The 215462-nt window shown below is 56.7% G+C and overlaps 4 protein-coding genes across 14 annotated transcripts; 3 read left to right on the forward strand and 1 right to left on the reverse strand.

Annotated features, from left to right (window-relative positions):
- Positions 1 to 7579: 7579 nt before the first annotated feature.
- Positions 7580 to 103120, forward strand: CHD6 (chromodomain helicase DNA binding protein 6). 6 transcript variants are annotated; one of them, XM_075438910.1, is made up of 37 exons: positions 7580 to 7668; positions 49324 to 49823; positions 56310 to 56448; positions 57039 to 57188; positions 60224 to 60289; positions 60772 to 60830; positions 61184 to 61301; positions 62745 to 62831; positions 63083 to 63232; positions 63537 to 63658; positions 64274 to 64517; positions 64966 to 65142; positions 66747 to 66890; positions 67647 to 67902; positions 68405 to 68615; positions 69117 to 69312; positions 69837 to 70001; positions 70386 to 70565; positions 71764 to 71874; positions 76021 to 76223; positions 76644 to 76843; positions 80030 to 80189; positions 80606 to 80695; positions 82334 to 82437; positions 83066 to 83195; positions 83474 to 83534; positions 84236 to 84293; positions 84976 to 85195; positions 88428 to 88636; positions 89806 to 91371; positions 91914 to 92062; positions 92349 to 92555; positions 93220 to 93666; positions 94341 to 94532; positions 96688 to 96807; positions 97848 to 97952; positions 99663 to 103120. In XM_075438910.1, the coding sequence occupies exons 2-37, from the start codon at positions 49357 to 49359 to the stop codon at positions 100551 to 100553; spliced, it is 8154 nt and encodes a 2717-aa protein (XP_075295025.1). In that variant the 5' UTR covers positions 7580 to 7668; positions 49324 to 49356; the 3' UTR covers positions 100554 to 103120. The 6 variants fall into 6 exon arrangements, with proteins under 6 accessions (XP_075295025.1, XP_075295028.1, XP_075295026.1 ...); XM_075438913.1 differs by having other exon boundaries at positions 92349 to 92546; XM_075438911.1 differs by having other exon boundaries at positions 83480 to 83534.
- A 3756-nt stretch (positions 103121 to 106876) lies between these two features.
- RBL1 (RB transcriptional corepressor like 1) lies at positions 106877 to 133577 on the forward strand. 6 transcript variants are annotated; one of them, XM_075439034.1, is made up of 22 exons: positions 106877 to 107028; positions 107175 to 107308; positions 108166 to 108366; positions 110264 to 110328; positions 110422 to 110550; positions 110663 to 110823; positions 111563 to 111612; positions 113355 to 113541; positions 115025 to 115191; positions 117441 to 117553; positions 118115 to 118218; positions 118774 to 118911; positions 121215 to 121379; positions 121550 to 121685; positions 123351 to 123617; positions 124563 to 124741; positions 126389 to 126565; positions 128105 to 128176; positions 128351 to 128435; positions 130139 to 130305; positions 130756 to 130920; positions 131180 to 133577. In XM_075439034.1, exons 1-22 carry the CDS (start codon positions 106894 to 106896, stop codon positions 131348 to 131350), a joined length of 3168 nt encoding a protein of 1055 aa, XP_075295149.1. In that variant the 5' UTR covers positions 106877 to 106893; the 3' UTR covers positions 131351 to 133577. The 6 variants fall into 6 exon arrangements, with proteins under 6 accessions (XP_075295149.1, XP_075295150.1, XP_075295151.1 ...); XM_075439035.1 differs by having other exon boundaries at positions 124617 to 124741; XM_075439036.1 differs by lacking the exon at positions 110422 to 110550.
- A 4453-nt stretch (positions 133578 to 138030) lies between these two features.
- Positions 138031 to 166160, forward strand: SAMHD1 (SAM and HD domain containing deoxynucleoside triphosphate triphosphohydrolase 1). The gene is made up of 16 exons (XM_075438469.1): positions 138031 to 138217; positions 138306 to 138372; positions 144434 to 144506; positions 145663 to 145823; positions 147629 to 147744; positions 148369 to 148439; positions 149484 to 149639; positions 151955 to 152055; positions 152158 to 152266; positions 152839 to 152930; positions 154306 to 154421; positions 157300 to 157439; positions 160187 to 160276; positions 161417 to 161521; positions 161879 to 162016; positions 164098 to 166160. Exons 1-16 carry the CDS (start codon positions 138031 to 138033, stop codon positions 164218 to 164220), a joined length of 1845 nt encoding a protein of 614 aa, XP_075294584.1. The 3' UTR covers positions 164221 to 166160.
- A 9778-nt stretch (positions 166161 to 175938) lies between these two features.
- PIGU (phosphatidylinositol glycan anchor biosynthesis class U) lies at positions 175939 to 197486 on the reverse strand. The gene is made up of 12 exons (XM_075438833.1): positions 197314 to 197486; positions 195044 to 195108; positions 193690 to 193749; positions 192677 to 192739; positions 191014 to 191123; positions 189219 to 189319; positions 187189 to 187286; positions 184029 to 184183; positions 183385 to 183528; positions 182451 to 182575; positions 180441 to 180583; positions 175939 to 177428 (listed from the first exon to the last, which is right to left on the reverse strand). The coding sequence occupies exons 1-12, from the start codon at positions 197441 to 197443 to the stop codon at positions 177315 to 177317; spliced, it is 1308 nt and encodes a 435-aa protein (XP_075294948.1). The 5' UTR covers positions 197444 to 197486; the 3' UTR covers positions 175939 to 177314.
- Between the last annotated feature and the right edge of the window lie 17976 nt (positions 197487 to 215462).

A 215462-nucleotide genomic window follows, 5' to 3' on the forward strand; every position in this document is an offset into this window, starting at 1 on the left:
GCGGCAGCCCCATGCACAGCAGCCCAGCGCCAGGGAACGGCGATGGCGCGGGGGAAATTCCCCATTCCTGGGAGCACCCCAGCTCCTCTGCCATCAATCACCTGCGGCAGCAAAGCCCAGGAAACCGCTTAATAATCCCACAGGAAAATTTACAACAGCAATCATGTTCTTTATCTGACAGAAGCTCCTGAGGGCAGGGGAATTTCCTCAAATAACCACATCCAAGGAAACCTCCATCCTCGAACGGGGAGTTTCCAGCTGAAGCCTGCCTTACAGCCTCCCCAGACCAAGGCTGAGGAAACACCGGTCCGTGGGATGCCCGGGGTCCCCTGTGTAGGCTGGAGGCCGACGGCTCCTGCCGCAGCCCGGCAGTGGGGAGCACAGGCAGGGTAACCCCGCAGGCGACAAGCAAAGCCATCTGGGCTGGGTGTCCCCAGTCCCACATGCGGCTCAGCCACCGCTTCAGCTGCCCACGGAGGAGCCCACCACCTCCTTGCTGTTGGCTCCGGCGAAGGGTGCCTTCTCTGGAGATATTCAAGACCCGCCTGGATGCGGTCCTGTGCAGCCTGCAGCCCTGCTTCAACAGGGGGTTGGACTGGGTGACCCCCAGAGGTCCCTGCCAACCCCGAACATTCTGGGATTCATTCTGTCATTCTATGTACGGGAGTTTCAGCAAGGGTCAGCCCGGGGTGACGCCGGGAGTCGGGGGGCCCTGCAGTGCCCCGGCCCTGAGCAGAGGCGTCCAGGCATCTCACCGGGGTTCAGAGCCGCGCTTCCGACCTTGCACTGGGAAGTCCGCCTGCTTTAACCCGGCCTGCCACACCGCTGCGGAATTCTGCCCAGATGCTGACAGGGGTTAATTACTCCTGGATGCGCAGGGTCTGTGAAGCTCTGCTGCTTCCCCCTCCAGCTGCCTGCGGGCTCTGCGTTTCCACAGCCCGGATGGGAGGGACGCGTGCTGCTGCGTCGGAGCAACTCCCTCTCCCTCTCCCTGCTGCGACCCGGCCACGGCTGCAGACAGCGAAACGCGGGCTCCCTGCACGCAGCCCGGCTTGCCAGGGCAGCTCCAGCCCCTTGCTGCTCTGCTGCCTCGGCAGGGGCACTCGGCCGTCGTGCTCTGCTTCTCGCCCGCCCTCAGCACGGCAGGGGCTGGGCTGACACCCCTGGCCCCAGCGGGACCTGACGGCTGGACCAGCACATCCCCCTCGCCCAGGCTGCTTGGGTGTCGCTGCCCACCGCCGAGTGCTCCCAAGAAACACCCTCCCAGAACAGAACCGAAGCGACTCCACTGCCTCCATCTCCGCTTCCCGGCTCCTGTCTCTGACACAGCCTCCGCTCCTCGGCTGCTGAAGAGGACCCACGGCTGCAGCCGATGGACCTGGGCATGGGGTGGGCCACCAGCACAACCAGCAAGTACGCAGCTGCTCCGAGGATAACAGCGCCGGCAACGAAGGCTGGTAAACCTTCCTGCGGCCTGGCTGTCAGGTCAAGCCTCGCCGAGTGGTGGGTCCCAGGCAGTCCTCCCTGCGCCTTGCACTGGGCCGTGGTCCCGTGGATGTCACCCCCACCTCTGGTGCCACAGCACAGCTTTGGAGCACCCTTCCCACAGCTCCAGCCTTCGGATGCTCAGCGTGGGAGAGTGTCCCCTTCTAGGGCGCGAGATGGTTGATGCAGGCAGAGACAGGTTTAGCCAAAGCGTTTCCCAAAGCAATTGATCTTTGCTTCAGGCGGCACAAATCTTCGCAAAATCAGAATCACTTTTGTGACACTCCTGAATCAGGTTAAGGGTGTTTGTTCTCGGCGAGAGACAGACACAGTAAGTTTTGCTCTAAAAGATGTGATTTTATATGATCTCTGGCAATTGCTCCTGAAACACCCCTCTGAACCCCAGGCCAGAGACCAAGGGGGTCTCCAGTCCCCCGAGACGGTTCTTCACAGTTCACAGACACAGGGCTCACGTACTGGAGTACACATACGAACCCCATGGCTCGCATTCAGCCTGCTGGCACCGTCTGAGCCATTGGAGGAAGCAGCAGCCCAGCAGCTTTGTCACACTCCAGCTCCGGTCTGAAGTGACAGATTGGCACTCGCCGGTTGTGCTTGGGGTGTGCCTGGGGAGAGGATGCTCAGGGGTGCTCAAGCTGTCCTGGCTGTCAGGTGCAGCACGCCTGGGCTGGCCGCGACCCCTCGCTATGGCCGCAACGTGGTCCGTTCACGCTGATGACTCCAGTGCAATAACCCCAGTGGTTTTGCCCAGCTTGGTATCAGCGTGAGCAATCTGTCTTGAAATTTGCTTCTAGAGATATAGGATACAGTAAAACCAGAACTGTCTGCTGATGTGCATCTGACAGGGGTTAACGTTTCTCAGAGTCTAAGGTCCGGATGTGGGAACAATCTCGTGTGTCCACTATAAAATCTGCAGGACAGCTTCTGGACAGCTTCTGGACAAATGCACCCCTCTGCCTTGCTTTACAACTCGATTGTCAAAGAGGGATGGGAGAATGGAGGCTCCTGGTCCTCAGTTCCTGCCAACCTCCACCTGGAGAGCCTGGATGGAGGTCAGACAGAACCTGGTGGTGATGAGAGCTGAGCTTTCCCTCCAGCCTGGACCCGGCGCTGTGTGCCCAAGCCCTTGGCATTGGAGGATGCACAGTAGAAAGGAGCTGAGGGCTTCTTCACCCACCTTGTCGTGGGACAAATGTCTATGACAGCCCAGGAAGACTATTCCGTGTGTAAAAGCTCCAGAGCCCCAGCAAAGCCACCAGCTTCTAAGCAGGTCACAGATAACCGTCGGAGCCACACCAGCCTCCCCAGAACCAGGCAAGTGAAGGACCCCTCTGAGATGTGCAAATGTACAGATGGCCACAACACGCACAGGGCTGCTGCATCAGCAGTCGAGACTAATTTACTGAGGTGGACGAAGCCCTGCGTCCCTGTGCGCCAAAAAAGCCCCCATGGCTAACAGCAGTTAATTGCTCCTTTAATGACCTCTTCAGACTGCTTCCAAAATTGTGGAGCCGCTGCCCTGTTGCTGGGTGAGGGCTGAAAAGTTTTCATCTCCCTGGGCTTGTGTCGCGAGGTGGCACATCAGCTGGAGGGGAACCACGCTCACGCTGCCTGCCCCTGCCCGCGAGATGGGCAGAAACCCCAGCACCCCGGGCTCAGCAGCGCCCACGCAGCCACAGTTCTTGAAGGCAGCACCGGAGCATCCCTCTCCGCAAGAGGACAAGTTTACAGAATCACAGAATCACAGAGTGTTCGGGGTTGGCAGGGCCCTCTGTGGGTCACCCAGCCCAACCCCCTGCCCAAGCACGGTCACCCAGAGCAGGCTGCACAGCACCGCGGCCAGGCGGGGCTGGAATATCTCCAGAGAAGGAGACTCCACAGCCTCCCTGGGCAGCCTGGGCCAGGGCTCCGTCACCCTCAGAGGGAAGAAGTTCTTCCTCGGGTTCAGCTGGAGCTTCCTCTGCTTCAGTTTGTGCCCGTTGCCCCTTGTCCTGTCGCTGGGCACCACTGGAAAGAGTCTGGCCCCGTCCTCCTGACACTCACCCTTGAGGTATTTATAGGCATTGATAAGGTCTCCTCTCCTCAGCCTTCTCTTCTCCAGGCTGAACAAGCCCAGCTCCCTCAGCCTCTCCTCGTAGCAGAGATGCTCCAGTCCCCTCATCATCCTTGCAGCCCTCCGCTGGACTCTCTCCAGTAGCTCCTCATCTTTCTTGAACTGGGGAGCCCAGAACTGTACACAGTGCTCCAGTTTAGCCTGGAAACACTTGCCATTTCTTCAGCCTCAAGGGACTACTTCCTTCCCGCTGCCGAAGCTGTCCCCGCAGCAGCCGGTGTGGGTCCCCACGGCAGCAGCACGCCCCAGCCCAGGGTGCACAGACCTGCGGTGTGCCGGCCCGGGCACACTCAGCCGCCCAGCCGAACACGCTGCGGCACTGGGGTGTGCCTGGGCAATCTGTACTGCCACGGAATGTTAAGCAGGTCTTGGAGATCTCCGAGGCTCCCGCTCAGGAGAAGCAGCGTGGTCGGTGCTAGCCTGCAGGCACGGCACTGCGCTACCGCTCCTGGGTGGGCAGGCTGCACCTTCTGCTGCAAAATCTGCGCCTCGGATAAATCGGCGACATTCGCCGGAGTGGCATGCGACGTCAGAGGTCTCCGTCCCTGGTGGGAAGCTCAGACCTCGCTGCTCCTCACATGCGCAGGCGCAGAGCTGCACGCAGTGGCCTGCGGCGGTGGGTGCCGGTGTGCAGTCGCTGCTGGGCAAAGTCACCGCTCCAGCGCACAGGGGACGTGATCTGGGTCACAGCCACTAACCCTGGGACACAGCCCAGGAGCCTGTGCCCAAGCCCCTGCAGATCTCGGGAGTCCTCAGGAACCTCTTTGTGAGCAGGAGCACGTCCTTGGTACCACTGGGCCCCAAGCGATGATGCTTCTCCCGCTTCAGGGACACTGGCCGGGAGAAAAGCACAGGCACCCAAAGAGCTGACGTCCTGGCAGGAGAGTCGGCTGCAGATCAGCCTCTGCCTTTCCCACTGATGTTCTGTGAAAGCCAACAAAGTGTATTATTTCTTTAATTTTCTCATCGTTTTCTTCTGCATTTTTCGCTGTTGCCTAGCTGAGATGCAGCGAGTCACCGCCTTCATTTGCATTTTGCTTTTCCTGATCCCCGTTAACGTTGGTTTCAAGGCAAGTATGTAACAGTAACATGTTTCTCCTTCACGGTGGGGCACATCTGTAAACCAGGGCCACCGTGGATGTTCATGCATGTGGTAGACAGCACAGTAGCCTCCACCGGGCACGCTGCAGGTAACGATGGCCCCTCCATGCATCCCGGTGCAGAGCTGGCCATGCTCCCTGGGAGGAGGCAGGTTCCCCGTGGGCAGCGAGGTACGGAGGTGTCCTGAGCCTAGAGGAGTTTGCCCAGGGAAACTGTCACAATCCCTCTTTACAGAGGCCAAAATGTCATTTTAATTTTTATTATTATTGTTGTTGTTATTGTTATCATCGTTATTTCAAATCGGATCAGCAGGCGGTGATCCCAAAGACTGTGCACAACGATGGCTGCTGGCAGCGAGGTTGTGCTCTGGGTGATGCTTGCCCCTGGCTCTGTTCAGCTGCGCACCACTGCACTCACGGGCTCACATCCTGCGCCCAGGAGGATCTGGGAACAGCCGAGCTCAGGACTTCATCCTGCTTTCCAGAGAGGCTGAGGAGGGTTTCAGTACTGGCATCAAAGGGTGTTGGGGCCACCCAACAACAGGGCTCATGCTGGTCTTGTGAGGGGACCGGGTGGGAATGGTCCCAGCTTGGGTGCATCACTCGGTCCTGTTTGGGTGTCGTTAGCACAGTGAAATACTGACACTGGGCCAGTTCTCTAAATCACCTTGCCCAAAACACAGCAATCCCGCTCCGTAAACGACAAAACAGACATGGCCTGGACCAAGACTGGATTGGTAGATGAGCTTCCGTTACAAAATCATATGTTCTGTCTTTACTGTGTCCAATTTTGGGGCCCACAAAATGAGATAAGCCAGAGAGGCATCGGTGGTGGATGACCAAGGTGGGCACAGGGCCCTTGAATACAGGTGGAGGAGCTGGGCCAGTTTCTTCTGGGGAAGAGGTACCTGGAGCAGACCTAACAGCAGTCTGCCAGTACGGGAAGGGCGGGTACGAGGACAACGGAGTCAAATCCTTCTGGGCAGGGCCTGGTGATACATTATGGAGCAATAACCACAAAGTGAGTCCTGAACGGTTCAGGTGGGATGTTCAGAAAACCCTGTCCTTGGGAGGATGGTGCAGCCGTGGCACAGGTCACCAGAAAGGCGGGGGAATCGCTGGGCGCGGAGGGTGTTCAGGCTCGGGCAGGCAGAGCCACGGTTCATCTCTTGTGTCGGTCACCGATGTGGTGCTGGGAAGGGACCACAGAAGGTTGTGTTAGAGATTTCCAGAGGTCCCTTCCCACCAACACTTCTTCTGTAACGAAGGTGTTCAAATGTCTACCCAAACAATATTTGCCAGATGAATTCTCTTCCAGGAGGGCACTTGTTTGTGTCTTGCTTTACCCTTTCCTAACAACTGGCCTGCCTATTTTGCATGTACAGCAACGAGTCCCTTAGGCATTCTTTTGAGACCAGCTGACCAAGAAGTGGTTAATCTGAAAATACGCTGCTTTGGTTTTCTGGTCATAGAGTACCAATTAATTCCACCTTTACAGGCATTCTTCACACAGAGGCCAAGGTGCTGCTCTGGAGACACGGGGAGGATATCACAAAGGATGGTGCTGGCTGGCCAAAGGTTGACCAGCGCAGGATGAAAACAAAAAGCTCAGGTACCAGCATGCCTGGCAGCTAGACAAGGAGTAGGCAGCGCTAGGGAAAGGGGAAGGCACTGGAGAGGAATGCTTGACACGCATTGACCGTCTGTAAGCAGTAACGGAATTGGAACCTGGGGGGCAGGGGAGACAAAACATCTCAGCAGTGTCCCCCAGTGCCATCCACGGGCAAGGAGCCAGGCTGAGGGAGGAAGCAGGGCGGAGGGTGAAGATGTGTGCTGCAGCGAGTGAGAAAGGACGAAGGGGAATGCCGCAGAGAAGGAAGTCCTGCCTTGCTGGGAAGAGCGCGTGGTCCGTGCAGGGGACCCGGAGGAGGTGCGGGATGGGGTGGGCGCAGCTCCGCGGCAGATCTCCGTCCCTTGGCCGTGTCCTCCGTGTTTGACCGACGTGTCCGCGGTGACAGGTACCTCCGGAGCCCACCAGCAGTGCCCAACGGTGCTGCCTGCTCCCCGCCCAGCAGCCAAGAGCACAGCGGCTGCGAGGCGCAGAGGGAAGGTGCCAGCCGGACACCACCACCAGCCAGGGCCTCCGCGGGTGCCGTGTGGGGCTGTGGCAGCATCCCCCCGGGCGCGGCAAGCGGGATGGCTGCGCTCGGTTAATCACCTTCGGCAGAGCTAATTCGTTTCCTTTCGGTGCCGGAGCTGACTTGCTCAGAGCATCCCTGCACCAGCCCCGCTCCCCCTCCCGGGCTGAGCTGCGGCCACCGAGGCGGGGTGCTGCTGGGCCCGAGGAGGGGCCGCGGCCCGGCTGCCCGGGCCCCAGCAGGCCGCCCGCCTCGGCAGGCTCCCCCGCCGTGACCTGGGCCCGGGCCTCGCGGCCTGCTCCCAGCCCAGGGCCTCCCCGTCCCCGGGCACCTTCGCACCTCGTGAGGCCTCGGGCCTGAGGGGAGCGCGGCGGGGCGGGGCGGGGCGGGGCGGGGCGGGGGGTGCCCGCGGGGGCCGGGGCCGGGGGTCGGGGCGGGGGCGCGGGCCCCGGGGGCCGGTTCACATCCGGGGAACGAGCGGCGGGCGCAGACGTGGAGGGCGCGGGCGGGGCGGCGGCGCGCGGGGGGCGGCGCGCGGGGGCGGCGGCGCGGCCAATCGGCGCCGCGCTCTCATCGGTGCAAACAGGAGCACAATGGAGCGAGCGGCGGGTGCGCTGCAGCCAAGCTTGGCGCGGGCGCCGCGCGGCTGACGGCCCGGCCCGCCAATGGGCGCCGGCGCGCGGCGGCGGGCGGCCAATGGGCGCGGGGCGGGGGCGTGCCCGGGCGAGGTTAGGGTGTCCTTGCAGGGTGCTGGGCTAAACTTCACCAAATAATAGCTGTTTGTATTTGGGCGGCCGAGGAGCCATTTTAGGTAAGTTCTGCCCCGAAGTTTTGGGTTCGGCCGCCCGGCGGGGCCGGGGGGGGGGGCGGCGGCGGGGCGGGGGCCGGCGGCGGGGCGGCGCTATGAATGGACTCGGCGGCGGCGCGGGCCGCGGGGCGGGCGGCGGGGCCGGGGCGGCCGCCGGCCCTGTCATGGCTCCGGCGGGCGGCGGGGCCGGGCCGGCGCCGCGGGTTCCTGCTCGCCGCTCTCCCCTGCCCCGGGGCGGGCGGCAGCGCGGGGGCCGCGGCGGGTCTGGCCGGCCCGGCGGGCGCGGGGGAGGCCGGGCCTAGGCGGCCCCGGGCCGGCAGCCGGGGCGTGCGGGGGGCCGGGGGCGGGCTGGGCTCCCCCCGCGCGGCGCGGAGGCTCCTCCCGGCCGGGGAGGGGAGGAGGGGGGGGGGGAAGCTGCGGGGCGCAGCGCTCCAGAGAATCCATCATTGGAGTCTTTAAACCGGGCGGGCGGGGAGCGGCGGGTCCCCGGGGCGCGGGGCTCCCGGCAAGGGCGGCGGGGGGGTGCGAGGGAAGGGCCGGTCCCTCGGCTCCCGGCCCGCCGGGCAGACGGGGATGTGTCGTGACATTGCGGCCATGTCGCAACGGAGAGGCGTCGCGGTCACGTCTGGCCCGCGCCGCAGGCCCCGCCGCATCTGGGGGCTGCGTGCTGCGGTTCCCACCGGTGGCGGGGGCTGGCGATGGCGGCGGGTCCCAGCCCCGGCCCGCCGGCTTCGCGGGCGCCCGCCGTGCGAGGAGGCTATGCCAAGACGAAGGGCGATGGCGTGCCAGGGTCGCTGCCCGCTGCGCGCCCGCCTCGCCGCAGCCAGCGCTTTCTCTCCGTAGCGATTTGCCCTCCCGACAACTGCGCGGAGCTCGCGGCGGAGCCGGGGACGGCGGAGGCCAGGCCGGCTGCCTCGACGCCCGGAGAGCTTGGGTCGGCTCGGCCGCCTGCCGCGCCGCCGGCGTGGCAGAGCCGCTCCGTCGTGTCGCTGCTTGGTTTATGTGCAGTGGTCTGGGGTGCTTTCACCCAACAGCTCAGGCTTTCCCGTTGTTTACCTTGGAAAACGCGGCAAACGGGCTCGGGGGACGAGGGGAGAGCGGCGGCGGCAGCGGTTCGCTGCGGCTGTGCGGAGTGTGCGGGAGGTCTGGGCAGGGGTCTCCAGCCCCCCTCCGCAGCCCCTGGCCCAGGGCTCCTCGGCGGCAGGCTGATGTGTTCGTGGGCGCTGGGTGGTTATCCCCGACCCCCTCGCTTGCCGGGCTGCGCGTGTTTGGCAGCTAGCGCCGCCCGCGTCTTTTTAACTGGTGTGGGGCCAGCTGGGTCCGCGTGTTGCCAGGGGAGGGGGAACGCTGAGCTTTCTGAGGGTTTTCCCCGCCGTGAAGTGTTGGTGTTGCTTTTGGGCCCTGGTCGGGTGACGGCGCAGGGATGGGTGCCCGCCTTGCCTCTCCTCGCCCTCTGTTTACCTCGTTCACGTGGGAGCTCTGCTGTGCTGCCTTGCAGAGAAACTCTTGCTTTGGTCCAGCTGTTGAAGTGTGAAGCTGTAACGGCGTATTTTTGCTCTGCGAGTGAGTTCTTCCTGGGGCAAATAGCTTATTTCTCTCGAGGCTTCTGGCCTCCAACTCGGTTGGTGGTTGTTTGGGGCTGCCACTGGGTTTCTTTCCCACTTGTTCAGCGGAAATTTGATTCCTCGTCCACTACAAAGCTGAATGTTGTTGTCTGCTTGCTGTTGGAAAGGTAGTTCTGCCCATCGTCTCCGAACTGGTACGGCTGCCTGAATGTGCGTGTCCTTCAGGAGCTCTGGGCATGCTGCTGAGTCCCTTCGCTGTGGAGCTGGGATGCGTGCAGCAGCGGTGGGCTGAGGTGGGTTGAATGTTGCCCCTTGAGTGCTGCAAGCTGTAAAGCGTGATAACTAGCAGGGTTGCAGCCTGTCAAAACGTCAAAAATTGTGTAGCAGAACCGAAAGCGTGTATTTATAAATATCTGCAGGGTGGGTGTCAGGAGGACGGGGCCAGACTCTTTCCAGTGGTGCCCAGCGACAGGACAAGGGGCAACGGGCACAAACTGAAGCCGAGGAAGCTCCAGCTGAACCCGAGGAAGGACTTCTTCCCTCTGAGGGTGCCGGAGCCCTGGCCCAGGCTGCCCAGGGAGGCTGTGGAGTCTCCTTCTCTGGAGATATTCCAGCCCCGCCTGGCCGCGGTGCTGTGCAGCCTGCTCTGGGTGACCCTGCTTGGGCAGGGGGTTGGGCTGGGGGACCCACAGAGGGCCCTGCCAGCCCCTGCCATGCTGGGATTCTGTGATTATTATTCTTCAAATAAAAGCCAAAGAGAGGGCTTGGAGAAAGACTGATCTCGGTTCGGTTTCACTCGTGAGCAGTTTGAAGCCCGTCCCGTAGTCGTGGCTGTTGTCTCGCTCCTCTGAGCAGAAGTGCTGGTTGCCCTGTTGCTGAGAAGGGGGTTGCAGCCCCTTTTGCGGGCTCCTACGGGTGTGTCAGACACTACCTGGGCGAATGCAGGGAACGAAGGCAGCTCTAGTGCTGTTCTGCAGTGCTTGCGGCGTGTGAATAATGCGTGTCTCTTGCGGAAGGTGCTGCCGGGGCCCCTCAGTGCCTTGCTCCGAGCGCTGCTGCCTGGGCTGGTAGCATGTGCCCTTCTAATGGCTTAAGGTTCCCTGTCCCTCCGCTGGCCTGCCTGGTGGCCTTCGGGAGAGCGGCTGCTGGTCTTTGGGCAGCTGCCCTGGGCGTGCCAGCGTTAGCCCGATGGTCAGTGCGGTGTTTTGGGGGTCTGTTGGTTCCTAGTGGCTTCGTTGAGGAGGCTCTCGCAGGAATGTCTTCTTTTCCTGACTGCTTTTTACCGTATTTCTTTAACGGGAAGCAGATCTCTGCCTTTTTCTCCCCGCCTAGAAGTGTAATCTCTGTAATTTTCATGATTTAGTCTTGCTTGAGCGAGCTTTAATATTTTCTCAAGAGCTTCTCCAAAGACATGGACTTTTACAGGTGGATAATACAAAGTGTTTCACTTTAAAGGTCTGTGTTATTTCAAGAGGGGTTTGCACAAGCAAGTGAACTGTTTTCTGCGAGAAGGCAAGGCTGAGCGCTTGGCTGCCGGAGCAGGCCTTTGTTTTTGGTCTGAAGCTGCGGTGTCCTGGCCTGTCTTGGGTTTGCAGAGATAAGAGCTGGTATCGTGCACATCAGCGCGCAGCAGCGTGCCCTTGCAAAGGAGGAGAGCGGGTTGGTCAGCCCGGTGCTGCCAGCGAGCCCTTGGTGCGGGCGTGTGGAGTTGGTGTGTTGGGTCTGGAAAGCAGGCACGTGCCTGGAGAACTTCTCTGAAATTGGCTTAGAGACACGAGCGTGGCGGTGGGATGTCTGACTGCGCTTCGGGGCGGCTGAGGGGGCTGGTTTGCATTGCTCCCGTGAGGAGCGGTGAAAGCGTTTCTCCTGGCTCGTCCTCAGTTTGCTGCCTGGGACAGTGGGGTTGGTCCAGCTCTGGCGTTGGTGACTTCACCCTGGTCGGAGAAAGCAGGGGCAGAGCTGCTGCTGGGGGCCCTGCTTTGGCAGGGGGGTTGGACTAGGTGACCCACAGAGGTCCCTGCCGACCCCGACCATGCTGTGATTCTGTGAGAGACGGTGGTCAGGGTGAGCGGTCTGTGCGTAGCTGAGTAGCAGTGTTTGCTGCGGGCAGAGCGCTGGGGACAGCGCGCAGGGTTTGTGTGGTGGGTTCTTGCACCCTAAAATAAATGAAAGCAGAGGTATGCTTCACGCTGGGAGCGAGGGCACCGTGGCACCAGAATCCCCTGGGGAAGCGCAGGGCCCCTGCGCAGCAGCTCTGTCCCAGCCAGCCTCCGGGAGCCGTGGGAAGGAGCGGGGCTGGGGGAAGCCGACCAAACTGCCTGCAAAAGGGGAAAACGTGGTGCGGGGGGTGTCAGCCACCGACCCGAGGAGGCTCTGATTTTGCTTTCTGATATCTCAGGCTGGTGCAGCATGTTTTCCGTGTGATAGGACAATGCCTTCAACTTTCCCTTATATGGGAAAATCTGGTATGCAGCCTAGCAATCTGCCAATACGTGGCTATTAATTTTTAGCATTGTTATGTTGGATGTGTCCAGTCGGCCTAAGAAATAGGAAATACCTGGGACGCTGTGGCAGGGCTTTAATGTTCGAGGCAGGTCCCTGCGAGGTGAAAGGTGGTGGCTGTGCTCCGAGGAGCGCTGAGCACGCTTGGCTCCACGGGAAGTCGGCTGAAAGCTGCGAGAGTTTGGTGCCTGGGTGTAGGGCTCCTGCCCTACGCCGCCCCAGGCCCAGTGCTCGGAGTGGAGCTGGGGGCCTTGGTGGCGGTGGCACCGAGGGGCTCAGTGGAGCGCTTGGCCCATCCTATGTGTGAGGACTTTGCCCCTGCGGAGGAAACGCTGCCGTGGGGTTAAGGGGTGCACGCTGTTCGCTGCTGCAGCCTGGTGCCTCTGGGGGATTCCCAGCCTGTGAGCAGCCACTACAAATCCGGCTCTAACAGGAGCGAAACAGTCTTTTCAGTCCAGAAAAGAAAGTGAGAAGTGTGGGAGCCGAGTCCCGGTCCGCAGTCGGTGGGCGCTGGCAGTGTGCTTGCCGAGGTGCGCCGGCTCTGGATGGAGGGGTGTGGGTGCTGGCCTGACGAGGAGATGTTGGCTTGGCCGTGGCGTGCACGTCGCATTCTCCAGCCCCAGTTTCCGTGTCAGGGATGCTGCTCCGGGGCAGTCGATGGCGATGCTGTTAACGTCGGTCCTAGGAGGCAGAGCCTGTCGTCTGCAGTGCTGCCGGTGCCCTGGCTTTGTGCAGCCCCAGTGTCGCACTGGTATCGGCAGTATTATCTGGTTTGTTGTTTTGGGGAGGGGTAGGGGGGGTGCGGGGTGTTTTGTTGTTGTTTTGTTTTTGTTTTTTTTAAATTTCTGTTTTAACTGGTGAGGTGAAGTTTAGATCTCTTCTGGTGAAGCTTTCGGATGCTTTGGCTCAGTTGTTACGGGAAGTCTGGGTTGAAATGCAGGTACCTCGTTGCTTCCTTTTGGAGTGACTGCCAAAAGCAGCGTAAAGCTACGCTTGTCAGCGTCAATTTGCAGAGTATTTGTGTTTCCTAAATGTGGGATCTACGGAGCCCTGCTTTGCTTTAGAGCAAAAGGAGGCAGTACCTGGGGTCAGGCTGGTGCTGAGCCGGCCCCGTGACCTGGCTGCATGTCCCTACTAACGTGCACGTTACTGCAAGGGAGGGAGAGGTGGGGAGTGGAGGGACGAGGTTGTTCCGTCCTGAAAAACATGTTTGGGTTGCAGCCTGGGAGCCCTTGCGCGGGAGCGTAGGTGGGAAGGGCAGGAGCGTGCTGCGAGGGACCCCAGGCCAAAAGCCTGGGTGAGCGCCTGGTGGGGAAGCGCAGCCGTGCCTGGGGGCATAGGAACCGCAGCACTTACTGCTCGGAGGGTTGCTAAAACTCCCTGGGCTGTAAGGCCCCCAGGCCTTCCCCAGGAGGTGTCTCATTTGCATTTCTTTGAAGGCAGAAGCAGGACTTTAGCTGATTGAAGGACTTCAGCTACCAGGCCCTCCAGGTCAGCAGCCGCTGCTGAGAATTTTGGTCCCACTGTATTGCGTTAGAAACAGACATTTGTTACGTGGACATAGTTGAGTTTCCTTCAAAAAAATTCCCGTTGTTAGACCTCTCTTCAGAAGTCTTGAGGGTAATTAGATAACTAAGTCTGGTTTTCATTGTGCACTTGAATTTATGCTCCCTGGCTACCTTTGAAGGTGAATTCCAGTGTTAGCAATGTGCTGGGGAGCTACGCGCAGGAAGGAGGGTGGTGCAGAGCTGTGGGGGGCTTTCACTTCGACGTAGAGGCAGGTGAAGTACTGGTTCTTTAAGAAGCATTAATGCCTTGTTATATATGTGCATCGAGGCAGAATTAAAGTTGGTCCTAGAAACAAGAATAAACGTTAGTGCTTTGCTACAGACGTGCTGTGAAAGCCACTAGTTCTGTGTGAGCTCACTGCCTTGAGTTCTCTAGGTCCTGTGCACGGGGCGCCTTGAACCCCGGACTCCTCATCCGCTGTGGTTGAACGCAAAACGTACTTCAGATAAAAGGAAGCTTCATGTTAGGTGTCTGTTAATTGAGGAGCAGAGCGGAGCGCGCCGTTTGCTGTTGATGGCTTCTCGGTACGTGCGTGGTGTGTCCTTGCTGTAGCCTGGGCTCGCTGAGCCTGGCAAGGAGAGCAGTGGGCTGTGGGGACGCATGGCGTACTGCTCCTCTTTGTATGCTTCTCTGCTTGTTGCTTTAGGGCAAGCAGAGCCCTGTTTCTCAGTGATCTTTCTCAGTCCCCGTAGGGTGCCCCTCACCAGGGTATCTGAGCTTTTCCCGGCATGCACTTTTGTGCATACATAAAGGCAGGTTTCTCTCCTCCACCGCAGACAGCAGACTGTGCTCTGTTTGTTCGCTGCGCGGTGGTGGTGTGGGGAGGCTGCCTGAAGCAGGGCTTGCGCTTACTGTGGAGGTGCAGAGGTTTGTGGTTACCCTGATTTGTGCAGAGAAGTGGTTACAGATTTGTGGGCCAGCCACGGTGACTGCTCCACCTCCTTGCTCCCGAGGGTGAGAATTTCTGACTGAGAAGAACATCACTGTTTTGGAGTCAGGCCAGTCCCGTATTGTGCTTTGAGAGCGAGGACCAGGGTCCTGAAGCTGGAAGGGAAAGGCAGGAGTGGGTCACTATGGGCACAGGCTCTCAGAAGCTTTAGCAGCTGCAGTTTCAACACGAGTGGCCTCTCCTGGAGCCCTGTAGCGAGATGTGGCTCTGCAGGCTTGCAGGCCGTGTGGGTTTGAATAGGTACAGCTGTGCCCACATCTGGCAGGGCAGAATGCACTGTGTGTGGAGATGTGGCTGTCTGCAGGTGCTGTGTTCTGGTTTCTACACTGGCTCTCCACTGGCTGCTCTGCTGAGCGGAGCGTGACATCAGGGCTGAGGAGTTCTGGACAGTGCTCCTAAACCCTTTTGTGGATCCAGCTCCACCTCTTGCTCCTTCTGCCACCCCAAGCTGGGAGAGGGAGATGTCTGACACAGAGCAGAAGTGGATTTCTGGACCTGGTTGCATGCTAATTCCTCCAGAGACATCTGCTGTAGGAAGGACAAGGGGTCAGAAAATGAGTGGCTCGCCCAAGTACTGAGGGAGAGGAGATGTGGTAACCAGGGTGGCGTGGACTTCTGACAGGTACGTGCAGTATGAGTCAGGTCAGGACGTGGGTCTGAGGGCCCCGTGCTTTGCTGTTGTGTCCAGAGTTTGCTTGCCTGGCCTTCATGTTGCTGCAGGTCAATGGAGGCTGATGTCTGTAGGCCTGCCAGGCAAGCAGGGACGGGAGTCTCTTGGTAGTTTGGTGCGGCTGATGCCACGAGCTTGCCCGCTGGCTAGCTGGCCCCGTGAAGACAGTGCTTTTTGGCCAGGAGGGTCCTGGACGTGGTGAGTGTCTGCTGTGCCTGTGCCCTCAATGAGCACAGCCTGGCTCCAGGAGACACCCGTAGCAGCTCTGCCTGAGCGTTGGTTGAAGGGCTTGGTGTGCGCTGAGGTCCCAGCTCCGCTCAGCAAGCGGGACGCTGCAGAGCCGGTGCTCTGCGGCCAGCCTTGGGGACGGAGCTCGGGCGTGCTCTGGCGGGAGTGGGCTGCTCCCTGCTTGTGCAGGTGCGGACCCCCGGCCCGGCGAGGCTGCTGCTCTCCCCACTGCTCTCCGCGCTGGCCTCTGGCTGACGGGCGGTATGGGCTGGGACAAGAAGGGGCTACCTCTCCATATCTGCTTTTGGAAGCGTTTTACTTGCAGCGTGTCTGGGCAGGACTTTGGGCGCTCGCTGTTCGAAAAGGCTACCCAAGGGTGTTGAAGAATCGCCTGTAGCTGAGGAGGGAACCAAACCTGGCATTGCTGAACTCCGAGCACCTGCATGTGAGGCATCGACGAATTTCTTTCTGGCACTTCTCTCCCCCTCCCATGCTGGAGTGTTTCTTGGAGAGGTGTAAAAGACACAAATGCAGGGAAGCATTGAGGTGACTGAGAAGAATGTCTCCGTACAGATGCTGGTTGAACTCTGGCGGTTGTTCTTCAAAGCAGCTTCAGCTGACAGTGCGGACAACTTGTATCTGGGAAAGTTACATTCAGGATAAACTGGAAGCCCTTGGAGGTGAAGGTCAGGGAGTTACAGTCCTTGCAGGGCAGAGCAGCTGGGGTGGAGGTGTCTGTAGGGGTGGGGACCCGAGGACTGTGGGGTGGCAGCACTGCTTGTCGAGGATGCTCTGCTCTGTGTTGCATCAGGAGAGTTGGCTACGTTTTGCTTTCTCTCCCTGTTCTTTAGATGCTTGGGAAGCAGGTCTGATGCTTCAGCATGCAAGTTCTCAGGCCTGGAGAGCAGCAGATTCCCGTCTGTTGCTATTTTGGGCCGAGGTTTGCTGGTCTCTGGTAGGATGCACAGGCAGAACAGATGCCGTGAGCTGTGGGACCTCACCACAGCTTTCGGAAAACTCTGGGGCTGTGGCTGTTTGGGGTGTTGCCTTGCTGGGTGCTGAGGAACAGCGTGGCTCCCCCAGTGCCTGGCGCTGCCGCAGGTCGGGGTCTTGCCGGCCAGCCTTTCTGCCTTCTCCTGGGTGGGGTGGCCGGGGTGCAGCCTGTGTGGGTGCAGGCCCTCCTCGCCAACAGGGCAGCGCCGAGCGGGTGACCTCAGTAAGCTGCTGGTGGAGAAGTCCTGTACTTGGGGAGCGAGGAGTGTAGCAACATGTCCTTTTGCTCCTGGAGGTCCCTTCTGCTCCCCCTCCAACCTTTACTGTGTGTGAGAGATCACAGACTGAGCTGAGCTTCCTTTGTCACCAGGGTTTTGAGACCCCTGGGACGGGGATGGCAGTGCTGCCTGGCCCGGGGAGAGTTGCTCCCTTGGCACACGCCAGGATGGAGCTTGGGCTCAGCCGGCAGTGCCTGCGCTCAAGAACTGCGGCATGAGGTGTGGCCGTGGTGGGCAAAGCAAGGCTGGCCTTGCCCAGCGACAGGACAAGGGGCAGCGGGCACAAACTGAAGCAGAGGAAGCTCCAGCTGAACCCGAGGAAGAACTTCTTCCCTCTGAGGGTGCTGGAGCCCTGGCCCAGGCTGCCCAGGGAGGCTGTGGAGTCTCCTTCTCTGGAGATATTCCAGCCCCGCCTGGCCACGGTGCTGTGCAGCCTGCTCTGGGTGACCCTGCTTGGGCAGGGGGTGGGGCTGGGTGACCCACAGAGGTCACCCCTGCCAACCCCGATCATTCTGTGATTCTGTGGCTGTGTGCTCGCTTCGTGCGCCGTACGCCCTCCCCGCTCCGCCGCCGGTACGCAGACGAGGCATTTGGCAGAGCAGCGGTGTCCATCCTGCTTGCGAGGCCCTGGAAATGCTGAGGACGCTGACTGTGCTCTTGTGGCCGAGCTGCTGGTGGCTTGGCCACGTCGCATTCGGCTCCTGGCTGGAGTGTGTTTCTGAGGCATGTTCCCATGGGCTGGTCACTGGATGAACGCGGGGCCGGCTGGCAGGAGGGCACAAAGCTTGTTCGCCCTTTACTTCACTGTGGTTATTGAAGAGGGCAACAGGAATAACTGAAAGCCGGCAGGTAAGGGCGGCGAACGGGGGCGTGGGGACGCCAGCTGGGTGGCTGGCGGGGGCGAAGGCGCTCCGCCATGGAGCTCTGCGGCGGAGCTGCAGCTGGAGAACGCTGACGGAAACGCCCGAAGGAATGAATTTCAGCAGGAGCGGGCTCTGCAGGGGGGTCTCCGGCCCCATTTGGAGCGGTGGCTGGTGTTGCCGTGCCGTCCCAGCAGGAAATCTGCTCTCAGTGTCAGATGTGCTCCTCGTATGTGTCTATGACCAAGTCTTGAGGTGCATTGCAAGTGCTCGTTCATCCTCTCAGTAGCCTTGCTGTGAAGGCTGATTTTTATCCCCATTCTGCAGTTGGAAAATAGAGGCACAAAGGGCTCTGATTGCATTTGAGGAGCGGTCTGCAGTGTGGCAAAGCTGTTTTCTGACAGCTTGAGTTCGCTGTACAGGGTATTAACAGCAGCAAGAGGGGAAGATCTGTGCTTTCAGGAATGCCATCTCGTTTTTTGGCCGTCTGCCTTGGGGCAGCTGGAGTTCGGGGCTCTTTGGAGCATAGCTCTCAAGCAGTAACCCTATAAAAGGTTCTTTGGATTGACTGGCTGTCAAGGTCTACCAGTTGAGCTGGCTTTTGTACACCTTTTGTACTAATAAAGATGCTCTGGGCTAAATTATGTGCCTGGTGGCATCTTTACAGGGCTGGTGACCTTGAGGATGGACTTGGGCGGCTGTGTGAAGTTCCGAGTGCTTGTGTGTGAGAAATAAAAGGCAGCAGGAAAGCGTGCAGGGTGCTGGTTTCTGCTGAAGCGTCTGTATCCCTCCTGACAGCTGGAGAGCAGCTGGATGGTCTGCCCTGTCACAAGAGGCCTCTGAAGCGGCTGGCAGTAACCCCTGTGCTCCCACAGGCCCAGTAATTCGGAAGAGGCTTTTCTTATGCTACTGGGAAGCCTGGCTCCTCATGACCACTGGTCCAGGAAGCCAGCAGGAGCTGAGCCCGTGATCCCATCTTTGCCCAGAGGTAACAGCCAGGCACTTCGGAGAGGAGAGCCTGCTGCTAGCACCAAGAGTGTGTCCTCGGAGCTACTTTGCCCGTTTCCATCTAAAATGTCACTGGGGTTGTGCTGTCACTCCTTCGCGAGGCTTTGGGCTGTCTCCGTGGCAGCCTCAGCAGGTTCTCCCCTGCCTTGAGGAGCAGCAGGTCGGGTGCACAGTCCCGGGCTGAGGAAGAGGAGTTGCCCACCAGGCCTCTCTTCGGCTGCTGGCAAGCTGGTCGTGCGGCTGTGCTGAGCTGCCCCGATGAGGAGCGTGCTGCTGGCTGCCGGCGGGCGAGCAGGGCGGCTGCGAGCTGCCTGCGTCCTCCTGCAGCGGGGAGGCTGTGGGAGCGGCAGTCTGCCGTCGGCTTTATTGGCCTGAGCAACTCACAGAACCACAGCATGGCAGGGGTTGGCAGGGCCCTCTGTGGGTCACCCAGCCCAACCCCCGGCCCAAGCAGGGTCACCCAGAGCAGGCTGCACAGCACCGCGGCCAGGCGGGGCTGGAATATCTCCAGAGAAGGAGACTCCACAGCCCCTCTGGGCAGCCTGGGCCAGGGCTCCGGCACCCTCAGAGGGAAGAAGTTCTTCCTCGGGTTCAGCTGGAGCTTCCTCTGCTCCAGTTTGTGCCCGCTGCCCCTTGAACTCGGGACTCTCCTGCAGCACGTGGGTGCAGATACTGCGTTTTCCCCTATTTTAAAGTAGGAAATTAAGTGCTGGGAGTGTGATGGGAGGGGCGGGAAGGCTTTGTGGCCACTGGGATGGCCTCTTCCCTGCGCACACCATTCACATCCTGCCTTGTTGGCTTACTGGTCAACATGCCGGGGCTGGTGGGCAAGCAGAGGGGTAACTTGGCACTGGTGATGGAGAGATGCCTTGTTAAGATGTGGCAGACAGGGCAGTTAATTTGGCCTGGGTCAGATGCCACACCGGAGCGTATCTGTGTTTATGGGGAGGAGAGGTCTGGCAAACGCCGCATCAGTGCGATGGGCTTTGCTGACGTGGAGCTTGAGCTGGCGATGCCCTGGCCAGGGCACGCGGCTCGTGCTGGTGGGGGCTGCCCTGCAGGGAGCTGCTGCAGGCCCCTGCGTGCCCAGGAGTGCTGCCCATCTCCACGCACGCACCAGCACACCCTCGCCCATGAAACCCTGGCCTTCGGGACCGCCGAGGGTGGCCAGGGGCCTGCTGCCGCGGGAGCCCAGCCTGCTGGGTGCCAGCTGCGAGGCCGGGCAGGCTTGGCCGACCTCCTGTCTTTCTGCCTTGTCTGCATAGGTACTGAGCCGCCACAGAGATTTGTTTTATTTTTCCTCTGGTTTTTTGCCTTGCTGATGTTGAGGATTAAAATCCACGACCTGGGGCTTGTGAGCAACTCTTTGGAGTGAGACTTTTGGCCTGCTGATCAGCAGACAACAGGCGCAGGCTTGAGAAACCTGTCTCGCTCCTGGCAGCTCATACACACCAGGGCAGCGTCGTGTGGGATGGGCGTACGGCTGGCGCTGGGTGCATCGCTGCGGGCGTACGGCTGGCGCTGGGTGCATCTCTGCGATGGGGACGGGCGTACGGCTGGCGCTGGGTGCATCGCTGCGGGCGTACGGCTGGCGCTGGGTGCATCCCCGCGTGGGGACGGGCGTACAGCTGGCGCTGGGTGCATCTCTGCGATGGGGACGGGCGTACGGCTGGCGCTGGGTGCATCTCTGCGATGGGGACAGGCGTACAGCTGGCGCTGGGTGCATCGCTGCGGGCGTACAGCTGGCACTGGGTGCATCCCTGTGGCGGGGACGGGCGTACAGCTGGCGCTGGGTGCATCCCCGCGATGGGGACGGGCATACAGCTGGTGCTGGGTGCATGTCCGCGTGGGGACGGCCACCTCTCAACCCCCAGTGCCGCTCGGGAGCGGTGTGTCCGCTTATTTTGAGCTGTCTATGAAGGCGATGAGAGAAGCGCGTTTTAGGGTGAGCTCAGAGCTGGTTTCCCTCTCTGTAGCACCAAGCTGGAGTGCCACGTCCCCGTGTGTGCTGGCTGGCCAGGCACGGCTTTGCATTTCGCGATGGGCCTTCGCTGAACAAAACCGAAGGCGTTTCCAGCCCTTCTGCAGCTTTCTCTCCTTGTGCTGTTGGTCCCTGCTTGCTGCTGTGCTCGCTGGAGTCAAAGCGAGCCCTCGGTTCTCAGCGCCGTGGCACTGTGCAGCTCTGAATGTCACTGTGGTTGTGGTCTTGGGTTAGGAGCTGCGTTTGAAAACTCTCCAAAAAGGAGCTATTGCTGGTTTTGCCACGTGAGCTTGTCATGAGAGTCACGAAGCCCAGCTGACTGGCGCTGCGTTACCGGAGGCTGCGTGCAGGCTGCGTGTGCTCCCTTGCTTGCTGGGTGCCAACAGAGCATCCTCTGTGCGCAGGCAGCGGCACAGTCCCGAGGGGCTCCCCGGGGTCCCCGACGTGGCTGTCGCTTCAGGGCCGAGGGTGTGCTGAGAGGGCTTGGGCGCAGCAGCGTTGGTGCTGAGCTGAGCAGGCTTTTTGGAGGGGGAACGCTGTGCAGCATCGCCGTATTCCTTGTCCCATGGAGCAAGTGGCAAGGAGACCGTGGCTGCTTCTTGCTGGCCCTTCGGAGCCTTGTTGCCTGTCCCGCTGAGGGTGGTGGAGCTGGGCGTCCCGGGGGGCTCGGTGGAGGGGATTGCCACGCGCACTGGGTGTCCTTACCAGCACAGCTCTCGGCTCCCCTGGCCCCACAGAAAACACAGTTAATTCCCCCCTCTTCTTTTCTTAAAGATCTTTTCAGAACAGGAGGTTGCTTGGCGCGCGGCAGTGTCTCCCGGAGGCTGGCCGTCGGCGCGGTGCTCTGCCCGCATGCCCTGGACGCGTGCATCGCCCGAGGGCTGTTCACTCCCTGACTCCGGACCGTTCGGACCCTTCGTGCGCTGCTCTCTCCCCTCGCCGTGCCGTGCGTGCCGACGCTCGGGGGAGCGGGGCCTGTGCCCCCATCCCGGCGGGGCCAGGGAGCGCGAGGGCGGCTCCGAGACGGCGAGCGTTCGGCCGCTCAGCGCAGCCGCCACGGGGGGGATGCTGGAGGGGTCTCGCCGTGCGTACCTGTGTGCGCGGAGCCGGGAGGCTGCCTCTCCACGGCCTCTGCTTGCGCAGGAGAAATGCGTGCCGCAGCTGCCTCGCAGCGAGCCCGCAGGCTCCCCAGCCCCTCGCCCCGCCGCTCCGGCTTCTCTCCGGAGCTATTTTTAACTTGGAAGGCTCCCAGCATGGGTGTGCGTTCATTCCCTGCCCGTGGTGGGGGGCTGGCGGTGGGCGAGGGGCCCGGGGCAGCCCCACTCGCCGCGGCGGGGGTCCGGCCTGGCTCCCCGCAGCGAGCGCATGGAGCAGCGGCAGACGCGCGCGCCAGCCCTGCGGGAGAGTGGCCGGCTGCGTGGGGCTGCGGGCTGCTGGCGTGCCCGCCGCGGGCGGGGGGCTGCTGAGGGGGCTGGCTGCCTCCCCCGCCGAGCATCCCACGGCCGAGCGGGCTGGGGAGCAGTAGCTGGCTTCGGGAGGAGGCTTTGTGGGATCCCGCAGCCCCCCCAACCCGACCTGGGGGAGCTGGCTGGGAGGAGGCAGGGAGCGAGGCATTGCGCCGCTGCCATGTTTCCCTTTCCCCCTCCCCTAGCTCTGCCCGCTCAGCGTGTGGCAGGGAGTTGTCGTGTCAGCGCTGCTCTCCCCTGCCCAGATCTCTGGGAGCAAGCAGGAGCAGCTCTCCGGATGCGGCGGCGGGGCCATGTCTCTGCAGAGCCCCCGCTCCGCGCAGCCCGCAGGAGCGTGGCTGCCGGAGTCCCTCTGGATTGCACCACGGATGCTCGGGCTTCGAGCTCCCGTAGCTCTGCCGGCTGAGACGCGGCTGTGCAGCCCTGCCTGGAACCGGGAACCGAGAGGCAGCGAGATCCAAACAGCACCAGGGGGCTGCAGATCACAGAATCACAGAATCCCAGAATGGTGGGGTTGGCAGGGCCCTCTGTGGGTCACCCAGCCCAACCCCCTGCCCAAGCAGGGTCACCCAGAGCAGGCTGCACAGGATCTTGTCCAGGCGGGGCTGGAATATCTCCAGAGAAGGAGACTCCACAGCCTCCCCGGGCAGCCTGGGCCAGGGCTCCGTCACCCTCAGAGGGAAGAAGTTCTTCCTCGGGTTCAGCTGGAGCTTCCTCTGCTCCAGTTTGTGCCCGTTGCCCCTTGTCCTGTCGCTGGGCACCACTGGAAAGAGTCTGGCCGTGTCCTCCTGACACCCACCCTGCAGATATTTTATAAATTATATAAATTAGGTCCCCAATATCCCCAGATGTGTCTCTTTCTGCTGTCCGACACCTTGGAGAGCGTGCTGGTTGAGCCAAGCGGATGGAGGCTGGTGCAGGCTCCGAGTTCCGCTCTCGGGCTGTCCCAGCCGGACCCGTGGGTCCTCTCCTGCTGCTGGCCCGCGGTGTGGATGTGTCGGGTAGGGAGGGTGGCTGATGCCTGGGCCGTGCTTGGTTGTCCTCGGGCTTGCTGTCTGCCCTGCCAACAGCAAAGCTGCTGAGGGTGGAGAACGCTCCGGAGCCCCTCTGACGGGCTGGTGCTGCTGGCCCTGGGCACCTCTGCTCCACCCTGCCTGGGAGAGCCTGCCAGCGCCCATCCGTCCTGGCCTGTCACCTGCTGCTCCGTGGTGCTCCCAGTGACGAGGGCAGGAGCAGCAGGGCGATGCAGCAGAGCTCTTGGCAAGCAATGGCTGGTACTTATTTCCCCCAGCTGTCTTCGGGCAGACGCAGGCACCCCTGCTCCTTGGGGAATGGTTTGTGTTCGCTTGCCAAGGCTGGTCTCTCAGCCCCCAGCCCCACACCACAGTGTGCAGGTGGAGGAGGCTCTCCAGGCTATGGGACGCGGCGTGCCATGGGGTGCTGGCGCTGTTCCTGTGCCTCTGACCAGCGCCAGGCACCGGCATTCTGCGAGTTCCTGCTGGAGCAGCAGTATCAATGCATCAGCTCTGCAAAGGCCTGAAAGGTTCCATGTGACGCCTGACCCTGATACAGAGATGACATGGCTGGGTGTCATCCCTGCGTGGCAGGGACTGGCTGTGGGCTGCTCTCCCCTTTCCTCAAGGCTGTAAGGTTGGTTGTCAGGCAGGAGAGACTGCTCCTCCACGTTTGAGCCAAGGGCTGCTGCCCCGATGACAGCAGGCGGCGGGGAGCAGAGCCGCTCTCGGGCTGCCAGGGCCGGAGCAGCGCGGCCTCCCCTTGCGTGAGGCGGTGGGGATGTCCCTGCCGCCCCAGAGTGCGGGGTGTGCACAAGGACAACGCTGACACTGGCGTAGGGGTTGGTGGCGTGGGGGAAAAGAAAGACCAAGACCCTTTGATTCTGAGACAGTCTTCTGAAAGCTCGTGGTTGCCCCGTTGCTGATGCCCTTTGTTGCTGCCCTGTGTTCGGAAGGGCCGAGCAGGGCCCTTGTGCTGTGGCTGCGGGAGCTGCCTGTAGCTCTGCGCCCCTGGGAGCGGTGGCTCGCTCTCTGGAGACCCGAGTCTTCCCAGCAGTCTGTACTTCAACCTCTGCCAGCCGTGCTCGGGGCAGCTGAGGACATGTTGGGGCAGCAGAGCGGCAAGCGTGCGCTGAGCCTCCCCGGCTGCCCCTGGGCTAGCTGCCGCCCGCGAGCCTGGCGTGCTGCTGGCTGCAGGCCTGGGCCGCCGGTCGGGACCTGGCACCCCGGACTAACCTGGCTTCCTGCAAGCTGTGCCCGAACGCTGGGGAGACGCAGCACTTTGGCAGAGCGGACCTGCTTGTCTGGAAAGCGGTGATTTTGTGGCATGGCTGTTCAGGTCTCCTGTTGTCTTCGTCTCCTGCCTTCCTCCTTGTCCTGTGGGGCTGCGTGCAGAGCGCTGGGCCCGTTTGGGCTCTGTGTCTTCAAGGGATCCTTTCTGTAATCAGAACTACGGGAGCGAGGAGAGAGGAAGGCCACACGGTGTGAGGAGGTGAGCGAGGCTTTGCACCCCTCGTCTGGAAGGGAGCGTCACAGAAGCCTGCTGGCAGATGGAGGTCAGGCGCTTCTTGGTGCCTGTCTCAGGTCCTTCGTGCAGTGAGACCTTGTCCTTGGCACCGCCCTGGAGCCTGAACCCGCTGTGCTGCGCCTGGGAAGGGGACCTGGGGCTGCGGGGGCCGCGGCTGGCAGACGGGGTCAGGCCGGAGAGGGTGGCTCTCCAGTGGGGCCAGTCCCCCCCCCCCAGTCTGGGGGACGAGCGAGGGTGTGCGGAGCTGGGTGCACTGTTCTGGAGCACTGCTCTGGTTTGTAACGAGCAGAGAGATCTCCTGCCTGAAGCGTGGGGCTCCTGTTCCTCGAGAAGGTCTTTGATGAGTGTGGGCAGCAGGTCGAGGGAGGTTCTCCTCCCCCTCTGCTCTGCCCTGGTGAGGCCTCATCTAGAGTCCTGTGTCCAGTGCTGGGCTCCCCAGTTCAAGAAAGATGAGGAGCTACCGGAGAGAGTCCAGCAGAGGGCTGCGAGGATGAGGAGGGGACGGGAGCATCTCTCCTACGAGGAGAGGCTGAGGGAGCTGGGCTTGTTCAGGCTGGAGAAGAGAAGGCTGAGAGGGGACCTTAGAAATGCCTCTAAATGTCTGCAGGGTGGGGGTCAGGAGGACGGGGCCAGGCTCTTTCCAGTGGTGCCCAGTGACAGGACAAGGGGCAACGGGCACAAACTGAAGCAGAGGAAGCTCCAGCTGAACCCGAGGAAGAACTTCTTCCCTCTGAGGGTGCCGGAGCCCTGGCCCAGGCTGCCCAGGGAGGCTGTGGAGTCTCCTTCTCTGGAGATATTCCAGCCCCGCCTGGCCGCGGTGCTGTGCAGCCTGCTCTGGGTGACCCTGCTTGGGCAGGGGGCTGGGCTGGGTGACCCACAGAGGGCCCTGCCAACCCCAAACATTCTGGGATTCTGTGAACCTGAACTGAACGAGTTTGTCTGCCATGCAGGAGAAGCAGCTGGGAGAGCTGCTAATCTCGAAATGCTGGCTTTTGGCTCCTGGGGAGGCTGGGCTGCCAAGGCGAAGTGATGTGAGATGGTGTTGTGAGCCTGCCGCGTCACCGAGCGCTCCCGGTGGGCAGTGTGCCGTTACCTCGGACCGAAAGTGGGTGCTGGAGGGGCTCCTCGCCTCGGCCGTGGTGCAAGGCGGACTGCGACCGCTGTACCTGGCGTGCTGTGCCTGCAGAGCAGGGCTGAGGGACTCTCACTTCTGGCCTGGGACACAAGTGTCCCAGAGACCTGCCGAGAAGCGCATGCGGTCTCTTCGCTGGGTTTCTGTCCCTTCACGGAGATGTGGTGTGCGTGCTCAGCGTGGTGAGTGGCTTGGTTTTGCCACCGCTGCGGTCTGAAAGTCGGGATGGAAACGTGCGGTGTGGTGGCACCCAGCGACTCACAAGGGACTGTTCACTGTGGCTGCCGCCCAGGCTGCTGCCTGCTTCTGCTCTCTGCCGCCGCAGCTTTGGAGGGGCTTCGCTGCGGGGTTCCGACTTAGAAAGTGAGAAGAAAGAGTGCGGGTTTTCTGAGTGTGCTGTCCCCAGTGTTTCTGGCACGTCGGTGGACGTGCCCACATGTACCTGTGGCTGCCCGCTGTCCTTCAAGAGGTGGCTTGCGAGCACTGCTTGCTCTGGGAGTCCCAGCTCCTGCTGGGCTCCCTTCTTCCCTTGGAGAAAGCCACGTGCCCCTCTTGTTCATCCTTCCGACGAGGATCAGCAGCCTCCGAGGACCTGATGGGCGGGTGTGGATTTTTGTTTTAACGGCACGCGTTGTTTCCTTCCTGCAGCTTATTTCTGCAGATAAATCAGTTTTTCTGCCCCTTTGAAGAAGGAAGCCAGCTGCCTCTCGCAGGCAGCTGAACATGGCACTGTACTGCAGGGATGTGCTCTAATAAAGTGAAAAAATTCTCGTCCATGCTGGATAAGGAGCTTTCCTGGGCAGCTGCCATCAGTTTCTGCAGATGCTGAGGCCTCTGCTTTGTCTGAGGCTGTGGCCCTGGTGACTGTTGGTGACCAGCCTGGGGACATGACCCGGGTGGGGGAGCCTGCCTGGGGCAGTGCCAGGGCTGAGCTGGCTGCGGGAGCTGCGGCGGCCGACGGGGCAGGGCCTGGGCGCGCCGAGCGATGGAGGGGAGAGCGGAGCCGGGAAGCGAAGGCGAAGCGAACGCGGGACTGCGTTCAGAGCGGCTGCCTCCCGCGTCCCGCGCTGCAGGAGGTGGAAGCTGCGCTTCGGATAAAGGCTGTGAATAAAACTGTGTTTCTGAAGAGCCTCGGTGTGTCTGTGCCGGGGGGCCGCTGGAGCATCTGTTCCCAGTGGGACGGGGAACGCGTGGAGGGGTGTCGGTGAAAGGCTGCGGGGGGGATGCCAGCCTGGGCTTTGTATGTCTGATGCCATCTGTGGGGCCTGTCCGTGCTGGTGGTCCTGTGGGTGTCTTGGAAGCACGTGCAGGAGCTGGGGAGAAGGAAGGGCTGAGGCAAGGCTGCGTGTGTCACCAAGGGAAGGGCAGGGGCAGCCCCAGACGATGCCATGTGCCTTACTGGTTTTGGGGACTGTTTCCAGCTCACATTAGGTTGGAAGAGACCCTAAAGATCACTGAGTCTGACCATAAACCTAATACTACCCCATCCCTAAGCACCATGTCTACGCATCTTTTAAACACTTCATAGAATCACAGAATGCTTTGGGGTGGAAGGGACCTTCAGAGGCCATCCAGCCCAACCCCCCCGCAGCAAGCAGGGACATCAACTGGATCAGGGTGCTCAGAGCCCCATCCAACCTGGCCTGGAACGTTTCCAGGGATGGGGCCTCCACTACCTCTCTGGGCAACCTGTGCCAGGGTCTCACCACCCTTATGGTAAAAAATTTCTTCCTTATATCTACTCTAAATCTGCCCTCCCTTAGTTTAAAACCATTACCCCTTTTCCTAATGCAACAGGCCCTACTAAAAAGTTTGTCCACATCTTTCTTGTAACCCCCCTCCAGGCACTGGCAGCTGCTCTGAGGTCTCCCTGCAGCCTTCTCCTCCCCAGGCTGCCCAGCCCCAGCTCTCCCAGCCTCTCCTCCCAGCAGAGGGGTTCCAGCCCTCGGGTCATTGCTGGGGCCTCCTCTGGCCCCGCTCCCCCAGCTCCAGCTCTGTCCTGGGCTGAGGGCTCCAGAGCTGGACGCAGGGCTCCCGGGGGGTCTCAGCAGAGCGGGGCAGAGGGGCAGAACCCCCTCCCTCACCCTGTGCCCACGCTGCTGGGGATGCAGCCCAGGGCACGGTTGGCCTGCTGGGCTGCCAGCGCACACTGCTGGGTCGTGTCCATCCCTTCATCCCCCAGCCTGTGTTGATAGTGGGGGTTGCCCCAAACCAGATGCAGGACCTTCCACTTGCCCTTGTTGAACCTCATGAGGTTTGTGCAGGCCCACTTCTCGAGCTTGTCCAGGTCCCTCTGGATGGCATCCCGTCCTTCTGGTGTGTCAGCTGCACCACTCAGCTTGGTGTCACCTGCAAACTTGCTGAGGGTGCACTCGGTCTCACTAAATCATTGACGAAAATGTTAAACAGCACTGGTCCCAGTACGGACCCTGAGAGACACCACCTGTCACCGGCGTCCATTTGGACATCGAGCCACTGACCACTACCCTCTGGTTGCGACCATCCAACCAATTTCTTATCCACCGAGCAGTCCACCCAACAAATCCGTATTTTTCCATTTCAGAGAGAAGGATGTTGTGAGGGAGTTTGTCGAAGGCTTTACAGAAGTCCAGACATCACATCCATAGCTCTTCCCTTGTCCACTGATCTAGTCATGCCATCATGGACAGCCCCTAGGCTGGTCATGCAGGACTTGCCCTTGGTGAAGCCATGCTGGCTGTCTCCAATCACCTCCCTGGCCTCCATGTGCCTTAGCATAGCTTCGAGGAGGATCTGTTCCATGATCTTCCCAGGCGCAGAGGTGAGGCTGACAGGTCGGTAGTTCCCAGGGTCCTCCTTCCCACCCTTTTTAAAAATGGGCGCAGTGTTTCCCTGCTTCCAGTCACCAGGGTCTTCGCCTGACTGCCATCACCTTTCAGATATCATGGGGAGTGGCTTGGCAGTGACATAAACACATTCCCTCAGGACTCTGGGATGCATCCCATCGGCTCCCACTTCCTGGGCTGGTGACTTGACCACTTCCCTGTTCCAATGTTTGACAACCTTTTCCATGAAGAATTCTTTCTTAATATCCAATCTGAATCTCCCCTGGTACAACTTGAGGCGGTTTCCTCTCATCCTATCATCGTTACTTGGGAAAAGAGACCACCAGCCACCTTCCTACAACCTCCTTTCACGTAGTTGTAGAGAGCGATAGGGTCTCCCCTCAGCCTCCTCCTCTCCAGACTGAACACCCGCAGTTCCCTCAGTCACTCCTTGCAGGACTTGTTCTCCAGACCCCTCCCCAGCCACGTTGCTCTGCTTTGGATGCGCTCTGGCACCTCAATATCTGTCTTGTAGCAAGGGGCCCAAAACCGAACCAAAGTTTCATCCTCCTGAGGAGTTCCCCCAAAGTGCTTGTGCTGTTGGGACCCTGAGAACTGGCCCTGCGTGGCTCATCCTCACCCGTGTATGTGTTACGTCACATGGAGCACGCCTTTTTGCCAGGTGTCTTGGTGATCAATGAACTTCTGTTAGCCCAGCCTTTTTGGGGGGATGTGCTGCAAAATCAGCTGGAGTTTCAGATGTGAGAGCCCACCAGCAGTCTCCTGAAAGGCAAGTAGGACATCAGCTGAGAGGTGCAGACCCATCCCGTTGCCTGCTCTTGGAATACGTAACCTGCAGGCACAGTCCTCCGCTGCTTGTTGACGCATGCTACACTTTCAGCTCGTTGGCTGTGGAGACCGTCAGGCTTGTGGGCCGGTCTGACTACAGCTCGTTCCTGCAAGACACGTTTTAATGTAATTCAGTCTCAGGCAGGGTTGGTGCTCTCTGTGAGGAAGCTCCTCTGTGCCGTCAGAATAATCCTGGTCTAGCTCTCACTGTTTTGCAGTGCAAATCTTTGCACTGCCTTAGGCTGGCTTTCTTCTAAGGTTTCAACAAGAACGGATGTTGTGTTTGAGGAAGAGGTTCCAGAAAAAGGCAAAATTTGATCTTCTACCTGTCCTTGTAAAAATTCAGCCAACCTCAGCAAAGCACCAGCCCCTGAAAACAAACATTTGATTTTAAAAAATGCTGTTTGTCACTGTGCTCTATTCCCTTTGCACCTGAGTGAAGGAGGGCAGAAGCCTGTTACCGCAACCGTCTTTGTGTTCCCTTCAATGGAAAAGTCGCTGTCTCTCAAACCCCGTCCGCGTTCTCCTGCTGGGCCTGTGACAAGGACCCCCAGGCACTGCACGGGTCAGAATTGCCCCCATCCCGAGTGTCCTGGCAGCCGCCTTCCAGCCCTACCCCAGTGGCAGCTCCCATCCTTCAGTCCTTCCCCAGCCCGCGTTCTCCTGGGAATGGGTGGATGAGGCCCTGAAGCCGTGTCGCAGACCGGAGACTTCTCCTGGCGCAGCTCTCCTGGCCGCGTCCTTTTGGCAGCCCCTTTCCAGCCCCGCTCTGTCTGCAGCTCCAGGCTTTCCCTGGACCCTGACTCCCTGTCCGAGCGAAGCTGCAGAGAAGGCTGCCGAGCCGTTCTCCGGACCAAAGGTTTCTCTAAGCCCCGGTGTCTTCGCAGGCCCTCGCTTTGCTTCCCACTTCCATCCCTGCTCCGCTTGCATCTGTAGGCGTTCTCCTTCCAGCAGTGTTACCCTGACCCTAGTTTTGTTTCTGAACCTTTTGACAAGATCTGCTGTACAAAAGATGATTCCCAGCCAGGGTCTCTTGGCAACCTAAAATAATCTTTGGCAGCCCATTTCTAACTCTCTTCCAACGGAAACCCCAGGCTTCTGCTTCTTGTCAGCCTTAACCCTAGTTCTCGCTTTCCAGCTGAGCCTCAGGTGTGGAAACCCAGATGAAAGAGTTCTCCCAGCCCGGGTCTCCGGGCAGCCCCCCCTCGGCAGCCCCTTTCCAGCCACAGTCCAGCTGCAGCTCTGGGCTTTCTCCCTCAGCCCTAACCCTAGCCCTTGCTCTAGCTCTCATTCTCCTGCAGAACAACAGAGAAGGCCCCAGAGCCATTGCCCAGATGAAAGCTTGGACCCAGCCCAGCTCGCTTGGTAGCCCCTGCATGGCTGCTGAAGCCCCAGCCCAGGCTCGGCTGTAAGCTCTCTCTTTCACTCAACCCTGACTCTTATTTTTTGTGAAGGACTGTGGGGAAGACCCCTAACCCATTGCTCACACCCGAGCGTTCTCTCAGCCCAGAGCTCCTGACAGCCCTTGCTCACCTGCGACAGCCCCTTCTCCAGCTTCGCTCCAGCAGTAGCACCAGGCTTTCTGCTGCTCATCCCGAGCCCTCGTTTGCCTGCTGGGCCGGGAGGAAGGGCCCCGCAGCCGTCTCCTGGCAAAAGGTGTCTCCCAGCCCAGGTCTCTTGGCTGCCCGTTGCCAGCCGCACCCCAGCTGCGTGCGTAGCCTTTCCTTTCAGTCCAGACCCCGACCCTCGGAGCCGTTTTCCAGCTGAGCTGTAGGGAAGCCCTCTGAGACGTTCATTTCCCAGCCCAGCGCTCTTGGCAGCCCCTCTTCCTTTTGGCAATCCCCTTCCAGCCCCACGTGAGCTCTAGACTTTCTCTTGCTGTGGACCCTGACCCAGCTGAGCCTTAGCCAAGCCCCCCAGCCGTTTCCCTGATGAAGGCTTTCTCCCGGGGGAGGCCCCTTGCGGCCCCCGCTTTGCCCTCCCTCGTCCCGCTGCTGCTGCCCCTGGGGGCTTGCTTTTCCTTAGCCATAACCTTGATTTTCCTGGGAAGCCATAGAGAAGTCTCCTACTGATTACCTGGAGCAGTGATTTCTCCCAGCCTGGGTCTCTTGGCAGCTGCCAGGGACTTTTGCAGCCCCTTTCCAGCCCCACTCCAGCTGCAGCTCTGGACTTTGTTTTTCTCAGCATTACCCCAGCTCTAATCGTGTGGCTGAACGTTGGACGAGGTCATCCCTGTGGAAGGTTTCTGCAAGCCCAGGTCTTTTAGCAGCTCCAGCTTTCTTCTAGTGAGCCTTTTCCAGCCCCTCTTGAACTGCAGCTTTTGGCTTTCTCTCAACCTTAACCTCAGTCTCACATCTGAACCCCAGAGGAGGGCTGCCGGGGGAGTCTGCTCCCAGGCCAGGGGCTTTGGCAGCTCCCACCACTTTGGCAGTGCTTTCGCAGCCCCCCTGCCCCTGGCTGGCTGTGCACCCAGAGGCCCCTCTCCCCGGGCTTGCCAGTGCTGCGGAGCCCAGCTGAGGTGAGCCGGGGTTCCTTTCCTGGTACCTTCACATTTTATGTGCAAATTTCTGGAATATTTTTTTTTTCAAGTCAGAGAACTGCGATTTCAAAGTCGAGCAGCCAGAGGGGATGGTGCAGTATGAACTCGCTTCCCTTTTTCCCTTCCCTTCCCGTTCCCCCTCGAGGGACGGCACAGCAGCCGTGCCGTCTCCCGTCTGCAGGGCTGAAGGCTGCGGGTGCCAGCCCAGACAGGCTGCTCCTTCCCAGTTTTTTGGATCCAAGCTTTGGATATGGATTCTGGCGTTGGTGCTAGCACGCAGCACTGGTGGGCAAGGGTTTTCCCATATAACGGCCGCCTACAGAAGTTCATTAATAGTGCTGGTGCAGCCTTCACTGGCATTTTCAGGCTTTTTACTGCTTCCATCAATGTCCTTTGAACATTGTCATGAGATGTGAGGTGATGTGGTTGAAATGCAACCAAGGCCATTGGCACCCCAGACCCGGGGCTCCCGGAGAGGGGCAGAGGTGCTGGTCTGTGGGGTGGGGAGCAGAGGCTCCGGCCGCTGCCCAGGCGTGCGAGCAGCAGTGCCCGGAGCTGGCATCACACGCTGTCAGGGGCGTCTTTATGGGCACAGCTGATTTTGCAGCCTATAAAGTAGTTTTAGGGCTCTCGGGTGGCTTTTAAAGGTGGCCTGCAAAGATTTCACAGAAAAGAAGCCGACAGCAGGTTGCTGGGTTCCCATGGCGGGGGGTGCGAGCAGCGAGGCCGGCGCTCGCCCGGGCTGTCCCCTGGAGCGTGGCCAGCCGTGCCGCGTCCCCTCGCCCGGGGCTGGGCTGCAGCGGCCCAAGAGGAGCCGTGCTCTCTGCCAGGCGCCAGCATTGTGCTGCTGGTGGAAAATCTGCATGTTTGATATTTTCCTGGTGTGAAACTGCGGCCTCTGAGCCTGGAAAATTGTTTCAAAAGAGCAAGCCTGAGGTTTAAAGCCGCTTGGAAACCCTTTCCTTTTCTTGGGAAAAACAAGACCTGGAGCGCTGTGTCCAGTTCTGGGCTCCCCAGTTCAAGAAAGATGAGGAGCTACTGGAGAGAGTCCAGCGGAGGGCTACGAGGATGAGGAGGGGACTGGAGCATCTCTCCTACGAGGAGAGGCTGAGGGAGCTGGGCTTGTTCAGCCTGGAGAAGAGAAGGCTGAGAGGGGACCTTAGAAATGCCTCTAAATATCTGCAGGGTCGGGGTCAGGAGGACGGGGCCAGACTCTTTCCAGTGGTGCCCAGCGACAGGACAAGGGGCAACGGGCACAACCTGAAGCAGAGGAAGCTCCAGCTGAACCCAAGGAAGAACTTCTTCCCTCTGAGGGGGACGGAGCCCTGGCCCAGGCTGCCCAGGGAGGCTGTGGAGTCTCCTTCTCTGGAGATATTCCAGCCCCGCCTGGCCGCGGTGCTGTGCCCCCTGCTCTGGGTGACCCTGCTTGGGCAGGGGTTGGGCTGGGGGACCCACAGAGGGCCCTGCCAACCCCTGCCATGCTGTGATTCTGTGACAGAGCGTACCAAGCTGCAAGCCCTCCCTCCGGCCCGGCTGGGTGGCTAGTGCCCAGCTTGCCCTGCCGCTGCTCTCCCCAGACCAGCCATGCTCCCACAAAGCTGGAAGTAGTTGGTGCTTCCCATCCCTGGGGCGATTATTTGATCCTCCGCAGCTGAGCTGAGCTATTCTCGGCGCTAACAGCTGGCCTGGGCAGGGTCCCGGCCTGGGGGCTGAGCGCCCCGGAACCCGGGCTGGGTTTCGGATGGAGCCCGGACCATGAGCTGTCTGTTGCCCGGCGAGTGGCCGGCTCCAGCAGTGCCCGGTTCGCAGCCCTCGGCGCAGGGCAGCCCGTGGCGGGGCCCGCTCCTGCGGCACACTCGTCTGTGCTGCCTGGAGACCTGTGGTTCCCAGCGTGAGCTGGGTGTTTGAGTGGACTTCGTGCAGAGCTCGCTGTCGCCGTCGTACAAGGTGAGGAGACGAGTCTTAGAAACCGTGTGTTCTTCTGCGGTGACATTAGACACCGTCGCTGCCGGAGGCGAGGTTATGGGGGCTGACACGTGGCTGGTGTCTCTGTGGCAGGTCCGTGCGCCCCGGCTGCGGCTCCGGCGTTTCCCTCCGCGTTGCTCCTAGCCGGGAGGCTGGGAGGTGTGCGTTTCGGCAGGCGTCTTCCCAGGCAGGCTGAAGCAGCAGAACAATGCTGCTGCGGTGGTTACAGACCGCTAGTTATGCAGTATGTAAATCAAATTAATATTAGAGAACATTGTTTGAGGCTTTGTCGCCTTTAGAGTTTCATAACCTGGCCAAAAATACGCTTATCCCGTTAAACTGGGGGGCTCCTTTGGGTTGTGACTTTGAGAGTGCTGTGGGACACGTGTGAGGTTATCTGAGACCTGTTGGGGGGGTGAAGGGGGACCCTGAAGAGCTGCGTGTTTGAGCGCTGTTCACCGGTTGCAGGCACGCTAGCATTGCAGCTCTTGTTGCAAACCACATACTGGGAATTCTTTGGTGTCCCGTGGCGGTTTGTCTTCGAGACTTCCTGCTCCCAGCACTGTGACTCGCAGCATTTCTCGGAGCGCTGCGGTCACAGCGGTGTTGCAGGGTTTCTCCGCGTGCCATCGCGGTGGCCGTGCGGGAGATGCTGTGAGCGGGTGCCCGTGGGGACGCTGGGGCACCCTCGGAGGGTTCTGCCACAGGCGCCTGTCGCCCTGCTGTTGGCCCCACCGCTTCTCAGGCTGGGTGGCAACAGTGATACTTAGGACACGGTCAGGGCTTTGGGTGGCTGTGGGCCCGTGAGCTAAGTCTGCCAGGTCAGTCTGACCTTGCAGTAACTCCTCCGGCTGGGTCAGACTCGCAGAGGGGCTGTGAAGCGTTCTGCTGGCTTGGACCTGCTCTGGGCAGGCAGCGAGGCTGGGGACGTGCTTCTTGGGGCTTGGTAAAAAAAAGAGCCAGGGGTGCTTTCTGGCTGGGGTGTGGCTTGGAGGAAAAAGGCTGGAATCTCTGCTTGGTGGGGCTGGCCGCAGGGAGCTGGCTGGGCACCTCCTCTGGGCAGTGCGGCGAGGTGAGAGGCGGTGGCAGGCTGTCCCCGCGTCCCCGGTGCTGGACAGATGGAGCGGAGAGGAGCTCTTCCTTGCCCGAGCCGTCCCCAGCCGCCTGGGTTGGCCCCGGTTGCTCTCAGTCACGCCAGCGCTTGCAGGCGTCAGACGTGCCGTGAAATCGCTGGTCACCCCGAGCGCAGTTTTGCCTTGGATTTTCCTGGAGGAGGAGGGCAGAAAGGGCGAGTGCCGCATGATTTTCAGCTTCAGCCCTCTCTGGCTTCAGGGGGGCCTCCCTCAAAGCACAGCCCCAGGCGTGCGGAGCAGCGGCAGGGAGCCGGGGTCCAGCTGCGTGCGGCAGCCCTCCTGGCGTGTGCAGTCTGGGGCTGCCTGCCTGCTCTTTGTAACCCCCTATACAGGACATAAATATAATATAAAATAATAGGAAGAGAGAAGCAAGATAGGTGCAGAAAGCCAAGCTTCCCGTCCCAGCGCTGGCCTCACGGGAGCTCGGGGGAGAGCTGCGAGCGGAGGCTCTCCGGAGCGCAGAGGAACAGGGACGTGCTGTGTGCGACATACGGACGGCCCCGACAGCAGCTTTGGCGGCTGGAAGATGTCTGGGGAGAGGGAGCGCGCACCCAGGCTCGAACATCAGCTGGGCAGTGGGTTTCAAGGGAACGTGGTGGTTTAAAACAACGCAGGACGGTGGGGGGTAACTGCAGCCCGTGTGGACTTGCCTTCCCGAAGCGGTTTGATCCTGTCGAGGTACTGTGTGAGCACCTACCGCTTCGTTTCCACGCTGCAGAGCTGTTCCCGAGCCGGGAAGGATGTGTTGCCTGTGTAGCTGTAAAATCCTTGCCTGGCGTGTGGGAGACTGTGCAGAGGGTGCCCTGAGCACCCTCAGCTCGCCAGTGTGTTTGCAGGAGTGCGCTCTGCCGTGGGGTGCTGGGAGGGACCCGTGGGGTGCCCAGAACAGCGGTGGGAAGGGACTGCAGGAGCTGGGCAGAGTGGGACCCCGAGGAGCTGGGGTGGCCGGCTCTCGTGAGCAAGCTGGTCCTGCCGGCTGTGCGTCCTGCGTGCCAGGACCCCGTGCTTGGGGTCTGCGGAAGTACCTTTGCTGCTGTGCTCAGGGATGAATCCAGCTGCTGCTTGGGTTCTGTGCGCTTGGTGCCTGCTCCCACCACGTGCAGAAGTCCTTGGTGTTCTGCATGCGTTGCCCGGCTCGGGCATCAGTCGTGGATTGCACTGGAGGGCGGGCGCACAAGTCTGCCTAGTGTTTGCTTGGAGCTGGATCTTCAGCAGGTGGTGCTGAGCAAGCAAGAAACTGGATGTGGAGACGTGCTGCGTGGCAGAAGGTTTGGAAAGGCACTTTGGCTTTTGCGCCAGGACCCTTCTCTCCTTCTGAGATGCAACAGGACGTCGGCAGCGGCAGTCTGCCTTTCCACCAGGTACAACCCTGAGAGCATCGCCAGCAGCGGCCCGTCTGCGACGGGCTTGTCCTCGGCAGTGCCCGGGGCTGCGCGTGGTGGTGCTGAGAGGCAGTCCTGGCACGCAGCCTCCCCGGGCTGCTGTGGTCTCCAAACGGCGTCCACCTTTGTCTCTGCTAACCGGAGGAGCTAACGTGCTGCGTGAGTACCGGGCAGCACGCTGCGGCTCTTCGCAGGCTCCAGCTCGGGTGCCGCGCCAGCGCTGTGGCTAACCCGGGCCAAGCGGACTAGCTCACGCGTGCCTTGGGCGTATCCCTGTTGCCGCTGTGGAGCTTTATTCCTCTTCCTTCGGACGTTGACCTCTTCCCCCAAACTTGGCTGGTGTGTTTCTGGGATCTAGCCCAGGAGAAGATCTGTCTCTTCACAGGTCGACTAGTCTGGGCCACTGTGGCTTCTCCTTGCCTTTGCTCTCAGCTCCTTTTCAATGCCCCGTTTTCTCCTCTGCCTGAAGACCATCCCGAGAAGATCTCCCATTTCTGAGGGAAAACAGAGGGGAACCACTCCACAGGGACGTGCGCTGATGGAGCTGTGTGTACACATGAGGTAGATGACGGCTCCCTGCAGCGAGCTGTGGTTGCTTTCACGGAGCGCTGGTGTGGAGTTGTGTTGGGGGCTGCGTGGTGGGACCGGAACCGGGAATCGGCCCGACTGTGGGAGCACGAGCTGTGTGTTAGCGGGCTTTGGCCTCTGGACTGGGAAAATCAGTCCTCCAGCTGTGGGAAGGCTGGTTGAAGGGGAAGAGCACACGGTCACTGCGTCGTCTTGGGTTGGTGTTGGCTCAGATGTGGAACTTCTGATGGTGCTTTTGGCTTGCTGCAGCTCCTGGAGGAGCCCAGGCAGGAGCCAGAGGAAACACTGGCACGGTGTAAACTCGGTCTGGTGCAGGGATGTCCTGTGCTTTCAGAACAATCAAAGAAATCCAAAGGAGGAGGATAATAACCTGATGTGCCCCAAATTGTGTAACTGGAAACGTCATTGCTAGCAGCAGATGCTTTGTAGAGGCCGTGCCACAGCGAGCTGGTCTGCTCGGGGAGAGGGACAAACCCCAGCCTTCAGCACTGCTTTGCTTGTCTCTCGAAACGCGACAAGACAGCTCCCAAGGGCACGGTCAGCCTGCCAGCGCCGTGTGCCGGGCTGGCCTGCAGGGCCTGGCGCTGGGGGTTTCAGTGGGGACGGTACCGCGACCTCGTGAAGGAGGACAAGGGGCAACGGGCACAAACTGAAGCAGAGGAAGTTCCAGCTGAACCCGAGGAAGAACTTCTTCCCTCTGAGGGTGCCGGAGCCCTGGCCCAGGCTGCCCAGGGAGGCTGTGGAGTCTCCTTCTCTGGAGATATTCCAGCCCCGCCTGGCCGCGGTGCTGTGCAGCCTGCTGTGGGTGACCCTGCTTGGGCAGGGGGTTGGGCTGGGTGACCCACAGAGGGCCCTGCCAACCCCTGCCCTGCTGGGACTCTGTGATCCCCTCTGCCTGCAGCCCGGCGAGGGGTGGGCGGCCAGACAGCTGAGCGGGCAGCCGGCCCTTCGCCTGCCCCAGCGCTGCTCCAGCGCCTGCCAGCGTGGCTCTCCCCGCTTGCCCCGTCCTCATCCCCCTGGCAGCTCCTCCTCGGAGCAGCACTCGCAGTCCGGCTCAAGCTCCTGCACCCTCTCCTTGTCCCTTGCTGCTGCCATCGCCGCTCGGCAGAGGCTGGTTGGTCTTCTGCTTCGCTCTGCTGCCGCAGGGCTGGCAGCACCCGCCGCGTCTCGGGGTGCCCGGGGTGGGCTGGGGCTTGGGGGGTGCAGAGCGTCTCCGCTAGCTCCGGGCACGCTGCTGCGTGCTGGGCCTGCGGCTGCAAGGCTGCTCTGGCTCGGCGGGGTGCGTGTGGTCGGGCTCCTTGCCGTGGCTCGGCGGAGCAGATGGCCCCGAGCTCGTCCCTGAGAGCTTTTCACTCCGGCGGCTTCGTTGCTCTGAGCGGTACTGGAGTCGGCTGAGCCTCTCGGAGGGGCCATGTGGAAGGGTGGAGTAGCTCTGGTTCGCCAGTCTCTTTATTGTGAATTTGTTTTGTGTTGTGTCTTGCAGAAATAACACTCATCCCAGATTTCATGATAATGAAAATACAGAAAAAAGACAAGCAGGTTTGTGACCCTCTCTCCTTCTCCCAACTCAGCTGGCAAGTGCTGGGGACCATGTCCTGTCTGTGAACCGTTGGAGCTGATGTGTGGTGGGAGGGGGACCGGGGGGGCCCTGCGTTTCTAGACAGGGCTGCAGCTCCGCACGTCAGAATTTGAGCGGAGCTGCAGCCGAGAGCCGGTGAGTCTGAGGCAGGCAGTTGAGCAAGGTGGGGTTTGTCGTCAGTAGCGGAAATGCTCTCGATTTGGTTCTGTCCCCGTGGAGCAGCAGCCCTTCTTTTCCCTCCGAGTCGCGAGTGTTGGTGCTTGTCTGAATCTCATCACGTTTACATTGCGGAATCGCGTGTCTGCTGCGATTACTGCTAACGCCACGCTGCTCCAGGGCCAACGCAGCGTCTGCGGGGCGGTGAGACCTGGGCCCGGGAGCCTTCCCTTGCTCGGAGCAAATCCCACCAAGCTGCCATTTCTGGATCGCCGCGTCGGATCGTAACTGCCTGCTGCTCGCGGAGGAGAGCGAGGAGCCAGCCTGCGTTAACCGCGTGCGGAGCAAGACCCTGGGGCTCTGATCGGGGGAGAGGCCCCGTTACACGCGGGGAGGCTCGCTCCGCCTGCCGGGGTGAGATACGGCCGGAGGCGTGAAACCAGCCGGTCCGTCCTGAGCTCATTGGTGTCTGTGCTGCGTTCAATGGGAACCCACGGAACTGAACACGGAGCTGAGGGACGAATCTGTTGGAGGGCGCGAGCTGGTGCCGTTTCTAGCCAGCTCTGAGACAGCGTCCTCGTGCTGCTCCGCGCAGCTGCAGATCGCAGCGTCGTGGCGGGCTGATGGGGAGGAGGAAGGGAGGGAAGGGTTGGGAAAGGCAACGGTACTGTTAGGAGCTGGCAGCAAGCCGAAGGCCGCGGCCGTAGGAAGGTGTGCGGACAGAGCACCGCTGCTGTGGGTTTGTCGGGGTGTCCTGAAGGCGCTGTGGAGCAGCAGAGCCGGCCTCAAGGGGAGGAGGAGGAGGGAGCGCGGCGGGTCTTGCGTACCAGCACTGCTGGATCGCTCCTGCCAGGGCAGGGAGAGGGCCTGGAGGAGAGCAGGGTGCTTTGAGCGTGGGTGGGTGATCCCTCTGCTCTGGTAGCAAAGCCAGGGTAAGAAATTCCCACCACTCTGTTGGAGCAATACGGCAGGTTTGGCTGGTCTGGAAAGGGGGTTGCTGAAACGGCGTGGGTTTCAAGCACAGTGAAACCATCCTCCCCCAGCGTCTGGAGGGTTCAGAGGACTCGGCTGCCCGGGTGTCTTGTGTAACTGCCCCTGCAGATAGAGGCTGGGGTGCCAGTGTGAGCAAGGAGGGGTAGGGGTCGAGCTGCTCGTCCCCTGAGCTCTCTGAACCGGCAGCCGTATAGGACAATCCCTGCAGTGCCATGGCTGCAGCGTTCCTGGGGTCAGCAGCCCTGCAGGGGCTGTGCCGGGGTGTCCCCGGAGGAGCCCGGGCAGCAGTCAGACGTGCTGCTGGGAGCTCAGTGTTGGGAGGAAAGCCTGGCCAGGCAGGGCTGCTGGGGGGCTCTGCGTTCCCAGGCGATGTGGTGAAGGGGGTGGCTGCTCCCCGAGGGGGGGGGCTCTCAGCCGTACTCTGCAAAGCCGGCTGAGCAGCGTTGGAGGCAAAACCCGTGAGAGGTGCCGTTCCGCGTCCCCCTGCACACCTGAGCCCACGAGCCCCCACACCTGGTGAACAGACCCCGTACGGCACCAAGGAGGGCTGCTGCCTTCAGAAGCCCATTGAGCGGTCTCTCTGGAGAAGATGAGGTGCCTGTGTGGTCCCCAGGGCTCGCAAGGGCCACGCGTCGCTCACCTGCAGAAGCTCCCTCTTGGTCATCGTGTAGGTTCAGGCCCATGGGTACGAAGGCTGGCAAAACGCTGGCACCCTTCGCGTGGGTGAGGGGTGGCAGGAGAGCTGTCAGCTTCCTCTGGGAATGGGTTGTGGATGTGCTGTCCCCCAAGTCCCTGGCTGCCCTGAGCAAGTGCCTTGTCCTGCCCACGTCCACCGCCAGTGGATCACGAAGCCTGGGCCGGGGGTCTCGCAGCAGGCTGGCCTGGGAGCCGCTCCGCTCCGTGCCCCCGTGGGGCCCCGCAGCGGCACTGGCGTGGCTTGGCGTGCGGGGCACTGCCAGCTGGTGCACCAGATGAGGGGCTGTGGTTTGCGCAGGCAGGGTCTGTGTCTGCACGACTCTTCGTCCTTAGTAATGCATGAAAATCTGGTGGGTTTGTCACCAAGCTGTGACTAACTCGTGAAACCTGTCTCTTCCCTCGTGACTTACAAGGCTTCATGCCAGGGCGCCTTGTCTGCTGGTGGAGGTGGGACAGGGGTGCCGAGCTGCCCCAGGGAGCAGTGACAAGCCGTGCGTTTTCTTTGAGGGCTTCAGCAACGCCATCGTTCCCTGGGCTGCTGCTCCCATCTGTGTCCTGCTCCTCCCAGGGCACTGAATGGTCTTCTGCTCCTGCCTATTTCTGCCGAGCTCTGGCTTGTTCAATAACCTGAGAAGAACTGAACTACAATAAATGCAGTTATCCTGCAGCGCCTGTAAATCTCCGTATTCTACAGCCGTGGAAACGCTCCCATCCTGCACAGGCTGTCAGAGCCGGGCGGCGTTGCTCGCGGCTTGGAGAGCGAGGGCGTGGGAAGCCCTGTGACCCCGTAGCTCCCCCTGCTCCTGGAGGGCTCTGCTGACTTTTCAGCCTGGGCTTGGAGGCGGTGGGAATGGCCGCGTCCCCGGCGGTGGGTGGCCAGCGGCGTGGGGAGCAGGCGCGCAGGCCCCGGGAGTGTCTGTGGGAGCTCTGCTTGCCTTCGCTCCAAGCAGTTGCTTAAAATGAAGGGTTTTTCCTGAATTTTATGGGTCTGTTGAAGTGAAGCGTGAGCTTTGATGTCTCGCCTGCTGCGGAGTCCTGACAGCAGTGGGAGCCGGTGCGGGGGAGCGGGGTTCCCAGCCAGAGGGCACTGGTGGCTCTGTCCCAGGCTGTGGCCGTGGGCTCCTGGCCCAGCTTGGGCTTTTTTTGTCCTGATGAGGCTGTCGGGTGTGAGGACCCTTGGTGCTGGGTGCGCGGAGGAGTTGTGCCCTGCCGGGCAGCGTGTGGGCACCGGCTTCGGTAAGGATGGGGGGCAGGGGGGCAGTGAGCTCCGGGGTGCTCTGCTCCTCCGCCCGCAGCCAGCAGCGCTGCTCCTGGTCCTTGCGGACCGCGGTCCCCAGGGCTCCTTGCCCTGCTCCCGCTCGTGGCAGCACGCTGCTGCGCCGGCCATCCTCTTCCCGTGCTCTTTCCCTGCCTTCCCTCCCGCGCTGCCGGAGAGGACGAAGTGGGGAGGACAGCCTGGCCGGCCCGCCGTGCCCTGTGCCGGGGCGATGGAGACGCGCGTGCCCGCTGCCGGGGCGGGCTCGGTCGCAGGACGGAGCTGCCCGGCCGTCGTTGTTGAGGACTGCATCTTGGTGGAGCATCTCGGGAACGGAGCCAGGCCCCACCTCCGTCACGCACGTCCCGTGGCGACTGCAGAGCCTGCTCGGAGACATGACGGAGGGTGGCACTTGTGTATTTTTAGCTTCTGCTGCATTGCATTAGGAGCTGGAAACGAGGGGTGTGGACACGCAGCGACGGGAGCACAACAGCCCATGCTGTGCGCGGCACCGGCGGGGACTGCAGCTGCCGGAGAGGGCGGCTCAGCCGCCCGCTGAAGCGCCGTGTGCGGGAGAAGCTGCCTTTTCCACGCCCGTCACGGGGCTCTGCAGCCGGCGGCGCAGACAGACGGGGCCGGTGGCTGCCGGCGTGACCGTCTCGGAGGCAGAGCTGTGTGATGGTGCCCGTCTCAGGGTGCTGGCGTGGCCGCAGCCTGGCTGGTGGCTTCGGTCAGGGCCGCGGGGGAAGCCGAGCTGTGGGCGGGCAGCCCCTGGACGTCAGCCTCTGCCCAAGGAGCGTGGACAGCTTTGATGACCGCTGCAGTCAGTCCCTGTGGACGCTCCATGTGCAGGACAGGTCTCTGCGGGGTTGGAGCCGTGCCCCAGGCCCAACGGCAGGGCTGCTGCAGGGGCTGCGGGAGGGCCCAGCATGGCGTGGGGCTGGCACTTCCATGGCAGACGGCGTGCGGTCGCGCTGCCTGGTGCGAGCATGCTGTGTGGCTGTCACCTCAGCCTGGTGGCCAGGGGAGCTGGCTCTGCTCTTGGCAGTGACCATGAGAAGGGCGCAGCCGTGGCCTCCGCGCAGGACGGAGCTGCCATGCGGACCCTGAGGCGGTGGCAGAGCTTTGCCCTGCTGGGAACACCATGCTCTTGGTGGAGGGGGGGAAAGCCTGCAGGGCTCAGAGCAGGACCCTGAGACGTGGGGTGGGTGTCAGGCTGTTGCTTCTTTCTTCGTGTGGAACTGCAGGGTTTGGGTGTGGATCCGGAGCGATGCTGCCTGGCGAGGAGGCTCCAGCAGTGCCGACGCAGCATCCACGTCATCCCTGTCAGGTCAGACCTCCCAGCAGTGCTGGGCTGAGGCTTCGGCCACTCGGGCCCAGGGGAGCCTTGCTCCACTCCCGCCTCGCCGGGTATCGCGTGGGAAGGGCGTACGCTGTGGTGGTTTTGCCCCAGCCAGCAACTGAGCGCCATGCGGCCACTCGCTCGCTGCTCGCCGCGTGGTGGGATGGGGAGGAGAATCGGAAGGAAAAGGTCGAACTGCCCGGCTGGGATAAAGCCCCCGGCTGTGCCCCCTCCCAGCCTCTTGTGAAAATTAGCTCTGCCCAGCCAAAACTAGGACAGCTGCGTAGTTGGTGCCACCTTCATGGGGCAGAAGGTGACACTGGGCTGCCCAGCCGTGGGGTGGGAGCCCGGCAGCGCTGGAGGCAGGGAGGGTGCGGTGGCCTCGCGGGCCGTGGAGGGAGTGGGGCTCTGGGTGTGCGATGGTTCCCTCCTGGCTGGGCACGAGGTGCGGGGTCTCCCCGTACAGCCAACCCGTCCCCTTCTGCTGTGCCTCTCCCAGGTGCTTGGGCTCTCTGTTCTCGTGCCTTCACCCAAAGGTGCCTCTGTTCTCCATTCTCACTGTCTCCTTAGGACTCTCATCCCATAACGTCCTAGCGTCACCGTGGCCGCCTGTCCCAGCGTCACCGTGGCCGCCTGTCCCAGCGTCACCGTGGCCGCCTGTCCCAGCGTCACCATGGCCACCTGTCCCAGCCGCCCTGTCCCCAGTTCCCTCGCTCCTCCCCTCTCGCCTTCTCTCTGCAGTTTCTGTCCCCCTCGTGCCCCCTCTCCGCGGTTCCCGTTGCAGGTACCTGGTGCCGGCCGGGCGAGGGCTCGGGCTCGGACCCGGCTCGGGCTGGCGCGTGCTCTGGGCGGCTGTGGGGGGAATGCTCCAAAGCTCCCTGTGCACGCGCCGAGCGGGGTTTATCCTGCTCCTGCGGGTCCCTGCGAGCCCGGCTCCGTGCGTGCTGGGGGGCTCGCGGAGGGGCAGGGGCAGCAGCCGGGGCGTCCGGCAGGCTCTGCGCGCCGGGAGAGCCGAGGGAGCCCCGCAGGGCCCGCGCCCGCAGCCGCTCTGCCTCCGGCTCCTGGTGACGCTTTCCCCTGCGTCCTGAATGGGAGCCGGGAGGGCGAGTCGGGCTGGGACTGTAAATGAAGCGAAACAATCTGGAGCTCAGGAAACACCCCATTACGGCCCACCCTAACCTTGACTTTGCCCTCTGAGGGGGTCGTGCTCTCTGTTAGCCTTCACGGCTCTCTGGGGAGGCTTCAAACGTTTTTTTTTTCCCCTGACCTTCTCTTTGACAGTAGTTGGATGCATGGAACGTGCTTCAGCTGCTGCCGAGGGGCTTGCTTTCCTGTATAAAATGTAATTTATAGAAGGTTCCTCTGGGAACAAAAAAAATGTACAAACGTTACATAAAAGTGTGTTCTGAAAATGTAAAATTGTTACAGTCATCACCAGGAGAATGCTGGTTGAGAGGCAGTGCAGGGGCACAGCTGGAAGGAGAAGCAGCGTCCTGGGCGTGTGGAGGCCCCAGCGGTGCAGAGCTGGGCATCGCCACCGCTGCCTGGCACCTAGCGTTTACACCCCCCCAGTTACCCCACAAACAGCAGACCTGCGTGGCTGCATGGGCAGGTGAGAAGATGTGTAGAAGAGGCTGTTCAATCGCAAATGATGTTTTTCTTTAGTTAAAAAAAACAGCAGTAAGAAAAAGGATGCATATTCTGGGGATTTAGAAGTAAACCTGTAACAAGGCAGGACTAAACAGATTTTTAGGAACCACTTGCTAAAGACATGGTGTCTAATAGTATCTTTTTTCCCAAGTATCTCAGGGCTAAAAAGCCTTTGAGAGGAGTCACAGGTAGAGAAGCGATTGAGGTGTCCGGTGAGTGCTGGTGGAAACGGGGCGGTGGCAGCAGAGCTCGGCCGGGAAGGCTCCCAGCCCTGAGCCGTCCCGGCGCCAGACGCCTCGCAGAGCTGCCCGTAAACTGAAGGGTTTGATGAAGAGATTTTTGAGCAAAGTAGCACCAGCCGCTGGGCTTTGATGGCATCTGCTCCAGAACTGTAAAGGAGCCTGATGAGGCGTTGGGAATCGCTAATAAATAGCGTAAGGCCCGTCGTTTATCAGGGCCACATCCATGGAAAGGGAGGTGAAGCAAATGTAGGATTGAAGGCCAGTAGGTTTACTTGGGTGTTGGGTAAATCATTAGGAACTTTAATAAACACTTTGTCTGTGAAAATACTGCCCTGGTGAATAGTCAGCATGGCTTTTGTGATGTGCTGGGGATTTTAAAGATGGTCAGATCGCAGGAGTGAGCTTGGTCTGGGCTGGTACAGTGCTTATGGGCTCCCCAGCAGCTGCTGAGGAAGTTGCTTGTGGAATGCTTCTAAAGAAGTTCAGCATTGTCCTGGTAAGAGGTCTTTCTGTCAATTAGTGGCTGGTTAACGAACAGGAAGCAAACTACAGGAAAAATGTCTCTGGTTTCATGGCACGGAGCAGGGGAGAAGGCGCCAGGTGATTCCATCTGAAGTGGAAATGGGATCTGGAGAGTTGAAGAAAAGGCTTAAGATGTGCCGAGTAGTGGCTACAGGGGAACCGGCCATCCGCGTCGCTTCGCTCGGGGCTCCTGGAGGAGGCTGTGAGACGCTGGCAGGGAGTTTGGCGTCTGCCCGCAGGTTGTCCCAGAGGCCCGTTCCGCGGTCCCGAGAAGGAGAAGGAGCAGAGCAGAAGCCCTTGCCGATACTGCGTGCTGTCCTTCTGCCACGCCAGAGCTGATGGGGTTGGAAGAGGGGCAGAGAAGGGTAAGGCGGATCGTCTGAGAGCTGGCCCAGCCTGCCTGCAAGGAGGGTGGCTTGTCACCTGTGCCTTGGCGGGGCCAGGAGAGCTCTGCAGGGGCAGGATGCGATGGAGAATGGCAAAACGGCGAGTGGGACAGAGGGGGTGGCGAGGAGAGCCGCCTTCGGACTGTCACACCTTGAGGACTAGAAGCCACTTAGAACGGCAGCACGATTTAACAAAATCGGTGGGGATTTCCCGTACCGTAGCGGTTTGTGGTACTGAGTGGTGCCGGGTGTGGTGGTGCCCGTGGTCCCAGGTGGGTTCGTGCGGCTGGATGCAGTCGGGCACGGTGTGCTCCTGCCTGCCGCAAAGGACCGGCCGGGCTGCCGCAGGCGGGCTGCGAGCGTGCTTGGAAGCCGCGCAGGAGCACGGAGAACGCTGGCACTGCTTCCTCAGGCTTTTCCTGTTGATGAGAAGCCAGGATAAACTGAACCTCATCAAGGGGAAGTAGGAAGAGCCCATTGCCTGGCTCGCAGCAGCGTGTCGAGCTCTGACTGGCACCCGCCTGGCTGCGGTGCTGTGCAGCCTGCTCTGGGTGACCCTGCTTGGGCAGGGGGTTGGGCTGGGGGACCCACAGAGGGCCCTGCCAGCCCCTGCCATGCTGAGGTTCTGTGACTGCAGATTTGTACTCGGCAGCACAGTCCTGTGTGGATGGCAGGAGCTGCCGTGGACTTGCGGGAGCAAGACGTGGAGCCTTTTCCCCTCGAGACAAACGAAGCGGTCTCGGGTGCCGAAGGGTTTCTGGGGCTGGCAGTCCCTTGCCCGCAGTCGGTGTGGAGGAGCCTGGTTTCCCTGCCCCTGCGTGCTTCTGCTGCCTGTGCAAAGAGCTGCTCAGTCCCACAGGCCGGTGTTTGATGGCCCTTTCATGGCAGGGCCTGTGCCAGGAGCTTCTGGCTGCTCCAGCTGCTGACCAGTACCAACAGACCCAGCAGACTGCAACGTCTGGTGCCCACGGGGCATCCCACGGCACAGTGCTGGCGCTGCTGGATCTGGGGGCCTGGAGCGCAGCCTGGGAGGGGTGCTGGGGTGGGCACGGCCTCATCTAGAGTACTGTGTCCAGTTCTGGGCTCCCCAGTTCAAGAAAGATGAGGAGCTGCTGGAGAGAGTCCAGCGGAGGGCTGCGAGGATGATGAGGGGACTGCAGCATCTCTCCTATGAGGAGAGGCTGAGGGAGCTGGGCTTGTTCAGCCTGGAGAAGAGAAGGCTGAGAGGGGACCTTAGAAATGCCTCTAAGTATCTGCAGGGTGGGGGTCAGGAGGACGGGGCCAGACTCTTTCCAGTGGTGCCCAGTGACAGGACAAGGGGCAACGGGCACAAACTGAAGCAGAGGAAGCTCCAGCTGAACCCGAGGAAGAACTTCTTCCCTCTGAGGGTGCCGGAGCCCTGGCCCAGGCTGCCCAGGGAGGCTGTGGAGTCTCCTTCTCTGGAGATATTCCAGCCCCGCCTGGCCGCGGTGCTGTGCAGCCTGCTCTGGGTGACCCTGCTTGGGCAGGGGGCTGGGCTGGGTGACCCACAGAGGGCCCTGCCAGCCCCGAACACTCTGTGATTCTGTGCTCCCATCGCAGTAGGCTTGCCTAGAGCCTGGAGGGGCTGTTGGCAGCCGGGAGGTGATGCAGGGGGAGCAGAAGGACTGCTTGCATTTTCACAAACCTTCTGGCAGCTCGTGGCTGTTTCTGTAAAGCATTCAACCTTCCGTTGCAGCAGGGCTCGTGGCAGGCTGGGGTGTCTTCATCAGCGGTCACTGAGATGCGCTTTCCCGCCTGCCTGAGCGGCACAACGCAAGCGCGAGGCGGACCCCACCAAGCTGACGGTGCGTGGGACCTGCCGGGGCTCCGTCGCCTGGGCTGGAGCCGTAGCTGCAGACAGCAGAGGGGGCAGGGGGGAGCTTTGGACCACTTGGCTGGTGTGCCATGGTGGAAATCATGAGCCTGTTTCGGCCCACCCTGTTCCACGCTGGTTTTCTGGGAATTGCCGGTGCACGCAACAGGAGGGACCCACGTCGCTGTGCCTGGCCGTCGTGGCTCGGCTCCCCCAGGCCCAGGCTGCCGGGGACGGAGCTGCTCCAGGCGCTCAGCACCGCTCCCAGTCCGGTCCGGTGGGGGAGCCGGGGTATCCCTCTGCGGCAGGGCGGGTGACGTCGCCCGCTCCTGGATGGCACCAGCACTGCGGCACCCAGACGTGCTGCTCGTTGGGTGGCCTGCCTGGAAGCGGGCACTCGCTCGCCAAACGCGGGGCTGCAAGCTGTGGCTGGGAAGGAGTAGTTCACCCTCCTGCTGCGCAAGGATGCTGGAGATTGTCTTTCCGTCTGGTATCTGCACTTGGCTGCTGTTCGGCGCAGAAGCAGAAGGAGATCCAGACTCTTGGGGGTCTGGGAGCTTTGTAGCTAATCCAGTAAATTGTTCCAGCTGATCCTCAGCTTGCAAGATTTTAGGAATGCAGAGGCTGGGCCCGATCCTGTCGCTCAGCCTGTGGGCTCAGAGGCAGCGTCTGCAGTGCTGGTTTTCTCTGCCCCGAGTTGCTCGGGCGCAGTGTGGTGGCTCGTCCGTGTGACGGGACGGGTGCTCTACCCGTCGCGGGTCGCCGGCGCAGACGGGCAGCGGGGCCGGGGCAGAGCGCTGGAGGCGGCTGCCGGGGCAGAGTGCTGGTGCAGCCCGGCCGGGGCCAGGCGTGCCGGCAGCCCCGCTCACGGTGGCTGCAGGGGCACGCAGGGGCTTGTCCCCTTGGCAGCTCCTTCCATTTAACGCTTCCTAGAGTCAGAAATGCGAGCATGCGGACTGCCCCGCGCCTGGCTCCGGTCCTCAGCCTGTGCGCTCTCAGTGTCTGTGTCCTCTCCCGCAGCTCCGGGGTCTCTGAAGAGCCGGGTGGTGCCAGGGCTCCGCGGGGCCTTGCTGCCCGAGACGCCGGCTCCTCAGCACCGGGGAGGTGGCTGTGAAGGGACCAGCACCCTTGGCCCGGGGCAGCGGTGGGTGCAGGATGCCGGGGCGAGCACAGCCGCCATCCCCACAGGCACCCCTCTGCCCCGGGCCACCCCGGCCACCCACCAGCCACCCCACAGCTGCTCCAAGGAGGTGCCACCTCCGGGCTGGCGAGATGGGCCTGGCAGGGACTCAGCCCCACGCCTTGTGTCGTGGGACAGCCACCAAACAGCCACCAGCAGGACCATGTCGCCAGCTCCAGTCACGCTGTGGGGCTGACTTGCCAGCCCCACGGCTGTGAGCCAGCCCGGGCACGGCCGCAGCTTCCCTCTGGTCGTGGCCGTGCGTCGGAAGGAGGAGTTAATCGGGTGGCCGTGGGTGGACAGTTTGCCCTCTCCTGTGCAGGCTGTGGGGTTGGCTGACCCGGTGCGGGGCCAGAGGAGCAGCTCAGAGAGCCTAGGGAGCTGCCTGGGCGCCCGGCGCGGTGAGCTCCCGGCAGTGCCGCGAGGGATCGGTGCTGGCGTGGCCGCAGCCACGGTCACGGGCAGGGGGTGGCGAGGGCGCGTGGGTCGCTCCGGGTCTCAGCAGAATGGGATGTGGGGAGTGCCAGGGGGCACGGCGCAGCGGCAGCCACCTCCGCTCTGGACCCGCGTGGGCTGGCGGGCAGCCGAACGGCCTCTCCAACCTGGCGGCCCCCGTTGGGTGGGGAAGGGGGGTCCTCCCCTTTGAGCTGCGTCCGTGTGTGTAGTCGTTAGCCGTGGGCCCCCGCGTCTCGAGGGACGTTGTCCGCGCTGCGCCCGGGTGATGGGAGCCTCGCTGGGGCCGCGGTTCGCCCTGCACGCAGCGCCTGCGCTGTCTGTACGTGGCAGCTGCTTCACACGCCGCCTTTCTGTTCTCTCTGCAGCCGCCAAGCTTCGAAGCGCTGAGCTGCTCCCCGATGTCGGCTGCCTGGGAGTGCAGGGCGCAGGACCCCTTTGCCAGCAGCGAGGAGCAGGACGAGGTGTCCCGCGAGGTGACGATGACGGCCACGGACGCGGGCGGACAGTGCCAGTGCCCGGAGGAGGAGCCCGACGGGGCTCCCCAGAAGCGGACGAGCACCCAGAATGGGATGCAGGACAGCGGGGGCGGGGGCACGGGGGTGAAGAAGAAACGGAAGAAAAAGGATCTGGGAGAGCAGGAAGGGGGAGAAAAAGCAGCCGTGGAGGTGAAACCAAAGAGGAGGAGAGAGCCTAAAGAACCAAAAGAGCCTAAAAAGGCTAAGGAGCCCAAGAAGCCGAAGGAGCCCAAGCAGAGGGAGGTGGCCAAGAAGCCCCGGAAACCTCGGGAACCCAAAGTCCCCAAGGAGCCTAAAGACAAGAGGAGCGGCTGTGAGCCTGGCCCCAGATCAAGACCCCGGAAGAGCAGGTGGGTGGTGGCGTGACCTTGTCTCTGTGCCTGGTGTGGACGCGGCGGTGGGCTCCTTTGGCCGAGAGCTGTGCTGGGCCACCGCGTCGCAGGGTACGCGGGCTTCTCGTGCTGGGCGAGCCGGTCAGGAGGCCGGGGTGAGCTCTCCGGCCACGCAGAGACAGCACAGGCAGGTGCCCTCTTGGCGTGAGGCCCTGTGAGAGCCCAGATCCAGAAGAGGACCGCAGCGTCGCGGTCTCTGCTTGGCCTGGCCTTTGTGCCTCTGGTCCTGGGGGCCAGGGACCCGAGGGAGCTGTCTCACGGGACAGCGAGGTGCTGTGTGGCAGAGCCTGCCTTGCCTGTGCTGGAGCAAGAGGGCATGTGGGTGAGACAGACCTCGCCCTGGGCTGTCTGTGCAGGCAAGGCTCCCCGCGGGCCTGCCCTCGGCCCTCGGCCCGGGTTTGCGAGGATGGTGGAGCACGTGCCATCTCCTCTGTCTCGTGGGCGGCAGGACCTGTCCCTCCGCCGCGGCTGCGGAGCTGTGCTGGCAGCCGAGGCCGGCAGCGGGGGGAGGCCGGAGGACTCCCTCGTAGCGCACAGCCCAGCGCCGCTGCCTCTGGTGATTCCTCGTCCTTTAATTAACAGGCTGATTGGCCAGAAGCGCTGATTTCTTAGCCCTGGTTTCTTTTTACGTGGGAATGTGTGCAGATAGCAGAGCAGGTCTTGGCAGTACCAGCGTCGTTCCGTTTACTGCCGTGGGCTGGTGAGAGCAAGTGCTTCTGGGGAGCCCGGTCCAAAGCAGGGCTGTCAACTGGAGCTGGGCCCACCTCGGGTACTGGAAATTATCCATAGGATGAATATATTTCTACTGTTAACAGGATTAGTACAAGAGCCAGCTGGGAATTTTTCAGCAAAACCTTTCTTTCTTGGAGAACACCAGCTTGGTGGAGCTTCTTGAGGGCACTTTCCTGGAAGTGGTCACCAGGATGGGCATCCCAGGCTGTGGGAGATCTCCCACCTCCCTCCCGCCGTGGCTGCCCGCAGGACACGGGTGCGGGGCGAGGACCAAGCCCCGGGTCTTCCGCAGCCCTGCTCCCTCAGCGCTCGCCGACGGCCGGGTCCTGCAGAGGCCAGGGCTGCAGGGCAGGTGCCGGGTGGGCGGCAGTGCCCGTGGTGTGGGCTGGTGGGGAGCAGAAGGTGTGGGGTAGCCAGGCTTGGCGGGAAGCTCAGCAGGGCGAGAGCTGGGCGTAGTGTCCCCGACGGGTCCCTCAGCTGTGCAGCGCTGTCACTTCTGATCCCCCTCCATCCTGGGGCTCTGCACAGGAGGAATCCAAGGCCCTGCTCAGTCAGGGCCGACGAGCCAGAGCAGATGCGGATGGGCAGATGAAGCGGACTGGTGCCAGGGGGGTGAGGGAGGGGCTCCTCAAGGCCTCGAGGAGGGCTGCAGCGGAGGGGCTGCAGGTGAAGAGGGAAGGACAGGGGCTACAGGCAGGGAAGAGAAGGATGCGGCCCGTGTAAAGGCAGCACTGGGCACGGAAGAGGATCCTGGGATGAGGGATGCCACTAGCAGCCTGTCCTGGTGACACATCCGCTCCACCAGTAAGAAAATGCTATATGGGCAGTTCAGAGAGGTCCACCCCTGCGATGGGACCTTTGGGGCCAGACCAAAGCAGGAGAATCACAGGATCCCAGCATGGCAGGGGTTGGCAGGGCCCTCTGTGGGTCACCCAGCCCAGCCCCCTGCCCAAGCAGGGTCACCCAGAGCAGGCTGCACAGCACCGCGGCCAGGCGGGGCTGGAATATCTCCAGAGAAGGAGACTCCACAGCCTCCCTGGGCAGCCTGGGCCAGGGCTCCGTCACCCTCAGAGGGAAGAAGTTCTTCCTCGGGTTCAGCTGGAGCTTCCTCTGCTTCAGTTTGTGCCCGTTGCCCCTTGTCCTGTCGCTGGGCACCACTGGAAAGAGTCTGGCCCCGTCCTCCTGACCCCCACCCTGCAGATATTTGTAGGCATTTCTAAGGTCCCCTCTCAGCCTTCTCTTCTCCAGGCTGAACAAGCCCAGCTCCCTCAGCCTCTCCTCGTAGGAGAGATGCTCCAGTCCCCTCCTCATCCTCGTAGCCCTCCACTGGACTCTCTCCAGTAGCTCCTCACCTTTTTTGAAGTGGGGAGCCCAGAGCTGGACGCAGTGCTCCAGATGGGGCCTCACTGGACTGTGGAGGCTTGGGCTCCTGGAGGTACTCATGGCTCTTGTCCAGGAGCTCGTTGCCGCCCTGGCAGGACCCTTAGCTGCCAGCGGTGACTTCCCAGGGCGCTAGAAGCAGCCCATGACAGTGTGACCTGCCGTGGGTAGCTGGTGGGCAGGTCGCTCTGCTAGGCGTGGGGGTGGGGTAACCCCAGCCGTAGAGCTGGAGACCCTGATCCCTCCTGCAAGGACACGGCAGGCTCTGGGGGTACCAGGAGGGGGGCAAAGGGGAACCTGCTTGCTGTGCTGGGAGCCCTGGTGAAGAGGTCACTTTGTGCAAAAAAGACCAATTAATACAACTCGGTAACACATCGTGTGGCCAGAAGGAACCATGTGTGGGAGTCCGGGAGTGCCGCAGAGCTCAGTGCGTTCCTGATGCCCTGTCCCCGCGGGGCTGAGCCTGTGGTGCTTCCTCCTGCTCACCTGCACCTTCCAGAGGACCTAGGTCCACCTCTGCTGCGTGGAGAGTCCAACCCGTGGGTCCTCCTTGCAGCTTGCCCCCTCTGCAGCCCCTCTTCGAGCCTCTTCTCGGGCTGTAGCCTCAGACGCCGGGTCAGCCGCCAGCAGACCCCCTCGGGAGGAGCGGCGGGGGCACCCGTGGGTGTCAGGGTGGAAGCTCTGCCGGGAGCAGGGCTGTGCGTCTGTCCCGCTGCGCCCGCTGCCCGGGACGGAGGCGGGGGGGACCCGGGGCCCCGGCAGCGCGGGAGGGAAGGCGAGCGGCAGGCAGGGTGAGCACTGCCTGCGCGCGGGGCGATTGCGGGGAGCCCGCGGAGTGGCGGATAATGGTGGCGTAATTTCTTCTAAATTGTTTCTAATCATAGCCAGCTACTGGCTCACGAATGAAGCAGCTGTTAATTGCGGCGTACGCATCAATATCTCGGGAGTTCCTGCTCGGGTGGAAGCAGCGCTCGCAGAGCGTTTCCAGGGCCTCCGATGAAGCGCGCGTGCGCAGTCAGGGCGTTTTTGGCCTGAACAGCGGGGTTTTAGCGGCTCAGTTTTTGCCGGTCCCAGGCAAGCAGTGATTTTTCTCATGAAACCGGGGTAGAACCTCGACGTGGCTTTGAAAGTAACTGCTCCTCTGCGCTGTGCAGGCCTGGGCTGTGGAGGGGATGGGTGGCGGGGCTGTGGAGGGGATGGGTGGCGGGGCTGTGGGTGAGGAAGGGGACATTGCTCAGCCCAGGGACAGGCGCCAGCTCTTTGAGATCTTTCCCTTAACCGTGTTCCTTGCGGAGGGTAAGGATGGGCAGGCGCGTTGGGAGTGTTGGTTCGCAGCCTGGTGCCTCCTGGGCACGTGCCATGACGCAGGCAGGTTGTGGTGGGTGCTGGTGCCGTGGTGGGACAGGTGGCCCTGACCCCGAGGGCATGCCACGGGGCTGGGCTGTGTCTTTCACAGAATCACAGATACACAGAGTGTTCGGGGTTGGCAGGGACCTCTGTGGGTCCCCCAGCCCAACCCCCTGCCCAAGCAGGGTCACCCACAGCAGGGGGCACAGCACCACGGCCAGGCGGGGCTGGAATATCTCCAGAGAAGGAGACTCCAGAACCTCCCTGGGCAGCCTGGGCCAGGGCTCCGTCACCCTCAGAGGGAAGAAGTTCTTCCTCGGGTTCAGCTGGAGCTTCCTCTGCTTCAGTTTGTGCCCGTTGCCCCTTGTCCTGTCGCTGGGCACCACTGGAAAGAGTCTGGCCCCATCCTCCTGACCCCCACCCTGCAGGTATTTATCAGCATTTCTAAGGTCCCCTCTCAGCCTTCTCTTCTCCAGGCTGATCGAGAGCAGCTCTGCTGAGAGGGACTTGGGGGTACTGACAGACGAAAGGCTGGACACGAGCCGGCAATGTGCGCTGGCAGCCCAGAGGGCCAACCGTGTCCTGGGCTGCATCAGGAGAAGCGTGGCCAGCAGGTCGAGAGAGGTGATTCTGCCCCTCTGTTCTGCTCTGGTGAGACCTCACCTGGAGTCCTGCGTTCAGCTCTGGAGGCCTCAGTACAAGAAGGACATGGAGCTGTTGGAGCGGGTCCAAAGGAGGGCTACAGAAATGATCCGAGGGCTGGAGCACCTCTCCTGTGAGGACAGGCTGAGAGAGTTGGGCTTGTTCAGCCTGGAGAAGAGAAGGCTGCGGGGAGACCTGATTGCAGCCTTTCAGTACTTAAAGGGAGCCGACAGGAAAGATGGGGACAATCTGTTCAGTAGAGACAGCAGTGACAGGACGAGGGGTGATGGTTTTAAACTAAAACAGGGTAGGTTCAGGCTGGATAGAAGGAAGAAATTCTTTACAATGAGGGCGGTGAAACACTGGAACGGGTTGCCCAGAGAGGTGGTGGAGGCCCCATCCCTGGAAACATTCAAGACCAGGTTGGACAGGGCTCTGAGCAACCTGATCTCGTTAGAGGTGTCCCTGCTCGCTGCGGGGGGGTTGGACTAGATGACCTCTGGGGGTCCCTTCCAACCCAAAACTTTCTATGATTCTAAGAAGCCCAGCTCCCTCAGCCTCTCCTCGTAGGGGAGATGCTCCAGTCCCCTCCTCATCCTCGTAGCCCTCTGCTGGACTCTCTCCAGTAGCTCCTTGTCTTTCTTGAACTGGGGAGCCCAGAACTGGGCACAGCACTGCAGATGGGGCCTCACCAGGGCAGAGTAGAGGGGGAGGAGAACCTCCCTCGCCCTGCTGACCACACTCCTCCTAATGCACCCCAGGAGACCATTCGCTTTCTTGGCAGCCAGGGCACACTTCTGGCTCCTGGTCAACCTGTCATTCCCCAGCGCACCCAGGTCCCTCTCCACAGAGCTGCTCTCCAGCAGGTCCTCCCCAGCCTGTACTGGTGCATGGGGTTGTTCCTCCCCATGGTCCCCAGGTGCAGGACCCTGCCCTTGCCCTTGTTGAACCTCATCAGGTTCCTCTCTGCCCAACTCTCCAGCCCATCCAGGTCACGCTGAATGGCAGCACAGCCTGCCAGTGTGTCCACCACACCTCCCAGTTTGGTGTCATCAGCAGACTTGCTGAGGGTACACTCTAACTCTTCATCCAGGTCATTGATGAAGAAGTAGAACAGGACTGGGCCCAGTACTGACCCCTGGGGGACACCACTGGTTACCGGCCTCCAACCAGACTCAGCGCCACTGATGACAACCCTCTGAGCTCTGCCATTCAGCCAGTTCTCAAGACGTCTTTGCACGTCCTGTGTTGGTGGGAAGGTGGTGGCGTTCACCAGGAGCAGGGCCCAAATCCCCTCCGCGACTTGAGCATGGAGGGCAGTTGCCTGGTGGGACCGAGCCTCCCGGCAGGCCCTGGGAGGCGGCGGTGGGCATCATGGTGGGCCGTTGCGCCGGTGGGAGTCTGGGCCCTGCGTCCTCCCGGGTCTGTGGCCATCACAGGGCTTGCCTCCCTCCGGCTGAAGGCACAGGCCAGCCCCTGCTCAGCTGCCATCTCGGGACGGGATCAGTGCTGTGGCTGAAGGAAGACAAACCCCAAGCTGGAGCAGCTACTGCCTCAGCGCTGGTCTCAGGCTTTACTGGGGTCTGGAGGGCTCTGCAGCGCAGGCGGGAGGTGGCCGGCAGGATGGCCAGCGCTTCTCAGGCTGGGCTGGAAGGTTGGTCTCCGGGCTGCTGGGACACGGGTTGCCTCTGGAGCTGCTGAACTGTATTCCCGGCTCCCGTCGACGCGGGATGTGTTTGTGAGCGCTCTGCTCAGAGCAGACTCCTGGTTGCCCAGGCCCACTGGGGTCGGCGGTGGGGAGATCCTCCTTGCGCCTGCGCTGGAGGTGGGTCCCTGTCTCGGTCTCCTGGCTGGGGCAGAGGACCTGCCTTCGTGGTGGAGACTTCGTGGTCCGAGGAAGGGGGCACCCCGCACGGAGGGGAGAGGCTGGCCTGGTTCCTCCCGGCTCATCGCGCGCCCAAGCCACTGTCCAGAGCGTCCTGACCTCCCGCGTCTGGGCTCCCCGTGCTGAAGGAGCAGTGGGGGCTGGCCACCAGCTGAACCCCGTCTCCTGCAGCCCCTGTGGGCCTGTTCCCCTGGCCGGTGCGAGCCCCTAGCCCCTTTCTGCCCCACACCAGGCCAGGGTGGTGGGCCCTTTCATCCCAGTGTGCTGGAATTGGATGGAGAAACACTTGATGGCAATTCATGTGCATCGCGAACTGGGGATCCCCAGTGCTGGGGGAGGCCCCAGGAGCCTTGAGCTCCCTCTGGGTGGTCCGGTGGGAGCAGAGCCCTGTGTGGGTGCCTGCAGGCACTCCCCGGGGATCCCTAGGACAAGATCTAACTGTCAGTCTGTCTTGGCAGCAAGGACACCCCTGTGGAGAAGAAGAAGAAAGGGAAGAGGAAAAATGAGATACCAGTGGACAGTTTGGATCTGGATCAGGATCTGCTGAGCCCGTCCGTGCAGAGCCCGGAGGAGTCGGCGGAGTCAGCCGACAGCCAGGTATGTCCAGAGCCCTCGCTGGCTGCTGGCGGGGGACATCCCGGCTGCCTCTGAGGGGGAGCAGAGCCGGGCCCCGGGGCGCGGCGGTCGGAGAGCACTGTCAGCAGCGTGGCTGGCAGACCCCGGCCCCAGAGGGGAGCGGGAGCCTGCGGGGACAGGGCCTGCCAGCCACCCCGCAGCTGGTGGCCCAGGATTAGGTGCGTGCTGCTGCCCTGGGCGCTGCACCTCCCTCAGCCGTGAGTTTCCCTCTGCTCCATGGCTCCTGGCAGCTCCCGTTTCCCGGCACAGCACGAGGAGGCAGGTCAGCCCTGCAGAGCTGGGGAGCTGCGCGTGCCTCCCGAGGGCTCCTCCGCTTCAGGTCTTGGGCGCTGGTGGAGCCAGGTGGGTCAGGCATGGATGGAGACCTTGGCACCGCAGTGATGGGCTCACCTCCAAGGGCTGCCTGTTCTTCCCACCACCTCCATCCCACCGGGACAAGTGGTGGGGCTGGTGAACCGGCAGCCCTGGGGCTTTCTCCACTCCACCCAAGCAAGGAGGAGGTCCTTGGTCCACCCATCTCACCCCAACTGCTTTTTTCATCCCATATGCAGAAACGCCGCTCAGGACGGCAAGTGAAGAGGAGGAAGTACAACGAGGACCTGGATTTCAAGGTGGTGGACGATGACGGCGAGACAATAGCCGTGCTGGGAGCTGGGCGAACCTCCGCGCTCTCCGCCTCTACTCTGGCATGGCAGGCAGAGGTAGGGCTGGATGTGGGACCAGGGTGACAGGGCCTCCTGCCTCCCGCAGGGTGTCCCAAGGGTGTCAGTGCTGAGGTTCGAGTGATAGGACGAGAGGCAGTGGCCTCAGGTTGTGTCAGGGGAGGTTCAGATTGGATATTAGGAAAAAATTCTTTACTGGAAGAGTGGTCAGGCCTTGGACCAGGCTGCCCAGGGCAGTGAGGGAGTCCCCATCCCTGGAGGGGTTCAAAAAGCAAGTAGATAAGGCACTTGGGGACACAGTTTAGCAGGCGTGGGGGTGATGAGTAGACAGTTGGACCTGATGATCTCTTAGAGGTCTTTTCCAACCTTAAGGATTGTGTGATTCTGTGAAGGGGGAGATCGCAGCATGAGGGTGCGGTGGGAGTGTGCCTGTCTGGGAGGGTGCAGGTGGGCTTTGCAGGGACTGCGAGCGCACAAAGGGATGGCAGGAGGCGTGCAGGTCCAACTGCGTCCCTCCTGCTTGGAGACTAAGGCCTGTGGAGCCTGTCAGGTAGCTGGACATGTCCCTGAAGGCATGACCCACCCATTGCCCGTGCCCATCTTTGGCTCCTCTCCCTGTAGCTCCTGTCCAGGAGGTTGGTCTGTGATTGTGTCTCTGCCAGCCGAGGGCTTTGTAGGTGCCAGGTCACCATCTCCTGCCACATTGCTGCTCTCCATCAGTGCCTCGGAGTGTCGAGACGCCCCGGTGACGCCTGCCAGCCGAGCTGATCTGCCGGGCAGCGTGGCGGGGCCGGGCAGTGCCACTGCAGTCTGGGCCTCGCTGCCCGGCCTCCTCTGCCCGCTGGTTCAGCTCTGGCTGCTGGCAGCTCCTTCCTGCGGGTCTGTGTGTTGGATCCTGCAGCTCATTCCCTCTCCCTGGTCGCTAACAAAGCTGCCAGATAATAATGGTCACTGATTGTTTTCGTAGTGTTCCCATGTCCCCTCTTCACAAGTCTTTGGTGTGAGTTAGTCAGCTCCGTTGCTAAGCTGGTAGATGAGACCTGGCCTGATGCTGCCGGGGCTGCCGCGCGTCCGCTGGAGGTGCTGCCAGCGCCGCTGCGGCTGCTGCCGCGGCCGTGTCCCAGCTGGGCTCCCGGCACTCATCCCAACAGCAGGTGGGAATGGGCTGCCTCTGGCACGTGTCCGTCCTGCCACCCCGCTCTCCTCTTCGTCCCGCGTCTGCACCTCAGCTTCTGCTGCTCCAGATGAATTATTAAGGCTGGTGTCTGATGGCAGCAAGGCTCCTGCTGAGGGACTGCTCTGGGCTCCTGCCAGCAGGCTTGGCCCGGCCCGGCCATGGTTGCTCCCAGGGTCGGGACAGACCCAGCAGGGCGAGGTGGGAGTGCGGAGGCCTCAGGGCTGCTGTCCCCATGGCCTGGACCGGCAGCTGTGCCCCCTGGATCCTGGCCACATTCCTCGGCAGCTCTGTGGGGAGGTGCAGGGCCCCTCCGGCAGCCCGCGGGCTGCCAGCGATGAGCCGCGGGCCCGGGCGAGCCGGCCGGGCCGCGGGGCAGCGTGGGAGCTCCCAGTCACTGCGATGGCAGCACCGTGCCCCTGGCCGCGTTCACATGAATCCTTTCTGGCCAGGGTCAAGCCCGGCAGCGCTGGGGTGGACACCCGGGCGCGGGGCACAGGGCACTGCACAGTGGGTGCAGCGGGAGCATCGCCATGTGCTCCCCTCGGCCGTGTTGCCATGGCGTGGGCAGAGCTCGCCAAGCAGGGCAGCAATCCTGCTCTGGGCCTGAGGACCGCAGCCGAGGGGCCCAGACAGAGCTGCTGTTCCCCTGCTCGATGTGCTGCCGTGCTGGGTGCAGCACCCTGCCCCACATCACAGTGGGTGCCGAGGCAGCAGGTTGGCGGGGGGCTGGGTCATGGAGGGGTTCCTGCAGCCCTGGGCACCGCCTTGGCTTTTCCAGAGCCTTTTGGGTGAGCGGTGTGGGGTGCCCAGCCTGCCCTGTGTTTGTCATGGAGGGGTCTTTCTAGTCTGCGAAGGAACATCTCCGGGGTGCTTTGCCTTGAACCAGACTCTGCCTCTGTCTGGAGGAGATGAACAGAGTCCTCCTCCTTTCTGCTCTGCGCTCTGCACTCCTGCTGCCGCACCATCTCTCAGCCAGGGCAGAACTGATATTTCTAATGCTCAGGCAAGCTCTACATTTCTGCTGTCTGTCCTCTCCTCTTAATCTTTCCATGCCCCTCCTGCTACAGTGCAGACAGGCACAAGCCGAGCTCTCCTGTCCCTTGGTGTTCGGTGGGGCTGGTCCTGCCACAGCCTGTGGCCAGGAGAGCCTCGACCTCCCCACTTGCCCCGTACCTGCTGTCTCGGAGCTGGAAGCAGAACAGCGTTAGGGCCACCTCCAGCACAGCTCAGCATGAGGGAGCGGGGTGGGAGCCCCTGGGTGGCCAGCAGAAGGTCTCTGCGGCCTCACGGCGTGCTTTCCTCACGGCAGAGTCAAAGCTGGCGGAGGGATGGAGGAGCTGCGTGGACAGCGGTGGGGCTGAGCGGCTGGTGGCTGTGTCCTGCAGCTGTGGGCAGGCAGCAGCAATGGAGGATGCTTGTGGCAGGGCCCGACAGACCTGCTCCCTGCTCTGCTGGGGCCCTTGGGCCATCTAACATTATAGGGTTGTATAAATGCCAAGGAAGGTGGAGATGTGGCATGGAGAGTGGCTGGGAGCAGGAGACGTGCGTATTTTCTTCCTTGAGTCTTGGGGCAGAAGCGCCCAAGCCCCCTCCTCTTTCCTGGGAGACTTCCCACCCTCTGCGGCCGCCCTGGTCTAGCTGGAAGGACCCGCACAGCCAAACCCGACGGTGCGGTGGCCTTGCTGGCCTGGGGAGCACAGGCGGAGGGCGAGTGTAGCTGGACTGGCGGCGCCTGCACCCTCGCACCCAGCAAGGGTGCCCACAGCGCGGCTCTCCCAGCGCCCGCTGTGCCGGCTCTGGTGGGCTGGCGGGGGAGCAAGCAGCCCTTCTGCGCTGGGAGGGTGCTGGAGGCCACGCAGTGAGCTGGGAAAACAACCCTCTGCTCTCCTGCCCCCAGGAGCCTCCCGAGGATGACGCCAATATCATTGAGAAGATCCTTGCCTCCAGGATGGTGCAGAAGGAGGTGAGTGGCAAAGGTGCCAGTGGGGCTGGAGGTCCCTGGGCAGAGGACAGACGGGACCTGGCTGCCTTGTGCAGCAGAGACATGAGACGTAGCAGGAGTGGGTGCTGCCGTGCCATTCCTTGCACTCGCTCTTCGCTGGGTGCTGTTGGGCTGTGCCTTGACTGGCACCTTTCTGGGTTGGTGATCAGTGTGGTGCCTTTCCTGACGTGGGCACCAGAAAGCCGGTGAAGAGTCAGGCCGGGGCTGATGCCCCGGAGGTGAGTCCCCTGTGCTCAAGGGTGCTCTCACACCACGTTCCCCAGGGCCGCTGAGCCTCTGGGGCGGGCAGCACACCGAGTGCCTGGCCCTCCTCGTCGTCCATGGGGCTCAGCCTGCCGGCAGCCCGTGGCGGGGCAGGGGACGCCTGTCCACGGCCAGGCCACCGAGGGTGCCCCCCGGTTCCTGGCAGGCTCTGACTGTCGCTCTCTTTCCCTTGGTTTCAGGCTCATCCCGGAGGCCTGGCGTTAGAGATGGAGGAGTTCTACGTCAAGTACAGGAACTTGTACGTGTGGCGTCGTGGTGCTCTGCGCCGCGGCAAAGGGCCCTGTGCATGCAGGAGCGAGGGCTGGGCGCTCCCCCTCCGTCCCATCCCCAGCTGCAGCCCCAGCATCCCTGTCTGCTGCCCCTGTCCTCCGGAGCCAGCCCCGGCCGTGGGAAGCAGCAAAGCCACCGCAGCCGCAGTGCTCAGTCTTGGCGTGGACCTGGGCCACGGCTCCCTCCCGTCTGGGGTTTCACCTGGCAAGGCGTCGGCTGGGTGTTCTGGGAGATCCCTGCTGGTCTGCATGGCGGATGGGATCGGGCCCAAAGGCCTCTTTGGTCATGTTTTGTTGATTATTTTTTTTTTTTCCTTTGCAGCTCCTACCTCCACTGTAAGTGGGCAACTCTGGAGGAGCTGGAGAAGGACCCCAGGATCTCGCAGAAGATAAAGCGCTTCCGGAACAAGCAGGCTCAGATGAAGCATATTTTTACAGAGGTGAGCGCTGAGCGCAGCGAGCAGCCGTGCCTGACCCCGGCACACCGGGGCCCGGTGCGGTGGACGAGCAGCCCAAGAGCTGGGCACTGCCTCCGGCACCTCCCTGCCCAGACAAGTCCGGCTCCGGGGCCGAAACTCGGGGCTGGGAGTGAGCAGGCAGCGCTCACCGTGTAGCTGTGCCTGCCCTGCCTGAGCTCTGCCGTAGCTCAGTGATGCCGGTGCGCTGCCCAGAGCCCTGCCTGTGCCCCCTCCCTGGCACCGTGGCAGTGCTTGGGCAGCAGCGCGGCACCTCAAGCTGCCCGGGTGGTTTGAACAAGGGCACGGCACAACAGGGTGAGCAGGTAGCCATGCTGGAGCCAAGGGGCCATGGCAGTGCCCTGAACAGCCGTGGTGTCCCTGGCAGAGCTGTGGGCAGGGTGAGAAATGTCACTTGCCTGGCACTGCCAACCCTGGAAGCATTGCTCAGTGGGAGGGAGGGCTGCGTGCGGTGCTGGAGGTGCTTTCGTGGGGGGAGAGAGAGGTGCTGTGGGAGAGAGGGAGCTATAAATCCTTGGGCTTAGGGCAGCCCCTGCCTGCTCTGTTCTATAAGCAGATTAATCTTGTTGAATATGAAAGGTGTTCTCTAATTTATCTTGCTCCAGAGATAGTTGTCGGATCTCCTCAAGCTGCCCCTTACGGGTGTAAGTGAGGCCAGCAGGCTGTGAACAGCTCTCCATGGCTGTAGTTGGAAAGCTGGGGGCTGTGTCGGATTTCTCCCTCCCGGGGCTGTCCGGGGTCTTTGCCAGGGTGCAAAGAAAAGGCGTGTGCTGGCACGCACCGCGCCGCTGACAGTGCAGCAGGGAGCGGGCCGCTTTCCGGTGGCTAACTGGGGCCTGGGGAGCTGCGAACGCAGAAGCCTGTTTTTTCTCCTTCCCGAGCCCTGGAGAACGTGTCTCTCTGAAGACCACTGCTAGCCTGAAGCCCCCTCCTCCCCAGGTGTTGCTGGTGGGGGGCTGAGCTCAGGAGTGGGTGCTGCTGGTGACAGCTGAGCTGAGGGTGAGGAGGGAGAGAGGCAGAGTGAGGTGTCTGCCCTTGCAGAGGAGTGGAGTTTGTCGGGTGCTGTGGCCGTCACAGCTCTGAACGCTGCGCGTGAGCTGGAGAATACGGCTCAGGGCTTCATGTGCTGGGGCCAGATGGGCTGAACAGGATGTTTCTGCCTCCCAGCAAGGGCAGCACGGAGCCCGTGGCTGCTCCAAAGCAAGACCTCTGCCTTCCGCGGGGCTCCAGCGTCCTCCCTGCCCCGAGACAGACGTCGCGTACCTGTGTCCGGGGCGCTCGGTGTGCTGTGCACAGCTAGCGGCATCCCGGGGACCGATGTCCCACAGCTGCTTACTCGTCCCTGCCATCTGTTTAACCCTGGAATCACCTTGAACTTACCTCTCTTTTTCCTCTTTGCTGTCGCAGCCTGATGAGGATTTGTTCAACCCGGACTACGTGGAGGTTGATCGAATTCTGGAGGTGGCTCACACGAAGGACCCGGACACCGGGGAGGTGAGTGGCTGCACCGCTTGCTCACCCTGCGGAGGGAGGGAGGCTGGGCAGGGGGCCCGGACCCACAGCATGCATCACGTGTCGTCGCTGAGCGCCCTGAGCCCTGTCCCCAGGGACCCCTGGGCGCAGGGCTGGGTGGGGGGCCGCTGGCCGTCCCTGTGGCTGGCTCTCCCTCGCAGCCTGCGCTGCACGCTGGGGCTGGGCGGCCGTGAGCCCTGCGCTGTCTCTGAGCCCGTCTCTCCGCGCCGCAGGAGGTGACTCACTACCTGGTGAAGTGGTGCTCGCTGCCCTATGAGGAGAGCACCTGGGAGCTGGAGGAGGATGTTGACCCGGGGAAGATTAAAGAGTTTGAAGCCCTCCAGATCCCTCCAGAAATCAAGCACATGGTAACGTACCCAGAGGTAACGTACCCGGCTGGCAGCTGGCTGCCCTGGGCAGGCAGGGGCTGGCTGTGACTTGCCAAGGTCCAGCAGTGCTGACCTTCTTGTCCCTGCTGCTGCAGTGCAAGCCCCATGTCCTCCCTCCAGATGGGTTAGTTAGCAGGATCCGAGGGTGGGATCTGGGGGCCAAGACCTTGCTGTGAATCAGCTGTCAATGACTGTTCTGAAATGTTGTCGTGATGCACAGCCCCAGAAGTGGGGTCTGGCCTCACGGAGCGTTCGCCTCTTCCTCTCCTTGGACCTTGCTCCTGCTCTCTCCTCCTAGGAGCGCCCGGCATCTGAGTCCTGGCAGAAACTGGAGAAGTCCCGGGAGTATAAGAACAGCAACCAGCTGCGGGAGTATCAGCTGGAGGGAATGAACTGGCTGCTCTTTAACTGGTATAACAGGTGAGGAGGGGCCGGAGTCCTGCTGGCCGTGGGGCCCCGCTGCGTGCAGACACGGGAGCGGCAGAGCTGGGGGAGCAGAGCTGATAAACAGGGGCCTGACAGAGCAGCCGCCGAGACCTGCCAGAGCTGGAGCTGGCAGGCAGCTGCCAGAAAAACTGTGTTTGTTTTAGCTTTGCAACTTGAGTCTTTAGGAGTGTTTCTCCCTGGTAAACGCTGATGAGCCTTGGAGATAGTAGGGCTTAGCTATGGGTCTGAAGTACACCTGGTTTTTGGTATTGGCCAGGCTACTGGCGACCCATTCCTGTGGGCAGGAGTGCAGGAATATGCATGTTCTCAGCTGCAGCAGGCCATCAGATCCGTCTTTCACTGCCTGGTGTGCACCCAAAGGACAGCATCTTTCACGTTAACTTTGAGTCCGTCATCTTGCAAGAAGTTGGATAGTGTGGCTTACCCAGACCGGTTTGGGCCACTGTGCCAGTGTCCCCTCACCCTCCACGCTGAAGGCCAGAGAGGTGTGGGTGGAGGTGATGTGCCTGATGTCCGACTGAAGAGTTGGCGACAGGGTGGTTCCTGCCCCTGACAGCCACGTTCACCTGCCCCTGTCCATCTCTGCAGGAAGAACTGCATCCTGGCCGACGAGATGGGGCTGGGGAAGACAATCCAGTCCATCACCTTCCTCTCAGAAATATTCCTGATGGGCATCCACGGCCCCTTCCTCATCATCGCACCTCTCTCCACCATCACCAACTGGGAGAGGGAGTTCCGCACCTGGACGGAGATGAATGCCATCGTGTACCACGGCAGCCAGATCAGCCGGCAGATGATCCAGCAGTACGAGATGGTGTACAGGGACACACAGGTGACTGATGCACACAACACTCCCAGGATGCATCCCCCAGCCCTGGCTTGCTTGACTTGGGAAGCCCTGAGCTGCATGTGGAGCTTGTGGTTCATCTGGAGAGGGACAGGTGATCTTTTAAGACCCCTTTGCTGGCATGGGCTCCGAGTGCACTGTGTATGAGTGAAGAACAGACCCAGCTCATGCAGAGAGGGGAGAATGCAGCAGAGCCCCAGCCGCAGTTCTTGTCCAGGCCTGTTTGTCTGCCCTGAAGCAGTGCCTGGTTTGGAGAGACGCAGCCTGCAGCCACGAGGAGGCTTGCGGGAACCTGCCCGCTGCTTGAGAGAGATGAACCTGGGGAAATCCCGGCTAGGAGCCAGATGCTAACACTGATGTGTTGACAGGATGTCTAACAGTGTCTTGCTGCCCTGCAGGAGTCAAGCGCTGCCTATGGTTTATGTCTCCCTAGGGTAACCCTCTCCCTGGGATCTTCAAGTTCCAGGTGGTTATCACCACCTTTGAGATGATCCTTGCCGACTGCCCGGAGCTGAAGAAGATCCAGTGGCGCTGCGTGGTCATTGACGAGGCCCATCGCCTGAAGAACAGGAACTGCAAACTGCTGGAGGGGCTGAAGCTGATGGCCCTGGTGAGCATGTCCTGAGAGCAGGGTGGGCCGGAGGTGGCCATGCCTAGCAGTCAGATGCCACTGCCAGCTGCTCAGGCCCAGTGCCAGAGCTGAGAGCTCCCTGTCAGAGGGAGAACCGTCCAGCACCCATCAGGTCACTGAAGCAGTGCCAGCGACAGGGGGGCCCTTTGATGGATGAGGCGCTGGTGCCCTGCAGCCAGCACAAACTCCTTGTTGCTGAAGTGGAATATTGACCCACAGCAGGCCAAGTGCCCTGGTGCCTTCCCGTCTGCGCGCGCTCCCTGGCAGCCTGGGCTGCTGCAGCACGCGGGGCAGCTGCTGGCCGGCCGTGCGCAGCATCCTCCGGCCGTGGTGTGCCTTGTACCCCGCAGCGAGCAGGGCTGCAGTGTTCCAGCTGGACCAGTCCGTGCCAGGGATGGCGGTGCAGGACTGTGCATGGTGAAAAAGGGGTCAGTGAGAAATGAATTTGGACGTCCAGCTCCTTTCCAGCCGCAGGAAAGGCAGCGCTGCTGTCTGCTGGACTGAGGGCCATCAGGCCTGTTGGATCTCCCGGCCCTACCTAGCTTCCATCACGCTCACCGGTAGCTGGGCCGGGCCTCCTAAAATTGCTAGTCTTGTGTCTCCAGTTCCCAGAGAACCTGCTGTTTCCCCATCCCTGTGTGCCTTGGGCAAGTCCCTGCTGGGTTGGGAGCAGCCTGGGGCAAAGCAGGGTTGCTGCTGGCCCCGCTTCCTAACTGTCACCTTCCTTTGTAGAAGTCATGTGGGAGCCTCCCACCCTACAATTGCCTGTCTTCCATAGCTGGTGACTCGTGGGGGTGTTCCCTGCTTGAGGCTGGGCGGGAGGACTGGCCTGAGCAGCGAGGCAGTGGCACTGCTGGGTCCGAGGGGCTGGTGTGCGGCGGGAGGCAGCACGCTGTGGTGCCTGGAGCCAGAGCCCGAGGTGTCAGCACGTGGAAGGGAGCGTGTTCTCCTTGAGGGGTCGTCTGCTCCTCACACCCCCGGGCTTGGGGGGTTGTCTGGACCCCTGTCTCCTGTCGTTGCGCATGTGCCCACACAGTGAACCTCTAATAAAAGCTCCTCCGTGTTCCCAGCGCACGCTTGGCACAGTCATACGTGGCCCTGCTGATTTCGGAGCATCCTGCTCACGCTGGCCCTAGCAGAAGGTCCCTGATGCTCCTTGGTATCACATGGCTCTGGGCCATGTTCCCTCCTGTTCTACCCGAGCCCTGAAGAGGGACATCCTGCCCACGGGTGCACGGAGGCTTGGGCCCTGCCAGCGTTGCCGTCCGGTGCCCGCACAGCCCTGCCTGCGGGTCCTGTGCCAGGGCAGGGCTGAGGCCGGGGGGCGGTGGGGCTTGCTTGGTTTCGGCTGTTGCTGCACAGGGCTGGACGGGGACGCATCCAGCGGAGCGTCCTGGCAGCCACAAGACAGTGCTGCGTGGCAGTGGCTGGGTCAGGGCTGGCGCCATGGCTGGGCGGGCCTTTTGGGGAGCGTGTGTGCCCCAGGGCCATCCAGAGTGCCCCTGAGGCTGGAAGACGAGGAGCATTGCTTGGATCCCAGCCAGCAGGTCTGAGCCCTCAACCTGTTTTCTGTGTGTACCCAGGAGCACAAGGTGCTGCTGACAGGGACCCCCCTGCAGAACTCGGTGGAGGAGCTCTTCAGTCTCCTGAATTTCCTGGAGCCGCAGCAGTTCCCCTCAGAGACAGCCTTCCTGGACGAGTTTGGAGACCTGAAGACAGAGGAGCAGGTACCTGGAAGAGTGATGCTGGTGACTGTTAGCACAGGCCCCTGGGACCCATGGTCACCAGACAGGCACGCACTCAGACGTTCTTTATGGAGGTGAAGGCCTCCTCATGCTGGGAGAAGCAAAAGCTGTGACAGGGCCCCCAGCGCTGCTTTGTCGAGAGGAGGCCGGCCTGTGCCGAGGCAGGGGTCTGCTCCCCACCCTCGCATGCCTGGCAGCACGGCTCGCCCGGCTTCCTCCCCTGCTCCGTCCCCGACACCGACAGGAGGGCGGGGGGGTGAGATCAGCGAGTCCAGGTGTCGGTCGCCCTGGTCAGGTTCCCCTGGGGAGCCGTCCACCAAGGTTCCTCTTGAGCATGGGTCATGCAGAGCAGCGCACTCCCCTGGGCTGTCTCGCTGCCGTGCGAATGTCTGGCTTAAGTGGAGATCACACAAAGATCGTCGTGCTGAGGGAGCAGGTACAGGCACGAGGAGCAACCAGAATCTCAGCTGCTGTCAGAGCTCTCAGCTCCCCTCCTGCAGCAGACACATCCACCCCAAGCAGCTGGCAGCAGAAGCGTGTGGAGTTCATGTCCCAGGGCTGGTCACTCACGGGCCTGCCCCAAGGAAGCCAGACCCTGAAGTTGTCCTGGCTGTCAGCAGCCGCTGCAGGGTCATTTGTAACGGGTTTCCAGCCGGGGGAGGCTCTAGCGTTGCGGGTCCCTCCGCTGTTACCACCATGTGCAGGGAGGGCAGTGAATCTCTGCGCTTGCTCTGGCAGGTGAAGAAGCTGCAGTCCATCCTGAAGCCCATGATGCTGCGACGGCTGAAGGATGATGTAGAGAAGAATCTGGCACCCAAGCAGGAAACCATCATTGAGGTGGAGCTGACCAATATCCAGAAGAAATACTACCGGGCCATCCTGGAGAAGAACTTCTCCTTCCTCTCCAAGGGTGCCAACCAGCACAATATGCCCAACCTCATCAACACCATGATGGAGCTGCGGAAGTGCTGCAATCACCCGTACCTCATCAATGGTGAGGGCTGTGCACAGGAGAGGGGGACACGGGTATCACTCCAATGTTTACTGGTCACTGCCTGCAGAGCTAATTGAGCTTGGGGGCCAGCTGAGGCCCTCACACCGTCTGCTGCTGGTGTGGTTGTGCATCCAGGCGCAGCACGGGATGCAGCCATCTGCCCTGTTGCCCTCATGGGCAGCCCAGCTGCCTGCAAGTGCCGCTTGCTGGTGGCCACCTCAGGGTCTTGCAAGGCTCGCTATATTTGGGGGTGTTCTGGCATGGGACCCTTTCCAACATCTCAGCCTGGCATGTTCTGCCATGAGCTGGTGCGAGCCCTGAAGAAGGAGTAGAGCCACAGGAGCGGAGGGGCTTCTGGAGGTCTCTAGCCAACCTCACTAGATCTGACTGACTGCATGGGTTCTGTTCCTCACGTGGTGGCTTGCTGTTGCCCTGGGTGGGAGGCTGGGGGCAGCCACACTGCTAGCCTCGCCGAGCGCTCACGTCCCTTCTCACCTGGCAGGGGCGGAGGAGAAGATCCTGGAAGACTTCCGTAAAACACACAGCCCGGAGGCGGCCGACTTCCAGCTGCAGGCCATGATCCAGGCAGCCGGGAAGCTGGTGCTCATTGACAAGCTGCTTCCCAAGCTGATCGCCGGCGGGCACAAGGTGCTCATCTTCTCCCAGATGGTGCGCTGCCTCGACATCCTGGAAGACTATCTCATCCAGAGGCGGTTAGTACAGGCTTCCGCGTTCACCGCAGCTCCTCCACGTCCCCCCCATCCTGCACTGGAGATACAGAATGGAAGCAGCCCGGGGTGGGGATTTGGCCCACGTACCGAAGGGTCTGAGCTACAGGCTACTGCTGGTGGGTGCAGGGACCCCAGAGCTGGGCAGATCTGACCCGTGCATCCTGTGCTGCCCAGGGCTAGTCCTAGGAGTGACCAAATGCAAAGCCTTTCCCTTGGTCTGAGTTCCCATGAGCCGCGTATCCACGCGCATGTGTGGGGTTGTGATGATTTTGCCGTGGTAGAAGGAATGACTTTGGGGAACAACCACAGCGTGTGCTGGCTGATGGGCCTGAGCCTCCTCCTGTGCCCGGGGCCTGCCAGTAAGTCCCAGCTGCCTGTGTGCCCGCACGCAGCCTGGGGGAAGGAGCAAGAAGGGGTTTGTGAGCTGCAGGCAGTTCAGGCCCCGCTGTGACCCTGCTCTCGCCTCTTCCCCTCTCGGAGCAGGTACACCTACGAGCGCATCGACGGGCGGGTGCGCGGGAACCTGCGCCAAGCCGCCATTGACCGCTTCTGCAAGCCCGACTCGGATCGCTTCGTCTTTCTGCTGTGCACGCGGGCGGGCGGGCTGGGCATCAACCTGACTGCTGCCGACACCTGCATCATCTTTGACTCGGACTGGAACCCCCAGAACGACCTCCAGGTGAGGGGCCGGGCTGCCGGGAGGTCCTGCGGCACGACTCCCGTCGCTCCTGCCAGCCGGGGAGGGGAGGGCAGCAGCACCCGGCTGTGCTGGCCGTGGGGTACCGGGCTGGGAGCACCAGCAGGAGGGCGACAGAGGGGACGTGTCTCGGGGGAGACCACAGTGTGGCTCTGAAAGCACGACCAGGCAACATTTGTCCGTACCTGGTGTTGGAGGGGCTGAAGTGTCGGCTGCCCCCCGTCTGCAGAGAGCCAAGGCTCCAGCCTGAGCCCTGTGTCCGTGCCCGGGGGTGCTGGGGTCTCTGATTCCTGCTCCACAGCCGTGCAGGCCTGGCACCGACCAGCACCCGCAGGCAGAGCCCTGCCAGGTCAGCCACAAGCACTGGATGAGGGTGCTCGGGTGGGCGGGAGTCGGCTGTGGCTCAGGTGGGCGAGGGGTGGGTGCGGGTGCAGGGTCCCACAAGCGACGCGGTCCCCGTCCTGCCGGGCTCACTGTGCTGGACGCTCTGCCCTCTGCGCTTCCAGGCTCAGGCTCGCTGCCACCGGATCGGGCAGAGCAAGGCGGTGAAAGTCTATCGCCTCATCACCAGGAACTCCTACGAGCGGGAGATGTTCGACAAGGCCAGCCTGAAGCTGGGCCTGGATAAGGCTGTGCTGCAGGACATCAACCGCAAGGGCAGCACCAACGGGGTAGGCTGGCTGTCAGAGGGGGGCTGGGCGAGGGTGCTGTGGGAGAGCTCTCCTCCTCCCCCTGCACGTCACTGCTAGGTCGGAGCAGAGGCCTGGGCAGGCTTCTGGAGAGGGACAGCCTGGTCCCAGGCACTGGCGTTGCTGCTGTTTGGCCTGGCAGGCTGTCCCTGCGCTGCCACAGGGTTGGGGGACACTTGGTGCTGTGTCTGGGTGCCATGGACTGAAGCTCATGACAGTCCCTTGGGCAGCATTTTGAAGTGACCTCTTTGGTGTAGCAGCGGGAGGTCTGGGTTGGCTTGGGGCATCTCTGCCCTCCCTCCTGGGGCAGAGGGAAGAGCCTTCTCCTGCTGTGCCAGGTTGGTGACGCCCCAGTGTTTCGGGCAGGTTCAGCAGCTCTCAAAGATGGAGGTGGAGGACCTGCTGCGGAAGGGTGCCTATGGCGCTCTCATGGACGAGGAGGATGAAGGATCGAAGTTCTGCGAGGAAGACATTGACCAGATCCTCCAGCGCAGGACACAGACGATCACCATCCAGTCTGAGGGGAAGGGCTCCACGTTTGCCAAGGTGTGCCGTGCTCCAGCGGGAGGGGAGGGGCACTTCCCCCAGGGTGCTGAGGGACACACTGGGAGCGCGCTGGGCAGCAGTGGTGGGCTGGCCTCTTGCCTGTGTGTTGAGATGTGTCTGCATGGAGGCCAAGCTCTCCTGCCTGTCCCTCTGCGTCCGGGAGCGAGACCTCGCTGGGGCTCGGCAGCAGCGTGGTTTCCTGGCTCACTGGTGGTCAGTGGAGCATTGAGGAGGGGGTCACCAGCCCAGGTGGGTGATGGGAGGCTGCCCACGAGGGTTCAGCTTGCCAGCTTCCACCTCGAAGCGGGCTCAGGCTGGTGAGAAGGCAGAGCAGGGGCTGCCCTCCAGCTGCCGGGCAGTGCCGGGGTGTGCTCTGTGACAGGGCCGGCGGTGGGGATGGGTGCAGAGCTGCTCTGGTGTCCCAGGTGGGGTGCTGCAGGGTGAAGGGCTTGCTCTTCTGGTGGCCTGAGGACTCCTTGCCGTGGCAGCAGGTCATGCCCAGAGCTAGACCCTCCACCCAGGGCTGTTGTGGGCAGGGTCAGGCCTCTCCTTGGGGAGGATGGGTGAGTTCAAAGCCTGGGTGAGGTCTAGCCCTGAGCTGGGCTGATTTTCTACTCATGGGCTGAGCTTTGAGCTTATTTGATCTGGAGTCTGTCACCTCCTCTGCCCTTCCGAACACCGGTGCTGTCTCGGCGTGGTGCTTTGCTGAGCAGAAATGCAGGTGGAGGCCTGGGCTGCCGGTGGTGTGGGAAGGCGTTGGGGTACCTTGAGCACAGCCCTCCCGCCGCGCAGCCCGTCTGTCTCCGGTCTCGCTCTTCCGCTGCCGAGGGACCTGGCTCTCCGGGAGACCTCCAGGGTGGTGGCAGCACCCGGCTGCCAGCCTGCGCGGTGCCCGAGGCTGGGTGCTGCTGTGCCATGGGAAGCTGTGCGCCGTGGGGCCCTGACGTCTGCCTGGGACAGAGCCCGAGGGGCCAGCTCAGTGCCATGCTCACTGGGGGCACCGAGGGCCGGCTGTCCCTCGTCTTGTGGGTGGCACAGCCCCGGCTCTGCAGAAGAGAGGGGCTCAGCTCGCTGAAACGAAGAGCTCTGTGTGACACCCCGCGGCGCTGCAGACAGATGTGCTGGGGATCTCTGTGCGGGGCACGGCACAGCTGGGCGATGGGCTGCACCCTGTTCACTCCTCTTCTTTCACTCCCAGGCCAGCTTCGTAGCATCAGGGAACAGGACGGACATTTCCTTAGATGACCCCAACTTCTGGCAGAAGTGGGCCAAGATAGCAGAGCTCGATACGGATGCCAAGAACGAAAAGGTAGGGTCCAGCTCGCGGCCCGTGTGCCCCACAGCTGCTCTGACCCGGCGGGCCGTGTGTCCAGGCAGGAGCTGCGTGCCTCCGTTGGGCACGTGAAGGATACGTCCTGGCCATCAGGACTTGCTACACTGGCGAAAGCCCCGATTGCTTTAGCCACGTGTTGGCCCGTGCCCACGTGGTATTTCAGGGTGCCCGATCTCTGCTCCCAGCTACTCCCAAGCCTGGTTTAGGAGCAGCAGCTGGGGCTGGTAGCGTGTGAGGGGAGGAGGGGATGAAGCAGGCAGCGCAGTGGCACACCTGTGAACCCAGCAGACTGGTGTGACTGCCTGTGCGTGAGCTGGAGCTGCGCCGGCGTTCCCCGCAGCGCAGGCGGGCACCCCTGCCTCCTGCTGCCAGCCGGCTTGGGTGCTGGCAGCCTGGGCGGCTGGGGCTGGAGTGGTACCAGGACGGTCCCCTGCTGCCCTCCAGGTGCCAGCTCTCATCTCCCAGCTCCCTGGCTGCCTCACCAAGCCCAGAGACCTTCGTTAGCTCGGGGCACACAGGGCCAAGCTGCCCTGTGCCCTGCCAGGGCACAGAGGGGCCCAGATGCCGGCTCCTGCGGTGGCTGGGGATGGACGGGCTGAGCAGGGCTCTTCCCACACTCGGCAAAAGCTGCGTAACTGTTCCCCAGCCCAAACCCAAGTCCACGTGAGCCCTGGCACCCCGGGCAGAGGCCTGGCAGCTCTGGAGGAGGCCTGGTGAGCTGACATGAGTTTGTATACTGGAACCCTCCGAGCCCTGGATCTTGCAGTGCTGGCGCGTTCGTTCCATCGCAGCCGCTGGCTCGCAGCAGCCCGGGTCGTGGTGGCTGTGGAGGTGATGTTTGTCGTGGTGGAGCTCGGCAGGGCCCTGGCTCTCCCGGCAGCGGCCAGAGAGGAAACGGCGCTGCGGGCAGCTGCGCCCGCTGGCCCGGGCTCCCTCTCCTCTCCCTGCGTGGCCCTACAGACCCTCTGCAGGGCCACAGCACCCGTGGGCCCGTGCAGGCACCCTGCAACCCAGCAGCAAGTCCAGCCGTTTAGTGACCCAGAAGGCTGTGCTGCCATTCAGCGTGACCTGGAGAGGCTGGAGAGTTGGGCAGAGAGGAACCTGATGAGGTTAAACAAGGGCAAGGGCAGGGTCCTGCACCTGGGGAGGAACAACCCCAGGCACCAGTACAGGCTGGGGGGGACCTGCTGGAGAGCAGCTCTGCGGAGAGGGACTGGGAGTGCTGGGGGACGACAGGGTGACCCTGAGCCAGCGGTGTGCCCTGGCTGCCAAGAAGGGCAGTGGGATCCTGGGGTGCATCAAGAGAAGTGTGGCCAGCAGGGCGAGGGATGTTCTCCTCCCCCTCTGCTCTGCCCTGGGGAGGCCCCATCTGCAGTGCTGGGTCCAGCTCTGGGCTCCCCAGTTCAAGAAAGATGAGGAGCTACTGGAGAGAGTCCAGCGGAGGGCTACGAGGATGAGGAGGGGACTGGAGCATCTCTCCTACGAGGAGAGGCTGAGGGAGCTGGGCTTGTTCAGCCTGGAGAAGAGAAGGCTGAGGAGAGGGGACCTTATCAATGCCTATAAATACCTCAAGGGTGGGTGTCAGGAGGACGGGGCCAGACTCTTTCCAGTGGTGCCCAGCGACAGGACAAGGGGCAACGGGCACAAACTGAAGCAGAGGAAGCTCCAGCTGAACCCGAGGAAGAACTTCTTCCCTCTGAGGGTGCCGGAGCCCTGGCCCAGGCTGCCCAGGGAGGCTGTGGAGTCTCCTTCTCTGGAGATATTCCAGCCCCGCCTGGCCGCGGTGCTGTGCAGCCTGCTCTGGGTGACCCTGCTTGGGCAGGGGGTGGGACTGGGTGACCCACAGAGGGCCCTGCCAACCCCAACCATTCTGTGGTTCTGTGAAAGTGGACTTGCAGTCAGTTGAGGCTGGGGGGGAGCAGGTAGTGTCAGAGCAGGTCCCTGGAATCGGTCGTGCGTCACACCGTCCCGTTTAATGCCAAGGGAGTAACCCTGATAACCGTGGTTCTCTCTCTGTTGTGATTCATTCACAGCGTTTAAATGGGGGTTCCAGCAGTGGCACGGGAGGAGTTTGAGGGGGTGCAGTGGTGGGATGGTGCTGAGACACTGCTGGTCCAGAGGCTCGTGTCAGGCACACCGGCACCCTCGGGTCCCAGCCGCTCCCCGGCTTCATGGATGTGAGGGCAGCCCTGGAAATGGGGGCCTTGCTGAGCAAGCACTGGGCTGTGGGGCTGCAGTGGGAGCAGTGACCTGGCTGGACTGGAGCAGGCAGTGGGTGCTGGCTGGAGGCAGCACCTCTTTGCAGGAGAAATGTCTCTTTCTGGTGAACAGTCCTGTGAGGTGCTGTGCTGCTTCCCCACCTCATCTGCGCTCACAGACCAAGGCGGGCTGCCGGGAGGTGAGGGACCGTGGCTGCGGCACGGGGTTTGTCAGGACATCGCCCTGGGTGGGTGCCTGGTCTGGCTGGGGTCTCAGAGCTCTGCCCTAGGTTAGAGCAGGCTGGGGAAGGGGCTGCCAGGGGCTTGGTGCCTCGGGGGTTGGATGCAGCCCTGCACGGTGTCTGCAGATGCTCCCTCTTGCTCAGCGTCTCATCTCTGAGTGGGAGGGTGGAGCGAGGTCATCCCGACCGGCTGGGCTTGGCCCCGACAGGCAGGGGGGGTCACGAGAGGACCTCCAGCTTGGGCAGCTCCTCCGGTACTGCTCCCTGCTCCTGTAGCATCAGATGCTCCCTCGTGCTGGAGATTCTCCAGATCCAGCTGAATGCTGGCCACGTTCACCCCAGCCTGGGGGGCTGTTCAAAGACCACGTGGGTCAGGCTCAAAATCCAGGTGTTGCTTCAGCAACAAATCTCTCTTCAAAGCTGAGTGTGACCAGGGATGAAGAGAGCTGCCCAGGGCTTCTCCTGGCCTGCTGGAGCAAGTGGGGACAGGTTTGAGTTGTGCCACTCCTTCCTCCGTCGGCGTTTGGAGCCCTGCTGTCCGCCTGCAGGGACGGGAGCGAGGAGTGAAGCCGAGTGGATCTGGCAAGCCCGTCACCGTGCCCGGGTGCGGGCGTTGCGGGCTGTGGGTGGCTGCTCCCGGAGTCTTGCCTCTTGCCCTCTCTGGCAGATGGGCTTCTTCCCAGCAGCGGCCGTGACAAACGCGGCAGCTCGAGCTCCGGCAAGCTGGTGCTTGGCTTCTCCTGGCCTGGTGGCACAGCTGAGGGGTGGTCCTCCTGTGTCTCTGGGGGGCATCTCCTGGGGGCAGCATCCTTGTTCTCGGCCCCTGCCTGCCCTGCCCACGCACGGAGCTCTCTAGCCGAGTGCTGAGACGGAGCTGGGGTGGCTCTGCCTGTCGGGGCCAGGATGGGCAGGTGGGGTCCCGTCTCTCTGCTGGCCCTGCTGAGCTCATGGGCTCGGCATCAGCCCGGGCCTCTCCTCCGGGCTCGTCTGTCGAGCGCAGGGTGCTGCACCCGGCTGCCGCGCGGCCCCGGGGCCGGCTGACATGCCAGCTGCGGCAGCAGCGCCATGGAGGGGGTGTTAGGGAGCAGCGAGAGGGGGACCCGCAGCCCCGCAGAGCTCAGCGCTCGGGCAGGGAGAGGGGGGGTCCCACATGCTGGAAATCCAGGCAGATTTAGATGACGTGCATTCCGTCGACAGGGTGGGAGGAAGGAGGGCAGGCAGATACAGGCTGTTTCATTTCGTATTGCTCCCTCCTGCACCTTCTTGAAGCTGCCTTTCCTCTTCCAGCCCACCTATCCCCCCCCCACAGAAATTACGCCGCCTCCAGCGCCGGGCTGGGTGCGGGCGGTGCTGGGAGGGCCAGGAGCGTGATGCAGAGCTGACTCAGCTGCTGCCTTTTGGCAGCTTGAACCCGGAGGGCCTGATTTTCAGCCTGCCATCCTTCAGGCTGAATTTTGTGCTTACCAAGAACAGTCTCATGTGCGCAGGCCGAGCTGCACACCGGTAACCTGGAGCGGGCATCCCGGTGGGAAGGCGATGGCTAGCCACGGGGCTGGCGATCTGGGAACCAGAGGCGTGAGCAGAGCAGGGCGGCAGCGTGGAGAGGGGGACATACTGTGCCAGGGTGGAAGGCAGGCGTTTCTGCCCACGCCTGAGCGTGTTCTCCGCGCTGTCCCTCGTAGGAGAGCCTGGTCATCGACAGGCCCCGGGTGCGGAAGCAAACCAAACACTACAACTCCTTCGAAGAGGACGAGCTGATGGAGTTCTCCGAGCTGGACAGTGACTCGGACGAGCGACCCACGCGCTCGCGGCGCTTCAACGAGAAGACGCGGCGGTACCTGCGCGCTGAGTGCTTCCGCGTGGAGAAGAACCTGCTCATATTCGGGTGAGTCTCGGCCGCTCCCAGAGAGCACGGCCACAGCCGCCGCTGTCCCACTTTCTGTCCATCCTGCTCGGAGTTTCCCTTCCCTCCAGCAGTGACCTCCCTGATGGGACCCGGGCTCTAACTGAACATTTGGGATGGAAGGAGGGTTAGGGGGGGGCAAAGCATGAGCTGGTAGTCAGCAATTCCAGAGTCTGCCCTATTTAGTTCTGGGCAAACCTCTCCCCCTCTCTGCTCCCATAATGTGGGGCAGAACACCCCTATTCAGGGAGCTGGCAGGGCTGTGCCCCAGAGCAAGCTGCTGGAGAGAGGTGCTGGCGAGGTCTGTAGTTGCACAGGAGTATTTAATCGTAGAATCGTTAAGGTTGGAAGAGACTTGTAAGATCATCAAGTCCAACTCTGTCTGTGTTCCTGCTGTTCCAGCTGGGGACGCTGGAAAGACATCCTGACCCACGGGCGGTTCAAGTGGCACCTGAATGAGAAGGACATGGAGATGATTTGTCGGGCCTTGCTGGTCTATTGCGTCAAACACTACAAGGGGGATGAGAAGATCAAGAGTTTTATCTGGGATCTCATCACGCCGACGAAGGACGGCCAGAACCAGGCTCTGCAGAATCACTCAGGTATTGCGTGTTCTCTCTGCCATTGCACCTGTACCCGTCGCCGCTGTGCCAGCCTCCGGGCCGGAGGCTGCGGAACTCAGAGCAGAGCTGGCTGAAACAGCCCGCGAGCAGTTGTGCTTGAGCACCGTGGCTCTCCCTGCACGGAGAAAGCGGCTGCCGTGGGTCTGAGCTCCACACTGACCCTCAGGGCCAGCGGCAGGGCTGGCTGGGGCGGGGAGGCTGTTTTCTGGCTCCCAGGGCCGTGGCTGGTGCAGAGAGAGCCGCGTGGTGGGAGCGGAGGTGCCACCCTGCTCTCAGGTGGGCACTGCCCCGTTTTCCCTGGCCTGTGAACAGTCAGGGTTCCCCTGCACGGGGAGGCAGCGGGCAGTGAGCTCGCGGGGCACGTACGCACTCATGGAGGGTGCTTGGTCCTGTTCCTCAGGGCATCGCAGGGCGCGGCGTGCATCGTGTGCCTGTGGGCAGCCCCGGCCCCGATGCCAACGGCTGAGACCGCAGGCGCGGCACGCGTGGCGGCACCGGGAGGCTGGCGGCGTGGTCGGTGCGGCCATCGCCTGGGCAGCCAGCTTGCGTCTCCTTCCATGTCAGTTCTTATCCCAGACGTACTGGTCTGCAATGCCTGCCCTCGTGGATGGAGGGGCAGCGCTGGTTTGCGGAATCAAACCAGTGCCAGATCCCACCCAGGTGCTGCTGCCTTCTCCCACCCCACCTAGCAGGACCCTTCGTCGCAGGTTTGGCTGTGCCCTCCCCGTTCAGAGGACTCGTACGCTCATTTACCAGTGTGTTTGAGGTCCACGTGTCACACCACATGCCCAGTTTGTGTTTGCATCTGCGTTCTGTTGGGTGGAGGCTTCCAGCGTACCCTCAGCTTCAGCCAGGGCCACCCAGAGCCTTCCGCAGCCCTGCTCTCCCGCTGTCTCTGGCTGCCTGGGCGGTGGGGCACATCAGGGTCACCCCCTCCGCGCTTGTAGGGCAGCGTCTGCTCTCCGTAGGCGTCCCTTGAGGCTGGAGCAGCACGGCAGATAGAGTCCCCCACGCAAACAGCGTCGTGCAGCCGCAGGGGCTTGTGTCTTAGTGGTGTGAAGGCAGAGCTGGTGCTGGCTCCGTGGAGGGCTGTGGCCTGGGACACGTGGTCACGGCCCGCTCCGTGTCAGAGGGCTCTGCGCTGACCTAGCAGCATGGTGCCTGCGTCCTGCGGCTTTCGGGACGGGTGAGCAGGGCTGGGGTGGCCGGCTGGGGGAGGCCACGGCTTGCCCTCGGGGTGCTCGGAGCCCCGCGGCTCTCTGCTGCTCGTTGTGCGCTGGGGTCGGTGGCGCAGGGTGAGTAGCGAGGAGGCTGGGACTCGCCAGCTGCTTCTGGCGTCAGGGAGCCGGGCTGAAACCCGGGGCTCCTGTCTGGAGGTGGTGGAGCACGGGGAAGGCTGTTCTGGAGTGGTGCTGCTGCCGAGCCCCGAGGGCGTGCTGCCTGTCCCTTGGTGCTTCAGACCCGGCACCGCCGTTTCCTTCTGTCGGGAAATGTCGGCGGCTTCACAGTGTGAGGTCCGGGCACGCGCCCTGCAGTCGCTTCCTGCAGGGACTCCAGCCACCTCCTACGACCTGAGCCGCTCTGCAGGGCTGTCCCCTGCCCTGGCCACACAGCCCTGCCCAGAGCGGCGCTGGGGCTGGGCTCGAGGGCCCAGTGGGGACCAGAGCAAGAGTAAGAAACAAACTGGCTGATACGAGTGGGCCCGATTTAGATAAAGCCAAGTAACAAACACGCCGCGGTTTCAGTGGGGGGTCAGGAATGCTTTAGTGCAGGAGCAGCACTAAAACTGGATGCGTAGCAGAGGGGAGCATCCAGCACCTTCTCCATCAGCTCTTCAGCATGGCTTTTCCCACCTGTGAAACCTCCATGGGGTCCTGCCCAGAACAACGAAACCAGCTAGCGAACCTCAGGAGCCGGAGGAGAGCAGGGCCCTCCAGCGCGGAGCAGCCACGCGGCGGGCACCGCCGTGGCTCGCCGGGCAGCCTGAGGTGCCACTCGTGTTTTCAGAGCGCTGACCAGGCAAGACGTGCTCCGGGCCTCCCCGATGTGCAGAAAGCAGCGGCAACCTCCAGCCCTCGCTAGGGCACACTGGGGCTGTTCCTCCTCCATCCCGTGTCCACGTGACTGCGAGGGGCGAGCACCGCACGCGGGCAGCCCAGCTCGGAGCTCTGCTCTGTTCCAGCCCCATCCCGCCAGCCGTCCTGGAAGAGGCCAAGCTGCTGGGGAAGCAGCGTTTGCCCAGGGTTCGTCAGGCCAATTCAGTGCTGGGGGCAGGAGCCCTGGTGCCCTCTGCGCCTCCAGCAGCCGCCTGCCCTGGAGCCTTGTCCTGTCGTGGAGCTGCGAACTTTATGCGGTGTTGAGGACACGGCAAGTCGCTGTCTCCTTCCCTGGTGTCGCCAGAGCAGACGGATGGGACGCGACTGCTGGGGCTCGTCCTTCCCCTTCGCACACAGAGAGAGGGTGTCTGCAGGACCCTGCCCCGGGGCGGCTGCCCATCCGTCTCGGAAGCCTCCGGACAACAGTAACCCCACCAGGAGCTGTTTCCATCTGCTGCTGTGAACTTGCATCTTATTTAAACGTTGAAAACGTGTTTAATTTTCAGCTCCAGCCACTGGATCTCATTTTGTCTTTGTCAGCCAGGTGGGACTGCGTTCCTTTTGCCTTCGGTATCTTTGCCAGGCGTAAATGCCCCCTTCAGCGACCTGGTTCCCACGCAGCTCCCCTCCTGAGGCACGGGATAGGAAACAACCCTTACAGATCAGACCATCAGGATTGTCTTCTGGTCTTTGATCATTTGCAAGCCTCTTGTTTGAACTCTTGTCCCAGATCACTGTGTTGTCCCCGTAGTGTGAAATTCAGGGCTGGCTGCAGGGTCTAGGTAAGGCTCGAAGAGCTGTGCCCGGGACCAAGGCCCCTTCCGTCCTTCTGTGTGATATTTTTGTACATCAAGGGGCTGCGTTATCCTTTGGGTTCAGCACTGAGAACTCACAGCAGTTCAGTTTCTGTGGTGATCCCCAAGTTTTTCTTGGAGACGGAGCTTCCCGTGCTCTGTGTTTACCCCGTGCTCTGCCACCCTGCCCGAGCACCGCGGCACCAGAGGTGCCTCGCAGCGGGGCTGTGCCCGCCGTGCCCAGGGTGCTCACTGGCTGCCACTTGCTGTTACAGGCTTGTCAGCACCAGTGCCCAGAGGCAGGAAGGGGAAGAAGACGAAGAACCAGATGCTGCTTCCCGAGATAAAGAACGCGGACTGGCTGGCCACCTGCAACCCCGAGGTCGTCCTGCATGACGACAGCTACAAGAAACACCTCAAACAGCACTGCAACAAGTGAGCGTGGGAGCCCACGCCGGCTCCTGGATGCTGTGGGCTGAGGGCCTTTAGCGTGGGGAGGGCGGGAGGGAGCCGCGAAGGGCCCACAGCCGCGCGGGATCACCGTGCTCCGGCTGCTGGGCCGCGCTCAGATGCTGCTCCAGCTCGCGGGAGCCGTGTCCTGAGCCGCGGAGCTCCGGCCGCAGGGCTGCAGCAGGTCGCAGGGCTGGGCGCTGCGCTGTGACGCGGCATGGCCGGCGCCCGTCCTGCTTTGAGAAAGCGGCAGACGCGGTGTCGAGCAGGTCTCCCTGGCCTTGCTGGCCCTCGGAGCGTCTCCCTGCGGATGCCCTGGCGAGGGCTGTGGGGCCAGGCGCTAGGCTGGCGTCGGAGCACCTGCGTGCTAGCGTGCATTCCTCTCTGCTGCCCCGGCACAGGGTTCTGCTGCGGGTGCGAATGCTCTACTACCTGAAGGCCGAAGTGCTGGGGGAGGCCGCGGACAAAGCCTTCGAGGGGACCCCCGCCAGGTAGGGACCTTACAGCGAGCCCCTGTGGTGTTCTCGGGGAGGTGGTGGCTCTGGAGCGCTGCCGCAGCCATCCAGCCCGGCCATCTCCGGGTCCCCCACGGCGCCAGGCAAGTCAGACCGTGTGGCCAGATCCCCGGCTCTGGCTCAGGGAACGCGGTGTCGTTAGACGGGATCCCTGCCTGAGCAGGGACTGCGGCCGCGCAGCCGAGCTGAGGAGGCTCTGCGGCCGCAGCCTGGGGCGTGCTGAGGGCGTGCGGGGACACCCTGCACCCTGCCGGGAAATGTCTCCAGGGGCGCCTGGTAAATGGGCCTTGAATCCAGAGAGGGAGCCCACAGAGACGGTGTGCGGTTCCCAGGGCCAGGCCTCGGAGCAGCGCGTGCCCCGTCGCTGTGGCCCGCAGCCCCTTCCCAGCGTGGAGGGTGAGGGGGCCGACAGGCTGTGTTAACGCCACCGAGCCTGCAGCCTGCCAGCTCCTGACCTTCCTCCAGAGACTCAGCTCTGGGTGCTTCAGAGAGAAGTGTGATATGCCGAGCTTAATTCACAGAATCACAGAGTGTTCGGGGTTGGCAGGGCCCTCTGTGGGTCCCCCAGCCCAACCCCCTGCCCAAGCAGGGTCACCCAGAGCAGGCTGCACAGCACCGCGGCCAGGCGGGGCTGGAATATCTCCAGAGAAGGAGACTCCACAGCCTCCCTGGGCAGCCTGGGCCAGGGCTCCGTCACCCTCAGAGGGAAGAAGTTCTTCCTCGGGTTCAGCTGGAGCTTCCTCTGCTCCAGTTTGTGCCCGTTGCCCCTTGTCCTGTCGCTGGGCACCACTGGAAAGAGTCTGGCCCCGTCCTCCTGACCCCCACCCTGCAGATATTTGTAGGCATTTCTAAGGTCCCCTCTCAGCCTTCTCTTCTCCAAGCTGAACAAGCCCAGCTCCCTCAGCCTCTCCTCGTAGGAGAGATGCTCCAGTCCCCTCCTCATCCTCGTAGCCCTCCGCTGGACTCTCTCCAGTAGCTCCTCATCTTTCTTGAACTGGGGAGCCCAGAACTGGTCACAGCACTGCAGATGGGGCCTCACCAGGGCAGAGCAGAGGGGGAGGAGAACCTCCCTCGCCCTGCTGCCCACACTTCTCTTGATGCACCCCAGGATCCCATTGGCCTTCTTGGCACCCAGGGCACGCTGCTGGCTCATGGTCACCCTGTTGTCCACCAGGACACCCAGGTCCCTCTCCACAGAGCTGCTCTCCAGCAGTTCCGCCCCAGCCTGTACTGGTGCCTGGGGTTGTTCCTCCCCAGCTGCAGGACCCAAGTGGTATTTGAAGTGGTTTCACCCAAGAGGTGCTGTTCATGTCAGATAAGATCTCCAGTCCTCTGGGGTGGCAGGGGAGAGGGGCCGTGCAGCCCCCCCATCTCTGGAGAAAGAGGATGGGGAAGGCGGTGGGTTGCGATGGAGCCAAGGCTCCAGCTCTCTGGCCGCAGGGAGATGTGGACGCCAGGCCGTGGCCGGGCCCCAGCCCAACCTTGCGTTCATTAGCTGTCCCCAGTCCAGCGAGTGATGGCTCCTGTCTGCCCCTGGCCCTGCCCAGCAGTGCCCAGTGCGCTCCAGTGTCTGGTGAGGCTGGGAGAGGGGTGTTCACACCGTGTCTGCCGCAGGGAGCTGGACGTGCTGCTGCCGGACATTGACTACGTGGAGATTCCAGTGGACTGGTGGAACGCCGAAGCCGATAAATCCCTGCTCATCGGCGTCTTCAAGCACGGTGTGTACCCAGCTTGTCTGGTAGGTGCGGGTGCGTGAGAGGGACCCGAGGGGAGCACCTGGCCGGAGCGCTGGTGCCTGGAGGGGACGTCACGTCAGCGCGAGGGCTAGAGCTGCGGCCGTGCACCGTAGCCGCACCGGGCAGCGGTGGGCAGAGCGCTGCCAGCCCGTTCGCACAGCGGGGTGGGTGCACGGCCGTGCCCAGGGTGGCCGTGCCCAGGGTGGCCGTGCCCAGGCTCGTGGCAGACGACTCTGGTTTGCCAGGAGCCGCGTGCGGCTGCCACGTGAGGGTGAGGGTGAGGAGGAAGGCACGGAGCCTCTCCTGGCGTCCCCGGCCTTGTTTGCTCCGGGCTGCAGCCCGCCGCGGGTGCTGCGCGCAGCTCTGCGGGCGCGGTGCTGCCCACCGGGCAGGGCTGCCCGCTGGGGTGGGAAGGCTGACCTTGCCCTTCGCCTGCTGCCCGGCGGCTGCAGAGCAATCAGCAGCTTTTGGGAAAGTGTTCTGAATTTCTGGGGGGGGAGAACTGCTCCCACAGCGGCACGGAGAGAGGGCGGGAGCCGGCTGGGGAGCTGTGCACCGCGGAGCGGGCGCCTCGTCCCTCTCCCTTCTGACGGCCTGTGGCGGTTGGCAGGTTACGAGCGGTACAACGCCATGCGGGCGGACCCGGCCCTCTGCTTTCTGGAGAAGGTGGGCATGCCGGACGAGAAGCTGCTCTCTGCAGAGCAGGGCGTCAGCGACGGGGCCCAGGACGCTGCCGAAAGGTGGGCAGGGGCTGGAGCCGCGCTCTCGGGGGCTGTCCGGCTCGCTCCTGGGGCCGCGCGAGCAGTGGGCAGCGCCGTGGGGCGAGCAGGGAGGAGGAGGGGAGCAGACCGTGCGTCTGAGCGCAGCGGGCAGGGGGGAAGGAAGGGGGGAACGGGCTCCCCAGTAAAAGGCGGAGGGGTGGCGTGAGCACCAGTTCCCCAATCCCTCCGGCCGACGACCGGCACAGCCAAGGGGGCTGTGCTGCCGCTGCCGGGGGCTAATTCACTCTCCTGCCCAGGGGCAGCGTGGAAAAGGAAGAGAGTGGTGGAGAAAAGCTGGAGGGGCTGCCAAAGCAGGAGGTGAGTGGCATGCACGGCGACGGACGCACGTCTGCAGCGGCCGGGCCTGCCCTCCCGCCCTGCGCTGCTCCTGGCCGCGTCCGCTCTGCCGCGGGGCACTGGGCCCGCGGCGCTGCTGGTGACCCTGCGCTGTGCCAGCCTTGCCATGCTGTGCCATGCGTGGGGTCTGCCCTGCGCTGTCTGCGTCGTCTCTGCTCGCTGGAGCACAGCTGCTGCAGATGCCTCTGTGCATCGCCTGCGGACCTGGGCAGCGTTTGCCCCGTGGGGAGCTGGGGGGGATCGAGAGCTGGGGACAGCTGGGGTGCTGGCTCTCGCACTCGGCTGCAGGAGCTGTGTGGGGCCCTGGCAGAGGAGCCCGAGGGGTCCCAAAAGGAATGGCCCTGGGGGAGAGAGCAGTGAACGAGGCAGCACGGGAGGGTGTGGGTTCGTCTGAGCAGTGGAGGCTGTCGCCCTGCTCCGGTCCTGGGCGGTGACACCACAGCCTGTGTCACTGCAGTGGACGTCCCCTCCAGGCCCAAGACGGGCAGCACTGTCCCTCTGAGCCGTCACCTCCCCTGCCCGTGCTGCGCCGAGCCCGTGAGCTGAGGGCAGCCCGCGACTGCCCGTCCTGCCACCCCGTACCCTGTCGGGGTCGGGCGGGGTGCGGGGATGTGGGCTCTGTGCGGGGCTGGGGAGCCCTCTCTGATGGCTTCCTTCTGCAGGACGTCGTGGCTGCTGGGGTGGGCGAAGCCGGTGAGAAGCGGGACGAGGCAGCGGCAGGTGAGGCCGTATCTCCCGCGGCGTGGCGGCTGCCCAGGGGCCGGTGTGGCACGGCCGCTGGGTTGGGGGGACGCGCTGCTGGGTTGGGGGGACGCGCTGCTGGGTTGGGGGGACGCGCTGCTGGGTGTTAGTGGGGGAGGCAGCTTAGCCGGGGCAGGCTCCTGTCAGGGGCCCTCCTGTGCAGTCACCTGTGACCCAGGGATGGGTGGCAGGGCAGCCGCGGTTCCGAAAAAGAGTGTTTGGAGCCCAAGCCGGCCGGGGGTGACCACAAGCCATTAGCCTGCCCTTGTCCGTGCAGTTGCCTGCGCGAGATGAGCGTGCAGGGTCTCTGCAGTGCACGGTGCTGGTGGATGCCGTGGCCTGGCTGGCCCCACTGCTGAGCAGGGAGCTGCAGTCCTCTCCTGTGCGTGGCCTGGCCCGCAGCCGTCATTCCTACCCCGATCTCTGCCTCTGGGCTCTCTCTGAAGGAAGCTCAAGACGTTGTGAGGCTGTGAGCCAGCGGCTTTTGGGGTGCGGAGGCCCAGGGATGGCCACCACAGCCCCCCCAGTCATGACTGTGATCCCCAGTGTCCCTCATGGGAGGGGGAAGGTGGCACGGAGCTCTGGGAGCTAGCCGGAGGGACACGGGAACCTGTGGCTTTGAGTGTGCATTAAATACTAATGTCCTTGCTGATGTTTGAAGCCCAGGATGGCTCCGACTCAGACAGATCCTGCTGGCCTGTCTCATCTGCCCTCACAGCCAGGCTGCGGAGGCTCGTCACCGTCTACCAGCGCTGCAACCGCAAAGAGCTGCTTCCCCGCGCCGAGATGCTGGTGCCTGGTAACCATGGATACTGGCTGCAGGACGAGATGTTCAGGAGAGCCTCTGAGATGGACTCGGTGAACAAAGAAATGCAGAGAAGGTAATGCAGCAGGGGGTTGTTTCCAAAGCTGATTCAGACCAGTTGAAGTCCTTGCTGCCTTGGGTTTATCCAGGTAGATGTCGCCACGGCTGTCCGGGCAGCCAGCTGCCCGCGGGACAGAGCGTGGGGTTCCTTGCTGTGCAGGGAACGCTGCTCCCAGCGCTGAGGGAGCCTTGTGGCCGGGGAGCAGCCTCCACGGTTGTCTGCGGGCAGCAGCTGGTGACGCGGTGAAAGGAAGAGAGGGGCCAGCCCTTCAGGGTCAAACGCAGCGTCTGCCGGGCCAGGGATCGCCCCCCAGCCCGCAGAGCGGGTGCTGCTGAGCGGTGTCGCGCACTGGGGACGCGTCGTGGGCGAGGGTGACGGCCGAGCGCCGTCACAGCCCACGCGTGAAGCCTCTGTGACCGTCATGGCTGTGACGCCGCTGCGTTGGCCCCTGCTCGTGGGCTCGGCAGCCCAGCGGCCGCACATCCTGACTACGGCTGCTCCCGTTCTGTCTATGTGCCAGTCAGTGGAAGGACGGCGGGACCGTCCCGGCACCCTGCGTGGCTCTGCAGAAGCCGGGGAGGGTGTGCAGCAGGGTGATGCTCCCTCCATCACGGCCAGTCCCCAGCACGCAGCCCCGGGGCTTCCCGAGCTGCGGGGCCTCTCCGTGGCCAGCGTTCCGTCGCGTTAGTTTGGCAGAAAATAAACCCCTTGCGTTCTAACGCTCTTCACCGGAGTGAGAGGCTGGGTGCAGCCAGGTTTAAATCCTGGGTGATCTCCAGTTTGCCACTACCAGTCCAGCCACGTTTAATGTGGACATTAAACTGCCACCATTCTGGGTACACTCATAGCAGCCTGCACCTTCAGTCCAGTCGTGCTCAGGAACTGGCACGGCCGCGTTTGGTCGCGTTCAGTGAGAAACTGGGACAACTGGGTGCTGAAACAGGGCAGTTTGATTTGTGCAGCAGGTAGAGAGGTTTTCTGAATTGCTGGTGGTAGTGACTGTCTGCAGGAAGCACGTGCAGATATAAAAAGCGTGAAAAGGTGATAAATAATACAGCCTGGCTATAAACGTTAGGGAGTGACTCTCTGGAGAGATTTCTCAGATTCCCGAGAAAAGCGCTCAGTTTGAGTCTCAGCCCAGGCGTCCCCAGGGGGGAGAAGCGAGGCTCAGCCCCTCGGCTGGTCCCGGTAGGCGGAGGCATCTGAGGTGGGGTTTCCCGTGACTTGCTCACCGTGTTCTCTTCTTCTTCTCCCAAAATCCCCCATTTCCCTGGCTATTTTCATATCCTTTCTACCTTTAAGGTGGAGTTGGAGTGACTGCAGTCACACACACCTTTTGTCACGATTGGTGTAAAATTCTCTCGCTTCACGTTTGAAGGTGGAGTTTACGAAAAATCAAGGGCGCACACTCGAAGAGGGGTGGTCGCACCTCGGAGGCGGGGAGCCTTCAGGATGGAGGTGTGTTTTGGTGTTAAAATGATATTAAAAGGAGCAAAGTTCACGAGAGGGTAGCACTTTGGCAAGGCTTTGAAAACCTGTTGGCTCAGGGGGCCGGGTGAGCTGCTGATCAGTTCTAGAGGAGCATCTCTTCCCGCTGTATCATCACGGAGCAGGGCCATGGAGTCTCCACCCCGCTCCGTCCTCTGTGGTGTGGTGCAGGGAGCTGCTGTGTGAGTGGGTTCCTCGCCTGCCTGCTGCAGCTGGGTCCCATCCAGAGATCCTCTGGATTTCATGCTTTTCCTCAATGGGTGAACAACGCTACGTTTTTCATATAAACGTTGATTTTCAGATGTAAAACCTTAATTTTACTAATAATTCCACACAGTCCTCCATGGCTTCATCTCCTGGGAACCTGTCCTCGTTGCAGGAACCCACGTGTCCGTGCTGCCTGGTGCTCTCTCTTCACGGCCTCCTGGTATGGAAGCTGCTCCAGCCCACCGATCTTCCCTCCCCCGTTCCTGTGGACCTCTTCCAGTTGTGCTGTCCCCTCTCTGACTGGGGGTGTCAGTGGTTGTGCTGTGGACACCACAGCAGCCTGGTGTTCCCTGCTCTTTAATTCTGTGGGCTTTTTTATTGTGGGTCTCCTTATAGGAGTGTCCTAGGCAGTTTCTCACCAGCCTTTAGTTTGAGGCCTTCCAGCAAACTCCCTGTTGGATACTCCTTGGTTTGGTTCATTGATCTTTTAATTAACTTTCTTCTTGTTATTCTCCTTTCTGGAGTGAAGTATCACTGCAGAGGGCTGACAGCCCCTGGGAGCAGGGGTGGTAGTGCTGGTCTAGGTGTATTTTGGTCACTTGGGGAGCGCTGTGGGTGCTGTCACCCTGTATGCTCTCCCTTGACGTGTCCCAGCTGCTTGCTGGTGCTGGCTCACAGCTGCAGTTCAGAGGAGCTGAGATTTGACTTTAAACTTTCTCCGTCCGGCTGCACTCACCTTCCTCTGCCGTCGCCTGCCCCCGCACTTGCCCTGCAGTTTGCGCCCTGGTCTGTTCTCTGTGGCCTGTTTGTCCGCGCTCTGTTTGCCCGGGGCTGGATTTGCCCAGGGTGCTCTCCACCATCTCCGTCCTGGGTCATTCCTTTGAGCGATCCCGACGAGGTGAAAGCTCAGAGGGTCCAAGCCAGAGTGCAGGTTGTGCTGTAGCAGTGCTGTCACTGAACCCCCCATCGCCACGGCTGCTTTCCTTCGGTACGGAGGGGCTGACACCCACCCTGGCACCCACAGGAGTCAGCACCGTGGGTGGTGTTTGTTACTGGGAGCCTTACGGCAATGAACCGCAGTCCCGGTTTCCCTCTGGAGCAGGCTGGGTGAGAGCTGTGCCTCCAGGACCTTCCTTCCTAAGTCCTGGTACAGAGAGTTTCTTCCATGGAGGTGGCGAGGCAAGCGGGAGGCGAGCAGGGGAGGGAGCTTTGTGCCTCCATGGGAGCTGCTGGAGCCCGCGCCCCGTCAGCAGCACAGCCGGGAGCTGCACTGAGTGTTTTTTCAAACAGCTGAGAGTGTTTTTCAGCAGTGAGCCGAGAGCCAGAGGGCACATGGCCTTCGCTGCTCCTCACCACGCGCCGCAAGGCAGGGGACCTCCGGTTGTGGCAATGTCCTGGTGTGCCCCTCCTGACAGCTCCCCCCAGACTCTCACCGCCAGACTGGTGGGCAGTAACTAGGTAGTCCCCTTCTGAGCCTCCCTGCCTGGTGCCTTGCCCGTGCTGGGACCAGCATGGGTCTCAGTGGTGTTCCTGTCTCCTCCCTGCCCTACAGGTGGACCAGGAGGGAGCAGGCAGATTTCTACCGCACTGTCTCCTCGTTTGGGGTTATCTACGACCAGGAGAAAAAGATCTTTGACTGGGCCCAGTTCCGAGCCATCTCTCGACTGGAGAAGAAGACAGATGAGAGCCTGGAGAAGTATTTCTACAGCTTCGTGGCCATGTGCAAGAACGTCTGTGGTCTCCCACTGTGGAAAGAGGATGGTGAGTGGAAACTGCATGGCCTACGGGAGGGGTAACGGTAGGTCCATGTAGCCATAGGTCAGAAATGTCCCCACTGCTGTTGTGGAGCAGGAGAGCAAGAGAGGAGTTTCAGGGACAGCTGGAGGCAGCAAGATGCCAGGCAGGCTGTGGGCTTGCAGAAGCCGTGTGCGTTTCTGGCTGCCTTGTCCCCACCACGTGGCACCTCCCCGGCGCGATGGGAAGGTAGGACAGCCTCTGGGCTCCAGCCCCTGCTCCCACAGGTCTCACGGAGCTCTCCCATGAGATCCCAACCAGTTTTATCCGAGACAGCCACCTCTAGATGCGAGGGAGGAGAAGCGGGGAAGCAGCAGATCACATCTCCTCCGCGCTGGAGCTCGGGGCTGTCTGGGCGATCCGTGTCGCTGCTGTCTTTCCGAGCATCTCTCTGCTGGCGCTGGGCAGAGTCCACGCAGTGCCCGTGCTGTGGCGTAGCTGACTGGAGAGCTCTGCTACGGATGAAGGGAGTCTGAACCCACCGCGGGAGGCTTGGGAAGCCTGGCCAACACACAGGGCACCCGTTTTCTCAGAGTGCCCTGCAGAGCCCCAGTGCATTGGCCCCGTGCAGGACATGGCAGATGAAAAGCTGCCTGGGGGCTATTTAAGCACAAAGCAATTGGCTTCTAACAGCAGCAGAAAGGATTTGTCATCAGACCTGTCAGGAGGTCTGGTCTCAGGTGCGGTTCCTTGGATGTGTGTGTTAATGCCTTAGGTAGGTGTTCCTCATCAAAAGAGCTGCACGAGTTGAGGGACTCCCTTCCCTGGGAAGCTGCCGAAGGGCCACCGGAGGCTCCGACCCCCGGGAGCAGCTCCACCGGCAGGTCCAGGCAGCTCCAGCACTGCTGGTGCTGGTGGAGCAGAGCTCAGCTGAGACTCTGGAATCCTCTGTAGCCGAGTGCCGCGCTCGGTCCAGCTGAGAAGGTCGAGGGAGTTTACTCCTGTGTGTCCGTTTGGTGGCAAGTGAATGGAAGGTGGTGAGACCGGGAAAAGAAGCCTCAACGGTGGCTGCAAGCACTCCCCCCACCTCAGCTGCAGTCTGAGCGAGAGCTGAAACTCGCCTTGCTCGTCTCTGCCTCTGAGTAACTGTCACCAATCCATGTAACGGGGCCTTGGCTTCTCTGTCCCTGCTGTAGGTCCCCCAGACCCTGACATCTACGTGGAGCCCATCACGGAGGAACGTGCTGCCAGAACCCTCTACCGTATCGAGCTTCTGCGAAAGGTGCGCGAGCAGGTGCTCAAGTGTCCGCAGCTCCACGAGCGGCTCAAGCTGTGCCGGCCGAGCCTGTACCTGCCGGTGTGGTGGGAGTGTGGCAAACACGATCGGGACCTGCTGATCGGCACCGCCAAGCACGGCCTGAACCGCACTGACTACTACATCATGAATGACCCCCAGCTGTCTTTTTTAGATGCGTACAGGAACTATGCCCAGCATAAAAGAACGGGGCTCCCGGGCCCACAGACCCTGTGCTGCCTTTACCAGACTAACTCCAAACTCTACAGTTCCCCTCTGTACAGCCAGGTGGGCCGGACTTGCGAGTCCCTGGAGAATGAAGCCGAGAGTCAGATGAAGCTCGAAAGCGTAGACAGCGCCATGTCCCAGGCTGGGGGCAGCCCGCCGGATGCGAACTGTGAGACGTTCATGTCTAAAGTCCGGGACATCATTTCCAGTAACTACGACGAGAGCTCGCTGCCGGACTCGCTGGTGTGCATGATGTACGACGGGAAGGCCTGCAACAGCGAGCAAAGCTCCCTTGCCCGAGACAGCCCAAGTTGCACAGACGCTGGAAGCGGCGTTGCTAAACTCTCTGAGGGCAAGCTGGAGGGGGACGAGGACCCGTCCAGCTGCGATGCGGATGCCGTGAGAGAGACCCCCTTCCTAGAGGGTTTGGCGGTGGGCTGTGACCAAATGGACAGTCAGAGCAAGGAAGCTGAGCCTTCGCCTTCTCCCCCCGAAAGCGACCCTTCACGGAGCGTCCCAGCAGGGCTCTGCGAAGCCTTGCAGCCGAAGGGAGACCTCACCGGCCCCGCACCGGTGCTGCCTGAGCGCGGTGCCGTGGAAGGGGTCATAAACATGGGGCTCTACAGTCCTGGTCTTCATAACTATGAAATAAAGGTTCCTCCTGAGCAGAGGTTCATCAGTCTGCTGCAGAAGAAAGGAATGGAGGCCAAGTCAGGGCCAAGTCAGAGCCACAGCGAGGAAGATGAGGAGGAAGAAGAAGACGATGATAATTCTGAGGCAGCAGCAGATGTTGTGGAAGGCTTGGGTGGTCTCAGGACCAGGGCTGGTTGTGACCCTGAGGCTAATGACATGGGGGGTGAGGAGCAGAGCTCTGGTGTCCCCACACCTGAGGGCACTTGCCCAGAAGACATGAATGGTGAGAGAGAGTCCCTGGGGCTGGGGACACCCGAGGGGCTGGGGGACCCCGGGCCGGGGAGCAGGGAGGACCGTGGCCTGGATGAGGAGAGCACCCTGCGGCACTCGCCGGGCCAGGCTGCCAGCCCGGCGTTCAGCCTGCCTGCACCTCTGCTGGGGACCCCCAGGGCAGAGCCCCCCTGCGCCGGGGCGCAGGCCTGGGGCCGAGGGGCTGAGCGGCAGGCGGGCTGCAGAGAGGCCCCGCACCCCGAGCCCCAGGGGGTGAAGCAAGAAGAGCGTGAGCACAGAGATGAGGGGGAGAAAGCCAGCAGCAGCCAGAGCCAAGGTACGGTCCTGAGAGCTGCCTCCTGCGGCTGGGCTGGGAGGGACCTGCTGTCCTCCCTGCAGGGCCTGGGGGCTGCCCAGCCCCCCGAGCAGCCTCCCTAGCTGCTGTGATGGGGGAGCAAAGGGTCGGTGGCTGTGTTTGGCAGCAGGGCTGGCCAGAACCCCCCACTCCGAGCCCCAGCCGCGCTTCTGCCATGAGCATGCCGGGGAACGCAGGACGCCCTTCCCTTCCTGGCACGGGTCCCTGCCTGGCGAGCAGCTCCTTCTGGAGCCTTCCTCCTCGCCCGCCTGGGGTCTGGAGATGGTCAGGGATGGGGGCCGCTGCTCTACAAGCCCCCCAGCCGCAGCCCAGGGGAGCGCTGGCCCTTCCTGAGCAGCGTGGGCTGCCTGCCGTGGCCCAGGCTGCTGCGCTTCTTGGTGGCTGGTTGGGGGATGGGACCCTTCTGGAGCCAGCTGGGTGCTGGGCAGGGAGGGTGGGAGGAGTTGCTCCGGCCTCGAGAGAGGCAGGGCGGTGATGGGCTCTGCTCTCTGTCCCTTTCTCAGATGGTCCAGAGAAGTACTTGGAGGAGGAGAGCAAGAGTTCTGCTTCTGTCCTGCCTGGGGACATCGATGACCTTCAGGATGCCCGGGCACCGACCATAGCCCAGCTGCTGCAGGAGAAGACGCTTTACTCCTTCTCGGAGTGGCCTAAGGTGAGTTGAGAATTAGCACTGACCGCATCGCAAGCGTTACTGCGTAGTCCTGACCAGCAGTGGCCCACACAGCCCTGGCTCTGCCTCCTGGTCCTCCGCACGCGGCTCACGCGGGTGCTTTAGCCGGGGTGCTGTTCCCAGGCACCCGCGCCGTGGTCACACCTGCCCCAGAGCAGATCCCCGCTGAGCTGGGGTCGCGGGGGCTGGGTTTGTCTCTAATCCTGCGGCGAAGTGCACAGGTCAGTCGTTCCGGTCCCAGCCTGCCCCTGTCCAATGCTGTTCGCAGGACCGTGTGATCATCAACCGCATCGACAACATCTGCCACGCCGTCCTGAAGGGCAAGTGGCCTTCCTCCAGCCAGCAGCTGGAGACGCACAGCCTGCTGACGGCGCCAGCGGTAGCCAGCAGTGCCGGCAGCAGGAGCAGCTTTGCCGAGTCCGAAGCCCCCAACCCCAGCTTCAGCAACGGGGTGTTAATCTCGCAGGTACAAAAGGTGAGGGGGGCCCTCGAGCAGCAGCAGGCGTGGGACTCTGGGGTGAAGCGTTGCCCAGAAGTGCTCAGGAGTTTCCCGAGCGGGGCCCGGGTTTGCACTGCCTCTTGGTGCCACTTGCGGTGTAGAACACGTGGCTTAAGCCACTTGGTCCCCTCCGGTGAGGGCTCCCGGTGAGCTCCCCGTGCTCTCTGCTCGCCTCCTGGGACAGCGGCTGCTCTGCAGCAGCTCCGCAGCTTCTGGGGCTGTGGAGGTGCTTCCAGAGTCAGCACTGGGGCACCCGGCCTGGCCAGGGGCAAAAGCGGACCCTGCTCTGGCCTCCGGAAGGAAAGGGTGCAGGAGAGGGCACTGCCCCGTCAGTCACCGGCTCCCTCTCATCTCCTCGTGCTGTTGGACACGGTGCAGAGACAGAAGCCGCTGGCCTGGGACCCCAGCCCCGCTGCCCAGGGTTATAGTACCTTGGGAGACCGCAGTGTGTGTGAGGGTGCTCCTGCGCCATCCCCAGACAGGGAAAGAGAGGGGTGATGTGCCCAGAGAAAGGGCAGCCTTCAGGGCTCCTGTGGAGGGGCAGAGGAGCCTGGCCGTTAGCTCGGCGTTGGCGTGAAGTGCTGTGGTCCCTGGGCAGCGCGAGCAGCCGTAACCCTCTCCGCGACTTTGATACCCACAGGAAGGTTTCCTGAGCCCGGCCTTTGCAAAGGACGAGCGGAAGCACAGGAGGCCCTATGAGTTCGAGATGGAGAGAGATGCCAAACAGAGGAGCTTGGAGCAGCTCGCAGCAACCCATGTTCATGCACCCATTGTGCTGAACGGCTGGCGCGACGCGGCGGTGGACTTGTCCAGAGCCTCTGATGGGTCCCCCGGGAACGCCTCTCCCTTCTCCCTGAACACAAACATGCCCAAACTGGGGACCGTGAACACCCTTCAGGGCTCTCTGGGCATGGACTTGTCTGGCATCCTCCAGGCAGGGTTAATCCATCCTGTCACGGGACAGATTGTAAACGGCAGCTTCCGAAGAGACGATGCTGCCATGAGGAGGAGACGGGGCAGGAGAAAAAATGTGGAAGGGATGGACCTCATCTTCTTGAAGGAGAGGCCTCTTCCAACCAGGATGCAGGTGGGTTGATGCTCCCCGCTTTTGCATGGCCCCGATAAAGTCAGCATGACTGGTCTCCTGGTCTGGCTCTCCCCAAGAAGTTCTGCTGCCCAGGACCATGCGTGACCTCCTCCAGGACAGCTTGGTTTGTGCTGGGGCAGGCAGGAGCGGACACTGCTCCAGGAAGGAAGGGACGTTTTCCCTCTGGCCTGCAGCATGCTGCCTGGAGTGTTGGAGTCCTGCTAAGCGTTCTCAAAAGCAGGTGTCCCATGTCAGAGGGTGTCTGGGGTTAGAGAACATGAGGAAAGGTCCTCAACGGCTTTGGTGCTGTGGCTGAGAGCCTGCTCCACCCTTTCTCCTACCCTGGGATCCACTCAGAGAAGAACAGGGCTCTGGGAGCGAGACCAGTCCCTCTAGACCACTTTTAGAAGTGATCTGGGGGGAAGTTGGTCCTCCTGGTGATTAGGGTGTTTCCAGGTGAGCTCAGAAGCGTCTCCCAGCTCTCTCTGCACTCCGTGCCACCAGTGCTGAGGACTGAGTGGACGTGCGATGCGGTGCTGGGTGGTGGTTTAAGGAACGTGTGGATTTAATCTGTGTAGTGGGGAAGGCGACCTGCTGTGGGAGCTCTGCTTCTCTTGGTGCGCATGCGTCGCCATGTGCTGATGACAGGCTCTCCCTGCTCCTCCCCGCGTCAGGATGTTCAGGAAGACCAGCCGCAGCCCCCCCACAACAGTCCCCTCCCCGACGGGCCGGTTGCTGCTACCTCAACTCCACAGCCAGTCCCAGCTGCAGGCGGCCAAGCAGAGAAGGCTGTCCCCAACAAGAGTCTCCTCGACTGGCTCCGTCAGCAGTCCGACTACACGCTCGACGTTCCCGGCTTTGGCACAGTAAGGGTGGCCTTCGGTGGCACGTGTCTGTGTGTCTCCACCTTGTGTGTTGCCCTGTGTGTTAGGTTTTCTGCGGTTGCTTTTGAGTTCAGGGCTTCCACGATGCGTGTCGTGATGCAGCCTTTTTCCCTGTTCCATGGCTGGTGGTGTTTGAGGGCTGCTGTGGAGGTTCTTCACACGTTTGGGAGGTGGGCACAGTTCACAGAATCACAGAATCACAGAATAGTAGGGGTTGGCAGGGCCCTCTGTGGGTCACCCAGTCCAGCCCCCTGCCCAAGCAGGGTCACCCAGAGCAGGCTGCACAGCACCGTGTCCAGGCGGGGCTGGAATATCTCCAGAGAAGGAGACTCCACAGCCTCCCTGGGCAGCCTGGGCCAGGGCTCCGTCACCCTCAGAGGGAAGAAGTTCTTCCTCGGGTTCAGCTGGAACTTCCCAGCTTCAGTTTGTGCCCGTTGCCCCTTGTCCTGTCACTGGGCACCGCTGGAAAGAGTCTGGCCCCATCCTCCTGACCCCCACCCTGCAGATATTTAGAGGCATTTCTAAGGTCCCCTCTCAGCCTTCTCTTCTCCAGGCTGAACAAGCCCAGCTCCCTCAGCTTCTCCTCGTAGGAGAGATGCTCCAGTCCCCTCACCATCCTGTATGGCAGTGAAAGGCGCTTGCTGGGCTGCGTGCTCCTGCCCCAGGGTCCATTCTCCAGCTCCAGCGCATCCGTCTGCCCGGTCCACGGTTAGCCCAATGTCTTCCAGAAGACCGAGGGATGGGAAGAGAAATGGAAAGGGGGATCTGGGATGCTCAAAGTCTCTCTGTGTCGCTCCCCTTCACCCAAGGACATTTCAGGCAGTGCTGTTGTATTAAATAAGGTTCCCAGTCCAGAGGAAGCCTCCCCGCTTTAAACACTGGGCTGAAGCGGCTGAGCTGCGGGCTCCAGAGGCTGCGGTTGCGTGGCCACAGGCGCCGTCAGAAAGCAGAGGTGCAGAGAGTGGGGTGCCAAGTCTGTCTGATGCTTCTTGCTGTCTCATGAGCACCCACCTCTTGGTTTCGCAGGTTGCTTTGCTCCAGGTTCAGCAAGTTTAGCCTATTAGGCAGGCTAAGTCAGGGCAGGCAGAGCGCAGGCTGGAAAACTCCTGGAGGAGATGTGGTGGTAACACATAAAGGTCTGCATCCTGGTCCCGGAGCGTGTGTGCCTGAGGCAGGGATTCCCTGGAGCCTGGAGTACAGCCACGCCGTTAGTGTTTTGGAGCTCGTTAGAGGTGAGAGATGAGGAGCCCAGGGCTTGCTGGGGCAGGGTGGCCCTTGCTTTCCAGAGCGCCGAGAAACGCGCAGCTCTGTGCCCAGGGCCAGACTCCCAGGAGCGCTGCGAGAAGCGGTCAGGTGGTGGAGCAGGCGCGGAGGTGCCTTCCCGCTCCTTTCCATCACCCTTGCCTTCCGTGGGGGCTTGCTGGAGCTCGCCCAGTCTGGCCGTGCCGCTGGTGAACCTCTCGCTCCCAGCAAGCCCCCAGTGCCCCGGGCCAGCCCTGCAGGGTCTCCCAGTCAGGGCGGGTGTCCCCTCTCCAGGTGGGATGGACTGCGAGCTGCTTTGGGGTGTGCAGCAGCTGAGGTTGCTGAGGGACAGACCGAGCTGGGGGCCTTGTCTTTGCCTCTGGGGAAGCAGAGCCTGCAGCAGTTCGTGCTAACGCCGCATCCCTGCAGGCACGTTGGCTCCGGGACCCACCGCGCGCAGGGGGGCACAGCCCAGCTGGGGGTCTGTAGGCTGAAGGGCTCCGACCCCGAAGGGACACGGTGCCGCAGCTCTGCGGTGGGGACAGCGGAGAGAGGAAGGAAGCAAAGCGCTGGCGGGAGGCGGGGAGCTGCGTCGGACTGGCACGAGGGCACACACAGACCTGTTAGCGCCCGTCTGCAGATGCACGGGTGCGAATTGGCAGCGGGTTGTGGTTCTGGGACTGGAGGGGAATTAGGAAGGGCTGGAGCAGTCGACTACCTTATACCTACAAAAATCAGTTGTGCTCATTTGAGAGCTGGCCCCGTGGCAGAGACCAGCTCATGCCGCTCCCAAGTCTGCAGGGACCCTGTGTCCCTCGGGAGCTCATCTGTGCCGCTCTCCTGCACGCTCGTTAAGCCATCTAGTCTCATTAACGTTGTCTTGTTTGCGCTCCAGAATTTTTCAGACAAGCCCAAGCAGAGGAGGCAGCGCTGCAAGGACCCCAGCAAGCTGGACATTAACTCACTCACGGGAGAGGAGCGGGTGCCTGTGGTACATAAGGGTACCGGACGGCGGGTAAGCGAAGGCCTGTGCTGTGCTCTGCCCTGGTCCCTTGCCATGCGTGGCAGACCCCGAGCTCGCCGGGGGGGAGATTTAATCCGGAGAAGCCTATGGATGGGACGGAAGTCTGGAACACGTCACTGCTCTACGCCGTCCTGTGAGACGTGTGTACCTGAGGGGACACAGACCTTCAGAATAAGTGACTTCCTGTGTGGAGTAAGGGAAGTCCGAATGTTTGCCCTTGCCAGGGCACACAGACCCCGCATGGCAAAGGGATTCAGCCTTGGGCTTTAAAGCACAGCCCTGGCTGGTGCTTCCCATTCCGGATTTGATTGTTCCCCTTGAATTTGCTGCAATATGCCACAAACTGTAGTACTGCCATGCAGATACCTTTGGTTTGTTCCTCCTTACGAGGTGCAGGCTGAGCATACCAACACCCATCCAAGTGCTGGGCCTGCGGGAAGCAGAGGGCTTGAAGGGCTTTTTCTTGCTTCCCGAGCAAGGAGCCTGGGTTTACTTGTCGGCAGTGAAATCTCCAGTGCACTGATGTTCCCCTCTCTGAAAGAGGAGGGATGTTCAGGGAGACTTTCCACCCAAATTCAGTTCTTAAACACGCCCCGGCCTGCACTGGGTCAGAAGGTGGTGTGACATTAATCACATCTAAAACCAAAACTAACGAGAGAGGCAGACAGAGGCTGTTCCAGCCGCATCTGCGTTTCCCTCCGTTACGCCCACGATGGCCGCTGGAGACCTGGGTGCCTTGGTAGGTTTGACCGGGTCCGAGCATGGCTTGTAGAGGAGCCCTGTCCCCATTGCTGGTTCGGGGGGGCGATGGGGCAGGCCAGAGGCTGAACCTGCCTTTCCTCCCCGCACGGCGTGTCTGGAGGCAGCAGGCGCACCCCGAGTCCTGCAAAGCCGCGTAGCAAGGGATGAGTCTCTGCCCCAGGCAAACTGCAGCCCAAAGCAAGGTGCTAGGGGACGTGTAATCATATTTCTTGTATTACTTTACATAACTCTTTCTGCAATAGAGGTCATCCTTCTGCTGTGTTTTATAGTTAGGGGGAGCCACGGCACCAGCATTGAAGGAATTGCCAAGGTGGCTTGATGCAAACTTGGAGTATGCTGTTGCAGCTGACTGGGCTGACATTGTTAAGCTTTCAGTAAGTTAGAGCTTTTGGAGAAATCTGTATCATGTCATCTTTTCTCTCCCCTCCCCATCCCCACAACCTTTCTCCAGTGAGGATGCGGGAGCTGCGAGGCAGGGGCTCGGCTGCGCGCGCGGGAGGGGGTCCCCGCAGGGCCGGCAGCACCGGGACGGCTGGCGCGTGCCACGGCTCCGTGGCGCGGCCGGGGGACGGAGATGGGGGGGCTGGCGCCCTGGGAGCGGGGTCAGCAGCTCGGGGTGGCTGGCCGGGCAGCCTCGGGGTGCTCGGGGACAGCGGGGCCGAGGGAACGCCCCAGGAGCAGCCGCCCACCCTGGGCGCGGGACGGCAGCGAGTGGACAAAACACATTCTCGCGGGCCAAAATTTCATAAACACCCTCAGCTGAGGCGTTTCATCGGCTCCCGGTGCCGCCAAAGGCCCTGCAGCTCGGGCGCTGGCGGGGAGAGTGGCAGGACAGAGCCTCGCCTCGCCGCGGCCGCCCGCCCTGTTCGGCACGCCGGTCCCTGGCCCGGTGTGCGGCCGAGCTGCCGGCGCTGCTGGGTCGCCCTTCCCCACCCTGCGGGCTGGCCTCTCCCCACCGCCCATCTCGCCCACTCCCTGTGTCCGTGCGAGGGGCTGGAGGGGGAATCAATTGGCTGAGAGGTTTGTCCTGCTCTCAAATTTGCTTTTAATTAGCGCTGGAGATTTGGCACGGTCTGTGCCGCTCCCCAGCTCCACGTCCGGGCCGGCCCCAGCGCCCCGGCAGCACCCGTGCGAGCCGGCAGCTCTCCATCGCCTGCGCTCCGCTTTGGCGAGCGCGCGTCCGCCCCGGCGCGTGCCTGCCGAGGGACGCCGGCTGCTCCGGGCCAGCCGGGGCCACGCGGGTTTGTCCCCGCTCCCGTGGGAGCAGAGCAGCAGTTCCTCCCGCCCTGGGCCTTGGCTGCGCTGGGCGGACTGCCAGGGCCGTCGATCCGAGTCCCTGCGCTGCGGCTGTCGGTGGGAAATACCTTTCCTACCTAAATCTGTTACTGGAAACGGTTCAGAGCGTGGCAGTTCTGAAGCTCAAGGGAGCCACAAAGGGAAATATTTAATTATCTGTGACGAGGGTGCTGGAAAATGGAGCTTCAGGCTGCGCTGTGCATCACCCCGCAGCCGGTCCCCCCCGCTGTGGCCGCTGGGTTTTGGTCCCGTGCCTGCACGCTCGGAAGAACCGTCCTGGCGTCTCGGCGACGCCGCAGCCGGCAGCTCCGCAGCCAGCACACCCGCTCTCCGCGCGCCGTCCCGCGCCGCTTTGCTGTCCTGCAGAGCGCTGGAAATTTGGCCCTGCGCAGCTCAGAGATGCGGTTTTTCAGCTGTTGGCTGCAGCCCCGACTGAGGCCGGGAACGGAGCTGAGCTGGCACCCGGCCCGCGGCCGCCCCGGTTCCTCGCGTGCTGTGAGCAGCCAGCGCTGAGGGCTCGGGTGACAATGCGGGGTGACAACGCGCTTCCTCCGCTCCCGCCGTGCACGGTGACGCTGCGGGCTCATGCCAGGGCAGAGTAAGAGGGCTTTGCGTTTGGCAGCATCCCTTGGGGAAAAGTTGTGCGTACCTCTCAAATTCCATATCATGTAGGCAAATATTTCTGTGCTGACACCATCTGGGACGCAGATGCGAGCACGGAAGAGCCAGACTTGCTTCGGTGCGGTAATAACTGCCGCGTGTTCCTGTTGTGTGTGTTTCGTTTTCAGGGCTACTTACCGGAAAGCAAATTCAACCGCGTCCTAACGGAGCCTGTGCTGCGAGACGCGGGGCCCCGCCGGAGGGGGAGGAGGCCCCGAAGCGACCTCCTCAAAGGCCCCGGCGTTGTAGCAGATTCTTCTTCCGGCATGGGACCATTGTTCATGAACGGACTGATCGCTGGGATGGACCTGGTCGGACTGCAGAACATGAGAAACATGCAGGGGATCCCTCTGACCGGGCTGGTGGGGTTTCCTGCCGGCTTTGCGGCCGTGCCCGCCGGCGAGGACGTGAAAAGCACGCTGAGCATGTTGCCCATGATGCTGCCGGGCATGGCTACCGTGCCGCAGATGTTCGGCGTCGGAGGACTCCTCAACCCCCCCATGACAACTACTTGTACCGCGACTGCTCCGACTGCGCTGACAAGCACAACGAAAGGCGGCACAGCCAACGCGGAGAAAGCTACTGAGGATAAACAGGGCAGCCAGGACGTGAAAAAAGAAACTCTCTCGGAAGACAAGCCTGGTCCTAGTTCGTTTTCTAATCAGACAGAATCCGCAATAACTACCAGTAGTCCTGTAGCTTTTAACCCGTTCCTTATCCCGGGGATGTCTCCTGGACTGATCTATCCCTCCATGTTCCTTTCCCCTGGCATCGGCATGGCGCTGCCCGGCATCCAGCAGACCCGGCACTCGGAGGCAGCCAACCTGGAAAGCCAGAAGCGGAAGAGAAAGAAGGCGAAAGGGGAATCGGCAAACCTGGAGCCAGAAACTGTCTCGCTGCCCGAGAAAGAAGCTGCCAACAGCCAGAACTGTGCAGCGCAAACGCCGCCGCTGTCGGCAGAGAGCGAGCGGGACGGACCAGCGGAGGAGGAGCGCCAGGCGGCTCGCGAGACCGATTAGAACTTTTGTTTCATTGAAAAAAAAAAAAACCGAAACACAAAAAGATTGTGGCTTGTGAGTTTCTTATCCCATAAACTCTTTATTACTTCCCCTCCCGCCCCGCTCCGCCTTCATCAACCTGTGTTTCCATGAGTAATATTATCTACCTAACTCCCTGTCAGAAAAAACTCTGGTGACATGCTACATGTTGGTAGTTGCAGGGTCTTGCCACTTTATTAGAGAAACAGTGTTGTCTAGCTAGTACGGGAGGCACCGCGTTCTCTTTCTGTTTTTCCAGTCGTTCATCCCAGCTGACGATAGCAAATCCAGTACTTGGTCACCCCCCACCAGGTCGCTCACTCCTTCGAGAAAACAGCAAAAAAACCCCCAAAAAACCCAGCAAAAGAGAAGTCTGCAGCTCCCGGTCTGCACCAGACAAGGGTGTTCCTGTCCGCAGCGACGCCGAGCCAAACAGCCTGTGTCTGGGGGTCAAAAGCACAGCGATAGTGAGTGCTAATCTGTATTTTTGATTTAAAGTATTGCCCTATTTTATCATGGTTACTAGAATAGTAGTATAGACAGAAGTATATAACTAATGATTGAGAATGCATATATTCATTTCTTTGCAAGGAAAAAGCATAACTGGTAGTGATACAATTTCTCGACCACCCCCACCTCAAAGGTCTGGAGACAAACTGCAGCCAGTGAAAACCCGACGTAGACATTTGTTTGTGTTTTTTGAAACCAAAGTTTGGTTTTCACGTTGAGTGGAGTTTAGTTGCCCTTCCCTCGATAGTTACAAGAACTTTCCAGCGGGAGCTGGAAAGGTTTGGCACCCCTTGCATGGCTCTTTTTGGGTGACTGTACCTTGAGCTGCCAGTTTCTTCATCCTTCCGCTGGTCTGCAGTTCTCCTCGAGGGCGTTAGTGCCCACCTGTGGCATCACAAGTGCTGTAAAGGATTTTTTCCCCAGCTGTGAACAGGCCACACTGATTTTAATGCTCTTACACAAACACTGAGGCTCTCTGAGTTTTTACGTCCCCCCCTTACCCCTGAAGCGAGGTCCTTGTGGCAAGCAGAAGGCTGTAGGCCAGCTTTCCTGCTGGGGGTCGTCCGAGAAGGCCCCTGGAGACTTCCAGAGCTGGAGTTTCTTCTTCCCTAGCGTCAGACTGTGAAGAGACGACCATGGCTTCTTCTTTCCATTCCGTCTGCTGTTGAACAGTGTTCCCGCGTCCCACTGCCCGGGCACACGACCCCGGCGTCCGTGCTTCGGGCGGACGGGTTCTGGGGCCGGCAGCGCCCGCAGCGCCGGGTACGGAGGCTGCTCCGCAGGCAGCTCTTCGTCTTTCTCCTTCCCCTCCGTGCTCCGTTCCCCCTCCGCTTGCGCTCGTGGTCCGAGACTCGAAACCACCCCGGGAGGTGCAGCCGGGAGCTGGAGCGGGCTGGTGAGGAGCTGGGAGCGGGCGAGTGGTCGGTTTCACGTTTGGGGGTCACAACTTACTGTATTTTTTACGTATTTTCTGTTTCCGTTTTGCTAATTTATCAGACGGTCCAAATGTTTTGACATAACTATTTCAGTTTGCATTATTTATTTATGATGCTTTTTGTCATTGTCTTTTATACATTGGGATTATAAATGATGTACGTGTTAAAATTAGCATCTCAAAGAAGTCTGTTACCCATGGTCTGAAAAGCATTTGGTTTATATTCTCACGGAATTTATTCCCAGTTTGCTGGATTGGATGGTTTTTTTTTTTAAAGTATGTAACAATCATAATGCAACACTCCCCCCCGGTAATTAAATGTGTTCTATTTAATAACCTCCTTGTAGCACAGATACTGTATCACTATCGACAGATTTCTTAGAAATGCTGCTATCTCTATTTAACTAACATTTTGTTCAGTTTTGCCTCCAGTGGAAGCAGAAAGGGTTTTTTCAGCTGTTAAATCCAAAATCAATATAATTTATTTATGTAAAAAGAAAAAAATCACGATTGATATATTTTTGAACCTTTTAAGTACTAACTTTCTTTTTATTCAGTAGAAGAACATGTACTTGCCCTAAATCCTTTAAAATACAAATGCTATAAAACTTCATATATCTGCAAAGCCTTACTGTGAGTGGATGCAGAGGTCGCTTCCGGGTCCGGTTCTCGTCCCAGGCTGGTTTTTTCCAGGGTTACGCGCGTAAGGAACAGGGTTTAAATGAAAATTTATTTAATTAGCCAGCATGCTCTATACCTTGTTCTTCCTTATCAGACATGTATGCTCCGTCTCTGGGTGTTTCGGCTTCTCTTTGGCTGCTGCTTTGTGACCCTTTTGCACCCCGCTGTCCGCTGTGGATTATTTAGACTGTAAGGCGTTCCGTGGCTGCTTCTCCTTCGCCATCATAGCCAAACCAAATGCCAGATCTCCACCGGTTTTCGTGGCTGCTCACACAAACATACATTCTTCACCAAATGTGCTAGCGAAATAAACTGTCTGTGCTCTTGAACATGGATAAAAAGAAAAAGATTTAAAAGTCAGATTTTTATTTTTTTAATTTAGTGACTAGATGATGCTTATCTTTCAGACTTGGCAGAGCCTTGCTACAGATGTATATAATTTTTTTCAGCAAATATATGTGAATGTTGAATTCACCTGACTCAGTGATAAACGTTACTTGCCTTTTTCTCAGCACGAATCCATTGAGCAGCCGCCCAGCCCAGCGGCCTTCTCCCTGCCTAGGGCTGCTCCTCGCGCAGCGCGAGCCGTGCGCTCCCCGAGGGGGGCTGCTCGCAGCCGCCCCAGCGGCTCGTCCTGCCGCGGAAGGAGGTTACCGGGCTGAGCCCCCCGCGCCATGGGGGGGAACTCGTCGTCCCGGCTGGGCTGCAAGATCTCCACGGGCAGTCGGAGCGCGCGGCGGTGCGCAGGGGCTCCCTGCCGACCCGCCGCGCCGGAGGGTGGGCAGGGGCCCAGGGGCCGGGGGCGAGAGCCCACCGTACCGGGCAGAGTCCTTGGCACCGACGCGGTGCTCCCGGCTGAGAGGGGTTGGGTTCCACCGACCGAGCGGCCAAGCGCCTCCGTCTAAGCCTTGTAAAATACTGACAGGCGCCAATTAAATGCTGGGCGCAGGCATGGAAGGATCTCACGCGTTAGAAAAGTAGGTGTTCCTTCAGTTTTTCAGATGAATAAACAGATGCACAGGAAAAGCCAAATTGTTTCTTGAAGGTCCAGGAAAAAAAGGCACAGAGTAAACCAAGAGTTGTTGCTCCCCCCCCGCCTTTGCAGAAACACCTTGTCCCGGCATTTTGTAGCTGCGTTTATTTGCGGGGAGAAGCAGGAAAGCACCGGGCAGAAGAGGCACCGGGTGTGCTTGGACAGGGCAGAGGAGGCAGAGCGCTGGTGTGGGCGAACGCCGAGTTCCCAGGTTCCCCAGGCTCCCTTCGAAGTGGCTCCGCACGCTGCAGCCTCCCCCCGCCCCGACGTCGCTGGCGCTGAATGTTCGCTGAAGGGTCCGCGGGAGCCCGGCAGCGCCTCGCTGAGCGGCGACGCTGCCGCGCTGGCGGTCGCGTGGCGAAGTCGGATGAGGTGTGTGCTTCACCTTCCGGTAAGGAGCGAGCGGATGTGGCTGCGGAGGCCCGGGTGGGTGCAGGTCTCTCTGGGTTTGGTTTTGCAGGGTGCAGGTGCCCTTTCCCGGAGCCCGAGGGAGTCAAACGCCCTGCAGCCGCTCACCTCTGCGCTCCCTGCCCGATCTTTATGGGACAGGACACGGGACAGAAAGGCACCGCTGCTCATTTGGGCGGGATCTCTCATTCTCTGTGTGGTCGCAAAAAGGCTGGCGGTGATTTCCCTCGGCCCCGCACCGCGGCTGGTGAGCCTTACCGGCCCGGCGGGCGGGCGTCGCAGCTCTGGCGTCTTCACAAAGCTACGAGCAAGGATTTCAGGCCCAAAATCATGGCTGGCAGTGAGCAGAGGGCAATTCCTCCAGTGACATTTGGGTTGTGTCGCGTGAAGCTCGAACTGTTCAGTGCGTTTGTATTTTCCGCCTCTCCAGGAGCCAGTGCAGCTCCAGGGCTGCGGAGCAGAGGCTGAGTCGCAAGAGACCACTCGTTCTCATCACATTTTGTAACAAAGCAATACTGAGCGTTTTACCGAAGAGGTAAAAGCACCGCTCGTGGTCCTGGGACGGCAGGGTGCTCGGCCGCGGTGCCCAGCAGACGGGCAGCGTGGCCAGGCGAGGAGCTGGCCCGGCAGCAGGCAGAGCGGCAGCTCTGGAAAACCGGAGGTGAGAGAAACCCGGCCTCTGGCTCCTTTCCCTCCCGAGGCGTCCGCAGGCCGTGCCCGTCCCGGCTGCTGTAGCTGCGCTGGGGGCACCATCCCCGGCCCCGTGCTTTGGCTCGGTGGCGGTTTCACCGGTGCGGTGCCGCAGCGGCACCGATTCCTGAAGAATCCGGATTCACCTCAAAAGGCACAAAGCAATGCAAGATCCCCAGCCTCGCAGCAAACCAGTCCCACTGCCCTGTCGCCCCTCGTTAGCCCTCCAGCGCGATGTGAGCTCAAAACGGGGCTCTGTTCGGTGCTGTTCCCTGGGTCCCTTCTGCCTGCCGCAGATGGGGATGTGACACTGCTGGTTTGGCCCGGAATTCAGTCCCCGGCTGGCTGAAAGCAGCGGTGGGTGCAGGACCAGCACCAGCCCGGGGGTTGGAGGCAGAGCCGCGACGGCCGGGCTGGGCGAGCAGCCGCGGGGAGCAGCAGTCGCGGGAGATGCCCACAGTGTTCCCGCTCCCCTCGCTTGGCTCCCGCTGAGCGTCTGCCTGTGGCAAATGATCGCACGGACCCCGATCTGTGCTCGATCAGAATCGTTTTATTGCTCAGACGTTATGGGATCCTGGGGTGCATCAAGAGGAGTGTGGCCAGCAGGTCAATGGAGGTTCCCCTTCCCCTCTACACTGCCCTGGTGAGGCCTCATCTGCAGTGCTGTGTCCAGTTCTGGGCTCCCCACTTCAAGAAAGATGAGGAGCTACTGGAGAGAGTCCAGCGGAGGGCTGCGAGGATGAGGAGGGGACTGGAGCATCTCTGCTACGAGGAGAGGCTGAGGGAGCTGGGCTTGTTCAGCCTGGAGAAGAGAAGGCTGAGAGGGGACCTTAGAAATGCCTCTAAATATCTGCAGGGTGGGGGTCAGGAGGATGGGGCCAGACTCTTTCCAGTGGTGCCCAGCGACAGGACAAGGGGCAACGGGCACAAACTGAGGCAGAGGAAGCTCCAGCTGAACCCGAGGAAGAACTTCTTCCCTCTGAGGGTGCCGGAGCCCTGGCCCAGGCTGCCCAGGGAGGCTGTGGAGTCTCCTTCTCTGGAGATATTCCAGCCCCGCCTGGCCGCGGTGCTGTGCAGCCTGCTCTGGGTGACCCTGCTTGGGCAGGGGGCTGGGCTGGGTGACCCAAAGAGGGCCCTGCCAGCCCCTGCCATGCTGTGAGTCTGTGATTCTGTGATTCAAGGGAACACCTGACATACGGATCCAACAGTTACCAGAGCCAGTCAGCTTTGGGTTCGTGGCTTTGCGGATGCCACTGCACGGTTGCCGTTTTCCAGGCTCTTTTGCAGCTGGATGTGTGGAAACAGCCTCTCTCATGGGAACAGCACGGGGAGGAGGCACAGGACGATCCTTCGGGGTCTGGGGCAGCGCTGTTCTGTCTCCAGTTGTACCATTTCCCACCGGCTGCTCCGTTTCTCGGCGGGCCGTGGTGCAGCGCAGGGGGACGTTGTGCAGGAGCAGCCCCTCGCACGGGGAACGGCAAAACGAATTCAGAGGAAAGCCCCGCCGTGACTTTTTCCCCCTCCGGAAAGAGGACAGAGATTGCGGCGGGAGGAACAGAGGCACGAAGAGCAAAGCTCGAGTGCCTCCAAGCAAGGCTCATCCCCCTGCCCGCCCGCAGGAACACAGGCGGCTGCGGGACTCCCGGCCCCGCGGCCGCGTTACCGGAGACCCCACCGCTTCCCGGCTTCCCACCGCCGCCAGCGCTCCCCGCCCCGGGTGCTGGCCGAGGGCCGGGTGGGAGGGGCAGGACCGTGCTGCAAAGCCGCCTCCTGGCGGGGGCCCGGCCCCGCGGCCCCACCACTTCCCGCCAAGTGACCCCGCGCCCTCCGCGCCCCTCAGCGCGCCCGCAAACCCCCGGGGGCGGGCGCAGCCTGGCCCCGCCCACCGTCTGCCACGCCTCGCCCCTCCACGCCCCGCCCCGCTCCCGCGGCCCCGCCCCTTCCCGCCCGGCCCCGCCCCCCTGGCCCCGCCCCCCTGGCCCCGCCCCCGCCTGGCGCGGCGGAAGGCGCCGCTCCCTTCCGGCGGAGGCGTCGCGCGCGGCGCGCGGGGCCCGGCCGGGGCCGCCATGTCCCGCCCGCCGCCGCCCGCCGAGCCCGGTGCCGCCATCGAGCGGCTGTGCCAGGAGCTCAACCTGGACGCGGGAAGCGCTGCCGAGGCGCTGCGGGACTTCACGGCGCTGCGGGGCACCTACAGCCTGGAGGTGAGGCGGGCGGGGCCGGGCCGGGCCGGGCCGGGCGGGCGGGCGGGGGCGGAGCGGGCCGCGCTCCCTCAGCGGGCGGCGGCGGCGGCGGGGGGGCCCGGGCCCGGGCCCGGCTCCCCCCGCAGCTGGCGGCTGGCGTGGCGCAGGGCGAGGCGCTGCACTGGCTGGCCTGCGCGCTCTACGTCGCCTGCCGCAAGAGCCGGGTGCCCACGGTGGGGAGCGGCCTGATGGAGGGGAACGGCGTCTCGCTGACCAGGATCCTGCGCTCCGCCCGCCTCAGGTGAGCCCCCGCCCGCGGCCCGCTGCTCCCCGGCCCCGCCGCCCGGCCCCGGGGCCCCGCTGCTCCCCCCGGGGCCGCCGCCCGGCCCCGCTGCTCCCCCCGGGGCCGCCGCCCGACGCCCGGCCCGAGGTAACTGCAGAAAAGCAACAAATCCCCCTGCGTCAGGAGGGGAAACAGGACGCAAATACCGAATTTTCAGCTTCAAGCCCTTGCAACGCCGCCCGTGCCGGTCTGGGTGTTTTCTCTCGGTAGTTAACTGAAACGCAGACGAGTCCTGTGAGCGTGCCGACTGCGGTCCAGGTACGGCTCGCGTCTGGCTCGCTGCGTGCGGCGTCGGCAGCCGCGCGCTGGGAGCAGGCGGCTCTGCGGTTTGGACCGCGGGGGCTTTGCGGGCGGCCGCCCCGCTGGCTGCGGCAGCTCCGAGGCGAGGGGACGCGGGGTGCACGCTCGGAGAGCTGGGCTCGGCTGAGCTGCCACAGCGGGGCCGGAGCTGCACCCGCAGCGAAAGGCGGTTGTGTCGGGAGCTCGGACCGCTCTCGTGTGTGGTTGTGTGGCCTCTCCCGCCTTCCCTGCTACCCCTCCGCTAGCTGACACAGCTGCACTGGCAGCCTCTGAGCAAAATCAGTTTCCGTGCCTGTGCCTTAAAGAGAGTCAAGGAGAAAAAACATGGTGCTAAAAGGTGAAAAGCTTACAGCTTGTGCCGTTCGGGAGTCTGTCAGAGTAAATGGTAAACCCGTGTGTTAGTCGAATGAGTCATTAAGGAGTAAATATGGTGCATTTTAATTTTCAGAAAAATTCAGAGTGAAGGAAGTTAGCTAAAGCTCAAAATAAAGCAGACTTTTCTTTTTTGTTTTAAGTTTAATTCAGTTTTTTAGCAAAATGAAGAAGTGGATGGACATGTCGAATCTACCACAGGAATTCCGAGAGCGAGTGGAGAGGCTGGAGAGAAATTTTGAAGTGTCGACTGTGATTTTCAAAAAGTTTGAACCAATATTTTTGGATATATTTCAAAACCCTTATGAAGAAAGTTGCAAACCGCAGCGAAGCAGGAAACAGAGGTATTTTTGAGATTTAATGTGACTTTTCCCTGGAAAGGGCAGTACCTAATACAGATTTGTGAAAATTAAGACCGTTATTTGTGCTTTAAAAAGTTACGTGAAGTTCCACACTGATGGGGCCTCTTTGCGGCCTTGGTTCCTCAACGCGGCGGATCCGGAGACATCCCTCAGCTCGGGGGGGTACAGCTTGTATCGGCAGAGCTCTGCAGCCGGGGGCTGTTTGCGCCGGTCGCTGTGGCTGCGGGAACGGGGTGGGCTGGGGAGAGCTGCGGTGGGGTGGGGAGAGCTGCGGTGGGGTGGGGAGAGCTGCGGTGGGCTGGGGAGAGCTGCGGTGGGCTGGGGAGAGCTGCGGTGGGCTGGGGAGAGCTGCGGTGGGCTGGGGAGAGCTGCGGTGGGCTGGGGAGAGCTGCGGTGGGCTGGGGAGAGCTGCGGTGGGCTGGGGAGAGCTGCGGTGGGGTGGGTTAACCGCAGGTACACCGAGACGGGCGCTTCACGCGTTTAGCAGAAGTGACCTGAGCAGCGCAGGGGTGTTTTGTCTTGGCGAAGTGCTGGCAGAGGTAGTTGGTGTCGTGAGAGGATCCCTCCATACGAGGTGGCGTTACGGCATGGGGGCCTGCGCCTTACTGGGTTTTTAACGTGATTGCCAGAGGAGTGGTGGCACGCCGATGGAAGGTTACAGCTGAGGCACTCGGTTTTGTGACAGCTGAGTAGCTGGTGGTGGCGTCTTCCAGACGCACACAGAACTTCTGCCTGAATTAAAGGACCTCGGCTGTATTCCCTGCCGACTGCGCGGCCGTCTCTGTGATAGCTTCATAGCGGGAGCGTGATGAGGGAGCCGAGCTGGGTCTGTGCGAGGTGTTCTGGCCACCTCCCGTGTGTCCTTTGGCGTGAGGGGAGGGTCGTTGTTCTGGTGAGACACTCCAGCAGAGCTCCACGGCTGCAGGTAGAAGGGATGCTTACAGAATCATGGAATCATTAAGGTTGGAAAAGAGCTCTAAGGTCACCAAGTCCAACCGTCACCCCAACACCCCCACGCCTGCTAAACCATGTCCCCAAGTGCCACATCCCCATGGTGTCTGAACCCCTCCAGGGATGGGGACTCCCCCACTGCCCTGGGCAGCCTGGGCCAAGGCCTGACCACTCTTCCAGTAAAGACATTTTTCCCAATATCCAACCTGAACCTCCCTTGACACAACCTGAGGCCATTGCCTCTCGTCCTGTCGCTGGTTACTGGGGAGCAGAGACCAACCCCGGCCTCACGCCATCGCCTCTCGTCCTGTCACGTGTGGCAGGTAGCTTCGTGGTCCTCGCTGCGCACGGGGACAAGTTCTGTCGGTGCTCTCTGTTAACGTTGCTTCGTTGGAGCAGCGGTCACTGCTGTAACAGCCGCTTTAGCCTCTCCCTGGGCGTCTTGAATAACGCCTTCCCTGGCTTCCCAGCTCCGTGGCTTTGGCTAATCTCTGCAGCGCAAGCTGTGGTGGCACAGTTCGAAGCGATGACTGGTGCCTCGGTAAAATATTTAGGAGAAACCGCCACTGGAATTTGTGTAGCCCGTGGCGTCTCGGCGCCTGCCGCTGCGGGAGGGCTCCGCTGGAGATGCAACGCCAGCAAAGGAGCGTGGCCAGGGTCAGAGGCCAGAGGCAGCCGCCGGCTCGGAAAGGGGTCAGGAGGTCGGGGATGCTGTGCGAAACGCTCCATGGAGCCAGGTCGGACACCGTCGGTTTGGGAAAGCTGAAAGAAGGATGTGTAGCTTGGATTGTGCCTCAGTGCAAAATTGAGATAGACAGCGTCTGCGACCGCTGCTTTGAGCAAGAAAACAGAATGAAATTCTTACTGTAAAACAAGCTTCAGCGTCCCGGAACTGCCGACTGACTCTGGCCCTTTTCCTCCTTGCCAGACGGGTGCCGTGCGGTGTGAAAGATCTCTTCAGCTTCTGCTGGACACTCTTTGTGTACACCAAGGGTAGGCTTGCTGGTTTTTAGCTGCGGGGTGTGTGTACCTGCTGCGTTACGAACTGCTGTGGTGGTGCTTGACGTGATGTGCTGTCTCTTAAAGGTAATTTCCGTATGATTGGAGATGATTTAGTAAATTCCTATCATTTGCTTCTCTGCTGCTTGGACCTGATTTTCGCAAATGCCCTTTCGTGTCCAAATAGAAGAGATTTGCTAAATCCATCGTTTAAAGGTATGGTGGGCCCAGATTATTTAAAATCGAATATGCTTTGCTCTCTTGTTTCTTTTCAAATGAAGCTGAAGGTTGGTTGTCTCTTTTCTTCCCCCTCACCCCTTGTTCTCAGGCTTACCAGCGGACTTCCACGCAGCAGAGATCAAAGCCCCCGAAGATCCTCCCTGCATCATTGCCACACTGTGTGAGCTGCATGACGGGCTGTTAGTAGAAGCGAAAGGAATAAAGGAACACTACTTTAAACCATACATTTCAAAACTATTTGATAGGAAGGTACATCTTGCTGGTTTTAAGAATGTGTGATCATGCTCAGATGAGTGATCTCGGGACCGTAGAAATCCTGCAGGTTCTGCAGGCAAGTGTGCTGACAGGCAAAGGAGCTTGGGCTGGTTTGGGTTCTCGGTGTGTATTTTAGCAGGAGCAGAATTTACTCTCGCTTGTAGTGATGTGTGCTGTAAGGTCCCCTGTGTTTTGGCTTTTTATGTCAGTGGAGAATCTTTGCTTTCCTTTCATGGCAGTGTGAAACTGAATTGTGGACCATAATGTTTTCTTTGGACGAAAAATTAATCCAGTTGCGAAATAATTATATGGGACAATGCCACAATAGCGTGGGTCAGACTGCTTGTCGTGGAGTTGAGCAAAACGCTGTGGAAGGCAGAGGTTGAGGCTGCAGGTGTCCAAATTGTTCTGTCTGATTTTGGTCCTGGAAATTTTTTCCAAACTCTGTGGAAGTTTCTGTGTTGGTCAGGTCAGTCCCTGACCTGGCAGTGGAGCAGAAGGTAAATAGCAGCCCTGTTTCTGAAGAGTGGGTTTATCTGCAACTTGGACAGAACTGGACTTTGTCCTCCTCTGTTTGTCTTGCTGATGGCGTTGCAGTCCTTCGGTCCAGGCAAAAAAAGTCCTGGTGTGCTCCCAAACCTCCTTTTTGGCTAAAAGCATCACGCCCTCACACTGTTAGAGTTGGAACAGTTTTGATTTTATTATGTAAGATATTTCTGCTTTTTATTCTTAGATCTTAAAAGGAGAATGTCTGTTGGATCTTTGCAATTTTACAGAAAATAAGTAAGTTATAGCTTATGTTCTTAATCACGGGGTTTGGTTTCACTTCTAACACACAGGCCTTTGAATGCTGAACCGCAGGTTTTCCTGCTCCTTTGTCTTACCATAACTTGGTTTTTAATTGTTTGGCGATCAAAGCTGCTATCTGGCTGGAATGCTTGCTGGATTGGAGAGGCGTCAAATGTCCGGGGGCAGTGGCAGAGGTTCTCCCTTAATGGCAGGTTTTGTGGTGCTTGCCCTTATTTTCTGGCAGCTATAACCATTGAGTAATTGAATGCATATCAAAACCTTGGCTCTGAAGTTCACGGGCGTGTTGCTATGCACACCTCAAGTGCCGTACCCGAGTACGGGAGTCGCTTGGATTCATTTATCAGCCTCCAGTTCGGTGCATGGATCTGTGAATGCAACAGAAGTAGTCCAAAGGAAAAGAAGCAACAATTGCAAAACCACAAAAAAGAGTTAAGAGTGTTTCTGTGGGAGGCAAGTATAATTGTTTCAGAAACACTTTTAAATTCACTTCTCAAAGCTAATTTACATGCAGAATACGAAGAGCAGCTGCTTTGTTCTGGATCCCTTAAAGGGGTGGGTTTTTTGCCTTTTCCAAAAATACCTAATGATTTGTTTTTGCAGGGTGAGTTTTTTAACTTGTTTGCTTTGCAAATTTTGAGCAAAGACTCAATTGTTTTAACAATGTAGACAACACTCACATTTAGATATCAAAAGGCGTTGCTGTGGTCTGTTTGATGCGGTGAACTTCTCTTAGTATTTCTACTGAAAAATTAGTAGGGCTACTTTAATAGTACTGCCTCGTGGCATGGCACAGGAGTCCCTCTTCTTTGTAAGCAGCTGAACGTCTGAAGGAAACCTGGAGCCTCTCTGTTCCTTCCTCCAAACTCTTCATAGACCTTTCCTTTTCTAGAAGACGGGGAAGGCGAACCTCTGTCACAGCTGAGTGTGCTGAGGGATCCCAGAACCGCTTGCATCATGAATACGTTGTTGTGTCCCGTTAATACACAGCCTGAAGTGGTAGCTCGAATTGCCAAGACACTTTGAAGGCAAAAGAGATTTCATGCAGCAGTTGCGTATCACGAAAAATGTGCAGGCAGGATTTATTTATGCGAGCTGTTTCTGACTTTTATCCAGAAGTTCAAAGCTTTGCAACCTGCGTGAGGTTAAACGTTCCCGTTTTACAGCTGGGTTAGCTGGAATAAAGAAGATGAAAGCCTCGTTTGGTATCATGTGTCAGTGGTGATTTTAGAACTTGAACCCAGCTGGCTAGCTCTGACACTTCCCTTCCTCCGTGCCATTGTGAAAATTCCGGGCTGCAGAGCGGCACCAGTGGAAATCGGGTGTGGCTAGTTTAATGCCACTGCCTTTAATGTGCTCCCTGCATACACAGTTTTAACCTCCGGTCAGCTGAGTACTTCCACGCAGCTGGGAGGGAAGCAAAGCTGGGTTTGTGTCTTCCTAGCGAGAGCCACGCGGTGGTGGTAACTTGGGAGGAGGAGCAAGCCCTGCAGTGGGTCGTCGAGGGAACGGGGAGGTTTTGAGCACGGAGGAAGGCCTGGACGACCTCAGGCAGGTTGCTTGGGGTAGCGAGGTTTTGTTCACAAGCAGCGTTGCTGCTGAGAGCATTAAACGCTTTGAACGTGTGTAGGTTTCGGGTTTGTACACGGTTCCGCTGGCAGCTTTTGTGTTTCTTCAGCAGCTTGACCTTTGAGATAAAACCTGGGCTTCTCTTCCAGCAAAGCTGTGAACAAGGAGTATGAAGAGTACGTTCTGACAGTGGGTGACTTTGACGAGCGAGTTTTCCTGGGAGCTGATGCCGAAGAAGAAATAGGCACTCCTCGAAAATTTCCTGCGGACATGCCAGTAGGGAAGACAGCAGCAAGAGCTCACGTGGAGTGCCATCTTCAGCAGCATTTTGAAAAGGTGACGCATTTAACACGTTGGTCTCGCTTGAAGGACTCCTTCGAGTTTTTCCATCCTTGTACGCTATTTGAATCACTGAGGTGACTTTGAACTTCTTGAACTTCTTCCTGAGCGGAAGATGACGAATGCCATTTGCAGGCTTCAGTGGATGCTCTCTTGCTAAGGAGGAATGGTGGTGTCTTCTCTCCTGTGGACTTCAGTACATAACTATTCCGTAAGCAGGGTGAGAGCACTTCCGTGTGTGTAGTCTGGTTGTGCCCAAGAAAAATCAGTAAGTGGTTAAGACCTAAATACATAGGTCTCATGGCTTTGTTCAGACTTCATTTATACCCCATGAGAATACTGTGAATCCTTTAGCTGGATTAATTGATTTGTTTCCCGGTATTTCCTTTTCTAGGACAGGAAAAGTCAACTCGTGTACTGTTCTATGGAAAATAACATTCAAGGCATAAACCCCACCAAAGTCTTAACTCTTCGTTACCAAAAGTAGCCTATAAACAGAGTTCATGTTTCACTGTGCTTACAAATATAAAATGTATTTAATGAATTTGGCAGGTGGGAAGGGACTGGGCTGATCGCTCTTGAAAGCTGGGGAAGGGGAAGAAATGGTGCCAGCTGTGTGGAAGAATCACCGGCTGTGTGATTTACATGCCAGTTTAAAGATAAGAATGCTTATTACAAGATGCTAGCACTGGTGTAAATGAATTGTACGGCTTAGCTTTTTGTCCCAAGTATAAATGTATTTCATATTGAGGCAAATTAAAGACCAGGGTTTAGAATGAGCTTGTCAATTTTGAACTTTGGTTTATGTACTGTAATAATGACCTCATTGCTATTTACGCATAGCGACTGCAGGCTTAACCTTTCCTCATTATTTGCCTTCTATCTTCAAAATGTGCTCCGTTCTAATAATGAAAAAACGAATACTTTATTGCATCGCTTCCAGCAAGCAGTATGCAGAGCGGTCCGTGCAGTCGCCACAGCCCCGGTCGGCGCAGTGCCACGTCCTGCTGTGGGTCCTGCTCCGCGTCCGCCGGGCCAGCGTTGGCCGGAGGCCGTGTTCCTGCGTCCCTCCCCCGGGCAGCCCTGCGCGCTCCTCGGCTCGCGCAGCTGGCGCAGGCGGGCACTGTCAGCCCAGCGCCTGCTTTCTCTTGCTTGCCCTGGGTTTTTCAATGTCCGAGCGAGCTTAAAAATTTACAGGCTTTAAAACTTAAATCTTGTTTTCCTATATTTTATTTTTTAAAAAATTTTCAGTTAACCAATCTTCAGGCAGACCAAAATTATGTTTTTTATTTATGGAGTCCTGGGAAAACTTTGATTTTTAGTCACTTCTGAGACCCTGGGTTTGGTGGCTGCCTTCGGGTCGCTTACTAGTGGTGTCACTTTGATCTTTGGAGTGATTTTACAGGAGATGCTCATTTGAAAGGTTTTGAAAACAGTTCTCTTGACTCATTTTTATTTACTGTTTTTCTCTGTCTAACAGAAAAGGTTATTTGCACCTTCAACTCCACTGACAGGCAGAAGATACCTGCGAGAAAAGGAAGCTGTCATCACTCCTGTTGCTTCAGCGACACAGAGCGTGAGCCGCTTGCAGAACATTGTGGCTGGATTGAAAAATGCACCGAGTGAACAGCTAATAGCTATTTTTGAGTAAGTGTGTCCCTTGCAGCTGCTCTCGTGCAAACAGAAACTCATCTTTTCAGGCTTCTGACGGCTTTCTTGCTCAGATTTGACTTTTGTTTGGTGCAGAATATTTTGTCTGTGTTTCTGTATTATTAGTGGAAAGATCTTCTGTTTTCCAGATGAGCTCATCTTCTGGAGAAGGATAGCTGAACACACACCCGGCCCCCGGCTTGTCACCGCCATTGCATTCATGTGGCTTCAGTTTTTGCAAATGTTAACTCAGCTGTTTTTCTGATGGAAAGCCAAATACTTTGTTTGTTTTGTTTGTTTTTTAAAATGTTGAACAAATGTTGCTTAATTACAAGATACGGTAACTGTGCTGGCAGAGGTTTTTGGGGAGAAGGGAAATTGTTAGACTCGGCAAGCTATCATCTTTGCCTGGAAGAGCTGGGAAGATAAGACTAAAAGCAGCCTAAAGGCTCCCCATTTCTCCTTCAGACTGCTTCAGGATTCCTTAATCTAACTTTATGGTATATATAAGCGCCTGGCAGTGTAGCAGCAGCCGTTTTCCGCTGCAGTGGCTGTGCTGGCGACCGTTCCCTGAGCGGGCTTCGGCTCACCAGTGTCCTCCCGGGGCCACGGTGTCTGTCCTCGGGCGGGCGTCCCAGCAGCAGTCGGAGCATCCTCTCGCTCAGCCCTGAGCGCTGCTGTAGGATACTGGGGATACTGGGAAATGAGAAGTGACTACTGAACACAGCCCCAGTCGTGCATGATCACCGTTCCTGGGACGGAGTCCCAGCTGTGTAAATCAGCCTGTATTTTTGGCTCTGGACGCCTGACTGCTTGCTGGTTGTAGTGAAATGCACGTGAAAATGCTGGTGCATAAGCAGATGAGTATAAACAAAATAGTTGATCTGTAAAAGGTAGATCAGTGTTGCTTCAATTATTGCTTGTAAAAAGCAATGATTTAATAGTAAATACCTCTAAATTGGGTGTTTGCCAAACATCCGTGCAAATTAAGGCCTTGCTGTATTACGGTGTAAGGTCTCCAGATATTTTTTTTATTATTCGGAATAGACATTTAGTATTAGCACTTAATATTTGAAGTGCAAAAGTAATATTGTTTTTAAAGCAACCTTCATAGACAGGTGAAAAATAGTACTTTTAGCTCTCAGCTTTGGAGTTACATGTGTTTAGAAAGTTTCCCTAGCACTTGTTCTTAAAATTTACAAATGCTCAGCAAGACGCATTTCTATTTTGAACGTTTCTTTGGTTGTTTATGTAAGGACTGTGTGATATTGTTTCTGTTACACAATTACAACATTAATGCATCTGCAGTCTCAGGTGAAAAATGTATTCGTTCAAGTAATAAACCAGTCTGTCAAGAGATGCAAATATTAAAATGGGGAGAGTATTGAGTAAACCTCTGACAAGAAGTGTGTTGAGGACTTTGCTCGTCTGGGATACGAGTTCAGCAGGCACTGGGACGTGTAGTGTCCGAGTGGGAGGGATGGGAAGAACGGTGTTTTGGACTGTGTGCAGTAATCTGCGCTTTGGCATATTTTCTCATTCAAATTAAAATTCCTTGGAAACGTAACTTTGAAGTTAATCAGAAGGCTTTGTTCAATGAAACCTTAGTTTATTTCAGTGCTAGCGTTTCAAAATAGTTGAGCGTCTAAGTTTGACACGAGTCACAAGCCACTGTCCTCTAGTACAGAATTGCTGGAAAATGTGGAAGCATTCGGAAAGAGCATCTCCAGACAGAGATTCTCTGGCTGCTTCTTATGGCAGTGACTGTGTGGGCTTCGTCCGTTCCTCTCTGCCGTGCTAGTAAATAAGCTATTTTTGGAAAGATGCTGACTCTTCCCTATGAAAGCTTTCCTGTGCTCCCTCAAACCATGCCTGGTTTGTGTGGTCTCCTGGGTGGGGTTGGTTGGTCGGCTGCCTGTCGCGGCATCCTTCCTCCTGCCTGGCTCCTAGCAGGTAGATTTTTCTCCTGAGTGTGCTACTGTAGCTCTTGCTTTGTCCTGCATTTGTTCCAAAATCTACATAGCCTCTCATAACTCTGTTAGGAAATGAAAAAGGAAACAACATTTCTCTCTGCTTTGTATTTCCCTGTGATCTCCATGGTAATACAGGCCTGGTGAGGAAAGCTCAGTATAACTAGCTTCTCTTTTCATTTGGGTGTTGTGGTATTTCTTTTGTTTTTTTGAGGTTTTTTTGAAACTGGACATGTATTTATACAAACAAGGCTTTCTCTTTGCATTCTGCTTCAGGTCTTGTGCACGCAGCCCTATGGAAAGCATCACGAGCAGAGTGAGAGAAATAGGCGAGACTTTCTGTCGCAGCTACACGCAGTCGACAGACGAACAGCCAGGATCTCATATAGGTACGGATGTGGAGTGCGTGGCACGTTTCAGAGTATGAAACCAGGGCAAGCGAAACGCATACGTACGCTGTCGTCTAAGTATTTGATACAGTGGAGCTGTTTTATCCCAGAACATAACGAAGCAGAAGACTGTTGCTGTCAATCAGAACACTGTAAAGAATAAAACTTCATTACAGAGTGACACCAAGGTTGCAGTTCAAAACCAGATAACCTAGAGAGCATTGAAACTATAGCAGCTCTTAACAAAAACTGTGAACTTGGCGTTCTTCTTAGATTTCAAATTTAAAGGAAATGGAATACAAATAGGAAAATTACTATTGCAGCTGTCTGCAAAATAACATAATTCAGAATATTAAAATACATGATCCTTAAGCATTTCTAGAATTTACTGCTGTTCTTGTGACTCGTGGGTTTCTGAACATACTTTTTTTGATTTGCAAAGTCTGTGCATACACACACATGCTCTGTTTTGTTAGAGAAGGGCGAGTACTGGTCAATTTGGTCTTCAGGCCATTTGTGCAAATGGCATTGGGCTTCATCTCTGTTGGTTTGAAATTTCAGATTTTGCTGTGAACAGATTAAAACTGGCAGAGATCTTGTACTATAAAATCTTGGAGACTGTAATGGTGCAAGAAACACGAAGACTACATGGGAAGGATCTGACTGTAAGTAGAGAACTAGCAAAAGAGGAGAAGGCTTTTGGTAACCCTCTGTAGGGGGTTATCTTCAGACAGCTCCAGAACAGAGCAGTCTGCAGCAAAGCAGCCGGTGTATGTTGTTAATATTAAAAAGCGGGAACTATATGGGAGGTGCCTAAGTGTAGTTTTTACTGCTACTAAAAAAGCTGTAATTCTGGCATAACTAGCCATCTTAATTTGTGTTGCCTTTTAGAATCACAGCTTTATAGATCGATAACTGCTATTCTCTTCTTTATCCAATTAATGATATCGATACTTCATGTTAGACAGCAATGTATTTGCTCTGCTTTGTGATTAAGGAGGCCAGTTCATTGGCCACAGTATGAAAAATGCCATGGTTTTGACACTGTTAGTCTACTTCTAGTCTTTACCATTGTAAATCTCCTGTAAAAAGAGGAGGTTGTGAAAGGTAGAAAAAAGCAGTATCTCTTCTCTCCACAATAAGCTATGTAGTTGTGCCACAGAAGTCAAACTTCTGTTTCCCAAACCTCAGATCCTTGGCGTTTTCTGTCATCTCTTCAGGCTCTCTTGGAACAAGATGTCTTTCACCGCTCTCTCATGGCATGCTGCTTGGAGATCGTGCTTTTCGCGTATAGCTCACCTCGTACCTTCCCCTGGATCATTGAAGCTCTTGACCTCAGGCCGTTCTATTTCTACAAGGTAAACAAATACTGTCTTAGGACTGGATCTCTGTTGGAAATGGCATGTTGCTGGATTGACAGTCTTGGAGGATGATGCCCTTCCTTCCTAGGTAATTGGGTAGAAGGACTGGTGTTAATGTGTAATACACCTATTCTAAATTCTGGCTGTCCTTAAACTTATTACCTGGAATGTGTAATACTGGAGTTGAAGCTGAAATTTACAGCGAGAAAACCATTTTGTACATGGTACTTAACTGTCAAGTGCTGTTGATCAACTTCTAGTTCTTAATATACATACACGCTTTTAGCAGACTAAAGCATTCAAGCTTATATGTTGATGGTATTCATATTTATTGACTGCAAGCTATAGTTCTGCTTTTTAGTGACAAAATAGCAATAATTTTCTTTGTTGTATTTGGCTACTACTTACCACAGGCTTGCTTTGTTAAATTTTATTTTCTTCTCTGTTTTGTTTTATATAACAGAACATAAAATCTCGTTTGCTGGGTGTTCTCTATTTTTGGTCTTTCTTTAACTTCATTTCCACCTGCCTCCAATGTAATTTCTGTTCTTTGACTTGTTTGATCGTTTTCTCATCTATCTGTATGCCTCCTACTTTTACTGGACACCTAACAGCGTACTGCGGTTAGTGCTGAATGAATCAGGACTAGTTCTGTTTAGACAGTAACAACCGAAAAAAGTGAACCCTTTGAGAAAGGTGGTTTATATTCCTTTCTCCCTTCTGTAATCCCCGGATGTAGGGCAATACTGAAACAAATCTGTCCCTGCTGCTGTGGCTGTTGGTAGTCTACATCAATACCAGATGCACTGGTGCAGATCCAACTTTGTGGAACAGATGTACATTTGATTTAAATTTTCTTTGCTATTCAGTGTACATTCTTGTGGCACTCTTACTTGAAAAAAAAAAATGCCATCACAAAGACCGCATCAAGAGCGACAATATTTATTATTCCACTTCTGCCATTTGTAACTTTGATCTCTGGGGGCTTGGTTTCTGTGGTATAAATAAGTAAATGTGTCAGTAAGTTCCCCAGGGCAGTTTTATGGCATTTCCATCACTGGAGCTTTAGCAAAACAGGCTGAATGTTCCTCATGAGCCAGCAGTGTGCCCAGGTGGCCAAGCAGGCCAGCGGCATCCTGGCTTGGATCAGGAATGGTGTGGCCAGCAGGAGCAGGGCAGGGATCGGGCCCCTGTGCTGGCACTGGTGAGGCCGCACTTCGAGTGCTGTGCTCAGTTCTGGGCCCCTCACTGCCAGAAGGACATTGAGGGGCTGGAGCGTGTCCAGAGAAGGGCAGCGAGGCTGGGGAGGGGCTGGAGAACAAGTCCCATGAGGAGCGGCTGAGGGAGCTGGGGCTGCTCAGGCTGGAGAAGACGAGGCTGAGGGGGGACCTTCTCGCTCTCTGCAGCTCCCTGACAGGAGGGTGCAGTGAGGGGGGGTTGGTCTCTGCTCCCCAGTAACCAGCGACAGGACGAGAGGTGATGGCCTCAGGTTGTGTCAGGGGAGGTTCAGGTTGGATATTGGGAAAAATGTCTTTACTGGAAGAGTGGTCAGGCCTTGGCCCAGGCTGCCCAGGGCAGTGGGGGAGTCCCCATCCCTGGAGGGGTTCAGACACCGTGGGGATGTGGCAGATGGGGACATGGTTTAGCAGGCGTGGGGGTGTTGGGGTGACGGTTGGACTTGGCGATCTTAGAGGTCTTTTCCAACCTATGATTCTATGATTCTGTCAGAAATAACATAGGTAAAGTGGATCTTGCATTGGAGCGTAGGGGTGGAGTATGATATTTCAAGGGCCCTTTCAAGTCTTTTCAATCCTGATTTGTACATTGTTAAGGGTTCCAACCTTTTCTTAAATGGATCCTTAATACAGTGGCTTTCAACCCTTTTTGTTATGGGCCACTTGTGTGAAAGGAAGGCAAGTTTAAATGCTGGGGTTCTCGCATACGCAGCCGAAGGGGATGTACCTGCTGTGTCTCCCCAGGCGTGCTGCGCGTGCTGGAAGAGCGCGGTGGGTGCTTAGTGCTGCACGTGCTTAGCGATGGTGAGAGAGGGACTTAAAAACACCCCTGGGAGCGGGCTGTTCAGCCTTGATGAGACGTCTGCTGTCCATTTCCCACTCCTGGATTGCCTTTGGAAAAAGGGGCTAAAAAAAAGGGATCCCATGAGGGCTGGGGAAGATAAAGAGGCAAGGAGGATGCTGGAGCATTCCAAACAGGATCCTGAAATCAGTACTGATTTGGTAGTGTTAAGCACGAGCAATACGACTTTGCTTTTGTGCGTGTGTCTGTCTCGTTACCGTTAGGTGATCGAAGTACTGATTCGGTCTGAGGAAGGACTTTCCAGAGACATGGTGAAGCACCTCAACAGCATCGAGGAACAAATTCTCGAGAGTCTTGCCTGGACTCGGGACTCGGCACTCTGGAATGCACTCCAGGCCTCAGAAAACAAGGTCCCAACCTGTGAAGAAGTATGTTACCTGTTCTCCTTTCGTTAGGACATTCACGTTCTTTCCCTTACTGTTGTTTTATGCGGAAAACCATTCAAATGAGACAATTACTGCAGAAAAACTTCTGTTAATAGGTTGGCACAAAGAAGGGAGATCTATTTGTTATCTTACTGACATTTCTTATTTCTCAGGTAATATTTCCCAGTCATTTCGAAGCAAGCAACGGAGGAAGTGGGCTTGGGTATTTGCCTATGATGCCATTGTCTCCTATAATTCATCCTCGAGTCAAAGAGGTTCGGACAGATCTTGGTGGGAGTTTAAGACGGGGTATGTTCAAGGTTTCTGGTATGATTTGAATGTGTGAATCTGGGGAGGGAGGTTTAGACTTCTTTACAATTGCAAAAAGCAATCTTGAATCCCAGTTAAGCATTCAGAATTGTGAAGCCTCTTCTTTGATCAAGGGAAGGTCTAGATGCATCCAGTCAAACCACAGCCGTGTCTTCCCGGCAGCAGACACTGGTGCTAACGCTTCACTGCTGAACCAGAGCAGGTTTTGCTGCTGTGTTCATGCAAGGGTTACGTTTCTCTCGGGTGGGTTCTCATCTGATAGCTTACTGTCCTTTGCTTTCAGATTTTTCCCATTTGTGGGGTTTTTTTTGCTGTTGTTTTCAGTGAGTTTCACAGGAATTTATGTGACTTTTTTTAAACGGAATGACAGAGCTGCATTTATTCCTCCTTCCTACGGAACTTTTTTTTGCAGGAGGGGAGGACAATACTTTGTCTGCAGTATTCTTACCTCTGAAGAACTGCCTTGCTCTTTGCAGATTCCTGGGTATTGCGCAGAGCTGTCTCTTGACACTGAGCGTGAAGAGGCGGTGGCAGCACTGCTGTTGCTTTTCCGTGCTTCCCCAGTTCCCTAGGAATTGCTGCTTTTGTTGTATCCCAAAAAATAGTCCATAGGTTGTTGCTGGTGCACTATGGACTGATTGGTGTTTCGATGTTATCTCCTTTTGTGTTTGTCTAGCAAACTGCATTACAAGACTGTTTGCTTTTTTTTTTTTAAATACTCATTAGGAAAAAGCTGTATAAGCAGCTGCTGTAGATGTTACGGTTAGTTGTTTGATGGAAGAGAAAGCCACTTGGAGATGATGTCTTATATATGGGTAAGGCTGTGTGAGACCTTACCTTGTATATGAGAATCTGGTACCAAATTCTTTCCTGACTTCAGATGGAAAATGCTGGGGATTGGAAATGTTTCTTTGCCCCTGTTACCAAAAAACCATCCTGGCAGAGTTAGAAGTAAGGTCTCCAATCTGTCTTACCTGGACGGTTATCCAGAAGGCTTCCGCTTCATGGGAAATAGGAATCTGCTGTCACTGGTATCCTCACAAGTGGCTAGCAGACTTCAGCAGAAATGCAAAAAGCCAGAGGAACAGAAGCCTGTAAATTATTGTGTACTTCAGTCTTACTGCTGGAGCAGATGTTTGAAACCAACAGAAAAGCCTGAGAGGAACTGGGGCTGGATGAGGGTGGAGGCTTCTGACTGGGGTTAGTTTAGGGAGAGGCTAAAAGCCAGAACATACAGCATATCCAGGGCTGTGGTCAGTGTTCTTGTAGAGGAACGTGTTCAGAGGAGCAACACTTGCAAATATTGTTAATCTGCTAAGCAGACTGGAGTAAGTGTCTATAATCCTGCGTATTCCTCGGCCTCTGCATATTAGCTTGGTTACTCTTGCCTTCCGTGTGGTACCTGATTGTGAAGCTGAGCTGTCTGGGGTGACTACACAGTAAAAGGAGACAGTTAAAGGACTGTAGGCCTTGTTCATATTGCCTGGGCACTGAGAGATTAGTTCTCTGCTAGAAGTGATTTCTTGTGCTCCAATTTTGTTGTTTGAAGGCCAGCCTTTTCCCCTCCTGTGGAGGAGCATTCCTGTTAAGCTGCTCCTATTAAGGGGTGGTTGGTAGGGATTTTTTTTCTCCTTTGCATCCTAGACATGCAGCCATTGTCACCGATCTCTGTGCATGAGCGCTACAGTTCTCCGACGGCTGGAAGTGCTAAGAGAAGGCTTTTTGGAGATGACAGCCCCAAAGAAATGCAGATGGAGAAAATTTTAACCGAAGGAACAAAGTTGACAATTGCTCCAGCATCGAGCATTGCTGCTGAAAACATGGTGGTTTCTCCTGCCCAGACAGTGCTGACCATGACAACAGCTACGGTACCGGGAAAAATGGGGCAGAAGGTTACTATCCCACTGCACGGTAAGAATTTGTCCCATTTTTCTTCTCTACTAGATGTTTTGGGTGCTCTTAAGATCTGCTTAGACTGACTGTGCATCTTGAACATGCATCCCTTTTCCTTTTTAAAAGAACATGTATCACTTCATAAAAAAAAAAAACCAAACTTGAGTTCATACTGCTGTCTCCTCCCGTGGAGACACTGGATGTTGAACACGCATCCCGAGGATTCCTGCTTGTGAGCAAAGTTGTGGAGTTCATGTTTCTTAGAGTTACACCTCGCCATAGATTAAGCGATGCTTTGGTTCTCTGCTCCAAGAATGATTTACTACTGTTTGTCTGAACTGTGGTCTGTTATAATCTGAAAAGGCTCTGGAATTTCTGGAGAAGGGCTACGTATTAACGTTAGCAGAATAGCGGGGGACTTCTCTTGAAGTTGGGTGATGCTTGAATATTTCTGAAAATGATACACAAGAAATGAGTATTATAGCCTTTTCTAATTTAAAAACTGAGTCTATAGACAGACACAGAAGAAAAATCTCCACGCCTCATGTTTAAGGAGATGTTCAGCAAGACAATTTGACTACTGAGGAACCTTATGAGGACTGTATGCAAGGTGCTGTCAGGTTTGCAGAATAATAAAAATAAAAAAAGGCAGGGAATGCCCACCTCCTCCCCAAGAGTGGAGCACTGACTACAGAAATTGTGGTTTCTTGTAAGCTTTGTACTTTGTACTTTCAGATAGTTTTAGAAATGATTGTTCACATTCACGTGCTTCCTTTAAGCATTACCAGAAATGTAATTTTTAATAATTTCTGAAGACTCCGAGGGACAGTCTTTTTAGCATCCAGCAGAGAAGGATGAGATGTCTTTAGTATGAAATGTTTGTGAATGAATTTGATTTGCAGTTCAGCTCTGCGGCGTGAGGAGAGCAAGCGGTTTATTTCTGGGTGTGTGTATCATCTCCAGGTATTACAAACGAAGTGGGTGGGATCGCATTGATACCCATTTCGATGAATTTAGGTCAGCCGTGTAAAGCGGAGGCGCAGGCTCCCTGCCACCCCCAGGTGAACCAAGCACAAGAAGCGCATCTCTCGGCAGCGAGCAAACCCAGGAGAACGGGATCCTTGGCCCTGTTTTACAGGAAGGTGAGTGTCTTTGTTAGGAAGTCAGGCTTTACTTCTGTTCGTGGCCATGCTGAAACTTTCCTCTTTGTGCAGTTTTCATTACTTTCAATCTTCCCGTGCCTTTCCTTTGGCATGAGCAGTTCTTGTATACCTGGGAGGAGAAGGGAAAAGGTGTTGTCAAGTGCTGCAGAGAATCCAGGTTTCCCCTTCCCCTCCCCATGAGATGTTTCGTGTTTTGTTTTTGTTTTTTTCTTATAATAAGCAGCTTCTGTAAATAACTACCTAAGAAATACCGGTAGTTTTTACTTCTTGTCTATTTTTACTGCCTCCCACGTATCAGAAATGAGATTATTCTCATGTTTCTTGCTCATTCAAAACTGCACTGTTTCGGATCCTGCATCTGGAGATTCTCGTTTGCAGTTTTCTGAGGTCTGCTCAGTAGTGCTGATCTTGCTGGTACAGGGCCTCAGAAAGCAGTGTGGAATAACACGCTATCTAAAAGTTTCTAGAAAGAAGGAACTTCTTGAAATAATGAAGGGTTTAAGGGGTAAGGTAAGAACTGCATATGCTTCAGAGCAGATTACTTGTTTCTAGTTGCTTTCATTTCCACTGTGGAATGTGGGGGGGGTCTTTGGAGGAGGCTGGGGTAACTTGCCTAACTGCCTGCAAAGCATATACACATAAATTAATCTCTTAGAAATACTAGAAGATCTTTCTGCTGTGATTTTCTTACTAGGGAAGTAACTTTCAGAGGTTTTCCCCTTTTAGGGTATCTGCATTGTAAACCTAGAGAATTCTACTTTGAACAATCTTTAAGGTAAATACAATCTTTAAGGTAAATCTTAATGCAGAAACTAATTCCTGCAGAGACTTGTAAGCCACATCTTGTGTCTGAACTATTGGTTCTTTAGTTTTGATAGTGGCAGTCTGTCTTTCTCTCTGAGAATGGATTAAGAATCGATTGGCCAGCTGCCAGGCGTGAACTCAGACTGCATTTTGTAAGCTTTACTCTCAGTTGGGGAATACTTCTATTTGACAAACCACGTGGTAGGCAACATATTTCTCTTAGTAATGAAGGAGAACTAGAATCTTACTTAAATTTGTCTTTAAATTTTGACTCTCTATTTACAGTCATCATATTCATCATCGCATTCAAAATTATAGCTTTTCCCTACTTTCCTTTCTTGTTCCTCCTCAGTAGAGCAAGTGAAAATGAAATGAACTCTTTCTGCTTTCCAACATAAAGCATGTGCCTAATTACTGTCCATGAAGAAGGCTAATGTTGCCCTTGATAGTTATTTCAGGTTTTGAGACAGACTTTTGGTAATCAAAAAGAAAAAAAAAAAATCTCAGTGTGTGAATCTAAGATTGTACTTAATCGTAATTAAAGCATGTCCCTTCTTTGTGCTGGCTGGCAGTGTTCCATTACAGTGAGTGAGTGATACGGTATAGAAGCTATTGTCATAATGTTTTTAAGCAGATTTCCGCTAAGCCTTAGAGATCCAACATCTGAACAGAGTTGACAACTTAGTCTTTGGAGAAGTTGTCTTGGGCAGAGAGAGGAAACTTTGCAGAAACAAACTGTTCAACTAGAGAACAGCTCTACTTTCAGGACTTTCATTTTCGCAGACTAGGTTAAGCTGGTTTCTGTGTGTCTTTTTCTTCCAGGTTTATCATCTGGCAAGCGTGCGCTTGCGTGATCTGTGCTTAAAATTGGACGTTTCCAATGACTTGCGCAGGAAGATATGGACATGCTTTGAATTCACATTGGTTCATTGTGCTGATCTAATGAAGGACAGGCATTTGGACCAGCTCCTCCTCTGTGCCTTTTATATCATGGCAAAGGTACCATGTAACTTTAAGAAATTTAGGGAGTTTTATGTCAATTGAAAATGTAAATTGGTTTGCAGTTTACAATTTGATTGCTTTATTCATGTCATATTACTGGAGGGAAGGGAAAACTCCTTCCAAGAAGTGGATAAAGTCACAATATATTTTTTCCTTGTTTTACCTAATCTTAAAAGTTTCCGTCAACCAGCCAGTTGGTTGAGAGGATTTTCCTTCTCTTCCTGAGTGCATTCGCAGTGAGCGCTGGTCAGCGTAGACGAAGCAGCGTGTGATCTCGTTGCCCCATATTTGTGTTTTCTATCCTGTTCGTCATCTGCATGATCTATGTAAGCTGAACTAAAACCGCCATTACAGTTACAGAATTGTGCAGGCTGCAAAAGTCTGCAGGAGCTCATAACCTTATGTATGGATGTGAAGTTTCTGTTCCACAAAAGCCCTCTTAGCTTTTGAAAATTCAGGTTGAGCAGTTGAGCTGGTTGCCTGTTACTCGTGCTTCTTAATTTCTTGCTCAGTTTGCCAGCATTGATTTAGGTGTTACTAAGTTAGATTATGAAACTGGAACATTGGTTTGACTCCAGCTTGATAGCTGACGGTTACAATGGCCATCAAGTCTGATTCAGACACAAATTCCGGAAAGTGAAATAAAGTCCAGGCTCCTCTGAAACACTGGGGATGGATTACGTTTTCTTCTTGATGAAGACCAGTGGAGAGGAGCAGTATCTGTGAAGGGAAGCTGGTGTTCGGACTGTGACTGCCTGTGCTCTTCGTAACTGTAGCACAGCGAAGGGTCGTTTGACATCGACGCTGACAGCTGTAGAAAAGCAAAACCATTGAACAGTCAGCGGTCTGTGTTTTATCACGTAGTCTGTCAGTTGTGGTTTTGTGGAGGGGGTTCTTTGGTCTGTTGTTTGGTTTTGGTTTTTTGGTTGTTTTTTTTTTTAAATCCAGTCTTCTGAGTGCTGTCTCCAGTGCAGGATGAGACCTGACAATTTAGCCAGAGATCTTGATACATTCTCTCCTGGCTCCTAACTAAAAAAATGGTTGCTCATCTGCTATTAAAATTACAGATGCCTGGCTGAAAAACAATGTCCTTTAATAAACGGGCTATTTTGAAGTACAAAAGCAAGCTGAAGTTGCATGTGTATATATAGCTGCTTAGTGTTTTGTTTGGGTTTTCCTCACTTTCTGTTTAGAAAAGTTAAGGGGTCTGTTTTTCAAACTTACAAATACATTTTTGATGTAATAGCATTTCCCTTCTTTAATTATTAGTGTCATTAGAAGAAAAGTCAGAAAAGGAGTAATTCCTAACCATTATTAAGCAATGAGAGGTTTTAGTAGCTAAGAAACAAGGAATGCCTGAACAAGAAAAATGCTTGTTTTTTCATATTCTCATCACCAAAACTAAGTTTTAAAATAATATATTCATAGTAATGCTCGCAAAACAGCTGTATAGAGGGAAGCTAATGGAATAGACTGGGCCTGAGCAGCCTGACCTTGCTGCTTGCACTTGGTCTTCAGTAGCCTTTTCTTTTCCAGGTAACTAAAGAGGAAAGAACTTTTCAGGACATAATGAAAAGTTACAGAAATCAGCCTCAAGCAAACAGCCACGTGAGTAAATAGTATTGCCTTTCCTTTTTATGCATCTCGGACAGAGGTGCCTTTTCAGGTGGTTTTGCTGATAAGCGAAAGGTCAAATCCTCTTCAGTGTTCTCCTCATTCAGATGGAATTCACCTAGTGTTCCTTTTTTCCTTGACAAGAGTGTTTTTTCCGGTGTCCTGTAGGTTTATAGGAGCGTCTTGTTGAAAAATATTTCTGCCGATGTCCTGCTGGACCAAAATGCAAACCAAGATGTGGAGATGACAGAGGGTAGGTACAGCAAAGTAGTCTGCTGGGTTTAAAACGTACTTGTGGGCTTTTATAGAACTGAACTGTCAAGTAATAAGGAGAAGTGAAGCAAGTTTGACAGTTTTAAATGCATTAAACAAAAATAAACATGTTGTTGAAAAAGAAAACATCTTGTCAGTAGCCCTCCTGTGTGTTAGATATGGAAAATATGCATCCTAGCTGGGAAAAAATCTTTAATTTTGTTTCCTTAAATTTGGTTGGTTGAGGTTGAAGTGTTTCCTTCGTGTGTCAGTGATACTGTGGTTGCTCTTGGACAGCATCACTGGTTAAGAAAGAAAGATGAACAGTACCTGGAATATGATGACAGGTTTTTTTTGTAATGTCACCTATCATGAAGGCTTAAATAGGGACAACTTGTTTCAGAAAATAAAAACAGTGACTCCCTAAGACCACTGTTTTCTTACATTCAGGTTTCTTTTAAATAGTTGATATTTTATTTTTTCTGGGTTAGAGGAGAAAAGGAACAAGAGTAGTATTAGAGGAAAGCATGAAAACTGTGCCATGCCTGTTTAGTGATGCATCAGGAAACTGAGAGATCGCAAGCCCCTGTACGAACCCTTGAGCAGAGCAGATCTGCAGCTGGGACACACGCAGAACTTTAGAAGACTGTTCCGTATGGCAAATTCCCACTGCGGATGGGGTTCAGCTGCTTGAACGAGGACTAGAGTCCCTTCCTAAATGCCTTTTGAGGATTCCACCGGGATCCAGGAAAGTGCTGATCTCCTGTAGGTTCCGCCTCCTGCCTAGCAGCTCCACAGCTCTTGGATATGGTAGAGCATCTCAAGGGGCAGTGGGCTCCGGTGCTTTGTCAAATGAATGTACTTGGTCACAAAGTTCTTCAGCAGCTTTTCCTGCCAGACTTTTTTGTTCAGTTAATAGACTCGTGTCTCCTTTATCCAGTCTTAGCTCCCACTCTTGACACCAGCTTACAGGAACATAAGCTTGTGTTGGGACGTAAGGCAGGGAGTGATGTTTACGGGTAGCAGCTGAAGCTTTTTCTGCTTGTGTCATAGTGCACTGGCTGCAGGAGGCTTTGTTCTGTGTTGCCCTGTTTTGCTTGGCAGTAAACAGGATGGAGGATGAACCAGAGAAGGTCGCGTTCTGTAGCGCTCCAGCTTAAGTAGGGGAGAGAGAACATGAGCAGAAATATTCTTGCTTTTCAAGCTGCAGCTTTTTCCACTGAACAGCCGTTTTGTGGTACGCCTGAGCAGATGGTGTCGTGGCTTGCTTGCAGCTGACACGAGTTGCATACGAAGCTGTTCTTTGCTAGAAACTTTCACAGAAGCTGAAAGCTGGGAGATGTCAGACTGCTTGAAACTCGGTTTTAAGAGCAACACATGGCTTTGTACCACTCCCTGAAATAAGTGTGGGGAAAGGGCTCAGCTGGGCTACAATGTTTCGCTACGGCTGTTTCCAAGTTTAGAAGGAAGATTTACCTTGGCCTTTTTAGCCGTAATCCCCTAGCAGCGATTTGTAGCTCCACCAATGTTCATAACCACCTACAGCACGCCCTGCTGCTGTCTGAGGCACGTTCTTTAGTTCGTCTCATTAACTAGACAATTTGTGGGTGAGTTCTTGTCACTGGGGTGATGTAAGCTTGAGTCTGAAGCGCCCCGTTTGCTGATGCGATGTTTCTGAAATCTGAAGCGCTCTCTTACTGTTAGACTCGTCTGTGAAAACCAGCAGTTCCTCAGGACAACCCGCAGCAGAGAACTCCAGTGAGTCAGGAGCCGAGGAGAGAGGAGATCTTATTAAATTCTACAATGCAGTCTATGTAGGAAGAGTAAAATCATTTGCACTGAAGTACGATATCACAAACCAGGATCATGTAGTAAGTAAAGTATTTTGGAGTGTTGCGCTCTCTAATAATCAGACACAGAGTCGTTTTTCCAGCCAGTTAAATATATGTCAATAATTTTGTTCCGTTATTCACCTGGTGTAGTTACAGAAGTTAAACAGTTGTAGGAAATGGTACGAGGACTTGCTTTGACAGCCTTTCAAGAGGACAAATGCAGGTGCAGTTCAGTTTGCAGCCTTGGTTTCAGGTGCTTTGTATTGACGCAGCACCCATTTGCTGAAACGCCTGGGGTGCGTCTGTGTAACGCATCTGGAAAATAAATCTGTTCTGTTGTTTGATGGACACTCGATCTGTTGTTTATCTGTGGTGGGATAAAGTCTTCTAAAGAAGACCTGGAAGTGTGTTAATCTTTCCTTCTGTGAAGTTACTGCTCTTAAAGATCTTCTGGTTCAGCTCCTGTCCAAAATTTGTCCTCTCTTGCAGGTGGAAGCCCCTCCCTTGTCTCCGTTCCCCAACATTAAGCAACAGCCGGTGTCTCCTCGCCGGATCTCTCAGCAGCACTCTGTTTACGTGTCGCCTCACAAGAACGGTGCCTGCTTGACACCTCGAACTGCACTACTGTATAAATTTAGTGGGAGCCCTTCCAAGGTAGAGAGCAAAAAGGTTGAAAGGGGTCGGTCTGAGAGCGGGTTAATTAATCTCCTAATTAGGATGTGTTCCAATGCAGTAAGGTTTCATTGAACTAGTCTGTCACTTTGCGGTGAAGGGTAGAATTCTTTCTGTGGAATCCATCACTCCAAAAAGAGGTTCAGAATAACTTTTTGTTCTCAGATGATTGAAAACCAGAGCAAGTTTGAAATGGAGCTGTAGTAACTTGTGATTTTTTTTTTTTTTATCTTGATCACAGAGTTTGAAGGACATCAACAGTATGATAAAACAAGGTGAACACAGGAGTAAGAAACGAGCAATAACAATTGATAGTGACACTGAATCCCCTACGAAGCGACTCTGCCAGGAAAATGATGACGTTCTACTTAAACGTCTCCAGGATGTTGTCAGTGAAAGAGCCAATCATTAAAACTGCCAGTTTTCTGTGGGATCTAAAAGCTGTGGAGTTGGATACAGCCGTTGCGCTATTTATTTCTTGCTTTCAGATACAGCCAACTGCCAAGTTTCTTTAACATTGAACTTCACCTGACTTCCATAGGATGTGAAAAGCAAGGGTTAAGTAGTAAACGCCAGAGAATGAGAGGTGGTGATGATCTTCATTCCCAAGGGCCACGCTGTGCTAGGAGTTACTCTGAGCTGTTTTAGCAAGAGAGTGATCTGTAGAAAGCCATATTGGATGTTCTCAAGCCTAATTTAGAGCATCATGAGTTCTGAGTGTAACTCAGCTTCTAGTAATGCTGATTTTATTTTTGGAATAAGAATGATAAGGAAATGAGTGAAGTCAGTTACGTTTCCTCAAGCTTTTGGTATTTGGGGAAGAACCTTTAAAAGTGCCTTATTTTAAAAGAACGTAGGTTTTTGTGCATTATTTTACTGTGGAGTAACTGGAGTGGAGAACAAATTGATCATTTGGCCTCAGGAAGAGCTGAGCGGTTTTGAACCGCAGGATTTGTGCTGCGCTCCGTCTCCCCCTGGAACTTCGGTAAAAGTGTCTGTTAGGACGTGGCTCAGACAGCTTTTGCAATAACAAAGGCAATAATCCATAAGTACAAATAGCAGTGACTGAAACTGGGCACCGACGTGATAAAGCACTGAGACTTGGTTCAGTGAGCCTGAATTACCTTGCTCGAGCCGGTGAGTGCTGCCCCAGGAGCGGCTCCTTTCCCGTTGGAAGCCCGAAGGCCCCCTGCGGCAGGAGCTGCTCCCACACATTGCAGCGTACCCACAAAGAAGCACAAGCTGGTCTTACCGCGGCTCAAATGCACAAATGCATTTAGCAAGTTGTATCTGTTTGTTGTATTTTTTGCTGAAGATCTTAGCCTCTTATGCAGTATCTACACTGAATGTAAGCCCACCAGATAAGGCGTGTTTGTATGTATGGGGGTTTTGTAGCTGTTAAAGGCTTGGATTCATTGGAAATGTGTAAAGTCCAGCATCCAGTTCCTTGTAACCTGGTTTTTAATGCTGAGGGATTTGGTAGGGTTTATTATACCAAAATGGAGAAAAGTCAAGGTTTATTCATTGCATCAATAGCTTGATCTTGTCTCATAATTGCATTTAAGATTAGAGCCATAGAGAAACTACTCAGCACTGTATTTTTCAGTTTATGTGCATATCGAACTGAAAAAAAAAAAAAATTGAATGATTACATAGGACTTGTTTAAGGAGCTCTGTTCGCTTCACTGTTTGGTTTGTTTAATATGGGCTGCGAGATCTGCTGTACCACAGTGCCAGGGAAGAATACAGCGATGATTTCAAGCAGTCTCAGCTAATGAATCTGGCCAGCAGATGGAGGAAAAATGTATTTAAAAGTGTACACATGCAAGTGACCCTACTCAGTAGTTAGTGCAAAGTTTATAAACTGTAATCTGTTTTTGAATTATTAACTACTTAAATATTTGATTTTTTTACTTTCAAAAAAAGGTGCTTATTTCTGCGAGGTTTGACCATAGAGAGCTGCAGTATGAGGAAACGGCCATGCAGTGGACTGGGTTTGATGTAGATTCTTCTGTTTTTTCTGTTTTTTGAATTCAATTTTTAATATCGGTCTTCAGATCTGAAGATAAAAAGTACACGAGAAACAACCTTTGTGTCTCGATCTGTTCATCAGTGCTGTTACAACTATAACCGCTCAGCGTACGTACTCCAGTCCCTGAAAGCCTCCTGTGCTGGGGGGGGAACAGGGAATCTTGATTTATCTTTCAGCAGAGTCAGCTTTATTTGCCTGGAGGATTCCAGCCTTTCTGGATGGGAACTGTATGATCAGGCTCGACAGCATCAGTCTTTCAGCAGTATTGTATGGCGAGAGTTTAGTTGATTCGGTTGTAATTCAGCATCATGTGCAGAGCTCTCCACATGTGTCCGCTCACCATGTTACTGCATTCTCTGAAACTGCAGAAAACCAATGGTGCTAAAATCCGTAGTAGTTGTCATTAGCTGTAGTGTTTTTTCATTAGAAAAATGAACGTACTACAACTGGATGCAGTTCAGATCTTTTTCACCTTTTTAGGTGATAGGAAAAGTATTTTTGGACTTGTTGGACAGGTGAAACAATAGCTTACATGAAAGTTTTGTAACGGTTTCAAAGTGCCTTCACGTGTAAATATGTATTTTATAATAAACGATTTAAAAGTCTTTTAACTTGTGTTGCTGTATTTCCTGTGGTCTTTCTGTGGTGATTCATTAAACAATGCATTCTGTCTGCATTTTCTGTAGTGTCAAAGACCTTCATCGTGTTTATGGTCCCTCAAATTTCTCTGGGGTTTTTTCAGTTTAAATTCATCGTCTTCCGTGTGATCTGTCTGAAGTTTCCTCCTCAAGTTTCTGTACTGTTTGCGCTTCAGTCAGATGCAGTTTCTGGGAGGAGAAGGCAACGCATGACACGAAGTAACAAACACCACCGCGGAGGAGGAACTCGGGCAGTGATGGGTGGCGTGCCCAGGGAGGGAGGTGCGACTGGTGCTGGTGAGCTGCTGGGCTCCGTGGGCTCTGCGTCCCCGCGTGGGAGCTGCCGCAGCCCTGGCTGCCTTCCTGCCCCTGTCCAAACCCAGCTGCAGGCAGGTTCAGGGTTGCGTTGTGCTGGTGGTGTTGCTACAGATAAGCATAAAGCTGGCGTGAACTCGGAGCTTTCTTTAATAGTTCTTGTACGTCTGCGGGGGGGCAGCAGGCCAACTTGCGCAGATGCAGTCGAAGGACTTCTTTGACACCAGAGCTTCTTGTTTTAAAAGACTGTTAAATGTAGTTACCAACCCAAGGGATGCTGAGAGGCAGAGCTGTGAAAACATGGCTGGCTTTTCTCTTTGTAAACTTTCTTTTGCAGATAAGGTGCCCAGTGAGGGGAAAGCATCACGGGCAGCTCCTTAATGCTGCTTGAAGTGGATTCGGAGCTTGCGTGTTTACTGCAGGGCAGTTTTCAGAGAGCCAGAGGAAGAAGTGTTTAATAACCTTTCCTTTAACAGCACCAGGAGCACTGTAAATCTGCTAGAACTTCACATAGAAGCAGTATGTTAATACTAGGTTGCCACATTCCAAGTGTTGCAGTAAGATGTGGCCTCAAGAAAACTTGTGGTTAGAGTACAATGAAGCAGTATGTGGAATTGAAACTGATTTTTCTACTTACTTTCCTGTTAGGAAATACTCTTCTTATGTTGCCATCCTGTGACTCATGGAGGGTGTTTTTTGTTGTTTGATACCCGAGGAGCAGTGAAACTGGGGATGCAAAAGGAGGCGTACGAAGGAGCTGCCAGTGTATAAGAAGCGCTGGGATCTCAGATGAGAGAACCTGAACGTGTCTAAATCTGTCTCAAGGCCAGAGAAACAGAGCTCACTGTAATCTCCAAAGTTCACAATAACCCTATACCTCATCGTCCAAGTCGCAGTTCTTGGAAAACATGTGTCAGGGGAACCTGATGTGAAACTCATAAAAGTTTTCAACTTCCTCAAGGCAGCAGAAGCGCGTTCGACAGCTGGTGAGTTGGAGGTGGATGACGCGTGCGGTCTCTGACCTGCTGGCAGCTGAGAGCCTCGGCTGCCCGGCTCCCTCTGAGCTGGGGAGCTGGGCAGAGCCGGCGGGCCCGGCTGCGCGGTGCCTGCGTGAAGGCTGATGCACCAGAGCGCCGGGGAACCGCTGGCTCAAGGAGCCCAGCAGACCCTGCCTGCGCACCCCACGGCACTGCTCCCCAGCTCGGGAGCTGCCTCGCAGCTCGACACGCGGCACTGAAGCTGCAGCAGCTTTACATTGAGCCCCCTCTCTGATATCCACCGTGGCTCCCAGTAACAGAAAAACAGCTTTGCAAAAGTTTAGTCACAAGCATTTCGGCTAGCTAACGTGTAAATGCAGGGCTCGAGCAGGTGAGGTTGTGGAAGGAGCTGGCACACCTTGGATGGCTTTGCTGCAGACTCCTCAGTTCCTCGGCAGTCCTGCCTTCCAGCAGCGAGGGGGTAGCGCCGCTTCCTGGAGTTCAGCAAAACGAGGAGAGCGCTAGTAGAAACACGTAAAGTGGAAAAAATAAAATGAGACCCTACACAAGAATAATTTTAACATGTGCCTTGCTTTTTGTTTGTCATCACTAGGGGTCCCGCTGGGTTCATTTTGGGTTTCTGCACCAAGCTGCACGCCTGGAGCAAAGCCTGGGTTTTCTGTGCATGCAGTCACAGAAGGGCTGGGAGGGCTTTCAGGACACCTCTGTCACAATGCAAACAAGTGCAAAGCTGAACCAAAAATCGTCCTCCCTTACCCTTTTTAACGTGCTTTGTTTGGTTAGCAGGGACTTAATCCTGCTCAGAACAACGCCCTGCCTAGCGGAGTATTTTCTTTTCTTTTTCTTCCTACTCGTGAGGGTGAAACTGGTACCCCTCCATCCTGTTGTGCTACGGAATGTGGCTGTCTGGTGGTGCAATCTCGGCAGGTTTTGCAGTGATCCATGAAGGATGTCCTGCCGTTTCAGAGTGCTCCTCTCTTGCTGTTCTTAGGCCATGAATGCAATGAGATCTCTCTTGAACGTTTGGGGCTTTTTTTGGATGAGCGCTCCAGATGTACCAGGCCTGGGGCCAGGATGCATGTCCTTCAGCTCCCTTCCCTCTCCAAAAAGCGCTTGAGGAACCTTCTGGGTATTGAGCTATAGCAGGCGGCAGTGTTTGACACTGGCAGAAGTACAGAAGGGACTGGTGATGAATTATTGCTTCAAAGGCCAAGCACCAGTGACAGCTGGATGTCACTTCAGTCTGGGGGAGGGGAAATGGAGGAGGTGTGAGGCTTGTTTATACAGTTGTGTGTCATACTGGTTTGTCCCTGTCTCCTAAGGTTCCTTCCAAGAAGAGGAGCCTTTCCTCTAAATGGGTGGGACTAGTTCTGAGCCAGCCAGTTTCATTTGGCATGGTGAGGACACAGGGCTGACGGAAATCTCGGAAAGACCCAGAGGGGATGGAGAGGGACTCTCAGCCAAATGAAAAACAGCGAGCAAGCATTAAGGGCACTTTCGTAAAGAGCTGAGAATTGAGGAAGCAGAATATTCGCTTACAAGAGCAGATTACTGTAGCATGACAGTAGAACGCGTAAGCACTGCTACATATGGAGATCTCAAGAAAAGCCTAGAAAGGGCTTTTTGTTACTAAGATGACAATTTTTTTTTTTTCCTTTTTTTTACATGTCTGAACTGTGGTGGGGAGTTGCGATGAGAGCAGTGATTCGCAGAACGGTTCTGTGGTGTGTTGACCTTGGCTGGCTGGCATGTGCCCACCCAGCCGCCCTCCCACTCCCCCTCCTCAGCAGGACCTCTGCTCCGGCACCTGGAGCACCTCCTGCCCTCCCTTCTGCACCGACCTTGGGCTCTGCAGAGCTGTTCCACATGTTCTCTCACTCCTCTTACAGCTGTGGCTGTGCTGCAGCGGGTCTGTCTTGGAGCGGGCTCTGCCTGACATGGGGGCAGCTTCTGGTGTCTTCTCACAGAGGCCACCACTGCAGCCCCCCTGCTACCAGAGCCTTGCCACGCAAACCCAACGTGCACGTGCGTACTGCTGAGGGACAAAGTGTGACCTTCCCCCGGGGCAGCACTGCGGTAAGCACAGCTTGTGCCGGGCGTCGCAGAATCACCGCAGCTTGGAGGGAGCTCAGGGGTGTGCGGGGTTTGGAGCTCCTCCGACGTCCTTGTCGGTGCTGGGGACAGCAGTGGAGAGGCAGGCTGTCTGCAGGGAGGAGGTGCCTGGCACAGCCGCAGCCCGTGGGCTTGCCAGGGTGCGTGGGCTCCCCCAAAAAGCTGCGCTGGTGCAAATATTGAGCTGGTCAGGGGCACCGAGGTGCGAGCGTCTCGTGTGCTGGGTGAATGTCTGAGAAGCTCATCAGGGATGGGTTGAGGCAGCGGGGGTTTCGCCAGCCGCGCTCTGTGGGGTCTGTACATGGGAGCCGAAGTCTCAGGTCCCTCCTGGGGCCTTTGTGGTGTTCCGAGGCGTTTCGCAGCAGAGCTGGTCTCGTGGATGCCAGGGTGTTACTCGTGGACGCGGTACCTGGAAACCAGACCACGTGTCCGTGCCGGCGAGGGCCGTGGTGTCTGGCGGTTGCGGCTGTGAGAGACCCAGTCTGGCGGCTGCGGGGCCGTGGGTTTCATTCACAGAATCACAGAATGGTCGGGGTCGGCAGGGCCCTCTGGGGTCCCCCAGCCCAACCCCCTGCCCAAGCAGGGTCACCCAGAGCAGGGGGCACAGCACCGCGGCCAGGCGGGGCTGGAATATCTCCAGAGAAGGAGACTCCACAGCCTCCCTGGGCAGCCTGGGCCAGGGCTCCATCACCCTCAGAGGGAAGAAGTTCTTCCTCGGGTTCAGCTGGAGCTTCCTCTGCTTCAGTTTGTGCCCGTTGCCCCTTGTCCTGAAAAGCTTGGAAAGGCCGGGCGTGGGTGCCGCCAGCAGCGCGGTGTGAGGGCAATGGCGTCGCGGTGGGCGCCCCGGGGCCAGCGTGAGGTGACGCGGGCCTCCGGCCAGCGGCCCCAGCCCGGCGCGTCCCCGCCCCGCGCGGCTGAGGGGGCCGCGGGCCCGCGCCGGGCGGTGACGTCACGGCGGCGCCCGGCGGCGCGGGCTCTGCGCCTGCGCGGCGGCGGGATGGGGAGCCCGGCCGAGGGCTGGGGCGCGGCTCCCGCCAAGCGCGCGCGGCGCGAGGGCTCCCCGGGGGGCGCGGGCGGCCGCGAGGCCGAGCGCGGGGACCCGCGGCTGTGGGGCACGGAGCGGCTCTGCCGCCACCTGGCGCGCTGCGGCGCGGGGGAGCCCGGCCTGCTGCGCCGCTTCCGAGGTACCGGCGGGGCGGGCCGCGCCCGGGGGCCGGGGGCTGGGGGCCGGGGGTCGGGGCCCGCCGCTGACGCTGTGCTTGCCCCCCGCAGAGAGCGGCGTCACCGGGAGCATGCTGCTGGACCTGCCCGCCTGCGCCTTCGAGGTCACCCGCGTCTGGTGAGAGCCCCCGGGGGCGGCCCGCGCCCTGCCCGCCCGTTCGAGCGGGCCCGCACCGCCGGGACGAGCCGCGGGGCCGGGCTGGCTCTGTCCCTTCTCACCCTGGGGCGTGGGGGGGGGGGGGGGGTCTCCGTGGTCTGGGGCGCCCAGGGCAGCTCCTCGTCCCCCTGCTGAGCCCAGCGCCGTCCGAGCGGGGAAGCTGGTTTCCCACTATCCACGAGAAGCGAAAAGTCCATTAAAAAAGCTGTAATGGCGATGCCGCCGGTGGCACGATCGCCTTGCGCGTGTCAAAGGTCAGGTTGGACAGGGCTCTGGGCAACCTGATCTAGGTGAAGATGGCCCTGCTCGTTGCAGGGGGGCTGGACGAGATGACCTGTGAAGGTCCCTTCCAATCCAAAGCGTTCTGTGATTCTATGAACCCCCACCACGTGAACTCCAGAGGCTTGGCCGAGAGCTTTCTCCTCAGCCCAAAGCTCGTGCTGCTCCCGTGCTGGCAGCGACAGCGGTGACGGTGTTTGAAGCAGTGAGTAGCTGCTCCTTTGCGGAGGTGGGGTTTGACCCATCTCCCTGAGGCAAATCCTGGGCGTTTGCCCCAGGTCCACCTGGGGTAGGGTTAATTTTTGCAAGCAGCTGGTTGGGCTGGCCCCCACCGCCCAGTCAGCTGGGGTGTTCCCCACCGTGGGGTGTCAGGCTCACTATTTAAGTGGGGAGCTGGCTGACAGAGGGGGGTTCGCTACTGGGGAGCAAGCGGAGCATCAAGTGGTGAGAACACTGCATGCTGCATATTGCTTTTTGTCTGTATTATTGATCGCTGTTTTCTTCTCCCTTTGCCATGCTGTTAAACTGTTCTCCTCCCAACCCACGAGTTTTGCCTTTTCCCTTCTGATTGCCCTCCCTGTCCCACTGGAGACGGGGAAGGAGTGAGAGAGCGGCTGTGTGGTTCTTTATTGCAAATTGAGGCAAAGCCCCAACAGTGCTGAAATTCTGATCTTGCAGCAGTTGCTGGGACTTTGCTCTGTGCTGCGCCCGCTGCGACAGTGCGGACTGCTGCAAAAAAGAGATTTCGTCACGTGTCCTGACAGCACACGCAGGGCTGTGGGTGAGTGTGGGGTTCAGTGGCCACTGAGAGCTGTCCCAGCCCTCAGCAGCAGGCAGTCAGGCAGAGTCCTGCTCCCCGCTCGTGCCTGCCACGAGTGCAGGAAAACTGAACGCTGTCTTATAAAGCACGTAAAGGGTTGTTCCCAGCAGTGAGGGACATGACTGGTCCCAAAAAACCTTGTAAGTTTTCTGGCGGTGAATATACTTTCGTGCTGTCCTGAAGCAGAAGAGTGTATAGATGTGTCCCGTGGTCCTGTGCGTCTGAAGGGCCCCCGCTGCCCCTTCTCTGCCCCGCTGGGGTGGGTTTGCTCACCTCTCCTGGTGCTTTTTAATCTTTGCTCACCTTTGCTTTATTCCTTCGCTAATCTTGTTTACGCTGTTCCCTCCGAGTTTCTCTCAGACCCCACCTCTTCCACTCCAGCTCTCTGCTGGTGCGGTGGTTGGCGGACCTGAGGTGGTCCGCTTACCTGGCAGACATGGAGCTGTGCTGCTCCGAGTCGGAGAGTTTCGGCGTGTGGGTTGGCTCCTCGGCTGACGCCTCGTCGGAGCTAGCACCGCGCTGAGGGTGAGGGGCCCCATCTCTGTTACATCAGGGCATCCCGGCAGCGCTTGGAGCTTGGCAAGGGGGGGTTGAAGGAGCGGGCGTCTGGGTGTGGCCGTCGGCGGAGGAAGAAGAGCTGGTGTGACTCAGGACGAGAAGGCAGAAGGGTTGCTCTTCGGAGGAGGTAAGGTGTCGGCAGCAGTCAGTGAGGTGTATTTGGTGTTTTCGGAAGAAGGGTTTTACTGGCAGCTGTTTGAAGTGTGCGGATGGCAAAGGTGTGGTACCTCGAGCGGGGCAGCTGCAGGCTTTGTTTGTTGCTGAAGTATGAGGTAATTGTCTGGTTGAAATAACAAGCGGATGTGTAGTTTCTTTTTCGAGGCTACCAGGAGGCTCGTTTCTTTTAGTGCCTTGCGGGCTGTCTGAGCAGCGAGTGTCCCTGCGGAGACTCGGCCACACCGGACGTCCGCAGGGTGCTCTGCGGGTCGCCAGGCGCTGCGAGCGCTGGGTGAAGGCAGGATGGGGTGGGGAGGGGAGGCGAGGGGGCCCTCCGAGCGTGTGGGCTGGCTGGTGGGGTCAGTCGCCTGTGAAGAGCTCTCAGTCCGTACGGAGAGTGGGTGCTGCTGGCGGTATGGACCAACGTGCTTGGGGGTTGTGTCTTATAAGGTGTTTCCTTCGGTGAGATCAGATACCATGTTTCTGTTCAGCTTAAAATGTTGTGAGTTGGGCGAGAAATTGCTCGAGCCTTCTGCTTTTTTGAAACGTCTCAACTTCACAGTAAAGAACGATCCCTTTGCACTCCTCTTTCCACTGCACGCTGCGTCCTGCGGTGGCTTTCGTCGCTCCTCCATGACAGGCTGGTGGCAGACGGATATGTTTAGTGCCCTGCCATTCCTGGGTAGCTGTATGATAAACTGTGCTGCCAGCAGTGTAGAGCTGTCCTTTCTCTGCTGTTCCTCTAGTTGCACTCACTGGTAATTTCTGAAGATGGTAGGCGCCCACACGCCTTCCTCCTTACGTACTTGGCTATTTTCCAGTTAATTTTCTCCTCCTGAATTTTTGTGGCCTTTAGAAGTGTAATCAAGTGCTTCAAGCCAACAGGCTGTGCCCTGAGCAGTGCCGTCCCTCGCTTAGCGCTGGGTGCTCCTGTGCACTGCTTCACCTCCTCAAAAACGTCGTGAAGCCCTACCCCGTGTACATTGTGTGACCCAGAGGAGCCTTCTGGGCAAGGATATTTGGGCGATAGTCCTGGGTGGTGCTGCTGTAGCTGTTGCGACATTGCAGCCCGTTCAGAAACACGCTGCTGATGTTTGATCTCCGTTACTAGCTTGCTTTGAAGTGACGGCCACTGGAGACCTCAGCTGTAGTGGAGAACGCGGGGATCGTCTCTGTACATCAAGTTTGGGTGTTAATTTTTCAAGTCTGCTGGAACAAAGATGCTCCAGGCCAGGTGTGGTTCTGCGTGTTGGGTGAGGTGGTTTAGCCTGGCTGGACGCCAGGTGCCCACTAAAGCTGCTCCATCACTGCTCCTCTTCAACTGGAGAGGGGAGAAAAAATATAACGAGAGGCTCATGGGTCAAGATAAGGACAAGGAGATCACTTGGTAATTACTGCCACAGGCAAAACAGCCTTCACTTGGGGAAATTAATTTAATTTATCACCAATCAAATAAGAGTAGAGTAATAAGAAATCAAACCAAATCTTAAAGCATCTTCCCCCCCACCCCTCCTCTCTTCCCGGGTCACAGCCTCCTTCTGACGTGCGGAAAGCAGACTCCACAGTCTGTCAAAGCAGGGATGTTGATTCGGCGCCGGGCAGCACGGGGGGCAGTCCCACCAAAGTCGTGCGCGCCGAGCAGCAACGTGTCTCTTCAATTTATACAATCAAATATTACATATGCATTAGATTTCCCAGTACACCTATACATATGCATCTATCCTCATTGCATATCAAAATCAGTTCCCAGAAATAATTTCCATAGACTCCTCCCAGTTGCACTTGCGCAGTGCCTCCTGGTGGTGGTCGTCGGGGGTCCCAAGATGAAGGCCCGTCCTCTTCATCACGGTGTCCGCTGATTGACCTTTGTTTCTGCGCAAACTCAGTTCTCTCCTGGCTCCCGTCCATACAGCAGGGTCGGTCTTGACCGGTTCTAGGCGACTCCCAGCCCCTACCAAAAACTGACCCCTTTGGATGGAGATGCAAGACCCTCTGCTTCAGTCAATTTAGACAATAGATAAGCACTATCAGTGTTTTAAATGCACAGCAACTATAAGGTAATGCCACTTGTATTAAAATCCCTTTTAACCCCTTCACTTCAGGCATCCCCCTGCTCCAGCGTGGGGTCCTTCCTGGGCTGCGGGTGGGGATCTGCTCCCCCATGGTCTGCTCCGTGGGACAGCCTGCCCCGCCATGGTCTGCTCCACGGCTGCAGGGAACCTCTGCTGCGGCACCTGGAGCACCTCCTGCCCTCCTGCTGCACTGACCGTGGGCCGTTGCTCTCACATATTCTCACTCTCTCCTGCTGCAGTTGCTCTTCCACAGCAACTTTTTTCCCCTTCTTAACTCTGTTATCCCAGAGGTGCTCCCACCATTGCTGATGAGCTCCGCCTTGGCCAGCAGTGGGTATATCTTGGAGCTGGCTCCATCAGGTGTGGGGGAAGCTTCCAGCAGCTTCTCACAGAAGCCTCCCCTGTAGCCCCCCTGCTACCAAAACCTTGCCACACAAACCCCGTACAGTAAGTGTCTTGAGAGAGAACTTCTCCACAGAAGTGAGATGAATGTAGGTGCTGGCAGCAGATCACTTCTGACTTGCTCTCCCTGAACGGTTTTTGAGGATGGTGATGGAGGTGCTTGGTTACCAGCCCGAGTGCTAGTCCTGCCTGAGTTAGCAGTACCTGTGGTTGGAAAGGTTACGTGCTTCTCAGAAGCAGCAGTTGAATATTCTTGGTCCCATTTTCAGGACAGACCTCAAGGACCAGTTGCAGTTGCTTTTCCTGGGAGCGTCAGGATAGGTGTGCACAGGCTTCTGGTTTGCTGGCCACAGAAGGGTTCCTTGGCTCCTCCACACCATGCCAAGGTTCATCTTCTCTTAGCAGAGAGCAAGCAGGTCAGGCAGATGCAGACGGGCCGCCTCTTCTCCTTGGTGTTGGGTGCTTTCTGTCGCGCCGTAAGTAGTGGGCTTTTCCAGGAACTCCCTTGTAGGTACCCAGCGGGTGGTGGCTGTTCCTGCAGGCCGAGCTCCTCGGGCTGCGAAGTCACGCCCTGGTCTGAGCATCACCACCGGTGCTTCTGGTCTTGCTGACTGGTGGCCGTCTGTGAGCAGCGGGGCTGCAGCCCAGGTCCCTGTTAGGGACAGGGACGCGGAATGGGCAAGACAAAAACTGCTCACCAGCAGCTCAGACATAGTATGCATTTAATATTTCATGGATCGTGAATTATTAAATGTTTTGGATGAAAACGTGGTGCAGCAGGCAGTATTTTTTGCCAATAGTTGCCATTTTATAGTACTGCTTTCCGTCAAAGTTTCAGTTGAGAGACTGATGTAAAACTGACCTCGGGGCGGTGAACTGCTGGAAAGCGCGGAAGGTAGCGAGCCGTGCTCTCCGTGGTGCAGCGTTTGCTGTCGTTCCGAGGCTGCAGCCGCGCTGCTCGAGGACGAGGCTTGCAGGCTGAGTTAGGAACGGGGCAGCGGAGTGGGTACGCTCTCCCTCCAGACTTGTCTTGCCTGCGCTCTCAGACTGCCGTGGCTGCAGCAGGGTACCTGCATTGAACGTTTGTGTGTCTGTTGTGAAGAGCACCTTTAGTAGTTTGTTAAAAATGGCAGAAAAATATCTTTACAAAGTAGAAGAATCGGTTCTCAACAAAATTAGAGCATCTTTTAAACTCTGGTGGTTCTGCTGTTGGAGTCAAGATTAGTTTATGCAAAATTTAAATTAATTTGGCAAAATTAAACTTCCTTTAATTCAGAGATGAGTAACCAAAATAAATAAATTTTTGTAATAATTGTTTATTGCAACATTGACATTTTAGTTTAAGGAATGTTTCAACCTTAAATGTCAGTTATTCAGGTCCTGCATGTTGTCTTTCCCATAAATTTAAAGGACTTATCTCTAAATGTGACTTCCTTAAAAGAAACTGATGAAAAAACTGTATGTTTCTGTTTCTTGGTTCTATATAAGTGGGAGAAGCACTTACCCTGCTTTACAGACTGCTGTAGCTATTTGCTGTCTTCTGTCTATACTTGACTTCAGAAGGGTAAAGGCTTTCAATATTTTTCTGAAAAAGTGGCGGAAATACCGATTTCTGTAAAAGAGTCAGTGGCCCTCAGAGTAATACGAACTTGCGCACCTAATTCCATGTGTACTAGAAATTGTGAAGGCAAATGCGTTACAAACTTTGCTCTCCGTGTCTTTTTTTCCCTTCTAGCCTCCCATCGGAGCGACTGAAGGTGCTGGCCTGCCTGAACGCCCTGAGAGAGCAGTGCATGGACGTGATGAAGGTAGCCCCGGCACGGGGAGGACGATGCTCCGGGCTCCGCAGCGCAGGCTCGCCCTCCCTGCCTCCCCTCCTTCGGCTCCGTGGTGCCAGCTGGTGCTGCCTCTGCTTCGCAGAGCCCTGCTCCGGGGAAGTGGGTGGCCTTTGAAAAGCCACGTTAACCAGAAGAATTGCTGAAGTCATCGGCCGAGAGCTTTATGTGGGCACCTGGCGGTTGTGGGAGATCAAATGAGCAGATGAGCTGTTTGAAGTGTATTGGGAAGCTCCCCTTTCACACCTCTTTTTGTGTAGAGCCGCCCCTTGGGGTTTTTATTAGTTTTTTAATAGTTTAGCCCCAGGCCTGGGTTAACAGACTTCCACTGTTTGCCACGTCCAAGGGTTTCTCGCAGTGGCATGTGTTGGTTTAACTCAGGCCGGGGCTGCACGCGCTCCTTAGTCGTCTGCACGTCTGCTAGGGCCCTGTCAGCTCAGTGACCCAGAGCAGAGAAGACGCAGGAAAACCTTCTTTGCCCCAGTGTTTTACCAAGATGTGCATGATGACATGTTTTTATCTGCTGTTCTGAGGCAAGGGTTAAATGTGTGTCTTTATTTTCTCCAGTAAGTCACTGTAGTTGCGCAGATGTCTCTTAAAACGCGTGCTTAGCGATGGCCAGGGAGTACTTCTTTCGGATTTCAGTTGTCTCGGGTTTTGCATTTTGTTTTATGAGAAAGGTAAGAATCATAATTTCCACTCTGCAGAATTTCACTTGATTTTAAAAAACTTGGACAATGTCAAAGCAAACACTTCTTATTGGATATCTCAGACGTGTATTGCAGCGTCCTGCTTTAGCTGGAGTAGCAGATTAGTAAAGACAGCAGTTTTCTCAAGTGTTAAGTTTTGGAATTACGCAGGTACAGATAAAATTTTTAGCGATTTCAACTTTAATTCTCTTGCCCTCTGAAATACTCAGCTTTGTCTTTTGTGATGTCGTGCTTGAGTAGTTCTCCAAGAGCAATCTTGGTGTAGGGTAGGCAGGACGTGGCTGTTCTGCAGGCAAAAACAAAATAATCGCCCTTTCCCGCCAAATACCTGACCGTTCAAGATATCCTTTACCTTGGTGCCTGTTTCTTTTCAGAGTCAGTTTTTAAATGTTATTTACGCTGTTGTTTGGCTTTTGTAGGTTTTCAACGATCCAATTCATGGTCACATTGAAATACATCCCCTTCTGGTTCGAATCATCGACACGCCGCAGTTTCAGCGCCTCCGATACATTAAGCAGCTGGGTGGCACTTACTTTGTTTTTCCAGGAGCCTCTCACAACCGCTTTGAACACTCCATAGGGTAAGGTGATGATGCCTTGTATGCACACCTCCTGCATTCAGATCTCCCCGAGTCTGGCTCCCCTAACTGGAGTGCCAGCCAAGGGGCATCTCTGGGCGTTGGTGAAAACTGCTGTGGTGGCATTTTTGGTCTCACAAATGTTCCCAGATAGCCTGTGTGCTAATGGGCTGTTCCTTGGACAGATAAAGACAGATAAAGAAACCTACAAGGTGGATCAGTGTCTAATTTCTTCCCCGCCCCTTCTTCTATGGATAATGTTAATTAAGAACTGCGAGTGCTTAGTGTTTTCCCTAGTCAAAATCTATGTTTTAAAGCTTAAACCTGGGAAGGGTACCGGGGCTGCTATAAATGACTTGCCAGACAGTTGTAATCCCCTTATATTGTCCAGCACAGCTAAAACCCATTTAATCTGTGATGTTTGTGTTTGTAGTTCTGTGTGCTTTCTGCAATCGATGGCAGATTGTCAGGCTGTTATCTGTAATACAAGTTAAACAGAAACAGATGTTGGATGTGAGGATTCCCAGAGTTGTTGCTAGGTCGTTCACACTCCACAGAGAAGCTGATTAATGACAAATTAAAGTTTGTTTTAAAGGTATACCCTAAGGTGCAGAGAAATGAAACTAGTCAATGGGTTTTATTCGGGTGATCTGGCCAGACTGAAGTTGCTTTTGTTAGTGCTGAAATACTGTGGAGTAGGACTGGCCACTGCGCCCGCTCAGTGATGCTGACGAGATGCAAATGGCTCTTGGAAAGGGGTCAAATCAGTGAGGCAAGCTGGAACTGACTGCATCTGGTAAACCTGAGAAGACACAAATGCGAGGGATGTAAACAAAGCTTTCATAACAGGAGTCTGAAAACTCCAGTGGTATCAACAACCTTTCCTCTTAAACAGTTCCGTTAATCTATATGGTTAAACTTAGGACGGTTGTTCTCAACTCATACATAGTTTCAAAGGTTCCCATAGTGATAAAATAAAAGTGAGCTTTGTGTGCTTACTCGTCTAGTGAAAAAATACCAAACAGTAAAATTTGGTCTAAGAAAAGACACTACCTCGTCATGTAAAGCCTTGTCTTGCTTCAAGATGTTCTGCAAGAGGGACTGTTGAGACAAGCAGAAAAGGAAGCTGGTGTAGAGCTTGTAAATAGCTCATAGGAGTATGTGCCCTATGTGTGCTCCTGCTGGTTTCATATGAGAACAGAAGGTCCCATTCAGTGAAATGTCAAATCAAAAATGATGGAAGGAGGAGAAATAATTGTCAGAAGCTCTTGTTGAAATAGTGGTTTGAAAGAAGAGCCAAATGCTGTGGTGACTGTTGTGGACCTTTGCAGTTGTGCTGGCTGGAAGCCAGAGGGTGATGTGTAAGCTGTGGTGCTTCCAGACGTGCACTGTCCGTAACGCACTGCTGTTCGCTTCCTCAGTTACTGCCTGGTTGGGCGTTACAAAATGCTGCAGGATCATAGAACCGTAGAGCAGTTGGGGTTGGAAGGGACCTTCACAGGCCGTCTAGCCCCCCCCCCCTGCCATGGGCCGGGGCATCCAACACGGAGCCCTGAGGGACACGACGATGCTGTTGTCTCCATGTTTTGGGCACGGTATCTCGTGCTTTTTTGCTTTCAGATGCATTGCTGGTGACTAGAACTCTACTGCAGGAGACTGTCTGCGCTTGTGTGCTACCTCTCAGACAAGGGCTGTGACTTAATGGAGATAAAATAGAATAGGTGAACTGCTCTTTTTCTCTTTGGCCTAAAACACTACAATATTCCTATATTCACTAGTTTTTTCTTCCCTTCTCCGCCCCCCCACAGGGTGGGCTACCTCGCAGGGTGTCTGGTTCGTGCACTGAAGGAGAGACAGCCAGAACTGGATATCACCCAACGAGACATCCTCTGTGTAGAAATTGCTGGGCTTTGTCATGATTTGGGTGAGTAACGCTTGAGGGGGCTTTTTGCTCTTTGAAAGCTAACTTTGATGAAAAGCTGGCTGTGAGATCAGAACGCGAGAGCTGCATTGTGGTGCTCCGTGTGTGGCCGTGTTCCGAGACAGGATTTGTCCGTTCCTGTTTGGTCCAGAGTACATTGGCAGAGGCAGCTCTGCCTGGTGAATCTGTAGCCACTCGCAGCCAGTTTTTTTGTCTTGTTCCCATTTGGTGTTTGGAGTTCTGCCCTCAGTGGCTGAAGTGCCCTCTTCCTCGTTCTTGTGATGTCCTCAGGTCTCTTAAAACATTGCAGAGTGAAAATTAGTGGCCCTTTCAAAAATTGTTATGATTACTTTATAACTGCTTATTTTCTTCAGAGCTGGCATGGAGTAATTAATGTTCTCAGTGTTGCTGCAGTACGTGCCGGTGATGTAGGTGATGGCACTGGCTATGTTAAGTGCAGTAGTACTTAAGGTGTCTTAGGAAAGTGTACTCGCTGTAGCTGACTCTTCCTTATAGATAATGTCAAGATGAAGTCAAATATAAGAGAGTCCAGATCCTTAGCTTGCTCAAAACACTTTTACTGACAACCGTGTCTCAGATTAAACCTGTGTAATCTTTATTTTTAAGGTCATGGGCCATTTTCACACATGTTTGATGGAAGATTTATTCCACTCACACGTCCAGATTTGAAGTGGAAGGTAGGATTTTCACTGTTACTGTAAAAATAGAAAACTGAAATTTTTAAAGGGAGGATAATTCATCTTTAAAGACTGCCAGTGCTTGTGAGAATATAGTGATCGTCTAGCCTTTTCTTACTGCATCATTTTGGCAACATAATGAAAAATCAGAATGTTGTCTTCTAATCTCATGATGATTTCCTTATTGTTCACTTTAACTGTTTGTCTGGGGACCGTCAGCCCCCGTGGTGTGGCCACGAGCAGGTGAAGCCTTACTAGCAAAGCAGAGACATGGGGAGCAGTGAGTGAGGCCAGGTGTTTGTCAGCAGCTTCTCTTCCCACAAAGTGCAAATGCTCTTGAACTCCGGTGTGCTTTCACGAGCTCTGTTGGTGCACGCGTGTCCTCTTCCTGCAGCTGTCACACTGGGCGACACAGAGGAGAAATGAAATGAAACGTCTCAGGCTTGTCAGTGCCTGTGGTGTGATTCTGAAGAGGCAGAATTTGTTAGGACTGCGCTGATCGTTCTAAGCCAGCCTTGTATCTTCAAATGCCTACTGCGAGCTTTCTTCAGAATATATTTTAGAGATGCAAAATACCACCTGGGAGCTTCCTTTCTAGTTTAAGATTTTAGTTCAAGGCCAGGATATTTAATACAGTGTTTAGAGTTCATACTTCCAGAAACTCTGAACAGTTTCAAGGTTGTTTGCTGTGAAGGAAATGTCATGCCATCCTTTCAGGGCTCTCTCTGCTTGTAATCACTAGGCAAAATCAGCTGAGCAAACTTGTTAATGTTCTGCACAGCAGAAAAGGTTATTTTATCTTTTAGCGTTGTAACTGTCTTACTGCTTACTCTGCTGACAAGTGTGTTTGCGGGCTATGCAGAGCAGGTGATCCTGTTTGCTGAGGTACAGAATGGACAGCAAATCACCAGCGTGCCGCGCTTGCCCACCGCCGTGCCCAGGCGCCCTCCAGGCAGCGCTGCTGGCTGAGGGGAAAGCCGGGACACGCAGGAAGGATGCTTAAACTTTCTAATGCAACATTTAGTTGTTGGGTTTTTTTCACAGCATGAAACTGCTTCTGTTGAAATGTTTGAGCACCTGATCACTTCCAATAAACTAGAAGAAGTCATGAAGTCCTATGGTCTTGTCCTGGAAGAAGACATGAACTTCATCAAGGAACAAATAGGAGGGCCTATAGATGAAACCGCTTGTGAGGAATCGGTGAGTCGGTGTGCTGCTTATCCCAACAAATGTCTTCAGTTTTACTGAAAGAGTAGATAATTTTTGCTTCTGCTATGTTTTATTGTTTATTTTTAGCCCTGTGATATTCTGAGAATCCTGGCAGAAGAGATGCTAGAGAAGTGTGGTGTTTGTTTCTTACGGTGCTGGCAGGATGTGGTAGCTTCACTAGGTTCTGTGCCTACATCTTTCTGAGAAGTTCTTGCCTCAAAGTCTTCAGATTAAAGGAAAGCTTAAGAATATTATTTGTATTTAGTGAACCTAATTCACTGTAACTAGACTGGTAGAACTGAGTGTTTAATGGAAACCTTAAATGATCAGGTTAGGATACAGGCCTGTTTACTGGGTGCCTGAAGGCGGTGGTGGTGGGAGGTCGTGTTTTCAGGTGGCTGTATGAAGAAAACCTGGAGATAGTTTAGGGTAACAAGCTGATAATGGGTAACAAAACTGAGAACGGGCAGAGACGAGGCACTGAGCAATGCAAAGCACGGCCCAAGTGCCAGAGCTGCATCTGCTTTGGTAACAGTAGCAGAATGCTTGGATTTATTGCAGAAACAAACACAGAGGCAGGGTTAAGACTTCAAGAAATGTGTTGCCTCAAGAGGCAAGGAAGAAGAGATGGTGATTATTAATTCTTGCAAGTCTATGAAAGAAGGAATCCTCTCTCCTCATTTTACACTTTACAGCTCTTGTCATCTCTTTAAGGACACGCGCTCAGTTGCTACCAGAATTAAAAAGCCGTCAGTGGGAGATCTGTCATGACAATCTGGTCTTAATCAGAATCTGTATTTTGTCCCAAACAAATCACCCACAAGTCAGCACTTACCCATTATTTTCTGCTGTAGTAGTGTGTAGTTCTACCATGTGCACTCTGATGACAAAGAGAGGGAACTTAGAATCACAGAATGCTTTGGGGTGGAAGGGACTTTCAGAGGCCATCCAGTCCAACCCCCCCACAGCGAGCAGGGACATCAACTGGATCAGGGTGCTCAGAGCCCCATCCAACCTGGCTTGCGGTGTTTCCAGGGATGGGGCCTCCACTATCTCTCTGGGCAACTTAGCATAATAAAATTCATTCAGATCTTATAGTAAGCGGATACTCATTTGCAAAGTCGTCAAGTTGACTTTTACCCACTGACACTCATTTGCACACAAATCTTGCTGCCTGCCACTGCCGTGATCTTCTGCCAGGTTCTAGCCAAAAGTCTCTTTTTCCTTGTTTGCATTCTGTGCCTGTTCTCCAGCAGGATAACAGGAAAAGGAGTGTCATCCGTGATACGTGGCAACCTGCTTGCCACTCTCCTGCTGTTCGGCTGCAGGAGCTTCCGCTGGTGGACCACCGTGGTGGTCTTACCAGAGCGCCGGCTCCTGTGCCACCGAGGTGTCTGTGCTGCGGTGCTGTCGCGTGGCAGGCCGCCTGGCCCTGATGGGAACAACGCGTTCCTTCTGCGTTGAACAGAAGCGGTGTCCTGAACGTTGTCCCGGTAGCAAAGGGCCTTGTGATCAGCGCAGGATGTTTTCACGTGTGGCGTGCTTTCTTCCCGCTGCCTGCACACGTCTGCTCTTAGTCATCAGGTTTAATTTTTCTGTAGTGCAGATAAATGAAAGCCATTTATGTGTTTGTATGCAGTGTTTCCCGCCTTCAGAACTGCAAGGCCGCTTTATGGCATTTTTTGTTTAGCTGAAGAATCATTAAATTTTCAAGAAAACAATGTTTATGGGTAACTTGTATCTTCTTATTTCGGTGTTGATTTCCTGTTTGCCTCAGGGCTGAATTGTCTGTTGTGGGTTAGGAGTTTAAGTAGCTGGCTGTTTAAACAATTTTTGTTTAAAACATCTAAATAATTGCTTTAAAACTCTGTTCTAGAAAGCATACAGTTGATTGCAGAAGACTGCAAGACAGCAACGCATTTGTGGGTTTACCTAATTCCCAGAGGATTAAATGATTACAACCTATTCCCCTCTTCGCTGCGCCTTTTTTTTTTCTCTCCTAGTAAAGCTGCAAGCTTTGCTTTGGAAGAATAGGAAATGAAATACTTGTGTGCGTGGTTTTTTATCCTTCCTGATACTCTGGGAGGTCAGCTGCTGAAGCATTAGTCTGGATTTCTAATGCCTAATGGCTTCTGAAAGCTCTTTTCTTGTCTTTGGTTTCTTTGCTACCCCAGTGTTGGATGTTTGTCACAGGCAAAATCAAAGTGTATTTCCACTGTCTTTAAAAAGTTGTTCTGACATTGTGTGGACACTTTAATTTCTTATTGTTTCTGATTTTTTTGTGTTCTTGGCTCCCCTGGTGTTAGTGGCCCTACCTTGGTCGACGGAAGGAGAAAAGTTTCCTATATGAGATAGTGGCGAACAAAAAGAACGGCATTGATGTTGACAAATGGGATTATTTTGCAAGGTACAAATCTTAAAGTTTTTGTTATGAATTCCTACTGAAACAATGCTTCTGTATGTACCAGTATGATCTCATTGTTAAACGCTCTCTGTGGAATGCTTTTAGGGATTGTCATCACCTAGGAATCCAGAATAATTTTGATTATAAGCGATTACTTAAATTCACTCGAGTCTGTGAAGTAAAAAACCAGAAGCATATCTGTACCCGTGACAAGGTAAGCAGCGTGTGTGACCGAGGGCGCGCTCCGCAGCAAAACCCGCGGGGCACGGCGAAGGCTGCCTCGGGCAGCGTGGTGCGGCCGCGCTCGGGGCTGCGGGGGGGTGCGGGGGTTGCCTGCCGGACACGTTTTTAGCCCTGGACAGGAAGGAGGAGTTGCTGCTCTGAAATCTGTTCTCAGAAGCAACTGGTTGAAGGGAGGGAGGGACAGAGCGAGGCTCTGTTTGAGGGGGCTCCTGGCGGGTCCTGCCAGGGGAGACTCTGCAGAACCCTCAGCTGCGCCCGATCCTGCTCCACGTCTTCCGAGCAAGAGGTGAATGTGGCTTTGGCGAGGGGCTGCCAAAGGAGCAAGAGGTCCTCTTCTCTGTCCAGGCTGTCTGCAGTCACTGCCACCTCTGTGCTCTCCCACGGCGGCCGGAGTCTGCTTCAAAAGTTGAAAATTGTGAAAAATAACCGTTCTGCTCTATGCTGCAAACAGAAGGAGATGACTCATTTGATTCCTTGGTTGTTTTAGTTTTTTAATTAAGACAATGTCAAAAGTAAAAGATCACTGGTTTTTTTTTGATTCAGGAAGTTGGAAATTTGTATGATATGTTCCACACACGCAATTGCCTGCACCGGCGAGCATACCAGCATAAGATTGGCAACATCATTGAAATAATGCAAGTATTATACTTTCCTTTTCTTGCATTCCATTTATTTTTTAAATACTTCAAACTTTGAAACCATGTATCTGTTTGGACTGTTCAGATAGTCAATAAGGTGTGACACAGAACAAAAGCCACTGGGCTATGTAACCCAGTTCTTGTGGCAGGGCTTAGTGCTTAGAGGCTGTGATTAACCAAAAAAAAAACCCAAACAAACAAAGAGAGGAGGACAACAGCATCCTTCCTTGTGAAATTTAATTGGAGGAAAATTACTCAAGCCCTGAAGCAGCATAGGACCAGGGTGCACTTATGCTGTTTTACCTGCTGACAGCTGAAGTCAAATCTTTATCTGCAAGTTAGAGGCCACTTAGCTCACATTGCCTGGTTGATGGAGCAAGGTTACTAACAGAGTAAAGTAACGAGCAAGCTTACTTTAGCTCAGCTGAGGCCTGACTTTGTGTTTGTGTGATGCCATGCAGCAATTGTTCACGACCAACTCAGCTGCCTACCTGCGTTTGTACCTCTCTTGGTGGTGTCTGCAGAATTTACCCTATAGCATTATTCCTTCTACTTTTCTTGAAAAGCAGAAATACTGGTATCCCCAAGTATTTTTTCAGTAGGATCTTGGCTGCTGAGTAACCATCTGCTGAGTTTGGAAGAAAGGAACGCAGAGGGTTACACAGTACAGTGATTCATGACTGCTTTGATTTTGTAAACTTCAGTTCCTGGTTTAGTGATTCTCTAAACCTCAGACTGAAAACGCTAAGGTTTGACAGAACCTAGGTGTGAGGCGTGAAACAGCCAAGAATTTTAGTTCTTGGCCTTCCCTGATGATAGCAGCCCATCCAAAGGAGCGTACAAGCTGGAAATGACAACAGGAGGTACAGCGAACTCTGGAAGGACTTGATCTTTAGAACGTCAGTTTTTCCCACTTGAAAATACCACGTGTTTGTGATGCTTTGCCTTTACAACGCTTTGTATTCTCTCAGTTAACTCCTAGAGCAGAGAGTCTGTAAAAGGACACGGTGGTCTGTGAGGCAGCCTCGTTGCAGCTGAGTGACCGTGTCGCTGTCTTGCAGCCTTCTGCAGTCGTCTAAGCGATGTTAAACTCGTAGTCTGGAGCGTAACAAAGTGGAGTTGCTCGTTCACTGAAAGAAGGTTAAGGTCTGATCCCAGCCCGTTTTCAGTAAATGGAAAGACTTGAAATGCGCAGTGACAGCGTGGGGATAGGACACACTGCAGTGCCAGCAGGGTCGGCCGTGTGCTTGGGATGCAGGTTCATCTGTTGTCTTTTATTCATAATATACTAAAGCATTTCTTTTTTGATTCTTGAGCAATAAGTTGTTTCAAAATGATGCTATCCTTAACTCTTAATCTTGTCTCAAATTAGGATTACGGAAGCCTTTCAAAAAGCAGACAAATTTTTTAAAATAGAAGGCTCTGGAGGGAAACTGTACCAGATTTCTACAGCAATGGAGGACATGGAAGCCTACACTAAGCTAACTGGTATGAGATCTCAGAATTTTTCTTTACAGTAAAAGAACATGAGTACCTGCTAAAATGCTCTTTTTACAGCTGTTGGCACAGTGGGCCCTTGCCTCTGACTAGGGCTCTCCAGTACTGCTTTTGTGCACAGATGGTGGGGCAGACCTGGACCATCCCATCTCTCTGCTCTCCTGTGTTGCTGGGGGAGCAAGACCTTCTACTTTAAATTACTTTTATGTTGGGAGAGAGAGAAACACCAGCTTCTTATGTTCCACACACACTCAAATTCAGATTATTGCAAGTATGCTGTCAGGAGGTCCTGCCTGTGCCCTGAGTTTGTTGCACTTGTGACAAGTGGGGTGTTAAGTCAGCTCTGAGCGATACTACATCTGGCTACGTCAGGCAGAGAAGTACTGTACGTGTGTTGCAGCGGGAAACCAACCCCAAGGCAGGTTCCAGAGGGCTCTGATGGGGTCTTATTCGATTTGCTTGAGACATTGCTACCCTGCTTGCAAATGTAACAGAAGAAAACAAAATCTGAACAACTTAGCTTATTGCTGAAAGTTTATGGGAGCTTGGATAGATTGTGAGAGTGGTTTTCGTAGGGTAAGTAGAGGGGGCAGCAACCTGCTTGAAGACATGCAGGGGAAGTCCAGCATGATTAGGGAATGAAGCAAACAAGCTAAGATTTGTGACGTTTTGCCATTTCTCAGAGTCTGGCTCAGGGCTGTGAAGAGGCAACACAGAGAAATTAGGGAGCTGACAGAAAATGGCTTGAGTTGTGTTGTGTCCTCTGTTATGTAGTGCCACGGCTTCCCACCACCGTTGCATCTTGGTTTTGTCTGCCCTTGCTGGTCTTTGCGGTGAGGCACGCCAGCATTCTTCCGGTTGATGTTCAGTGCTGCGGCGTGCCGTTACCAGCTTCGTGCAGCGGGGGGGATGGAGGCCAGTATGGGCAAGGCAGAGCCTGCTGCACCGAGGGGTTTGTGGTGGGGTGGCTGCGGGGACAAGGGTGCTGCAGACCCTGCTGAAGAGTGCTCCCAAGTACTGGCAGCTCTGCAGCACCTGTGAGCTACAGCTCACGAGGAGTCCCAAGGCATCTTTCCTGAGTGGCAAGGCAACTTTCCTGAGTTTCTATCACCAAGCCTTGGCTGGTCAACAGTGAGACTCAAGGACTTCTATCTTTGGTCCATGGACAAGGTGGCAGACGCTGAGGGCACTGTTGCAGAGGATCCTGTGTGCTTTAACCTGTGTCATGCTAAAGGCCTTCTGCTGGCAATCCTTCATCGGCCACAGCCTGTGGTGACTGCCTGCTGGCCTGCTGTTCCTGGTGAGGAGCACGGCTCGGGGCAAGGGGCAGGGCTGTCCCCTGCCTCTGTCTGCCGCAGCTCCCTGTACTGTTCAACAAGGAGAGCTGGACAGCCAGGAGAGTGATGTGAGGAATATGCCGACATCGGATGCAACGGTGGGCCACGAAGGACAAGTATGTTTTTGTCCTCTTAAACCAAAGCACTTCCTTCCCTGCCTCCAGTGGTTGCGACCTGAGGGCTTCTGAGAGGACAGTAGGCTTGTTTTCAGTGGCCCGTGGTGAGTGATGCCTTTGGGAAACTGTGCAGTTGCCTCTTGGGTCTTTGCAAATGATAAACCTCTGTGAGGTTCTGCAGCAGAAAGTTCCCTGGCTTTCTTCCATGATGGGTGAAGAACCGCCATGAGTTCTTGATTTGTTGCCTCCTGATTTGACAGCAAATCCTAGTTTTAGTAAAGGATGACACAGCAAACCTTTCCTTGTCACCACTGCTTTTGCACAGCAGATGTGTCCATGGGCTTCTTGTTTTCCTCTCCCTTCTCTCTTCTCTCCATCTGAAGAGACCTAGTCTGTTCCTTCTCGTGGAGAGGTTCCTGGCTTTGATCGACCTTGTCCATAAAAATAACCCTCAGTTAAAGGTGTTTTGGCCCATAGCTTGCTCCTGGAGCGTGTTGGGAGCTTCCTAAGCCGGCCACGGGGCGTTGCAGAGCTGTGCTTGCAGCTCGTGTCGGAGCTGCCTCGGTATTTCTGGCCAGGGAATGCGAATAGACACGGAGCGCAGCTGAGTTGGTTGTGGCAGGCGAGCAGCATCCTGACAGCAGCCGGCTCTTCAGGACAGCCCAAAATAACCTTTCTGCTCCGAAGCCACATCAAAAGAGCCCTGCGTCTTGCTGCTCGTATTGATGGTGGGAAGCACGCTGCGTACTGCGCTGTCATGTGGAGGCAAGAGGGGGGACTTTGATGCTATCATCCAAAGCCGGAGAAGTGCGGAAGGTTGAACGGAAGTACTTTGTTCTTTGAGAAGACAGAGCACCCTTGTCCCCGAGCCAGGTAGTGCTGGCGTTTAGGGTGTTCTGCTGGACAAGATTGGCTAAGTAAGAAGAGGAAGCAACTTCCAGTGAAATAACAAAACTTGTTGCAAGGGTGCGAATTGAGCTAGTTTTTCCACCAACACCTGTTACGAATCTGATGATAATCCAGATGATGCTGTAAGTGAATTCTCAGTTGTCAGACTTGGTATGTTCGATCGTTCTGAACATGAGGAAGGACTTCTTCACCCTGAGGGTGACGGAGCCCTGGCCCAGGCTGCCCAGGGAGGCTGTGGAGTCTCCTTCTCTGGAGAGATTCCAGCCCCGCCTGGACGCGGTGCTGTGCAGCCTGCTCTGGGTGACCCTGCTTGGGCAGGGGGTTGGGCTGGGGGACCCACAGAGGCCCTGCCAGCCCCTGCCATGCTGGGACTCTGTGTTCTCTGAGAGCGCGTGTCTTTCCTGAGCCAGCAGGCTTTCGTGTTGCGTTAACCTTTGTCCCTGTACATGCATTTGCTGTGACGCTGGATTGTGGCATACTTAACGGAAATCGATGCAACTTTGGCAGATAATATCTACCTGGAAATTCTGCACTCAAGTTGTCCAGAACTGAAGGAGGCACGAGAAATTTTGCGTAAAATAGAACGACGTGAATTATACAAGTTTTTAGGAGAGACTCAACCTGAAACAATGAGGGAAATTGTTAAGGTAATGTGCATTGGTGGAAGATTCTGAATTCTGTCCCTGTAAAAATGTTCTCTAAGTTGCTGACCATCTTTTTCTCTGTCTCTTTTGGGTTTTTTTTTGTTTTGCTTAGCTGCTATTCCAAAAATAGTCAAAAGTTCTCCTCCTGTCTTTATGTAGCTGAGCCGTGAAACATACTATAGTAAACTGGGAAGAGTTTTATCTACAAGCAGCCAGAAGAATGGCAGGAGATGGAAATTCAGAAGCTGATTATTGCAGAAAGATTTTCAGAAAAAAAACTGTTTTGTGAAAAATACAAAATTGCATAGAAAGCTGTCATAGTCCAGTGATTGAAAAGGTTGTTACTATCATCTTGTGTTCATTAAAATTTCAAAATAATAAGGAACACATTTGCTTTGAATTGTAAATTGTGTGGTTTACTTTGAGGACAAACATCAAACAATAATAACTTCCAAATTTCTTGGTATTGAATTCTGTACTTAGCATGAGCACGCATGTGTTTTTTCCGGTGTTTGCTTTTCAAAGCACTCATCAGACATCAGCTCAACCGCTGTGGTCTCATTTCAAAATAATGTTCTATTAGAGCTGACATAGCTTCAGATGGCTCAGCTTTTCTTTGTAAGATGCTATACCACATTATCAGATCATCAGTTAATTATCTCTAAACTTCAGCCATGGTGCTTTATATTTTCCATGCCAAATTTCCAGAAGTGGCTGACTGTATCTAGAAACCTTAATGAAAGTAGTTCAGCCCTTTTAAGGAATGAGGTTAGAGAAGGACTGCTAGATGTCTTACTGCTCTGTTGATCTTTTTGTTTGGAGAGAAGGTTGGCTTGTGTTCTTTGTCTAAGAAAAAGCATTAAGAGATTCTGTATTAAAAAAGTAGGAGGAAATAGGAGGAAGGAAAACATGAAATGGTTGTCCCATTGATTGTCAGGTTTCTGCCTTCTGAGGAGGAGTTGGGGACGGATAGCCTCACAAATACGGAGATGGGCAGGAGGGTGAATTGCATGAGTTCCACCTTTAAGCAGTTCGTTTTAGAAGCTTGGTTAATGAAAAGAAAAACTCTCACTTTGGAAATCCAGCCAGAGGCGTTGAGTCTCAGGGTATCTGGTGTGTTGTTTTGAAGGGAGACAGGATAGCTGTTGGTGCCGTAATTATATCCAGCCAGTGCTTCACAGCTTCTGGTGCTCCCCTGGGGGAGAGTTCTTCCTCCTGTGGTGCAGGAGCCTGTTGCAGGAGTGCTGGAGGCTCGGCTTCCCTGAACTGCTAGAGGTGAGCAGCGGCTAGGCAACACATAGCCATCTCTGTTCTGCTCCTTAAGAGACCGCAGTGCCGTGAGGTCACCGTGTCCAACCCCCCTGCAGTGAGCAGAGACGTCTTCAACTGGATCAGTTTGCCCAGAGCCCGGTCCAGTTTTGTGACCCTCAAGCTGGCCAGCACCAGGGAAACATCCCAAATCGCTACAGAATTCTTAAATTCAAAGCTGTTTCCAGTTAATGCAAACTGGAAGAGGTAACTTTTTAAAAAAAAAAAAAGGTAAGCAAAGAACAACAAAGAAGAGAAAGTTAGCGTCATGCATTCTGGTAGAGACTGCGAACAGAACAGCTTGTGCGCAGGTTGCCTCCTGCCAGTTGCCTCCTGGCAATTCTTTCCTCTGGGTTTGCTCTCAGTCTAAACCTTTGCTTGGCTTCCCAAGTCACAGCAAACCACACGTGTGCCTCAGCGTGGCCATACGTGTGATTCCCTGCTCTTCTCTGCACTCTCCCCGTCTTTGCTATGGACAAATCGACAGCAAAAAACCAAAATGCTGCTAGTTGAATGCCTTCCCCCCGGGCCTGTCTCCTGGATGCTCTGTGCTGCACTCAAAGCTTTTCTCCCATGGGTCTCAGTTGCTCTCGGGAAGTCTTGCTTCATCAAATCTTGCACCTTCCCCAGAACGTAGCAGCCCTGGACAGAGGTGGACAGGCAGCCTTCTCCCTCCTGCCCAGCCACAGCCTTTGAATGAGAACTTCGCCATTGCCATGAACAGCTGCTCCCCATCGTACCGTGCTCCTCTGCCTGGCTTTAGCCTGGCTGTCAGCAGGGAGTATTCTCTCGGGTCCAAAACTGAGCAAAACCCACTTGTGGGTTTCAGCTTTTGGCTTCTGGAGTAGGTCACCGTCCCCTCCAAAGCTGCCCTAGGAGCGTGCTGCTTCTGCTGTGTTCATAGTGATCGGTGACATTACTGATCTTGTCTGTCTCGTGGGGTTTTTTACGTGTTTCAGCGTACAGGTATAAAAGCTTTATTAGAGGGTGAGATCCTGCAGCCCTTCATTGAAAGCAAAAAAAAGTTCCGTAAAAATGTTTAGTATTCAGCTTTGGGGAACTTAATGGCAAAACATTTGTATTAGTAAAACAGTTACTGGAAGGTACTTATTTTCTGCTTTCGTGGAGACTTTAGCGTCCTGGACAGACACTCTCTCTCGCGCACGCCGCTCCTCTCATCTGCTGTAAAACTCCTCCTCCGTGGGCTGGCAGTGTTTGGGTCTTATCAATTATATAAGCTTGTTCTGTTTCTATAAAATTGGTAGAAAACTTATGGATAAGGTATACAAGGGTTCCAGCAACTAGATTGCTGCAAGAAGAGGCAGTCAAGCTATGAAGAAATGAAAGCTTTAGTTTAGTGACACGTTCTGTCATGTGTTTTTTTGCCTCGGTCTAGACCTGATAGTGCACAAATCTAATCTGAGTGACTGTCTTTTTTTCAGAGTAATAGCCTGGCAGAAAGCATTGCTAATTCCAAGCCAGAAAAGGATCCTCCAGATGTGGAGCTAAAGGCTGAAGATTTCATAGTCGATGTAAATATCTCCCAGAGCCGGTTCAGAGTAAAAACTTTTCAATCACAGAGGGCCTCGTATACCACAGGGAAAACTGGAGATATGTTTCGATGCGTTTGCAAAGTGAAAAAACAAAGCCCCGGGGGTTGTCTCATAAATGCTGTGCTAGCTGTCCAGCTCGAGGCTCCGAGGGCAGCCGTGCCTGGGTCGCTGTGGCTGGGAGGGCCTGGGGGCAGAGCCTTCGGCGTTTGGACACCTCTGCTCCCAGTGACAAACACGCTCCCCCTGACTGTCCTCGCTCTGAAAAGGAGCGGTGGGGAAACCTCTGGGTTTTAGTTGGCAGTCACTGCTGCGGGTTACGAAGGCGAGTGGACCACGGGCCCCGGTGGGAGGGTGACAGACACGGAGACTTCCAGGCCTCCAGGATTGCACGCCTGGTGCGTGGCAGTCACTCCTGGGTTTTGTCTTCGCGTAAAGCTCCTTGCGCCGCAGCTCAGTCTGCAGCCAGCGCCGGTGGGAAGGAGGGAGACGGAGACAGAGGGCAGAGCTTGAGCGGTCTGCAAGGATCGAATAGCTTAATCCCTGCTCTTGGTTAATTCTGGAAGAGCTAACGAATAGAGTGCATCACCAGCCACTTCCAAAGCTGCCTTGCGCTGAAGATTCACCTCAGACTGGGTAAAACTGTAGTAGTTTACTTAGCTTCAAAGTCATTGACTCTGCTTTCCTTGTCCCACAAATTGAAGTCATGGGGAAGCGGGCTCCTCCCTGCTGACCACAGAACTGCTGCTGTACCAAGCAGGTGTAAATAACGTTGTCTAAACCGTATGCTTAAAACTGCAAGCTCTGCTGCTGCCTCCGTGGGTGGCAGGGGGCGCAGGCTGGCGAGGACCAGCGTGCTGGAAACCGGAGCGTTGCAGGGCGCGACCGGGAACTGGTTGGTGTAAATATGAACATCCACCTGGCGGCTTCAGAACGAAAGGTGGTGGAAGAAAAAGATGTAAAGTGCAAATACCAGATTGTTCTGTTAAGTAATCCTTTGTTAACTACTGTTCTGTTTGATTAGTGCCTTTTAAAGAAGTACAGTGTGCATCCTTTTGTGTTTATTGTGAGAAAACTAAAGACAAACGTAACAAACGCCGTTTTCTTTGTCTCACCCGCAAGGTTATCAATATGGATTATGGAATGAAGGAGCAGAACCCCATTGATAATGTTCTCTTCTATTGCAAGGCCGATCCTTCCCAGGCAGTCAAGATCAGCAAAGAGCAGGTAGTGTTTTATTTTCCTCCACTGGCTTCTGTAAGGCGTCTTCACAGCTGGCGGTGGAAGCGGTTACAGCCCTGCATGGTAGCTCTTGCAGGAGGTGTAGCGAGGCCGTGGAACCCACGGTCTGCGGTGCGTGTTGTGCTGTTACAGTCGGGAATACTGACAGCCTTTCCGTATGAACAGGGTTTAACCTGAGTGCACTGGGACTCTGAGAAACATACAGGTGATTTGGATGAAGCTTGTGGATTGGAGCGGGGTGTTTTTTACTGCTTTCCATTTGTATTCAGATGAAAAAGTTGAAGTTCATTGGATTCTAAATTCCAAGAAATACTAAAGCTTATTTCTTTTTTTATTCCAAAGGTTTCAAAGCTTTTACCCATGACGTTTGCAGAGCAGGTTATCCGGGTTTATTGCAAAAGTCAGGATCCAAATATTGTTTCAGCTGCAAAACAGTATTTTATTCAGTGGTGTATAGAGAAGGATTTCACCAAACCACAGGTAACAAATTCACATGTTACTTTTCTTGTTGTTAGAGCTCTTCCCGTTTGCCCATAAGCTTGCTCTTTCATTAAAGAACTTGGCGTTCGGGCCTTGTCTTTGTGGCAGAGCCGCTGCTTGCTGACCTGGCTTCTGGTTTTATTGCGGCTCGCATCTGGGCGGGCTCTGGTTTCACTGAGATAGTGACGGGTTTGCTTTGGTTTGACGTAAGGTCATTGGGAAAGTCGTGTTTTATTACAAAGTTAGTATCCACACAGACACTGACTAGAGCGTGGGTGCAGGTTTGCTCATACAAAGGCTTAAAACAGCACTGAGAGATTAAACGATCTAGGGAAGAGGTCAGATCAGTTCTGTTGCTTTCCCCCTTTCCCTTCCTTGTTCACCAGCGATTAAACTCGCCCCTCCCCCAGGAGAATCACGGTCAGTCCATTTTCTCTGAGCTGGAGTGGAAAATACCTGTGGGAACTAGATTGCAAACCTCTGCTCGCGGGTCTGAGTTACCTGTTCTCTGTCTTTCCCTTTTCTGCCAGCTGTCAGAGCATGCAAGTCCCCAGCTGCGAGGAAGGAAGAGGGTATGTTACAGCTCACCTGACGGGTTGTTTTGTGTTGGGAACCGCGTCAGAGCAGACCCTGAGTCCCCACGTCTTGCTTTGCGTTCCTCCTGCCAAAGGTGGCGGAGGAGCCGGTAGCAGTCGCGGCTGGGAACTGGCGACGGGTGATAGCGCAGCCCCGTCACACACCCCTTGCGGGAAGGTGGGCGCCCTCATCGAAATCAGCTGCTGCGTGCTGATACTTCCAGTCTGCCCATTGTCGTAGGGACGCAGTTACGGTTGTATCCAGTGAGTTTTTCTCAGTAGAAAATGGGAGTGAAGCCACTCCGCTACGTGCGTGAGCTGTGGCGGTGCTGGGCTGGACACGCCAGTAGGTCTGACGGCTGCGCTGGCGAATCTGCTGCTGCCTTTCGCCCCTGATAGCTGGCTTTCGCTTTGTCTGATGGTCATACCAGGGCAGGGAACAGCTTGCCTCAGTTCCACACGCTTTTTCAGATATTTTCCACTATCTGGGATCAAGCCTCAAAATAAAATAAATGCTTATAGTAAAATCTCCAAGTTGCGTAAGAAAGGCAGCGTGGACAGCTTGGTCTGTGAACCAGGTGTATTTTTCCTGTTCATCGAGTATGGTGATGTCCCTGGCCTTGCATCGTGCTCGCTGGAGGCACCTGCGAGTCTTGTTCAGGGAAAGAGCTACATCCGCTGGTGTGAAAGACCACGCAGCAGAGGAGAGTTCTTCCATGCTGGGGCTGCAGCTGCAGGCACCAACAACTTGTTTTGAGGCTGGTTCTTATCTCATGCTGCTGGCATCTGCCTGGTGAGAGCGGTGAATTTCAGAAGGGCTTTTTACAAATGGATCAAAACTTTCTCTGCTCATAGCGTGCAGAGTGTGGTTGTATCTACAAGCGTCGTCTTCTAGCTCTGCATGTCCGTCCCGCGGGCCCTGGCGTGTCGCGGGGCGTCGCAGCGTGGGTCTCGCCAGGTGATTGCTGACCTCGGGGGGCCGGCTGCTCTCCGGGCGGTGTTAGCGGTGCCCGAGCACTGGATGAGCGTACGTATCTGACAGGGCGGAGACCGTACCGGGTACCGGAACAGCGCCGTGTGCTGTGGGGCAGCGAGAGGCACGTCCAGGCACCTACAGCTGGGAGGTGGCCACAGCTGTAAACCAGACGCGGCGGTGAATCGGAGGCAGCGCGCAGAGCAGTGTTCCCGGGTTCGTGGAGCAGTGCCCAGAGCACAGGCCTGCCGCTCTTCCCGCGTTTGCCGGTCACACCTTGGGGAGGGGCGAACTGCCGGTGGCGAAGGCTCCTCGGGGCGCGCGGGGCTGCTCTTCTCTCTGCCAGATGCTGCCACTGACTACGGCAGTTTCCATCTCTGCGCAGCCTGCCAAGTTGGTTGATTCACAGCGCTCCTAGGGCCTTGGGTTTGTTTTTTCTAATAAGTCTGATGCTGAGCTGCTTCTCTCCTGCTTTAGGGTAGAAAGCAGATGTGAATGTACCAGCATTAATGTTTTCTGACTTTTAATAACAGGATAGTGACGTGGTTGCCCCTCACCTAACTCCAATGAAGAAAAGCTGGAATAACTCGAGAGACGGTGAACACAGGACAGCTTCAGAACCCAGCTGCAAACAAAGGCTTGCTTTTCACAAGTAACGCTGCTCCTTTTGCACTCTTCAGTCTGCTTCTCCAGGAGAGGAGGAAACCCGCGCAGCAGCTCTTGTAAAAGCCAGTTGAATGGACTGTAAGAGTTTGTGGAACAATGCAAAAACGCGTTTTACAGTACAGTGTGTTTTAATGTAGATATTTAAACAAAGTGCATATTCCAAGTAACTTTTAAAAAATTAAGTGTACTACAGCAGGGAAAACTCAGTTCTCGTTTATTTGTGAATGTGTTGGTGCTGTAGCAAGAGTAACTTCAAAAATTGTGATTCATTGTTATTAGAAGAAGTGCTGAGGACACGTTACCGTTCCCTCTGGTCCTGACCCCTTCTTCAGACGACTGCGATTTTGCGTGAGCTAGCAGAAAAAACGTCCAGCTCGGGTTTTTTGGCTTTTTTGGTTTTGTTTTGTTTTTTTCTCTTCAGTACCTGAGGAAGAGAGGAGAAATTATGCTTCTGAAAATATAGTGAGGTGACAGAACTTTGAAATAACCATAGATGGCATCTTCAAGAACAGCAAAAGAAATTTCATTTAAAAAAAAAAATAAAAGGGGGGGAGAGGGGAGTCTCTAATAGCCAAGGATTACTGCTCCGGTGTTCAGAAAGCTGATGAAGGTGCAGGTCTCTTGCTATACGTGCAACCATGATTTTTATTGAAGTAACAACGCATTGCAGCGCCATGCAGCCTTTTATCGTTTTATAGCGTATTTTTGATACAGTGAATGTTATTTTTACTGTTGCACTGAACTGCAAAAGCCGGTCGAGCCGTCCATTGTGCGAGCGCTTGCAGGGAGGCAGAGCTGCTGGGACGCGCACCGCTCGGCGCGCTCCTGAGCCCCGGCAGGATGCGGCCCCGGCACGGCTCCTCTTTCTGTGTCACGCTGTACTGGGTAGACGGGCTCACTGGGAACTCTGCTGCTCTGCTGTCCCTTCCCTGCTCCTCCTGGAGCTCCGGCTGCTGTGCCTGTATGATTTATTTTTTTTTCCCCTGGTAGAAGTAGGAGGGTTCTTATGTTTTCCCCTTGCTGGCAGCACTGATGTGAGGGCTGCTAAATGTCTGAAGAGAAGACCTTTTTCCTCTCATCTTTTACTCAGGTCTAAGAGGAAGGCTGCTTTCATTAAGTAAAACCTAAAAGCTTGAAGAAGCCTGCTCTCAAAACTGAAAATGCAAAGCAAAAGGTTCAGAAATGCTCAGAAATTGGAACGAGCTTTGGATTTTTATATCTGAAACGGGGAAAGTGAGGTTCAGCGTGGCCAGCCAGGCGTGGGTAACTAGGTTAGTTTCTGAAAATACCACGATGGGAAGTCACCAGGAGAGAGCTGCAGAACTCTTTTTGTACCTGACTGCGTTCCGTTTGCCCCGGGATCTGAGAGCTGTTAGGCAGGGGGAAGGAGAAGGAGTGTTGCTGTACTTCCTCGGATTTCATTTGTTGATAAATCCAGCAGGCATTTTGTGCTCCGCTGTTCCCCGCCGTACCTGTGCGCGTGTGTGTAAAGGTGACGGGCTGCTACCTCTGCCGTCCGCGGCCCTGACGGCATTTCGGGTCCGCAGGCGAACCAGGTGACTGTCAGAAGGGTCATGGCCTCGTCAGACGCTGCGGAAGAGCCTCGAGCAGCAGCGCCGCGGGGTGAAGGCATGCGTCTCCCTTATCGGCGCGAAAATCAAGTGTTGTTCCGAATGATGTAGCTCTGTTGCTTGGGTTTGTTTGGAGGCTGTTGGAAAAGGTGCACTTTACACTTGGGGAAGATCTTTTGCTTACGTTTAAGCAGAAATTCTGACTTAATGTTAAGTTCTGAGACAGAGCGTTTCTTTTTCTCAAGCGTGTTAATCTGAGCCTCTCCGGACTAAGAAAGAATTTATAAACAATTATTTTACTATTCTTTTAAGGATCTGCAGTGTGTGAGCTTTATTAAAAATGGTCTTACGGTTACAAAGAGCCGAGTGCATCTCCGAAGGACGAACGCTGCTCTGTGGAAGTGCGGACCTTCCAGCCTGGGGAGGTGGCTTCTTGGTTGGTGCTCACTCACGAGCAGCGTGAGTGGGAACCGCGGCGGAGCCGGGTCAGCGCCGGGGAGCGTGGGGCCGGAGGTGGGGCTGACACAGCTGTGTCGGGACGGGGGGTCCGAGCTCTCCCCGTGCCTTGCGGAGCGGCAGCAGCCGCCCAGGGCAGGGCACGCAGCATCCATACAGCAGCCAGCTTGGCTCTGGGCACTGTGCCGGCCACGGTGTAGGGGGAAAGGGAGAAGAGAAGCCATGACGGGACCAGCCCGACCCCCTTCCACGATGAAACGGCTGGCCTGGCAGCCGAGGGGAGAGCCGTGGGTGCTGTCTGCCTCGGCAAGCTGTTGGCGTGGGGTCTGGATGAGCGGACAGCGGGGTGGGCTGAGGGGCTGGGCGTGGGGGGCGTCGGGTGGTGGCACAGAGCCGGGTTGGAAGCCGGTACCTGGTGGTGTACCCCTGGGGTCAACACTGGGTCCAGTCCTGGTAGTCTGCATTGCTGATCTGGGGGGTGGGACAGGGTCTGCAGCTGACCCAGACGAGGAGGAGTGGGTGATGAAGAGAGCCTTGGGCTGCCGTCCCGAGGGACCTCCTCAGGCTGGAGAAGTGGGCCAACAAAAACCTCGTGGAGTTCAACGAGGAGAAGTGCCAAGTCCTGCCCGGGGGGAGGATCGGCTCCAGGCACCAGGACGTGCCGGGGGCCGCCCAGCGGGAAAGCGGCCTGGCAGGAACGGCCGTGGGGACACCAGGAGCCAGCGGCGATGGCCAGCAGCGTCCCGGGCTGCGGCAGGAGCAGCGTCACTGCAGGTCCCGGGAGGGGACCCTTCCCCTCGCTCAGCGCTGGCGAGCCCACCCCTGCAGTGCTGGGTCCAGCGCTGGGCTCCCCAGTGCGACGGAGACGGGGACGCACTGGAGAGCGTCCAGCGAAGGGCCGTGGAGGGACTGGAGCGTCTCTGCCGCGAGGAGAGGCTGGGGGAGCTGGGGCTGGGCAGCCTGGGGCAGAGCAGGCTCGGGGGATCTCACCAGCGCGGGTAGAGACCTGGAGGGAGGGTGCGGAGAGGACGCAGCCAGGCTCTGCCCAGGGGTGCCCAGGGATGGGACCAGAGGCCATGAGCACAAACTGGGGCACGGGAGGGTCCCTCTGAACATCGGGAAACGCTTCTGCACTGTCAGGGTGACCGAGCACTGGCACGGGTTGCCCAGGGAGGTGGTGGAGTCTCCATCCGTGGAGATACTCAAAAGCCGCCTGGGCATGGACCTGGGCAGCCGGCTCTGGGTGGCCCTTCTGGCACAGGGGCTTGGGCAAGGTGACCTCTGGAGGTGCCTCCAACCTCAGCCAGCCTGTGATGCTGTGATCCCACCCCAGCGCTACCCGCAGGAACACAAAATGGGCCTGGAGCCAGGGGCCACGTGTTGGCGAGGGGCGAGGCAGGGCCGAGAAGCTGGTGAAGAGAACTGGTCCCCAGTGCGTCCCTGGGTGGGCAGGATCTGTCGGAGCCGTTCCCCAGCACGGTGAAGGCTTGTGCCTTCCCTGCTGCCACCACCATCTGCCGCAGCAATGGCTGCCGTGGCAGGGGGATGTTCCTCCTCTTCTCCCCGAGCCACAGGCTGCCAGCCCAGGGGTGTGGGGGCTCTGGTCAGCTCGGTGGCTCTGCGGCCACCAGCCTTCACGGTCACGGGAGGTGACGGGGACAGACCCGGCTGGGGGCACTCCTTGGGAAGGGGATGGGGACCAGGAGAACGCTGATTTTTTTCGGGTGGGAGGATAGGGAGAGGGAGGGAGACAAACCTCCTCGGTCCCACCAGCTGGTGGGCTCCCAAGAAGCCACAGGCAATGGGGACTTTGCCGCTGGTCGGGGCGATCGCTGGGGGTCCGGGCGCTGGAGGGGGTCGGTGGGATGCTGCAGGCGGAGGAGGGGGGAGGAAGGAGAGGTCTGTGAGTAAAATGGGGCCGATCTGTCTTGCCTTCTGTCCATCCTGTCATCTTATATCCCTGCTGAATTGCTTCTCCCTTGGTCTGGTGTAGCCCACGCCGGCACATGATGGTGGTGGTGGAGAGACCCCCGGGCTGGGGCTGGGGCTGGAGCGGGGCTGCGGGCACCCCTGGCCCACGGTGTCTGGGGCTGGGGGGGTCCCGGTGCCGGCCCTGGGCTGGAGCAGCTGGAGGAGACAGCGGCTCCCCACGTCCTGCAGCAGCTCCCCACGTCCTGCGGCACCCATCAGCCGCTCCCCGGCCCAGCTGCCCCGCGGGGCCGTGCTGGGTGCCCTGCCCGGGGCCATTTCTGCCTTGGAGAGGGGAGTGGGCAGGGAGGCTCGGGAGGAGGATGAGCGAGTGGGGAGCGGGAGACCGGTGTCGGCTCGGGCAGTGGGTGTCGTCGCCGGGGCTGCTTACCCGCTCCACAGATGACTTTGTGTTGCGACGAGTCCGTGGTGAAGACGGACAAAGCGTATGCATCCAATATGGATGCTGCAAATGTCAAACCTTATTCATAGATTCAGTACCTTATATACTGTGTTTAAGATTATCTCATCGGAACATGCAACTCTCTAGTGACAGCTACAGATTATACCTGATATTTATGGTGACAACTACTGATTATATTTGATATCTGGTTTCTCATTAGGACAGGATACAACTTCCTCCCAGTAACATCTTTACTTGCCAATTGCATTTTTTGGCAGACCATTCAGTCCCATTTCTTTATGAATCTTTGCTTCCATTCTTGTTTACTTCTTTCTGTACTTTGCCACAGTCCTTGAATCCTTCATCAGGGCGTCCTTTGATCACTGACGTTGGTCAAGCAAGGCCTACAAGCCCTGCTCCACAGCAGCAAACCCCACGCTTTGGAAAGGGGATGAGTGGTCAAATGTTGCAAGGAGAGAGAAGCCATTCGTGGGGCATCTCCAACGGGCCGGGGGAGACGGAATCGGGAGGGAAAGGGCTGGTGAGGTTCAACGCAGGTAGGGCAGGGGGTAGAATAACATGGCCTGGGGCTCAGTGGGCTCCAGGCTTCCCAGACTGGTGGGTTTAGGGTAGGAGCTGGCAACGGGTGAGGTGATGGGGTGACACTGCAGCGCCCGGCCATGCTCCCAAAATAAGTCATACATGGCCAGACCAGGCAGGCTCTTGCCCTGCTGTGGAAATCCCTGGGACAGCCCTGCCTTGAGTCCCACCTTGGGGCTGGTCCTGCTGCTTGGGCAGCGATGGCAGGATGGAGGAGGAGGAGGAGGAGGAGGACAAGGAGGAGAGCTGGCCCAGTGTCCAGGAATGAGGGGCTAGGCCACGTCGAGCAGGCAAGAAGCAGCTGGTCGTAGAGCCGTGGGTGTGAAGGGGCCTGGGGAGGGCTCCTGTCACAGAATCATAGGATCCCAGCATGGCAGGGGTTGGCAGGGCCCTCTGTGGGTCACCCAGCCCAACCCCTGCCCAAGCAGGGTCACCCAGAGCAGGCTGCACAGCACCACGGTCAGGCGGGGCTGGAATATCTCCAGAGAAGGAGACTCCACAGCCTCCCTGGGCAGCCTGGGCCAGGGCTCCGGCACCCTCAGAGGGAAGAAGTTCTTCCTCGGGTTCAGCTGGAGCTTCCTCTGCTTCCGTTTGTGCCCATTGCCCCTTGTCCTGTCACTGGGCACCACTGGAAAGAGTCTGGCCCCGTCCTCCTGACCCCCACCCTGCAGATATTTAGAGGCATTTCTAAGGTCCCCTCTCAGCCTTCTCTTCTCCAGGCTGAACAAGCCCAGCTCCCTCAGCCTCTCCTCGTAGGAGAGATGCTCCAGTCCCCTCCTCATCCTCGTAGCCCTCCGCTGGACTCTCTCCAGTAGCTCCTCATCTTTCTTGAACTGGGGAGCCCAGCACTGGACACAGGACTCCAGATGGGGCCTCACCAGGGCAGAGTAGAGGGGAAGGAGAACCTCCCTCGTCCTGCTGCCCACACTTCTCTTGATGCACCCAGGGATCCCATTGGCCTTCTTGGCACCCAGGGCACGCTGCTGGCTCACGGTCACCCTGTCGTCCCCCAGCACTCCCAGGTCCCTCTCCACAGTTGTCCCCCCTTGTTGGGAGCAGGTCGGGGCGAGATGCCCGGCGTAGACTGGACACCCCCGAGACGGAAGCCCTGGTCCCTGGGAGGTGACGGGGTGGACAGAGAGTGTGTGTGGGGGGTTCCCCCCAGCCCCCCAGCATGGTGTCCTGTGCTGACCCCCCTGAGCTTGCCACAGGCGCTGGGATGGGGCATGGCCGTCGCTCTCACGGCTTCGCGGCGCCGCGCGGGAAGGACGAGGCCGGGAGCGCGGCTCTGCCCGTTTATTGACGAGGGGTCGCCGAGTTGCCCACCAGCCCCATCCCGGGGGCCACAGCCACAGGGTGGGGGCTGCCAGGGCTTGCTCGGTGCTGCCAGCACCCTGCTGCTCGCTCAGGCTGCTGCTCCGTCGGGGGACCCTGCGGTGCTCGGCCCCGCCATGCACCCCGTCCCCAGGCGGTTCTGCATCGCCGGGCCAGGCAGGGTGCTCCGTGCTGGGGGGGGGGCCGGTCCTGCAGCCACCCCGGGGACCCCGAGATCCCGCTGCAGCCGGTCCCCATCGCACTGCCCACACCGGCGGCTGGCACGTGAAGTGGGGGTGTTGGCGGGGACCGGGTGGAGAGATGCGGGGACGACGCCGTGTGCGTCCCGGCAGGCGGGGTGGGTGCTGGCAGGGAGCCGCCGTGTGCAAGGCGGCGGTCCCAGAGCGTGTCCCCAAAGCCACCTTCGTCCCCTGGGGCGGGGGGGTCAGGGCAGGCCCCACACTTCCAGGTCCTGGACGCAGAACTCCTCCCGGGACGAGAGGGTCTCGTTGCCGAAGGTCTCGCAGGGGTGGCTGCCCCCGCGGTGCAGGGCTCCGTCCAGCCACAGCCCGAATCTGCCGCTGCGAAGGTGCCCGGGGCGCGGTTGGCTGAGGGTCCCCTGCTCCGTGCCACGGCCACCTCCCGGGGACCAGCCACCCCCTGCTCCCGCTCCCGGGTGCCATCCGCTGAGGACAGGCAAGCACAGGGAGGAGACAGGGACCAGGCGGGGTGAACCGGCCGGTGCGGCTGGACAACCCCCGCCGGTGTTTTTGGCTTCGGACCACCAGCGCGTGCCCGGACTCAGCTCTGCAGGGCAGCCCGGGCTCGGGTCGTGGCCCCAGAGGCCACCAGGGCTGGGGACCCCGTGGGCTGCCAAAGCTGCCGGCGCGGCTCCTACCTGCCCCCGCCAACCATCAGCAGGTCCACGTCCCCTTTCACGAAGAAGTTGTTCCTGCCCGTCCACCTGAACACCTGCGTGGGGACAACAGGCGGCTGGGGCGCAGCATCCGTGTCCCCATCCTCGTCCCTGTCCTGCAAGGGGCAGCTGGGGGCATCTGTGCAAAGCTGGCTCTGCTTCTCCAGAAGCCCTGGCCGAGCCTGTGGGCACCATGCTGGCGCTGACCCGTCCCTGCCAGCAGCCCTGGGGCCCTCCCGGAGGGTGGCTGCCACCCGCTGATGCCACCAGCAGCGTTGCTCACCGGGGCCACCAGCCCTGTCACCCACGTGGAGCCCGGCTGGCGCAGGCAGACGTGGCTGAGCTGCCCCCACATCCCACTGACGCCGGGCTGTGACCACCCCGGCACGCGGAGGGTCCCCGGTGACACCCTGCTGGGCAGCGTCCCCTTCCCTGAGCCCCTCCCTGCCCGGCTGGCGGGGTCGTGGCTGCTCCCCCCAGTCCCGGGTGAAACCAGGGGTCTGCAGCTGGCGGGGACCCCCCGGGCGGCCTCACCTGCGTCCAGCCGGGTGCCATTGTGTCACCCCCACGCCATCACCCCGGACCCCTCCCCAGGACCTTGGGGACCCCCCGGACATGGCCAGGTCCTGGGGTCACTGCCAGCCCCCCCTCCCCGGGGCACCCCGCAGCTGGCAGCCTGCAGCCCCCACCTTCAGCTCCGGGGAGAAGGAGAAGAGGAAGCTCTCCCCGGTCCCGTAGAAGCCATTACTGCAGCGGATGGCGGTGGCAGAGAAGGCACCGAAGGCCTGGGGAGGGGGGGATAAAAAGGGGGGGGTGGGGGGGCGGGGAGGGGGGGTGGGTCCCATGCCACGGTGCTCGGTGGGGGTCCCCAGCGCCGGAACGCGTCCCCCCCATCCTGCCGGCAGCAGCCAGGATGTGGCCAGGCCATGGGTGACGCTGGGCTCACGGCCCCCAGCAGCACGGGGGGCTGGGGGGGGGGGGGGGGGGGGGGGTCCGGCCGTACCTGCGCCTCCGTGTCCCGGACGAGCAGCAGGGCCGGGGAGCCCGGCTGGCCCCCGCGCCGGTACAGCGTCCGCAGGCTGAAGCCGTCCCGGCCGGTGCCGTACAGCAGGCGCCAGGGCTGCTGCGTCAGCCGGGGGGGCAGGTGGGGGCCCAGCTGGGCAGAGCGGGCTCAGCGGGGGCTGGCAGGCTGACCCCAAGCACCCCCACCCCGAGTAGCCCCCCGGGAGGCCTCCCTGAGCATCCTCCCTGCTTCCTAAGACGTCTCCCCAAGCATCCCCCCCCCCCCACCCAAGCATCCTCTCCCCAAGCATCTTCCCAAAAGCTGTCCCCAAGCACCCTCTCACCCGCACATCCTCCCGAAAGGCGTCCCCAACCACGTCCCCACCACCCCATATACTCCTGAGGGGTCTCCTCCAGCTCCCAGCCCTCTCCTGAAGGCTCCCAGCTCCCCCCTCCGCCCCAAGCACCCTCACCCTGAGGACCCTTCTGAGATCCCTCCCCAAGCATGTTCCCCCCCCCCCACCCCCCACCCCGCCACCCACCAAGAGGGGCTGGGGGGGACGTCACCCATCTGGACCAGGTCCTAGCAGGCCATGGGTGCACAGGGCGGGGGGGTTGGTGGGTGTCCCTGGGGCAGGAGGGTCCCTCACCTCCTGGATCTCCCTGTCCCGCAGGACGCTGCTCGGCGTGCTCAGCACCAGCCCGCACGGCTCCTCCCGGGCCGGGGCTCCCTCCCAGCCCGGCTCCCCGCAGCCCACGGGCAGCTCCTCGTCCTGGTCCGGCTGGGGGCAGGTGGGGGGGGGTTCAGCATCCCTGGGGTCCCAGGGAGCAGCAGCCGGGGGCCCAAAGGACCCACAGGGACAGGCACTTGGCCGAGCGTCCAGCCCAGCTCCTGGCTGCCCGCTGCTCCCTGCCATGCCCTGCTGTGCCACGGCACCCTGCCATCACTGCACACGGAAGTGCAAGGGCACCGGGCTGCCGAGGAGGAGGAGGAAGAGGAAGAGGAGGCAAGGGAGGCTTCCACAAGCCCAGCCCCAGCAGCAGGGGTGAAGCCCCGCTGCAATCTCCGCTCCCTGCCCGCGGCCAGGCTGGCCCTGCAGCGTGCGTGGGCACAGCGTCTGCCCTCGTCCCGCTTGGTGACAAGTGTCTCGGCCACCTGCGCTCAGGGTGGGCAGCGGGTCCCTGCCAACGGCGAGGGATGGGCAGAAACCTCTCCGAGGGGACCAGAGGACGGAGGGAGGGCAGCCCAAGGTGGCAGGAGAACTCCTGGCCCTCAAGGTCCTGGTGGGGACGAAAGGGGCAGGACCCAAGCGTGACCGTCACCCTCCCACCTCCCCAGCCCCTCACTCGCCCCAGGGCAACCCACATCTGCGTGGCTGCGCGTCCAGCCCGCCCAGTACCTCCCAGTGCTGCCCCATGGCTCCTTCCCACTGCCCACGCTGCCATGTCGGACCCCCCCCCCCGCCACACCTACCAGGAGGTGGTAGCGGGCACGAAGCCCCCTCATTGCGGGCGCAGGGTGCTGGGAGCTGCGCTGCCGGGGAGCCCTTGGCACGGTCCCGGGTTAATGTTCACCGGCGCTGGCCCCTCCCCGGGCACCCGGTGCCTGGCTCAGCAGGGTGGGGATGCCCGCAGCTTCTCCTGGGGTCCAGGACGTGTCCTCCCCCCACGGCCGTCCCTCTCCAGCCGTCACCACCTTCGCACCCGGCTGCTGCCTGGGCTCGCGGCCACCAAGCGGGGAGCCCCGCGGCCAGGGGGTGCCCATGTTTTGGGATCAACAGCCACGTCCTGCCCGTGTTGCTCTTTGCAACACGACTGTGGCAATGGCTGTGGCAACTGCCAACACCTCCGCAGCAGACGCGATGGCACGTGCCCCTCGCGCCGGGAGGGACAGCCTGGGCTGACGTCCCGCCGTCGGGTGGGCCAGGGCCCCGGGAGAGCAAAGCCCCGGCCGAGGCGTCCCTCTGAGCAGCTCCTGCAGAGCAGGGAGCAGCTGCGGTGCCCCGGGGTGTCCCCTTCGCTCTGATGCCCTCTCCAGGACCAGCCAGCGTGGCCACCAGCCTGTGGGCCCAACCATAGCAGCAGCCCCTTGCGTGGTGGCATGATGGCCACAACGATCTGGCCCCACTGCAGGCATTTCTGGGGGTTGTTCCTCACCCCCACTGCAGCCACGGTGGGAGGCTCCCAGCTCCGCTGTCCCCACCAGGCTTTGGTGGCAGCGGTGGCCCCAGGATGGCAGCAGGAGGTGGGGGGGGGGGGTTCCCACTGCCTGGCAGCGCTGGCACTTGGCCACGGGCAGGGTTCTGGGTGGGTCAGGAGGTCCCCGTGGCTCCAAAAGCCTCCTGTGGGACCCAGCCCCTGCGCAGGAGCCAGGATGGGGCACCCAGGCCCTGCCTGAGCTGCCGTAGGGCGGCCATCCCTCCCCTGCCCGGTCCTTCTCCCCATCGCTGCTCCTGCCCAGGTCCTTGTCTCTGCCCCTGCCGCTGCATCTGCCCTGCCCTTGCCCCTGCCCCTGCCCCTGCCCCTGCCCCGTTCCTTTATTTCCTCTGCCCCTGCACTGCCCCTCGCCCTTGCTCCTGGCCCTTCCCTTCCCTGCTCTTTCCTTTTCCCTGCCCCTGCCCAGGCACTTGCCCATTGCCCTGCCCCTGACCTTTCCCTGCCCATTGCCCCTTGCCCCGTGCTGTCCTTGTCGCTGCCCCGGCCTTCTCTTGCCCCCGCCTCATCCCCTGCCCTGCCGCTGCCCGCTGCTCTTCCTCCATCCCCAGCGCTCCCACCCTTCCCTCATCTCAGCACCACCTCGGACTCCAGCTCCGGGACCCGCTTCCCGGGGAGATGGAGCTGGAGCCAGCCCGGGGGCGGTGGGTGGCCGGGACTGGGGCTGGGGGTGCAGTCACAGGAGCAAACCCGGCTGCTGCAGAGGACGGAGCTGCTGCCCGCAGCCCCCGGCTCGGTCCCGCCACCTCCCACCAGCGCCGTCTCCCTCCTGCTGGGAGGGCTGTCTTCCTGGGGGGGCCTGCAAGACGGATAGCCCCCAGACAGCCCCAGCTAGTCCCCCTCTTACTAAGTTTTCTTTTACACCGCTGACAGGTCGAGCTGTGCACAGCCGGCATTTCCCAAACCCAGCGTGTGCTGCAGCGTGCCCCAGAGACGTCCACCCGCTGCTCAGCCTGCCCCAGGGCCGCTTGTTTTCCCTCCTGAGATCTATGCTTGCTCTCGGGTGCCCTCACGACTCCTCCATGGGCCTCTCGGTGCCTCCCAGAGCCCCCACTCCGCCGCTCGCCCCCCACCTTCAGCCCCTCCCAAACACAGAGCACACGAGAGCCGTTGAAACCTCGCTTGGTTCATCACGCTCCTGGCCATGGCACGCAGCCGGCGGCCGAGCGCAGCCCTGCTGCACCGCCAGCCCTGGGCGGCACGGCCGAGCGCGGGGGGCTGCGCCGGGCTCGGACCAACCACCCCCCAAGCGCTTCACAGCAGTGCAGTAAGGCAAAGTTTTAATCATCCAGAAAGAAAGAAGAGCTCTTTGCACAACCGCCCGGGCACAGCGGTCTCGCTGCCGCCCTGCACCGGGCAGGTTGGTTCAACGCCGTGACGTTCCCAGCCCTTCGGATTTGTCTTGGGATCAGTGGGGAAAGCGGCTGCGAGCAGCCCTTCCCGCTGCGGGTACCGCAGAGCAGGGAGCCGGCGCTGGGGCTTCGCCCCCGTGGGCCACGCTCACGGGGGGGCCAGCAGCGAGCAGGGCTGAGCTGAGGGCGGGGAGCGGTGGGGAAGCCACGGGGCAGAGCCGCGACGGAGCCCTCCACGCACAGCCACGAGGCCCCGTCACGGTCCTCGCAAGGGGGTGACGCGGGGAAGGGCTCGCCCCGCAGCGCGAAGCGGCCGCACAGCACCAACAGCGGCGGCCGAGGCTCCTGCTGGGTTTGATCTGCAGCCTCCGAGGGGAGATTTCGAGGCCTCCTGGTCCCCAGCCCAGGCAGGAGCTCCCGCGTTCTGCGCCCAGGCTGCTGCGCCGACAGCGGGGTAGCGCGAGCCCTGCACTGCCCAGCTTTGCTGCCCTGCAGAAACAAGGACTTTCTCCACCGTAGTGTTCCTTCTTCTGAGGCCTGCAATGCCTCCACGCAGCTCCCGCCATGGACGTGCCGGTGTTGCGCCCACGGGATCCAGCAGTTACCCAGCCCCCACCCTGCTCCCGCTTTCACCCCAGTTCCAGTTCTGACCAGTGTTTGAGCTCCAAGCTGTGGCAGCAGCTTCCGCCGTCCTCCTTCCAGCAGGACGTTCATCCTTGGTCACCACTCGTTTCACAAGCGCCCACCGTGCCCGAGCACGGGGGATTTCCCCAGATCCCCAACAGCAGGAGAACCACGGAACGGCATCTGCAGCCCGGGCTCCGAGGTCCCCAAGGCTTGTGCCAAGCAGGAGCATTACTGGTCGAAGCAGTGAAGGGGCAGTTTCCGGGAGAAGCAAACATCTCCAAGAAGCAGTGATAGCAAAGTAAACAGTTTATGGCCTGAGCTCTTTCTGTGCCAGAGATTCAGCCCTGGTTCTAGCTCAGACACTTTCTCCAGGAACCGGAGAACTTGGGACTGCCCCGCGTTGATGGCCGAGGTCGCAATGGGAAGCACAGCTGAGGGAAGCAGGGAGATGCTCCAAGGGAGGCACTGCAGCTCCTGCCAGCAGCTCTTCCAGCTCACAGCCCACAGCTCAGGAGGGTACTTCCCAGAAGAACCTCAGCCCTTTCTCTCAGTAGGTATCACTCCCAAAGTCAGACCTCGTACAGGGAGCCTTCCTCACCCAGCCCAAGCTCTGCATGTTCCTTAGAGTGGTCCATGTCCAAGGGAATGGTGGGCACAATGCTTATTTCAACACAAGCATGGCCTCTGTCCCGTCTTGCCTCGTCAAATGGAGTCCGTGAGTGAGGTAGTACTCCCGCCGGAGGAAGGCATAGAAATAATCCGAGATGAGCAGGATCTGCAGGAGAGAGATGTTCAGACCCATCAGTGATACTGCAGACCAAGGAATAAGAAGCGACACGTGTTTGTGGCAGACCCTGACGGGGTGTCAGAAGTTCTTGGGCCGTTCATCACACTCTGTGAGACCCTGCGAACACTGCTCGCCCACTGCCCTGCAGTACTACGCCAAGGGAGACTTCATCCATTTGTTGCACTACCAGAGTGTTCTCACAGACACCTCCACTAAGGAGACAGCAGCTCCACAAACTGGCCAAGATCTTCGGCAACGCCAGCTCCATCTGTGCCACCGCTTCAGCGACCGCCTCAGCCTCAGCCAGAGGACTCCTTCCGCGCAAGCGCTGCCACGCAGTTCAACCCGAACGCCGACAGCCTCTTGCTGCCGGGCGCTACTGAGCACTTCTCAACTGTGATGTTGTTTTTCAACTGCCACTTCTACTCAGAAAGGGTAAGAATGGAATAGAACAGAATAATTAAGGTTGGAAAAGCCCTCTAAGGTCACCAAGTCCAACCATCACCCCAACACCCCCACGCCTGCTAAACCACGTCCCCAAGTGCCACATCCCCACGGTGTCTGAACCCCTCCAGGGATGGGGACTCCCCCACTGCCCTGGGCAGCCTGGGCCAAGGCCTGACCACTCTTCCAGTAAAGACATTTTTCCCAATATCCAACCTGAACCTCCCCTGACACAACTCGCAGGCCAGCTCCCCCGGTCAGCCTTAGCAAGCAGAAGCTTCGGCAGTTTAACAAAACAACACTGACCGGGCTAAGGGCTGCAGAGAAGAGCTGAAACGTCGGGGCTGTGGCTTCACAGTGCAACGCCCAGAAGCAACACCAGACAAAAGCACTTCTTCCCCCCCCTCCCCCCCACTTCTGCACCTCCTTCCTGCCCCTGTGCCGCTGTGCCACCTCCGTGCAGCAGCCAGCCCTGGGTGTATGTCTGCACGCTGTCCCCCCGAGGCGGTGAGCAGAGCTGGCTGTCCCCCCGACGCTCCCCGGGGCCAGGCCGGAGCGTGCTGCTGCTCACACTGTCCCCTGTCACTGAGGAGACGGGCACGCCTCGGGCTGGCATCGCCGCCGGCCACGCCGCAGCGTGCGATCCCAACTGCAGCGCCGTGCCGAGGAACCGCAGCGAACACGGAACCCCGGCGTGGGGATCACGAGCTCCCTCCCCTCCTCAGCCCCACCTCGGCTGCGCCGAGGCACCACGCCGTGACTGCTCCCCGGCCTAACAGCACTGAGGACGCGAGAGCGGGGTTAGTGGCTTTTCTAAAGCAGCCACCTTGGAGCAGCCGCCTTTCCAGGAGCGGGCTGGGCTGCTCAGCAGAGCCGTCTGTCCCTGGTCTCCTGCAGCGGGACCCTTCCCCGGGAACGCTGGCCTCTCCGTCACATCACCAGAGCAGACAACCCTTCCAGCGCCCGACCACGCTGGCAGTTGTTGTCCCAATGCCACTCGCATCCATTTCCCCGGGGAACTGGCTCTGGGGAGAGCCTCACCCAGGGCACGCCGCAGCGTGGAGGGGACGGAGCGAAGGGAGCCAGGCTGCCAGCCGGAGCCTGCCGCGGTCACCGCCAAACACAGCTGCTGCGGAGACGGCTCAGGGGCAGGACAGGAGGGTATGGAGGACGCAGGGGAGGCCGAGGGAAAGAGAAACAGGGCTGCAGGATGCTGAGGCTGGAGGAGACAGTGCGAAGGAGAACAGACAGAGAAGGGCAGGGGTGCCCAGGGAGAGCGGAAACAGCCACGCTTACCCCGTCCGCTTGTTTTCCTGAACACCGTGGCTGACTGCTGACATCCTGGATCAATATGGTTGATTTTACTTCCAACTAAACCTCTCTGCAGATGTCTTAATGGGAAAAGCAAGAGCTCAGGTCAGTGGGGATGAGGGCTAGCTCTTGCTTGCGAGGAAATCAGAAAGCAGATTTTTGCTCTGGCTGCGTTTAAACCTTGCAGGATCTGCTATGACCTTCTCAGCGAGGAAATAAAGTCCTCTGGGAATATCAACACCTGCCATCTCTCATTAAAGTTTTACTGTTCCTCTCATTTCATAGCCAGACTTGTAGTTAGAGTGCTAACGAAACACTGCCTAATTCCTACAAGCCCCTCTTGGTAGCACCTCTGTCCGCCCTCTCCACCCCCTCGCTGCACGGAGTCTCTTTTTGCTTTCACAGAACGGGTGTTTGTCCCCATTTATCGAGAGGGTGGGGGATGTACAAGCAGGTGATTCTCATCCCCTGGCAAAACTGCTGCTCTAGTCTTAGGAGAAGCAGACAAACATAAATGGCTGCGGCACGTTCAAAATAAAGGCAATTTTAAGAAGAAATGAACATTCTGCTCACTCGCATGTGAAACTGCCCCAGGGCTTAGGGCCGTAAGAAATAGCGCAGGAAAGAGGACTTAGAAAAGGTTGGAGCAGCTGTGCACATTGGATCCCACTCTCCAGGGGTGCTAAGCTCCGTTTCCCCTAACGCCAGTGAAAGTCACGTCTCCAGAATGGCCTCGAGTGCAGCAGGGAGCGCAAGCCCTGGCACGACCGGGACCCTGCACGTGGCCACAAGCCCACGTTTCAGTGAGGTGCAACGCTCAGAAGAATCGGCGCCACGTCCCCGTGTGCAGACAGTCCTCATCTGCCTGTCGTCTGGCCCCGCTGCTGCTGCCCCACGTCTTCTTCCACTTTCCCCCTTAGCTCACCTTCTCCATTCCCATGTGCTCTTAGTCCTGCCACACCAAGCTCTTCCTTTGCTATCCGGCAGCAGCCCAGGTAACCTGCAGTACAGCCCGGGTGGATTGTTACGCTAGAGCTCAAATACTGCCAGAGCTCTGTCCCCTTTGCGTGCCAGAAGGTGAGGACTAGGTGGGTTTCAGCTGGAGCAAGGAGAGGCAGGGAGCTACGACGCAGTACTGCAACGGATGCAAAGAGCCAGACGCCTCCCGCAGAATTCGCCGCGGCCGACAGACACCCGACCCAGTGACCCACCCAGAGTGCAGCCTCGCGGCCTCGCTCTGCTCACCTGCCCTACGTTGAAAGTCAACGTGATGGCATAATAAAAATTGGAGTTGGCGCTTCCTGCATAAATCCATAGGTGCCACAGAACGGGGAACAGGAAGGAGCAGACAATGAGCACACAGGACAGGATGAAGATGTTCCGGAGGACTGCAAAAGAAAACCAAGCTGTTAAAATGCTGCTTCACCGAGCAGCCACGCTCACGCAGCCAGCCACAGAATTCAGGGTATGTGCGGTGGGGAAGGCGCACTTGCCAACACATCCTTCTCGCCAATAATCTCTCACATTTTGCTTTAATAATTTCCTGGCTAGCTTTTATAAGAAATCCACTATATTTCCCTTTAAAATAAATACTTCTGCCTTTGCTTGAGTGTGAAATCCTCATCTGTAGCTCTGTCCTTCTGGGTCCTGCTTCCAAACTCTCTTTCTCAGAGGACTTTGGCTTTTTGGGTGCCTGCACCGCAGTAACTGGCAGTCTCGAGCAGGGCCTTTCCACTAGCATCACGACTCAGAGAGCAGAGCACGCCGCTCCCCAGCCTTGTCAAGCTGATGACAAAGGAAAAAACCAAACCTGCGGGCCATAAGAAAAAAAGACACTTTCTCGGGAGGTGGCAAGGGAATGCGAGCACCACAAACGGAGGACACTCACCCAGGCCAAATGTGCTGACAAACAAACGACCTGGGGAGGTGTAAGTGTGGCCAGAATCCATTAGTCTGCGTGAGTACGTGTCAGATGGACAAAAACCAAGCGCAACTTTGTCTAAAAGAGCTAGGAACTACCAGGCCAGAAGAGACTTTGGTTTCTGTGGATGACTCATGCCTGTCCTTTGGCAGCAGTGTTCTAATTCATCCCGGCACTCGTGTTGCTGTGCTTGGCTACAGCTCAGACAACGTCCCTGAAGGTAACTGAAAGACTCCCAATCATTCTGCGAGGGGGCCATCTGACATTTGAAGAGCATTGTCACATCCAAACCTGTTCAAACTTGTCTTTTTAAGCTTCTTGTGCAGGAGGTCTGTTCACCCCCCCGTGGGCTGGGAGCACGTGATCGATGACTGTCCCTCTCACTGCTCACAGTCCCCTCACCTGCATGCTTGGAACGTGCAGCCGAACTACACTGAATGAGGGCTTCTCAGCAGTACCTCACCTGCTACGGCTGTGACGTGCTCAGGGCTAGCCCGGGGCTTCCTGCCCTGTTTTATCACAGCTGCTTTGGCCTTAGCTTTCCTTAGTCTGGAACTAACAGAGCAGATGGTCACCAAGTCTCTCGACCACTGATTACGTCTCCGGGCAGCAGGCAGACTAGCTGTCCATAAACACGTTTGGCCCGGGTTAGAGAAGGCTGCAGTAAGAGGCCCGGACAACCTGGCAGGGCTGGTCAAAGCAGTCGGTTTAAGCAAGAAACACCAGAAAAAATACAGCACTTCCAAATTTCCCCGGTGTGGCAGGTTCTAGAGACTGAGTGTGAAAATTGTCAGGAAGCTCTCTGGTGATTTAAAGAGCTCAAGAGGTTCTTCATGAAGCATGTAAGAAAAACTAGACAGCTGCTTGGAGTAATTCAGTTCCTTTCACTCTCAGCAACCAAGCAGATGCAAACCAAAGGACCGCTGCGAGGTGCAGGATTTTCAGGCTGAGGAACTCACCAATTGCAGGAGCAGTGTTCAAATTACACAGCCTTAAATGGGAGTGAAGCACTTGAAGGGTGGATGCACTTGAAATAAGCCACATCCCTTGTGCAGGACTGTAAAAGGTTCTTACAAAAAAGTTAATCTTGAGAACAACTTGGAGAGAGGGGGAAGATAAGGTACAAGTGAAAAATCCCTCCTTGACCAATTTCAACTGTAGTCCTAAAGACATGTTAGACACTTCTATCACCAGAAAAATCAAGCCTCCCTCCAGACACCCCAAGGAGGCCACAAGAGCCTGCAGACTTGGGCCTCGTCCGGCTTAGCGGTGGCAATTATCGGACAGGCCATTTCCCCTTCCAGATAAGGAACCATCAAACACAAAGCACTTACATCTGTAAAGGTGGCTCCAGACTGGAAGGAAGGCCATGTACAGTGCAACGTCTCCCACAGTGGGATAGGACTTGAAGATAGAAATGATTGCAATCTGGACAAACATGAAGAACATGGGGTGTTCCCTAGAAGGGGTAAGACACAAAGGATCAGAAGATGCAGTAGGGTCTCTGGAAACTGGAAATAATTATCAGCATGGGCACAAATGTACCGGGGGATAGGCTCAAACAGGCTCTCGGACCCCTGTTCCCTCCAAACAAGCCTCTGAGTGCTGGGTGGGGCAGGCTGAGCTGCTCTGCAGAGAAGCAGTGTGAGGGGATTCACACCTGCTCACTGCCCTCACACAGAACCTTCAGGCCTCTACTCAATGTACATTTATACAGTTGGTCATCTGGGCCGCCCTTCCCCAGCTCTGTCTTATTCACCAAAAAGCAACCAGCACCTCCTCTCTCAAGGTTATTTGGACAAGCACACAGTTATCCCTCTGGTGCGTCATGATGTCTGTACCCATTCCAAGCCAGCACAACAAGCTCACTGAGAATCCAGGCATGTTAATGGGTGTATTTATCAGGGGGAAGGGTAACGTTCTCAGCACAGTCTGCTAGCAATGTCCCCCGTTTTCACTTTTTTTCCTGACAATAAAGAACTTGAAGTTCCAGCCATGAGTTCTTGCTTTCTGACTACACTGGCTTATGCTGGCAGGGAGCAGGCACCTCTATCGCCTAAATTTCTGCTTTCTCTTTTGATGCCTGTGACACATCTCAACTCACTCTATTTCAGAGGAATAAAGACTGAAACTTTGGGAAATGCAGAGGACAGGCCCTGTTAAAAAAAAAAAATTCTGTTTCAGGCTTCTAGATCCAGACATCCGAGGCCTTATAAGCTTCCACCAGACAACTGAGTGTAAAAAAAACTAGCAGAGAAACATACTTACTTTAGCTTTATTGCCAAGGGAATGGTGTAGAAGAACACGTTGATTTGAAACACACATACGAAGAAAAGACTAAAGTGTTCAAACATCTCTGCAAAGAAGTACCAGAAAAGGCCAATATTGGGTGTCAGATCTGGAACGGAAAGGCTGAAATTTCAAAAGAAAAGCCAAGGTAACATTTTTAAATGGTTGTTGTTCACTGCCCCGCTTCTGTTACGTTAATTAATCATTGTGTGCTACTGGTTGGAGGACCTGTATTTTAAATCCATGGAAGGGAACCAAAGGGGTGAAAACCTGAAGAGAAAAGGGACTAATCCTTCCCTGTGCCCCAGCAGGATTTAAACCGTTCCCAAGTAGACGTTTCTCCAGAGATAAAAATTTCACAGCCGTGGTAGCTGAACGACCAAATCCATTTCCAGTCATCTCAGTGGAAAACACCTCCTGTCTTCTCTAATTCTTGCTGTTACTTAATTAACAGAAGCTGGCTCGTGCCTGCTTTCCTCCACACACTCTTTCTTTTCTTGCATTGCCAGCAAAATCACAGATCGTGCCCTCCTTAGGACAGGGAGTGGGGCACCTGTGTGTGATGCACAAGAAACAACATGGGGGGGCTAGGCAGAAAAAACAGTAAGAATCCTTATACTTACATAAACCCGTAAACAGATGGGATAAAATCCCAGGAGTTGAGGAGGAAGAAGGAGAGGCAGATGATGACCACCAGGCTGCACAGGTACAGGGATGCATACTGCATGGTGTAGAGCCAGAAGTTTTTACTTTTCAGTTTTACTGGTATGAACTGACGCTGAAAACGAAATACAAGCAGACAGGTATCCCTCATCAGGTGGAAAGCCACAAGAAAGCCTGAGTGGTCAGAACATCATTTTAAAGCGATGAAAGAAAGCATCAAACACTGGCACTATGGCACTGGAAGGAGCAGCTCTCAAGAACAGTCCGCTTGATGTTCTTCACTCTGGCCAATGAAGTCATACACAAAGCACGCATTCCCAGAACTGTGCCTGGACATGCTAAGCTGGTCGCTTCTGCTTGCAGCGAGTCAAGACTCAAGCACTCAACGTATGATTCACACACACCTCCTCACAGCTACGCTTGTATCTTAGATGTTTGCAATAGCTGCCTGCCTTCTACTGCATGAACCCACATCAACTGGGGGAGCGAGAGTCCTGCTCCATGACCACCAAGCTGTGATGCCAGGTCCCTACCACACAGACCGGCTGAAATCGGGGCAAGAGGACATCCAGTGGGTTCCTACGCACCAAGGAGCCCCTCTGAAAGGCTGCCTCCTCAAAGACAACTGCTGCGCTCCTGCCACTGCCACACGTCCTGACAGGTCAGCCACAAGCCCTTGTCACTAAACCTGACATTGGGGTATCTCATCCCAAGAGGTCCCCTGGCTGCATTCGTAAAGACAAATACATGCACAGGGGCAAACACCTTTGGGAACTGCTCAGAGTTCTGCAGCTCCACGTCAGGGAGGTATCTTTTCCATTTGGTACCAGCGTTTACACTGGCAGGAGACGCACAGAGAGCCACCTCTAACTGGTGTGGGTTCTGTGTAAAGCGTGCTCCGTTTTCTCAGTCATAGTGTTCCAGTGTTGCTGGAAGAATACAGGCAAGTTTATCAAGGATTTTTGGCAGGACAGGTTGGGAAGTGCCGGAGAAAAGCTATTCAGTTCTGCACAAAGAACGCATTTACAAATCTGGATAAAAGAACACACACTAGCAGATCCCCTCTAGCAGCTGCAAATCAGGCACTCACATAGCAAAGCACTCGTTGCTGCCTGTGAATACAATGCTTGTACTTTACTGTCTCTTCACTTTGACCATAGCTAAAAGAGAACAAGTTAAACCAAAATACAAAATATGTAAACACTCCTAAAAGTTATCAAACTAAAAAAGCAACACTGACTCTGCAGAAATTTTTGTCTTGCAAAGAGTAATAATAATAAAAATTCTGAAAAAAAGTAAGAGACGTTCACGTCAGATAGTCAGGGAGAGAAAATGGACTAGAACGGACTGTCCAGTCTCTTTTGAAGCTCAGCGATCTGAGAACAGGCTGTGAGGAACCTGTAGTTAAGATTAGCTATAAAAATCATGAGGGAGACAGGACAGAAGCAACCAAGAAAGACTGGCGAAACACTCAACAGTAGGACTTTCAGAATGGCAAAAATAATAAAAATTATCACCTAGTGGTCTGTGAATTGAGATGAGTCCTCTGCCAGCGGTGACAGCCTCCCCTTGCTCCCATGTCAGAGTAAGACTAGCAAATGATCGGTTTTCATTAAGTGCATTATAATTTGGACTCTCTATTAAATCACTGTTGACAGTATCAGCACAAGAGCTGAGAGAGAGACCGGCAGGAAGCAAGGAGGCAAAGCGGCGCTGAACCCACCCTCTCGCAAAGAGCTGCCTCAGCTTTCAGCCCTAGCTCTGCCTGCGGCTGTGCCTACAGCCTGCTGCCGGGCTAGCTCTGCCCGCAGCAGCGTCCGTCTGTCCAGGCACTGCGCACCCGGGAATGATCAAGGTCAGCCCTCCCGGAATTCAGGGGTCCTGCCAACGGGCAGGGAGAAACGACAAGGGCAATCAACCACTTCTGCAAGCGCGTGCCCTTTGCCATTGAACTCCAAATCAGCATTTCCGAGTTTGAGTGATTCAAACGTACGGGTCCTCATTCCTCCTCTCCAGGTCTGAAATCCTCACTGCTATTCACACAACGTAAAGAACAGCACTTCTTTCGGGCAAGCTAAACAGCAGCCTGTTCTGCAGATGATTTTCTGTGCCCTTCCCTCTATGCACAGGCATCCCCATTAAAGCTCCAGACTTTGGTCTGAGCTGGTTTGAGGAGAGTCACAGAATCACACAGAATCACAGAATGTTTGGGCTTGGAAGGGACCTCTGTGGGTCACCCAGCCCAACCCCCTGCCCAAGCAGGGTCACCCAGAGCAGGCTGCACAGCACCGCGGCCAGGCGGGGCTGGAATATCTCCAGAGAAGGAGACTCCACAGCCTCCCTGGGCAGCCTGGGCCAGGGCTCTGTCACCCTCAGAGGGAAGAAGTTCTTCCTCATCTTCAGCTGGAACTTCCTCTGCTTCAGTTTGTGCCCGTTGCCCCTTGTCCTGTCGCTGGGCACCACTGAAAAGAGCCTGGCCCCATCCTCCTGACACCCACCCTGCAGATATTTATAAGCATTTCTAAGGTCCCCTCTCAGCCTTCTCTTCTCCAGGCTGAACAAGCCCAGCTCCCTCAGCCTTTCCTCGTAGGAGAGATGCTCCAGTCCCCTCCTCATCCTCGCAGCCCTCCGCTGGACTCTCTCCAGTAGCTCCTCATCCTTCTTGAACTGGGGAGCCCAGAACTGGCCACAGGACTCCAGATGAGGCCTCACCAGGGCAGAATAGAGGGGAAGGAGAACCTCCCTCGTCCTGCTGGCCACACTCCTCTTGATGCACCCCAGGAGCCCGTTAGCTTTCTTGGCACCCAGGGCACACTGCTGGCTCATGGTCACCCTGTCGTCCACCAGCACACCCAGGTCCCTCTCCACAGAGCTGCTCTCCAGCAGGTCAGCCCCAGCCTGTACTGGTGCCTGGGGTTGTTCCTCCCCAGGTGCAGGACCCTGCATTTGCCCTTGTTGAACCTCATCAGGTTCCTTTCTGCTCAACTTTTTGGGCAGAGTCACTTTTTCTGAAACTTTTTCTGAAACTCAGGACTTGCCCAACTCCCCTCTCAACAGCCAAGGACTGTCCCTGCACAGCTACAGGAAGACAACAGATACCAACAGTTAGAAATCATCTACCTGCAGGAGGTAAAGGAGTGCTGGAGCAAACAATGTGAGAGGGTAGAGTGACTGGTACGTTGCTAAGGCCAGGAACACAGCACTGAGGAAGGCACTACCTGAAAAGAAAAGGAAAATGTTTATTTGTAAGGAACATTTAACGTAAACAACCTTACAGAAGGGAAGTCCAAATGGGAAGAAACGCAGAACCTATGCAGGGGCTTTACAAATATCAGAACACCACTTAAAGGCGTTTTTAGCAGAATGTGTCCTGGAGAGTGTCCTTTCCTTAACTACATTTCGAACGGAGAATGACTCATGCCAAGGTGATTCTCCCACAAGACGTAACTCCTGACTGGTTTACATCTCCTGCCATTCACACACAGAAAGAGTTTCATGTCATTCAGTCTCTATACAGGCCGTGCTGGCCGGTGTTTACGCACAGCAATGCATTCACTTCGGTCACATTCGCATGAAAACAGCTGTTGTGCCCATACTGAGCACGCTGGATAACCTCGTCACCAGAAGGTGTCAGGGCCCTCAGCAAAGCTCTGTGAAAGAGAGCATGCGAAAGTCTGCAGCTGAAGGAATGCAGTGGCATTAGCCCTACTTCCCAGGTACCTAGACTGAGGAGCAGAAAGATTAGCACAGATTTTCCAAGCGGTCTTAAAAATACGAATGCCTTTACTGAGGAAGCTTTATTTGAGGTGTCTCAGGCTGAGCTAAGTGCCGAGTACTCACATTGCCCAACTATCAACATCAGAAATCAAGTCCAAAACGTCCCAGGTTAAACAATAAAAACACAAGCACCTGGTGCAGTAGCCTGGTTATAGCTTTCAGTGGACTAATTGTCAGCCTGCTGACATCAAATGCTCGGTAAGCTTCTCTCTGCTCCCAGCTTTGGGAAGAGAAAATCTAGGATTACCTAGTGAAGAGCCTTCTCCATTCAACCACACTCTCCTAGACAGAAACCTCCCTACCCTCTATTGTATTGAGTGTTTAATTCTGCACAGATCTAAAGAATTTGTACCCAGAAACCAGCCGTAATCCGACAGTCTCTCCTTGCCCACTTTAACACCCAGAGGCTGCCACACTCCCAGTCAGGGAGATAACACAGGGGGCAGCCACTCCAGTTTTGTCCATGATGGACCTATTCATCTCAGCGTATCAGTGAACAGTCAAAAATCAGTTTAACTAAATGGACCCCACTCACTTGCTTTTGCAAATGCTTTTAAATCAATACCCCTCCTGCCTCAATCAGTCAACAACTGGAAGAAAACTCTTTTGGGAACACTAGCAAAACCAATCTGTAGCAGCTTTCTTTGTAATACCTGGGTCTGGGTGCTGCTGGAGACAAAAGTTCACACTGACCCTCCCTCTCATCCAGCACAGAACTCCTAAAACTTGTATGACCAGTACAAATCATATGCTAAAAGACTTTAGCACTATCGAGTCATAAAAGAAACAGAAACCTGGCATTATGCACAAAATGAATGAAACGGCTATTCTGTCGCAGCCTGCTCAGCTGGGCCGCTGTGGGTTTGGGTTACTGTTTCTGCTTCCCCAAAGCACAATTAGCTCATTTCAAACCAAGGTTACAACTGTGAATGACAGCCAAGCAACAGCTACAGGCAACTGCTTGCCTTTGAATAACAAAGACACACTTTGAAAATAAATCATATACGACCCCTGAAGTGCATATTCACGTACAAAAGAAAGAGCAGCACAGCATTATGTTCTCCTACACACAGACACACATCTCTTCATAAACAGAAAACTATTCAAAGTCATCCAGGAAAAGGAGTTATTTTTTAGAGATTAAACTCCTAGGTAGACTGAGATGAAAGCGAGTTTTGACTCGACTGTAAAATCTCTTGATCTCTTGTGATTTCAGGGAGAACTCTGTCCTCGCTCCAGTCCCCGTTTCTGACGTGTTTCACTGAGATCTTTGTAGCAACCGTATCTGTAACGTTCCACCTCAACTGAATTTCTGCTGATTTTCTAATTTTCATAGAAAGACATAATGAACCGCTTTTAGTTCACTGCGTTACCTTTTATTGTAGCCAAAATGAAGAATGCAATGACAGTGTTGTTGATGGCACAGGTGGACTTTGCCACACAAGACATCACAGTGTAGGGGTTTAACAGGTAGCTGAAAAAGAGCAAAGCTTGAGTTACATTCAAAGGAGACAGCATCTAATTGAAGAGATGTGCAAAGGAAAAACATGCAATTTGCCATTTCTTTCTGCTTATTTACACTTGATGGGATCCCCACATCATCAAATTAATTTAGTGGAACAGGTGCTTTAGTCTGGAGCAAAAAACAGGTCCCTGGACTGTAGCCTTGGACACAACGGCCTCGGGGAGCACGCTGGAGGAAAGGAGACAGTTGGGGAGATGCAAGTTCTGTCCTAGAAAATGACTACCAAAAATGTTCCTTGCTTTGCAGAAACATTGTGCATTTATCAGTCAGACCCAGGAACACTGGGTCCAAAGTAAACTCTTTCTGCTACTCACACCTACTGGCCCTGAGAAAGTAATAAAAATAAGCAGATAGGAAGATGGAAACAAATCCTGAGACATTAGTGGAGTTTCCCTCAACCCAATTGCACCTGCGCACTCCTGCTATGGTGGAGCAATCACTTATGTTCACCACGACAGAATCTGAGCAGAAAACCTGCCAGCTATGAAAATCTGGCATATTTTGATTGGAATTGTGGAAAGACAGCAAACTCCAAACACCTTTACCTTCCAGAATGCGGCCACACTTTAGTTAGTAAGGATGCCTGCTCCTTTTGGAAATAAGAATTACAATAACCTCAAAAGCACAGAAAAATGTTTGGAAGGATTACCAATACAGTAAGAAAGACAATGTATCGATCAGCCTTGCTAATAACTAAATCAATCATCAGAGTGAGTAGACAGGGCTGATGATTTCCTAATTATCTCTGTACATCAACATTTCTCCCACTTCTTCGAGTCCCAGTCCGGCTTTTTTCTGTGTTCCCAGTGAGACAGCCTACTGCAGGACAGGTACAGCTTCATGCCAGCTTTGCTGTGGTAATATTACATCGTTGCAGAAAACAATTTGCAATTTACAGACTCTACCTTCCTCACCCTGGGGAAATTACCATTTTACAAAATTTGTAAGAAAATAACAAAAAATAACTTCTCTAGTGGAAAACTCTCTCTGACACAGACTAATTCAGATAATAATTCATTTACGTTAAAAACCCCAAGAAAAAAAATCATTCTTTGACATTAAGTACTTTGTTTGTCTATTATTTATTTTAGTAGAAGCTTTCTGAAATAAAAAAAAAAAGTTTAGTACACAGAGGAACACCAAGACATGTTATTATTAAGATGACAACCTGAAAATATCTTTGAATTATTATAAGCAATTCTGGGATATTCAAGCTGTGATATTCGGCAAACATTATGTTCGACTGCTCAAAAATTCTGCTAACTTTTCAGAAAAGACACCTGAGACATTGGGGAGGCATAAAATCAGTTCTGATGACATTAGCATTATAAAATAAATGGGAACGTGATCTGTGCAGACACAACACTCTTCCTGCTGTACTAATGACCTTATGTGGTTGAGCTGGTCTTAGAGGGCCTGAATGAATTTACTGGTTGGCAAGAAACATTTGGAACAGCATCTGCTTTTCACTTTCACCCCAGCTATTCAGGGCTAGGGATTTTTATGTATAACAGGAAATTCAGAATTTCAGGCTGAGGGCAGAATCTTCAACAAACGTTGAAGCCCCAAATCAGACAAATCAAACCCACAGGGAGCAGAGGAACCGCAGCAGCCCACTGCAGCCTGCAAGAGGCGATACTTACAACAGTGCTACCTTGAGGGGGATGTAGTGCATTTCCATGGGCGTCCGGATGAGTTCAGCCACATCTGGCGCATACTTATCCAGTTCTATTAGGAGCTTCTGCTTTTTGAACTGAACAAGGGAGAATGACTGTCAGATGAGGAAAGTCATTATTTCTTATTACTCCACATTTCCACTACTGTGGAACATAAATGAGCCCCAGGTGCGAGCCAAAACTGCTGTTATGTGAGGTGTTGCACAAGCAGAACAAAAACCCACTCTCTTCTCCCAAATACTTTACAACTTAAGTGGAAGCCAGGAGAAAGTAGAGAATCTCTACTTATTTGAACTTCCTTAATTACCTGTGTCTAGCTCTTGACACAGCTAACAGTGAACTCACCACACTGGAGCTGAATACTTTCAATCTTCCTAAAGCCTGTCTGGATCTCCAACGAAAAGCTGACTTTACAAATTCACTGTTCAACATACAAGCCCCTGAGAAACCAAGTCACAGAAGTACGTGGTCTTTGCTATTTTGAACATGGATACCTCTATGCCACATCTCCTTTCGGGACCCAAAACCTCCCTCTTTAATCCGTCTTGCTCTATGATGCTCTCTATGGAGACAAAAGAGAAATCTGAATTATGCACCTACTGAACTATGTCATAGTGAGAAAGGAGGAGAGAGATGCTGGCAATAAATTCTCAATGAGCAACGTAACTCACACGCAGGATTTTTACACATCTGCAGTTCTATCGTGAGTTCTCTCTTCAATGTCAAAGTCAGAGGTCAAGGAACAAGCACGTTGCTGGACGGGACACCACACAGACGCTGCAGAAAATGCAGCCTCCCTGTTCACGGTGCTACTGAATCACGGCCCCTCTAGGACTGCAGAAAGCACAGCACTGCTTACACAAAACGTTCTTTGAGCTGCTTCTGCGAGAGAGCTGGGAGGAATCACTGGCCTCCAAATACACGTACTTGTAATTTGAAGGTAACAAGTAATATCTGGTGTCAGACTTTCACCTTGCTCACTAGAATGATTCACTAAAATGATTTATGTCACCTCAGCATTCCTGGAAGGTTTTACTCCTTCCTTTACAGATTTCCAGTCTGTGTATTAACCCCTGCAGTGTGCAAACACAAACCATGTTCCAGGTAAAACACTCCTGTCCCTAGAAACAAAAAGTACAGAAGACTGTAGCAGGACAGAGGTGAGAAAAAGGGACTGCTCAAGTCTTGCCAAATCCACAGTAATTACATTCTGTACACTGCAAACTGCCACAACAACTGAAGGTGGGTTTTCAGGAGAAGTTCTAAAATCTCACATCCCCCCTTGTGCACTGTGACCCTAGGCTTATCTGTGTTTCACTGGCTGCCGCATTCTCCCAAGTTTCTCACATCCTTTATACTCCTTTCAGACAGTAGAACCTACACTGCTGTGACCATCATTCAGCTGCAGTGTGGTAACAGGCACTAATTTGCTTCATACTGTAATGCTGCCACAACAACACGTAAAATACCTCAGCTGTTTACCACATTCAGTCCCCATGTTTATTGATCATCCAGATACGATTAGATTTACTGCAACAAGGAGTGGTTGATACTGCATGTGTTTTCTTTGGTACAAGACAGTTGTACTTGCTGGGAGAAGAGGATCAGCAGCACTGGCAAGTCAGCTTACCACAACTTTGTTGAAGTCCTGAATGGCCAAGTAAAGGGCAACGGCAGTCAGCACATCAGTTATCTAAAAAAGCAAGGCAGAGACAGATTGACTGTAAGCAAAACAAAAAAATGGAGGAAAAGATATTGGACAGTACTGCAATGCTGAATAAGGACTCTGATCTGACTCTGCTCGTGAGAAGAAAAAACAAGCTTTAACAACATTGGGCTGCCAATTTGTACACTGTGCTCACACACCACCGCTTAACCTTGAAGCCATGAGCTATATCACAGATATCAATATTTACAAAACAAGAGAATGGGGAATCAATGGGAAAGAAACTGTTTATGGGAAGAAGTATGCGAGGGTAACAGGGAGACCCACTGGTTTAAGTAGAGCACAAGCAACACTGGGGCAGTGCCCAGCTGGCCAAATCCTCCTGTCCATTAATCCAGCACGGCAGGGCTTTGCGCTGCCCCAAACTTAGCCGGCAGCAGCACAGCCATCGGAACAACCAGCCCAAGCACAACGCAGACGGCTGTTAGCTCTGCAGGGATCCCAGGAGAGAGGCTCCCCCGGCCGGCACGAGCAGCCGGCTACATGACTTCTGTCCTTCTGAACTGCACAGAACAGTTTACAGGAGACGTCTGGAGCACTAACCTGTCTGTGCTCTCTTTGCAGGCCTGGGGTTTGGCAGTGGGTTTTAATGAGGAACATGTAAAGGCCAGGTGGGGAGGGACAAAATATTCTGACCTGTAAGAGGTAACCTTTGAAATATGAAAACAAATGGCAACTTCTCGTCCCTCTGTGGGGATACTTACCTAACCAAGAACTACAAAAAGAAGGAATATGTTCAAGGGACAAGCCCGAACGTGGATTTGTACAGAGAAAGCTGCCTTTCTCATGAAACTCTGAGCTCAGGAGGAGTATGAACTACAGGGAAGCTGGAGGTCCCCCATTCTTGCAGGAGTAAAGTCATACTCAGCACTTCACAGAATGGGACCTTTCAAGAGGAGCTTTCCAGGAACACTTACCACGAACACCAACTCCGCGTATTCAACCAGGAAGTGAAAGAGATATATTGTCAGCGGGGTCTAAAAGAGAGCAGAAGGGAAACCCACGTCAAATAACTGTTCAGATAAAACAACTGGCGATTTGAAGAGAAAAATGGAGCAGTACGATGAGAGACTGCAAAAGGCAGTTTTCCGTAGCCTCTTCTACAACGTTTTTACTTGAGAGTAAAGTGATTAAACAGAGCACACTGACTGATCTTCTTCCTCGCAACGTTCTCAGTACACTTCATAACAGACACCACTGACTTTGAAAATTATATTCTATTCCAACTTCTTAATTCTGCTAGTATAGTGATAGAGTTACAACAGAAAGCATATAAAGAACCACTTTAGAAAATAGCTTTTTCTAGAGAATCTGTTGTTTCAGGTTCTTTGCAGGTATTTTTGAAAGTATGTCCTAAATAGCTGGCTGCACTGTTTAGCCTGTTGTTTAGACGAGTCTTTTATACATCAAAAAGAAGAAGGCATGTTAAAAACATAAAGCAGTACGACTACAGTCCTATCATCCTGCTACTCCCACGGCTTTTCCCTTCTAGAGTAAGAGGAAGGGCATGTTTCTGAATTATTTCTTTGTCGGAAAAGCTTAATATGGAACTACTATATTTACATAGTGTAAATTCAGTCCTGTGAGAAAATATATATTTTTTATAAATACTTTTAAAATAATGTGATGGTATAAATAAGCATGGGAAAAAATTTCACAGTCTGGGAGAAAACTGCATCTAAAGAAGGAGAATTTATTTCAGAGGTATACAAACTACCTGCCTCACCCCTAGGTGACACTATGTACGCGCCCACCTTCAGATCAGTAAGACCACTCCAGGTCACAAAACCCCACGGGCACTTAAGTGTTTGGAGGAACGAGGCGTTTCCAAGATGAAGAATAAATGTACTGCATGCTTGTGCTAATGCTAATGTTTCTGCAAATGCGCAAACTCCAGATGCTGCTATGCAGCAAAACTGTGTCCAGACTCACAATGACACTCTGTCCCTGCTTGGGCCTCTGCTGACAGAAACATTGGGATGCGAACAGAGTATTTTACTTATTGCAGATTTCCCCTATTTCAGACTCTCCATTTGCAGTAATAGATATTACGATGCCTATTGTGCACAGCAACGAACTGTTCTGTGATGAGCGACATCTCCTCATTGCGCTGGTCACCACAAGCATCCATTGCACAGGCAGCCACACGACTCCCAGTTCTCTGAAGCCTTTGGGACAAGAGAGGTCCCCAGCCTTTGCCAGTCTGTGACCAGTAAGACTCAGAAGCGTGCCGCTTGAATCGCACCTCTGAAATGAAGCGTGCATACCGACCTCATGAAAAACAGCTCCAGAATATGGCGAGACCCCTAAATCCAGCAGAGCTAATCCTTCGACCACTGAAACACACAAAACACCTGCATTAGAATCCTGTGACGTGGGAAGAGAAAAATCTCATGATGGTAAAACTACAGTTTTTAGAACACCCATGCTCATAAGAATCTCACACTGGATCACTATCTGAATGGGTGACACAAAATCTCACGAAGCCAACAACCAGCTAGAATTGATTGCTTTCTTACTTCTGCCATGCAGATTTTTTTAGTAACTGAATGGTCAGTTGTAAACTGTTTATTTGTTACAGCTAACAATGTTCTAGCTGAAATGTCGCCTATTATGCAATACTTGCTATCTACGCTAGAGAAATACTTAATTCTAAGATGACAAATTATGACATAACATACAATTTGAATTATTTTGCCTAATTAGATGTAGAGAGACCTGAAACGTCCAAAACCACAATAAACGAGTAGAAACAAATACATGTTACCAGGCAAAAGTAAAAGCTTTATCTACTGATGAAGCTTCCTGACATTTTGCAGCCTTCATTCGGATCCTTTGCAACGATGTAACCACAGTTTGCACTGCAATGCATGCACATCCACCGATCTCCCCCTCCCTGAGCACAAAGGTGCCCTGGGGACTGAGCAGAGCACGCACTGAAAGAAGCTACGGGAAACGGGTCCACCTGTCCAGTGGGAAACGAGGCAGGAGAGAGCAGGAAGCAACAAGGGGAGAGGGACTTTGTACAAGGGCCTGGAGTGACAGGACAAGGGGTGATGGCTTTGAACTGAAAGAGGGGAGATGCAGATTAGATATTAGAAAGGAATTCTTTACTCTGAGGGTGGTGAGGCCCTGGCCCAGGTTGCCCAGAGAAGCTGTGGCTTCCCCCTCCCTGGCAGTGTTCAAGGCCAGGTTGGATGGAGCTCTGAGCACCCTGGGCTGGTGGGAGGGGTCCCTGCTCACGGCAGGGGGGTGGAACTGGATGATCTTTAAGATCCCTTCCAATCCAAACCCTTCTGTGATTCTATGAACAAGAGGTTCTCAGCTCAGCAATATGCTGGAGAAGTAGATTCTGTCTCTGCCACAAAGTTCCCGTCTGACGACAGCCCAGACTTTTCGAGCTGATCCTACCTGTGCTCCTTATTCTCTAGGTGCACCTCAGCACTCTCAGGTAGGATTCAGAAAGTAGCCATCGCTGCAAGGGAATTTCTGTGACGTACTTTGAAACTATGAAGCGTGAAGTGCTACACGCTGTGGAGCAGAGGCCTCAGGTCACCAACTGCACTTGTGCTTTTGACCTTTATTACTCTGTGTCACTGTTTTCCACCCCAAAGCTGCAAATAATTTTTCCTGCATACGACTGGATATTATTTTCCCAAAGGGCTGTCTTTAAAATAAATTAAGGTTCCTAACGGGCTCAGGTGCTGTAGAGATGAATGCCACCAAAAGCGCTGCTTAAACTGAACCCCAGTCTTCAGACAAGAATCTGAATGAGGTTGGTAACACCGTGTGGGGCCGCAAACTGCAGACGGGAAACGAAACGGTGAACAGCTCTGCGCGAAGGGACAGCCATGCGGTCGTGTCCACACTGTGAGGCCGCGCTTGCGCAGCTCCAGCGCAACGGAAGCCTTCCAGGCTGCTGAAACCCCGCGCTCAGCGCCAGCTTTTGTCATTTCTCCGCTCTGCGTGCATCTGTGACCCAGTCGCTCTGTACAAGAGCAACCAAGCTGTCCGCATGCAACAGCCCAAACTCCCTCCCCCTCCTTGCTCCCCTGCCCCTCCGTCCCCTCCCGCCTGCCGAATGCCCTCTTTTCCCTCGGGGACCACTGCCAAAGGGAGAGGAGGGCCCCAGCCCCAACCCCAGGCCTGTACAGGAGAGTCCCAGCCCCGGGTCTGTATAGGAGGGCCCCGGCCCCGGGCCTGCACAGGAGGGCCCCGGGCCCAGCGCCATCCCCAGGCCTTCACAGGAGGGCCCCGGGCCCGGGTTTGTAGAGGACAGTCCCGGCCCCGGGCCTGCACAGCAGGGCCCCGGCCCCAGGCCTGTACAGGACCGCCCCAGCCCCGGGCCTACAGCCCAGCCCTCTCCCCGCGGAGCCGCGCCCCAGGCTGGCGCCAGGCCGGGGCCAGGCCCCCGCCCGCCCGCAGCTGATCTCCGGGCCCCCGCGAGCCCGCGGCCGCCGCCCCGGCCCCTCGCTGCCGCCCCCCGGCCCTCTCCGCCGCGGCGGGGAGCGGTGCCCCGGCCCGGGCTCGCCAGGCCTCACCTCGCTTCCAGGCGTTTAACGGCGACGCCACCTCGACCCGCTCGGAGATGAAGGCGGCGAGGCTGGAGCGGTAGAGCACGGCCCGGACCGTGACGGCCGCCAGGACCACCAGCACCAAGGGGGCCGCCATCCTCGCTGCCAGGCACCAGCTGCCGCCGCCTGTAGTTCCCGGGCGGCGCCGCACAGCGCGGCGGCAATGCGCCGGCCCGGCCGCGGGGACTACATCTCCCAGGAAGCCCCGCGCCGCGCCACCTCCGCCCGGCACTGCCCGAGCGCTACGGCGAGCGCCTCGGGGCGAACTTCGCCGGAGCGCGAAGTCGTTGCGCTGCTTCCCCGGGCCCGGGCGGGAGCGGGCGGGCTGGGAGGCCGTGCCCGGCTGGGGGGGGGTTGTCCCGGGCCACGTCCCGCTGGCCGCCCCCCGCGCTGCCCCTTTCCAGTCAGCTTTGCGTCCACCGCCGGGCTGGGCGCGGGGCCGGTCCCAGCGCGTCGCGGGGCCAGGCCGCGCCGTCGGCCCGCTCAGGGCCCTGGGTTCCTCCCGCCTGGTCAGGGCCCCGGCGCCGTCTCCTCGCTGGCCGTGCTGAGCGGGCCCTGGAGCCTCGGCCTCCGCGCCCCGGCGGGACCCCGCATGCGGCCTCGCCGAGTGCCGCCGGGCTCCTCTGGGCCCCTTGCTCCAGCCTCTGGAGGTGCCCCTGGACGGCAGCTCGACCCCCGAGCAGAAGCTGCTCGCGGGGCCGCCCGGCGGGAGCGGGCGCTGGCCCAGCAGTCTGAGCCCCTCGCACGTGGAGCTGGGGGACCAGCGGCTGCGGGGCGGGCGGGCAGGAAGTCCCTCGGACAGTTCTTTGTTTCGTCGGGTGTATATTTACCGCCAAAATCTTCCAGCGTGTGGTCACGCACGTCACCACACACAGCGTCTTTCTGTCCCCTTTTGGCCGTGGTCAGAGTTACGCAGCGGTTGTTGGTGGCAGGGGACGCTGGTGGCCTCGCGCGGTTTCAGCAGGCCCTTGGCAAACTGAGGTTGTCCGTCCGGGTGGTTTTGGGCGGACCGTCCGGCTCCGGAGCTGAGGAGCACTTGGGAGACTCACACGCTGCCTTCCCAGCGCGTGCTTTCCTGCTGTTTCCTGATAACTCTTCCTCCATCCACATCTGTGGGTTCCTATACAGCCCACGCACACAAACTCTCACAAAAGCGGCCTTTACAACGCTTTGTCTGGAGCGGAGACAAAAGGAAGGAAGACCCCATAGCCTCTTAAAAAATTGAGGGACAGAATGAAAACACATGCTTCATACCACGGTGTGTGAAGACAACACTTAATTTCAGGCAAGAAATGGATAGTATCTGCTGACCGTACTGGGGTTGCCATTTAAAAGAGCCAGGTAATGTCAAAGTCACAACATTTACAGCTGGGTTTATGCAGCTTCAGAGCCATAGTGTAGACTTGCACCCACCTGCAGGAACGGAGAAAGGCTGAATGCCTCTGGGACGTCGTCCCCGAAGACCCGGATGGCACAGCGTATACTCTCCCCTGGTCTGGAGAGACTGGTGAATTTAGATGGTAAATCATAGGCACTGTCTGGACCAAAACCATAGCTACTCACAACAGCATTAATCGCTTCATGCTTTGATGGTCCGAGGAGTGTTTCCTGCTGTGCTCACTCCCTTGCCGGGCTGAGGCAGCACATCTGTTCAGCCGCTGGCTTTGCAGGGGTTTCCTCAGGTGTGGTCCTATCCACCGCCACCGGACAGCAAAGCTGGTCCTGAAGCAGTAAGGGGAGCTTCAGTGTTCAGTCCGTCACGTGGCAGCTCTTCTGCTCTCAGGCCCCTGGCAGGAAGGCGCTGGTTGTGGTGGTAAAACTGATTTCTTATCGGCGTGGGCGCTAGCTGATCGTGGGACTCGATGGCCCCCGGACTGACTGGGCTTGGCACGTCCTCTGATTAATTGGAATGGGTTTCTTCAAGTTAATTTATTTGTGCAGACATCTGTAAAGAAGAAGCCAGAAATGCTGATTCTTCTTTGCAGCTGATGTCAGTGCGCTCTTGAGTTTTCTGATCAGAAATGCTTTTCATTCCAGCACTGATTGGTCTGCAAGTGACAGTTCTGATCCAATGCAGTTGACAGCAGTTGCCTGAGAGTGCTGCTTTGCTGAATAGTTGGCATACAGTTGTGTGGTTAAAGCTGCGCTTCTCCGAGATGCGGATTTTGCTGCTCTGATCTGTGCCGTATGCTTTCCGGCACCATCTGATGCAGCACAGGGAAATGGAAGCCCTGGGGAATTCAGATAACCTCCAAGGGCACCAGGGATCAGATGTAAAATCATGCCACTACAGTTGTTCTGTGTTTAATTGGAGTGCAAAAGCTAACTAAAAAGAAAGGTCAAAAGAATAATTCATGACAAATGTAGCAATTATTTCTGGAACATAAGTTTGCTCCGGTGCTTCTCCAGTAGGAGATCCTGGGGCTAACAGCGGAGTGAATTTCCTGAGCTAAGCTCACACGTTCAGCCCGCTCAGGTATGTAGAGCACATACAAGCGGTTGAGTGCTGGAGTCTTGGTGTCTGTCTGCAGAGTCACGCTGACTTGGGGGGTTAGATCTGGGTCTTTCAGGAGTCGTGACGAGCACACACGCGCTGCGGCGCTGCCTTTTGTCTGGCAGTAGCTTTAGAACCTCCTTTCAGACGAACGAGACGCAGGAGCAGACTTCTAAAAACCTCAGGGCTCCGACAAGCTTTGTGAAAATCAAGAAGACGTTCGAGAGACCCAAACAGGCGTGGGGAGGGCAATAGTCTGAGGTCACCTGGCAGCGTGTGCTGTGCAGCCAAGCAGCGCTGCGTAGCTCAAAGCCAGCACAGCGCAGCCGGCCGCCTTCCCAGGCAGCGGTGAAGAGGCAGGGAGGGACGACAGCAGAAGCTGTGGAGAAGAGGTCTCGGGGGCTATCAGAGGTTGATATGGAGAGTTGAACTGAGACTTGCAGCCAAGAGCTGTAAGAATGCAAACCGGAAAGCTCTGAGAAATGAGGGCTTGCTTGGTTCGTGGAACATTTTGGTTTTTTCCAGCAGGGGCATAAACCTGATCTCCTGTGTGCAGGTGTTTACCCCAAACCGAAGGTAGTTTTTTCAGCATCGAGGGTTTTATGTGCTATCCTTTCTTCCTGAAGTTCCTTGCTATACAAGCGAGCTGGTACTAGCATGCACAGAGGGCTCGGTGTACTGAAGCACGGGAGCAGTGTGACCGTCTGAAGTTGGAGTTCCTCCTGCTGTCGTGCCACCAGTCGCAGTGCGGTGGGGCGCTGGCGTGGCTGCTGGTCCGTGCAGGTAGCGGTGAAGGCAGCTCTGAAGGCCACTTCCTCTCACGGCCTGCTCTGACGCCTCCAGCTTTTGTTGCCTGACAAAAAAGCTCAGAGCTAGACGGAGCCAAAAAGGCAACCGAGAGCTGCTCTTGGAAGCTTCTCCGCTTCATTGATTGCGTTGCCTGCGTGGGGCACCCACGCCGATAATTTAGCTGATGAGTACAACCTGGTGATGTTGCATCACAGAACTTTCATAGAACACTCTGTTGAAGACTGAGCCAATTCGGGGATGATTCATCTTGGTTCTTGCAAACAGATGCTGGTTTGAGCACTTTTTGTGTGCCCTGTTGGAATTGTGCAATGGTGACATTTTTCTTGGTAAACAAGCCACTCCTTTTCTAGTTTCATGCTATAAAATAGGTGTTCTGATTCCTTGGGCACCCTGCAGTGCTTCCTGGCAGCCCTTCCAGTCTAATTCAATCTTTTTTGCACTTGGGAGACCACAGCTCTATGTATTATTCTAACTGAGAGCTCATCAGGGCCCTGTGCAATGGCGTTCATTGTTCGGAGATGCTTCCTCTTCCCGTGAGATCTCTTCCACCCCATCCCCATATGCCAGAGGGATGATTTTCACCCACCACTTATTCTGGCCGAGCTGTCGTGTTTCATTTCCTTAGAGTCAGCCACTTCAGCGCTACACTGTGTTCTCTGCTTCTGCCTTTCCTGCCACAGACCTTGCACAGCAATAGTTGCGATGCAGTCATTACTGTTCCTCAGTGGTTTTGGTTTTCCTGCGAAGTCCACTTTTACGTACTCTGTCTCACATACCAGGACCCTTTATTGATAAAACACTTCAGTTGCTTTTGCCTCTTCTTTTCCAAGTTTTCTCCCGTTGGAGTTGATTGCCTGCAACACCTGCCAGCTTTTGGTTTTGCCAATGAAAAAATACCTCCCAGTCCACAGGCATTTAATTCATGTGGGCTACATGAGTTCTCATTACTTTTCTTGGGGATTCTTGGGTAAAAAATGCTGTTAAATTGAAGGGTACTGCTGTTTTTATAAACCGCTGGGAGAAAGGTGCTTGCCTTTTATTTACTAGCTTGGAAAACAGCAGATTTTCCTAGCAGGCTGGAGCAGCAGCACTGTAGGCATCCTCCAGTCTTTCTGCTGCTGATTGACAGAAGACAGCGTGAGCTTTGTGGTCTCTTATGGAGGTTAGCAGCGGTCTGTATCAAAAATGGAGCCTGAGTGATCAGCTCTTCTTCTTTGGCTGCAGAGAGAGGAGTGAATATATTGCACTTCAGATTTCTCTGAGTGGCTTTGTATGCCAGGAACTTCCTTTACATGAACGACAGATCTCTCTGTAAGAAAGGAAATCAGCTTTTTTCAGCTCCCTGAAAGATTAGGTTTCTGGTGCCACATTGAACATTTTCCAGAGTGAGTTTTAAATGGCAGCGTTAAAAAAATAAAAATACCCAAAGAGGAAAGCTGTAGTTCCTGCCAGCTAACCATCCAGTGGAAGCTCATGATCTATACTAGGGAGAGATGGGCTTGTCCAGAGAGCTAAAAACTTACTTCAGACATCTCTCCTAGCTGGGGAAGGGCCAAGCTGGTTACGTGAGCTGAACACTGAAACTGTGGACAGCTGAAGTTAGGCAAGATGAATCTAAGGGGCCTGACAAACAGCACTGTTCAGCTTCTGGGCTTTGTCTAAACAGAGCATTACCAACTGCTCACCTTGACAGCAGCATCTTAAGAAGTGGGCTGTCTCGTCAGCTGGCATTGGCTTTGCCATCATTCCACTCAGCCTGCTCAGGGCTGCACCACCTGGGCGTGTGATCAGCTCCCAGTAACAACGTCCTGGTAGACCTGGTGCCCTTCTTCTGGGAGAGTCCCTGGTTAAAACCCCTTGCTGGGTTGCTGTGGTGGGTTGGCCCTGGCTGGACGCCAGATGCCCCCCAAGATGCTCAGTTGCTCCCCTTCTACGGTTGGACAGGGGAGAGAAAATAGAACAAAAAGTTCATGGGTCGAGATAAGGACAGGGAGATCACTGGGCAATTACCCTCACGGGCAAAACAGGCTTGACTTGGTGAAATTAATTCAATTTAGTACCAATCAAATCAGAGTAGAGTAATTAGCAGTAAAACCAAATCTCAGAACACCTTCCCCCCACCCCTCCTCTCCTCCCAGGCTCAACTTCACTCCTGATTTTTCTACCTTCTCTCCCCCGAGCAGCGCAGGGGGACGGGGAATGGGAGCTGTGGTCAGCTCATCCCACGTTGTCTCTTCCTCCTCAGGGGAGGACTCCTCACACTCTGCCCCTGATCCAGTGTGAGTCCCTCCCGCGGGGTGCAGTCCCTCAGGCACAGACTGCTCCAGCGTGGGTCCCCCGCCGGGTCACAAGACCTGCCAGGAGCCTGCTCCAGCGTGGGCTCACCACAGGGTCACAGCCTCCTTGAGGCATCCCCCTAGTCTGGTGTGGGGTCCTCCCCGGGTTGTGGGTGGGGATCTGCTCCCCGGTGGACCTCCACGGCTGCAGGGACAGCCTGTCCCACCATGGTCTGCTCCACGGCTGCAGGGAACTTCTGCTCTGATGCCTGGAGCACCTCCTGCCCTCCTTCTGCACTGGCCTCGGGGTCTGCAGAGCTGTTGCTCTCACATTGTCTCACTCCTCTCTGGCTGCAATTGCTGTTGCACAGTAACTTTTTCCCCTTCTTAACTCTGTTATCCCAGAGGTGCTCCCACCATCGCTGATGGGCTCGGCCTTGGCCAGCAGCGGGTCCGTCTTGGAGCCGGCTCTGTTGGACATGGGGGAAGCTTCCAGCAGCTTCTCACAGAAGCCCCTCCTGTAGCCCCCCTGCTACCAAAACCTTGCCACGCAAACCCCGTACAGTTGCAGGGGTGGTTGTTCACGTCGGATTTGTGAAGGTTTATGGACGTGGTTGTTGGTTTCGCATCCCATCCTAGTAGTTGCCTGACAGAGTCATCTGCTTTGCTTCTTAGTTGGGAAGTCTGAGGAAGAACCAGTGGGTAAATATGGTCTTGCAGTCTTTAGGCCTTTTTTTAATACCTTGAGAAGCACTTCAGGTGTGATGAGTTCATAGGTCACTGGTTTAACAGTTCAGAGCACTGCACCAGTGTTTCAGCAGTGCTTTACTTCTCCACAGCATTGCTTATTCAAAGGGTTTGAGAACGGTCTGTAACACCCACGGGCCAAGCAGCCAAGGGCTACGCGCAGTTTGTGACAACACGCGCTGTGATCTGCGTCCCGAGGCCGCAGAGCCATGTGCAGAAGCCCCCACTGTCGTGGGAGGGTGTCCACCAGCTGGGCTGAAGGAAGGGAGAAGCAGAAGGGAGGTGAGGAGGGAACACACGGGGTGTGTGCACTGCTGAGCTGCACCATGCGTTTCCAAATCTGCAGGATTTTCTTCATTTGTGAGGAACTCGGTGAAAGAATTGAAGCCAGTGGGGTGCGGTGGGTGGAAAAGCGCTTGTGAAGACTAGATGGGCTTTTTCCTTTGCCTTGTTCACTCCACATGAGGACAGGGAACAGGCAGACGAGGGAATTCAGAGAATGTGCTATGCACCTGGAAGCTTGTCAGCTTTTCCCAGTTAGGTCTAACCCAACTTACTGGTCTCCATCTGGCATCTGCCGTACAATCAGATGGGAAAGAAGTGAAAAGGGATCTGTCTGTGCATTGCCACGATTTTTTTGCAAAGCAGCCGGTGCCCAGGTCGCTGCCCTCCGCCCTCCTCTGTATTTCTCTCCCCTTCTCCCTTGCTCATTTCCAGGGTGCATTGCTAGTTGGAAGAGCGGTGTCTGTCCCCTCCAGACCTGTGCCATGGTACCTAGTTCACCTTTGCCACCTGCAGTAGAGTGCTGGAGCACAAACATCCCCGCTGCAACGGGGAATCACAGGCAGGGGGGTTGCTGCTGTCAGCAAGGTGTGGCTGAATTATTTGTAGTTGTTCTGTCTCTTTTCAGCGTTGGGAAAGGTCCAGCCAGAAGGAAAGCATTAAGTGTTGGGAGGGGACCTTATAAATGCCTACAAATATCTGAAGGGTGGGTGTCAAGAGGATGGGGCCAAGCTCTTTTCAGTGGTGCCCAGTGACAGGACAAGGGGCAACGGGCACAAACTGAAGCAGAGGAAGTTCCGTCTGAACATGAGGAAGAACTTCTTCCCTCTGAGGGTGACGGAGCCCTGGCCCAGGCTGCCCAGGGAGGCTGTGGAGTCTCCTTCTCTGGAGATATTCCAGCCCCGCCTGGACAAGGTCCTGTGCAGCCTGCTGTAGGTGACCCTGCTTCGGCAGGGGGGTTGGACTAGATGACCCACAGAGGTCCCTTCCAACCCCTACTATTCTGTGATTCTGTGGAAAGAGAATGCAAGTGTTGAAAATGTGGCTGTTGGCTGCCATGGGTTGTCTGCAACATCAGCCGATGAGACTGGCAGCTCTCGCTGGGGATGCTGGAGCTCTGCCTTCCTAGAGAGGTGTTTCCATGGAAAGCCGCCCGAGAACCGGGTGACCTGTCACAGAGGCAGGGGACGGCACGTGAGCTGTTAGGGAAAGCAATGCGCTGGAGAGAGTCCAGAGCAGCTGGCTCTCCGCGCCCAGGCTGCGCGGCTGGAGCAGTGGCACATCCGCTGTTCCGTGCAGAGCCATCCACAGCCTTGAGCAGTAGGTAGCTGGTCTAGATAGTCTATGGCTACTGCTCCAGAGGTTCCATGACCATGAAGCAGAGGCATTCAAACAATTACATTTGCACAGAAATCCCAGGAAGTAAAGATTTTCTTTTAAACAACCAGTGTAAAAGTGCTGAGCCCACACACCTCGCCTCTTTTGTCTCCCTAGCTAGCAAAAGTCTTGCTGTGCAGGGTCCCGTTTTCCATAGCACCTCTCAAATCCTTCCTTTTACCTCGGCGACAATCTTGAAGCCTAGAGGAATGTCACAGGGGCAGTCCAGGGCTCCCAGAATAGCAATGGGGATTCAGTGGAGCGTTCCCCGTTGAACCTTGTGGTTCAGGGAAAGAGATGGGTACTTCTCTGGTGGGGAATTTCAGTGGTCAAAGGTATCACATTATCAAGATGTTCATGCTGTCCAGGCTGTGGTTAGCAGTGAGAAACCCATCTGTGAACTGGAATTATTTCTGTCTCCCCTTCTTTACATGGAGGCACTGACTAAGAAGATAATAAAGATGGTATGAAGCTTTTCCACCTCCAGCTGCCCACCAGTTACCGATATAAGTCCAGGTCATCTACTCATTGTTCAACAGACAGAACCACACCACCACCTTCACTGATTAGTCCTTCAAAGACTAAAGAGGCTCAGGCTCTGCAAATTCTCGGATTGCAGGCAAAAATAAAAGCAACTTAGATTTTGCAACCTAGTCTGGACAAAGGTGTGTTTGGAACGAGGCTTGGTTCATGTGCCATTGCCAGAATAACAACCTGGAGCCGAGCCCACCCGGAGCACTCAGTATAGAGGGATTAGTCCAAACACAACCGCCAGTGTCGTCAGGAGCCCCAGATGCGGAGGTTGTCTAGCCAAGGACAGCTCAAACCATTTCGTTCAAGATTTAAGACAGATTCTGACCAGAACCGCCCATTCAGAGAGGAGCGAGGAGCTGAGCTGCCTGAAGATGCACAACATCGTACTGTAGTTTGAAAAAAAGAAGAAAACCAAAGATTTAAAAAGCAATAAAAAGAGCATGGCTGCTGTGGATGTGGGTGACCGTGGGAGCCAGCAACGAGGCTGCTGGAGCAGCTTTTCAGGACAGCAGGGGGTCGGTGCGGTCCCTGCCCCTTCTCCATCCCTCGCCCTCGTAGCCAGCAGCGCTGCAGTGGCTGAGCCAGCCCTGGTTAGAGAGTGACCTTTCCAGAGCTCGTGGGGGCTCTCACATTGCTTGATTAACTGGCACTTTAACATTTTTTTAGGTTTCTGCCCTAGCTGTTGTATCTAGATAAGCCCTGAAGCTGTTAATGCCTGCCCGGACAATGGGATCACACATTTCGACAGGACATGGGCTGCATCCTGCCGGCAGATTCACCTGGCCCATGAAACAGTAACGGAACACGTTGCTATCGATTTCCTCCCCTCCTCTTGCTCAGGGCAGTCACTTTGTCTTTGGGCTGCTGAGTCCATTCAGCACTTTGACTTCTGCGCAGCTCTGGTTTTGGTACATCAAAGAGCCTGTGACGGGTCTGCGTGGCAAGGTTTTAGTAGTGGGGGGGCTGTAGGGGTGGCTTCTGTGAGAAGCTGCGAGAAGCTTGCCCCATGCCTGACAAAGGCAGTGCCAGCCGGCTCCAAGACGGACCCGCTGCTGGCCAAGGCCAAGCCCACCAGCGATGGTGGCAGTGCCTCTGGGTAACGTGTTTAAGAAGGGGAATTAAAAAAACTGCAGCAGTTAGAGAGAGGAGTGAGATGAAGTGAGAGAGACAACTCTGGAGACACCAAGGTCAGCGGAGAAGGAGGGAGGAGGTGCCCGACATGTCAAAGCAGAGAGCCTTCCCCTGCAGCTCATGATGAAGACCGTGGTGAGGCAGGCTGTCCCCCTGCAGCCCCTGGAGGTCCACAGTGGAGCAGATCTCCACCTGCAGCCAGTGGAAGGGACCCCACACTGGAGCAGGGGGATGCCTGAAGGAGGCTGTGACCCCATGGGGAGCCTGCCCTGGAGCAGGCTCCTGCCAGGACCTGTGGACCCATGGAGGGAGAAGCCCACACCAGAGCAGGGTTGCTGGTAGGGCTGGTGACCCTGTGGGGCACCCACGCTGGAGCAGCCTGTTCCTGAAGGACTGCGCCCCGTGGGAGGGACCCACGCTGGGGCAGTTCGTGAAGAGCTGCAGCGCGTGGGAAGGACTCACGTTGGAGAAGCTTGTGGAGAACTGTCTCCTGTGAGAGGGACCTCACACTGGAGCAGGGGCAGAGTGTGAGGAGTCCTCCCCTGAGCGACAAGGAGCGGCAGAGACAACGTGTGCTGAGCTGACCACAACCCCCATTCCCTGTCCACCTGCGCTGCTCAGGGGGAGGAGGGAGAGGAACGGGGGTGAAGCTGAGCCCGGGAAGAAGAGAGGGGTGGGGGGAAGGTGTTTGAAGATCTGGATTTATTTCTCACTCTCCTACTCTGATTTGATTGGTGATGAATTAAACTCCCTTTTCTCCCCAGGTTCAGTCTGGTTTGTCCATGACGGTAACTGGTGAGCGACCTCTCCCTGTCCTTATCTCGGCCCTCGAGCCTTTCACCATATTTCCTCTCCCCTGTCCAGCTGAGGAGGGGCAGTGATGGAGCGGTTTTGGTGGGCATCTGGCATTTATCCAGGCCAAACCAAAACGGAGTCTAACAGCAATTTTAATGCGGCAGTGAATTTACGGCCAGATCTGCAGTATTCTAGACAATATTTCTGCAACTGAATAGACTTGTGGATCTTCCAGATTCACTCATTTATAACAAACACGTGGGGTTTGTTCTGATCAAGTAGAATATTGGCTTTTGAGTCCTTTATCCCAAAAGGCTGGGTCAGATCCAGGGTCCCCAGGACACGGGCTGAGCATGCACAGCTGGCAGCCCTGTTTCCTTCCTCCTTTTCCAAGCAAACCGGGCAGGTCTGCAGCAGCTGCAGCGAGGAGAGGCTGGAACCACAAAGTGGGTCATGAAGAGCAGCTCTGTCTATCACACTCTCTTCTGTTGCCCGTGTTTTCCTCTGTGTGAGGCCAGTGGGACAGCACGGTCATGAAGGAAAGGAGATGTGTGAGTTCAGCCTCTGCGGAGAGCAGCGAGGGTTCGGAGCCCCCCTCGCTCAGCACCACCTCAGCCGAGGAGGAGCCGCTGGGGAGAGCAGGGCGCGGGAAGCAGAGTGAAACAAAGCACAGGCTTCCTGGGGTGGGCTCCTTCCAGCCGGCCCGCTGGGCACCCAGCGCCGCCAGGAGCCGGACCGGGGGTGCGGGACGTGCTGCTGGGCACTGCGCCTTCCCCAGCGTCTCCTCGCCCAGGTCTCGCCAACAGGCAGCTGCGGCGGGGGCACACGCTGTTGGTTTGGCACACGGGGCTCGGTCCTTTTGCCTCAGCCTTTGCGGCCGGTGCGATGAAGCCATCGGTTTGTACGGCGCGTGCTCCCTCTCCTTGTGTGGTTACTCAGGAGCGTGCGTTAAGGAAACAATGCTGACTTTTGGCTGGCAGAGGCTGAACTGTACCGCTCCTCTGTGTGCTGTGGGGACTGCTAGAGCACAGCGTGTTTGAGCTACTGGAGAGAGTCCAGCGGAGGGCTACGAGGATGAGGAGGGGACGGGAGCATCTCTCCTACGAGGAGAGGCTGAGGGAGCTGGGCTTGTTCAGCCTGGAGAAGAGAAGGCTGAGAGGGGACCTTAGAAATGCCTCTAAATATCTGCAGGGTGGGTGTCAGGAGGACGGGGCCAGACTCTTTCCAGTGGTGCCCAGTGACAGGACAAGGGGCAACGGGCACAAACTGAAGCAGAGGAAGCTCCATCTGAACCCGAGGAAGAACTTCTTCCCTCTGAGGGTGATGGAGCCCTGGCCCAGGCTGCCCAGGGAGGCTGTGGAGTCTCCTTCTCTGGAGATATTCCAGCCCTGCCTGGCTGCGGTGCTGTGCCCCCTGCTCTGGGTGACCCTGCTTGGGCAGGGGGTTGGGCTGGGTGACCCACTGTTGGTGTCGATGTAGTTTGAGAGTTAGCACGACTAGGCTGCTTAAGCGAAACAGCGTAGCTGGGCAGGCCGCTGGAAAGGGCAGCTAAGAACAGCAATTGAGAAAGTTCTGACAGTGCACATGGTGTGGGTTAGCAAAAACAAGATGTGTTCAAGGACGTGGAGGCTGCCTGTTGCTGTTGGCGTTAGTGCAGAGTTACCAATCGTAAGGGAATGTGGGATGCATGAACAGTGTGTGATTTATGTCTGTAGCCTATCCGAATAAGCGTGATCGTGTGTACAGATACGGAAAATGTATATAACCACGCAAGCGGAGCAATAAGGTGAATCGACTGTGCATTGCATCAATGTGTGAGAGTCACTCCTGTCCCTGCACGGATGCTGAAACTCGGCAACCCACAGAGGTCCCTTCCGACCCTGCCATTCTGTGAGGGAACAGTCGAAATGACGACATCAAAGATTTAAAGTCAGGTGAGCTGCAGCCTCCTCCACTAAACGTGAACCAAACTTGCAGACAGCTTGACCTTGGTCCAGACCAACACAGCCAAGCCAGCAGCAGCCCCAGGAGGCGCGGGCTCGTCACCCTCCTCGTTTGGTAGCACTGGACGGCGTCCAGCAGCGCTCCTCTTCCTACTCCCTGACGTCTGCGCCTGTTCCTTCGTGCTGAAGGAACACTGTTAGTTCCTGGGAGATCCCCACAGAAAGCCGGCTTACGGGCTGGGTGCCGGGAGGTGCCACGTTCCACCCGGGGTTTTGGCTGCGGTTGCAGGGATGAAGTCCAGCGTGAGGAAGAAAGAGGGCAATGTGTAAAATCAGATCAAAGGAAAATTAAAGCATGGCTTACTCGGCGGCTGTATTTCCATGCCCACCCCGGGTTGAGCTGTTGGAGGGGCTCCAGGCTGTGGCAGAGGGGGCAGCTGGGTGTGTGTGGCGGGGACTGGTCATCTGTGCCTTGGAGATGGGACGGGCATGGGCTGGATCAAGGAGAGACGTCAGAGACCTCTCGCAAAGGGTGGCATCTCTGCCTAACCATCAAACAGCTTGTTTCCAGCAACAAACCTTCTGATTTACGGATTTATTTATCTTTAAAGATGCATGCCTCTTTTTTCAGACTTGAGGAAGGCTCAGCAGGCCCAAAGCCTGTTGCTTTCCACTTCAGCAAAGGCATTACCTGTCTCTGCAAACCCCACCGCTCCTGCTTCCATACGGATTTGCTGAAATTCCCAGGGGTTACATGCCTGTTGTGACAGTTAGTACGTCTCATTTTACGGGCTAAGATGGACTGTACGCCTCTCCCATACTGGAAGTTACTCATTCTATAAATTCATTCTACATATTCTGTATATTTATGCTGAAGCCCAAGTAACTACACCTGTGTCCTGCTAGCAAACATTTTAGGTTGGACTTTTCGAACAAATAATTGTTTTTCATTTGCACACCTATTACTGTGAAAAGCCTGGCTATAGCAAACATGGCCAGGCGTGAGGGATCTGGCTGTTCAAGGCTGGTCAGCTTTCTGCAACCACTGGGCTCTGGGGGACAAAAGCCAGGCTAAAGCAGGGGTTTCTTCTCGCTCTCTCGTGACCCGAAGTACAGCAGTGCTTTCTGTGTGGGATGCGCCGTGCTGCCGAGGATGCCGAGGAGGGGATGGGGACAGGCTCGTCCCCCACGGCTGGGCCGGAGCCCGCTCCCCCGCAGTGACGCCTGCTTGTGGGTGCTGCTTTGCCTCCGTGAGGCTGCAGACCAAGCGTTTGCTTTGCATTTGAATTAATTCATTCCTCCTGATGCTAAGGCTGCAGTCTGCAGGGAGCTGAGCGGGGGCTGCGAGCTGGCTCCGCGGTGGGGGTGCAGCAGCCTGCCCCGCAGTGTGGGCACTCCGCTGTCACCCCGGGTGTCCAGCACCTTACATAGCCTCAAGTTGTGTCAGGGGAGGTTCAGATTTGATATCAGGAAAAATGTCTTTACTGGAAGTGTGGTCAGGCCTTGGCCCAGGCTGCCCAGGGCAGTGGGGGAGTCCCCATCCCTGGAGGGGTTCAGACACCGTGGGGATGTGGCACCTGGGGACGTGGTTTAGCAGGCGTGGGGGTGTTGGGGTGACGGTTGGACCTCTTAGAGGTCTTTTCCAGCCTTAATGATTCTGTGATTCCGTGATTCTGCTGGCACCGTCGGCTGGGTCACCACACGGACCCCCGCGCTGCTCCGGCTCTTTGTGACTCCCCAGGTGCAGCCATCCTGCTGTGAACCTGCAGGACAGCGCTGCTGCCCACAGCGGCAGCTCCCCCCACCCTCCGCCCTGTTCTGTCCTCTCCAGGGATGAGCAGCGAAGGAGTCTCCCCAAAACCACGTTCCCACACAGATGGTCCTTCACTGGAGAAGCTTTCCAGGAGCCAGCTTTTCCCCAGCCCATGCTGCCTGCTCCCTCCTGGAGGAAGGAGCTGCTGCTGGTTTGAAAATATGCTGAAGTTTTTAATTAGAAAAGTTTGCAGGCCAGGCTATGACTGGGATGGTCCTTCCGTCCCCCCACGCCGCCCTGACATGTCAGAGCCCCCCGTGGCCCCAGCTCCTGAGGGTGACGGGCGATCCTGGGGGCCGTGGGACCACGGTCTGTGCCGTGCTCCTGGGCTGCCAGGAGCTGCCTTCCCGCTGCCGTGGGCTGCATCTGCCAGGCTTCCCCGCGCGACCGCCCAGCCGCTGGGATGGCAAAGGCCCATCTCATGTGGCAAACACCGATCTCGCATGGCAAACACCACCACGTGTGACAAACACCATCGGACCGTGCAGGCAGGGCCAGAGCCACAACGTCCTGTTTTCCAACGCCTTGTCCAGATGCTCCCAGGCTTTTAGGACTGAAAAAAAAGATCTCTGCCCTCCTCCAGCCCTGGTGCAAGGTGGTGGCCACCAGCAGAGCAGCTCAGGGAAGCACCTGGGGCTGTTTTGCCCAGCGCAGCCGGTACCGCTGGCTGAGCCGGGGTGGAGGTGCCGGCACTGCCGTGTCTCATGCCAGCGCTGGCACGGCTGCGTGTGCCGGGTGGGACCCCGGCGGGCCGGGCAGGGAGGCAGCAGCATGGGAGAGGTGGCCCACCCAGCAGAGGACACCGAGGGCTGGCTCCTTGTAGGGCTGAGGGATCCTGCATGGGCGCAGGTCACCCTGACGCTGGGCACTGCTCCCCACGGCACCAGCGCGGTGGGGATGGAGACAGGGGGGTGTCAGGATGAAAGGAGGGGGACAGGCATCCCCAGGGAGAGGGCAGAAGTTTGGTCAAGGTGGGACGGTGCCGGCAGGAGCACTGGGCGATGCTCTGGGGAGCAGGGCTGGAGGGGAGCCGGAGGCCGGTGCTGAGCAGCGTGGTGCTCAGACCTGCCGGTGACTCAGCCGGCGACCTCTGCTCCTCCTGCCTCCCCGACCCGAACCTGGAGGCATTCGCGGTCATGCACGAAGCCTTCCTGATGCGTGACTCGCCTGGCCGTGACCCCGTCACCGCGCCGGACGCTCAGCACGGCTGCTGGGCGCTCCGCCTTGTGACCAGCTCTCCGGGAGGAGTCACCTCCCAGCTCCGTCGTCCTGTGGGACCTGGCTCTTTGAAGTCCACACCCAACCTGTCCTGTGGTGCGTGACTCGGCTGCCGGCCGCCCCGGGGACCCTTCCCTCGTGCCCGTCACGCGTTGCCTGAGCTGCCGACCGCAGCCCCGTGCTCTCCCCACCCCGTGGCCGGGCAGCGGGCGCGGGGCCTGGGGTGCTCAGCAAGGCAGAAGGTTTTGCTGCTGCCTCTCGAGGGGAGGTTGGTGACCCTGAGGACAAGCCCCTGCCATTGTGTGCCGGGTAGAGGGAGTGCTGGGGGTCTCTGACCGCATCGGGGGCTCCCCGCCCCGAGCTACGAGCTCAGTGGGGCGTTTCTGGCCAACATTTGGAAACCCGTCTTCTCCCACTGCCACCCTGGCACCTCTGCTACCCGCGCGCCGCGTTCCAGCGCTCACCGGCGTGTCTGCCACCGTGACCGGGGTGGTTCGCTGCGCGGGTTGTGTGGAGGAAGCTCTGAGGAGAGGCTGTCCCTCTCCCAAACCGGTCTCTCTGGCTCCTCAGCACCCCCGGCGCTACTCGCCCGGCCGGATCGCTGAGGCTGGCTCTCCCCAGTTTTGTCCCCAGGGTGATGCCCGGTGTTTTGGCCAGTGCCCGCCCTGGCTCGGCTGCCTGCGCTCACGGGGGCAGGAGGCAGCGGGAAGTTCTGCTGGACGCGGTCCCCACGGCCACGTGCCCCTGGCACAACCTGAGCCGTGCCGTGCCGGTGCCACCTTGCTGTGCCGGTGACACCCCACTGTGCCGGTATCACCTCGCCCGTGCCGGTGCCACCCCGCCATGCCAGTGCCACCCCACCATGTCGATGGCACCCCGCCGTGCTGGTGCCATCCCACCATGCCGGTGCCACCCCGCCATGTCGATGGCACCCCGCCGTGCTGGTGCCACCCCACCATGCCGGTGCCACCCCACCATGCCGATGGCACCCCGCCATGCTGGTGGCATCCCACCGTGCTGGCAGCAGGTGGGCGCAGAGGGGACCCTGCCGTGGGTGCTGACCTGCTCGCCCACCTCCGCTAGACCCCAGGGAAGCAGGGCAGGGGTTGCACCGCCCTCCTTGGGGTCTCGGCCACATTAATTCGCCTTCGTTCCGCTCCAGCTTTGTTTCTTTGGGTCGCTGATGGAAAGAGGCAGTGATGGAGACACCCCCTGTAGCTGCCCGGCTACGGGGCGGCCCGGGAGCCGGTGGGGTCCCGCTGCCTTCGGCAGTACCTGCCTGAAGAGGAGCACGCCCGGGAGTGCTCCTCCACAACGGCAGCCTCTTGAACCGGCCCCAGTGGTGGAATTCCAATCTTCTGGCCCCATCCCAGTCGCAGCATTTGCCATGTTGAACCAGGCAACTCTCAAATCCGCGTGGCCGGGGCCGGAGAGCGGAGCTGGCACCGGCGCGGTGCCTGCCGCAGCTGCAATCGCAGCCGGCTCTTGCGTCACCTTGCCAGCAGCCCTCAGCGGCAGAGCAACAGGAAGTCAAAAGGGTGGTTTTTCTTTAACAACCCGAGTTATCCACGCATGGGAGTTATCCAACAGGGGCAAAACGGGGGTTTGCAGGAGAAGCCGTTCTGCCTTTCGTCTCAGCGTGTGATGGTTCGGAGGGGAAGAGGTTTGTCACCAGGAAAGCAGTAGTGCTCCTAAACGTGCTTGTTCTGCTGCTGCCTGGTGTCGTTGCTTGCACTCGGATGAGACCAGGGAAAGAGCTCATCGAAATAAAATTCCCCTCTATGGCTCGCTGGGGAAGGGATACTGCCGGGGTGCCCAGGGGGGTGTTGCAGGGACTTGGGGCTCTTGATGCGGGAGACAGGAGCTGGGGTGAAGGATATGGGGTGATTATTCCCACTGGACCCATGCTTTGGTCCCCCTTGTTGTGGATCAGCCCCTAACAGCGTCGCTGGTGTCTCTCCTCGCTCAGCGGAGGGTTTGCCTGGGGCTAACCTCCTCCCGGGCGCACGGGCACGATCCCACACCGGCACTGCTGCCCGGGGGCCGTGCAGACGCCGTGCCAGGGGGAGTTATTCCCAGGGCTGCCTGGCTTCAACCCAGCCGGCTCCAAACACCTTCCATCCATGTGAGTGAGCGTGAGGGTCACGGTCACGGAGCCCCGTACATCTGAGAAGCGGGTGACTCGAGGAGGAGGAGGAGGAGGCAGAGCTCTGGGCTCTGGTCCCTGGTCCCTCTGCCTGCCCAGGTCACAGCCAGCAGGCAGGGTGGGCAGAGCCGCCCGTGCCCGCTGAGGCCCTGCCGGCTCTGCCCCTGAATCCCCCAAAGTGCCGCTGCTCCTTGGTCCATCTCCAGCTGCCCTTCCAGCAGCCGGGGACCCCGCTCCGGGGGGAGGAAGGGAGAAGGCTCGCAGGGGCCGCGAGCCCCCGGGGCCACCGACTTGTGTGACTGCCGCAGTTCCACATCCCGTTCCTCCTCCGTGTGGTGGGCTCTCCTTAGCCAGCGACCCGTCCCACACGCCCGCGGGGCGATTCCCTGCGCTGACCTCATCCTGGTCTCAGCTGTAATGATGGGGCGTCACGGTCCCGTGGACGCCTGACACTGTTTGTGAGAGCTTATCTGTACCACCCCATGGCACAGTTTTTATGAAAGAAGTCATCGGGAAGGTCTGGGGCATCGGGGAAGGTCTGGTCACAGAT

The sequence above is a fragment of the Opisthocomus hoazin genome, chromosome 18 (assembly GCF_030867145.1).
Source record: "Opisthocomus hoazin isolate bOpiHoa1 chromosome 18, bOpiHoa1.hap1, whole genome shotgun sequence".
NCBI classification, from domain to species: Eukaryota; Metazoa; Chordata; class Aves; order Opisthocomiformes; family Opisthocomidae; genus Opisthocomus; species Opisthocomus hoazin.

Bases quoted from the DNA above. Each gene is read 5' to 3' on its own strand.
- CHD6 (XM_075438910.1), top strand. From the start codon at position 49,357: ATGTCGGCTGCCTGGGAGTGCAGGGCGCAGGACCCCTTTGCCAGCAGC. The intron at 63,233-63,536 runs GTAACGTACCCG...CTCTCCTCCTAG, and splicing joins ACATGGTAACGTACCCAGAG to GAGCGCCCGGCATCTGAGTC. The intron at 64,518-64,965 runs GTGACTGATGCA...ATGTCTCCCTAG, and splicing joins TGGTGTACAGGGACACACAG to GGTAACCCTCTCCCTGGGAT.
- RBL1 (XM_075439034.1), top strand. From the start codon at position 106,894: ATGTCCCGCCCGCCGCCGCCCGCCGAGCCCGGTGCCGCCATCGAGCGG. The intron at 110,329-110,421 runs GTAGGCTTGCTG...TGTCTCTTAAAG, and splicing joins ACTCTTTGTGTACACCAAGG to GTAATTTCCGTATGATTGGA. The intron at 121,380-121,549 runs GTATGTTACCTG...CTTATTTCTCAG, and splicing joins AGGTCCCAACCTGTGAAGAA to GTAATATTTCCCAGTCATTT.
- SAMHD1 (XM_075438469.1), top strand. From the start codon at position 138,031: ATGGGGAGCCCGGCCGAGGGCTGGGGCGCGGCTCCCGCCAAGCGCGCG. The intron at 144,507-145,662 runs GTAGCCCCGGCA...TGGCTTTTGTAG, and splicing joins AGTGCATGGACGTGATGAAG to GTTTTCAACGATCCAATTCA. The intron at 152,931-154,305 runs GCAAGTATTATA...GTCTCAAATTAG, and splicing joins GGCAACATCATTGAAATAAT to GATTACGGAAGCCTTTCAAA.
- PIGU (XM_075438833.1), bottom strand. From the start codon at position 197,443: ATGGCGGCCCCCTTGGTGCTGGTGGTCCTGGCGGCCGTCACGGTCCGG. The intron at 187,287-189,218 runs GTAACGCAGTGA...TTTTCTTTTCAG, and splicing joins CATTTTGGCTACAATAAAAG to GTAGTGCCTTCCTCAGTGCT. The intron at 184,184-187,188 runs GTAGATGATTTC...TTTCGTTTTCAG, and splicing joins CACTCCTTTACCTCCTGCAG to CGTCAGTTCATACCAGTAAA.